The sequence below is a fragment of the Lepus europaeus genome, chromosome 5 (assembly GCF_033115175.1).
Source record: "Lepus europaeus isolate LE1 chromosome 5, mLepTim1.pri, whole genome shotgun sequence".
In the NCBI taxonomy this organism is placed as follows: domain Eukaryota; kingdom Metazoa; phylum Chordata; class Mammalia; order Lagomorpha; family Leporidae; genus Lepus; species Lepus europaeus.
Genome location: NC_084831.1, coordinates 100,727,042 through 101,007,660, shown reverse-complemented (window position 1 = coordinate 101,007,660; position 280,619 = coordinate 100,727,042). Strand labels below are relative to the sequence as shown.

The 280,619-nt window shown below is 39.0% G+C and overlaps 2 protein-coding genes and 1 long non-coding RNA gene across 3 annotated transcripts; 2 read left to right on the top strand and 1 right to left on the bottom strand.

The window, feature by feature from the left end:
* Positions 1-29,696: 29,696 nt before the first annotated feature.
* LOC133760877 (MLV-related proviral Env polyprotein-like) lies at positions 29,697-32,391 on the top strand. The gene has a single exon (XM_062193455.1). The coding sequence runs from the start codon at positions 29,697-29,699 to the stop codon at positions 31,962-31,964; it is 2,268 nt and encodes a 755-aa protein (XP_062049439.1). The 3' UTR covers positions 31,965-32,391.
* Positions 32,392-38,142: 5,751 nt separating this feature from the next.
* PRMT6 (protein arginine methyltransferase 6) lies at positions 38,143-39,873 on the bottom strand. The gene has a single exon (XM_062191853.1). The coding sequence runs from the start codon at positions 39,787-39,789 to the stop codon at positions 38,662-38,664; it is 1,128 nt and encodes a 375-aa protein (XP_062047837.1). The 5' UTR covers positions 39,790-39,873; the 3' UTR covers positions 38,143-38,661.
* Positions 39,874-39,909: 36 nt separating this feature from the next.
* Positions 39,910-200,057, top strand: LOC133760002 (uncharacterized). The gene is made up of 3 exons (XR_009865951.1): positions 39,910-40,076; positions 64,223-64,403; positions 199,994-200,057. It is a non-coding gene; the product is annotated as an uncharacterized LOC133760002 (long non-coding RNA).
* The last annotated feature ends 80,562 nt before the right edge of the window (positions 200,058-280,619 follow it).

Below are 280,619 nucleotides of genomic sequence, written 5' to 3'. Positions count from 1 at the left end.
ATTCAGAGTAAGTATTAGATTAAAAGGACCTTGTTTGCTAATATGTAGGTTAAAGGAGAAGGAAAGGGACAAGATGTTTAAGCTTCTAAGCTTAATAACCACAAACACCAGCCAAGTATTCCTGTAGCAACTCCTTCAATTAATTTGCTCACACATTTCCCTCTGTGATGTGATTTAGTGAATGCTGAGAAGTGGTGCATGTATTGTCCTTGAAAAGAGAAAAAAAAAAAAAAGGCTGGCACTGTGGCATAATGGGTAAAGCCACTGCCTACAGTGCCAGCATCCCACATGGGCACCAGTTCTAGACCCGCTGCTCCTCTTCCAATCCAGCTCTCTGCTGTGGTGAGGGCTTGAAAGAAGCTTGAGGCTCCTGGCTTCGGATGAGCGCAGCTCCAGCCATTGCGGCCATTTGGGGAGTGAACCAGCGGATGGAAGACCTTTCTCTCTGTCTCTCCCTTTCACTATCTGTAATTCTACCTCTCAAATAAATAACAAAAATCTTAAAAAAAAAAAAAGAAAGAAAAGGGAAAAAATGCAGGCCCTAGCATCACATAGTTATATTAAGGTATTTAGTGAGCCATGCCTATTATATAAGATGCACATTAAATATGAAATAATGACATTTCCAGGAAAGACACAGAAATAAGAGTAGGTTTATCATCCAGCCTTCACTAAAATCTTGCAAAATAAACAGAACAGGGAAGAAGCCTGAAACTAGGAAATAGCTTCAAACTTATAGTCCCAACTTTTGGAATACCTTTCAGGAATACTATAAATTGAACCAAATTGAAAGTAAACACTACAATTTGACATTAAATGATCTTTCTAAAGGCAGTGATTTAGCAATTTAAAAAGCAAGTGAAGGTAAGTCTGGAAAATCCCCCATTACATTTCCCATTTGGGAAAGAGGTCTGGAGGTAGGGAGTAAATTAGAGAATGATGAAGAAATCTTTTCATTACAAGTTGAGTGTCATGGGATTTAGTGCTCAATATGTATGCTGTATAAAGAAAAATTCCTCCAAACACCCAGGAAAATAAACAGGTTACTTAAAAAGGGGTGAAAAAATAGTGCGGTTGTTTTCAGACTTTTTCCTAGCAACAGAGGATACCAGAAAAGCAATTTCTATGGACAAGGTAATGACAGTAAACTGTTGAAAATGTGGTCTATCTTACAAAGGAGGTCCAGCCTGGGGATAGAAAAGCCTGCTATTCAGCCCTGCCTGACTGCCAGCATGGTGGGAATTCCAGGCCAGCATAGCCACATTTCTAAGAGGAGTAAAAGGAAATCTTCTGCTGCTTTGCTATTTGAATTTCAAACCATTTAGACTTAAAAAGGAAAATCTTAGAGGGCTGACACATGGTTGAGCCCAATAAAGTACAGAGGTCATAATAGGAATGCTCTTAGTAGAGTGAGAAGTCAAAAACTTCAGTGAACTATCAGATTTGTCAAATCATGTCATAAAGTTACATTTAGGGGCCAGCGCCGTGGCTCACTTGGTTAATCCTCCGCCTGCGGTGCCGGCATCCCATGTAGGTGCCGGGTTCTAGTCCTGGTTGCACCACTTCCAGTCTAGCTCTCTGCTGTGGCCTGGGAAGGCAGTGGAAGATGGACCAAGTGCTTGGGCCCCTGCACCCGCATGGGCGACCAGGAAGAAGCACCTGACTCTTGGCTTCGGAGCGGCGCAGCGCCGGCCGTAACAGCCATTTGAGGGGTGAACCAACGGAAGGAAGACTTTTCTCTCTGTCTCTCTCTCTCACTGTCTATAACTCTACCTGTCAAATAAATTTAAAAAAAAAAAAAAAAAGCCACAGACCTTGTGCTGCAGCTTAAAAAAAAAAAAAAGTTACATTTAATAGCAAGTGATACTTGACAAGGGATAAATAGTCAGTGGATCACCGGAAAAGTTTGAAGACTTATCAAATAAATCCAAATCTGGACAATTTTGATGTAGTAGAGCTGGCATTAAAATGAATGAAATAAATTAAAGTTAATATATGATTTGGCAGTTTAATTTGGAAAATAAAACTATGTTGAAATTCTATCTGACTTATAATGACAGAATAATTTCCACTTGAAAATCCTTATGTTAAAAAATCATAAGTATACTTAAAAATTTAGGTATATGTATAGTAATAAGTACAGTAAGAACTCTGAATATATAGCAAATCATCCTTATTGGTTTAAAGAATGATTTATTGTTTCTTAAGACTTCTTGGATTGACTAGGTGGTTCTTGTATTTTTTCACTGGGTTTACTCAAGTGGCTATAATCAGCTCGTAGATCAAAATGTTCCTAGAGCATAAACATTTAGTCTAGTGCTTAGAGACACCTGCGTCCCACATCAAAGTACCTGGGATTGAGTCCTGGCTCTGTTCCTGACTCCAGCTTCTGGCTGACGCAGGCTGCTGGAGGTATAGTGATGGCTCGAGTACTTGCTTCTGTTTTGCTCACTTTGAGACCTGTACTGAGTTCTTGACCCACCGAATCAACCTGACCCAACCCTCGCTGTTGTGGGTGTTTGGTGGGAGCTTTTCTCTCTCTTCCTCCCCTCCTCTCTCCGTTTCTCTCTCCCTCCCTGCTCTCTTTCTCTTTCCTTTGGTCTGTCTCTTTCTATCTCTCTGCCTCTCAAATAAATAGTAAATTACAAAAGAAAAGGTGGCTGATGGACAAAGGGAGTGGACAAAGGGAGTGGCTGAAATTTCATCTCCTAATGGCTAGATTGGGCTTCCTCAGAGACTGGTGGCCTTAGAGTTTCAGACAAAAGTAGAAACAGCAAGGACTTTGAAGCCTTGCTGAAAAGTTGCATTAAGTCACCTATATTTCATTCTATTAGTCATTGCAAGTCATAAAATCTCCCAAGCTCAAGAGCTGGTAAGTATCTCTACCACTTGATGAGAGAAACTAAAAAGAGTTTAAAAAATGTTTAATCTACTACAGATTTAAACCTCAATGGACAATTTTGATTGTTTCGATGACATCAAATATTACAGTTTTACTGACAAACTCCCATAATAAATAAAGATGAGCAATAAATAAGAAAGTAGTTAGAATATTTCTCAACATATGTGGCAAAGAATTAGTATTTCTAATGCATAAAAAGCTCTTAAAAATCAACAAAACAGTAAAGGTAAAAAATAATGAAATAAGTTAAATGACAATTACACTTGATAAAAGAGAATATATCAACATTAGTATAAAGATAGTCTTTTTCTGGTTGAGTGGTACTATACTACCTTGAGTTAGTCATTATAGCAGAATGCCTGGGATTAAGTCCTGCCTTTCCTTCCAATCCAGCTTCCAGCTAATGTGCACCCTGGAAGGTAGTAAATACTCAAGTAAGCTCAGGCACTTTGGTTCCTGCCTCACATATGGGAGACCCAGATGGAATTCCTGGTTTCTGACTTTGGATTGGCCCTGAACCAGTTGTTGGGGGCATTTAGGGGGTGAACTAGTGATTAGAATATCACTCTCTTTGTAGCTTTCCTTCACTCTGTCTTTCAAAGAAATAAATTTAACAACCAAAACAACAATAATTTCTCACTCTAGCCCATCTCATAACCAAATAAAAATAAAACACCATTACAATTTTTCTATCCATAGGGGTAACAAGATTAATAGTGGGGCCGGCACTGTGATGTAGCAGGTAAAGCTGCTACCTGCAGTGCTAGTATCCCATATGGGCACCACTTTGAGTCCCAGCTGCTCCACTTCTGATTCAGCTCTCTGCTATAGCCTGAGAAAGCAGTGGAAGATGGCCCAAGTGCTTGGGCTCCTGCACGCACGTGGGAGACCCGGAAGAAGCTTCTGGCTCCTGGCTTTAGATCCGCACAGCTCCAGTCACTGCAGCCAGTTGGGGAGTGAACCAGCAGATGGAAGACTCTCTCTCTCTCTCTTCCTCTCCTTCTCTTTGTGTGTAATTCTGACTTTCAAGTAAATAATAAATCTTAAAAAAAAAAAAACAAAACAGTGAGAACTAGAATGCAATGAAGAAATGATTTAAAAAAAATGAGAGCTAGAATGCAATGAAGAAATGACTTCAAAAGGGGGGGGGGGCGCTAATGTGCCCATTGATTGGAAGTATTGGAACGGAAGATTCTCCTACACTGAAAGGTTACAAATTCAAATTTCCTTTCAGAATAGCAACTTGGCATTCCATCCAAAACATTCACACACAACAACCCCACTTTTAAGAATTTTTAAAGAAAATTAGAGAAATAGATAAGAATGTTCCTTTCAAAGTTGTTAACAGTGGTGAAAACACTCTCTTATATTTAACTTTTATTTAGCAAATAAAAATTGCTAAAGTACAGCTTATGGATTACAGTGGCCCCCCCCCCATAACTTCCCTCCCACCCGCAACCCTCCCAATTCTCACTCCCTCTCTCATTCCATTCACATCAAGATTCATTTTCAATTCTCTTTATATACAGAAGATCAATTTAGCATATATTAAGTAAAGATTTCAACAGTTTGCACCCACACAGAACATAAAGTGTAAAATACTGTTTGAGTACTAGTTACAGCATTAATTCACATTGAACAACACATTAAGGACAGCGATCCTACATGAGGAGTAAGTGCACAGTGACTCCTGTTGTTGACTTAGCAAATTGACATTCTTGTTTATGGCGTCAGTAATCTCCCTAGGCTCTTGTCATGAGTTGCCAAGGCTATGGAAAACACTCTCAATTACTTATTTATTCATGCATTCCTTCAATAAACATTAATTGAGAGCCTGATATGTATCAGCAGTCTTGATAAATTAAAACCCTGCTTCATGGTGTTCAAGTTCTCTTCTGGGAACAAACAACAAAATAATCAGGTAAAGGAGTGAGAGGTGAGTTTATTTTATTTTTTTATTTTATTTTTTAAAGATTTTACCTTATTTATTTTGAGAGATAGAGTTACACACAGAGAGATCCTGGGAAAGACAGAGAAATATGTCTTCCATCTGTTGGTTCACCCCCAGATGGCCACAGTGGGCAGAGCTAGGCCAGTCTGAAGCCAGGAGCCAGGAGCCAGGAGCCAGGAGCTTCTTCCGGTTTTCTCATACAAGTGCACAGGCCCAAGCACTTGGGCCATCCTTCATTACTTTCCCAGGCCACAGGCAGAGAGTTGGATAAGAAGAGGAACATCTGGGACACGAAGCAGTACCCATATGGGATATTGGCACCACAGATGGCCTACTATGCCACAGTGCTGGCCCCAGAGGGGTGATTTTAAGAATGTGGTCTGTGGGCCGGCGCTGTGGTGTAGCAGGTAAGGCTGCCACCTGCAGTGCTGGTGTCTCATATGGGCGCCGGTTCTAGTCCTAGCTGCTCCACTTCCAATCCAGCTCTCTGCTATGGCCTGGGAAAGCAGTAGAAGATGGCCCAAGACGTTGGGCCCCTGCACCCACATGGGAGACCAGGAAAAAGCTCCTGGCCCCAGATTGGCTCAGCTCTGGCCATTGCATTGGGGAGTGAACCATCGGATGGAAGACCTCTCTCTCTGTTAACTCTGCCTTTCAAATAAATACAAATTTAAAAAAAAAGAATGTGGTCTGGAAAGAACTCTCTAATAAGTGAAATATGAATGTAGACTGAATGGAAGGCCCAGAGGTATGTCTGAGATCCATTTTCAAAGAACTTGTTGCTCAGCAAGGCAGGAAACCATGTTTTGCTCATAGTTTTAGCTTTTTCCCTAAACACAGTGTTATGCTTGTCACATAGTAAGAACTCAAAACAGTAAAGTATTTCCATTAAAAACTAGTTATATACTATATTATGTGCATAGCCTTAGCCTGCAAAATTTAAATGTTGAAACGTTATTTTCTTCTTGGGCTTCAGTTGCTTCCATGCTCAGCATTAGATGTTTCCTGAGACTCTGCGAATACACCGATTCACTGGAGTGACCGGGAGAGCCCCACAAGGACTGACAACCTTCCCCTCTAATGTCGCTATCTTGCTTCATCTTTCTGGTTACTTGTTTTGGACTGCTGGACAACATTTTTCAGCAGTACAAGTTGCCTTGCAGGCCTATTTTTGACCAAACTCACTATCTTGAATTGCTAGAGGCCTTGAAATTCAACTACCTTCTTCAATTACTACTTCCAACTACTACTTTCTCTGAGTGTCCAGTTTCTTTCTTTAATCATCTTGTTTAGAAAATCACTTTTAATCTTTGTTGAACCTGTAAGTGGCCAAATTACCCACTCTATTGTCCAAACTCTTAGCTGTTATATAATTCTTATGTTATTAAGATGCATTAGAATGAAGTAAATTCTGATTAGTCAATATTTATTGAGTACCTAGGACATCTAAATAACTGTTTTAAGTTATTAGGGACACACCAAAAATAGAATAAGAATAAGCATCAATATTCAAGCAGCCACTCCAGTTGAGTATACCCAAACAGAACTAGCAATATCAATTTGTATGGGAGATAGGTCCCCCACTGGGATGGTAATGACTGCTGATTACCAAATTTAGGGTCAAACATGAAGCATGCAGTTAATTTTTTCTTTTTCAGTTTGCTTGAATTGGATGAGAAATTTGAACAATTTCATTTGTTGCACTGTAAATAAGTGAATTAGAAATTCATCTTTACTGCTAGCAAAATGATAGGAGCAGCAGCAAGAACAACAAAAACTGTTACATCTGACTGCAGAAACTTAGGCAGTGACGTGTCATTTGTAATTTTTAAAAACAGTAACCATGTGAATTGAGCTATTATGTTCTCGGTCTAAGTTTCTTTTTCAAATTATTATTAAATGCTATTTGTGTCATATTATAAAGTTCCATATGTCTTATAATAGTAGAGCTTCAAGTCATGATGGTTGAATTAAAGTGATACCTATACAGGATAAATTCAGGAGACAAAGCAGTGGAAACAGAGCCTCATTTCAACAATCTCCTTAATGCTTCATTTAATCTATATAATCATATTTCCATATACAAAATTTGTTTAAAGATTTTTATTTATTTATTTGAAAAGGCAGACTTACAGAGAAGTGGGAGGAGAGGGAGAGGAAGGGGGAGGGGGAGAGAGAGAATATGAAAGAGCTTATAGGCCTGTAATCCTCCGCCTGGGGCACTGGCATCCCATATGGGCGCCGGTTCTACTCCTAGCTGCTCCTCTTCCAATCTAGCTCTCTCCTATGGCCTGGGAAAGCAGTAGAAGATGGCTCAAGTGTTTGGGCTCCTGGACCCGCATGGGAGACCAGGAAGAGGCTCCTGGCTCCTGGCTTCGGGAGTGAACCAGGGGAAGGAAGACCTTTCTCTCTGTCTCGCCCTCTCACTGTCTGTAACTCTACCTCTCAAATTAAAAAAAAAAAAAAAAGAAAGAAAGAGAACTTCCATCTTCCATCTGCTGATTCACTCCCCAAATGCCTGCAATATCCAGGACTGGGGCAGACAAAGCCAGGAACTTGGAGCTCCATCCAGGTTTTTCTACCCCAAGCATTTGAACCATTTTCTACTGCTTTCCCAGGTGCATCAGCAAGGAGCTGGATCAGAAACAGAGAAGCAGAGATTCAAATTGTTACTCACATGTGAGGCTGGCTTTGCAAGGGGAGGCTTAACCCTCTGCACCACAATGCCAACACCCACATATAAATTTTATAGTATAAGAATTAAATTGCAAGTCAAAGAAACCTGATGGATTTGGGGATAGTATTTGTTTTTAACATTTGTGCTTTATTTGTTTTTTTCTCATAAATATGAGAATAATAAACTTTGTCTTTTCTAATGGAAAGGTATAAGGATAAATTTTAAAGAGTGTGAAGGAGTTTTGTGTTATTCAGAAGGAAAATATTAATGTTCTTTATGGTGTACAGGCACATCACACACACACAAACACACATACACACACACAGAAAGGGTGGGAGGGAGAAAGAAAGAGAGAATAGTTTCTGTCCACTGGTTCACTCCCCATATGCCTGCAACAACTTGCACTAGGCCAGGCCAAAGCCTAGGGCCAGGAAATCAATCCAGGTCTCCCACGTGAGTTGCAGGAACCCAAGTTAGATGCTAATAATCTTCTGCCATAATCTGCTACTCCCAAGTGCATTCTCAAGAAGCTGGATCAGAGGCGTGGAGTAACCATGACTCAGACAAGGCACTCTGATTTGGGATCTTAAGTGTCTTAAGCAGCTGCTTAACACTGGTCCCAAGATGTTGAATATTTACGTCCATACTGCATGGTGAATTTCAAGCAGTCATCATAATTTGTATTATATCAAGACAAAGAAAACACTTTCTTCTAATCAATTAGCTTATTATATCTGACTATAATCCAATCATAATTCCAAAATAACAAGTTCATAAGTTATCAGACTCATGAAATGGACATCCTAAATCCATGTTTTCACAGGAGGAAGCTACCCCACCCCTCAACTCTTCACCCTTCCCCCCTGTTTATCTCAGGGACAAATTAGCCCTTTGGAGGAATAATTTTCAAACTTTCCCACCAATTGACTCTTCAATTTGAACTGCAACTTTCTTTTTATTTTTTTATTTATTTGACAGGTAGAGTTACAGACAGAGAGAGGGAGAGACAGACAGAGAGAAAGGCCTTCCAGCAGCCGGTTCACTCCCCAAATGGCTGTGATGGCCGGAGCTCGGCTGATCTGAAGCCAGGAGCCAGGAGCCAGGAGCTTCTTCCGGGTCTCCCACATGGGGCCCAAGTACTTTGGCCATCCTCTACTGCTTTTCCAGGGCATAGCAGAGAGCTGGTTCCAAAGAGAAGCAGCCAGGACTAGAACCAGTGCCTATATGGGATGCCTGCACTGCAGGCAGAGGCTTAGCCCACTATGTCACAACATCAGCCTCCTTGCAACTTTCATTACTAAAAATTGAGATGATTAAAGGGGACATCACCCCTGATAGCTGCAGAAACTGACCTGCTAGCCTCCACTTGTGCCCTTGTTTGCTGCTTTCTGCCCTTTATTCCCTGGCTAGTTTTCTGCCCCCACCAAAGCTTTTCCTTTGGGTTGTGGATTTTCCCCCCTCATTTCCCCTTTCTTTTGCTTTCTTTATCCATCTTTCTATTTCTATTGGATGATTTCTGTCAACAAAAAGCATATTGTCTTACTTCCTCCCTTGAGAAAAGAAAAAAGACTTCTTACTCAACCAAAATCTTCTGGTAGCCTTTACTTTTTTTTATTGCTCTCCAGGGTGAAGTTTCACAAATGCATTGCTTTTATTCATTAGGTCCTTTTTGTTCTTCAACCCGCTTAAGTTAGGTTGGAACTTCCATAAACATGACTAACTCCATTTAGGACAGTAAATATAATGGGTACTTTCCCTTTTGCTTGAATTTGAAGCCATATTCAACATAGTTCTTTGTAGCACATGAACGGCTGCTCTTTTGGCTTTCCAGGTGTGGCACTTATCTTGTTTTCTGAACCTTTTGCTCACATGTTACCTAGGATTCATAATTTCTCACGTTCAGCTACTATTTGATTGTAAATCATATCTGAATGGTGATGACTCCAAAATTTAGTTTATCAGTTCTCTCTCCTGACCACTACTCTCATATCAAACTATCCCCTTGACATGTCCACTTGACTACCTAATACATGATTCAAATGCATTAGGCCTTGCAGTAGGCTGAGTAATGCCTCTCCAAAGATGTCTATGTCCTAATCCTTAGGACTTGTGTTACATTGCATGGCAAAAGAGATTTGCTGTTGGGTTATGTCAAAGTTCTTGAGATGGTGAGGTTATCCTGAATTAACAGGCCCATCACAGGATCCTTTCTTTCACAAAGAGAGCAAGAAGATGAAAGCCAGAGCAGTGACATGGCCATGGAAGTAGAATAGAGGCTGTGCTGTCATGAGCCAACAGACCACAACCAGAAACTACAGCATGAAGGGAGAGGTTCTCCCCCAGAGCCTCCAAAAGGAAATGTCCCCATTGACGCTTTGTCTTGAACATAGTGAGGCTGCTTCTGGACTTCTGAGCTTCAGAACTGCCAAATTAGAAGTTTCTGTTTATTTGAGCAATTATGTGGTAATTTCTATGAGCACCAGTAGAAAAGCAAAAAGTTTCAATGTCTAAAACTAGATTCTTTTAAAAAATATTTTCATTATATTCAAAAGACAGAGGCAGAGACACACAGTGATTCACTCCCCAAATGCCCACAACAATTGGGAATGGGGCAGGTTGAAACCAGGAGCCCAGAGCTCAATCCAGGTCTCCCCAGTGGGTGGCAACAAATCAAGAACTTGAGGTATTTGATGCCTTCTGGGGTGACCATTAGCAGGAAGCTGGAATCAGAAGCAAAACTGAGGATTCAATCCTGGGCACGCCAATAAATACAGGATTTGGGTATTCCCAGAGACATTTTAACTGCTGTGCCTAATGCCTGCCCCTAAATCTAGATTTTTAATCCATCTTCAAACTTGTTTTTCTGTAGTCTAAGCAGCCCAGTAAATGACACCTTATATTCAGCTGCTCAGATAAAAAAAAAAAAAAAAAAAAAAAAAAACAAGAAATCACCATTGATTCTTTATCCCTTCACTGCCTCCAATTCATTAATTATTCCTATAAATTTGAAAATAACCTGAAATATGTGAATTTCTTTCTCTCTCCATTAAGATCATGTTCATATAAATCAATATTATTTATTTCTAGAGGACTCAAATATCCTTCTGAAAATGATTTAGTAGAGAAAATTTTAGATGACCACAGGATGAGAAAAATAGTATATGATGAACTCTGTAAATTCATATTCTGCTAAAGCAGTTACTAGTATCATGTTTAGCTTCTTTCTTCTCTCTTCAGTTTTATACAGAAGTTTTTTTTTTTTAAGATTTATTTATTTGTTTGAAAGGCATTGTTACAGAGAAGCAGAGGCAGAAAGAGAGAGAGAGAGAGAGAGAGAGAGAGGTCTTCCATCTGGCTGGTTCACTCCCTAAATGGCCCCAATGGCTGGGGCTGAGATGATCCGATGCCAGGAGCCAGGAGATGCTTCCTGGTCTTTCACATGGGAGAAGGGGTCCAAGGCTTTGGACCATCTTCAGCTGCTTTCCCAGGCACATTATCAGGGAGCTGGATTGGAAGTGGAGAAACCAGGACTTGAACTGCCCATATGGGACGCTGGTACTGTAAGCAGCAGCTTTATGCACTATACCACAGCACCGGCTCCCTAAAGTATTTTTTTTAAAAATCCCATATATAATATCATTTTACCCACAAATACTTCCCTATCTAGCTTTGATAAAAGCATTTTTCCAACAATCTCATTGCCATTTTAATGGCAATGAATAACTTCTTAATATTTTGATACAGTCTACATTTGAAATTCCTTTAACATAATTTTATAAATGGTTTGTTAGAATCGCATCCAAGTAGGTCCTCATACTGCATTGCTGTTATGTTTTTTGAGACTCTTATTCTGTAGTAATTCCACCCAATTACCACGATCCTTTATGTGCCATTGATTTGTTGGGAAAATAAAGTCATTATTTCTCTGTAGAATTCTCACATTCTAGATTTGGTTGATTTCTTTCTCATGGTGTTGTTTAACTTATTACTCCATTCCTTGTATTTCCCATCAATCTCAAGGCTTAACTTGATTCAGGTTAAATATTTTAGGCAAGAGTAATTCATAGGTGATGTTATATTTACTTCATATTTCAATCATCATTATTTCAAGCCACTTAGTAACAGGTTTTTCCACTGTTAGTGATTAGCTCAATTGTAGGATTTTGAGTATGTCTATCTGATTACTTCATTATAAAATTCTCCATTAACTGCTCTTCTCTTGGTTTTAGTAACTGGGTGATCATTTCAGAGAAACATTATGGGTTGCAAAATGGTGATTTTATAATTCTTTCATTCCAACTAATTTATTTGCTAGACTTTCATAAAAATTTCCCCCATCAACCAGTGGTTACCTTGAAAGTATGTTGTAAAGGAAAGTCAAAACAAATGCTTTTTTCTAATTCAAAAACTTCAGGAAAATCAGATAGTGCCCAACCAACTTCCAAAGATAATCTCTTTCTATGTGTGTGTTTAAAATTTTAAAACAAATGTCTTTATTTTTACGTATTTGACATTTCAATTCATACAATAACTTTTAAAAACTGAGATGTGTCTGACAGAGAAACAACTTCACATTTGAGGTATACATTTTGATGCATTTGAAAAATGAAATTACAGCCATATATATTGTTCTAAACTTAATCTGATAGAAATGCAATCCAAGTCTCCCATGTTAGTGGCAGGAATCCAATTACTTGAGCTATCACCACAGTCCACATGGGTCTTATTAAGCAGGAAGCTGGAGTCCAAGCACTCCAATGAGGCATGCAGGCATCACAATCCAGGCTAAACGACCACCTCTCCATGAATTTTTTGAACCACATTCATACAATGGCTCCTAACACTATAATGTGCTTAATATATGTTAATTATTGTTATTCATTGTTTTATGCAATTACCCTTTATTGCATCGAGATTTATTGAATGGCTTAACCAAAATGAAAAAATGCACTGTGAAGAAAACAAATCTGGTGGCTATCCTCATGATGCTTAAATTCTTGTAGAGAAAAAAACAAATTACATAATTACACAATATATAAAATGATATAAATTAAATGAACAGGATACTTCCATAACATACAATAATGGTGGGTTGGGCACACTTGAGTGGATAGGGCTATGTCTCTATGGAAATGAGATTTAAAATTCATCTTAAGGAATGAAGATGATTTTTTCCCCAGGAGAGTGTTCTTGGTAAAGAATACACGTGGCAGGGCTGGCCCTGTGGTATAGTAGGCTAAGCCTCTGCCTGCGAAGCCCACATCCCAAATTGAAGCTGGTTCCTTTCTAGGCTGCTCCTCCTCCTCTTTTTTTTTTTTTCTTTTAAAACAACTTTTATTTCAAGAGAGACCCCTCCCCCATCTGCTGGTGCCACCTGCAAAGGCCCAAAATGGGCAGAGGGAGGAAAATGTTTGAATGTTTGATCCCAGGTGGGTGGCATGGGGAGGGGGTGGGGCGGGGCAGCATAAGCAGGAGGCTGGAATGGAGAAGTAACCAGGCACTTATACAAGGCACTCAAGAGGCGATGCCAGTGGCTTCCATCCTCAGCTTGTGGTTTCTGTGCCCACTCTGGCTGCAAATCAACAGCTTTTAAATATTAGCTCATTCCATTGAGGGAGTTCCACCCCGTAGAGTGGCTGGGTTCCATTCCCACTTCCTTCCACCAATCCAGCGTCTGCCCAAGCTACACAGAAGCATCTGTGTGGGCTTGGGGGCTAGGATTGCTGGCAACTGGGGGACTTACTGTCCAAAGCAGTGTCGCTGAGCCACCTCCAGGACCTGGGAAAACACCTTTTGTGTTATTACAACCCCCACAGCACAGCAAGATGACAGGCACCCCTGCCCAACCCAAACCAGATCAGACCTTGCTATTACTCCATAAACTCTGGGAGGCGCCCGCCCAGCACAGGCAGGGCCGGGAAGCTGCTGCCCCAGTACCTGCTGCTCAGCTGAGGAGCCTGTGAGGAGGTGGGATATCCTGGTGAGACTTCCTTGGCAGTGGGCTGCTCCTCTTCTGATCCAGCTCTCTGCTATGGCCTGGGAAAGCAGAAAAGCAGTGGAAGATGGCCGAAGTGTTTGGGCCCCTGCACCCACGTGGCAGACCCAGAAGCAGCTCCTGGCTCCTGGCTTTGGGTTGGTGCTGCCCCTGCCGTTGTGGCCATTTAAGGAGTGAACCAGCCAATGGAAGACCTTTCTCTCTGTCTCTCCTTCTCTCTGTGATTCTGCCTCTCAAATAAATAAACAACAACAACAGTAAAAACCATTTAAAAAAAAAAAAAGAATATATGTAGAAGTCCTATGGAGCTCAAAGAGCTTGGCAAATTCTAGGCAATATTTTGGGGGACAGTAATGGAGATGAGGCAGGAGAAGGTAAGATCTTCTTATTTTAAGATTATTGTATGACGCTTGGATTTTATTTTAGGTTCATTTGGAAAAAAGTAAGTAATCCAAGAAGCTACTGTGATTGACATGACTCCAAGTTATGGTAGCATGAACTAAGGTGATGGCCGTGATGAAGAAGAGGCATAAATCATGACAAAGTATCTTCTGGCAGTAAAACTCTCAGTGTGTACAATGGATCAGGGGGTGGGGAAGAATTAATGTAAGGAGTGAAGGCTGGCATCCAATTTTCTGGCTTGAACAAGGAGGTGGTTGGAAGTGCCATACGTTGAGATAGGAAAGCTTTATGGAAAGACCAGCTATTGGAAAGGAAGAGATAACTGAGACAGATTGGAGAAGGAAGAAGAAAAGAACCTTCATATTTGCTCATTGTATTAGCTTTTGAGAGACAAGGAGTTTTCAAAATAAGAAAGGAGTTTTCTAAAAACTTAGAAACACAGGAAAACATTTCAGCAAATATTCTACCAGTGTTATTTTTGAAATACCACATCTAGCACCCTAGTCATGTTGCTACACTGACTAAGGCAGCACCAGCAAATGTTATTACAACAGCACATTCGTTCTTCTAAAAGTTAAGGGTCTGTCAGTATTTCCATTATAAACTCCAATTTTCAGGAGTTTATAACTTGGCTATTCTAAAAGCACATCAGGCTGAAACTTGCAAGAAGTAAAACCTTTCAAAAAATAGATTTAATGTGTTTTTGTCAATATCTAGTTAAAATATTACATTTTTTCTAAGATAAAGTGGTTTTAGTTAATATATTGTGTGACAAATGTTTAATTAAAAGTTTTTAATTCAAGTTTTCTGGAAATAATTACATTTTATAATAATGCCTTATTTTATATGTATAAATTAGATAGGATGGGCCACAATTTTAACACATTATACCAAGACTTGGCATGTGCATTGCAGTTCTGGATTATTTTTTTTTTCCCCTGGTAAGACTTGCTGTAAATTGGTTACAGTTTTTCTGAGGAATAACATGTTCAATTTTGTTTTATAAATAGATATTTTATTAGTTTGCCAGGCAGAACTTAGTTTCAAAGTTATTATTTGATTAAAGATATACCATCTTCAATTTGGGATACAATATTTTGATTTCCTCTTAGTATTCGAATTTATTATTATATGGATGCTGGGTTCACCTAAGCCCTTTTGTAACAATCAGTCAAGCCAGGAAATCTTCCTCAAAGGCACATGGAAAACCACAGATAATGTTACAGAAGAAAAGCAATCAGGCACTCTCAGTATGCAAAATGAGGGATACACAGATGCATAAGGTAGGTGCCCCGCCTTTAAACGATGGGGAAACTAAACCAAAAGAGCAGAGCAGAGTGGGAGATGATGAGCGGATTCCAATCAATAAAATGATGAGGAAATGTTTAGCATGGAGGAGACATTTAAGTAGAGTCAAAGAGAGTTCATGGGAAGGGAACTGAGTCAGGGGGTTTTCTTGGGCAGCAATAGGAGTGAAGGAAAGGAGCTGGGGAATTATGTAAAGTTTCCTGAGAGTTCCCTATGTTTTCCAGGAATTGAGTCACATTTGTCCAATAGATGTCATTTTCTGAGTCTGTTTTAGTCATTTCTAAAAAATGCATGTGGATACATGTGTACCTATGTGCTTATTTAATGAATAAAGGGAATTTGTTGCAAGTGAAATGGCTATATTGGGTAGGTTCCTGGATGATTATGTTTTTTCCTAGGAAGAAACTTTTTTTTTTTTTTAAGATTTATTTATTTTGAAAGGCAGAGTTACAGAGAGAGACAGAGAAAGATCTTTCATCTGCTGGTTGACTCCCCAAATGGCCACAACAGCTGGGGCTGGGCCAAGCCAAACCCAGAAGCCAGGACCGTCTCCCACGTGGGTACAGGGGCCCAAGCAGTTGAGCCATCATCCACTGCTTTCCAAGTTCCATTACAGGGGCTGGATTGGAAATGGGTAGACTCTTTGTAATAACAAAAATATAACAAACTGATATTATAAAACTGATTTTTTCTATATTTATTTATTTATTTATTTGAGAGACAGACAGAACTTCCACTCACTATTTGCTCCTCAAATGCCCACAATGGCCAGGGCTAGGCCAGGCCAAACCCAGGAGATCAGAAAATTCTAGTATCCCATATGAGTGGCAGGGACTCAACTGCTTGAGGCATTACCACTGCTCCCCAAAGTCTACATTAACAGAAAGCTTAAATAAGGAATAGAGCTGAGAATCTAATCCAGTTGCTATGATTATGGGATGTGTGTATCTCAAGGGGTTTCTGACCCACTGGGTCAAATACCTGCCCAATATATATTTTTAAATGGCATTGGAAATAGAACCTAAATGACTTAGTATATTTACAATACTTGTTTTCTATTTTTAAAAAATGAGGATCTTTTCTTGGTTACAATCTTACTGAAGGAAACATTGGTATATCTAGAAATAAGTTTCATCAGATGCATTTATATAGGGCCCTACATTGTGGTAGAGTGGCTTAGGCTGTTCTAGCATCCCATAAAAAATGCTAGTTGGAGTCCTGGCTTCTCCACTTCTAATCCACACCCTGCTAATGCACCCTGCCACCCATGTGGGAGACCTAGATAGAGTTCCTGGTGCCTGACTTCTGCCTGGCCCAGCCCTGGCTACTGTGGACATGTGGACATTTGGGGAGTGAACCAGCAGATGGGAGATCTCTCTCTCTCTCTCTATTTCTCTCCTTCTCTCTCTGTTACAGTACTTTTCAAATAAATTAATGAATGGAGAAATAAATATTTTTGAAAGGATATGTTCATCTAGACCATGTAAAATATAAGATAATGAATATAATTTTTGAAGATTTACTTATTTATTTTGAAATTCAGAGTTATAGAGAGAGAGGGAGAGATAGAGAGACCTTCCCATCCTTTGGTTCATTCCCCCAGATGGGTGCAATGCCAGTGCTGCGCCAGCACGAAGCAATGAACCAGAGCTTCATCCTGGTCTCTCATGTAGTTGTTAGGAGCCAAACACTTGGGCCATCTTCCATTTCTTTTCCCAGGCCATTAGCAGGGAGCTGAGCTGGAAGTAAAACAGCCAGGACATGAACTGGCACCCATATGGGATGCCAGTGTCACAGGTGGCAGTTATACCTGCTATGCCACAATGTCAGCTCCAAATTAATGAATGGTAGGAGCATTGCTGTTATAGTTAAGATGCTCCATTGGGATGCCTACATTCCATATTGGAGTCTGGTTTCAGTTCTGGCTTCACTTTAACTCCAGCTTCCTGTTAATGTGGACCCTAGGAGGTGGCAGTTGAAGGCTCAAGTACTTGAGTCCCTGCCATCCATGTGGGAGATTTATAGTGGATTCGGCTTTTGGCTTGTGTTGGGCACAGCCCTGGTTGCTTCACACAGTTGTTGAGTGAACCAGCAAATGGAAGATCTCTCTCTCTGTCTCTCTCTCTCTCTCTCCCTTTCATATAAGATAAGAATATATTTTAGGCCTGCACCGCAGCTCAATAGGCTAATCCTCTGCCTGTGGCGCTGGCACCCCAGGTTCTAGTCCCAGTCGGGGCGGCGGATTCTGTCCCAGTTGCTCTTCTTCCAGTCCAGCTCTCTGCTGTGGCCCAGGAGGGCAGGGGAGGATGGCCCAAGTCCTTGGGCCCTGCACCCGCATGGGAGACCAGGAGGTAGCACCTGGCTCCTGGCTTCAGATCGGCGCAGCGCTGGCTGTAGCGGCCATTTTGGGGGTGAACCAACGGAAAGAAGACCTTTCTCTCTGTCTCTCTCTCACTGTCCACTCTGCCTGTCAAAAAAAAAAAAAAATTGAAAACATCAAAGATCAGTGAAGTAACAAATTTAAAATATTATAGCCTATAAGATATCTACTCCTGATAAACATAAGAGCTCCTGTACCCCCACCCCAAGCTCATAAAATCCAATAGAAAGGGGCCGGCGCTGTGGCACAGTGGGTTAAAGCCCTGGCCTGAAGTGCCGGCATCCCATATGGGCGCCGGTTCTGGTCCTGGCTGCTCCTCTTCCAAACCAGCTCTCTGCTGTGGCCTGGGAAAGAAGTGGAAGATGGCCCAAGTCCTTGGGCCTCTGCACCCATGTGGGAGACCCGGAAGAAACTCCTAGTTCCTGGCTTCAGGTCAGCGCAGATCTGGCCATTGCGGCCAATTGAGGAGTGAACCAGTGGTTGGAAGACTTCTCTCTGTCTCTACCTCGCTCTGTAACTCTTTCAAATAAATAAAAATAAATATTAAATCCAATAGAAAGATGAATAAATTAAGCAGTAAAATCACAGAAAAGGAAATATAAAAGGTTAATGCATTCACATTTTAGAAAAGACGCTCAACTCAGTAGGAGTTAGGGTAATGAAAATTAAAACAAGAAGCTATCATTTTTACCCAAAAGATTAACCAAATTAAGATCAATAAAGTTCATATGAGGGAGGGTATTAGCAAACAGTCCCACTGTGCATCATGGGTGGGATAATTGTAGGAGACTTTTAGGACACAATCTGCCAGCAATTACTAAAATTGAAGATAAGCAAATACTTAGGAAAATCTATTGTAGAGATATGGAGTATGCAAGAATACAAGACCATATTTTAGGGGCCAGCGCTGAGTTGTAGCAGGCTAAGCCTCTGCCCATGGTGCCTGCATCCCATATGAGCGCCAGCTCGTGTCCTGGCTGTCCACTTCTGATCCAGCTCCTTGCTAATGTGCCTGGGAAAGCAGCAGAAGAGAATCCAAGTGCTTGGGCCACTGCACCCCTGTTGGAGACCAAGAAGAAACTCCTGGATCTTGACTCCTGCCTAGTGTAGTCCCAGCTATTGCAGCCTTTTGGGGTGTGAACCAGTGGATGGAAGATCTTTCTCTCCTCTAACTCTGTCTTTCAAACACACAAACAATATTTTACATTTTAAATTAATTTATTTCAGGGCCAGTGCTGTAGCGTAGCAGGTTAAGCCACTGCCTGTGATATCAGCATCTCATATGGTCACCAGTTCTCATCCCAGCTGCTCCACTTCCAATCTAGCTCCTTGCTAATGTGCCTGGGAAAGCAGTGGAAGATGGCCCAAGTACTTCATCCCCTGAACCCATGTGGGAGGCTTGCAAGAAACTTCTGGTTCCTGGCTTTGGCCTGGCCCAGCCCCAGTCATTGTGGCTATCTGTGGAGTGAACAAGTTGGATGGAAGATCTTTCTCGGTGTCTTTCCTTCTCTCTCTTACTCTGCCTTTCAAATAAATAAATCTTTAAAATGTTAAAAAAATTAATTTCCTCAGTACATAAAAAAGGACTGTTTTCCATAAACTGTAGATTTTATTTGAATAAATTCAATACAGAAGAAATGAACAAAATAATTTCAGGTGATAATATTTGGAAAATAAAATGTGATGTGATAAGTAAATAACAGTCATAGAAGACATAATGAGGTAATTTTTTGAGATTTATTTATTTATTTAAAAAGATTTATTTATTTAATTTGAAAGGCAGAGTTACATAGAGGCAGAAGCAGAGAGAGAGAAAGAGAGAGGTCTTCCATCCACTGGTTCACTCCCCAGATGGCCGCAATGGCCAGAGTTGCGCTGTTCTGAAGCCAGGAGCCAGGAGATTCTTCTGGGTCTCCTATGTGGGTGCAGTGGCCCAAGGATTTGGGCCATCTTTCACTGCTTTCCCAGGCTATAGCAGAGAGCTTGATCATAAGTAGAGCAGCTGGGACTCGAATGGGTGCCCAAATGGGATGCTGGCACTGCAGGGCAGGGCTTTAACTGTTATGCCACAGAGCTGGCCCTGAGATTTATTTATTTTAAAGTCAGTGTTACTCAGAGAGAAGAAGAGACGGAGAGAGAGAGAGAGAGATAGAGATCTTCCATCTGCTGGTTTACTCCCTACATGGCCACAACAGCCAGTGCTGGGCCAGGCTGCAGCTAGGAGTCAGGAACATCTTCTAGGTCACCCACCTGGCTTGGAAGTGGAGCAGCTAGGTAATGAACCGGTGAAGTATGGGATGCTAGTGTTGCAGGCAGCAGTTTACCAGCTATAACACAACGCCAATCCCTATGAAGTAATTTTTATGAAGTTCAAAACAAATAGGAATATGCTCTTTAGAGACAGATATGTATGGAAAATTATATATATGCAACTTTATACTTTATATACATTTATATTTATATAACATACATTTATATAAATTATATATATTTATTGTGGTTATATTGGATTTGAGGTATCTATTATGTCCAACATGGGACAGCAATTAAGCAATATTATATTTGAACCTGGAATAGAGTGGAACTGAATGGAAAATATAAATGTGGGAGTCAGCAGCGTGTGGATCTTACACTATTTAAAGTAATGGAACTGGATGAACTCCACCTCGGGAAAGAACAGAAAGAGAAGGATAAGTATAATTGGTAGTGACAAGAATTGTAAACGATTGTCTTATCAATAGAACATTGGTTGCATACATGTTTTTGTCTTGCTATAAGCAAGAATAAATTATACGCACATGTAATGAATAACTGAAAAACCTTGTGGAAAACTGGAATTAAAGTATAAGCTTGGGGCAGCATTTGGCCTAGATGTTACGACACCTGAGTCCCATATCCGAGTGCCTGAGTTTGAGTTTTGCCTTCTGTCATGATTTTAGCTTCCTGCCAATGCAAGTCCTAGGAATCAGCAGGTGAGTTGGGTCCTTATCATCCGTAAGGGAGACCTGGATTGAGTTCCCAGCTCCCAACTTTACTTTGACTCAGTGCACAGGTGAGAGTGGGATTAGGCGAGGGTACTGGGAGGGAATGGAGGCCTATTATGAGCATTTGGAGAATGAACCAAGTGAGAAGAGCTCTTTTTCTCTCTGCCTCTTTGCCTTTCAAACATATTTTTTAAAACTATATAATTTTTTAAAACAAAGTATAAGCTTATTTTGGTGGCCCTAATTTTTGTAAAATGTGTACTATGGAAAATCTATGCATGGACTACAAAAATTTTTTGTGCCATAATAACTCATACTGTAATTCCATTTTCCCACAAATTTTATTAAGTACTCATGCATTGACTTGTTGCAATATTTATTTATTTTCAATAATTATTTGATTTGAAAGTCATAGAGACCCTGAAAGAGAAGACAGATCTTCCATCTCTTGATTCAACAAGACAGAATGGGAGGTTGGGGAGGGAGGAGGCAGGGAAAGAGAGAACAGAAATTTCCCATCTACTGATTCACTCCCCAAATATGTGTAACAGCTGGGGTTGGGCTAGGCTTAACCCAGAAGCCAAGAGCCAGGAACTCAATCCATGTCTCCCACATGGATGGCAAAAGACCCAACTACTTAAGCTATCACCTGCCTTCGCAGTGGGCACATTAGCAGAAAGATGGAATTGGGAACAGAGCTAGGACTTGAACCCACACACTCTGTGAACCCAGGAGCTCCTATATGCAATGTGGGTGTCCCAAGAAGCATCTTAATGACTCTTTTAAATACCTGCCTCACATAACAAATATTTCAATGTAAGTGCTTCACATTCTAGCATTGTTTATATTTACTGAAATTATAAGAATAGGAAACATTTAAATGGTTAAAAATGTGCAGCAAAAGATAGAATTTTAAAGAGGATTTGGAAAGTCCACAGATTAAATATATAGTCCCTGATTAATTGAGAATTTTCTCTTGCCAGAATAATTAGAGGAAAACAAGGAGAGAATGATAGCAATTACAACAAGGGGATTTTAGTATGAAACAAAATTAGAAACCACCAGGAAATGTGCTGTTATTAACAAATAGAATTAAATACCAGCTAGTTTTGCTTGAAATCCCAACCAAAGGGATTTTATAGAGTCTAGGCATTTTTATATGCAAAGTACACATATAAATTAATTCCCTAGCACTGGGTCCAAGGAAAGTGTTATGGTAAAGCTTCCGAATGGCAGGTCCTTATACAGATAGGGGATAGAATGATTTTAAAGAATGAAAACTTCTTAAAAGTAAAACTAGACCAATAAAGGATGTGGTTTTTGCACCATCGCCATAAATAGTGCTGTTATTTAAGACATTAAGATGATATATTATTCAGTGCTAAAAGATGTGATATGGCTGTTAATGGGATATAATTTTTCACTTTTTGATCCATTAATAATGACGTATTTATGCCAGATGATAATACACTCATAGGAATATATTATAAAAATAGCATATGCTGAAACTTTATACCAAATGATATTTAATGTAACCATTACTGCTCAGCATGTAGGATGTTTCTATGCAATAATAGTATATTAATCAAACCATATAAAGTTCCATTAAAATCAGTGATGGATTCACTTTGTTTACTTCACATCAGTTATACATAATAAAACAAGGTTCTGTAAAAGTGGCTTTCATCCTAAAGAAGAGTCCAAATCTATTATACATTTTCATTGAGGGGAAATGCCTCCTTCTATCCAGCGTGCCACAGCCTGCACAGGGATGAGCTTTCCTGATTCTTAGATAAAGTATCTTGGTTAAGTTTTAAAACTATGGAATGACCAACATTTGTTAGATATACGGTACCTTATTTCCTCCTTGAAGTAGCTCTGTGAAGTAGTTTTATGATCAATCCTGTTTCACAGATGAGCAAACTAAGGCATGAACAAGTTTGGTGAATTTCTGAAGGGCTTAAGTGACTAAGTGACACAGCCTGGGACCCACCCTACAAGATCTGAGCACTTAAACTTCTACACAAGATAGCCTACCCATGCTGTTGGGTCTCAAGAGTTAGTGAGATCCACAGGCACTTAAAATCCATTGGTCACGGTCCTAAGTCAGGATTCCTACGACCGATAATAAAACACTTAAAAATGTTTATCAAAAAGTATTTCCAGAAAATGAGCAGAATGGGCAGTTAGGAAGTGGGACTAGGAAGGGAAGGAGGCCAGGCTAGAATGTGACATCAAAGTCCCTCAAATGCTCACTCGCACAGAGCTGTTTTGGGGACAAGACATTATATCTCAGAATCTCACTAACTGAGGAACAAGGATAGAGAACATTTCTAGCTTCTCACTCCTCAGTCATAAGTTAATGACTGCCTCAGGATAAATACAAATTTCCAGGCTTTTCTTGGCTCTCTATGTGGGTGCAATATTGCAGGTTCCAAAGCCTAAGGACAGCTCCCCAACAAAGGTTCCCAGTGCAGTGTGGAGAGAGTTCAGAGCTAAAGCAGAGACAAGGAAAAGATGGTGAAGGATACAAAGGAATGTAAGCGATGCACCAACAGGATGTGGCTGCAGACAGAAATATTCTTTCCCAGATTCCATAACATTCTGAAATAGTTGCAGACACCTCTGTTTTGTTTATGCCCATTTCATTAATCTTTTAAGAGCTGCATTAATAAAGTACAGATGTAACAAAATGTTTAGAAGGAAAAATAATCCCTTATGCTGCATAGTTCTGTGTATCTTTCCACTACATAAACTTACAAATATTTATGCAATTTTTACAAATATGTGATACATTCATATTACTCGTAAAATTCTCTCAAGTTAAGAAACATATACTAAATATTCTGGGGCAGGGATTTGGCTTAGTGGTTAAGCTACCTCTTGGGATTTCCACATTTCATATTGGAGTGCATAGGTTGAAGTTCCATGTCTGCTCCTAATTCCAGCTTCCTGCTAATGAGCATCCTCAGAGGCAGCAGGTGATGGCTCAAGCACTTGGGTTCCTGTAACCCACATGGGAGACCTGGATTGAATTCCTAGTTTCTGTCTTTGGCCTGGCTTAGCTGATTGTTGTAGGCATTTGCAGAGCGACCCAGTGGATGGAAGATCTCTGTCTAGTCTTTCTGTCCTTGTCTCTCTGCCTTTCAAATACATAAAGCTTTTAAAAAAAAGTTTTCTATTTTTATGGAAATTTCAGGTAAAAAAATCTGATCTCCATGAACACATAAAATAAAAACTTAATCATCTATGGATCTTAATCCTTTCTCTATCATTATACATAACTTAAAATTCAAAACCCCTATTTCATTCTTATAGTCTAATTTTATAATTATACACTATGATTATATTATTCTGCATAATAAATACCTTTCTAAAAGGCAAAGCTGCATTTTTTAAACAAAGGCCTACTCATGGTACTCTATGCTACCCATTACTCAATTGCACACACAGCTTTAAATAATAGGGATTTGAAGGCCGGCGCTGTGGCTCACTAGGCTAATCCTCCGCCTTGCAGCGCCGGCACACCGGGTTCTAGTCCCGGTCGGGGCACCGATCCTGTCCCGGTTGCCCCTCTTCCAGGCCAGCTCTCTGCTGTGGCTAGGGAGTGCAGTGGAGGATGGCCCAAGTGCTTGGGTCCTGCACCCCATGGGAGACCAGGAGAAGCACCTGGCTCCTGCCATCGGATCAGCGCGGTGCGCCGGCCGCAGCGCGCCAACCGCGGCGGCCATTGGAGGGTGAACCAACGGCAAAAGGAAGACCTTTCTCTCTGTCTCTCTCTCACTGTCCACTCTGCCTGTCAAAAAAAAAAAAAAATAGGGATTTGAAGGTTTTGTTCATAAATCTGAGATTTAACAGATCTTACATAAAAGAGTTCTTGAGTATTTTCAGAAATTAAGCTAAAAGAAGGTCAGATATCAATTTAAGTTTATAATAAGTGAAAATACTCAGAGACTGGTATTGTGGCATAGCTGGTTAGGCTGCCACTTGGGATGTGTGCATTCATATGGTTCCTATGTTGGCTTCTTCACTTCTGATCCACATTCCTGCTAATGCCCCTGGGAAGTCAGAAGATGATGACTCAAGTAACTTCTGTCACTGCCACCCACTTGAAAGACAGATGGAATTCTGGCTCTTGGCTTCATTCTGCTCTCTTCTGCCAGGCCCCAGACAGCCCTGGCTGTTGCAGGTATTTGAGGAGTGAAGCAGTAGCTGGTCTCTCTGTTCCTCCCTCTCTTTCTGTCTTTCAAGTAAATAAAAATAAATCTTTTAAAAAAAGTAAGTTTTGTAAGCCCCTGAGTTAAGAAAAAAACTTACCCTCAGGAAATAGTAGGTAGAATGCATGGGGATCCTAATCTTCATTTAAGTGCCTCTCTCACTAACTCAGGTTTCTATGGCCCCAGGCTGTCTCTATGCTATCTCCTGGCTTGTGCAAAAATAGCTACTGGCCTTACTCTAGCCAACAATCTCCTAAACTCAGGTTGCTGCACTCTGCTACTCTGTCCACTCTACCTGGGTCAGGATTTGCATCCTTCTCTTCCTATTGACTTCCCTGGTGATTAAAATAATAAACTCCTCCATGCGTTTCTCTTCAACAAAATTTACAGGGAAAGAAAAAGATCTATAAATTCTATGGCATTTTCAACTACTTTTATTTTCTGGAAATTGGACAAAGGACACAATGCATATCTCTGTAGAAATGAATGAACTCCAATTCAATTGCTAAGTAGAGGAATGCTGTTGATACACAACATGGAAGTTGGTTGATTCATATGTGATCATGCTCATCATTGATATCTAGTACCACCATGTAACAACCACTGAACACAAAGCTTGCTGAAGCAGTTGATCACAGCAAGCCAAAGCAAAATGTATCGCACCCTGCAATTTTTGGCCACATTCCCTCTCAGAACTGTTTAGTATTCCTTCTTTCCCATATTTGTGAATTTTGTTTGTGTAGGAAAAGAGTTGCAGATTGGTGCCTCCTCACATGGGGCACCAAAATACGAGAAAAAGAGTTTACAGCCAGACTGAATTTATTCAGAGAAAGTAAGTCTGCAGAAGTGGGTGACCAACTGCCTGTGTGTATAAGATGGACTATGTGGCAGAAGGCCCCGACCCCAGGACCCCCAGGCAGAGTTAGACAGTGAGAGTGAAGTAGCACCTTGACAGTAGGGACTCCATTTTGGAGCACTTAAGACTCCATTCTGGGAAAGCACCCCCCCCCCCATCACCATGAGACTCTGGTCTGAAACTATGATCTAAAACAGTAGAACAATAGCAGTCCACTACATCACACTTGGCAGAGCACAGAAACCCCCTAGCATTGTGAAATTGAGGCAGGATAGGGTTAAAATGAAGTTGCTTGAGCTAACTGCGTATTTTGCTTCTGTGCAAAATGCTTTGGCTTGCAAAATGCATTTTGTTTAAGATAACTAGACTTTAGCTGACCTTGTAACATGTGATGAATGTGCTAATGCTTTTATGAGATAATGGAGCATGTGATAATTATTTTAGGAGCTATGTTAAGTTTTTGGTTATGATGACCCCGTGTTTATGCCTACTCAAGGTCTTCTGTCCCCTCACCCTGGAAGTTTGTCATGCATCTTATGAGAATTTGTCATGCTGTGGTTTATCTTGTGATTCTTGGCAATGACGTGGAGATATGCTAATGTTGTGGTTTTTAATCTTAAATACGCTGTGCGGTTGATGATTGCCGCCTCTCTTCTCACACTGCACCAGAGAGTGTTGTTGTGCTTAGAGTTGGCCCATCTGCGCAGATGTAATAAACTTCCTCTTGCTTTTATTGCATCGGTTGGACTGGAATTCGTGCTTCTGGGGGTCTCTCTCTATAGGACACCAATTTTTGGGGTCCTACATTGGGGGCTCGTCCGGGATTGGAGACCCCAGACCCACGCTCCATTTTCCAATCGGAGGTAAGTTTTTGCTGTTTTAAGTGTTTTTTTGTGTTCTGTTGATTTTGTTGATTTTTTTATTTTTTTCCCGGGGCGCTTGACGTACCGGAGGTTCATGTTTTACTGAGATTGTGCCTGCAGGACCTGTATCTGAAAGGAGCCAGTAGTAGGAAGGACAGACGTGTCAAGACCCCTGGCTCAGGCCCTTGGAGGACGCTCCATTGGCGGTATTCTGGGGGGGCCTGGCGGGTGGCAGCCGCTTCGCTCCCATCACTAAGCTTACCTGGGGAGCGTGGCGGGTGGCAGCCGCTTCGCTCTCATCGGAAGCTCTGGTTAGGATTCAGTAGGGTTTCTTCCCCGGGAGAAGAGCTGGTGGCAGCAGCCACTCCCGTTTTGGTTTCAGTTTTGTTGCGCGCAGGTCTCGTCTCATTAGGGCGCGCAGGTCTCGTTCCAGTGTTGTGCGCAGTGTCTTTGTGAAGTCTTGTGATTTGTGAGTCTTGTGGTTGTTTTCTGTGTTTTAATATACTAACCTTAATTGCCTTTCCCCTCCAACATGGGACAGGAATTAACTACACCTTTGAGTCTTACTCTAGGTCATTGGAGAGAGGTCCGGGAACGGGCCCAAAACTTGTCTATAAGAGTGCAGAAGAAGAACTGGACAAGTTTTTGTACGTCCGAGTGGCCAGCCTTAAACATCGGGTGGCCACGGGATGGGACTTTTGACTCTCAAATTATCTTACAGGTGAAGAGCCAGGTCTGCAAGGGAGGTAAAGAAGGGCGCCCGAAACAAGTGCCCTACATCTTTGTGTGGGAGGACCTGGCGAAAAACCCCCCAGACTGGGTAAAACCTTTCCTCCTTTCTAACAGGGCGGTGGCAGAGCTCGATCCTACTACACCCACCACCGCCCTGAGGATGAAGCCCAGTTCTGAATTGTCAGCAGTTGCTCTGGGGGTGGCGTCGAGCCCCAAACCCCCTCCGATCCTACCCGCAACACCCCTAGTATCGGAAATTGCAAATCCATTACAGGAATTGGATACCCTCAAACCTGAAACACCCTCAACTCCTCCAGGCAGGCAGGAAGACCTTTTTGATGTTCCACCACCCTATTCCCCTCGCCTCCTTAGGAGGGCACCTTATATCCCCCGCTTCCCAAAGAGGCCCGCGGTGCCCTTTTTGGAAACCAGAAGAGAAATGGAGGAGGAAGAATCCGATGAAACAGAGGAAGATGAAATAGAGGAGGGAGGACCCCCGGCCCGTTCTAACTGGCCGCCCTTCTCCACCTTATAACTGGGATCACAAGCCCTGACAGGACTTGCAGGGCCTGTTTTACTAACATTAATTTTACTATACTTAAATGAAACCCTGTAGGAGACTCAGACTCTACTGCCAGACTCTCCTGAAGAGATTAGCAAAAGGGGGTTAAAACTATTTAGTTAAAAACAAAAGGGGAAGTTTAAGATGGGCTAAGAAACAGAAACTAATTAGGATCCTGGCCATCACAGTTAAAGGGAAGCAGAGTAAGGGAAAATCAGAATAGGCAGGGACCCCGGGAGACCGATAAAAGCACAGAGAAGTGCCCAAATAAGATCCGACTAACAACGGGAATCCAGAGATGCACGTCTGCCACACGGGACTGAACTGACCGAAAACGGCCTCTGCAAGCCAGCGAGAGGAAAGACGGCAGCAGCGGAGTGGTGAGGCTGGGCGACAGCGGCTCCTCCCTCGCTGGGATACGTGTGGTCCGTCACACGGCTGGGGATAGTGTTGGGAATGCAGGCCCTGTCCAGGTTCCTGTGGATAATACTTCATCACCTCCTGCGGTGTCCGGGACGGGCCCACGTGAGCCGACACCCCCCTAGCTTCCGGAGAACAACGGGGACAACAGTGAGAGGCGGTCGAACGAGGTCAGTGGTCTGGGTTTCTATCTCCAACCCCCCCTTCCCGAGAACTTTGCTCGGCGGGCAGAGCTGATCGCTATGGACCAAGCACACCGTGCAGCCAAGAAAAAGGAGTGGGTGAAAATGCACAAGAACAGCAGGTACGCTTTCGCCACTACCCATGGGGAACTCAGAACAGACAAAGGCTTTTCCGACGAAGCGCCAATGTTTCCCCGATTTGGACAACCAAAGGTACTGGGGTCAGATAATGGACCCAGCTTTGTCTCCCGGGCAAGCCAGAGGTGGCCAGGGTGCAGGGGGGTTAGCTAAAGAAAGCTTTATTCAGCTAGGGGAAGCTTTGACCATAACGGAGAGCTGGCACTAGGGACTGGGTCGAGATGTTGCTGATTGATCTGGTCTGGGCTGGATGCGGGGGTGTGGATGCAGCGACAGGCACAGCACTATAACAAACTGGGCAGTGCTGACTTGCACTGCATTCAAGCTTCTGTAAAGAGACCTTGACTAAATTAATAGTGGAGACTGGCACTAGAGACTGGGTCAGATTGCTGCCGGTAGTTTTGTTTAAGGCTTGCAACTTTTTATTAATTTGGCTAAGGCTTTGCTTAAATGCTCACCTCCCAGGATTTTAAAAAAAACTTTTGGAAGAAGCAGTCCCTGACTCTACTCTTCGATCTCTTTGCCATGGAGCCGGCGCCTGAGACACGGGGCCTTGAGGGACCGGGAAGCTCTGCCTTCCCCTGCTACTTGTCGCCTGACCTTCGGCCCTCAGAGGAAGGCGCTGGGACCTGGCATCTACAGCAGCTGGACACCCCACGCGTCTTTGGGGCCCCCTTGGCCACCACCGTGCCCCCCCGCAGCCCTCTCCTTGAGGAGCCCTCCCCGGCTGGCTCCTCGCATAGGGACAGCCAGGGGTATCAGCTGAGGCGGGAGCGCAACTCCATCGCCGTGCGTAAGAGCAGGGACAGGGCCAAACACATTCGGGAGCTGCAAGAGAAGGTGTTGGAGTACAGGCTGGAGAACGAGCGGCTGCGCGAATGCGTGAAGCAGCTCACAGAGGAGCTGGCCGTCCTGCGCAGCCACTTGGGAGTTACCGTACAGATTTGGGATACTGTCATTGCTAAGAGAGTACCGCTGACCCAGCAGTGCCAAAGTTAAGTGAAAATGGTAAAATGTTTACAGTAAGTCAAAGAGGGTGTGTGAAAGTCGAAGAGGGTGTGTGAAAGTCACAAAAAGTATTTGGGCCAATTCAGCTGGACAGGCACCAGGTATCAACCCAAATTTGTATGACTTTTTCAGGGAAGATTTTGATGCCTTTACACAATTTTTATAGGGAAGCAGCTGGCTGCCGTATACCAGTCCAAGTGCCCTGTGCTCCCACACTCGTTCCAGGCTGGGGACACCGTCTACATTCGCAGGCACCAAACCACGAAGCTGCGCCGGACCACCTCACCAACAGTAAAAGTCAACGGATTCATCACCTGAGTCCACGCGTTTTATGTAAGGCACCGGACCTAAGGATCGGCGTGACGGTGGCCATCGCCTTGGCCGTCTTCGTGCCCTCTGTCTCCATTACCATCTGCTTCACCCGCTCCTGCTGCTGTCTGTACAAGATGTGCCGCCGACCGCGCCCGGTTGTTGTCACCACCACAACGCACTCAAAAACCCCTAGAGATAAGATTATTTTGCCCATTTTGCTCTTAGTGTTCTTTTTTAGCATAGTTATAGGAAGCTCAAGCCCTCATACTCCTTATCAAATTACTTGGCGACTTATTAATTTAAGAAACGGAGTGACTGTTAACAGCTCCTCCAGTTTTAATGTTCTTAGTGATTTCTTTCCAGACTTGTATTTTGATCTCTGCCAACTTTTTGATGCTGAAGATATATGTGTGTGGAAGGGAGGAACCTATGCCTGTCCCGGGGGAAAGAATGGAAAATCTATCCCAGGTTGCGGGGGCCCTGAGGTGGGGTACTGTGGGGCATGGGGATGTGAAACCACTGGAAGTGCATACTGGAAACCCTCCTCTTCATGGGACATGATTACTATCGGAGCGGCTCCAGGCATAACGTTTACCGAATGCGGGGGCAGGGATTGTAGTAATTGCCTGGATGGGACGATGGGTAGGTGCCACCTCCAGGTCCTTCGCTTCACTGATAAGGGCAAACAGGACAAATGGGTGGGGCCTAAATCATGGGGCATCTACTTGTATAGACCGGCTAAAGATCCCTTTGCCCTATTCGCCTTGAGCCGGACGATTACTGTCGCGTCCGTACCGGTTGGACCAAATAAGATATTAACAAAACATAAGAGCCCAACCTCCCGACAGTTTAAAAAGGGAAAACCCCACGGGCAAGTACTTGTCAGGAATCAGCCCAGTCAGATGTCCACTAACAATCAGTCTAGATTGGTTTCCCCGACACCCGCATTTCCAAATAAGCACGTAGTAACCGCGCCCCCTTTTCCCTCTTTACCCAAAACGGAGAATAGGCTCCTCAGCTTAATACATGGGGCCTACCAAGCACTAAATAATTCTGATTCCGATAGGACCCAGGATTGCTGGATGTGCCTTGCCTCACCTCCCCCTTATTATGAGGGAGTGGCTGTCATTGGAAATTGGACCAACCATACTACCGTCCCTCCCCAGTGCTCTAATCTGCCATCTCACCGGCTAACTCTTACCGAAGTATCAGGACGGGGGCTTTGTGTAGGCTCCGTTCCCCCTCAATATCAGGGCCTCTGTAACAAAACCATGACCCTCAAACCGGGTGCCTATTATTTAACAGGGCCAGATGGGGTATATTGGGCATGCAATACTGGCCTAACCCCCTGCCTGGCAGGACAAGCTCATAATCAAACACATGAATGGTGCATCATGGTTGAAGTATGGCCTCGAGTTACGATACATAACTCTGAGGAAGTCTACCGACACTATGAGGGAAATCTCCGGCTCCCTAGGGAACCCGTATCCATAACACTAGCCCTCATATTGGGAGGACTCACAGTCGGAGGCATCGGAGCAGGCATAGGTACCGGAGCCACTGCCCTTTCAAAGGCAAATCATTATCATCAGTTACAGCAAGCCATGCATTTAGACTTACAAGCTCTGGAAGAATCGGTCAGTGCATTAGAAAAATCCTTAACCTCACTCTCGGAGGTAGTATTACAAAACAGACGAGGGCTAGATTTATTATTTCTAAAGGAAGGAGGACTTTGTGCAGCCTTAAAGGAAGAATGTTGTTTCTATGCGGATCACACTGGGGTGGTCAGAGATAGCATGGCAAAACTCAGAGAAAGATTAAAACAACGGCAGAGCCAATTTGAGGCAGGGCAATCATGGTTTCAGAGCTGGTTTAATTCATCCCCTTGGCTTACGACTTTAATCTCCTCTATTGCAGGACCCTTAGTAATATTACTCTTAATTTTAACCATTGGACCCTGCATACTAAATAGGCTTGTTCAGTTTGTTAACGATAGATTGTCTGTCACCCATGCCTTAATTCTAACACAACAACATCAAAGTTTAAAATCACAAGACATAGAAAATAGATTTTAAAATACAGCTATTCCTAAATTTTAAGATTAAAATTTGACCAAAAAAAAAAAGGGGGGAATGTGAAATTGAGGCAGGATAGGGTTAAAATGAAGTTGCTTGAGCTAACTGCGTATTTTGCTTCTGTGCAAAATGCTTTGGCTTGCAAAATGCATTTTGTTTAAGATAACTAGACTTTAGCTGACCTTGTAACATGTGATGAATGTGCTAATGCTTTTATGAGATAATGGAGCATGTGATAATTATTTTAGGAGCTATGTTAAGTTTTTGGTTATGATGACCCCGTGTTTATGCCTACTCAAGGTCTTCTGTCCCCTCACCCTGGAAGTTTGTCATGCATCTTATGAGAATTTGTCATGCTGTGGTTTATCTTGTGATTCTTGGCAATGACGTGGAGATATGCTAATGTTGTGGTTTTTAATCTTAAATACGCTGTGCGGTTGATGATTGCCGCCTCTCTTCTCACACTGCACCAGAGAGTGTTGTTGTGCTTAGAGTTGGCCCATCTGCGCAGATGTAATAAACTTCCTCTTGCTTTTATTGCATCGGTTGGACTGGAATTCGTGCTTCTGGGGGTCTCTCTCTATAGGACACCAATTTTTGGGGTCCTACAGCATAATTGTTCAAGCTTGAAAGTAAAAAGGTTGCACCTGGGTTAATGATAAAAATGTAATTTGTCTATGTCCTACATATAATTAAAACCAATACCTGGATTAATGTCACGATTATAAGATTGTAACTGGTATTGTCAAGATTATAATTGATACTAGTTTCCCATAGGTTTTAGGTCAGCTTGACCCCGGTAACCCTGTTCCTAGCAACCATGAATTCCCCTCCTGATTTTGTGGTTTTTGCCTTTATAAATCCTGCTGCTTTAGGCTTCAGGGTCAAGAGTTCTTTAGGGCATGAGCCCACTCTCCACCGCCGCCGGCAAATAAAGGACCATCAAATTTTATCAATGTGTGGAGCTCCTTTGTTCATACTCGCTCAGGTACAACAAGAGAGGGACAGAGAGACAGGTCTTCCTTCTGAAGCCAGGAGCCAGGTGCTTACTCCAGGGCCTAAGCACTTGGGCCATCCTCCACTGCCTTCCCGGGCAAGAGGGGCAACTGGGACAGAATCCAGCACCCCAACCGGGACTAGAACCTGGAGTGCTGGCGCCGCAGGCAGAGGATTAGCCTAGTGAGCCAAGGCATCGGCCCAGGGTTGGGCCATTTTAAGGAGGGCTAGGGCTGGAGGTGGGGGTAGGGGACAGAAGGTGAAGGGGAATTCCAGGAACTGGGCGAGGCCTTGGGAACCTGGAAAATAATGTAGGGTGGGGTATGAAGGCAATAGGGTGTGAGACCCAATTGAGTTTCAAGGGCAAGGAATATGTTCCAAAGTTTATCTCTTTTGGGCAATGAAAGAGAATGGCTAAGCCTTATGTCTTTGTTCCATCAGTTTGTGTAAGTCTTCCCAATTTCCTCCCATTAAACAATCTTCACTTATATTTACTGCGGTGTTTATAAGTAATTTGTCTTTAACTGCTGCTGTTTTATAAGAATTGGTATTGTTTTGTTAGTACTCTTAGTTACAAAGTTACTTAGAGTTTGATGGTCCACTAAATCTATTTTTCTCTTAAGCATGTTTAGTGAGCAATTTTGCAAAATGTGAAGGTTTTTCTCACAAACGCATATATCACATTATACTTTTAAAGTATTTTTTTAAAAGTTTGGGGAACATTTCCTTCCATGCCACCTTTTTTTTTTTTTCCTTCCTTTTCTTGCTCTTGCAGGGCTCAGTCTGGAAGGAAAGAGGATGACTCCTCCCCCACCCCTACCCCCACCCTCCTGTGTCTAAGTATTTAAAGCTACTCAATCAACTGAAATCTTTACCAGTCCTATAAAAATATACTTTATTGTCAAAAGTTCCAGAGGAGCAAGATTCAAATGTTACTAGTCATAACGCCTTAATTTTTTATCAAAATCCTCCTATTGTTTGAGTCCAAAATGCTTTGCTTCAAACGTCTTTCCCTACAGACATTTGTGATATTTTGAGATGCAGTCCAATTACATCACGTCCCTTATCACTTTGACACATTCCTCGGAAAAGTTTAGAAATTTACTCTTGGCGCAGTACTGTGGCATAGCAGGTTAAGCTGCCATCTGCAGTGCTGGCCTGCCACGTGAGCGCCAGTTTGAGTCCTGGCTGCTCCACTTCCTATCCAACTCCCTGCTAATGCACTGGGAGAGCAGTAGAAGATGGCCCAAGTGCTTGGGCAGCTGCACCCATGTGGGAGATACAGATGAAGCTCCTGGCTCCTGACTTCGGCCTGGCCCAGCCCTGGCCATTTCAGCCATTTGAGAAGGGAGGGAACAGAAGACCTCTCTCTGCCTCTGCCTTCTGTAATTCTACCTTTCAAATAAATAAATCTTAAACAAAAAAACAAAAACAAAAAACTACCAATCTCCTTAATGCTGTGTTCCTAAAGTTGTACTTTTGAAATTTGTATTTCTTAAAAAAAAATTAAAAATAAATAAAAAGAAAAAAGATTTAATCAAGGTCCTTCTATGATTAGAAAGGGCTATGGGACATTCAAGGATTTGTAGAATGTCTCCAGGTCTGAGTTTGCACATATTCAGAAAACCTGATTTTATAAAATGTAAAATGCTGTGAAGTTGGCCAAAAGGATCGGATCAAACCAGCTCTCCATCCAAATGAACATTTTGTAATGAATAGAGAGGACAAGTCTGAGTCTTCTAGCCTGTTCTCTAACCTCCTCACCTTCAGAGCTTCTGCAGATATTACAGAAAGTAGGAAAATATTTTAATGCCAAAAAGAATTAGAACAGAACAAGTATACACATTCCAATAAAATGTTAATATTTATTACACTTGAGAAGATAAATCAAAATAATTGGGGTATGGAAATAGAGTCAGATATAAAACTACAATAAAAGCACAGGGACATATAAATTCAGTTGTGTTCTAGTAGCCAATCTGAGAAGTCATCTATCCAATATACTGTGTCTATTCTCTGAAATAAATCAGACACTTAAAGAATACAGATGTGGTCTTGGTCCTAATATAGAGGGATTTTTCCTGAGGATTTCATAATCTATATGATAAGTTATAATTTTGCACTGGGAGGAAGTTTTAACCATAAGAGGGTTGGCTTCTCGACCTTTTTCAAGAGATTACAATTTAGTTGGGTTGATTTTCCAGGATGAAGGAGGTATGCAAATTATTGATGTGGGCATTTTCATTTCCCCTATTGTATCCTAGTTCTTTTCAGGTAGGACATATTTTATCACAGAATCTACATACTGTTGTTATTAAGCCATGAAATGAACTAATGAATAAAAAGATATACATGTGGAAGGAATCAGTGCTTCTGGATTCATTTGTCCTAAGAACTGGGTAGTATGAATGAGTATGCTAATAGGACCATCCATACGTAGTAGACTGTTAAGCACTTTTGTTTGCTTCAAGTGCCTTTCACATTTGCCTTGCTTAACTCCTGCCCATTTTCAGTGTCCCTCTAGCCTCATGGGCTGCCTCTGCTCTCTGACACCAAGTACCTATGGCCAGGTGGCATGGAATTCATTCATCTTTGCTACTGAATTGAGGATTGTTTTCTGGGGACCTGTGAAGGAGTGCCACATTTGATACACAGTTAAGAAAATGGATAATCAGTTGTTTCTCAACCTTGAGATCCTATATACTGAAGTTGGGTCTTTGAGGCCCATGAGAGATAGATCTCTAACAAAGCTTCCTTATTCTGAGGCTTTTCCCCATTCCTTCATTGATCAAATAATGAAAACTGTCACCCATTCAAGAGGTTTACATTTTTCTGTCTTTAATTAAAGCATTCAGGACTAATATGATGAAAAGGTGAATTTTTGACTGAGGTTAGGAAGTGAAGACTTGTGTTCAAGATTCAGTTGCTAAGAACTGGTCATGTAACCTCAGGAAGATTCAATGCCCTTCAAAATCTGTGTAAGCCTTTTTTGCTAGTATGTAAAGTGAAGATAATTACCTGCAACTTTCCAATACCAAGACCACTCCAGCATTTAGCCCATCATCTTATTTACTTTGTCTTATGAACACACTTACTTGAAGGCAGAAACCATTTTATTGGTTTGTATTCCTAAAATGACTGTTATGTTTATACACAAAAAAACTTCCACTGATGAAATAAATTAATGAAAACGTTTGAAAATTCAGTTAAATAAGTAGAAGGCTGTTTGGGGAGGCAGGTAGAACCTTCCCATGCATGTTCTCTCCTTTAGGTCTGGCAGTTCTTACCTGTGCCCCTAACGGCTCCAAGTAATCTGTACCAGTCCTTATAGACAGATTGGACCCATACTTTCAATCTTCTAGGAGTTTCCTAACTCCCAAGGTCTTGGGTTTCTTTTGGATCATCCAGGATCCAGTGTTATACATTGCTCTTCATGTACTGCCATGCAAATACTGTCAAATACCTGTAAGAGAATCAAAATGTTGAATATTTTCCCTGAAGGACATTTTACATGCATCTAACTGCTTCAGGTTTGTGTGACTTTCCTGTAATTACAATAAATTACTGAGCTCTTACTGTGTACCAAGCACTACGTGGTCACAAGTGTTAACTCACTGTTTCTTACATTTTTGTTCAGCAGGTATTATTGTAACTCTCATCTTGCATGAGAGCTTTGAGGCAAAAATTACATATTTTGCCCAATGTCACAGTTAAGAGGGGTGGAGCCTGGATGAAGGCATACTGTCTAATCTTTTAATAGCTATGTTCTCTTGAGCAATTGCTTCAGTTGCTCTATGCTAATCTATTTTTTTTCGGGGAAGGAGTAACAAGACTTTTGAAGCTGATTTTGCTTGATTATTAAATATCCTCCCTTTACTTTGATAGTTGCCCAAACTGTAAACTGGGATCCCTTTGTGTGCTTAGATAGGTAATGAGAATTCTATAGCACTTTTATTTATAAAATAAACAAAAAACCAGAATTTGGAAGAATGTTTTCACTTGCCATATAATGGGATTGCTGCATCAAGTTAAACAACAAGTAAATCCACCAGAAATGTAGTAAAATCACAAGTTTTAATGGATGTCTGATTTATAATATCTATGATCCAAAAACAGGAGCTACTTTTGCCTCCAGGCTAAAACAAGTCTTTTCCTAAGACCAGCATTTATACACCATGGTAACTATCCAATCATCAAAATGATGACAATTATAACTGCGCTGTTTGCTATTATAAAATTGAAAATTGTCAAAGAAAATCTCATTCAACACAACAAAATTTTAGCAAATTAGTTATATTACTTAAGTATTTTAATATGCAATGAACAAAAGAGCAAAGTTACAATAAAGAAAATGTTGTAGAACTTAAGATCACCAATTTTTCACACTTGTTTTCTATTAGCATATAAAAGCTGTTAGTATGGCAAAACCCAAATATTAAGCATAGTCTAAACTGCCCTGAAGCTGTATGCTGCAGGGGTTGTAACACATTTCTTAAGAACTGACAGCATCAATAAGGCGAAAGCATAACTCAGTACAGAACACTTACTTCATCTATAAAAATAGTGAGAATGTTGTTTTATTTGCCACAAGGATAAGGAGGGAAACATCAGTGAAGTAAATCTGATAACATGACTTACACTTCATTACAAGTGATTTTCCCAAATTCACAACTTTCACATTTGGCTGAGCTAAAAAGAAGAACAAAAACTAGAGAAGGCAATTTCACTAGATGAAAGTAGGCCAAATCACATGCTCCTTCTAAATGAGAAAGTTTCAATGAGAATGAGTGCACTTTTCTAGCAGGAAAAATATTTTCCTTGATTTAGTGAAATAAATAATTTAATATGGTAATAAGTATTGGGTTAGATTCAGAAAGCTCCTCTATCAGCAGGTTTCATAGGAATTACACAAATATTTTGGAACATACATGAAACAGTTTTGGTTGTCTTAATAGTGAAGACAAAAACTTTAAAAATCAATACTATTTGGCTGGTTTCAGATCCTTTTAAACTAAATAGACCCTCTCAATGTCTTATACTTGCTATAAAATTACAAAGTCCATTTTATTTAATGGACTAATGTGTTCATCAACTTCAGCACCCCATGGAAGCAGTAAGAATAATAAGAGGGCCATTTAAACGGCTTCCTCTTTTCTTCATTACCAGTAGTCGTTTATTTAAAAAAAAAAAAAATGAGGATCAAGGATCATAGCCTAGAGGCACCCAGGAAAAGGGGGAATTCAGAGACAGAAAATATGGCTCTAGAGAGATATTAAAGTGACAATGAAAGTTTCACTGAACTTTTTCACCCTTCTGCGAGGTGTCAGGTGTGTGTATGGACCCTTCATAAACTGCCGTTTACATTCCTGTATTTGCTTTTCCTGTGAAATAAAAGAAATGGAAACCCAAATGTTCGCTACCACATGCTTTTGAGGCTTAAACGCCCATTAACAAGCGTGGTGTATCCCTTGGTTGAAGGGTGGGGAGGGGACCACTTTGTCGGGGGGAAAAAAAAAACACCGTTAGAAATCTCCTCAAACGGAGACTGAAGTCAGGTTCCTGCCCCAGCAGCCCTGAGGGAAAAGGGAGCAGACATTGCCCCCTACTTGCACGTGGGATCGCCCTTTCTCCTCCAACCTCCCTACACCTCTCCCACTCAGGTCAGGCCGCCTTGGGAGGTCGCTGGGAGAAAACGCGGCGCTCAGTCCTCCATGGCAAAGTCTTTGGTCTTTTCCTCCTGGTCCCCCACTTTGTAGCGCAGCAGCACGCGCAGGCGGCGGGGGTTGTCCCGGGAGGGCAGCAGGGTGATCTCTCCAGAAATGTCCGTGTCTTGCTCCACTTGCACCGGCTCGTTCAAGTAGAGGAGCGCCTGCTTCCAGTGTGTGGCCGGGTGAAAAGGCGAGGTGGACAGCACCAGGGGTTTCTCCGAGTCCCCTCCAGGGAAGGTCACCTGGAACCAGATGGCAAAGCCGTGCAGGGGCGCCGAACCGTAGCTGCTGCAGCGGAAGCGCCCGCCCACGCCAGCCTCCAGCTCCTGCTCCAGGCCCGCGCGGGCCAGCTCAAGCTGAGCAAAGCGCTGCGGCCGGGCCAGCACATCCTCGCCGGACAGGCCCTGCACCACGATCTCCGAGTGGCCCATGAGGCAGCGCGTGGCGAAGCTCTCCAGGCAGCTCATGTCCACGCCATAGTGCTGCTTCACCTGGCTCCAGAAGCCCAGGCGCCATTCCAGCATCTGGTCGCTGATGGGGGCCACGAAGAGCTCGGCGGAGGCCGGCAGGAGAAGCCCGCCCTCCTTCAGCCACTTGGTCCGCGCGTGCAGCACGGAGCTCAGCATGGACTCGTGCAGGAGTCCGTAGCCCATCCACTCGCTTACGATGGCATCCACTCGCTCTGGCAGCTCCACCGTCTCCACGGGCCCCGGCAGGACGAGCACCCGGTCCTCCAGCCCGTTGAGCCGCACCACCTCGCGGGCCTGTTGCCAGATGGCGCTGGCCTCCACCGCGTACACGCGCCGGGCCCCGGCCTGGGCACAGAAGACGCTGAGAATGCCGGTGCCCGCGCCCACATCCAGCACCGTCTTGCCTCGCAGCGCTGCCCAGTTCCGCAGGATCCCCAGGCGGTAGGCGTCCGTGCGGACGCGATCGGCGATCATCTCCTCGTGGACCGACACGTCCGAGTAGCACTCGTAGTACAGCTGGTCCCGCTCCCGCTTAGTCCTCCGGGGTCGCGGCACGCCCGCCTCCAGCGCTCCACCATCTTCCTCCTCGGCTCCCTCCCCTCCTTCCCCGCCGCCCCCCGACTCATGCTTTCTCTTCTTAGGTTGCGACATCTTGGCCGCTCCGGCCGGCTCCCGGCGGGCGTTGCGCGGTCGGGCGCGGGCTCCAGGAAACTGGGGCTTCTGGGACTTGTAGTGTGCGCTCGCGCTTCCTACTTCCTGCGGGGTCGCCAGGCGCGCGCCCACGGGAGTCTCCTCGCCTCACCTCTTTGCCCGGGCTTCCTCGGTGTCCCGCCAACCCTTTCCGGCTCTCCGCACCCGCGTTCTGTGTTTCCTCCGCGGCTGCGTCTCCGCCCGCCGTACTCTGGCTTTCACTCCCTTCCTGAGGTAGACACGCCCAAGTAAGACTACAGCTCCACTTTGCTCAACTTTTTGTTCCACCCAGGTATCAGGGCGCGCACTGCCTCACCTAGACGGAGGTAATCTAAAAGCCCAGCAGGCCGTGTGGTTTAGGAATTAGCGCTACACTTTGCTGGGTTTGCAGTGTAGTTAGGGCACAATGAAGGTGGAACAGGGCAAAATAAAACCTAACAAGATAAAACCTTAGTTCTGGTCCTAGTGTGACCACTATAATTGAGTGATTTGAGGTAAGTAGCACAACTTTTCTGGCCTTCGGTTACCATTCAGTCCATCGGCAAAAAGGAGTCTTCGTTGCAGTTGGAGAAGTTAAGTTTCTGGTGTCTATTTCAGAGGAATAGCTCCTTACCTCTGTTGTCCTGCTCTTGTTGGTTCTGTGGCTCTCAGAAAATCCTGGGAGGATGCAGATTAAAGAATGCTTTAAGAGCAACAGTGGCGTGATACAGTCAAACCAGTTGCTAGATGTATTCTGGTAAACAATCATAATTCTTTTGTCCCAGAAATAATGGGATCCTCTATTCTTCTTGATGACTTTTCCACTGTGACTCATTGTTTTCTTTTGTGTCTCCCTGTCTGGGCAAGACTGGTGCTCACCTCTTCTATTTTTTTTGTTTTGTTCAACTCTCATCTGTGAATCTGTTCCCTTTAGATTGTTCATAATGTCAATAATTTTTTTTTAGTGTGTGATGCCTATGTTCTTAACAAAGAGAATTACATTTTCCCTCAGCTTAAAATCACACAGAAGAAACTTCTATTTCCTTATGGCCTCAAAACATGTCCATTAAACCCTTGGGCCTACATTACTTTCCTGGGGAGAAAGTTCCTTCACCCCATTCTTTGTTCATCTTTCATGGATGGAACAGGTTTATTGATGCGGTATCCTTAGCAGTACTTCTAACTCATGACTCAATCTCGAATGCTCATTGGAATCCTGTAATGAGTTTTTAAAATGTACCTATGCCTGAGTCCACCTCAGACTAATTAAATCAGAATCACTCAGTGGAACCTGGGCATCTTGTTTTTAAAAGCTCCTCAAGGGGCAAATGTGCAGTCAGAGTGAGAATCACTATTTCTTGCTAAAATAATCTTAGTTAAATTTTGCTTCATTATTTTAATTGGTTAAGTTACATTTTTTTTTTCCCCCCAGTGGTCTGGGCTCAATCACTACTGAAATATTTTAAAGAAGTTCTTTTCTCTTTTTGCACTGGTTTATTACCTCGTTTTAAGAAAATCAAGGCACATTATGAGGTATGGGGTTAGAGCTGTAGATGTGACCACTTCAATATATTATTTCAAGGCTATTACTTAGTGTATACTTCTCCTTTTCTTCCTTGTCCCAAAATGTCACTTTCTCCTTTTAACTGTGTTCACTCCTCCACCTAATTTTCAATTCACTTCCTTGTGGTCTCTTTAAAGAAAATTCTAAATATAAGTTTTGTTGGTTCTAACTCCAAAATACATCATGAATCCATCTGCCTTTATCTGTTTTTACTGTCAGCACCCTAGTCTAGTTCTCCACCCTTTCTTCACTAGAAATGTGAATGTCCTGAGGGACTGCCCAGTTTCTAATCACTCCATATCTAATCCCTTCATGGAGCTGCAAGAATGCGTTTTTTAAAATCCAAATTGGATCAAGTCATTGTCCAGGTAGCCTCCCATACTAGTTAAGGGAACAGTCTGGTAGCTTAAGTAATTTCCCATTTCTTCTCATACCAATCTTTCCAACACCTACTTGGCTCCAGATAAACTGGCCTTCTAATGACATACTTATTTCCTGGGTCAGATCTGTATTTTTGCTCTTCCAGTACCTTAGCATTTCCTTTTAATGGCTTCTTCGCATCCCTCAGTTCTCAAATGTTGCCTTATGAGAAAGGCCTTACCTGGATTCTTTGATATTTTCTAACCCAAAATATTATTTCCTTATGTACTTATTTTTTCTCTTTTCTATGCAATGTAAGCTTGAACTCCACCCCTCCCCCACCCTAGTATTGTAGTGTGTAGCCCTGGAACAGGGCCTGCAAAATGGAAAATATTCCATAAGTAGTCCAGAATAGCAATGTAATTGTGCATCTGCAATAGTTGTTCAATATGACAGTGTGACTCTCATAAACCTTGAAGTACATTCACATATAGTTTGATTTAACATAGTTTCATAAATAAGTACTTTTATTTTCAAACATTCTTAATCCTTTTAAATAGCATAATACTGATGTTTGCTAAAGCCAAAACATCCCCTTAGCATAGGAGAAAACACCTATGGAACTTTCCTTTCTTAGCTTTTGGCTAATGGAAAGAGAGATTTCTCTACTGAGAACCATGGAGTGGTTTTAAGTAGGAAGTGGACCTAAATTTCAGTTTTTCCCTAAGCACTGCAGCTCAGCATAAAACATCTGGATAGAAGAGTTGGGACTGTGGTGGCAGAAAATTTTCATTTTGATGGTCTATTTACCACATCCATTTAATGCTCAAATCTAGTGTTTTTCAAACAATTTCAGTTGAGTATTCTGTATGTATAATTCTTGCTTCAGGTTACAGTTAAAAATTTGAAATACACAGCTTATTTTTCTCCAGAAACACTGTGAACTTTGATATTTCTGTAGCTCATCTTTTTAGTTAGTGCTTAAATGTTATCTATTTGTAGCATTCTCAACTACTGTGTGGCCCTACAATACTAATATATGTATGTAACTCTTCTTTTCACTTAGCCCATTGTATCACAATTATTTATATATTTGGCTTTCTCATGCCAGACTGGATGTTTGAACATCAAGATTTTGTATTTTTCACACTTGTCTTGAGAACCTAGTGCATTCTGTTGGAATCTGTACTTTTTCCAAATTCTAGATTGTTTTTCCTGCATCTACTCAGGTTCATGATATGTTTTGTATGACTGGGAAAACTGTGATTGATTTTCTGTCTCACAAACATTCATTTGTTCAATAAACACTCTGTTTCTATTTGGCACTAAATGTTATTCTATAAGCGGTGAACATATTTGTAAAGAAAAATATAAAAATTCTTAGCCCAGTACAGTTTGCTTTTTTGTGTTAATATTATGTTATCTCTTATTTTTAGGCTTTCTTTGAAAAAAAAAAGTGAATTTGAAAAGGAGAGAGAGATTGAGAGAGCGAGCCCTCCCATCTGCTGGTTCACTCCTCCACTGGCTGCAGCAGCTAGGGCTGGGCCAGACCAAAGCCAGGAGCAAGGAGCTCAATTTGAGTCTCCCACATGGGTGGCAGGCACTCAAACACAGAGGCATTATCTACTGCCTCACAGGATGAACATTAGTAGGAAGCTCAGATCAGAAGCGGGACCAGAACTAGAAACCAGGCAATCAGATATGGAACACGGAAGTCTCATTTATTGTCTTAATCACTGCCTCAAACACCCACCCCTTTTTTATGCTTTCTTGCTAACAGATTATTATACCCCCTTTAAATTGCAGCTCTCTTTCCTTTAGTATTGTATCTTGGATTTATTTTAAAGTCTAGTATAAAGATTAAAGATAGTTCCTTAGGATTTCAAGAATTCATTGTAATTCTCCAAGTATGGGTTGAGCAATGGCATGAAAAATGTTATAAAGATCCCTTTGATATGAGTATTCATTAAATGATGTAGTTCTTGCTATTCTGTAGTTATTAGAAAGCAGACAGCATAGAAAGAGTAGCTTCAGTTAAAACAATCCTTTATAAAAAATAAAGACAATATGGTGATTTTTGTATTTTTTTTTTAAATTAAACTTTTATTTAGTGAATATAAATTTCCAAAGTACAGCTTATGGGTTACAATGGCTTCCCCCTCCCAAAATTTCCCTCCCACCCACAACCCTCCCCTTTCCCGCTCCCTCTCCCCTTCCAATCACATCATGATGCATTTTCAATTCTCTTTATATACAGAAGATCAGTTTAGTATATATTAGGTAACGATTTCAACAGTTTGCCCCATATAGTAACACAAAGTGAAAAAAAAATACTGTTGGAGTACTAGTTATAGCATTAAATAAGAGTGTACAGTACATTAAAGACAGAGATCTTACATAATATATTTTTTTAAAAAAATTAATTAATTTTCTATGCCATTTCCAATTTAACACCAGGTTTTTCCTTTTTTCATTTCCAATTATCTTTATATACAGAAGATCGATTCAGTATATAATTAGTAAAGATCTCATCAGTTTGTACCCACACAGAAACACAAAGTGTAAAAATACTGTTTTAGTACTAGTTATAGCATCACTGCACATTAGACAACACATTAGGGACAGATCCCACATGGGATGTAAGTACACAGTGACTTCTGTTGCTGACTTAACAATTTGACACTCCTGTTCATGGCGTCAGTAATCTCCCTAGGCTCTAGTCATGAGTTGCCAGGGCTATGGAAGCCTTTAGAGTTCGCTGACTTTGATCTTATTCTGATAGGGTCATAGTCAAAGTGGAAGTTCTCTCCTCCCTTCAGAGAAAGGTACCTCCTTCTTTGATGGCCCTATTCTTTCCACTGGGATCTCACTCCCAGAGATCTTTCATTTAGGTCTTCTTCTTTTTTTCTTTTCCATGGTTTCTTGGCTTTCCATGCCTACAATACTCTCATGGGCTCTTCAGCCAGATCCAAATGCCTTAAGGGCTGATTCTGAGGCCAGAGTGTTGTTTAGGACGCCTGCCATTCTATGAGTCTGCTGTGTATCCCACTTCCCATGTTGGATCTTTCTCTCCCTTTTTGATTCTATCAGTTAGTATTAGCAGACACTAGTCTTGTTTGTGTGATCCCTTTGACTCAGACCTATCAGAGCCATCGAATGTGAACTGAAATTGATCACTTGGACTAGTGAGATGCCATTGGTACATGCCACATTGATGGGATTGTATTGGAATCCCCTGGCACATTTCTAACTCCACCATTTGCGGCAAGTCTGATTGTGATTTTTGTATTTAAACAAATTAGAGCAAATTAAAACCCTAGGTATATATTATTCCCTTGATGTGTATAGTACCTTTAGGTTCCATGGTGTATTGGCCCAGTTGTTAAACCCAGTGCTGAAACAGATGAATAACAAATTCATAGCTCCCTGCTGATGTTATCATGAGTGGATATAATTCATTTAAAAAATGTTTGTATTGAATTTTTTAGGTAATGATAATAGGGATATTGGTAACTCAGTCCACAATTATAAATTCACTTTGTATTTATTGAGTTCTCAGGACTTATTTGTGACATTTTAACAATTTCTATTGCAATCAGGTCACCATAATGAAAATAGTACAGAATAACAATATAAATTATAATATGTAAAAACTAATATATTATCAGTGCATCTATGGAAATCATCACTTATTCACCTTCTCTAGGCAAAAGAGTAAGGTCACTTAGTGAAAGCTAAGTATTAAGCCTAATGACTGTTAATCAGATCTTCATCTCTTTTTTTTCTTTTGTGAAAATATGAAATATGAAAGAAAGATTGTCATGTAAGATGCTTATTCTCACAGTATTTTGCTGCTTAGATATTTTAAAGTGCATAAAAGTAATTATAGTAATGGTAGTCTAGTGGTCCTCACAGTGTAGCATCAGTGTAGCAACAGTGTAGCAACAGTATCAGCATCCCTTGGGAAATTGTGAGAATTACAGAATCTTGGACTCTACCCTGGATCTAATGACTTAGGATCTCTTGGATTTTAGGGTCTCTGCACTCTTTGTTTTATCAGGCTTTTCAGGTGACTCTACTGCTGTGTAACAAATTACTACAAATTTAGCAGCTTAAAATAATGCACTTTTATTTTTAGTAACTCCTAAGTCATGGATTGGGGGTCCAAGCTGGCTTAAGCATGTCTTCTGTAAGACTGCAGTCAATATGTTGACCTTGAAGCTTACTTTTCTGGAGATCAGTGGTCTCTGCAAGCTCAAAGGATTATTTGCAGAATTCAGTTCCTCATAGTTGTAGGACTGAGGTTCCCTTTTTCTTCTTAATTGTAGGATGGGAGCTGTTTTCAATTCTAAGTGGCTGCTGGCAGCTCCTTTCCATGTGTCACTCCCCCAGGCTCTCTCAGAACATGCTGTTATTCTAGATGGCTATATGTCTTGGCATAAGAAAAGAATTTCAGACGTGAGAATGGCAGTAGGCATGATAACCAAGTTTAATGAAAAGACTACAACTGACAGACCAAACAGGCATCTCAGTAAAGGATTGAGAGTAAAGAACTGAGAGCCTCAGTTTGGTGCAGCAGATTAAGTTGCTGCCTGTGATGCAAGATCCTATGTCATGGGCCCAGGTCAAGTTCCGGCTGCTTTGCTTCCAATCCAGCTTCCTGCTAGCGAAGGCAGCAAATGATGTCCTAAGTCCTTGTATCCCTGCACACCACGTGGGAAACCTGGATGAGTTCCTAGCTCTTAGTTTTGACTTGGCCCAACCCCAGCCTTGATTGTCGTGGCCATTTGGGGAGTGAATCAGTAGATGGAGATCTCTTTCTGTCTCTTCCTCTCTATGTGTCACTCTATCTTTAAAATCATTCTTTTTTTAAGATTTTATTTGTTTAACTTGAAAGAGTTACAGAGAACAGAGAACAGAGACAGAGAGAGAGAGAGAGAGAGAGAGAGTGTCTTCTATCCGCTGGTTTACTCACCAATTGGCCGCAATGGCTGGAGCTATGCCAATCCGAAGCCAGGAGCCAGAATTTCCTCCGGGTTTCCCATGCAGGTGCAGGGGCCCAAGGACTTGGGCCATCTTCTGCTGCTTTCCCAGGTCATAGCAGAGAGCTTGATTGGAAGTGGAGCAGCCGGGACTCGAACCGGCGCTCATATGGGATGCCAACACTGCAGGCAGCTGCTTTACCCACTACGCCACAGAACCAGCCCCCAAATCACTCTATCTTTCAAATAAGTCATTTTTTTAATTTTTTATTTTAAAGAGCTGATGGTTTAGTTTGTACTCAGGCTGGAGTGTTTTAAGGTTATGGGGATGGCCCACCATTTCTCCTCCCCACTTCCTCTTCTGGAATATTGGTCATGGAGGTCTTTGTGGATGTGGAACTCTTGAAATTCTTCCCAGGGCTTTAACAACATCAGTGTTATTGAATCTGATAGACACTCCTGGAGCAAGGCAGAGAAAAATGCCCCTAAACTGCCCCTGGGGGAAGTCTGGGACCTACCTCAAAAGGTTATCAATCATGGGCAAGACTTTCTCTGTTTAAATGCTGGTCTGCTTCCAAAGTGAGCTTCTATGTTTTTCCCTTATTCAGCTGCATAGAAGTCTCACTTTTGTTCTTTAACCCCTATCTCAAGGATAGGTTAATGTCTAGCTTCCTACCTACTGATGTGGCTTCCTCAAGGTTAGCAGGAGAGCTTTTTGATCTCAGTATAGGCTCTAATCTAAGTCAGCTTCCCCCACCAAGGATAACCTGCCTTCTGATTAACCAAGAAAGAACTGATTTGGGGTCTCAATTATATATGTAAAGTAGTATATTCAGTAGGAGAAATGGCTCAGGGTAAAGAAAGAAAGGGTATGTCCTCACTGAATTTTTGATAAGCTTCAATTATCTGCAGTTTGTCTATGCCTCAGAGAAATAGGAGGTGATTCCTGGCATGTGGAGATGACTGAACCAAATAGATAAAGATCAAAGGTTTGAGCAAGCTACATATAACATCTGAACAGGAGGTTTTAATGCAGCAGCTGCATAATGTGCCTCTTTCTTCCTTGAGTTTCTGAACTCTGCCTTGTGAAAAGCTTGCCTCAAATAATAGCTACTTTTGTAGCATGGGTGCCAGAAGCTAGATTTGCTGGAAGGAAGACAAGAGGCATTGAGCTCCAGTGAACCCAGTTAATTATAGTGAATGGTAGATCTCATGTGATGGATGCATGGGATGAAAACATTCATTTTGTGAGCACTGAGAAATTTATATTGTTAATATAGCGAAAACAAACCTATGGGGCTGGTATTGTAGTTTGATATGGGACCAATCAGGGAGATAGAATTAGGCTTATGAGCAGGAGGCCACATGTCCCCTGCCCCCTGTGTGATCTCACCTGTATCCACCCACCTGTCAATCAGACTACTCTTTTGGAAGTGGTTAAGAGGGTGGAGCTAGCTGAGCTGGCCCCGATTTGCCTCTTTGCTTGCCTGCCCTCTTGCTCCTCTCCTGCCCGTGCACACTCTCGCAGCTTTTGGCCTCCTCCCTGAGGGAGGCTGGTACATTTACTCTTTCTGACCCACTTTCTCTTAATGAGGCCCTCATATTCCTGTGTATTTCTCTCACTTTCCAAATAAATTTTGAACTTTACCAGGTTGTCTGACTTGTTTGGGCTGGTGCTTAGAATTCTTATCTAAGTTAATGGCAAGAACCCAAAATATTAAATTTTTGCTTAAGATAAACCATAACAGTGTAGTGGGTAAAACCACCACCTGCATCACCAGCATCTCATGTGAACACTGGTTCATGTCCTGGCTACTCCACTTCTGATTCAACTTCCTGCTAATGGCCTGGGAAAAGCAGCAGAAGATGGTCTAAGTGTTTGGGCCCCTGCTGCCTGGCTCCTAGCTTCAGTCTTGCACAGCCACTGCTGCTGTGGGACCACCTGGGTAATGAACCAAGCTGCTGGAAGATCTCTCTCTGAAACTCTTTGAAAATAAAAAATAAATAAATCTTAAAAAAAAACCAAATCTGATTAATACAAATATACTTACAGGGTGAATTATCATTCTAGAAATACTATGCAGGTCAACACCAGTCTTCCCTGTATCTCTCTACAATATACTTTTTCTCTTTCCCAAGGGTAAGCATCCTAATAATACCATAAGAGTTTCCACAAAAGAACGGGGCCATCAAAGAAGAAGGCACCTTTCTCTGAAGGGAGGAGAGAACTTCCACTTTGACTATGACCCTGTCCGAATAAGATTGAAGTCGGCGAACTCAAAAGGCTTCCATAGCCTTGGCAACTCATGACTAGAGCCTAGGAAGATTACTGACACCATAAACAAGAGTGTCAAATTGTTAAGTCAACAACAGGAGTCACTGTGTACTTACTTCTCATGTGGGATCTGTCCTTAAAGTGTTGTCCAATGTGAAGTAATGCTATTACTAGTACTGAAACAGTATTTTACACTTTGTGTTTCTGTGTGGGTGCAAACTGATGAAATCTTTACTTAATACATACTAAATCGATCTTCTGTATATAATGATAATTGAAAATGAATCTTGATGTGAATGGAGTGGGAGAGGGAGTGGGAGATGGGAGGGGTGCGAGTAGGAGGGAAATTATGGGGGGAAAAGCCATTGTAATCCATAAACTGTACTTTGGAAATTTATATTTACTAAATAAAAAAAAATCCCACCTTAAAAAAATAAAAAAATAAGTAAAACATAAAAAAAAGATACATTAAAAAAAAGTTTCCACAGTGTTACTTTTGAACTTCAAGTACATGTAATTGAGTGTGTATTGCCCCTAAAAAGCCTGCAGGGCATTCAAGAGAAACACCTAGTGAGATTTCTCTGAGGTGTGGTGCGGTAGAGCTTTTCACCTTGTTTTAGACATTTAGAGCAACCTTGAGCAAACTTTATTCTATTTATTTATTTAATTTATTTGAAAGAGTTACAGAGAGAAGTAGAGCCAGATAGAGAGTAGTCTTCCATCTGCTGGTTCAATCCCCAAATGACTGCAACGGCCAGAGCTGTGCCGATCCGAAGCCAGGAGCCAGGAGCATCTTCTGTGTCTCACACATGGGTGCAGGGGCTAAGGACCTGGGCCATCTTCTACTGCTTTCCCAGGCCATAGCAGAGAGCTAGATCAGAAGTGGAGCAGCTGGAACTTGAACCGGCGCCTATATGGGACGTCGACACTGCAGGCTGCAACTTTAACTTGTACTCCACAGCACTGGCCCCAGCTGTGTTCTTTATACATTCCTTATACATTCCTAGAAATGCCTGTCTTAAAATTAATCAGTAGCCTTATTTTCAATAGCCTCTTTTTATAGGGCCTCCCTGTCTCCAAAGGTAGTTTTTAGCTAATTATGTTAGTGAAAAGCCATGTGTTTGGGCCAAGTCAATGTATCCTCACTGTATGAGATATAAATTTCACCACTTTGGAGCATTTCCCATGATTTGTTGAGAGCTGCTAGGCTTGTGTCTCCTGGACCTAGACCACCTGTATTCTGCCCTGAATAAACCTTGTATTTACTTTTTTGAGGATCCTGTTTGTTTCCATTGACAGAGCACACAGTATGTGTTCCCTTGCAGAAAGCATAATTTCTATTGCTTATGATTATGGTCTTGAGATTCATCTATATGACTTTATGAAATAATAAGCTGTTTTAACTTTCAGTCCTTTTAAAATTATGACCATAGTACAATTTATTTAACCAGATCTTTTTAGATAGAAATAATCATTGCCACCAGGAATTTTATGTTTTGTTCCTATATAGTTCTAACTTTTAATATTTTCTACTATATATAAGTAATTTAATTTTATTGCCATATTATATAAATGCCTAATGATATCTATTTTTTTATATGCTGGGCATTGCCTAAATGTTTCATGTGCTTCACTCATTTATTCATTCAGTATTGAATTCATTCAGTAATGAATACCTGATTCCCTGTAGGCGCCAAACGTATAGAGTTAAATAAAGCAGACAAAAAACTTATGTAACTTATATTTTAGGAAATGATCTTGTATTAGGATTCTCCAGAGAGATGGAATCAATAAGATATACCTGTGGTGCATAACTTAGGATAATTAGACTTAGAATTTTTCAACTTTATGGTAGTGTGAAAATGATGTATATTTGGTAATAACCACTCATGGAATTTTGAATGTTGACATTTTCCCACAATGTTGACATGCCCTGTGGTGCTCTCCCACAATGTGGGTAGTGGCAGCAAACTGTAGTTCCCAGTCGCCATGAGGTCACTGGTGTGACTGGTACTACACAGTGTCATGTGCTGCTAAGCCACGATGTTCATTAGGTTATGTGTATTTTTTTTTAAGATTTATTTATTTGAAAGGCAGAGTAACAGAGAGAGAAGGAGACAAATACACACACAGAGAGAGGGAGGGAGAGAGAGAACTTCTGATCACTGGATCACTCCCCAAGTGGTTGCAATGACCAGGGTGAAGCTAGGAGCCAGGGGTTTCATCTGGGTATCCCATGTGGTTACAGGGTCCTAAATACTTGGGCCTTCTTTCACTGCTTTTCCCAGATACATTAGCAGGGACTTGGATTGGAAATGGAGAACCTGGGACTTGAACCTGTGCCTATATAGAATGCTGGCATTGCAGGTGGTGTCTTACCCCTTGTGCCACAATAGCAGCCCCATGTTATATGCATTAAATGCACTTTCAACTTATGATGGCTTTATTTATTATAAATCCTGTCAATATGGATTTATAGATGGATGGATGGATCCATAGATGAAGGAAAGTTTTTAGATGAGTTGGCTTGCATGATTATGAAGATTAAGAAGTTTCATGACAGGCTGTCTGCAAGCTGGAGAACTTGAGGTGCCAGGAGTGTGGTTCAGTAGAAATCTGAAACCTTCAGAACCAGGGAAGCTGATGGTATAATTCTCAGTCTAAAGTTGAAGCTTTGAGAATCGGGGACCACTATTGTTTCCATTCCAAGATTGCAGAGCCAGGAGTTCTGATGTCCAAGGTTATGAGAAGAAGAGTAAACCAGCTGCAGAAAAGAGAAAGTGAGAATGAGAATGAGAAAATCCTTCTCTGACCTCTTCTATTCTGTCTAACTCCCTAGCCGATTGGATGGTGCTACTGCGTTAGGGAGGGGGGTATCTTTTCCATGTAAAATTAGCAATACCTAAATACTGATATAAAGTCAATATATATTATGTTGCATGATAAAGGCATAGAGAAGAATTAAAACAAAGATATTTGCTTAATATATATTACAAATGTGAAAGTTGTCTTAATCAAAATGAGTCAATGTATCAACACTGATAGAAATAAATAACATTGGAGGGGGGATTGGTCATGAAGGGGAGGTTCTTAATGCATGATTGTCTGATAGTAACTATCATAAAAGACTCTTCCAGAACATCAAGCTTTCACTAAGGCCACCAGACCTTATATACAAAGTATACTACAAGGACATCTGCCTAGCAACTGTCTGTTCAACCTTGGACTAGCATCACCCTGGTCATTAATCATTGTAGCCAAAGATAATTGTTAAACTACCTGATTAAATTGTCCTCATTTTTTGTCTTAAAAAAGTCCTTTCCTCAACTTTTAAAATTTGCCCATAGTTTACTATGACATGCTATTCCCATTGCAATGCTCTACTATTCCCAAATGAATATTATTCTTTAGAGAATCTATATTATATTTGATTGACAATGTATACATACACGGAAATAGATTCTTCACAAAATAGAGAGAAAATATCCAGGACTGTTACATTTTCCATTTATGTAGGTAATCCTGTGGTTTTAACTTGTATTTATAAATTCTCTCCTCTAATATACACTATGTATTTCCTTTGCCTTCACCAAATACCTCAGCTAGTCATGATTCTTTAGATGAATGAATAAAGAATGACATGGTTTTGGCAGAATGACTGAAACCTTCATTCCTGAAGGTCTGTGTCATTTGTGGTTCTACCCAGATTGGCTTATTATGATTTCCCATTGACCCTAATCACTGGGCATGGTAATAATAAGAAATACCCTCTGAGATCTCCTATATTCCACACCTGCTCTTTCCTCCATTATTATTTTTTTAAATTTATTTGACAGGCAGAGTTAGACAGTGAGAGAGAGAGAGAGAGACAGAGAGAAAGGTCTTCCTTCTGTTGGTTCACCCCCACAAATGGCCACTATGGCCAGCGCGCTGTGCCGATCCGAAGCCAGGAGCCAGGTGCTTCCTCTTGGTCTCTCATGCGGGTGCAGGTGCCCAAGCACTTGGGCCATCCTCCACTGCCTTCCCAGGCCACAGCAGAGAGCTAGACTGGAAGGAGAGCAGCCGGGACTAGAACCGGCGCCCATATGGGATGCCGGCGCTGCAGGCAGAGGATCAACCAAGTGAGCCACGGCGCTGGTCGCTCCTCCATTATTAAGTAGTAGTTCAGTTTCCACTTGGAAGTATGAGTAATCAGCTGTGACATGACTCCTTTCTTAACCTGTTGACTTAAAAGCGCAAGAAGCCCAAAGTGACTGGGTGGTGGCCTTAATTTCCAGTTCAATGCAAACATTGTGTTTCCTAGTGCCAGCACACCTCCTCTTCAATGAAAGCCTCCAGGCCAACAGAGCATACAGTCATGGGAATATGTACAAATTTTGCTAATGGGTTACTAGGGATAATCGTGAGTGGTGCCACTCTTGTTTTCTCCCTGTCAATTCTAGTCCCATGGATCCTGGCTATGGCAAAACAGTACTGTGTATCCAAGACTAATCTATAACACATACAACCTTCCCAAGAATCTTGCCTGTTATTCCCTCTAAGACAAAAATCATATGTTTTCCCTAATCTGTGGTAACTGATAGAATAGCAAACATGTGATGTATAGGAGTGAAATTGACATTTTGAGCTTTGATGATTGCTTACAGCCCTTGTCTCTACTGTTGAGGAACAGTGTTTTTTTCTTCATACTATTTGTTGAACTCATTACATAGTGTAGGATTACTTTTATGAGTATAAATAAACTGAAAGTAGGTCATTGTAAAAAATAGGAAAGCATATAGGAGAGGAAGGAGGAGGAAATGTGGAAGCATGGGAGGGAAGGAGGGAGGCTAAGGTTGGAAGTATCACAGTATTCCTAAATCTGTATACATTAAATTTATATACCTTAAATAAAATTTAAAAAAGAATCTTTCCCCAACCTGGCAAAATATTGTCATCTAGATAGCACTGTGACTCTTATCAAAAGGTTGTTTTATGATTCTATCATGTCAACTGTTTCAGGATGATAGAGAATATAGTAAGAGCAGCGAGTTGTATGAGCATGAAACCATTGTTTCATTTCTTTGGTTATGAAAAGAGTTTTTAGAAGCAATGCTGTGTAGAATTCCTAGATGGTGGATAAAGGAGTCTATAAATACATAGATGGAAGTTTCAATAGAAACAGTTAATAGAGAAAACAAATACATATACAGAGTGTCTGTTCAAGTAAGAACAAAATATTGCCCCTTTCCTGATGGAAGTATTTCAGTGTAATCAACCTGCTGGTGACTGGATACCTTGGAGAATGGTGCCATATTTGGGGCTCAGTGTTGGTCTATATTGTTCTGAGATAGAATACGCAGAGGTGGCCATAGCCAAGTCAGTCTTAGTGAATGGAAGTTCATGTTTCTGAACCCATGCATATTCTGTCCTGCTACCAACATGACCACTTTGTTTATGGGCCCATTGGATGATAATGGATGACTGATGGAAGAGTCTGACTGGTATCCACAGAATTGAATCATCCTATTCACCTGATCATTAATGTTCTCTACAAAGTTCTATCCACATATTTCCCCACATTTCTTTGACACCAAGTTTCCACTCAAGTTTCTTCCAAGTCCCTTGCCAACCTGCCAAATCATTGCTTATTACCTTTGAAACAGTAAATAATCATGCTGACTATTTCTCCTTCCAAGCAATGGACACAACTAGATACACTGCTCAATATTCTGTTTATTGATATTTCTTTTTGCCACTGTCCTTCAGAAATTTCCCAGTAAGGATATCTAAGCTATACCTTTATACTTTCAAATGCTGCCTTCATATTGTATAGAACTATTTTTAAATTAGGCTCTAGTCTTTTCTTCCTCTGTTAACTGATCATAGGATAATCTTTGTAAGGCTATAGGTATGGATTGAGAGAGAGAGAGAAATTAACATAACAGGTGTAGGAACCATGGGCATTTGGGATACTTCTTCTTGTAACTTACTTATGCTCTTAGGACCAGCATGTGATCAGGTATATACCACTTCCAATTGATGATGAAGTGCTACAATATATGCCCAAATTTATGTCTCAGTGGCTCTGATAGCATCCTGTTCATAATAGTTCAGATTACATGGTAACCGGCTGGCCCATGGATAAATGTTCACTTTCTACAAAGGTACAATAGCAAGCCAAGAGCTACCTCTCAAAAGGAGATTAGTTTTCTGTGATGATGGTAGAGACTTGCTCCAAAATTCCAGTCCTATCTGAAATATGTAAGTTCTGACTTCTAACCTGTTTTGATGGAATTTGTATTTTAAAAAATAATATCTAGCTTTGCTAGTCTATTTTTCCACTTGAGACTTGAATTTTTGGCATTTGACTGGCACTCTTAACTTCCTAGCAGAATATGGCTACTCAGCATTCAGGAAGACACAACTGGTCTGTAAGGTAATAAACTGTTTGGGGCTCATCCTCACCTCTAGGGAACAGAAACTGGTTCCCAGAGAGACTACAATTCATGTAGTAGATTCATGTTCCTACAACCTTTAGCAACTTCAAATAACTAGTTAAGTATTCCTAGGTATAGGAAAATAGCAAACCTCCTGTATTAGGCTCTCAAGAGCAAGCTAGAGCAAGGCCCTCCTCCTTTGAGAAAAAGCAAAACATAGCGTTCATCTAGTGAACAGCTGCCATGACTAGGGTCCCTATACTAGGGTTGTTAAATCCAGTCCTTCATAACTGGCAGGCCCAAGGGTGCATCCATGTCATTGTCCAAAGCTGTTTTTTTTTTTATTTTTTTGGAGGGCGTGTCAATCAAACTGGACAAGAACAAAACCATGTCCGTCATTTCTTGGGTATGGCTAGATAACTCCAGGACCAGTATGTATACCGCTGGAATATTTGGCCTAACATTTTGTCATAGAAATCCTGATGGGGCTGCCTACTGCTCATATATGTGCCAGTCCCAGTACGAGTGACTCCATTTCCAATCTAGCTCCCTGCTAATGCACTAGGAAAGCAGCATAAGATGACCTAAGTCCTTGGGCCCCTGCATCCATGTGGGAGACCTGGATGAAGTTCCTGGTTTCTGGCTTCTTTCTGGTCCAGCCATGGCTGTTATGGCCATTTGGGGAGTGAAATAGCACATGGAAGATCTCTCTCCCCCCCTTTCCCTCTCTATGTAACTCTGCCTTTCAAATAAATAAAATAAGTCTTAAATAAAGAGAAAGAAATCCTGGCTATTGACCCTCCTTGGTCCTATACCTTCCATATTCTTGTTACTTCTCTTTGGACCATATGTCTTTGATGCTCTGGTCTGTGTTGTCTAACAGAGTAAAAACCATCCAGCTCCAGAGCTTCCAGCTTATTGCTTCAGATAATATGACCAGTCCTCTGGACAGTGAAAAGCAATCATTTTTGAACACTGTAGGACAGATAGCAAGAGAATACCCATCAGCAGCTCTAGACCCATATGTCAACTCTGAAGAAAATATAGCAGATGGGCCTTCATCCATGTTACTCCATAAGATTATGGGTTACATCTCTTCAGGAAGGAATGTTAAGGTAGGTAGGGAGACATGAACCTATGTGGATGTGAGGGAAGAAAAATGGAAATTTCTGTGTGATGGAACAAGGAAGCAAGACTTGGAAGTAAACCATCATTTACATATCAAAAGTTTTGCCATTGTTCAGTAACCTGGGTGGATGTCCCAGCCTTTTCTTTGGGGCAGTTTAGAGAAATTTCATCTGCCCTTTACCAGGGATGCTACTGTGAAGTTCTGGGAAAAATTGCACACCCAGAAAGCCCTCTAGCCCCAATATTCCAGAAAGGATGTAGGGAGAGGAGTAAAAAGGCCAACACCCAATATCCATAAAAATAGTCTGAATGCAGACCTGGCTCTAAGTTCTTTACTGAGATGCCTGCCTGGCCTGTCTGGAGCACTCCATTATTTCTCTTCATTAAACATTGCTAGCATGCTTACCACACACACACACACACACGCACACACAAAATCTAATTTTCAAAGTTTATGAAGTTTGTGTTACTATCCTAATTCACAAATGTAGAAGCCAAGACAAATAGCATCTCAGTCTGCATATTCTTTATCCTTTCTAGTGCACTTTAAACTCCTTGTACGCACTGATCCAATCCTCTACAGTGTTTATTGGAGCACCATTCATATCATCTTAATATTAATAATTTTGATGATGGTTAACACTTATTTCATGCTTTTTATGCTCAAGAGACACCCAGTCTTCAAAAATAAAAAAATAAAAGGCCTATGTGGTGACGTTGTTATTATTAGCCTCATTTTAGAGATCAGAAAATAGGTGAAGAAGATTCACTGACTTATTTATTTATTTATATATTTATTTTTGACAGGCAGAGTGGACAGTGAGAGAGAGAGACAGAGAGAGAGAGAGAAAGGTCTTCCTTTTGCCGTTGGTTCACCCTCCAATGGCCGCTGCGACCGGCGTACCGCGCTGATCCGATGGCAGGAGCCAGGTGCTTCTCCTGGTCTCCCATGGGGTGCAGGGCCCAAGTACTTGGGCCATCCTCGACTGCACTCCCTGGCCACAGCAGAGAGCTGGCCTGGAAGAGGGGTAACCGGGACTAGAACCCGGTGTGCCGGCGCCACTAGGCGGAGGATTAGCCTATTGAGCTGCAGCGCCGGCCCTGACTTATCTTTGATCTAGTTTCTTTTGCTCCATGCTATGTGTGTTGACATTAAACCCGGTTGTTGCATTTCACAGTGGTTTCTTTTCTTTTTTAAGATTTATTTACATTTGCAAGTCAGAGTTACACAGAGAGAGGAGAGGCAGAGAGAAAGAGACAGGCCTTCCATCCACTGCTTCACTCCTCAATTGGCTGCAACGGCCAGAGCTGCACCAATCAGGAGCCAGGAGCTTCTTCCAGGTCTTCCCATGTGGGTGCAGGGATTCAAGGACTTGGACCATCTTCTTCTGCTTTCCCAGGCCATAGCAGAGAGCTGAATCAGAAGTAGAGCAGCTGGGACTTGAACCAGTGCCCATATGGGATGCTGGCACTGCAGGCGGCAGCTTTACCTGCTAAGCCACAGCGCCGGCCCCTCACAGTGGTTTTTTTATTTTACTGCTATATGATAATTCAATTCCTAGTGTCTTATAAAACCACTATGCTGTATGTTATGCTATTCCTATGAATGACTTTGAGTAGACAAGATAGCTGAGTTTCTAATTCTTCCAGCTCTCTTCTGCAGCTACTCTGTTAATTTACACCAAAGGAAAAAGCACTTCACACATTTTGTTTTTATCTAATCTCTACATATGTTTCACTCAAAAGAGTGTGGGAATTCCCATAGTGTGGGAATTGTCAGTTATGCTGGTCGTAGTAGACTGTATTTAAGAATCTTGGCTGTTTTATTCTTTCTAATGTTGCTAAGCTCCTTCTACATACCTAACACTGTGCTAGGCTTTAGGAAAGGGAGGAGGAATCAGTCTCAGTTTCCACCCAAAGGAACTCATAATACAAGGGGCTTCTAATCCACTTGTCAATCCTTTAATCCAGCTTTGTCTATCATTTATAAATGTGTTGAGTGCCTTTGACAAAAACTAGAGAATAATTCTTGTATTATCCAAATAGCTTTCCTACAAGGACCTGCAGATAATTAATTTGCACTGAATTTTGTTACTGATTTGAGGAACTATTTTGTTTCTCTTCTTATACATACTATTATGTTCTCTATGTAGTTTTCTAATCTGTATGCTTTAGGACATTATTTGATAATGTAATGGCTGCACTTAAGAATTCAATTTTCAGTTTCAGGTTTATAAAGTCCTTTGTAAAATGCTATGAAGTAACATTATAATGATTGTTGTTATTGTTAGGTTTATGCTTTATCAACATAGGCAACATAAGGAGATATCTGGATGGCTGAATCTGCTCTTTTCTTTCTTTTTTTAATGTCCATTGAATTGAAGACTTACACCAAGGATGGGAAACAAAATTTAACACATGCTTTCAGGCTTCTTTTTTATATTCTCAGGTATGGGTTACAGCCTTAAGCATTGTGTCCTTACTGACAGAACTGCCTTTTATCTTCTTTTTACAAGATAAGATTGATCTATTTTTAAAGCTAATACACCACTGGTTTTATATTCTTGTTTTAGGCTTTGGGGATAGGTTAAAGCCTCTCTGTGTAGCATTATTTACTGAGCACTACATTAAATAATACAATGAAGACACAGAAATTAATAACTCTAGAAGGGCGTAAACTGATAGTATTCACACTCAATTGCAGAGATGATCCATTAAATTAATATAATAGTGATGCTATTCAATTGCAATATGGTGAATAAAAACAAAATGGCATGATAATGGAATTTTCACTTTTTAGTATAGAAAATAAAAAGAAGATAAATGGTAAGAAGACATGGTTTTTTAATAGCTCAAATGTATATGTGACAAGCCCTTATTTCAGTGTCAGCTCCTAGCAAAGGACATCAGGCAAATGAACTTGAACATCCCTTTGATTAGCCAGCTTCTTAAGAACTGAAATAAGCTTTTTCAGGCTTTGGAAAGAATTTCTGGCAAAAGGGATAAGAGGGTGGGTTTTACTGGAGGTAATCCTCTTAAGAAACTACTCCTTAGCAGTTAGAATTATAGAAAAGCAAGATAAACTTGAAATAAGCCTGATAAATCCTATTTTACTCATTGTCTTCATAAAATAGATACTTTGGATCTGAGTTAAATTGTGTTCAGTGTTCATTTGAGAAGTGCTGTTCTTTTGTATTCTTCTTTCATCCCACCTTTTGCCCAACTAATGATTACTTTCCTATTTATCAGTTATGATTAAAGACCCTGATGGATTTATTGGCTAGTATCAGGGCTCTTGACTTAACATAATGAATCTGTAATGAACCTTCATATGTTCTGTTAGTAGTGGCTATCAGGCTTGCTAGATGTCAGAATTACACATGTGGCTTGTTAGAATATGCATGCCTGGATCTGTGCCCATAGATTTTGGTTCTATAAACCTGGGAAGAGCCTGGGATACTGTCTTTTTTTTTAAGCAAGCTTCACTGGTGATTATAATTCATGGACAAGGTTGAGAACTCTATAATATTGTTGACTCAAAATAGGCTTCATAAATAAGTGTGGATTTTTGAAAAAAATTCTGATTTGAATTGATACTATTTTATGTACAAAATTGATTTTTATTATACAAGTAATACCTGTACATTGCAGAAGCATCAGAAAATAGAGAAAGAAGAAAATATCTTTATTTCTTCATCTTTAAATATTTATTTATTTATTTGAAAGTCAGAGTTACAAGGAGAGGAGAGACAGAAAGAAATCTCTCTGCTTGTCCACTACCCAAATGGCTGCAATGACCCAGGCTGGGAGAGGCCAAAGCCAAGAACCAGAAGCTTCTTTCATATCTCCCACAATGGGGGAAGGGCCCATCTTCTGCTGCCTTCCTAGACACAATAACAGGGAGCTGGGTTGCAAGTGGAGCAACCAGGACTGAAACCAGTGCCCATATGGGATGCCAGCGTTGTAGGTGGTGGCTAAACCTGCTGTGCCACAGCACCATCTTTATATATGATCACCATCTTTATATATGATCAAATGGAAATTTGGAGTTGAACCATAGTATCAGAGTATTTGCCTTTACAATTGAAGCAGAATTCCATAGAGTTTTTTTTTTTCTTGTGAATAATTAATCTTTACTGTTAACATTGACATTCTTTACTGAATGGAGGGTACTAATTTTCCTTTCTTCCTCTACACAAACATTTTTTGACTCTTTCATTTTAGGTAGTAGCATAGCTTAAGCTCAGCATGGCAGTTCAGTAAAGCCCATAATGGACTTTTGGGCTTTTTAGTCTGGTGACATACCAAACTGGTGTGACAGCATTACACCCATCTATTCAGTTTATTCACTCAACAAATATTTATGGAGCATGTCCTAATTTGTCAGACACTATGCTATGTGTTGGTGATACCCAGTCCCTTTCCTGGGGGAAGGATTATACTCTAGAATGAGAGGTAGATAACTATGTATAAACAACTGTGGCATATTGTGTATGTGATAAAAAAGATGTATGCACAGGATATATTAGGTGCACGGATAAAGGACATCAAATTGAGGCAGGGAGTGAGGAAAGATGAATGTAAAGAAAACATGAGATAGCAGGGAGTTAGAATCAAAAGCTACCAACACTTCCATTTGCTGATTTGAGGATACAATCACTCCATTATTGTATCACTGCCTATTGTGGAAACCAGGAAGCTCTTCTTCTCTGATATTCCCTTTTTGAAAACACTATTATGTTCTCTTTCTGGTAGATGCATTATTTTATATTATATTTTCTTTTTTTCCCCAAAGAAACCTCTTACTTAAGGAATACAAACTTCATGCATTTCATGAGTACAACTTTAGTAATATAGTGATTCTTCCCACTGCACTCACCTTCCCACCCACAGTCCCACTGCACCCTCTCCCATTCTCAGTCCTGTTCTCTACTAGGATCTATTTTCAATTAACTTTATACACAGAAGAGCAACTATATACTAAATAAAGAGTTAATTTGAACAAACAACAACAACAGCAACAAAACAACAACAAAACTGTTCCTCAACAGTCTGGAAAGGTCTGTTAAAAGTCATTAGATCTACAAGTTAATTTCACTTTCTTCTTTTTTTCTAGAAACTTAATTAATTTTAAGGAAGCACCCAAGAATGATACATCTTTTGTGAGCACTTAGACGTAGCTATAACTTATGAGACATAAGAATATCATCCACCTAATACGTTAAAATAAAGTAAGTCCTTGAGAATAAGTTTTAACATTAATTAATGAAGCACATAAGAAGACAAGCAAAGGAGCTGGACACTTAAGCATAACCAAAACTTATGATACATAAGAATATCCTCCACTTAATACACTAAAATGGAATAAATCTTTGAGAACAGTTTTACTGTTAACTCTCATAATACAACTCTTTGAGGACAGAGGTCCTGAATGAGAAGCTGGTACAGTGATTCCTGTTAATCTTACAATTAACACTCTTATGTATGATGTCAGGGATCACGTGGGTCTCTTGACATGAGCTGCCTAGGCTGTGGAAGCCTTTTGAATCCATTAATTCCAGCAGTATTTAGACAAGCCATAAGGAAAGTGGAAGTTCTAACCTCCCTTCAGAGAAAGTACATGCTTCTTTGATGACCAGTTCTTTCCACTCAGGTCTCACCCACAGTGGTCCTTCATGTAGGACACTTTTTATCACAGTGTCTTGGCTTTCCATGCTTGAAATGTTCTCATGGGCTTTTCAGCCAGACTATAATGCTTTCAGGGCTAATTCTGAGGTCAGAATGCTAAATAAAAAGGAGTGACTGCTCCAACATGGGAAGCAGTCCCTACAGTGGAGCAGTCACTCCTTTTTAATTCTATCTGTTATTAACAATCACTTAATCCTATTTATATGATCACTTTAACAGTTGATTCTAGCTATATGATCACTTTAACACTTAATCCTATCCATATGATAATTTTAACACTTAAAATGCTATTTTTACAACTTAGCTTAAGGGGATTTGGGGTCCCATGGCAAGTTTTTAAACTGTACCCTTATAAGTAAGTCTGGAGGAATGTATGCAGAACTCTACAGCTTTATAGTCACAAACTTCATACACTTCATAATGACAACTATAGGAATGTGGTGATTCTTCCCATGATGCCTGTTCTCCTACCCACAGTCCCACCTTTCTTCCTCCTCCCTCTCTTATTATCACTCTTAGTTTTTACTAAGATCTATTTTCAGTTAACTTTATACACATATGACTAACTCTGTTAAGTAAAGAGTTCAACAAACAGTATGAAAAACTGTTCCACAAGGGCCATTCAAAGTCATAGCTTCTCAAAGAGTCAATTTCATTTCTACAGATTGACTTTTAGGTGCTCTATTAGTTATCACAAGTCAGGGAGAACATATGGTATTTGTCCTTTTGGGACTGGCTGATTTCACTAAGTATGATGTTTTCCAGATTCATCCATTTTGTTGCAAATGACAAAATTTTATTTTATTTTATTTTTTTTACCACTGTGGAGTATTCCATTGTGTATATATCTCATAATTTCTTTATCCAGTTTTCTGTTGACATGTATTTGGGTTGATTCCATATGTTAGCTATTGTGAATTGAGCTGCAATAAATAAGGGGTACAGATAATTTTCATATGCTGATTTAATTTCCCTTGGGTAAATTCTCAGTAGTAGGAAGGCTGGGTCATATGGTAGCTCTATATTCATATTTTTGAGGTATCTTCATACTGTTTTCCATAGTGGCTTTACCAGTTTACATTCCCACCAACAGTAGACTAGGGTACCTTTTCCCACATCCTTACTAGCATTTGTTATTTGTTGATTTCTGAATGAAAGTCATCCTAACTGGGTGAGGTAAAACTTCATTGTGGTTTTGATTTGCTTTTCCCTAATGACTAGTGATCCTGAGCATTTTTTCATATGTCTGTTGACCATTTGGATTTCTTTTACAAAATAACTGTTTACGCCCTCTGCCCATTTCTTAAATGGGTTGTTTGTTTTGTTGTTATGTTTCTTCATCTCTGTATAGATTCTGGTTATTAATCTTTTATTAGTTGTATAGTTTGTAAATAATTTCTCCCATTCTGTCTGTTGCCTCTTCACTTTGCTGAGTATTTCTTTTGCAGTGCAGAAGCTTCTCAATTTGATGTAATTCCATTTGTCAATTTTGGCTTTGCCTGTGCCTCTGGGGTCTTTTCAAGAACTCTTTGCCTATGCAAATGTCTTGCAGGATTTCCACAATGTTTTCTGATAATTTGATGGCATTGGGTCATAGATTGAGGTCTTAATCCCATTTTGAGTGGATTTTTGTGAAAGGTGTAAGGTAGGGGTCATACTTCATACTTGCAGCAATCTGGGATCATGTCACTCCAGAGCTGGTGCTGAGGTTCTCAGCTGCTGGGGTTCTGAGTTGTGCATGTCTATACCATCCCCAAAGATCCACAGTGTTCCTCTAATTTGTGTGCACTTCCTCTGCCATTTTTTTCCCTAACTCTTCCCTGAGACTGCACTCTCTCCACTTTTCTGAAACTATCTTCTAGACTATGCTCCCTCCCTATTCAGCCATCTTAATCATGACCCCTATGTTATATATTCAAGGGTTTTAATATTTTGAAAATTTCTTCTCCCTGAATATTTCTATTTCCTTTGAGAAGCCTTTTTCTCTTTTGTTTCTCAGGTCCCTATTCTTCCAGGTAGAGGTTAGATTCTTCTGAAAAAACCCTTCCCACCTCTTGCCTGAAGAATGATCATCCTTGCTTTCAACATCTGCCAACTGCATGAGATGAGAGTTTCAACATTCAGGATGAAAAAGCTTACATGGGAGAAACAATCGCCCAAGCTCATTTGGTGAAAGAATGGTGAGAAAACTGATTCTTAAAAAGACTTTTCATCAATCTGCATTTTTTGCTTTGTTTTCAGCTATACTTTCAGAGGAGGGCAGTTATATGCTGCAAATAAGGTTACCACTTGCCTTCCTCATTACTAGCTTTGCATTTTGCCTTTCTGCGACTGCTGCCAGTTACCATTACTCAGTTGTCATTGACTTTCTGGCTTCTAGAATTTGTTGTTTTCCTCTACTTTTCTGTTCTTTTTTGTCCTTGTGTCCTCGTGCCTTGATAAAAATGAAACAAAACAAGTCCAGAACAATGTGGTTTCAGAAAGAAGGGAAATTAATTCATGCACAGTATTCTGCCTGCCCTTTCACTTGCATCTAAGGACCTCCTTTTTGTCGAACACTGTGTTAAGAACGTAATTCATAATAGTAACTCAGTATTATTGTATTACTTTGGTAGATTAGGGAAATGAATTTCAGAGTGGTTAAATGGCTAAGGAGCTAATAAGTGGTAGAACCAAGACTAATTGGTATCTCTGAAATCTGTAGATTGAATCATATAGGCTTTCAGATGTCCTTTTCCAGAACATTATCATCAAAAACAAGTTCATAGGGTAGGCATTAAGCCTAGAGTTTAAGATGTCAATTAAGACACCTGTGTCCCATTTGGTGTACCTGGGTTCAATACTAGCTGTCTGCTAGCTCCGGTTTCCTGTTAATGCAAACCCTGAGAGGTTGTGGTGATAGCTCAAGTAGTTGAGTCTCAGCCGCTCATGTTGACAGAAGTTCACTCAGGTGAGTCCCTCTCTTCGGTTCCAACTAGGAGCTACTGTGGGCCTTGAAGAGAGAACGAATAAATGAGAGCTCTCTGTCTCTCTTTCAAATAACAAATAAACAAACGAAAACAAGTCTTTCTTCTATTTGTCACAGCCAAGGCTGATTCCAAGTATAGCTTTGGGGTTCTAATAGTGAAGTCCAGTAATGGGAAGGTTGGGCATGGAGTGCAGTGTTAGTCCCTGTTCTGTGCATAGCTGATTATTGTCAGTTCTATTACTAGTATGAGTTCTTTCTTGTAGATGCTTAACAAAGTTTCATTCTGATGGTCTATTTTAGTATTTTTCTAATTATGAACTGCAAGCCACCTGCTTTCAAAAGAGACGCTGGAAGGGAGAATAACAGAGATGTAAATAAGGTGACTTTTATGGCAAAAGCAGATTTTTTAGAAGCATGTGTTTTAAAAATTAAATATTTAACAGCTGTTTTGCAAAATAAATGAAATGCTTTTGTATTGTTAAAGAGTGCATACAGTTAATTAAAGTAAAACTTGTAACCTCATTTGACTGTATTTACCATCATTAAAACAATTTTATTCTGATAAGTTCTAAATCTCTGTACAGTAAAAGTACTATTTTGCATGAAAGGTAAATATAAGCTAACAAGATCAATTTCCTTATGTGTTTATTATATATTGTGTTTATATAAATGATGTGCTTGCTTTTTCAACAAGTGATGAATAGAACTAAAAAGCAGGAGGTGTAAATGGGATGGATTTGAGGGTAACATTTATAAAGTAGAAGGTTAAGTTTTAATAGAAAAAGATTAATAGATATATTGAATTTGAAATATAGAGAGGGGGCCACCATTGTGGTATAGTTGGTTAAACCACTGCCTATGATGCTGGCATCCCATATGGGTGCTGGTTTGAGACTCAGCTGCTCCACTTCCAATCTTGCTCTCTGCTAATGTGCCTGGGAAAGCAGCAGAGGATGGCCCAAATGCTCAGATTCCTGCACCTATGTGGGAGAACTGGAAAGTTTCTGGCTTATGGTTTTGGCTTGGTCTTGCCTGGGCTGATGGAGCCACTGGGGAGTGGACCAACCGATGGAAGATGTCTCTCTTTCTGTATTTTCCTCTCTCACTCTCTAACTCTTCCTTTCTTCTTCTTCTTTTTATTTTTTAAAGATTTTTTTATTTAGTTATTTGACAGGTAGAGTTATAGAAAGTGAGAGAGATAAACAGAGAGAAAGGTCTTCCTTCTGCTGGATCGCTCCCCAAAAGGCTGCAATGGCTGGAGCTACGCCGATCTGAAGCCAGGAGCCAGGTGCTTCTTCCTGGTCTCCCATGCGGGTGCAGGGGCCCAAGAACTTGGGCCATCCTCCACTGCCTTCCCAGGCCACAGCAGAGAGCTGGACTGGAAGAGGAGAAGCCGGGACTAGAACCAGTGCCCATATGGGATGCCAGTGCTGCAGGCAGAGGATTAACCTAGTGTGCCATGGCTTCGGCCCCGTAACTCTGCCTTTCAAATAAATAAATGAACAAATCTTTAAAGAAATAAAATACAGAGTGATATAATTGAAAAATTGCCTTTCAACAAGGCTTTTACTAATATGCAAATCTGTTACTTAACAAACATTTAACCTTAGTTCTTTGCTTTTTTTTTAAAAAAAGATTTATTTATTTATTTGAAAGATAGGATTACACACACACACACACACAGAGAGAGCAAGCGAGCGAGCTTCCTCTGCTGATTCACACTCCAGATGCCTGCAACAGCTGGGACTGGGCCAGGCTGAAGCCAGGAACCAAGAACTCCATCCAGGTCTCCTACATGGGTGGCTGGGATCAAGCACTTGGGCCAACCTCTGCTGCTATTTCAGCTTCATTAGCAGGAAGGTAGACCAGAAGTGGCACAGCCAGGACTTGAGCCAGGTACTCCAATATGGGATGCGGGCATCCCAAGCAGTGGCTTTACCTGCTATGCCAGAATGCTCCTCTCTCATAGTCCTTTGTTATGGACTGTTTGTGTACCCCATATCCTTCACATGTTGATGTTCAGGCCCTCAAAGATGATGATATACAAGGTAGTGTCTTTGACAGGCAACTGGAATTACATAAAGTCAAGAAGGCAGGATCCTTATGATGGAATTAAAGACCTTATTAGAAAAGAGAATTTGTGGGAGCAGGGGTTGGGTGAGACAGAGAGAGATTATGTTCTTTCCACCTTAAAAGTTCATAGTAAGACAAATGCAATCTAGGAAAAAAGCTAGGAAGAGAGCCCTCACAAGAACCAGACCACGCTGGTACATTCATCTCTGACTTCCAACATCTAGAACTGTGAGAAAATAAATTTCTGTTCTCTAAGACATCTAGCCTATGGTATTTTATTATGACTTCCAAGTTGAATAATATACCTTGCACCTTGCATTAAGCTTTGTAGGCCACAGGCCCCCTCTCATCCTTTCACCTAGCGTATCTTCTTTCTTCAGTGTAAGATGTATCCCATGGTACCTGAAACACTTCTTCCTCCAAACATTTGCTAATCTTCTGTGTCCTAGTTTTCAAAATGAAGATGAAAACTACACATTTTTATCTGAAATTGTAGTATAGCATTTAAAAAAAATATTTGACAGATAGAGATAGACAGTGAGAAAGGTCTTCCTTCCATTGGTTCATCCCCCAAATGGCTGCCATGGCCGGAGCTGTGCCCATCTGAAGCTAGGAGCCAGGTGCCTCCTCCTGGTTTCCCATGCGGGTGCGGGGACCCAAGCACTTGGGGCATCCTCCACTGCCTTCCCGGACCACAGCAGAGAGCTGGACTGGAAGAGGAACAACCGGAACTAGAACCCGGCACCCATATGAGATGCCGGCTCCGCAGGTGGAGGATTAACTAAGTGAGCCACGGCGCCAGCCCCATAATATAACATTTCAAATACTGATATGTCATTCTGTAATATAACATTTCTTTGCTGGATCTACCCATAAGTGACCAGTTTGCAATCTTTATTTTAATCTGTAAGTCTTATTTTCCAAGCTACTTTGAATGCAAGGTTTATGTTTTGTTTTTAATTGTCATTTATTTATTTGAAAGACAGAGAGATGGAGAGAAACACACACACAGACACACATACAGAGAAAGAGAGAGAGAAATGGAAAGAGACCACCCAACCCATCGGTACACTCTAGATATCTGTAATGGCTGGAGGACTGCAACAAAAAAAGAGCCAGGAACTCAATTCAGGTTTCCCACATGGGTGGTAAAGACTCAACCACATGAGCTATCACCACTGCCTTTCAGGCTCTGCACCAACAGGAAGCTGGAATCAGGAGCCAGAACCAGGTGTCAAACCCAGGTACTCTGATGTGGGACATGGGCAACCTAACCAGTTTCCTAATTGCTAGGCCAAGTGCTTGCCCCTGTGTTTCACTTTTATTCTGTAATTCTCAAGGTAGAATTTGATTGGTAATCAAATAATATTTCATTTTGTTGATTCCAATTCTATGAAGGTACTCTAAAATTTTGTGGAAATATGCAATTAAAAGATAAGTTTAATTAGTATAATAATTTTGAAATCCATGCATACTTTATGCATAAAGTGAATTTTTTCATGAACTTTTTGAAGACTTGTCATTTACATGGATTTAAGCAAATTTTTTTGTGGGGCAGGTATTTGGTTTAAGCAGTTAAGATGCCATTTGGGATGTCCATATCCCACTCAAAGTGCCTGGGCTTGAGTCCTAGCTCCACTTTTCCGGTTCCAGATTCTTGCTAATTTATACCCTGGATGGCAGCAAGTAATGGCTCAAATAGCTGAGTCCCTACCATTCTGTGGGAGACTTGGTTTGATTTGGTTTGACTTGGTCTGGCTCTTGGTTTTTAGACTGGCTTTTGTGGGCATTTGGGAGTAAACCAGCAGATGGGGGAAGCTCAATTTGTCTCTCTTGCTTTCAAAAAAAAATAATAAGAAAAAGAAATTTAAAAAGATTTTAGGGCCAGCGCTGTGGCGCAATGGTTAAAGCCCCAAACTGCTGCGCCAGCATCCCATATAGGTGCCCTTTCGAGTCTAAGCTGCTCCATTTCCAATCTAGCTCCCTGCAAATGCACCTTGGGAAATCAGCAGAGGACCAATGTGGGAAACCCAGAAGAAGCTCCTGGTTCTTAGCTTCGGTTTGGCCTAGCCCTGGCTGTTGGCAGCTATTTGGGGAGTGAACCAGCAAATGCAAGGTCTCTCTCTATGTATCTACCTCTTTCTGTAACTCTGCCTTTCAAATAAATAAAATAAATCTTTAAAAAAACTTCATAAAAATAAACTTTTTAAATGTTTAAATTCTATTTTCCTTGAACATTTTGAAAAATCCTCTTATTTCCCCTCACTGTTTTTCAGTAAAACACTCCAAATTCTATTCATTCTTTTTTTTTTTTACTTTTATTGAAAAATTATTTTTTTTTAATTTTTTATTTCATAAATGTGAATTTACAAAGTGCAACTTTTGTATTGTTGTGGCTTCCCCCCCAACCTCCCTCCCTCCCTTGGCCCTCCCCCTCTCCCTCTCCCATCCCGCCCTTTATCGAGTTTCATTTTCAATTACCTTCATATACTGAAGATCAACTTAGTATACACTAAGCAAGGATTTCAACAGGCTGCATTCACACAACCGCACAAGGTATAGGGTATTGTTCCACTAGTAGTGTTTTTAAGTTTCATAGTAAAACACATTAAGGACAGAGATCCTACGTGGGGAGCATGTACCCAGTGACTCCCGTTGTTGATTTAACAATTGGCACTCTTATTTATGACGTCAGCAATCACCCGAGACTCTTGCTGTGAGCTGTCAAGGCTATGGAAGTTCCTTGAGTTCACTGACTCTGAACTTGTTTAGTCAAGGCCGTGTCACAGTGGAGGTTCCTTCCTCCCTTCAGAGAAAGGCGCCTCTCTCCTTGATGGCCTGTTCCTTCTGCTGGGGTCTTGTTCACCAGGGTCTTTCATTTAGATTGTTTTTTTGCCACCGTGTCATGGCTTTCCATGCCTGTGAGACTCTCATGGGCCTTTTAGCCAGATCCGAATGTCCCAAGGGTTGATTCTGAGGCAGGAATGCTGTTTTGGGCATTTGCCATTCTATGAGTCTGCTGTGTGTCCTGCTTCTCCTGCAGGATCATTCTCTCTCTTTTAATTCTATCCTTCATTATTTGCTTACACTGGTCTTATTTGTGAAATCTCTTCGACACATACCCTATCTTTTTGATCGGTTGTGTATTTATACTTATCACTTTACCAAGTGCGCTGGCATTGGTACCTGCCTCCTTGGTAAGATTGAGTTGAAATCCCCTGGCACATATCTAGTTCCACCATTGGAGGTAAGTCCGAGTGAGCATGTGCCTACCTATATATCTCCTCCCTCTCTTATTCCCACTCCTATGTTTAACATAGATCACTTTTCTGTTAATTTTAAATGCCTAAGAATGATTGTGCATTGATTACAGAGTTCAACCAGTGGTCTTATGTAGAACAAACAGAGAAACAACAACAACAACCACAACAACAAAAATACTAAAAGGAATAAAATAGTAAGTTGTTCCTCAACAGTCTAGACAAGGGCTGATCCTGTCACTGTCTCTCATAGTGTCCATTTCACTTAGCAACAACAATAGCAACAACAACAACAACAAAAGTACTAAAAGGAATAAAATAGTAAGTTGTTCCTCAACAGTCAAGACAAGGGCTGATCATGTCATTGTTTCTCATAGTGTCCATTTTACTTCAACAGGTTTCCTTTTTGGTGCTCATTTAGTTGTCACCGATCAGGGAGAACATATGATATTTGTCCCTTTTGGACTGGCTTATTTTACTCAGCATGATGTGTTCCAGCTTCCTCCATTTTGTTGCAAATGACCGGATTTCATTGTTTTTTACTGCTGTATAGTGTTCCATAGAGTACATATCCCATAGTTTCTTTATCCAGTCATCCGTTGATGGACATTTAGGTTGATTCCGTGTGTTAGCTATTGTGAATTGAGCCAAATTCTATTCATTCTTACTTTCTTCTTCAATTATGTTTTCAGTTAACTTGTTTGTACTCCTTTGATCTCTGAGGTTTTGATGAAGACTTCTGAGCCATAGTGCAAGAAATCTGCTTGGCCCTACTTACCACCTTTTAATACTTGGTTTTGGTTCCCAAAGGTGGGACATTAGGATTCAGGCCTTTTCAAATGTTGGGTTGGAACTGTAGTTAGTAAGAAAGAGATTAATTTCACATGTGTGGAGGGGGCTCCTCACTGTTGCTGTTTTCCTCATCCACTGTCCTGACTTATTTCAACTACGGTGTCATGTTACTGCTCTGTGGTCCAATTTCTCCTTCTTTACATGGGAAGATTTCTTTTTTTGTGTATCTATTTGCTCCTATTATGTGGAAATTATGCTTAAAGTGGCTATACACCTGTTTATTCATTCTGCAAGTGGTTAACTCACTGTCAGTGGTTGCTTCTGATGTTAATAATGCTTCATCCCTTGTTTTATCTGGATTCCTGACATGTGTGCTGGCCTGAAATATTAATAAATGACAACAATGTATTCTTTACCAGGCCCTGTTCATCCATCAACACAATTTTTTTTTTTGACAGGCAGAGTGGACAGTGAGAGAGAGAGAGAGACAGAAAGGTCTTCCTTTTGCCGTCGGTTTACCCTCCAGTGGCTGCCGCGGCTGGCTCGCTGCGGCCGGCTCGCTGCGGCCGGCGCACTGCGCTGATCCAAAGGAAGGAGCCAGGTGCTTTTCCTGGTCTCCCATGGGGTGCAGGGCCCAAGCACTTGGGCCATCCTCCACTGCACTTCCTGGCCACAGCAGAGAGCTGGCCTGGAAGAGGGGCAACTGGGACAGAATCCGGTTCCCCGACCAGGACTAGAACCCGGTGTGCCAGCACTGCAAGGTGGAGGATTAGCCTATTGAGCCACAGCGCCGGCCCCCATCAACACAATTTTTAAAAATCAAATTGGAGAAAGTTTTTCTTCTGGTTTTATATTTAGTATAAATAAATAGTTCAATCAAGATATTCACAAAATGAAGCAGATTCTTTTTCAGTAATGCAATACTGATGTCATTTTCTTTTTAAAAAAATTATTTATTTGAAAGCCAAAGTAGGGTTGGGAAAAGGGATAGATTTCTGCAGTAGCTAGGATTGGGTCAAGCAGAAGCCAGGATCCAGCCAGTAGCTCCAATAGCGTCTCCCACATGGGTGACAGGGACCCAAGTATTTGGCCCACCAAGTGCTGCCTCCTAGGCACATTAGCAGGAATCTGAATCAGAAGCAGGGTACCTGAGTTTCAAGTCAGGGACTTAAATATGGGATGTGAGCATCCCAGGTGTTGGCTTAACCTGTATCTGTTGTGCCACAACAACCCTTCATGAAATGATTTTCTTATAAGCAATTTTTTCTACAATGATTATTTTTTGTCATTTAATTTTGAGGACAGGTAATATCTTTTCTTCCCTTTTCCCTTCCCTCCCTCCCTCCCTCCCTCCCTTGTTTCCTTCTCTCTCTCTCTCATTTTCAATGAAAACCAGAGAGATAGAGAGAGCTCTTCCATCTGCTGCATTATTTTCTGAATGTCCACCCCAGAATTCAACCTGAATTTCCCATGTGAGTGATAGGTACCCATATCTAAAGCTATTGTCTGTTGCCTCCCAGGATGTGCATTAGTAGCGCACTGGGTTGAATCAGAAGAGCTGGGACTTGAACCCAGGCACTCTGATATGGGATATCAGTATTCCAAGTTGCTTCTTAACTACTGTACCAATTACCTGTACCCAGATAATATCTTCTTATAGTTCAAAAACTAAAATGAGGTTCCAAGTTTTAAGATGGCTGGTATCCTTCACCCATCTCTGCCAACAAGAACAAATTGGGCAACAATAGAAGAACTACACTGCAAGGATATTGGCAGGGAGAGAACTCTGGGAATAAGCAAAGGGATGATGGGGATCCTAAAGTACACTGCAATTTCTGACTTTCGTCTCAATTAAGAGATAGTGGGAGAATTCTACATTGCCAGGAAAAGGCAAGCAGGGAAGCACCAATGATTTTTGTCACTGCTGAAGACCATCTACCTCGACTCCAGGAGAATTCCATAGACCTCATGAGCTTTAGATCAAGTTTGAGATTTTCCTGAGTTCTGAGCAACTGTTTAGTTTCAAAGAATGAATCCATACTTTTTCCACCCCATGAACCCAAGCTACCACAGCACAGCTTCTGCTAGACTCCATTGTTAAGGTGGCCCCAACATGTGACCAGTTATTCTGGAGCCAGTGAGCACACTTCATCCATATGGGATGCAGGTGCTCTGTGCTACAGTGCTGACCCCTGTTGTTGACTTTTGACAGTTTGACTAGAATAAATCTTGGAGACAGTCTTTCTTGGTTGAGTCCAGTTGAGGTCTTTTGCATGAGGACATACAAGTGCTGGGGAAAATCATATGGACCTTTTTAAATTTTTCAAGGTTTGATTTAATCATGTATTTCAGCGGCAGAGTTACAGAGAGAGGGAGAAACAGAGAGGTCTTCCATCTGCTGATTCACTGCCCAAATGGCCACAATGGCCAGAGCTGGGTTGATCTGAAGCTAGGAGCTAGGAGCTTCCTCCAGGTCCCCTTCATGGGTGCAAGTGTCCAAGCACTTCTGCTATCCTCCAGTGCCTTTCCAGGTCATTAGTAGAGAGCTGGATCAGAAAAGGAGCAGCTGGGACATGAACTGGTGCTCATATGGGATGCCAGCACTGCATGTGGAAGCTTAATCTACTATGCCAAGTGGGGCGACAGCTAGCCCCATGTGTGATTCTTTTTAGTGGGGTTGGAGAGTTACTGAGATTGAATAAGCTGGAAAGAGGAATGGTCAGAGTGGGGAGCAACAAATTGAGCTTAGGGTGGGGTGCAATTATGACAAAGCCTATGATGTGATCTTGGGAATGAGTGGCTGAGATAGGGAAGATAACATAATATGACATAGGTTTTAAAAGAACACAGCTTTACAGGATACATAACAGACTCATAGCATGGCAGATGCCCTAAACAGCACTCTGGCCTCAGAATCAGCCCTTAAGGCATTTGGATCTGGCTAAAAGCCCATGAGAGTCCCTCAGGCATGGAAAGCCAAGACACTCTGGCACAAAAATGGCCTGAATGAAAGATCTCTGTGACTGAGATCTTTCCTAGTGGAAAGAATGGGCCATCAAAGAAGGAGGTACCTTTCTCTGAAGGGAGGAGGTAACTTCTACTTTGATAATGGCTTTGTCTAAATAAGCTTAGAGTTTGTGAACTCAAGAGGCTTCCATAGCCTTGGCAGCTCATGACAAGAGCCTCGGGTGATTACTGACGTCATAAATAAGAGTGTCAATTGTTAAATCAACAATGAGAGTCACTGTGCACTTGCTCCTCATGTAGGATCTCTGTCCTTAATGTGTTGAACTATGCGAATTAACGGTAAAACTACTACTCACACAGTACTTTGCACTTTGTGTATCTGTGTGGGTGCAAACTGTTGAAATCTTTTCTTAGTATATGCCAAGTTGATCTTCATTATATAAAGAGAATTGAAAATGAATCTTGATGAAGAATGGGATGGGAGAGGGTGTGGGAGATGGGATGGTTGCGGGTAGGAGGGAGGTTATGGGGGGGAAAAGCCACTATAATCCAAAAGTTGTACTTTTTAAATTTATATTTATTAAATAAAAGTTAAAAAGAACACAGCTGCAATGACAGGAAAATCAAAAAGTATGAAGTCAAGGGAACGAAAAGATACAGTGCAAGATGGGTAATCTGCATGTATTGTGGACTGAATTTTGTCTCTCCAATATCCATATGTTGAAGTATCTCAGAATATGGCTATGTATGGATATAGGGCTTTTAAAGGGCTTTAAAAAAGGTAATTATGTTAAAATGAGGATATTGTGGTGAGCCCTGATACAATCTGGCATCTTTAGAAGAGGATTGTAGAACATACAGAGAGAAATACAAGGAATGATACAAGAGACCATGTGAAAGAGGCAGGGAGAGGGTAGCCATCTGCAAACCAAAGAGAGAGGTCTTAGAGGAAATCAACATAGCTGCTACCTTGATCTTGGACTTCCAGCCTTAAGAACTATCAGCAAATAGTTTTCTCTTTGTAAGCCACCTAATGTCTGGTAATTTGTTATTGTTGTACTTGCAAATAATGCAAAAAGGTTTTTAAAGATTTGTTTCTTTATTTGAAAGGCAAAGTTACAGAGAGGCAGAGCCAGAGTGAGAGAGATCTTCCATCCACTAGTTCACTCCCCAAATGGCTACAATGGCTGGAGCTGGGCCAATCCGAAGCCAGGATCTGAAAACTACAGATTTACAGCTAAATGACATCTATGTCCCTTGTGGTCCCAGTGACATTAGTACTATGGGGCAGAATCAGCCATCACTAGAGAGAGCTTCAAGATAAGCAGAATCCACAGGGGAGAGTTGGATTTCAGTTGGGGAAGGTGAAGGAAATACTAATACTAATGTACCCATGAATTTTAGAAGGTAGAGTGGTGAAGAGTTTCAGAAATTGAATGGCTTCAGAAAAGGGATAGAAGAGAGGATGTACGGACTGTTATTGTAGAGTGTAGATGTTTAGACAATGTGGTGATGGCTATAAATAGGGATAAATGGTATTTCCAAGTAAGTCGGGTTGTAGTCAAGGCAGCGAGGTCCATCAGGCCTTAGAGTTTATATTTGCAGGAGTGTGTGTTTGTGTGTATGTGTGTGTATGTGTGTGTGTGTGTGTGTGTTTGAGGAAGGGAGGAGGAGTTCCTGATTAAGAAGATAGAAGTTCTAGCAGGTTAGGTTCTTGACCTTGAATGGAGTGATAGTGATTTTATTCAGCATGTGCTGTATCTTGACTCCATGTTAATGGTCTTTGGGGAATTCTGGGGAAGCAGAGTGTGCTTGAATGTGTTAACTATTTTACTTCTGATTATTCTAAAATTTACACTGTTTTACTCTGTGAAATATTGAACCAACTAATTTTGTTCTAGACAGTTACCCAATTGCCTCAAAATCTTTTTTTTTTTTTTTGGGATAGGATATATTCCCCATGGATTTGAGGTGCTACCTTTCATAAATACTAAATTTTGATATGTATACTATATTTTGTGTATATACTCCTATATATTGTTCTTAAAGCTATTGTGGTTAGTAAAATAAATGTTCTTTAAGAAGTGTTCATTACTCATAGAAACCTTTTATTAGTGTGACTTTCTCAAATGGTAGAACCTAAAATTCGCAGCTATTATTTGCTGGGGTTGGGGGAAGGGAGTATGTAAGTCAATAAACTTTTTGTATTTTATGGAAGTTTTTTTTTTAATAAGATTTTATTTATTTATTTGAGAGGTAGAGTTGCGGACAGAGAGGGAGAGACAGAGAGAAAAGTCTTCCACCCACTGGTTCATTCTTTAGATGGCTGTAGTGGCCTGAGCTGACCTGAGCCGAAGCCAGGTGCTAGGAGCTTCTTCTGGGTCTTCCATGTGGGTGCAGGGCCAAAGCACTTGGACCATATTCCATTGATTTTCCAGGCCACAAGCAGAGAGGGCAACCAGACATAAACCAGTGCCAATATAGGATGCCAGTATTGCAGGCAGAGGCTTAACCTACTACGCCACAGTGCTGGCCCCAGTGGAAGAATTCTTACACCAAAATGTTGTGAGAACAACCTTCTTCATTATTTTCCTTCACTGGGATTGTAATTATGCAGGTGTTGTTCACTGTTTCTTTCTGTGCTAGCCTGGCCTTTGTCATTAAACAATGGCATAGCAATGCAACATAACTCCCAGGAGCAACATTGTCACAAATTGCCATCTGCCATAAGGTAAGTTAATATAACATCAGGTTGAGCAAGGCCCTCTCACAAGTAACCGGTGCATCCTGGCAAGGTCAGGTACTACAATCTCATCTGAAACATAGGCTATTCGGAGCATCATCAACAAATAGGTTAGTAATTATGACCATTAAAACAACAGCTACTACTACTAATAAATATGTGCCAATTTTTGTACAGCTTAGCAGGTACCAAGTATTTTGCCTAGGATTTTGATAGTTAATGTTTAAAACCACTAGGAATTTATTATCATTTTACAGAAGAATATGCTAAGGCTCAGGAAAGTTGAGCAACTTGTGAATGTTACACAGCTGGTAAGTGGCAAAACCAGTTAACAGAACATCTGTGTTCTACTCAAAATACTAGATTTGAAATATATATATATATATATATATTTTTTTTTTTAAGTGGCATTCATACCACTTTACTAAATTATATTACAGAGAAAATACCTTAAAAGACCAACCTCCAGAGGCCAATGTAAGAACATATTAATTCTTTTGGTTTTACATTTTTAGTTATCATTTCTATTTAATTCGTTTCTAAAATCAGTGCATTACATTTTAACTTTTTGAATCTATCTATTATCTACCAATCAATTGATCAATCTGTCTATCATCTGTTCTTTGTGTCTGGGTACAATTTTATATATAATTATAAACATATAAATACTTCCAAAATTTAGAAATTTTAAAAAATAAAAATGTGATTTATTTTAAACTCATAAAATCTAGAATTACAAAAGCATTAGTGGCAAAAATATGTAATTGGGAGCTTTTAACCTGGTTATTATAAAACACATACTTTAAGAGAAAGCACCTTTATTAGCAATGCCTAAGCCAGTTTAGAATTAAAGTTCAGTTCTAACAGGCTCTGAGATGTGTATTCTAATTTTCCACAAATAGTGATGGATTTTTAAATATTTTCTACTTATACATCAAATACAACTTGGATTTTTATTTGACAGAGGAAACACAATCAAATACTTTTTCAAGATAGGAAAAAAAACCCAGGTCATTTTGCTTTTGTTTGATAAATTATGGTAGTGTTTTTTTTTCCTTAACACAAGTGTGGTAACATATTGATTACATTATTGCCTTAAACTCAGCATATTTATGCATTTTATTCCAAGATTTTATGTTTTTGTATTGTGTTGAACAACAAGTATTTTTAAACAGTATGTGAAAATCTGGAAATCTAATAGTCACTGTCACAAGGTACCTAACAAAAGCTTGATTTTTTTATTTTTGTTGCTCAGGACTCCTTTGTCTAATCTGGGTCTTTTGTGATTCCTCATGAATTTTAGGATTGTACTTCCTAATCTCTAAAGAATGTCATTGATATTTTGATAGGGATTGTGTTGAATCTGTAGATTGCTTTAGGTTGTAGACATTTTAATAATATTGATACTTTCAACCCATGAGCAAAGAATATGTTTCCATTTTTCTTTCCTTGATTTCTTTCATCAATGTTTTATAATTTTCCATGTAGAGATTTTTCACTTCTTTGGTTAAATTTATTCCTAAATATTTGATTTGTGGCTATTGTGGATGGGATTTCTTTCTTGGTTTCTCTTTCCTCTAGTTCATTACATATAAAATAATAAAAGGTGTGTTTGCTACTGCATTCCAGGTACTTATATCCCAATTCTGCTTCTTTCATGTGCTAAGCACCCTGCAGCCTCAGGACCATTGCAAAAGTTTCCTTGTCATAGAATGCATCTACACCAGATATTCCTACAACTTTCTGTTTTACTTCAGTCAGGTATTCTTTCAACTCTTATCCTGGGTCTTTTTTTGTTTTTGTTTTTTCTTTTTAATTATTTATTTGAAAGAGTTACAGAGAGAGAGAATGAGAGATGAGAGAGAGAATCTTTCATCTGCTGGTTCACTCCCAAATGGCTGCAATAGTCCTGGGCTGGGCCAGACTAAAGTCGGGAGCCAGGAGCTTCTTCTGGATCTCCCGTGTGGGTGCAGGGGCCCAAGCACTTGGGACATACTGCACTGCTTTCCCAGGCACATTAGCAGAGAACTGGATTGGAAGTGGAGCAGCCAGGACTCACAAGTGCTGTGCTGCAGCTGGTGGGTTAACTGGCTGCACCACAGGGCCAGCCCTTCTTGGGTCTTTTCTAATTAGCCTAACTGGCTGTCTCCTTTACTTTGAAGTCCTATATTCTGCTTTTCTTCTGCTTTTTGTTTTCTAATCATAGGATTATTGCACATTTTATACTTATTTGTTTATTACTGTCTTTTCCACTGGAATATAAATTGTATCCAATCAGAAATTATCTTTTGTTCACTAATGTGTCTACAGGACCTATGACAGTCTCTGTGATCTAATGGACATTCCAAAAACATTTGTTTGTGTGTTGATCTTTCAATGTATGAACATTTATGAGTTCTCTTCCTTTGTATTCCTATTTGCCAAATTATCTCATCTATAGAGAGCAGCTTGTGATTTCATTTTTCTGTCTTTAAACAAAGGAGTCACATACTATATCTTCCTTGCAGCTGTGATTCTTATAAGTATCTTCTATTATCCTGTGATTGTTATCATCTATAACATCATATGGAACAAAATATTTTTGTTAAATTCATTGGCCGAATTTCCTCCAAATTTTATGCTTTACCTAATTTTACAAGAGTTGTAAAAGTTCTGATTGAAAAGAAACACAAAGAGAATACTTATCTCCTCTTAAAAATCTTTAGATCATCTACTGTCCATCATTTACTGGAACCAGATACATTAGTATGACTAATACCTATAAAGTACTTTTCAAATATAAGATATAATTTTTATTCAACTATACAATATTTTGGATTGTAGTGATTTGGAAAATATCTCTAGAACCAGCATTAGACTTTATTTTTATTTTTATTTTTTAGAACACATTTACTTAAATTGTTAAAAAAAAATTTACACCTAATTTTTAAACTTAAAATCATGAAAAAGCATGTTCTTAAGGCACTTACAATTTTGCTTTTAATTTAACTCTTTGTTTATAATGGGCAAAAAAATTATCACTAAATATTTGAACTTAAAATCATGAGGAAAACATTCTGAGATTAGTAGACTTTTTTTTTTCTAAGATTTTTTTATTTATTTATTTGATAGGTAGAGTTATTGAAAGTGAGAGAGAGACAGAGAGAAAGGTCTTCCTTCTGTTAGTTCACTCCCCAAATGGCCGTAACAGCTGGAGCTGTGCCGAACTGAAGCCAGGAGCGAGGAGCCTCCTTCTGGTCTCCCATGCGGGTGCAGGGGCCCAAGCACTTGGGCCATCTTCTACTGCTTTCCCAGGCCATAGCAGAGAGCTGGACTGGAAGAGGAGTAACTGGGACTAGAACCTGCACCCATGCTGGTGCTGCAGGGGGAGGATTAACCTAATGTGCCACTGCACTTAGTAAACTTTTTATTGATATGTAGTCTGGTTCTTTCAGGATACGGTCTCATGGAAAGTCATTTAGAGCATTTAACAAGAGAGCAAACCTATTAAAAATATGCAAGCTCTTGGAAAACAAAATCTAGTGTACTAATTAAAGCTATTAAGACAATTACTGAGAACTATAAATGATGCAAAAGTTATGTTGAGCTCCTCATAGTGCCAGTGACAGAAAGCCAAGGCGTTCCTATTTTTCTAAATAGAGATAAAGAGCATGGGTAATTAATTTCAGCACCATTGAGTTAATTTATAATGAGTTAACAGCAGAAAACATTTCCATGGACCTACAAAAATGGTGTTAGATGGTTGTTTTACTTCTTAGTGGTAATACAGCTATTTGTCAGGGAATGTTTTAGTATTGAGGGAAAAACTGCAGCTACCTGTTCACAAGGAAGAAGAAATAGAAAAACTCTTGTAAAATAGATTGTGGGCTTCAAGTGTAGCCAAATCTCTGAGGATTTCCTAAATAGTATGCCTCTGTAGTAGATTCTTAACTGCTGCCTTAATATCTTTTGATGGGTGATCAAAACATTATGACTGTATTTCAATAGACAACTTCAGGCTTATGAAGTAGCAGTAAGAATTTCAAACCTCTTCCCTGAAAGGCACTGATTAGTATGTGAGGGTGTTGAAAATCACCATCTTGCTTAAGGAATATGGAAATTCCCCATGAGGCTGAGGTCAATAAAACCATAAAGAAAATATTGTACATGCAGACTCATGAGATGCTTTCTTAAGTATTTTAAAAAAACCTTCAAATGTTTATAATCACTCTGTGCAGCAGTTGCAACAGATGAGACTGTCCCTGCTCTTCATATAAATTATTGAAGAAAATCTAAGAAATTTTCTCAAGACCACTCAGCAAAGGCAGAACAGAAGTGTTAGATCAGGACTCAGCTTTCCTAAATCCAAGTTTGGCACAAAGTGCCTAGAATGTGGTGGTCCATATGATACAATGCAAATGTTTCTCAAATCTTAGCTGCCCAATGAAGTTTTAGTTGTTTGTGCTTTATAGAACTTAACTTTATTAACATTTATTCTGTACATAAAAAGCATATTTATTATTCACTAATTTACAAGATGTGTGAAGTCAGCCAGGGCACAATAAGCATGAAGGAGACAAGTAGCAGCATACGTGCAGATGCAATGTTTATTAGAGTCATCCTTAGTGGTTTCGCCATGGAATGGAAGCCATCAACAGAACTGCTTGATCTGCACAATCTCCTACTAGAAGAACAACAGTTATTTTGCTATTACACTGCTGGTTTTCATCCCCATTTAACATCTTCATAAAAAGTGTACACATTTAATTGGCATATGTTCCATGACAAAATAGAGTGGCATACAAAGGTAACAAAAACTAAACTTAGTTGTTGGGCTATTGTAACCTCATGAGATCCAGGGCTTAGCAGTCCTACTTGCAGAGACATAGCTAATTGAGTTGCTTTTACTCAATTGTTACAACATACATTCCTTATAAATTGTATTTGTTTTAAAGATTTACTTACTGGAAAGGCAGCGTAATGGAGGGCAGAGAGAGAAAGAGAGAGAGAGAGAGAGAGAGGAAAATCTTTCATCTGCTGATTCATTTCCCAAGTGGCAAGATGGCAAGTCTGGGCCAGGTTGAATCCAGGAACTAGGAACACTATCTAGGTCTTCCACATGGGTGGCAGGGGCCAAACTACTTGGGCCATTATCTGCTGCCTTCCCAGGGACATTAATAGGAAGTTGGATCAGAAGTGGAGTAGCCAGGACTTGAACTGGCCTTCTAATATGGGATACCAGTGTTGCAAGTAGCAGTTTAACCTCTGTGTCTCAATGCTGGTCCTAGGTTGTATTTTTAATTGATGACTTATTAACACTAACAACTTTATTTTTCTTCTAACAAATCACCAATTAATAATAATGTGAAGTAGATAGCTCATGTATTCATCTGTAAACTGAGCAGTTTGGTTTTTTATCTGTTCTCTGATTACCTGTTCCAAAGAGCTCATAATTTTAACACACTGACCATACAAAACCTTTGTGCTGAATTTTCATTGCAGGTTAAGAATTCATTGAAGACAGAAACTTTTTCTCCATTATTTTTATTTCTCTTGGCTTGATATCACAGTGTAGGTACAGAATAAATGATGCATGAACCAATATTTATATATTGAATCAATACTCAAAATATTGACTGAGAGTTATATACAGCTGAAATTGCTAACTTGGAAGATTGTGTCTTTGCAGAAGTTACATGGCTGGCTTGGTAAAAGTTGTTGAGCATGATTCTAATTTTTTAAAGGAAGAATCAAACTGAAAAAGACATAGAAAGTATATTTAGTGTTTATGAAATCTTGGAATCCCTATTCTCTACATAAACTATACACTATGAAAAAGAAAGGTAAATATGATGACAGATAAAGAAATAGTGGTAAAAATACACAATGGAATACAACTTAAGCATAAAAAGAATGAAATACTGTGTTTCACACAAAATGGATACAATTGGAGACAATTATACTTAGTGAAATAAGCCAGTCCATAAAAAAGAAAAAAAAAGAAATAAGCCAGTCCAAAAAGACATATAACATGTTTTCCCTGATGTGTGATAACTAATATACAGAGTACCAAAAATATAATGTATATGAGTGAAAAAATAACTTAGTTGCTAGATGATACTGGTGTTTTCCTCAATAATGGGTTAAGATTACCAAAATGATGAATTCATGATAGGGAAAACTGAGCTTCAAGGATAGAGGAAATTCATTTAGTAATAAAACTTCGGGATTGGCCAACTAAAAGTAGACCATAGAGGCCACCTCTGTGGCACAGTCCATTAAATCACTGGTTGCAATGCTGGTGTCTCATATCAGAGTCCCGGTTCGAGTCCCAGTTACTCTACTTCTGATCCAGTTTCCTGCTGATGTGCTTTGAAAGGAAGCAGATAACGGTCCAAGTACTTGGGTCCCTGCCACTTATGTGGGGAGTCAGGAAGGAGTTTCTGGGTTCTGGTTTTGGCCTGGCCCAGACCTTACTATTGGTCCATTTGGGTAGTGTATCAAAGGATAGAAGTTGTCTATCTCTTTTTCCTCTCTCATGTTGTTCTGCCTTTCAAATAAACAAATATAAATAATTAAATCAACAAATCTAAAAAAATCAAAATAGAACACCAGCTCCAGAAATGAAAATTTGTTGTTACTCTAAACTGATCTGGAAGTAGGAATAAAAATGAAGAAAATTCCCTGGGGGAAAAAAGGGAGAGAAATACTTAAAATGGCAGAAGATGACACATCTTGATTATATGAATCTGAAGCTACTACTTTGATTCAGGATAATATAATTGACTATAAGAAGTTATCCTATGGGAAGATATAGATAAATGCTGTCTAATAGAACTATAATGTGAACTATGTATGTCATTTAATATTCTCTAATAGCCACTTTGCATAACAAAAAATTTGACCTCAGTGAAAGAAAGTTCTAGCTCTCACCCTTATTTCTATCAGGTAGTGTCATGTATTACACAAATGTCTGTTTGAGATGGGACCAGTCATAAGAGGTTCCAGTGATATCCAGTAGTCATAGAGAGGGGCTAGCCATGCCAGAAAGATCAACTGTGTGATTTAGAACGGAGGTTTTGTGTCACATGGTATCAGTTAACCTGAAGGCTGAGTACAGTCATATGAGAAATCAATCAATCATGCCTCTGTAATGAAGCCTCAAAATAACTCTGGGCATTGAAAGTCATGTGAACTTTCCTAGTTGGCAATAATTGGTGTGTGTTGTCACACATTGATGCCAGTGGGGAACATAACCTGAGGACAGTGGAAGTTTTACATTTGGAACTCTCTTAGGACTTCTACTCTCTTTCTTGGCTGATTTCTATTTATAGCTTTTTCTCTGTGGAAACCATAGCCATCAGTATAATGACTTTCAGTGATTTCTGTGTGAGCCCTTATTAGGTCATCTACTGTTCTCCTTCTCTCAATGCAGTGGATGTGGTAAATTCTTGCCATTTGTTGCAAGAAATACTCTGTTTCAGTCTCTTCTCTTTACTTCCCTGTCCCCACTCCACCCCATTCCCTCTCACCTACCAATCTAATTTTCTTTCTTCTGCTTTTGAAAAACCTTTTTCTCTTGTCCAACAAGCATTTATTGTATGCTTTTTTATGTTTCATGTACATTTTTCTCTTAACAAGTTTGAGCCCTAACCCTAGGGACATTTGGATACATTGTTGGTTGTCACACTTTGGGCAAGGCTATTACTGGGATATATTAAGTAGAGGCCAGGGTTGTTGCTAAACATGCTGTGATGTACTAGACCATTAACCACCATAAAATTATCTAACTCAAAATTTAAATAATGCTAGGGTTAAGAAACTGTTCTAAAAACTTCAACAGATGTAGTAATAGTTTTGATTAAGAAGGAAAATGTGAAAGTAAAAAATATTTAGATAAGTAATTAAGAATAACAGTAATAATAAGATAATGGGTAGCCCTGGAATGTTTACTATTTTATTTTTTAAAAAAGATTTATTTATTTAGTTGAGAGGCGGAGGGAGGGAGGGAGGGAGGGGGAGAGAGAGAGAGTCTTCCATCCGCTGGTTCACTCCCCAAATGACTGTAACAGCTGAAGTTGGGCCAATGCAAATCCAGGAGCCAGGAGTTTCCTCCAGGTCTCCCACGTTGTTGCAGGGGCCCAAGAACTTGGGCCATCTTCTACTGCCTTCCCAGGCCATAGCAGAGAGATGGATCAGAAGTGGAGTAGCTGGGACTTGAACTGTCACTCATATGGAATGCCAGTGCTGCTGGTGGCAGCTTTACCTGCTATGCCACAGTGCCAGCACTTAAAATTTTATTTTAACCATGATAAGCATTAATTCCCTTCATCTTTACAATCTTCTATGGGACGGGACACTGCCAATTCAACGAATCTAGGAAGGGATATTATTGTTATTATTCTAGAGTAATGGTCAAGTGTGGGGCATGAGCGCGGCCATGGTGCGGCCAGGCCAGGCCAGGCCCGGGGGGCTCCGCATGCGCAGCTGCCCCCGGGTGCCCCCGCCCGAGCTGCGCGGAACAGAGCCGCGTGGAGCCAAGTAAGATGGTGCCCAGAGGAAGTAAGATGGGCGGAATCCAAAGTTGTTTACCACTAAAACTAATTGGCTGCACAACATCAGGGGAGGTAACAAAACTAGTAACAAGTGTATAGACATAGGGCTAGTCCTATAGAAATCCCCCCATAAGGTGATTTTTTAAGTGATTGGTTGGTCCTTAGCCCTGCCCCAATGACTCTGCAGTTTTGTGCTATAAAAGGTACTATTATGCAAAAAGTAAGTAAGTCCTTGCTAGACTTGGCTCCCCGCTGTGTCTGATTGTCTCCAGGACCAGGAGGCTGGGGAACGGGCGAGCGGCGCACTTACCTTTCCTCGGACCCAGTCCATCCTTGTATGGGTGGACTAAGACCCTGCAGCCAAGTGGATTAATTGACTGACTCAAGTGGTTACCATACATACTAGGAATATGGCCTTCATAAATGGAAGGAAACATTTTATCATGGAGCTGTTGGCAATTTCTTATGTCTTCCTTTAAAAATGTCTAATTAAGACTGTTGCCCATTTTAAAGTGGGATTTCTTTGCAATTGAAGTTTCTGAATTCCTTATATTCTGGTTATTATTTTATTTTCTGATGTATAGGTGAAAATATTTTCTCCCATTCTGTGAGTTGTGTCTTCACTTTGTTGTTTCTTTTGCTGTGCAGAAGCCTCTTAGTTTGATAAAATATTGTGCTATTGGGGTGTTACCTAAAAAAGGCTTACTCCCTCTAATGTCCTGAAGTATTTTTCCTGTGTTTTCTCCAAGTAGTTTCATAGTCTCAGGTATTATACTTAGATCTTTAATCCGTTTTTCAAGATTTGTATTTATTTATTTGAGAGGTACAGCCACAAACACAGAGAGAGAGAGAGACAGAGAGAAAGGTCTTCCATCCGCTGGTTCATCCCACAAAGGGCTGCAATGGCTGGAGCTGGGCTGATCTGAAGCAAGGAACTAGGAACTTCCCCTGGGTCTCCCACGTGGGTGCAGGGGCCCAAGTACTGGGCCATCTTCTTCTGCTTTCCCAGGCCAAAGCACTAGGATCATCTACTACTATTTTCCCAGGCCATAGCAGAGAGTTGGATTGGCAGAGGAGCAGCTAGGACATGAGCTGGCACCCATCTGCCCATATGGGATGCAGGTGCCACAGGTGGAGGCTTAGCCCACTACACCACAGTGCCTGTCCCCTTTAATCCAATTTGTGTTGAGTTTTGTACATAGTGAGAGTTGGTAGTCTAGTTTCATTATTCTGCATGTAGATATTCAGTTATATCTGCACCAATTCTTGAAAAGCATATACCTTTTCCAATGGATATTCTTAGCCCCTTTGTATAGATCAGTTGGCTTGTAGATACATGGGTTTATTCCCAGAGTCTCTATTGTGCACCATTTGTCTATTTTTATACCAATACAAAGCTCTTTTAATTATTAAACTTTTGTAGTTTATTTAAAATTCAGATTATGTAATGGCTCCTGCTTTGTTTATTTTGCTCAAGCTTGCTTTAGTTACGTGGGTTTTTGTGTGATTCTATGCCCAACATTACTAATCACCAGGAAAATGCAAATCAACACCACAATGAGATATTACCTCACTACAGTTAGATTGGCTAGTCTCAAAAAGAAAATACATAATTATTACTGATGAGGATGTGGAAAAAAGGAAACCCTTGCGCAGTGTTGGTTGGAATGTAAATTAGTACAGTCATTATGGAAAACAGTATGAAAGTCCTTCAAAAATCAAAAATAGAATATTATATAATCTAGCAATCCCATTCCTAGGTATATATCAAAGGGAGATGAAATCAATCTGTTCAAAATACATCTGTGTTTCCATATTTATTGCACTATTCATAATAGCTAAAAAATACTTGTAAAATCCTACAGGTGCTTTCAAAAATACTGTGAAGTAAGCAAGTGCCTCTTGTTGGTTGATGAGTTTATAATTTTAAACATGGTGACTTAAAGTCTTTTGTCATCCACAGTTATATATGATGTGCTGCTCATAAAACTAAAGTGTTGTTGGTTCTGTGTTTAGCTGTCCTCCTATAGGTTCCTATGGACTTTTTCCAGCCACTTTTATTGTATTCAGTACTTTGGGATGGCTCTGTAAACAGATGAAGCCAATAATGTATTAACAGTACCAACTGAGAGAAAGTATGGTTAACTGAGGTTACTAAAAACAAAAAGCAATTCAAATCAATTGGCAATCTACAAAAAGAGTTAAAGATTTTAAAAGCTATTATTAAAATTGCTATATTGGTCTATTATGCTATATTATATGTGTGTACATATTGTATGTCCACATGGGGAAATTTTATTAAGAGTTTTATTTTAAATGGCTTATAGATAAGATTGTCCATAAATTTAAGCTGCTAAAATCAATCAAAGATACATTTTAATTTGTGGGACCTGAATCTGTGTATCATATGTTTTAGACTTGTTGGTAGAAAGAAACTAAAAACATTTTAGATGGTTGTGCTTAAGTTTACTGGCTAAACAAACTACACCATGTTAGATATTTAAGAGGTGTTTTCAAATACATGATTCTTAAAATTTATAGAAGGCATTGGACCTTCTGGTAAATGTTTTCTTAAGTTGTTATCTAATGGTTGAAACGGTTTGCTAAGTATTCATGTGATATTGCTATTGTCAGCAAGCGATCTAGGACTTGCTCCCTCATTTCTCTATTCTAAGCCCAACTTATTCTTTCATTTCTCTATTCTCTTCAAGGTAGGAAACTAATTCTATTATGAAGGAATCTGTAGGATGCACAATTTAATCTTTAGACCTTATAAAAGAGATGGCTAACATTTTTCTGGAATAGCATAGCCAAAATAAGTACTTAAATAATAATCTCATAGCTAGATTCACTTCGCCATCAACGAAGTATACAGTAAGTAGAAAAAGCCTCCCTTTCAGACCAAAGGGAAAGAAAGTTTTTAAGTGAGAATATAATTTTCCTCATGGGCATTGTCTACCTTAGAAAAACTACTACAGAACATGCCTGTGACTATAGACTTGTAGTTCAGGCCACCGAAGATTAGAGATGGGAAACGGGCACTCCCTTGACTTGCATCCTCTGGTCTGCTTTAACACAAACCAGGAGGAAAAGAAAGCTCGGCATCAGAAGCAATGGGTGGCAGGCCTATTAATGGCTGATCTGTACAGTGATCTGCCCTTAAGGAGACCCAACAGGCCAATCCACTGCAGTGGCTTTCAATGTGGTAAGTCTGGGCTTCAGCAGAAGGAAACTTGTGAAGAGCCTTGGCAGCTCTGCCAAGAGTTGGATCACTGGAAATGGACCTGCCCTGGAGTCGAAGGATGCCCAGGTCAGAGCCACAGATCTTATTGGCTCTAAGCTGAAAAGCCCTTCACTCAGCCCAACTTCCAGAGTGACCACTACAGCTGAGGGTATGGTCAAGTAGGGTCAGCAACATTGCAGGCAGAACTGTAAATTTCTTGTTAGAGATGCCACCTGCCTTTACCTGGCCAGCTCTCCTCCCAGGCCAGCCAAGTAATGAAAGTCAACAGAGTGCCTTCCCCTAGGAGGTTCACACCTCCCTTAGGATATACCCCATGTGAAGAGATAGATAGGTCTGGGCCTCTGAATTTACAAGGCCTAAAGCCCACCAGATTATTATCAAGCCCCTTCTATCAGGATCTATTTGCCTCTCAATCAGAAAAATTACTTGTATCTTAGACAGCACCTTTCTTAGCTCCTCTAATAATGACTCTGTCCTTTGTTCTAGGCTCTGTCTAGTGCACTTGGGCCTCATTCCTTTGTAATCATAACTTCTACTCTACCACCAATGGCTCTACTCCCAACCTGTGTGTACTGATGGTCCTCTTCCCCACTTAATGCTGTATAATTGTTCAAACCTGGTAAATGCCACTCTTAGGATCATTGGTTACTATCCTCACTCTGTCTTTTATGACCTTGTCTAAATATGATCAGAGTCGGCAAACTTGGAAGGCTTCCATAGCCTTGGCAACTCATGACGACAGCCTAGGATGGTTACTGGCGCCATAAACTAGAGTGTCAATTTGTTGGGTCAACAACAGGAGCCACTGTGCACTTGCTCCTCATGTGGGATCTCTGTCCTTAATGTGCTGTACATTGTGATTTAATGCTATAACTAGTACTCAAACAGTATGTTTCACTTTGTGTTTCTATGTGGGTGCAAACTGTTGAAATCTTTATACTAAATTGATCTTCTGTATATAAAGAGAATTGAAAATGAATCTTGATGCAAATGGAAGGGGAGAGGGAGCGGGAGAGGGGAGGGTTGCGGGTGGGAGGGAAGTTATGGGAGGGGGAAGCCATTGTAATCCATAAGCTGTACACTGGAAATTTATATTCATTAAATAAAAGTTAAAAAAAAAAGAAATGGACACAACCTAAGTGTCCATCAACCGATGAGTAGATGAAGAAGGTGTGGTGGGGCTGGTACTGTGACTCAGTGGGTTAACTCCCTGGCCTGAAACACCAGCATCCCATATGGGTGCCGGTTCAAGGCCTGGCTGCTCCACTTCCAATCCAGCTCTCTGCTGTGGCCTGGGAAAGCACTGGAAGATGGCCCAAGTCCTTGGGTTCCTGCACCCACGTGGGAGACCTAGAAGAAGCTCCTGGCTCCAGGCTTCATATTGGCACAGCTCCAGCCGTTGCGGCCATCTGGGGAGTGATCCATCGGATGGAAAACCTCTCTCTCTCTCTCTCTCTCTCTGCCTCTCCTCTCTCTGTGTAACTCTGACTTTCAAATAAATAAATCTTTAAAAAAAAAGAAGTTGTGGTATGTATATTCAGTCATAAATTAATTTAATCTTGTCATTTAGCAGGTCATTATGTTAACTGAACTAAGCCAAGCAAAGATAGACAATTAATACATGTTCTCATTCATATATGGAGTGTAAAAATGTTCATATCAGAGATTGAGAACAAGAAAATGGTTATCAAGGTCTGGGGAAAGTAAGGAGAGTGAGATGGGTGAAGGCTGATTAACAGGTATTAAATTATAGTTAGATATGAAAACTAAGTTCTGATTTAAAATATTTTAATTGTAAATAAGTGAAATTGATATACCCTAACCTGGTCATTGAGGAAATAGATATACCCTGATCTGGGCATTACACAATGTATTAATATATTAAAATATCATATGGTATTCCCATAAATATGTACAATTTTTATTTATTATTTAAAAATAAAAAGTAAAAAAGTTAAAAATAAAAAAAAAACAGTTGGCTTCTTTGATCTGAGGCTATATCAGAGAATATGGCTTAATGGGATTTAGAGCTTCTACAAATAATTCTTTTTGTTAACTTTATTTTTTTTAACTTTTATTTAATAAATATAAATTTCCAAAGTACAGTTTATGGATTACAATGGCTTTTCCCCCCATAATTTCCCTCCCACCCACAACCCTCCCATCTCCCGCTCCCTTTCCCATTCCATTCACATCAAGATTTATTTCCAATTATCTTTATATACAGAAGATCAATTTAGTATAGATTAAGTAAAGATTTCATCAGTTTGCACCCACACAGAACATAAAGTGTAAAGTACTGTTTGAGTACAAGTTATAGCATTAATTCACATTGTACAACACATTAAGGACAGAGATCCTACATGAGGAGTAAGTGCACAGTGACTCCTGTTGTTGACCTAACAAATTGACACTCTTGTTTATGGCATCAGTAATCTCCCTAGGCTCTTGTCATGAGTTGCCAAGGCTATGGAAGCCTTTTGAGTTCACCGACTCTGATCATATTTAGACAAGGTCATAGTCAAAGTGGAAGTTCTCTCCTCCCTTCAGAGAAAGGTACCTCCTTCTTTGATGACCTGTTCTTTCCACTGGGATCTCACTCGCAGAGATCTTTCATTTAGGTCCTTTTTTTTTTTTTTAATTTGCCAGAGAGCCTTGGCTTTCCATGCCTGAAATACTCTCATGGGCTCTTCAGCCAGATCCGAATGACTTAAGGGTTAATTCTGAGGCCAGAGTGCTATTTAGGACATCTGCCATTCTGAGTCTGCTGTGTATCCCGCTTCCCATGTTGGATCCTTCTCTCCTTAATTCTATCAGTTAGTATTAGCAGACACTAGTCTTGTTTATGTGATCTCTTTGATTCTTAGACCTATCATTATGATCAATTGTGAACTGAAATTGATCCCTTAGACTCGTTTGATGGTATTGGTACATGCCACCTTGATGGGATTGAATTGGAATCCCCTGGCACATTTCTAACTGCACCATTTGGGGCAAGTCCGATTGAGCATGTCCCAAATTGTACCTCTCCTCCCTTTCTTATTCCCACAGAGATCACTTTTCAGTTAAATTTAAACACCTAAGAATAATTATGTGTTAATTACAGAGTTTAACCAATAGTATTAAATAGGACAAAAATAATAAAAGGGATAAAGTATTAAGTTGTTCATAAACAGTCAGGGCAAGGGCTGATCAAGCCATTGTTTCTCATAGTGTCCATTTTACTTCAAAAGGTTTCCTTTTTGGTGCTTGGATAGTTGTCACTGATCAGGGAGAACATATGATATTTGTCCCTTTGGGACTGGCTTATTTCACTCAGCATGATGTTTTTCAGATTCCTCCATTTTGTTGCAAATGACCGAATTTCATTGTTTTTGACTGCCGTATAGTATTCTATAGAGTGCATGTCCCATAATTTCTTTATCCAGTCTACTGTTGATGGGCATTTGGGTTGGTTCTAGGTCTTAGCTATTGTGAATTGAGCTGCTATAAACATAAGGTGCAGACCGCTTTTGTGTTTGCCAATTTAATTTCCTTTGGGTAAATTCCAAGGAGTGGGATGGCTGGGTTGTATGGTAGGGTTATATTCAGGTTACTGAGGACTCTCCAGACTGACTTCCATAGTGGCTTTACCAGTTTGCATTCCCACCAATAGTGGGTTAGTGTCCCTTTTTCCCACATCCTCGCCAGCATCTGTTGTTGGTAGATTTCTGCATGTAAGCCATTCTAATGGGGTGAGGTGAAACCTCACTGTGGTTTTGATTTGCATTTCCCTGATTGCTAGTGATCCTGAATCTTTTTTCATGTGTCTGTTGGCCATTTGGATTTCCTCTTTTGAAAAATATCTATTGAGGTCCTTGGCCCATCTCTTAAGTGGGTTGTTTGTTTTGTTGCTGTGGAGTTTCTTGATCTCTTTGTAGATTTTTGTTATTAATCCTTTATCTGCAGCATAGTTTGCAAATATTTTTTCCCATTCTGTTGGTTGCCTCTTTACTTTCTTGACTGTTTCTTTTGCCGTACGGATGCTTCTCAATTTGATGCAATCCCAATTGTTAATTTTGGCTTTGACTGCCTGTGCCTCCGAGGTCTTTTCCAGGAAGTCTTTGCCGGTGCCTATATCTTGCAGGGTTTCTCCAATGTTCTCTAATAATTTGATGGTATCGGGTCATAGATTTAGGTCTTTAATCCATGTTGAGTGGATTTTCGTGTAAGGTGTAAGGTAGGCCTCTTGCTTCATGCTTCTGCATGTGGAAATCCAGTTTTCCCAGCACTATTTACTAAATAGACTGTCCTTACTCCAGGAATTGGTTGATATGGATTTGATCTTGTCTTAGTCAAGAATGAATCTTTTCTAAAGGGACTTGTTAATCAATTTACCATGTTGTAGTAGGTTCTTTTTTTTTAAAGATAGATTTATTTATTTGATAGGCAGAGTTATAGAGAGGCAGAGGCAGAGAGAGAGAGAAAGTGAAAGGTCTTCCATCCCCTGGTTTCCTCCCCAGATGGTCACAATGGCCAGAGCTGTGTTGATATGAAGCCAGGAGCTAGGAGCTTCTTCTGGGTCTCCCATGCGGGTGCAGGGGCCCAAGGACTTGTGCTATCTTCTACCTCTTTCCCAGGCCATAGCAGAAGTGGACTGAAAGTTGAATATCTGGGACTGGATCCAGCGCCCACATGGGATGCCACCACTGCAGGCTGAGGACCCAACTGCTCTACCACAGCACTGTCCCCAGCATGTTCTGTCAGTATCTTTTCCATATAGACAGGTATGGTTTCTGGGCTTGTGTACCTGACCCAAGAGCATCCTATTACAAACATCAACAACTCTTTGCCTGAAAGTTTTCTCGGGAAGGTGGGGACTTTTCAGTCTTCAAAGGGCAGCTCAAACAAGTCTGAAAGTTAATTTCTTTATGAGAAGGTGTCAGCTAGAGTTTGAGAAGGGTTTCTGCATAAAAGGCCAGCTTCCTTGTTTCTCTGAGGTGGGCGACTGCAGGCTCGCCCTGCTCTGAGCAGAATCCAGCCTCTGTTGCCCACAGTGGCGTGCTTTTAGTATGCCTTGTGCTGCCTTCCTTCCTTTCCTGTCACTCTTCCTCAGTTTTCTGTGGTTGCTTTAAAGATGAACATTTACTTATAATCTTGCTTAAGGTTTCCTGGTAGAACCAAATCTGATTTCACTGTTCTTAGACAGAGTCACATTATGAAAATACAGGTCAAAAGAAGCCATGGAGGCCAGTTACAGATGAATATGAATAAACCCCAAAATTGTAAGAGGTAGAATAAACTAAGAAATATAAAATTGTCACTTAGTGTGTAGGGATTCAACCACTTGAACAGTAACCTGCTGCCTTCCAGGCACATTAGCAGAAAGCTAGAATTCGAAGTAGAAATGGCACTCAAACCCAGATACTCTGATATGGGATGCTAGCATCTCAAGTGATAGCTTAACTGCTATACCAAATGCCTCCCCTTTGTATTTTTCAATAAATGTAAAGGTACTTTGTTTATTAACTCTAGTTATCATCACATACGATGCAGAATTCTAAAATGAGCTATAATTATGAACATTTGTTGAACATAATTGTAATCATTTGGAGCTTGTTAGGTTCTTGGCTTATTATGGATGTTCCTCACTCACAAGGAGTAAAAAAAAAACCTCCCCATTTACTGTCAGATATTTTGATCAGGTGAATCATGATACTGAATGTTATAGTCTCTAAATAATGAGAAAATTATATACACATATACAAATAATGTAACATATTAGGTCTTACCAAAAATCTGATTTTTACCTCAGCAAAACTTTAGCCTAAGCATTCTTAACTGGATGGACATGGCTAACCTTAAAAAAAAAAGCCTTAAAAATTATGAAATAGTTTTATTTCATCCAATTTCTTTTTTTCCACTGATCACTCAGAGATTTTCAGAGTCTAAAAGACAAAGGAAGTAAATCTAAAATAACAGAGCTACATAAATTATAAAATAAATCACTTGAAATTATTTTCATTTTATCAAATTATTAACATAAAGACACAATTATGAGATGTTTCAGTCTTGTAGTTGCAGTATGATGATGAATACTTTTCAGTACATCATGAATGATTGGAATGTCTAGTGACAGATATCATAAAGTATTTAATTCTCTTGTTAGTTTTGTGCTGTGTTCTTCAATTTATTTAATTTAGACAACTTTGCATTTTGTTATAGCTGCATGGAAGAAATTTTATGTACATATTTATTATTTAGTGTAAGTTATTTATAAAGTTAAGGTTTTAATCTTTTAAAATACACTGTTTTCACACTATGAATTAAATCAGTTAATTCATCTCTAAATGCCTATTTTTGTGTGTGTATTTTATGGCGGTGGTGACAGGAGAGAGTGAAAGCTCATGGGCTATGTAGATCAATTAGGAAGATGTGGGTAATTAAGAAAATTAGGCAGAATAAATTAATGATCTAAGTCACGAAGGGCTTAGCAATCTGCTTCTTGTCAGCCCATACCTAGGAGTAGGATGCTGGCCACGTCACTGCTATCCTTTGTCCCTAGTGGCTGAAAATCAGCTCACGAATGCTTACTAGTGTGTCTGAAAGCTCCATACATCTCTTGAAGATCCCCTGGACACAGAGCACACATAGATATTAGAACGTGATTGTAAGCAATCCATGGATTTAACCATCTCAGTGTTCTGTAGGATCTTCCTCTGATATAAAGTTGTTGAACTATCTGGACGGGCTTACTTTGTCAACACATTTCAGCTAATTACATATTTGTATGCCCAGTAGACATATTAAACACTATGAGGGTCCGTTGTTTTCTGTTTCACTTTCATAACTTTTGTCAAAGCTCATTCTCAAATCAGCCTTGCAGCAACATTCTCACATTCACAGAGGACTGCCAGCTACTCAGTGGTGTGAGAAATGGGGTGTTCTGATTATGCGAAGAATGTGTCCAAATGAAACGAACATAAATGTCAGTTTACAAGCAGCAGAAAGTCATTGAACACAGCCATCTTTTCTCGTCAGTGTTGGAGTTTTAAAATCTTTTTTACCAAAAATTATAGATATGCCAAATTTTAGTAATCAGCTAATTACATCCTTTCAAAAGCAAACAATCAAATAAGTAAGGTTTGATATGAAAAGATAAAATCTTTTTCTCCTTTCCTTTTCTCCTTCTATATAGAAACTACCTTCCCCTCTTTAAAATCTCCTTTCTTTCTCTGCGTATGTGTGTGTTCCTAGTAGTTATCTTGTTTCTAAATATTATATTTGTATTGTAACTTTTAAACTTTTTAGTTTTAAGTATTTTCTACTGAATCCCTTTTATAGAGAGTGATGGTTTATGGTTTAATTCAGTTCTTTTTTTTTTTTTAGCTACACCACACAAACTTCCCCTCCTCAACTCCATTTTTCCAATATAGCCATATTACAGTTTTAGTTGGAGCAGGTTTCACTGTTCAATTTGTTAAAGTTGGGGAATTTTCTCCAGAGATGTGCTGAGGTGTGAACTATAAGTTACTGGAGTTCCGTCATTGAGAAACCCAAGACTGCTTTGATTCCTATTTATTTGTGTAGAAATTCTTTTTTCTCTCTCTCTGAAAGCTTTTAGGATCCTATCTTTGTCCTCCTTGAAACTTCATGGTGAGTTCTGTGGTATGTCTGCATTCTTATAATTTTTGCTGGCACCCAGAGGGGAAAATTTCTTTTATTATTTTATGGATGACCTTCTCCCAGTATGCTCTATTGTGTTTTTTTTTTTTCTATCATTTGGAGAATAGATCATAGAGATTGATCTTTTTATTTTCCTTTCATTTTTGTTTTTTTGCTTCTATTTCCCATGTCTTTTAAAAAATCCAATTTCTGCCAGTGTTCTATATTGAACTATGCGTACCTGCTGTCATTCGTTTTTATTTTCAAGAGTTCCTTTTACTTTAAAAATGCTTTTAAGAAACAATATTGTATTCTTGTTTCGGATTGTAATACCTTTTGTTTATCTGAGGACATAGATCTTAACATTTTTTTTTTGTTTCTTGAGAATTTTCTCCAATCTATAGTTTATATTTTCTTTGTTTATTTTACCATTTAATTATTATTATTTTTAAGATTTATTTTATTTATTTGAAAAACAGAGTTAAAGAGGGAAGTAGAGATAGAGAGCTCTTCCATCTGTTGTTTCACTCCCCAGATGGCTGCAATGGCTGGGGCTGGGCCAGGTTGAAGCCAGGAGATTTTCCAGGTCTCCATGTGGGTACAGAGGCCCAAGCACTTGGGCCCTCCTTCACTATCCTCCCAGACACGTTAGCAGGGAACTGGATCAGAAGTGGAGCAGCCGGGACATGAACTGGGGCTCATATGGTGTGTTGGAGTCACAGGCTGCTGCTTTACCCACTACACCACAATGATGACCCCATTTAATTATTTTGATTTCATTTTCTCATGTTAGATTATTTTCCTCAGATTTCTAGTATTAGTCAATTGTTTCATATTGAAAATTTAGGAAATAGTGATAGTAAATATAGAATAAAACATGTAGAGGGATGAAATGGATATCTTATGATTTGATTTTTGTTTTTAGCCCTTGTTTATACTCTACTGTGGTCTTCTGCTTTTTAGTTGTTGAAAATTATGGTGCATTAAGCCTGTGATTAAAGAGTGAATTAAAAATATGTTTTATTGGGGTCAGAGTTGTGGCATAACAGGTAAAGCCATTGCCTGCAGTGCCAGCTTCCCATGTGAGCACTGGTTCGAGTCGCAGTTGCTCCACTTCCATTCCGGCTTTCCACTATAGCCGGGAAGGCAGGGGAGGATGGTCCATGTCCTTGTGCCCCTGCACCCGCGTGGGGGACCTGGAGGAGGCTCCTGGCTCCTGGCTTCAGATCGGTGCAGCTCCGGCCGTTTTGGCCAATTGGGGAGTGAACCAGCAGATGGAAGACCTCTCTCTCTCTGCCTCTCCTTCTCTCTCTGTGTGGCTCTGACTTTCAAATAAGTAAGTAAATCTTTTTTTTTTTTTAGTATGTTTTTTTGCAAAATGTAAAGAAAAAAGAAATTGGGAGATTGAGGAAGGGAGAGGGGGAGTGAGGAAAGTATGGTTATCTTAGAATTATACCTATGAAATACATGAAATTTGTTCTCTATAATAAAAATAAAAAAAGAAATACCATCAAATAGGGAAATAAAACTGGCTAGAAGCCCTGAGATTGTTAAGGGAGCTATTATTTGTGAGTTTTGCTTTAACATAATCTGATCAGGAAGACTGTGATGCCTGCATCTTTGGGACTTTTCCCCTAGGCTGCTCAGATTCTGCGGAGAGTAGTCCTTCACCTGCATGTAAATGAAGGATGGCTGTTAGCAATCTGGGATTAGGATATTTCCATTCCAGAACTCCTCAGATATTCTGAGATGGAAATGAGATCAGTTTTTCTCCTTGCCCAGTTTCCATTTAGGATTCAGTTATAAATAGCCTCTTTCATCTACTTTCCCATTTTCCAACCTTATTGCTATCCTCCTTTACTTCTCATTATCATGGGATAATGCCTGCAAAAATTCCCTTGCTCTTGTTTCAGTGAGGTTTCTGGAAGGAGAAAAAGTAAATTGTTTCATGCAGTTTGATGTATTTATCTGGAATCTTAGTATTTATGAAGCTATTCTTTGGAGATTGAAGAGAAAAAAATCCCACAATTATCTAAGGCTATCTTCAGGCTTTCTGGGAAAGCAGTTCCTAAATTCATCCACTGAGATGGGCATTTTCAAAACTAAAACCTACTCAATGAGCAAGGTTGGCCTCAGCCTGATGATGGCTGATATTGGATAAAGCATACATGTGAGTTCATCACATGCACTCTAATATTGTATATATTTGAAATATCCCATAATAAAGCACTTTTAAGGGGAATATTCTGTAGTCCTCAGTAAACTTGTTTTTTTTTTTTCTTTTTCTTTTCTTTTCTTTTTTTTTTTTTTGACAGGCAGAGTGGACAGTGAGAGAGAGACAGAGAAAGGTCTTCTTTTGCTGTTGGTTCACCCTCCAATGGCCGCCACGGCTGGCGTGGTACAGCTGGCGCACTGCGCTGGTCCAAAGGCAGGAGCCAGGTGCTTCTCCTGGTCTCCCATGGGGTGCAGGGCCCAAGCACTTGGGCCATCCTCCACTGCCTTCCTGGGCCACAGCAGAGAGCTGGCCTGGAAGAGGGGCAACCGGGACAGGATCCTGCACCCCGACTGGGACTAGAACTCGGTGTGCTGGCGCCGCTGGCGGAGGATTAGCCTACTGAGCTATGGCACCGGCTGTAAACTTGTTTTTAAATATGAGAATGAGATAATTTTTCCTTATTTTTATTTTTATTTTTATTTTTATTTATTTATTTATTTTTTTGACAGGTAGAGTGGACAGTGAGAGAGAGAGAGACAGAGAGAAAGGTCTTCCTTTTGCCGTTGGTTCACACTCCAATGGCCGCCGCGGTAGCGCGCTGCGGCCGGCGCACCGCGCTGTTCCGATGGCAGGAGCCAGGTGCTTCTCCTGGTCTCCCATGGGGTGCAGGGCCCAAGCACCTGGGCCATCCTCCACTGCACTCCCTGGCCACAGCAGAGAGCTGGCCTGGAAGAGGGGCAACCGGGACAGGATCGGTGCCCCGACCGGGACTAGAACCCGGTGTGCCGGCGCCGCAAGGCGGAGGATTAGCCTGTTGAGCCACGGCGCCGGCCAATTTTTCCTTATTTTTAACACCATATTCTGTCACATATATTATATATTCAGAGAAATTTATATTATATACTTCTAGGAGAGCTATCAACTTCATTCAAAATATCTCAACTCTTTTTGAGTTAAAAAACAAATTGACTTCCCAATAATCTAGTGCATTACTATTGTTAACGTAGGCAGCCACTAATTTTCTGATCAGGCCACTTTTTGACTTTGTTGTCCTTTTCTTCTGCATGTAACACTACCTTAAAATGGTCTTCTCTTAATCACAGTCCAATATACCTGTAGTTCCTCATGTTATGTGCCCAAATTTTTGCTTTTCACTGTTTTCCTGCATGTTACTTGACACATGGAAAAGATAAATGTCAATAGAATTTTAATGTAGATTGCAGTAACAAATTCCAGGTCATTAAATATCTCTGTGCATTACAACCCATGAAAAGTATATATCCCCTGCATGGGATCAAAATATGTTTTAATATTACATATATATGAATTTATAAAATATGGAAATTTTAAAGAGAAGGTAGCAGTATTCTACTGAGAGCAATGTAAAACTTTAGTTATAATGTACTATAGCAGTATTTTCAAAATAATTCTTTGGACAATGTTGCACCTGATGAAAATGCAAGAAAATATGTTTTGGAGATTAGGAAATTTTAGCTATTTATAGCATATACTTTAGAACTCAGAAATTGAAAGCAATGAAGCAGAAATTCAAGATAGTAACATTAGAGAGAAATGTCAAATCTATGAAAATCTTCTTTCCAATCACACTAAGTCAACACTATTAATAAACATTCAGTTCCACTGACTGCTCTCAGAGCTTTATGTTATCATCTATTGTTTGTCTCTTGAATTCCCTTTGATTTAATTTATCAAAATTCTGACATTTATTCAACATGAGAAATCTGAGAATCTCAGTGTCTCTATTTTGGAAAAATGTTTTACTGACTGAAGGAATCCGGATTTTTTTTTTTTTTATTAGTAAATGGGAGATCAAAGAATCATATTATGTGGTGAGGAAAAACACATTTGAAGATCATCTTGTCAAGTGGTTCTCACCCTACGTTGGTTATAGTCTATAAAAGTGGGTGTGTGGAAATGTATTAGGGCACTTTTCATTGTTTCATGCCTGAATGGGAAGGCTCCTATTGGCATCTAGTGGGTGGGAGATAATCAACATTCTGTGATGTTCAGGATGCTTTAGGATAATGAGAAATTGTCTTTCCCATTTCCTCATCACTCCAGTTGCCATCCTATGCATGCATATTTTTCCACAGTGTGGTTTTAATGTAGGAATAATGAATAAGAAATTCAGTTTTAGGATTATAACAGTGCAATTCTGCAAAGGTGAGAAGCAGCTGCAACAGTGAAAAGTAATATAAATCAGTTGGAATTGGAAGGTCACATGATAGAATCTGACAGTTTTCCATCTAACAGTTAAGGTTCCTAGAATTATCTAAACAAAACTTTCCAAAGGTTAAGTTTGAATCTATTTAAATTAATTAAAACATGTTAAGGTAATTATTGTTTCCCCAAATGGAATTACCTTTTGTCCTGCTTAAAAATAATATTTTTTTTAAATAATCAGGAATATAGAAAAGCATAAAGAAGGAGAAAATCAATCAGTTTTACTTCCATTGCCCAGCAAAGCGATTATTAATATTCAGATCAGGGTTTCTCAACAATGGCAATATTAAAATTTAAAGTTGGAAAATTCTTTGAGTGAGAGAGACTTTGTGCCTTTCAGAATGCTTATAAGTATTTTTGGCTCCTACTCACCAGATGCCAGGAACATTGGAACTGTTATGACAACTAAAAAATTTCTTTAGAGACCTTCAAATATTCCCTTGGGGGGAAAAAGTCTCTCCTGGTTGAGAACCACTGAAGTGTGTGTGTGTGTGTGTGTATGTGTTTCTGTATTTACTCAGGTGTCATCTTTGATGGGATTAAGAATTCTAATGCTCCGGCGGCAAGATGGCGGAATAGGCAGGGAGCACACTTAGTCCGGGGGGACAGAAAGTTTAATATAAGTGGAGATACTGCAGGGTCAAGGAAGAGTAGGGGATGAAACAGCAGAGGAAACTCTTCCGGAACTAGTGATTCACAGTGGACCTGCGTGGAGAGCGTGGGAGCCCAAGTTCGGGACACCAGCGGCAGACTCAACGCACCAGCGCTGGAACGCGAGGTGAGCCGAACCTCCATAGCCCGAGACACCAGCGGGCAAGCAGAAAGAGGAGGCTAGAGGGAACGAGGCTTGAAACTCCGTGGGGAAAAGTTCACCAGGCTAACTAGAAGAGAGAGAAAAAAAATAAAAAAAGTGACTGATACGGACACAAGTTTCTCTCTCTCCGCTCACCTCTCAAAGGCGAGCAAGACAGAGCAGGCGCCATTTTGGACATACGTCATAAGCAGGGCGACCTCAGGTCTGCACCAGCCCTGAGCCTAGCAGAAAAACCTGACTCTGTGGGGAGGGGTGAAATAACAGGACATTAGCATCTAACTTGGCAACCCAGTGGGAGACTGCAGGAGAATTGGAGCCCACACTGAGGGCAGCAGAGATTCCCTGTGTGGTCCTTGGGAAAGAGCTTCCGATCTCTGGCTCCTGTGGGTATATCATTTGCCTGCTAACTACCTCCAATTACGTTCAGCTGTGCGGAATTACTTCCCTTTTAAATCAAAAAAAGAGAGAGATTTACCACACCTAACCTGGGAGTGTCATCTTTGACACACCCTCAACCCTGAGGAACCAAACACAGCTCTCAGTCCACACTCATCTCAAGCCTCTAAGGCTCCACTGAAAGCAGACAGTCCACTTAATATAGAGCCATAGTGTAACAAGAAAAAACACCACAGTGAAGAAACCAAATATCTCCAACATGCCAAACAACAAACGCAAAAACCAAGCTAACAAGAACAAGGAAGAAACTATGACGCCCCCAAATGAAAAAGACACCCCAATTCAAGATTATGAAGATGATGAGATCAAAGAAATGCAAGAAGCGGATCTCAAAAAATTGATAAGAACATTAAGAAGTTCTCAAAAACAAATTCTTGAACTACAGAAATCCTTCATGGACAAGATAGAAAATCTCTCTCGTGAAAGTGAAATATTAAGGAGGAATCAAAATGAAATGAAACAACTAGTGGAACAAGAAATTCTGATAGTGACTAGAAATCATAATGAAATGAAGAATTCAATAGATCAAATGACAAACACATTAGAGAGCCTTAAAAACAGAATGGGCGAAGCAGAAGAGAGAATATCAGACTTAGAAGACAGAGAACAGGAAAGGAAACAGGCAAACCAAAGAAAAGAAGAGGAAATCAGAAATCTAAAAAATATTGTCGGGAATCTACAGGATACTATTAAAAAACCTAATATTCGGGTTCTAGGAGTTCCTGAAGGCATGGAGAGGAAGAAAGGATTAGAAGGCATTTTCAGTGAGATACTAGCAGAAAATTTCCCAGGTTTGGAGAAGGACAGAGGCATCTTAGTACAGGAAGCTTATAGAACCCCTAATAAACATGACCAAAAGAGATCCTCACCACGACATGTTGTAATCAAACTCACCACAGTGAAACATAAAGAAAAGATCCTAAAAGGTGCAAGAGAGAAACGTCAGATCACTCTTAGAGGATCTCCAATTAGACTCACAGCAGACCTCTCATCAGAAACCCTACAAGCTAGAAGGGAATGGCGAGACATAGCCCAGGTACTAAGAGAGAAAAACTGCCAGCCCAGAATACTATATCCTGCAAAGCTCTCATTTGTGAATGAAGGTGAAATTAAGACTTTTCATAGCAAACAGAAACTGAAAGAATTTGTTGCCACTCATCCTGCCCTGCAAAAGATGCTTAAAGATGTGTTCCACACAGAAACACAGAAACATGGTCACCAATATGAAAGAAGGTAAAGGAAGGAAACCTCACAGCAAAAGATCACAGGAAGCTCAATTTCTCTTTGACATAGAATTAAACTCTGATGCTCTGTTAAAGCAATGTGTTAAAGTAATCTATTATGTTCTCTTGATGTCTGTTAAATTCTAATTGTTCAAAAACAGCTGAATTTTTATTAAGAGCTATGGGTTATTTAAATATGTGATTATTTTCAAAAATTTGAATAATCACCTTGTAACAATGATCAAATTTGGTCTATATTATGTCATGATTTTAAGGAATCTTATTTCAACCAGATATTTTGGATTTTGAGCCTTCTTGGCATTCTTGACAGGCATTCAAAAAATCAAAGTTTCAAACAATCTGGTCTCTAAAATTTCCAGTAAATCCTGGACTTTGGTTTTTCCAGTTTGGCCCCAACTGAAAAAATCGAAGGACCTATGTCTCTCATCTTATAGAGACACCAACTAATCAGGCTATTTGGAGTATATTAGAAGTACTGTCAAGATGTGATGTGGTACCAGACTTTAAGTTTCTATAATGGAAAATGCTATTACTACAAATGTTTGAGAATTAAAAAGTCTAATGATCTTGTGTTACTAGACATGATAGTTATCTTAATGAGAAAGCCCCAGAGGCTTAAAGGGTTAAATACTTGTAAAACCCTACAGGTGCTTTCAAAAATACTGTGAAGTAAGCAAGTGCCTCTTGTTGGTTGATGAGTTTATAATTTTAAACATGGCGACTTAAAGTCTTTTGTCATCCACAGTTATATATGATGTGCTGCTCATAAAACTAAAGCATTGTTGGTTCTGTGTTTAGCTGTCCTCCTATAAGTTCCTATGGACTTTACCAGCCACTTTTTTGTATTCAGTACTTTGGGATGGCTCTGTAAACAGATGAAGCCAATAATGTATTAACAGTACCAACTGAGAGAAAGTATGGTTAACTGAGGTTACTAAAAACAAAAAGCAATTCAAATCAATTGGCAATCTACAAAAAGAGTTAAAGATTTTAAAAGCTATTATTAAAATTGCTATATTGGTGGGACCTGAATCTGTGTATCATATGTTTTAAACGTGTTGGTAGAAAGAAACTAAAAACATTTTAGATGGTTGTGCTTAAGTTTACTGGCTAAACAAACTACACCATGTTAGATATTTAAGAGGTGTTTTCAAATACATGATTCTTAAAATTTATAGAAGGCATTGGACCTTCTGGTAAATGTTTTCTTAAGTTGTTATCTAATGGTTGAAACGGTTTGCTAAGTATTCATGTGATATTGCTATTGTCAGCAAGCGATCTAGGACTTGCTCCCTCATTTCTCTATTCTAAGCCCAACTTGTTCTTTCATTTCTCTATTCTCTTCAAGGTAGGAAACTAATTCTATTATGAAGGAATCTGTAGGATGCACAATTTAATCTTTAGACCTTATAAAAGAGATGGCTAACATTTTTCTGCAAAAGCATAGCCAAAATAACAACTTAAATAATAATCTCATAGCTAGATTCACTTCGCCATCAGCGAAGTATACAGTAAGTAGAAAAAACCTCCCTTTCAGACCAAAGGGAAAGAAAGTTTTAAAGTGAGAATATAATTTTCCTCATGGGCATTGTCTACCTTAGAAAAACTACTACAGAACATGCCTGTGACTATAGACTTGTAGTTCAGGCCACCGAAGATTAGAGATGGGAAACGGGCACTCCCTTGACTTGCATCCTCTGGTCTGCTTTAACACAAACCAGGAGGAAAAGAAAGCTCGGCATCAGAAGCAATGGGTGGCAGGCCTATTAATGGCTGATCTGTACAGTGATCTGCCCTCAAGGAGACCCAACAGGCCAGTCCACTGCAGTGGCTTTCAATGTGGTAAGCCTGGGCTTCAGCAGAAGTCAGCTTGTGAAGAGCCCTGGCAGCTCTGCCAAGAGTTGGATCACTGGAAATGGACCTGCCCTGGAGTCGAAGGATGCCCAGGTCAGAGCCACAGATCTTATTGGCTCTAAGCTGAAAAGCCCTTCAAACTTCCAAAGGGACCACTGCAGCTGAGGGGATGGTCAAGTAGGGTCAGCAGCATTGCAGGCAGAACTGTAAATTTCTTGTTAGAGATGCCACCTGCCTTTACCTGGCCAGCTCTCCTCCCAGGCCAGCCAAGTAATGAAAGTCAACAGAGTGCCTTCCCCTAGGAGGTTCACACCTCCCTTAGGATATACCCCATGTGAAGAGATTGATAGGTCTGGGCCTCTGAATTTACAAGGCCTAAAGCCCACCAGATTATTATCAAGCCCCTTCTATCAGGTTCTATTTGCCTCTCAATCAGAAAAATTACTTGTATCTTAGACAGCACCTTTCTTAGCTCCTCTAATAATGACTCTGTCCTTTGTTCTAGGCCCTGTCTAGTGCACTTGGGCCTCATTCCTTTGTAATCATCACCTCTACTCTACCACCAATGGCTCTACTCCCAACATGTGTGTACTGATGGTCCTCTTCCCCACTTAATGCTGTATAATTGTTCAAACCTGGTAAATGCCACTCTTAGGATCATTGGTTACTATCCTCACTCTGTCTTTTATGACCTTGTCTAAATATGATCAGAGTCGGGGAACTTGCAAGGCTTCCATAGCCTTGGCAACTCATGACGACAGCCTAGGATGGTTACTGGCGCCATAAACTAGAGTGTCAATTTGTTGGGTCAACAACAGGAGCCACTGTGCACTTGCTCCTCATGTGGGATCTCTGTCCTTAATGTGCTGTACATTGTGATTTAATGCTATAACTAGTACTCAAACAGTATGTTTCACTTTGTGTTTCTATGTGGGTGCAAACTGTTGAAATCTTTATACTAAATTGATCTTCTGTATATAAAGAGAATTGAAAATGAATCTTGATGCAAATGGAAGGGGAGAGGGAGCGGGAGAGGGGAGGGTTGCGGGTGGGAGGGAAGTTATGGGGGGGGGGGAAGCCATTGTAATCCATAAGCTGTACACTGGAAATTTATATTCATTAAATAAAAGTTAAAAAAAAAACAAAACAAAAAAACAAAACAAAAAAAAAGAATTCTAATGCTTAACTAAATTAATTAGCTAGATACCAAAATGTATTTTAATGACATTCCTGGAGTTTACTGAACTACATGGGTTCTTACACATAATGTAGCAAAAGAGCCTTTGTATGGATTATTCTTTACCAATTTTAATTTTTTAGATGTGGACCAATATCTCCAAGGATGATGATCTTACATAAGTAAATCACCTGGCCTAATCTGCTTAGAGAGCATCTTGGTCTCACAATGAACTCATTTAGTTGCTGTGTTGCTATTGTTTTTCTTCTTTTTTCTCTGCATTCTCTAAATTCTCAGCTGACCTCTATTTGTAACTCATACTGAGTGTAATTCATGGGTAGTTTTGTGTGTTGCTTGCATGATGGAGAGGCATTTTTAGTTCCAGGTTGTGTGGGTTCCAATGTTTCATCATGAGTTGGGGCCTCTGTGTAGCAGACAAGTTAAGTGCTGACTCTCACTTTAAGGTGACAGTTTTGTTGTTTTATCAGGGATTTTTACCTCAAGGCAACCTCCTTCTCTTTACCCCCCAACATGGGGAGTGTCTCTTCTGGTACTCTTTGTTCTAGCAGTTCATCCCTCACAGAAATTTTTCTGTAGGGTGTAGGGGTATAGGGGTGCTTTATTTCTTTTGGATCTTGGGTGAAAGATTTTTTTTTGTTTTTCCCCAAACACAGTATGACTTCCCACTGATCCACAAGACTGAGTATCAGCTTGTTGCCCTGTGGCCTCTTCTACTTGCACTCAGGATGGTTCCATGGAGCAACCATCTACAGATTTCTCTAAGAAAGATTCATGTTCTGGTTGCTTTGTGATCTTCAAAGTCTGAGCAGCACAAAGCCGGTTTTCCAGTTGCTTCTCTGAGCATTCTCCAAGTCTACTTGACTTGGCTTGAAGAATATGAGCAAAGAGAAAGTGAACAGCACTGCCAAGACAATGTATTCTGATGAAATTTTTAGTTCTAACTTGTCTCTAGGGAAAAATGTAGCCTTCTGTTATATGGTCTGTTAGTAGTGTATGTGGTAACAGAACAGGTTTTTAGGTCATTTGCAAAATTTACGTTAATGATATAACATATTAAATGAATGATCTCTGTGAGTGAGATCCCACTAGAAAGAACGGGCCATCAAAGAAAGAGGTACCTTTCTCTGAAGGGAGGAGTGAACTTCCACTTTGACTATGACCTTGTCTAAATAAGATTGGATTTGGCGAAATCAAAAGGCTTCCATAGTCTTGGCAACTCATGACAAGAGCCTAGGAAGATTACTGATGCCACAAACAAGAGTGTCAGTTTGTTTAGTCAACAACAGGAGTCACTGTGCACTTACTCCTCATGTAGGATCTCTGCCTTTAATGTGTTGTTCATTGTAATTTAATGCTATAACTTGTACTCAAGCAGTATTTTTTTTAACTTTTATTTAATGAATATAAATTTCCAAAGTGCAGCTTATCTATTACAATGGCTTTCTCCCCCATAACTTCCCTCCCACCCCCAACCCTCCCATCTCCCGCTCCCTCTCCCCTTCCATTGACATCAAGATTCATTTTCAATTCTCTTTATATACAGAAGATCAGTTTAGTGTATATTAAGTAAAGATTTCAACAGTTTGCACCCACATAGAAACACAAAGTGAAAAATACTGTTTGAGTACTAGTTATAGCATTAAATCACAATGTATAGCACATTATGGAAAGAGATCCTACATGAGGAGTAAGTGCACAGTGACTCCTGTTGTTGACCTAACAAATTGACACTCTTGTTTATGGCATCAGTAATCTCCCTAGGCTCTTGTCATGAGTTGCCAAGGCTATGGAAGCCTTTTGAGTTCACCGACTCTGATCATATTTAGACTAGGTCATAGTCAAAGTGGAAGTTCTCTCCTCCCTTCAGAGAAAGGTACCTCCTTCTTTGATGACCTGTTCTTTCCACTGGGATCTCACTCGCAGAGATCTTTCATTTAGTCATTTTTTTTTTATTGCCAGAGTGCCTTGGCCTTTCATGCCTGAAATACTCTCATGGGCTTTTCAGTCAGATCCAAATGCCTTAAGGGCTGATTCTGAGGCCAGAGTGCTATTTAGGACATCTGCCATTCTGAGTCTGCTGTGTATCCCGCTTCCCATGTTGGATCGTTCTATCCTTTTTTTATTCTGTCAGTTAGTATTTTCAGGCACTAGTCTTGTTTATGTGATCCCTTTGACTCTTAGTCCTATCATTATTGTCAATTGTGAACATAAATTGATCACTTGGACTCGTGAGATGTCATTGGTACATGCCACCTTGATGGGATTGAATTGGAATCCCGTGGTATGTTTCTAACTCTACCATTTGGGGGAAGTCAGCTTGAGCATGTCCATAATTGTACATCTCTTCCCTCTCTTATTCCCACTCTTATATTTAACAGAGATCACTTTTCCGTTAAGTTTCAACACTTAAGAATAACTGTGTATTAATTACAGAATTCAACCAATAGTATTAACTAGAACAAACAAACAAAAATACTAGGGGGGATAAAGTATTAAGTTGTTCATCAACAATCAGGGCAAGGGCTGATCAAGTCACTGTTTCTCATAATGTCCCTTTCACTTCAACAGGTTTCCTTTTTGGTGCTCGGTTAGTTGTCACCAATCAGGGAGAACATATGATATTTGTCCCTTTGGGACTGGCTTATTTCACTCAGCATGATGTTTTCCAGATTCCTCCATTTTGTTGCAAATGACCAGATTTCATTGTTTTTGACTGCCGTATAGTATTCTATAGAGTACATGTCCCATAATTTCTTTATCCAGTCTACTGTTGATGGGCATTTGGGTTGGTTCCAGGTCTTAGCTATTGTGAATTGAGCAGCAATAAACATTAAGGTGCAGAGCTTTTTCGTTTGCCAATTTAATTTCCTTTGGGTAAATTCCAAGGAGTGGGATGGCTAGGTTGAATGGTAGGGTTGTATTCAGGTTACTGAGGAATCTCCAGACTGACTTCTATAGTGGCTTTACCAGTTTGCATTCCCACCAACAGTGGGTTAGTGTCCCTTTTTCCCACATTCTGGCCAGCATCTGTTGTTGGTAGATTTCTGCATGTAAGCCATTCTCACCGGGGTTTGGTGAAACCTCATTGTGGTTTTGATTTGCATTTCCCTGATTGCTAGTGATCCTGAATCTTTTTTCATGTGTCTGTTGGCCATTTGGATTTCCTCTTTTGAGAGATGTCCATTGAGGTCCTTGGCCCATCTCTTAAGTGGGTTGTTTGTTTTGATGCTGTGGAGTTTCTTGATCTCTTTGTAGATTCTGGTTATCAACCCTTTATCTATAGCACAGTTTGCAAATATTTTTTCCCATTCTATTGGTTGCCTCTTCACTTTCTTGACTGTTTCTTTTGTCATACGGAAACTTCTCAATTTGATGCAATCCCAATTGTTAATTTTGGCTTTGACTGCCTGTGCCACTGGTGTCTTTTCCAGGAAGTCTTTGCCTATGCCAATATCTTGCAGGGTTTCTCCAATGTTCTCTAATAATTTGATGGTATCGGGTCATAGATTTAGGTCTTTAATCCATGTTGAGTGGATTTTTGTGTAAGGTGTAATGTAGGCGTCTTGCTTCATGCTTCTGCACGTGGAAATCCAATTTTCCAGCACCATTTGTTGAATAGACTGTCCTTGCTCCAGGAATTGGTTTTAGATCCTTGATCAAATATAAGTTGGCAATAGATGTTTGGGTTGATTTCTGGTGTTTCTATTCTGTTCCATTGGTCTGTCCATCTCTTCAGTACCATGCTGTTTTGATTACAAGTGCCCTGTAGTATGTCCTGAAATCTGGTGTTGTGATGCCTCCGGATTTGTTTTTTTGTACAAAATTGCTTTAGCTATTCGAGGTCTCCTGCGTCTCCATATGAATTTCAGCACCATATTTTCTAGATCATTGAAGAATGTCTTTGGTATCTTGATTGGTATCGCATTGAATCTATACATTGCTTTTGGGAGAATGGGCATTTTGATGATGTTGATTCTTCCAATCCATGAACATGTAAGATTTTTCCATATTTTGGTATCCTCTTCTATTTCTTTCTTTAAGATTTTGTAATTCTCATCTTAGAGATCTTTAATGTCCTTGGTTAAGTTTATTCCAATGTATTGGATTGTTTTTGTAGCTATCGTGAATGGGATTGATCTTAAAAGTTCTTTCTCAGCCATGGCATTGCCTGTGTATACAAAGGCTGTTGATTTTTGTGCATAGATTTTATATCCTGCCACTTTGTCAAACTCTTCTACGATTTCCAATAGTCTCTTAGTAGAGTTCTTTGGATCCCCTAAATAAAGAATTATATCGTCTGCAAAGAGGGATAGTTTGAGTTCTTGATTCCCAATTTGTATCCCTTTAATTTCTTTTTCTTGCCTGATGGCTCTGGCTAAGACTTCCAGAACTATGTTGAATAGCAGTGGTGAGAGTGGGCATCCCTGTCTGGTACCAGATCTCAGTGGAAATGCTTCCAACTTTTCCCCATACAATAGGATGCTGGCAGTGGTTTTTTCATAAATTGCTTTGATTATATTGAGGAAATTTCCTTCCATACCCAATTTGTTTAGAGTTTTCATCATGAAAGGGTGTTGAATTTTATCAAATGCTTTCTCTGCATCTATTGAGATAATCATATGGTTTTTCTTCTGCAGTTTGTTAACGTGGTGTATCACATTGATTGTTTTGCGAATATTGAACCATCCCTGCATACCAGGGATAAATCCCACTTGGTCTGGGTGGATGATTTTTCTGATGTGTTGTTGTGTTGTATTTGCAAGAATTTTATTGAGGATCCTTGCGTCTATCTTCATCAGGGATATTGGTCTGCAATTTTCTTTCAATGCTGACTTGAGTTACCGAGGTTTTTGTCTCACCTCCCCTTCCAGCGCTGGTGCGCAGGCTCCGCAGCTCGGCTTCTGTGCCGTGAGCATCCTTGCTCTCCCCGTAGGTCCTCCGTGTCACATCCACTAGATCCGGAAGAGTTTCCTCTGCAATTTTTTCCGAAGCCTTTTCCTGAGTCTACAGTAACTCCACTTTTATGAAATTATCTTTTCTGGGACTATCAGTGCGCGCCCTCACTATTACGCCATCTTTACAAACAGTATTTTACACTTTATGTTCTGTGTGGGTTCAAACTGTTGGAATCTTTACTTAATATATACTAAACTGATCTTCTGTATATAAAGAGAATTGAAAATGAATCTTGATGTCAATGGAAGGGGAGAGGGAGCGGGAGATGGGAGGGTTGTGGGTGCGAGGGAAATTATTGGGGGGAAAGCCATTGTAATCCATAAGCTGTACTTTGGAAATTTATATTTACTAAATAAAAGTTAAAAAAATGATCTAACATATCTGTATTTGAATAGGGAATTTACTTTTATCTATTGATTTTTAGCTGAAATATAATGATAGAAACAGTTTTGCTTTAACAATTGGTGGGCATATACCAAACTACTAAAAAAGACTTTGTAAATGCTAAGGTAATAAATAAATGGATTGAACAACTCTCAAATGAGTAGAGAGCGAAAATGTAATAATTATAATGAAATATAGAATTGATGAGAAAGAAGTCAGGAAATTTAAAATGTTAACATATAGAAAAATCAGAGCACATAAAACAAAAGGAGACATATGTGCAAATATATGTTTAGTCACAGCAAATGTGAATGGATTACCTGTCAGTTGCAAGAGAAACTTTCATATTGGAATTCCTTTTTTTTTTTTAATTTGAAAGGCAGAGTTACAGAGAGGCAGAGAGAGGGGAGGGAGAGAGGGAGGGAGAGAGAGAGATTAATCTTCCATCCTCTGGGGCTGAGCCAGGCCAAAACCAGGAGCTGCTTCTGGGTCTCTCATGTGGTTTCAGGGGCCCAAGTACTTGGGCCATCTTCCACTGATTTTCCAGGCACAGTAGCAGGGAGCTGGACTGGAAGTGGAGCAGTCAGGACTTGAACAGGTGTCCATATGGGATTCTGGTGCTGCAGGCCAGGGCTTTAACTCACTGTGCCACAGTGTCAGCCACTAGTTCTTAACTTCCTTAACTGAAATACCTGAGAGAAGCTACTTATAAAGGAAGAAGGTTTATTGTGTATCATGGTTTAGAGGTTCACACTCCAAGATCACACAGGCCCAATAATATGTTGTGTGTTGAGGTTAGAGGCTGGCAATGGTGGAGTGTGTGCAAAGGAATTATCACATTGCAAGCCAGGAAGTAGAGAAAAAATGGCTGGGATGGCAATGACAATGGTTTGTTCTTCATCTAAAGAGTTCTAGTATCAGTCTCCTGACTTTCAGTTTCCCAGCTGTGGCTAAGTTGAAATTCTTCTATTGGATTCATTTGGTGTTATTCTGAGTCATTTTTGGGTATCTAGAGCCCACTCTCTCACTCTTCAGTGTTTTTTGAAATACTTGGGGCTGGTGCTGTGGCATAGCGGATTAAAGCCCTGGTCTGAAGTGCAGGCATCCCATATGGGCACTGGTTCTAGTCCTGGCTGCTCCTCTTCCGATCTAGCTCTCTGCTATGGTCTGGGGAAGCAGTAGAAGATGGCCTAAATCCCTGGGCCCCTGCACCCACATGGGAGACCTGAAAGAAGCTCCTGGCTTTGGATTGGCACAGCTCCGTCCATTAGGGCTATCTGGGGAGTGAACCAGCAGATGGAAGACCTCTCTCTGTCTCTACTTCTCTCTGTAACTCTGTCTTTCAAATAAATAAAATAAATCTTTAATAAAATCCCTATTACTCATTATCAGATCTTTCTATGTTTAAACTGGTGGAGGGTAGTTTCTGTTTCTATAGGTGAACCCTGACTGATACATCTTTGGCCAGGAATTTTGCTTCTACATATTTACTCTCAGTTTATTTTTGTGTATGTGCCCAAGGAGGTACATGCAAGAATGTTTATAATAGATGGTTTGTAGTGGCAAATATACGACTTGATTAAAGTATATTTGCTACTTGTAGTAGCAAATATATGATTTAATTAAAGTATAACCATACAGTCATTTAAATATTATATAATACATTACAAATAATAATCAAACACAAACATATAAGACAAAATATCTGCTTTTGGTAGCATAACAAGATAGTTGCAGTTTTTTCTTTTTTTTTATTTGAAAGGCAGGGTTACAGAGAGGGAGAGAGAGAGACAGAGCGAGAGTGAGAGAGAGAGGGAGAGATCTTCCATCCACTGGTTCATTCCCCAAATGGCCACAACAACTGGGGTTGTGCCAGGCTGAAGCCAGGAGCCAAGTGCCCACAACAGCAGGAGCTGGGTCTATCCAGAGTCAGCGGCCAGGAGCTTCTTCTGGATCTCCCATGTGGATGCAGGGGCCCAAGCACTTGGGCCATCTTCCACTGCTTTTCCAGGCACATTAGCAGGGAGATGGATTGAAAGTGGGGCAACCATATGGGATGCCAGTGCTGCAGGTTGCAGCTTTACCTGCTATACCACAGCATCTATGATTTTAAGTATAATATGTACACTGATCAAAGTTATACAGCTCTGAGCTTCTCACCCATATTTTCAACTCACCACTAGATATTTCTCCACTTAAGTGTGTGCAAGATATCTCAATCTTTGTTATTCATTTAATGAACCTTTGTGAGCAGCGCAGTGTACTTTTTTTTTTTTTTTTTTTGATAGGCAGAGTGGACAGTGAGAAAGAGAGAGACAGAGAGAAAGGTCTTCCTTTTTCCATTGGTTCACCCCCCAATGGCCGTTGCAGCCAGTGCACCACGCTGATCCAAGCCAGGAACCAGGTACTTTTCCTGGTCTCCCATGCGGGTGCAGGGCCCAAGGACTTGGGCCATCCTCCACTGCACTCCCAGGCCACAGCAGAGGAGCGACCAGGACAGAATCCGGCACCCTGGCTGGGACTAGAACCCAGGGTGCCAGCTCCGCAGGTGGAAGATTAGCCTATTGAGCCATGGCGCCGGCCGAGCACAGTGTACTTTCAAGCAGCTCTGATTATTTTAGAGAACAAGGAGGGAATGACTGTGACTTTTATTGTGGATAAAGTGTTGGGTAGGGATGAGGGCCCCTACATTCAGGATAGGGCTTGCCTAGCTTAAGCAGTATGTTTCATGGAACACATGGGTTTGCCTGGATGTAAGACAATAGGAGATGGGGCAAGGGTGAAACTTGAGAAACCTGTCGGTTATTGAACATCAAAAAATGGAGCTGGGCTCTATTGCAGTTCACCTGTGATGTTTGACTGAAATGTGCCCATTTCATTAATTGAATTTGAATTTGTTTTAGCAAGTTATAAGAGTGTTTCTGAGACTTGCAGTATGAAATCAAGTGAGCTGAAAGTTCTATTGAATTTCGAGTCCAATATCATTTCATGTATTCTGACAAATGTAATGCATACTTTCCATTTCATTCTCTATATAGGTCTTGTTTAATGGAGTTCAACCCTTGATAGCCCTGTTTTAATCCAAAGAGGGCCATATTATCTATTTCACTTGGGGTATGCATAGAGTCCCATTTTGTCAAGCTGACCATAGGTGCCAAAGATTTAATTTAAAGATACAATAATCTACATATCTGCCAACATTTTTCTCTGACTCTACTTAATATATTTAAAGGGACCCTTGGTCAGAGTACATAGAAATCCTGTTCATTTCTTTTTCCTATTATTAGTTTTTCATTTATTGATTTATCTTTGTTTACTTAACCACTAAGGGTAATACTTTTAGATCAATGGAGAGGAGTAGTATTCTAGAAGTGACAACATAGAGAAGTGTGACTCTGCAACTACTTTTCTCTACTTGTAAGTGGGTTTAAAATATTTCTCTACATATCTCATATGGTTTTTTCTTTCATCATTTTATTGAGGTGTAAATGACTTACAGTGAATTGCATATAAATTGTACAAATTGCTAAATTTTGACATATGTATACAATCATGAATCCATCCATCAACAAAACCTGTTGGTGAGCAGGTAAGGGTGCCACTTGAGATGCCTATAGTTTGAGTCCCAGCACCTTTGCTTCCTATCCATCTTCCTGCTAATGCACTCTGAGAGGCAATGGATGTGAGTGCCTGGGCCCCTGCCATCCCTGTGGGAACCCAGATGGATTTTTCAGGTCCTGGCCTCTACCTGGCTTACCTCTGGCTATTGCAAGCATTTGGGGGAGTGAACCACCAGGACGAAAACCTCTCCCCTCGCCCCTTTCTGCTGCTGCTATGCATTCCTAGTAGATGGACATAAATAAACAAAAATAAAGATATTAAATGCATTCATCACTCCTCAAAGTCTCTTCCTGCTTCTTTGAAACCCTTCTTATTACTTCTGTCCTTACCATCATTAAACAACTATTAATCAGATTTCAGATGCTGTAAATTTCTTTTCATTTTCTAGAATTTTTAAAAATAGAAGCATGTAGTGCATGCTTATTTTTGTTTGGTTACTTTTACTCCAAAAGTTTAGAGATTATCTATTTATTATTTTTAGATTTATCTATTTTTTTAAAGTATTGATAAATTTTTTACTGCTGAGTAGTAGTATACTGAATGATATACCAGATTCTTTTTTTTTTTTTTTTTTTTTTGACAGGCAGAGTTAGACAGTGAGAGAGAAAGAGACAGACAGAGAGGAAGGTCTTCCTTTTTCCATTGGTTCACCCCCAGAATAGCCGCTTTGGCCGGTGCGCTGCGGCTGGCACAACACGTTGATCTGAAGCCAGGAGCCAGGTGCTTCCTCCTGGTTTCCCATGCGGGTGCAGGGCCCAAGCACTTGGGCCATCCTCCACTGCCTTCCCAGGCCACAGCAGAGAGCTGGACTCGAAGAGGAGCAATCTGGCAACCCAACTGGGACTAGAACCCAGGGTGCAGATGCCGGAGGTGGAGGATTAGCCAAGTGAGCTGCAGAGCTGGCTCTTTTTTTTTTTTTTTTAAAGATCTATTTAAAGTGTGGCACAGAGGGAGAGAGAGAAAAGGGAAAGAGAGAGGGAGAGAGTTCTTCCACTAATTCTATCCACAAATAGCTGCAACAGCCAGGACTGGGCCAGGCTGAAGCCAGCAGCCAGGAACTCCATCCTGGTCTCCCACGTGGATGGCAAAGTCCCAAGCACTTGGGCCATCTTTCTCTGCTTTTCCAGGAACATCAGTACAAAGCTGGATCAGAAGCAGTGCAACCAGGACTGGAATCTGTGCTCTTATATAGGATGCTGTTGTCAGAAGGCAGCTCAAACTGTTGTTCCACAATGCTAGCCTCTGCCACATTCTTTTTATCCATCCTTTTGCCATCAGGTGTTGAGTTATTTCCAAGTTTTGACTATTACTAATGAAGTTGCTATGAATATTTGTGTGTGTGCCTCTTTGTTTGGACGTGTGCTTTCATTTATCTTGGGTATATACTTAGAAGTGAAATGATTGGATCCTATGGAAGGCATGTGATTAACTTGCTGGTAAATTTTCTTTGTTCAAAGTGATTGTGTCTTTTTATATTGCTACCAGTAACATTAGTGGTATAATATTTTGGTTTCTACATCCCTTCAACAATAGTTTGTCCAGTCTTTCAATTTTAATCATTCAAATAATTGTGTTTTCACATCTCATTGAGTTTTATTTTATGGATCCATATCACATTAAACATCTTTTCTTGTGCTTATTTGTCACCTGCTTATCTACTTCATTAATAATTCTCTTCAGTTTTTTCTTTGCTCTTTTAATTACTGTTTTTCATCAGATAATTTATACATCCTAGTACAATCCTTTCTAAAACATATGATTTTAAAATGTTTCCTTTTAATGTTGGCTCTTTTTGGTATTCTTTTAGCAGTGTCACACAAAAGAGAATTTTTAAATTCAGTGAAGTCTAGCTTTTCAATTTTATTTTTAAAAATTATTCTTTTGTTGTGGTATAGAAGACATCTTTGATAAACCAAGTCAGAAAAATTTTATCTTCTGTTGTCTTCTATATGTTGCAGAATTTTAGGTATGACACTTAGCTCTATGAACCAGTTTGAGTTACTTTTTTAAAAAATAAACTTTTTATTTTAGAGTAGTTTTAAATTTATAAAACAAAAACTTGTAAGTACAATGAATTCCCTTACCAGCACCCAGCTTTCCCCATTACTGTGTTTATGATATATTTCTCACAATTAATGAATTGAGAACACGTCCCCTCCCCTTTTTTTCTTTTGCAGTTTTCTCCAGCTTTCTCTCTAGAGGATCCAGGCAGTGGATCCTCTGGGAGCCAGAGAACAGGCCCACTACTCTGCATCTGCAATTCCAGGGCCTCCTCCCAGCCCAATGGGAGAGGGCCTAGACTCAGAGTAGTGAGTCACGCTGGGTTCCTCCTGGCACCCACTCATGCACTTGCAATACTATGGGCCTGGTCCCAGGTCCACTTCCACTTCCTTGTGCTTGTCCCCTCCTTCCTTCTCTTTGGCCATTGGAGAAGTACACTTCCTGTAGTGTGGTCTGTCTCATGGAAAAGTCTTCCACCTCGTGTTCTGGGCCTTGTATAGTCAGCTGTCCAAAAACGTGCCCCACCCAAACTCTCTGTATCCCCCTCTCCTCCTCTCAGCCTCCAGGAAAAAGCTTTCTGTGTTCAGATAGGGCTTTACTTTAGTTTTTCTGTTAAGTCTGACATATCAAGGAGAACCTGCAGTATTTGTATTTACCTCTGGCTTTTTTGCTTAACATTATGTCCTCCACTTCCACCCATTTTGCTGCAAATGACAAGGTTTCATTCTTTTTATGGCTGAAGAGTATTCTATTGCATATGTATACCATGATGCTGGATACCTGTTAATATATTCTTTCATTCCTCTCACTTTTTACTTGCCTACTTTTTGAGAGGAAGTTGTATGTAGAAGAAGAAGTTCTCATCTTATTTTCGGTTATTATTGTTATTATTATTATTTTAATTTTTGATATTCTATAAGTTGAAATTTACATGCCTAGGTACAGTCCTTTTATTTTTTGGCATTACTCTATTTGTTTTCTCTGGGCTTTCTCTATCTGTGATGTGGTGAGTGATATTTGAGAAAATTCTGTCATCATTGTTTCAAATGTGTTTTTCTCTTTTTCTGTTCTCTCTTCTCCTTCTATAAGTCCTAGAATGCATGTCATCCCTTTTGTAATTTTTCTAAAGTCCTTGGAGATCTTTTTTTTATAGTTTTTTCCTTTTTGTTTTTTAGTTTTGGCAGTTTCTGTTGAGATATCAATCTCAGATTCTTTGATCAGCCACAGCCAAAGCATTTTTCATTTTTGTATTAGTTTCTTTGATCTCTAGCATTTCTTCTTTTTTGTTATTCCATTTCTGTGCTTAAACTACCCATCTGTTCTTGCTCTTCCTTCAAGTTTTATCCATTAGAACCCTTAGTATATTAATCATAGTCATTTTATTATTCCTAATCCAATAATTCTGATCTCCTTGCTGTGCATGAATCTGATTCTGATGCTTGTTATGTGTGTTCAAATTGTGTTTTTCACTTTTTAGTATGTCTTTTAGTTTTTTTTTTTTTCCTGATAAACTGCAGATGATGTACTGGGTGAAAGGAACTGTAGTAAGTAGTCATAATGTGGTGGGCAGGTATGAGGGGAGGGGAAGCTTCTACCATCCTTTGAATAGTCACAGTCTTTTAATGGGTTCCTCATAATATCTCTCAGAAATGATTTGTAGTTTTTTTTTTTTATTTGACAGGTAGAGTTACAGACAGTGAGAGAGAAAGACAGAGAGAAATGTCTTCCTTCCATTGGTTCACTCCCCAAATGGCCTCCACGGCTGGCACTGCACCAATCTGAAGCCGGGAGCCAGGTGCTTCTTCCTGGTCTCCCATGCGGGTGCAGGGGCCCAAGCACTTGGGCCATCCTCCACTGCCCTCCTAGGCCACAGCAGAGAGCTGAACTGGAAGAGTAGCATCTGGGACTAGAACCCAGCACCCATATGCGATGCTGGTGCTGCAGGCGCAGCATTAAGCAAGTGAGCCACGGCGCCGGCCCAATTTATATATCCTTTACATATTTTATCAAATTTATCCACAATTTAATATTGTTGATATTTAATGATATTTTTAAGTACTTGAGTTCTCTATTGTCTATTGCTAACATCTACAAACACTTTAGTGTATCGAAAATACATACTGCGACCTTGTTAAACACATTTGTTAGTTCTAGCAGACTGTATGTAATTTGGAGACTTCATATTATTTATTAGGTTGATAATCATATTGGCTATAAATAAAGACAGTTATAATTCATTCCTATATGAATGCCATTTATTTATTTTTTCTCTGGCCTTATTGCTCTGAATAGAATCTCAAAAACAATCTTTTTTTTTTTTTAAGATTTATTTATTTGAAAGTCAGAGTTACACAGAGAGAGGAGAGGCAGAGAGAGAGAGAGAGGTCTTCCATCCGCTGGTTCACTCCCCAGTTGGCTGCAACGGCTGGAGCTGTGCTGATCCGAAGCCAGGAGCCAGGTGCTTCTTCCGGATCTCCCTTGTGGGTGCAGGGGCACAAGGACTTGGGCCATCTTCTACTGCTTTCCCAGGCCATAGCAGAGAGCTGAATTGGAAGTGGAGCAGCCGGGTCTTGAACTGGTGCCCATATGGGATGCCAGCGCTTCAGACCAGGGTGTTAACCTGCTGTGCCATAGTGCCAGCCCTCTAAAACAATCTTGAATAGAAGTGATAAGAGGTGACTTTTTTTTTTGACAGGAAGAGTGGACAGTGAGAGAGACAGAAAGAAAGGTCTTCCTTTACCCTTGGTTCACCCTCCAATGGCTGCTGCGGCCCGTGCGCTGCGGCCGGCACACCACGCTGATCCGAAGGCAGGAGTCAGGTGCCTCTCCTGGTCTGCCATGGGGTGCAGGGTCCATGTACTTGGGCCATCCTCCATTGCACTGGAAGAGGGGCAAACCGGGACAGAATCCAGCACCCCGACCAGGACTAGAACCTGGTGTGCCAGTGCTGCAGGTGGAGGATTAGCCTATTGAGCCGCAGCGCCGGCCAAGAGGTGACTTTTAAAACACATTTTTATTTATTCATATGATAGGCAGAGAGAGAGAGAGAGAGAGAGAGAGAGAGAGAGAGAGACTGGTGAGAGAGCTCCTGTCTGCTAGCTCACTCCCTAAATGTCAGAGATGGCTAGTGCTGGACTGGGAGTTTGGGAACTCAATCCAAGTCTCTCATGTGAGTGACAAGAACCCAATTACTTGAACTGTCACTGATAGCAAGCCAGAGTCTCAAGGTAGCTATTGAATCCAGACACTCTCATATGGGATGTCAGAATCCTAAGTGATATTTTAACTGCTAGATCAAACAGGGAATGGACATTCTTGTCTTTCAATGTTTCATCATTAAGTATGATGCTATCTGTGGATATTTTATAAATGCCTTTTACATGTTGAGGGAATACCCTCTTATTCCAAAATTGATGAGATTTTTCAACTCAAGAATGAATATTTTATACTTCTCAAGTAATTTGCTTTTATATATTGACATGTAATTATATTACCACAAACTTCTCAGCTTAAAGTAACACAAATGTGTTTTCTCATAGTTTTAAGTAAATCAGGAGTATAGGCAATGCTTACTTTTCTCTAGGGTGTCACAGGACTACTAAGTGTTGGTTTTTGATTTACATTTCCTTGAAGGATAATGATGTTGAACATTTAAAATTTTCAGCATTTGTATTTCTTCTTTTGAAAACTATCTACTGAAGTCTTTTGTCCATTTCTTAACTGGATTGGTAATTTTTTTTGTTGTCATTGTAGAGTTTTTAAAGTTGCTGATATATTCTGGATATTAATCCTTTGTCAGATGAGTAGTTTACAAATATTTTTTCCCATAATATTGGATTTCTCTTCATTTGGTTGATCATTCCCTTTGTTTTTGAGTTTTTATATAATCCCATTTGCCTAGCTTTGCTTTTATTGCCTGTGCTTTGTGGGGTCATGTCCAAGAAGTTATCCCCTATGCCAGTGTCTTGGAGTGTTTCCCCTACGTTTTCTTCCAGCAGTTTCAGAGTTTTAAGTCTTAAATGTAGATCTTTGATTCATTTTCAGTTGATTTTTGTATGTGGTGAAAGTTATGAAGGTGATTTCATTCTTCAGCATATATTTACCCAGTTTTACCAGTATCACTTTTTGAAGAAATCATCCTTATTCCACTGTGTGGTCTGAGCACTTTTGTGAAATTTCAGTTGCTGTATGTGTTTCTGGGCTTGCTCTCTATTCTGTTCCATTGATCTATGTATCAGTTTTTATGCCAGTACCATGTTGTTTTAATTACTATAGCATTGTAGAAGCTTTGAAGTCAGATATTGTGATGCCCACAGTTTGATTTTTCTTGCTCAGGATTGCCTTAGCTATTCAAAATCTTTTGTGATTGCATATGAATTTTAAGGCATTTTTAAAAATGTTTTTTTTTCTAATTCTGTAACTAATGCCATTGGTATTTTGATAGGGATTGTATTGAATCTGTAGATTGCTTTAGGTAGTTTAGACATTTTAATTATATTGATTCTTCCAATCCATGAGCAAGGAATATCTTTCCACTTTTGTATCCTTAATGATTTCATTCATAAATGTTGGATAATTTTCATTGTAAACATCTTTCACTTCTTTGGTTAAATTTATTTCTAATTATTTGATTTTATTTGTGCCTATTGTGAATGAGATTTCATCCTTGATTTCTCTTTCCATGAGTTCATCATTAGCATATAAAAAGCCGTTGTTTTTGTATGTATATATTGTAACCTAAAACTTTACTGAATTGGTTTATCAAGTCTTTTTTTTTTTTAAATTCAATTTTTACTTGAGAGAAAGAATCACAGACAGAGGGAGAGAGAGACAGAGAGAGAAGTGTTTCATCTACTGGTTCATTCCCCCGTTGGCTGCAATGCTGGAGCGGGGCCGATTTGAAGCCAAGAGCCAGGAGCTTCTTCCAGGTCTCCTACGTGGGTGCAGAGGCCCAAGAACTTACACCATCTTCTACTGCTTTCCCAGGCCATCAGCATGGAGCTGGATCAGAAGTGGAGAATCGCCCATATGGGATGCTGGCACTGCAGGTGGAGGCTTAATTGTGCCACAGCACCAGCCCTGGTTTATTAATTCTAACAGCTTTTTGGTGGAGTGTTTGGGGTTTTCTATGTACAGCATCATGTCATCTGCAAACATGGATAATTTACCTCTTTTCTAATTTTGATGCCCTTTATTTCTTTCTCCTCTGTAACTACTCTTGCTAAAAATTTCCAGTACTATACTAATTAAGAGTGATGAAAGTGGACATCCCTGTCTTGTTCCAGATCCGGAAATACTTTCCAGCTTTTCTCCATTCAGTATGATGTTGTCTGTTGGTTTGTCATATATACACTTTATAATTTTGAGAAATATTCATATGTTCGTTTTATACCTAATTTGTGGAAAGTTTTTATCATGAAGTGGTGTTAAATCTTATCAAATGTTTTCTCAGGATCTATTGAGATGACCATATGTTTTTTGTTCTTTATTCTATTTGATGTATTCTGTGATGTTTATTGATTTGCACATGTGGAACCACCTTGAATATCTGGATAAATCCTACTTGATTGTGATATATAGTATTTTGATGTGGTTTTAGATTTGATTTGCTAGATTTTATTGATAATTTTTGTATCTATTTTCATTAAAGATATGAGTATAGTTTTCTTCTTTTCTCGTGTCTTTGTTTGGTTTTGTTATCATAGTGATACTGGCTTCATTAAAAGAGTTTGACAGAGTTCCATCCTGTTCAATATTTTGGATAGTTTGAAAAGTATTGGAGTTACTTCCTCTTTGAATGTTTTGTAGAATTCAGTAGTAAAGCCATCAGGTCCTGGATTTTCCTATGATTGGAGACTTTTGATTGCTACTTCAATCTCATTGCTTGTTATGGGTCTGTTTATATTGCATACATATTCCTGATTTGGTTTTACAGGTTATGTGTATCCAGGAATTTATCCATTTCTTCAGAGTTTGTTAGTTCCTTAACTTATAGTTCTTCATATTAGTTTCTTATTATCCTTTGCATTTCAGAAGTATTAGTTGTAATGTTTCCTTTTTCATCTCTAATTTTATTTATTTGAATATTTTCCCTGTTAGTCTGACTAGAAGTTTATCTATTTTGTTTATCTTCTTAAAAATTAGCTTTTCATTTTTTTGATGTTTTATTCTTATTTTATTTGACAGGTAGAGCTAGACAGTGAGAGAGAAAGAGAGAAAGGTCTTTCTTCTGTTGGTTCACTCCCTAAATTAGCTGCTATGGCCGGTGCGCTGTGCCAATCCGAAGCCAGGAGCCAGGTGCTTCCTCCTGGTTTCCCATGCAGGTGCAGGGCCCAAGCACTTGAGCCATCCTCCACTGCCCTCCCGGGCCACAGCAGAGAGCTGGACTGGAAGAGGAGCAGCCGGGACTAGAACCTGGCACCCTTATGGGATTTCAGTGCTGCAGGCAGAAGATTAGCCAAGAGAGCCATGGTGCTGGCCCATTATTTTTATTTTTTTAGTTCCAATTTAATTTATTTCTGCTCTGATCCTTATTATTTCTTGCCTGTTGCTGATTTTCAGTTTGGTTTGTTCTTGTTTTTCTGTCTTTATGATACATCATTAGATCTTTTTTTTTTTTAAATATTTACTTATTTATTTGAAAGTCAGTTACATAGAGAGAGAAGAGGCAGAGAAAGAGAAAGAAAGAGAGAGAATTATTATTATAAGAACATTTAGAAGTTTTCAAAACCAAATTCTTGAACTACAGAAATTCTTAATGGACAAGATAGAAAACCTCTTTCGTGAAAATGAAATCTTAAGGAGGATTCAAAATGCAACGCAGAAACTAGTAGAACGGGAAAGTGTGATAGAGAAGAGAAATCAAAATGAAATGAAGAACTCAATAGATCAAATGAAAAACACATTACAAAGCCTTAAAAACAGGGACAGTGAAGCAGAAGAGAGAATATCAGACTTAGAAGACAGAGCACAGGAAAGTATACAGTTAAACCAAAGAAAAGAAGAGGAAATTAGAAATCTAACAAATATAGTCGGGCATCTACATGATACTATTAAAAAAACCAACATTTGGGTTCTAGGAGTTCCTGAAGGCATGGAGAGAGAGAAAGGATTAGAAGGCCTTTTTAGTGAGAAACTACCAGAGAACTTCCAGGGCTTGGAGAAGGACAGAGACATCCTAATACAGGAAGCTCATAGAACACCTAATAAACATGACCAAAAGAGATCCTCATCATGACACGTTGTAATGAAACTCACCACAGTGAAACATAAAGAAAAGATTCTAAAATGTGCAAGAGAGAAACGTCAGATTACTCTCAGAGGATCTCCAATTAGACTCACAGCAGACTTCTCATCAGAAACCCTACAGGCTAGGAGGGAATGGTACTAATAGAGAAAAACTGCAGCCCAGAATATTATATCCTGCAAAGCTCTCATTTGTGAATGAAGGTGAAAAATAAAGACCTTTCATAGCAAACAGAAATTGAAAGAATTTGTTGCCATACTTCCAGGCCTGCAAAAGATGCTTAAAGATGTGCTACACACAGAAACACAGAAACACGGTCATCAATATGAAAGAAGGTAAAGGAAGGAAGCCTCACAGCAAAAGATCACAGGAAGCGCAAAGCATATATTAGAAAATATCTTTGGAAAATGGCAGGGCAAAGTTACTACTTATCAATAGTCACATTGAACGTTAATGGCCTCAACTCTCCAGTTAAAAGACACAGATTGGCTAATTGATTTAAGGAACAAAACCCATCTATTTGCTGCCTATAAGAAACACATCTTTCCAACAAAGATGCATGCAGACTGAACGTGAAAGGCTGGAAAAAGATATACCAAGCCAACAGAAATGAAAAAAAGCAGGTGTAGCCATCTTAATATCAGACAAAATAAACTTTAACACAAAAGCTGTTAAGAGAGACAAAGAGGGGCACTATATAATGATTAAGGGATCAATTCAACAGGAAGATATAATGATTATCAATGTATATGCACCTAATTACAGGGCACAGGTTTATTTAAAAGATTTGTTAAGGGACTTAAAGGGAGACTTAGACTCCAATACAATCATACTAAGGGACCTCAATACTCCACTCACAGAAATAGACAGATCAAAAGGACAGAAGATCAACAAGGAAACTGTAGATTTAAATGACACTATAGCCCAAAAGGATCTAACAGAAATCTACAGAACTTTTCATCCTACACATAAAGAATTTACATTCTTCTCAGCAGTACATGGAACCTACTCTAGGATTGACCACATACTAGGCCATACAGCAAGTCTCAGCACATTCAAAAGAATTAGAATCATACAATGCAGCTTCTCAGACCATAGGGGAATGAAGTTAGAAATTAGCAACTCAGGAATCCTTAGAGCATATGCAAACACACGGAGATTGAAAAACATGCTCCTGAATGAACACTGGGTCATAGAAGAAATCAAAAGAGAAATCAAAAATTTTCTGGACGTAAATGAGGATTACAACACAATATATCAAAACTTATGAGATACAGCAAAAGCAGTGTTAAGAGGAAAGTTTATAGCAATAGGGGCCTACATCAAGAAATTGGCAAGGCACCAAATAAATGAGCTTTCAAGTCATCTCAAGGATCTAGAGAAACTGCAGCAAACCAGACCCAAATCTAGTAGGAGAAGAGAAATAATTAAAATCAGAGAATAAATCAACAGGATTAAATCCAAAAAAAAATTACAAAAAATCAGCCAAACGAGGAGCTAGTTTTTTGAAAAAATAAACAAAATCAACACCCAATTGGCCCAACTAACTAAAAAAAGAAGAAAAAAGGCCCAAATCAATAAAATCAGAGATGAACAAGGAAACGTAACAACAGACACCACAGAATAAAAAGGATCATCAGAAATTACTACAAGGACGTGTATGCCAGCAAACAGGGACATCTATCAGAAATGGATAGATTCCTGGACACATGCAAACTATCTAAATTGAACCATGAAGACATAGAAAACCTAAACAGACCCATAACTGAGAAAGAAATTGACACAATAATAAAAGCCCTCCCAACAAAGAAAAGCCCAGGACCAGATGGATTCACTGCTGAATTCTACCAGACATTTAAAGAACTAACTCCAATTCTTCTCAAACTATTCAGAACAATCAAAAAAGATGGAATCCTCCCAAATTCTTTCTATGAAGCCAGCATCACCTTAATTCCTAAGTAGGAAAAAGATGCACATTGAAAGTAAATTACAGACCAATATCCCTGATGAACATAGACACAAAGATCCTCAATAAAATTCTCGCCAATAGAATGCAACAATACATCAGAAAGATTATCTACCCAGACCAGGTGGGATTTATCCCTGGCATGCAGAGTGGTTCATATTTGCAAATCAATCAATGTGATACACCACATTAACAAACTACAGAAGAAAAGCCATATCACTATCTCAATAGATGTAGAGAAAGCATTCGATAAAATACAAAACCCTTTATTGATGTAAACTCTAAGCAAATTGAGTATAGAAGGAACATTCCTCAATACAATCAAAGCAATTTATGAAAAAACCACTGCCAGCATCCTATTGAGTGGGGAAAAGTTGGAAGCATTTCCACTGAGATCTGGTACCAGACAGGGATGCCCACTCTCACCACTGTTATTCAATATAGTTCTGGAAGTCTTAGCCAGAGCCATCAGGCTAGAAAAAGAAATTAAAGGGATACAAATTGGGAAGGTAGAAATCAAACTATCCCTCTTTGCAGATGATATGATTCTTTATTTAGGGGACCCAAAGACTCTACTAAGAGACTCTTGAAACTCATAGAAGAGTTTGTCCAAGTAGCAGGATATAAAAGCAATGCACAAAAATCAACAGTGTTTGTATACACAGGCAATGCCACGGCTGAGGAAGAAGTTCTAAGATCAATCCCATTCACAGTATCTACTAAAACAATCTAATACATTGTAATAAACTTAACCAAGGATGTTAAAGATCTCCACGATAAGAATTACAAAACCTTAAAGAAAGAAATAGAAGAGGATACCAAAAAATGGAAAAATTTTCCATGTTCATGGAATGGAGAATCAACATCATCAAAATGTTCATTCTCCCAAAAGCAATGTATAGATTCAATGCGATACCAATCAAGATACCAAAGACATTCTTCAATGATCTAGAAGAGATGATGCTGAAATTCATATGGAGATGCAGGAGACCTCGAGTAGCTAAAGCAATTTTGTACAACAAAAACAAAGCCAGAGGCATCAAAATACCAGATTTCAGGATGTACTACAGGGCAGTTGTAATGAAAACAGCATGGTACTGGTACAGAAACAGATGAATAGACCAATGGAACAGAATAGAAACACCAGAAATCAACCCAAACATCTATTGCCAACTTGTATTTGATCAAGGATCTAAAACCAATTCCTGGAGCAAGGACAGTCTATTCAATAAATGGTGCTGGAAAACTGGATTTCCACATGCAGAAGCATGATGCAAGACACCTACCTTACACCTTACACAAAAATCCACTCAACATGGATTAAAGACCTAAATCTACAACCCAACACCATCAGATTATTAGAGAACACTGGAGAAACCCTGCAAGATATAGGCACAGGCAAAGACTTCTTGGAAAAGACACCAGTGGCACAGGCAGTCAAAGCCAAAATTAACAATTGGGATTGCATCAAATTGAGAAGTTTCTGTTTGGCCAAAGTAACAGTCAGGAAAGTGAAGTGGCAACCGACAGAATGGGAAAAAATATTTGCAAACTATGCTGCAGATAAAGGATTAATAACCAGAATCTACAAAGAGATCAAGAAACTCCACAGCATCAAAACAAACAACCCACTTAAGAGATGGGCCAAGGACCTCAATGGACATCTCTCAAAAGAGGAAATCCAAATGGCCAACAGACACATGAAAAAAGATTCAGGATCACTAGCAATCAGGGAAATGCAAATCAAAACCACAATGAGGTTTCACTTCACCCCAGTTAGAATGGCTCACATTCAGAAATCTACCAACAACAGATGCTGGCCAGAATGTGGGAAAAATGGACACTAACCCACTATTGGTGGGAATGCAAACTGGTTAAGCCTCTATGGAAGTCAGTCTGGAGATTCCTCAGTAACCTGAATATAACCCTACCATACAACCCAGCCATCCCACTCCTTGGAATTTACCCAAAGGAAATTAAATTGGCAAACACAAAAGCGGTCTGCACCTTAATGTTTATTGCAGCTCAATTCACAATAGCTAAGACCTGGAACCAACCCAAATGCCCATCAACAGTAGACTGGATAAAGAAATTATGGGACATGTACTTTATAGAATACTATAGAGCAGTCAAAAACAATGAAACCCGGTCATTTGCAACAAAATGGAGGAATCTGGAAAACATCATGCTGAGTGAATTAAGCCAGTCCCAGAGGGGCAAATATCTTATATTCTCCCTGATCGGTGACAACTATCCAACCACAAAAAAGGAAACCTGTTGAAGTGAAAGGGACACTATGAGAAACAGTGACTTGATCAGCCCTTGTCCTGACTGTTGATGTACAATTTAAACTTTATCCCTTTTAGTATTTTTTTTTTTGTTCTAGTTAATACTATTGGTTGCACTCTGTAATTAACACACATTTATTCTTAGGTGTTTAAATTTAACTGAAAAGTGATCCCTGTTTAATATAAGAATGGGAATAAGAGAGGGAGGAGATGTACAATTTGGGACATGCTGAATTGGACTTGCATTTCTTCCATCTCATCATCTTAATAATCTTGGCTTCGGTGTCTTGTTCATTTGGGGGCGTCATAATGTCTTCCTTGTTCTTGTTTCCTCGGTTTCTGTGTTTGTTGCTTGGCATTGTGGAGATATTCTTTGGATTCTTCTTCCCTTACTGTGGTGTTTTTTTTTTTTTTTCTCTTTATACTATGACTGTATTAAGTGCACTGTCTGCTTTTGATGGGGCCTTAGAGGCTTGAGATGGGTGTGGCCAGAGAGCTCTGTTTGGTTCCTGCGGGTTAAGGGTGTGCCAAAGGTGACATTCCCAGGTTAGGTGTAGCAAATCTCTCTCTCTCTCTCTCTCTCTCTCTCACTCTCACTCTCTCTCTTTCTCTCTTTGATTAAGAAGGGAAGTAATTCCACACAGCTGAGCGGAATTGAAGGTAGTCAGCTTCTGATCGCTGGCTCCTGTGGGTATAACATTTCCTGCTCTTTTCCAAGGACCACACAGGGAATCTGTGCTGCCCTCATTGTGGGCTCAAATTCTCCTCCAGTCTCTCACTGGATTGCCAATGTTACCAAATTGTAGTGTCTCTGGAGAGTACTCATGTGAACTCCGTGAGTTCTCTCACCCACCGTCTCTTTTTTTTCACAGTCTCAGTTCATTATCTCCACACATTCACGAGTTCCTAATCTCCTTTATTTCATCCCCCTAGAGTCAGGTTTTTCTGCTTGGCTGTGGGTGGGCACAGCTCTGAGGTCGCACAGCATTTACGTATGATCAAAATGGTGCCTGCTTTTTGTCTTGCTCGTCTTTGAGAGGTGAGTGGAGAGAGAGAAACTCGTGTTTGTACTGGTCCCTTTTTTTCCCTCTCTCCTCTAGTTAACCTGTTGATCTTTCTCCCATTGGGCTTCAAGCCTCATTCCCTCTAGGCTCCTCCTTCTGCTTTCCTGCCAGTGTCTCGGGCTATTGAGGTTTGGCTCACCTTACGTTCCAGCGCTGGCGCATAGATTCTGCCACTGTTGTCCCAAGCCGAGGGCTCCCACTCCCTCCATGCAGGTCCACTGTGAATCACTAGTTCTGGAAGAGTTTCCTCTGCTGTTTCTTCCCCTACTCTTCCTTGAACCTGCAGTATCTCCACTTTTATTAAACTGTCTCTTCCCAGACTATCAGTGTGCTCCCTTCCTATTCCTCCATCTTAAGGCTCATGATTTTAACAATTGAATGAATTAACATATTAAAATACATTTCAGTGTAATGCTTTATATATGTGCTCATTATTTCTAGATGTAATAATGTACTGTGTAAAGTATAAGACTCCTCATATTATTCAAAAATCATATTATGCTTATTGTAGATTATTTGGAAAAGATAAGCACAAAGAAGAATATTAAAATCACCTATCTTATCACTAAGATATAATCAGTGGTGACATTTTGGATTGTATGCTCTTTTTTTCCCAATATATTGGGATATTTTCCCTCCATCAATATATAATGAACATTTCTTAGTGACATTAACTATTTTTCTTTTTTTTTATTTTTGACAGGCAGAGTGGACAGTGAGAGAGAGAGACAGAGAAAGGTCTTCCTTTGCCGTTGGTTCACACTCCAATGGCCGCCGTGGCTGGCCGGCGCACCACGCACATCCGAAGGCAGGAGCCAGGTGCTTCTCCTGGTCTCCCATGGGGTGAAGGGCCCAAGCACTTGGGCCATCCTCCACTGCACTCCCGGGCCATAGCAGAGAGCTGGCCTGGAAGAGGAGCAATTGGGACAGAATCCAAAGCCCCAACCGGGACTAGAATCCTGTGCCGGCTCTGCAAGGCGGAGGATTAGCCTGTTGAGCCACGGCGCCGGCCAACATTAACTATTTTTCAAGATATGGTTTCCTATTGATGTATAAAAATCTACTAATAGATCCACAACTCTTTATTCAATTGTTATCCTTCTTTGAGAGCCTTTAGATTATTTTAAATCTCTACCATTATTAATTACACATTTTACATAAATCTTTGATCATTTTTCTCATTATTTCTTTAAGATAGATTTTTAAATATGTACTTATGAATTCAGTCATCACTGTTAAAAACAAGGGTAGCATAACTTCTGCTTGTAAAAGATATTCCTTTCCCAGTAGATGGAATACTTTATCATGTAGGGTTAGCAATGATTGATGCTAAAGATCATTTTTCCATATTGCATTGTTACACTACAGGTATAAATAAAATTCATTTAGTCAAGACACCTCTCTATATTCATGTTAGTTAATTGAAAAATCCTTTAACCAGCAGGAAGATTGTGAAAGATTAATGAAGGTTGTCGAAAGAGCAAGCAGTGACCCAGATGCTGAGATATGTTTTCTCTCCCCTTTGTTACTTATATCACAATAGAATAAATTTATTAGTGGATAAAGGTGAATTCAGTTAAAAAATACATGGGATGCCTGATATACCTATAATGCACAGAGTAATGATGTTCATCAGATCATTGGTGTTCAGATTATAGTCTTTCCCTTTATCAGTTGTGTGGATTTATTTAAATATTTTGGTCTTTTTTGTATATGCAAAGAGGAAAATAATTATTGTGAGGATTTAATTAGATATTAAACGTATGCATTTAACATCATACATCATTGGGGGAACGGTTACTATCAAGTACACATTATGAAGAGACTTCAAAATAATTCATGGATAAAATGAAATTAAAAAAAATAAAAAGAATAAATATAGCTTTATTTCCTCAGCATAGGCTCCAGCAAGTTCAAGACACTTTTGTAAGCAATACTAGCATTTAGTCCATCCTGAAAGAACTAAGAGCCTTGGGTATTTTGCCATGTCCATGCAGTCTTTTTCACATTATCAGCTGAAGAAAAATGGACATCCTTTAAAGATTGTTTTAAGATTAGAAAATAAAATGCAGTTAGAAGGAGCCAAATAGGGATTGTGACATGAATGTTTAGTGATTTCCCATCGAAATTATCATAAAATTATCCTTGTCATAAAGGAATGAGCTGTAGCATTATTGTGGTGGAGAACTCTCTGGTGAAGCTTTCCTGGATGTTTTTCAGCTAAAGTTGGACTATTTTCCTCAAAATAGTCTCTCAATAAGCAGATGTTATTGTTTGGTCCTCCAGAAAGTCAATTAGCAAAATGCTTTGAACATCCCAAAAAATTGTTGCCATAACTTTACTCTTAACTGGTCCACTTTTGCTTTGACTGGACCTCTTACCCTTGCTCATAAGTTCTTTGATTATGCTTTGTTTTCAGGATCACATTGTTTAAGCAATGTTTTATTTCCTGTTCCACTTTTTCTAAGGAATGCCTCAGAATCTTGATCTCACTTGTTTAAAGTTTCCACTGAAAGCTCTGCCCTTGTCTGAAGTTGATGTGAACACAACAATTTGACACCCATTGAGTAGAAAATTTGATCTGCATTAATTTTTCAGTTATAATTGTGTAGGTAGAACCAACTGAGATAGCCATGGTGTTGGCTAATTGTTTAAAAGTTTTATTTAATTAATTTATTTTACACACACACATGTACACACACATAATGAGAGGGAGAGAGAGAGAGAGAGAGAGCGAGCCTTCTACCAGCTGTGTTACTCCCCAAGTGGCTGCAACAGCTGAGGCTGATCCAGTGTGATCCAGGCTGATCCAGGAGTCCAGGAACTCCATGTGGGTTTTTCATATGGGTGTCAGGAACCCAAGCACCTAGGCTATCATCTGCTGCCTCCAGGCATACAAATGGGCAACTGAATTGAAAAGTAGAAGTGAGACTGAATCCCAGGCTCTCTAATATAGGATGCGGGTGTCCCAAGTGATGACTTAATGCTCTGTGCCACAACATTTGCCTTTGTTGTTGGTTATTGGTTCTGCAGTTACTCATCAGTCCTCTTCAGTTAGGGAACAGATAATATTCATTTCTTTCTCAGCAATTGATGTGGTTAGACTGCCACTGTGGGCTTCATCTTCAACATTGTCTTTTCTTTCTTAAAATTAATTATCCATGTCAAACTGTTAATTTTGGTGGGTAGGGCATTATCTTTATAAAGTTCAGATGATATATCAATGATTTTACCATTCCTTCATCTGTGCTTCATTCTAAATTTGATGTTTATTTTTTGATTTCAGCAGAATGCATGTTGTCCTGATAGGAGGCTCTTTTGAAACTACTGTCTTTCTGTCCTTAATGTGTTGTCCAATGTGAATTAATGCTATAACTAGTACTGAAACAGTATTTTGCGCTTTATGTTCTGTGTGGGTGGAAACTGATGAAATCTTTACTTAATACATACTAAATTGATCTTCTGTATATAAAGATAATTGAAAATGAATCTTGATGTGAATGGAATGGGAGAGGGAGCAGGAGATGGGAGGGGTGGGGTGGGAGGGAAGTTATAGGGGGGAAAAAGCCATTGTAATCCATAAGCTGTACTTTGGAAATTTATATTTACTAAATAAAGTTTTTTTTTTTTTAAAGTAACTACTGTCTTTCTTCGTGCCTTGAATTGTATCCTGTTCAGACATGTTAAAACAGGTGAGTTTATTTTGGTGCAAAATATTTTGAAATTCATGTGTTCTTTTTATAATATATAGTTTTCTTGAACTTTTTGAAGATCTCTAGTTTTAATGTTAACCCTCTATAATACCTTTGTAAACAATTCAATTTTCCTTAGCAAATAAATATATATTGGATGAAGTAATTATTTTCTGGTGCTAAAGAAAACAACATTTAAGATATAATCTTATAGTTTGGTAGATTTAACTGAGTCTCCTTGCCATGGGCTTTATTGTGAATCAAAGACATCTACAAGGGAAATTTAAATCTGTATAGAATGAGACTCTCTTTTAAAGTCTCTCTGACCTCTGATCTCACCACCTTCCTCTGAGAATCCTGGTTACTGAAGCTGACTTCTTTCCTGAAATGCTGTTTCATTGTGGGACAATTTTATGTAGAAGGACAGCTTTTAAGATGGCCTTAGCAAATGTAGATCTTCCCTCACTCACTTGCAGTTTTCAGGATGACTACTGAATGTACCAAGAATGTGACATCCTGAGATAAGGAGAATGTGTCTAGAACAACTCTGTGTATAACTTCATTCTTCTTCTGATAGTAGGATGCTCTACAATACTGTGCTCAGCAAGTCCAGTGGCACCCACTATAGATAAATCCCAGGTTGAGTGCCTGCAAGTGTTTCTCCGCGGTGATGTGATATGGGACATGCGGATATGAGGCTCGGTCCACTCTGGACAGCTTTTCTGAGCCATGGGAGGTCGCTTGCCATGGATTGTAGGCTTCTGTTTATCCTTGCTGCCTCTCTATGAGAAGTCAATCTGCTTTGGTGAATTTATTGTGTGAGTGTTCTAACCACTGAACAAATGGTAGAGACACTACGACTCTGGAGATCGTGTAACTCATCTTGCTCTTCATAGCTATCACTATGCTGTTGGGACTGCTATGATAGCTGGGTCTGTAGTAAAAAGTATGTGCCCACACCATTATATCTTTCTGATAAACTGTCCTCTTGCTACTGTTACCAGCTTTCTTATACTTAACATATTATTTAAAAATGATTTTGTTTTTATTTTAAAATAGTTTTAGGTTTGCAGAGAGAATTATAACAATAATACAGAGAACTCTTATACACTCCACTTCCACTATTGTTATGATTTATATTGTTATAGATTCTTTCTAATTTGGTCTTGGGGGTCTCTTTTGAGAGTGGCAGTGAACCAAGATAGCCACTCACTAGGAGGGCCCTGACCTGGGGTAGAGTTAGGTTCTGCCACGTCAGTCTGATGAGACAACTGAAGGCAAAATGCCGGAAAAGAAAACATGTGATTCACAGGTCCTCAACATGTTAGCTGTGCTGCAGGAAGCCAGGTGAAAGTCCAGAAGTGGCAGAGAACACTTATTTCAATAAATTAAGCAAACATTTTCCTTGATCCAAGAATTCAAACCTTATTTATAAATGTGTAATTCAGCTACTGTTTGGTTTCAATGGGCTTATTGAATTAGTCTGGAAAATGTTACCAGTTTTGTTGTTTTCTATGGCAAAATATTTCCCAATCTATATATCAAACAGTTCAATTCACTTTTAAATGTTAATCCATTTTAAAAAAATATTTTATTTGAAAGGCAGAGTTACAGAGAGGCAGAAACAGAGAGAGAGGTCTTCCATCCACTGGTTCACTCCACAGTTGGCTACAATGGCTGGAGCTGTGATATTGGAAACCAATGCCTATTCCTGAGTGTTTTTGATATTTCAGAGTGTCAATTATTCTCTGTTTTCTAAGATGACACAATAAAGAAACTTGTATATACTAACCAATATATGTACAAATATTTGTAAATACTTTTGTATGTAATGATCAGTATCTAAGTTAAACACTAGTTCTTACTGATGTCATCAGTTCTTTTTTTTTTTTCTTTTTTTTATTTTTTGACAGGCAGAGTGGACAGTGAGAGAGAGACAGAGAGAAAGGTCTTCCTTTACTGTTGGTTCACCCTCCAATGGCCGCTGCGGCCAGTACGCTGCAGCCGGCGCACCGTGCTGATCTGAAGGCAGGAGCCAGGTGCTTCTCCTGGTCTCCCATGGGTTTCAGGGTCCAAGGACTTGGGCCATCCTCCACTGCACTCCCGGGCCATAGCAGAGAGCTGGCCTGGAAGAGGGGCAATTGGGACAGAATCCGGCACCCCAAATGGGACTAGAACCCGGTGTGCCGGCTCTGCAAGGCAGAGGATTAGCCTGTTGAGCCACAGCGCCGGCCAATCAGTTCTGATATATTACCACATGGATCATTTTTGCCTCTTCTTGCTGATGTGTAAATTTTGTATCCAATAGCAAAAAACTTAGATTACATAATCTTTATTTATTTAATTTTTAGAAATATTTATTTATTAAAAAAGCAGAATGACAGAGAGAAAGGGAGAAACAGAGATCTTCCGTTTGCTCATTCTCTCCCTAGCCACAACAACAAAGTCTGGACTTGGATAGGAACCCCATCTGAGTCTACCACATGGGTGGCAAGGGCCCAACTACTTGGTTATTTTCTACTGCCTTCCCAGGCACATTAGCTGGAAGCAGCTTAGCCAAGATTTGAGCAAGTGCTCCAATATGGGATGCTGTTGTGTGTGGTGGCTTTACCAACTGCAACACAATGCTGGCCCCAATTCCCTAAATGTTTACATTTCAGTATACATTTAAAGTAGGATCAGGTTTGATAATCCATACTCCCTTGGGAGACAACCTTTGTTGATCAACATTACACTCATTCTTTTTGCTTTTAGTTTAAAAGAATTCTTTCATTCCAAAGTTGCTTAGGTTGACACATAAATTTTAGTTTTAACACATTCTGCATTTTACCTGAAGTCTCCCCACCATCTAAATGATTTCCCTTTTCTTAGATTACTATTCATTTTCTATGCTGTAGAGCCTTATAGATTTTTTTTCTGTCCACCCATACCATTTCATATAGAAGAGTATTACTGTCCAAAAAATATTTATCTCTTTTCCTCTTTCCTTCAATCCCTAGAAACTCTTGATCTCTTAATTCTATATTTTGCATTTTCTAGAACATAATGATACATGGATAATACAATGTATAATTGTTCAGAGTTCACTTAGAAATATATAGTTAAGGTTCTCCCTGTCGTTTTGTTTACTGTTGTATTGATTTGCAACTCCCTAATAGGAAATTAGGTCAAGAATCTTTTTTCAAGATTATTTTTCATCTGTATGCCTTGTTTCATAATGTTCCTCTTCACATCTTTTGCTCATTTTAAAATTTGGTTAATGAATTTTAAGACTTCTTTGTTTATTTGGATCCAAGTTCTTTATAAAATATATTGTTTGAAAATATTTTATTCCAGTTTATGGTTTGTCTCTCAATAGTGCCTTTCATAATCAGAAGATTTGAATTTAAAAAGTCCAATTTATAATTTTTTTTTTCTCTTGGTTGGTACTTTTGGTGTTCTCTCTAAAAACATATGGCCAGTGAATACATGGTAACCTAGATTTTTGTCTATTATATTTTATAAAAGATTTATAATCTTGCTTTTACATTTAGATATGTTAGATTTTGTGAAAGATATTAGTAGATTTCCTAGATTTATTTTCGTTTGCATATTAGCAAACAGTTGTTTCAGGATCATTTGGTGAAAAGACTATCAATTTTCCAATGAATTGCCTTTGCTCCTTGAATGGTCAATTGATTGCATTTATGGGGTCAATTTGTGGGCTCTCTCTTCTGTTCCATTGATGCAGATGTCTACTCTGTCAACATAAGTGCATTGCTTTGTTTACTGTAGCTTTATAGTAAATCTAAACTTTGGATAATGTCAATCCTCCAGGCTTCTTCTTTTCCCTCCCCTTCTTCTCCCCCCCCCCCCCTTATCCTTCTCCTTTGCCTTCAATATTATGTTGGTTATTCTGAGATTTTTACTTTCCTTATAAACTTCAGGTTTAGTTTGTCAATATTGCCTAAATTGCGTTTGGGGATTTTGATTCTAATTGTTTTGACTCTATAAATCAAGTTAGGATTATTGTGCCTTTCAGTCTGTGAATAGGGAATACATTTCCACTTATGTAGATCTTCACTAATTTCTTTCTTCATAGTTTCAGATTTTCTGCATAGAGGCCTTGTACATATTTTGTTGGAATTATATCTTTCATTTTTTGATGATAATGTAAAAGTTATTATGTTTTTAATTTCAAATTCTAATTGTTCATTGCTTGTATAATGGGAAGTAATTTACTTTTATACATTAACCTTGTCTCCTGCAATCTTGATATAGTCGTTTGTTATTTCTAGGTTTGTTTTGTTGTTAATGTTTTGAGAATTTTTGCATAGACAGTCATATTATCTGCAAATACAACTTTATTTCTTCTTTTGCAATCCATGTACCTTATAGTTCTTTACATGTCTTAATATACTAAGACTCCTTGTGCAATATTGAAAAGGAGTGGAAAAAGGGAGCATCCTTGCCTTATTCCTAATACTAGAAGGGAAATCTTTTGGTTTCTTACCCTGAAGTATGATATTAGCTGCAGGTTGTTTTATAGATGTTCTTTAACAAGATGAAGATATTCCTTTCCTTTCACTACTTGTTGAGATGTCTTCTTTTTTTTAAATCATGAAAGGGCATTGGATTGTTGTCAAATACTTTCAATGTATTAATTGATTTGATCATATGATTTTTGTTTTTAAGGCTTTTGTGAAGAACTTCATTAGCTGATTTGTGAATTTTTTTAAGATTTATTTTTTTATTTGAAAAGTAGAGTTACAGAGAGAGAGAGGGAGAGACAGAGAGAGAGAGAGAATCTTTCATCCTCTGGTTTACTCCTCCAGTGGCTGAAATGGCTAGGGCTGGACCAGGCCAAAGCCAGGAGCCAGGATCTTCTTCCAGGTCTTCCACAAGAGTGCCGGGGTCCAAGCACTTGGGCCATCCTCTGCTGCCTTCTCAGGTGAATTAGCAAGGAGCTGAATTGGAAGTGAAGCAGCTGGCACTCAAACCAGTTCCCATATGGGATGCTAGTACTGCAGGTGACAGCTTAACCCACTATGCTACAACGCTGGCCCCTGATTTGTGAATGTTGAACCAAACTTGCATACCTGGAATATATCTCACTTGATCGTGGTATACAATTCTTTTTATACCCTGTTGGTTTGATTTGCAAATTAATATTTTGCTGGGGCTGGCATTGTGGTACAGTGAGTGAGTAAAGCCATTACCTGCAATGCCTGCATACAATGTGGGCACCAATTAATTCATGTCCTGGATGTTCCACTTCTGTTCCAGCTCTCTGCTAATGGTCTGGGAAAAGCAGTGGAAAATGACACAAGTTTTTGGGCCCCTGCTACAGATGTGGGAGACCCAGATGAAGCTCCTGGCTCCTGGCATCAGCCTATCCCAGCCCTGGCCATTGCAGCCATCTGGGGAGTGAACCAGATCTCTCTGCCTCTGCCTCTGTCTCTGTAACTCTGTCTTTCAAATAACCAAATGAATCTTAAAAAAATATTTTGCTGGTGATTTTATGTCCATGATTATAAAAGATATTGGTGTGTAATTTCTTTTCTTATATTATCCTCATCCAGTTTTGGTATTAAGGCATGTTGCTTTCATAGGTTGAGTGAGGATATGTTCTTATGTTTTTATTTTTTGAAACATTAATATTATATGCTGCTTTGACATCTAGTAAAATCACCTATCTAGTAAAAACACCTTGAATGTGTTAACTATAATTTTCCTTTCTTTTAAAGGTATCTGGACAAGAACTCTACTGTCATGAAGGAAAGCTTTTTATACTCACAGTTCCCTAGAATCAGGGGGCATAGCATGTCACATAGGTCCACACAAAGAAGTGCCATGGCCAGACAGTGGGGGGTGGTTGGAGAAATGTGGGCCAGACCTTCACTGTGGTTTCCATGATGAGGAATGTGCAGGCAGGGTAAGCTGGTTTAGGAATGGCTGCTTTGAATAATTTCAGTGGTTTCAGAAACTAAGAACTATCTATCCTGTGTTGTCTGGTACCTAACCCGGGAGTGATTAGCGATGGGCAGTGTTGGTGTCTTAAGCCTGAGGCTGACCCCTGACAAACAGGGGACAGTACAAGCAGTCCCTGACAAGGCGAATGGGAGAGGTAAGGTCGACGTGTCAAGCACACCGCAGCAAGCACCCGTGAGTTCTGTCGAAGCAGGAATCGCTTTATTGAGGAAGTGTACAGGCTTATAAAGCTTACGAAAGACATGAATAGCAGGGGAGCCAATCAGTGAAAAGGTCATGCAGGCATGGGTGGACCATGCACAGGGGCATATAGGGATCATGCACTGTCCACATGTCCGGAAATAAAGTGGACCTATCCCTGCAGGTGGTCCGATCTCACGTGGCTTAACCGCAGCAGCCGCAAACATGCCCCCCGAACATCCGCCAGGTGCCGTGTTGTTAGGGACTGTTTTAGGCAATGCCCAATAGGGAAACAGTGGCACAAAGTATTAGAGCCCAATAAAAAAAGTGGTTTACATATGAAAGGCATGCTCATTGGTGAATCTTAGACCATTTCAAGGAATATGGCAGTCTTAGAAACAGCAATCCCTTTAGGGTTAAGATCATAGGTGCCAAAGAATGAACTATGGAAATTTGAAAACATAGCTGTTAGAGCTCCCCAATCTGTTCTTTTGGGTAAATTCCCTTAGCCTAAGAAATCTATTAAATGGATCAAATGTGGTTTCTGCTTATTACTGACCATTGGGTTTCATCTCATTGCAGATTATTCAAACAAGCCAGTCAAATCCTAACATGGGAACTCAGGAGTTCTCCACCCTCTTTATGGAACAAAGTCTACCTCCTACAGTCCTTGGTTGTTCACTGTGCTCCCTGTGAGAGTTCGCATTACATGTGGTGCCTTCCTTTCTTACATTTAGAGCATATTTGACCAATAAACGGTTGTCAATCCTTGTCAAGCCCAGTGTTGGGTGTTCTGTGTTTGAACATCTCCCTAATCCTAGAGTGGAACTTTTTTCTCATCAATGGAATGACAAGGAGGAGATTAAAACACAAAATTTTACTTGGAGGTCACCACAAGTCTTGGTTCTCAGGTGTTTCTCTCATACAGTCCAATCTCATCCTCAAACAAATGGCAAAAATTTGTAAATATGCTTTTCTATCATCCTATGGCTCCACTGGCTTGTACTTCAGATAAACAGACCTGGCTTTTAAAAATTTCCTTGATCTTTCTTCTCTGAATTTTGAGGTGATGGCTTATCCCAAAATTGCAGTTCTCTGATGAGTCTAAGAAAATTTGCTTATTTTCAGCTTGTCTAAATCTTTCTTGCTATAAGGATAAGAATGATGAATCCTCACCTTCTTACATATTGGAGTTGAAACAACTTCTAACTAATTCATTGTTTTCTTCTATTGTAATCTGACTTCTTCATTATTGAAATTTCTCTTAGTAAGGTCATAACTGCCTCAATTCTAAATCTAATGAATGCATTTTTCTACTTACCTTAATCTTCTTGAGACATTAAAAAAAAGGTTGATTAATTCTTCCTTCTTGAAACTCTTGCCTTGCTGAATTTCTAAAATACCATGTTTTTTTTTATTTTTTAAGTTTGTAATTTTATGTTATCTAAATGTTGGTGCTTTTCTAGGTTGTACTCTGCTTCCTTTCCTCTGAGATGCTTGGATGACTTCTTCTGACCCCATGATTTTAATTATTTGTGAAATTGTATCCATTCCTAAAATCACTTTTATCTTATGTCTTTTTCTTGTTCTGATCAATCCATTATCACCTCCATTTGAATGTTCAATATTTCAGATTTGACACATCCCAATATGAAGGAAGTATCTATTTTCAATACTGACCACACCAAACCCAATCTGTTGTTATATTATTATATTTCTGAAAGGCCATTTTAGTCATTAGACATACAGATCATAAACCTCAAAATTTTATTTCACTCATTCTTTCATTTAATCAGTTATCATGTCTTTTGGTTCTGTACCATCTGGGGAAATGTGTTCCCTGTTCTCCATACCCTCTACCACCAATCTTGTCCCCCATAACTTGCCTCTCATATTAGTGGTTCACAAACTTTAGTGTGCAGAGCATCATCTGGAAGGCTTGCTAAAACACAGATTACTGGGATACAGCCTGTGGTTTGCAATTTAGTAAGTCTGGAACAAAGCATAAAAATTTGCATTCCTAACAAGTTGCCAGGAGATTGTGATTCTGTAGATTTGGGGTATACATGGTTTCAGTCATTGTCCTAGATTATTACAATAGCCATCTCATGAGTCCCCCTGCTTCTGTCCGGGGTTTCTTCCAAGCCGCATTTTATATTATTATCTAGATTCTAAAACAATAATCTGTTTAAAATCTATAACTGTTCTTCATAGCTTTTTGGGCCAAGCAGGTGCCTGGCACATGCTGAGTGTTCAAGATTTGTATAACGATAGGTGTTAGAGAGTGAATTTTGATTGCATAAGATGAGTGTAGAGATATTTTATATTCTCATGAGGTTGAGTAGTGGCGGTGGAGGGAAGACACAGGATGCAGCACTTGTCACAATAACAATGGCTAAATAAATACATTATGTATTATATATGTATATAGGCTAGTGAGGGAATTAGCTTGAATAGAACACAAGAATTATAGCAGACTGAGATCTCTGCAAGGACAGAGAGGAACTCAGTATCTTCAACATTTTACTGTGCTTCACAGTGTTAAAAAAATCTGGATTTACTTTTATACGTTCACCCCTTGAACATAGTTTGAATTTTTTTAAGCATTTTTCCATGCAGCTTTTTAGAACTCAATACATTCATATTTATATCATATGTCTACTTATTCAGCTTGTATATAGAAACTTTCCATTAAAATTAGCTCAAGGACTTTTTTTTAGCTTGCCACTACAGTCAAGAATATTATTTGTTATATCCCTAGAGTCTTAATATTATGATTTCTTTATGAAAAGAACTGTCATTTGCTTGAAGCTTCTCCTTCAAAGATCTTTTTATGTGAAGCATAAAAACTTGTTTCCTGAAATATTATTCATCTTATTTAGGAAAATCCATTGTAAACTGTTTGTCTCCTGTCCAAAGAGGTGAATACATTCTAGAAAAAATTTATAAAAAATGTAAAAACACTTTGATCTCCCAAGAATGACAGTTAACCATCCTCTTCTGAGAGGAGTAGATGTTCATTAGCCTCTGTATCAGATTGTTATTTAAAACTATTCGTCGTGACCCCCAGTTCCTTCTACTTTTCTTTGCTGAAACTCACAATAGAGACAAGGGGCAAGGTCTAATTTCAGAACTGCTTCCATGATAATTTGATATACTTTCTAAGAGAGAACTGACAGATTGTTGGGCATCAGATTTTTGTTTTTCACAAGACAGAACATTTTTCATTTTGATTGGGGGTCAGTGTAGTGTTGCTGACCTTTAATTTGATGTGTAAGGGCACTGAAATAAAAATTTAAAAAACAACAAAAACTACTACATATTTTCACAATATCTTTCAAATCAGGCTATCTTAACACAAAATATATAGGTAGAACACACTCTCAGTATAAAGGATAATCCTTTAAATCAAATAAATTACATCACTTTGTCCTCACATTGCAGGGGACCATTGAAAACATTATTGGACCAGTGCTTTTCTTAGCCTCTAGGTGCCATTGCCCTAGATAAGTTAGCAGCCTTCAGGAAAGAAAGTTAAAATCACCTTTGCTTTCTTTACTCTTTATTTTAATTTGTCATTTTAAAGCTTTGATTTCCATGTGTGTCATAGCAGGTTATTTTTGTTCAATTAAGCATTTCCTTTCCTGTTTTTCTCTGTTCTGCTCCAGGGGAACCATCTAACTGCTAAGAATTCATGACATTAGATCAGATGGTCCTTTCTTTCTGTCCTTCATCCAGGGGCAGGTTTAAAACCCTTTGATGATTCAGCTCTATATTATTTAAAGTTCTATTTCAAATCCTTCAAACTTAGGGTTTTAGGAAATAGCTAGCTGTGTGGGAAGGAAAGAGAAGAGTCTATTAAAATCTACAATCCTCTTAGTGACCCATTCACTGAGTCCCTCAACAAATCTGTTCAAGTTCTTCCCTCTCCTGAAAACAAAGGTAAAGCAAATGGGAAACTAAAACCCCACCAAGACAAATCTAAGAGCCCACTAGAAATAAACCTTATTAAGAGACAATACTGTAAAGGCTACTTATTTTGCACATTCTGAGCACCAGAATCTTAAATATTAACAGCTGAGTGGAGTCAAGCCAGTTCAGCAACTCTCCTTTACAGTACCTGATAAGACTCTCACTTAGGATGCCTTGAATATGGGACAATGATTAAGGTCACATTGTGTTTGAGAGCTATATGCTGTTTACAGACATGCAGCAAACTTTGAAGGCTACACAAGGATTTGGGAATCAGTTACTTTTGTTCTTTATACATTAATTAATGAGATCTCTGAATAGGTGTAGCCAAGGGGATTTCCCTAATTTTAGTCCACATCCCTTCTGTGAATAATTTTGTTTTCATTCATCCAGCTAACTCAGAGCTATTTCATTAAATTTTAGCATTATTAAAATTTATACTTACTCAAATACTAGGTATTAGACACTGACTATTTTAACAGTTGGTTTCCTTGGGAGAATTTACTTTATTTCACCATTCTAGCTTATTGGTATCTGGGCCTGTATAATCTTCAGCTGTCTGTGTCTCTAAGGTGAGCATTTTAAATGTTTCTTCTTGGGGAAATCAATGTTTCTACACACCATAGCAGTAGTATGTGAGGAGGGAGAATTAAGTCCCTTTTCACAGGAGGAGCAACTTGAAGGGAAGCTGGAAACAGGTCTATCCATTTCTGCAGGACTGTGATTATAGCAATGTAGCGCTACTCAATATTTCTCCTCCAGTCCATCCCCAATTATCCCAAGTAGTGTTAACATAAATGATAATACATTAGCAAGAAGCAGTTCTATGGAACTTCCATTTTAATGCTTTGTTTTTATTAATTGATTTAGCTGCTAAGTAATCATTTACAGAAGAGGAAACTGCAGCACAGAATGAGTAGGCTCAGGTCACTCAGATAGTGGTAGAACTGATATCATAAACATATGTGGTGTAGTCTACACTGTTTCTTCAGCTGCTACTCTAACTGCAAACATTGTTTTTCAATCACCGTATGTCCAAAAATCATGCTTTTTGCATATTTCTGCAGAAAAATTAACTTGGGACCAAGACATGTGATAATAGGATAGCAAGCAGTTTGAAAGATTTCTAGGGACCCTAGGAAGGGCAGAGTTTAGAGAGCACAGATTTGAAATTAGATATATAAGGATATAAATATTGGATGTCTGTTAATGGGATGACGAACAAGTTTTTTTTTTCTATTTTTTTAACCTCTTTCATCAGTTTTCTCATCCTTGAACAGAATAAAATGCATATCTCAATGTGTTATGAATTAGAGTACAAATAGGGCAGCTGAAAATCTTAATTGATAGTGTTTATTTAACCAATACAAATGTTACATTCACTGTTCTGTGCTATTTCAGGTGCTTTATATATAAATAAGTCTACTGACATTGTTTTTAACAACTCTCTGAAAAATTATCATTTTCATCAAGCCTATTTACAGATTAAGAACCTGAGACATAGCTTGCCCAGGGTCACACAAAGCTGAGACTGGCAGAGTTGGGACTCAAATTCAAGCACACTGGTACCAGTCCATGTTGTACTTTCTATGCCATTCTTCTTAATCCTGATTAAACCATGGAAGGAGAAGACTGGTTGGTATTTTACTATGCATGGCTTTGCATAAACAAGGGGCAAGGACTTCTGTTTCAGTTGTGTAGCAGACGTTTTTGAGCACATATTGAGAAGTAGAGCTGTAACTAGAAGTGGCCTCTTATTTATCCAGGTTTTTTTTTTTTCCTTTTTTCCTTTCATGGTCACAGTGATCCCAAAACTTTCTGATCTAACACCTAAAATTGATCAAGGGAAAATTTGGAGCTTCTTCAGGAAATTCAGGACCTAGGCTCACAATGAATAGACCGTATTGTAAGTGATGTAATGATTCCATTATCCTATCACTGAACCATTATGGATAAGCTGAGCTCATATTGCATCATGCTTTTAGGTAGAAAAACAGGCAGAGGAAAAGGTTGAAATGGGATTGTCTGTTTGCTTTGATAATGAAATATCAAAAATATCTGAAAACGCTTTTCCACAACAGCAAAATGCCCAGTTCCGATAACACAGACAAATTCCAGCTGAGTGATCAAATTCCACTTAATTAAAAATTCTTTCTCTAATTTCTGCTTCTCTTTGTTTATAATATGCTTTACTTTTGCCCTATATTGTTGTTTACCATATTTTCCTACTGCTAAGTTCTTTTTTTTAACTGCTGCTACTAAGTTCTTTACTGCATTTCTCCCTGGAGATAGTTGTATGCTGATAATGGATAAAATAGCTCTATAGGTAAAATACGCATAGAATATATAAATATTTGTACTTTAATTCTGAAGTAAATCTAACTTAAAATGTATAAATATAATATTTTCAGAACTCATCTCAAATGACTTATATAACCATAAATATCCCTTTTGAGTATGAAGATTGGACACAGTTGTAATTATTTATTAATCATACATTTAATATTCCCTATGCTACCATAAAATGTCTGAGGAGACATGCTGCTAAGAATAAACTTGCTCAGCACTGCAGTATAATGCAGATAATTTTCCACAGGGAAAGAAAAAAATAAAGAAATATATTTTTCACCTATTGTGGAATAAATCGCTAACAATTTTGCTCATTTATGCTGAGAAGTAATTAGCAGTATGAGACAGAGGCCAAGCATATCAAGAAGTTGAAAATGTGTTCTACTTATGTACTGATATGCCTGTTTTGCATTTTTCTATAATTTCTATACATTTTGTGAATTTCTTTTTCTTCTAACACAACCTTAATATTAACGACTTGTGTTTCTGAATATAGTCATTTAAAAATAATGGTCACATTTTATGATAATAAGCTAATTGTGTGACTTTAAAAAAATAAAACACCTGGTGTGGGCACGTGGTACAGCAGTTGTAGCTTGTGATCTAGTCCCAGCCACCCTTCTTGGGATCCTGCTTCCAGCTAACGTGTACCCTGGGAGGCAGAAGATCATGGCTCAAGAACTTGAGTCCTTGTCACCCACTTGGAGACTTTGATGGAATTGAAGGCTTCTGGCTTCTGCTTGGCCCCACCTGGGGTATTACACTCATTTGGGCAGTGAACCAGTGGATATCTGTCACTCTGTCTCTCTGCCTATCAAACACAGTGAATATAAATAAATAAATCCTAAGCCAATTAAATGTTTATGTGTTATTATAATTTTTTGGAAGACAGCTTGATTTCATCTGTCCTTCTACAGTAATGAAGCCTAAAGTATACAGAGGTGAATATCAGCTTCAGTGTATCATAATGCTAACAGATAGCGCTAGAGCCTGACAATTTAATGCCTGTCTTCAAAATTTCAGCATAATTGTCAGGCTCTTGCAGCTTAAGACAGTCTGAATTTCTTTCTTTCTTTGATATAGAAGTATTCAAATGATTGAATAATTGAATCTTTTTTTCCCCAAAGAAAACTGTTATTTAATCAATATACATTTCATAAGTACAACTTTAGGAATATAATAATTCTTCCCACCATACTTGCCCTTCCACCCCCAGTCCCACCCCATCTCCTCCTCCCTCTCTCATTTCCAGTCCCAATCTCCATTAACAACAACAACAAAAAAGCTGTTTCTCGACAAGCTCTGTTCAAGTCATTGCTTCTCAAAGTGTCAATTTCACTTCCACAGATTTCCTTTTAAGTGCTCTTTTAGTTATAAAGAGATTAGGGAGAACATATGATATTTGTCCCTTTGGGATGGCCTATTTAAAAAGTATCATGTTTTCCAGATTCATCCATTTTTTAGCAAATGACATATCCCATAATTTCTTTATCCAATATTCAGGTGATGGACATTTAGGTTGATTCCATATCTTAGCTGTTGTGAATTCCCTGTGCAATAAACATGGGGGGTGGTGCAGATAACTCTTTCATTTACCTTCAGTAAATTCTCAGGAGTGGGATGGCTGGGTCAAATGGTAGGTCTATAATCAGATTTCTGAGGTATCTCTCAACAGATTTCCATAGTAGTCTTACCAGTTTACATTCCCACCAACAGTGAATTAGGGTAACTTTTCCCCCCACATCTTCTGCAGCATTTATTGTTTGTTGATTTCTGTGTGAAAGCCATTTTAACTGGGTGAGGTGAAACCTCATTGTGGTTTTGATTTGCATTTCTCTGCTATTCTTTCTGTTCCCCAGTTGGTTATATTTTTCATCATGCAAGGGTGTTGTCTTTTATCAAATTCTTTCTCTGAATCTATTGAGATAATCATATGGTTTTTGTGCTTCAGTTTGTTAATGTGATGTATCACTTTGATTGATTTGTGAATGTTGAACCATCCTTGCATACCAGAGATAAGTCCCTCTTGGTCTGGGTGAATGATCTTTCTGATGTGTTGTTGGATTCGATTGGCCAGAATTTTGTTGAGGATTTTTGTGTCCATGTTCATCAGGGAAGTTGGTCTGAAGTTCTCTTTCTCTATTGTGTCTTTTCTGGGTTTAGGAATTAAGGTGATGCTGGCTTCATAGAAAGAATTTGGAAGGATTCCTTCCCTTTCATTTCTTTTGAATAACTTGAGAAGAATTGAAGTTAGTCCTTCTTTAAATCTCTGGTAGAATTCAGTAGTGAATCCATTTGGTCCTGGGCTTTTCTTTGTTGGGAGTGTGTCTTTATTACTGATTCAATTTCCATCTTGGTAATGGGTGTGTTTAGGTTTTCTATGACTGCATGGCTCAATTTTGGTAGGTTCTATGTGTCCAGGAATCTATCCATTTACCTAGGTTTCCCAGTTTTTTTGCATACAACAAACTGTAATTTGTAGAAATTTCTGATGATTCTTTTTATTTCTGTGGTGTTGCTTGTTACATTTCCTTTTTCATCTCTAATTTTGTTCATTTGGGTCTTCTCTCTCCTTTTTTGGTTAGTTGTCCCAATGTTGTGTCAATTTTGTTTATTTTTTCAAAAAACTAGCTCTTTGTTTTGCTGATCTGTTGTATTTTTTATTTCAATTTTGTTGATTTCTTTTCTAATTTTAATTATTTATCATTCCTTTGGGTTTGGTTTGCTGTTGATTTTCTAGATCCTTGAGATGCATTGATATCTCATTAATTGGTGCCTTTCCAATTACTTGATTTCTTGATGCAGGTATACGTTGCTATAAACTTTTCTCTTAATACTTCCTTTGCTTTATCATATAAGTTTTGTTAGGTTGTATTGTCATCTTCATTTATTTCCAGAAATTTTTTGATTCTCTTTTGATTTTTTCTATGACCCACTGTTCATTTAGGAACATGTTGTTCAGGCTCCATGTGTTTTCATATGTTATTAGAGATTCCTGAGTTGATTTCCATGTTCATTGCATTATGGTCCAAGAAGATGCGTATATAATTTCAGTTTTTTTTTAATTTGCTAGACTTGTTTTATGGCCTAGCAAGTGGTCAATCCTAGAGAAAGTTCCTTGCACTGGTGAGAAGAATGTGTATTCTCCAGCTGTAGAATGGAAAAATTCTGTAGATATCTGTTACATCCATTTTGTCTATAGTGTTGATTTACTCTGCTGATTCCTTGCTGATTTTCTGTCTGGTTGATCTGTCCTTTGCTGAAAGTGGGATATTGGAATCCCCCATTACTATTGTAATTTAATCTATCTCTCCCTTTAGATCCCTTAACATTTCTTTTAAATCGCCAGGTGTCCTGTAATTAGGAGCATATACATTTTTAATAGTTACATCTTCCTGTTGAATTGATCCTTTGATAATTACATAGTGTCCTTCTTTGTCTCTTTTAACAGTTTTTGGGTTAAAGTCTTTTTGTCTGACATTAGGAAGGCTACACCAGCTCTTTTTTGGTTTTGGTTAGCATGGAATATCTTTTTCTATCCTTTCACTTTCAGTCTGTGTGCATCTTTTTTGGTGAGATTTGTTTCTTGTAAGCAGCAAATAGATGGGTTTTGTTTTTAAATTCACTCAGCCAGTCTGTATCCTTTAACTGGAGAGTTGAGGCTGTTTACATTCAAGGTGACTATTGATAAGTAACAACTTTGTCCTGCTGTTTTTCCATAAATATTGCTCTTTTATTAGTTTTTCATTTCTTTTGTACTTTTCCTGGGAGATTTCCTTCCTTTAGCTTCTTCCGTAGTGATGACCATGTTTCAGTGTTTCTGTGTGCAGCACATCCTTAAGCACATTCTGCAGGGCTGGACAGGTGATGACAAAATCTTTTGGTTTCTGTATTCATGGAAGGTTTTTATTTCACCTTTGTTCATAAATGAGAGCTTTGCATGGTATAGTATTCTGGGTTGACATTTTTTTTCTCTTAAGACTTGGACTATTGGCCAGCGCCGTGGCTTAACAGGCTAATCCTCTGCCTTGCGGCGCTGGCACACCAGGTTCTAGTCCTGGTTGGGGCACCGGATTCTATCCTGGTTGCCCCTCTTCCAGGCCAGCTCTCTGCTATGGCCCGGGAAGGCAGTGGAGGATGGCCCAAGTCCTTGGGCCCCGCACCTGCATGGGAGACCAGGAGAAGCACCTGGCTCCTGGCTTCGGATCAGCAAGATGCGCCAGTCGCAGCGGCCATTGGAGGGTGAACCAACGGCAAAAAGGAAGACCTCTCTGTCTCTCTCTCACTATCCACTCTGCCTGTCAAAAAAAAAAAAAAAAGAAAAAGAAAAAAAGACTTGGACTATATCTCACCATTCTCTCCTAGTTTGTAGGGTTTCTGTTGAGAAATCTGCTGTGAGTCTAATTGGAGATCCTCTGAAAGTAATCTGGCATTTCTCTTATGCACATTTTATAATCTTTTCTTTATGTTTTATTGTGGAGAGTTTGATTAAAATGTGTCTTGGTGCTATGAGAAACAGTGATTTGATCAGCCCTTGTCCTGACTGTTGATGTACAACTTAATACTTTATCCCTTTTAGTATTTTTTTTTGTTCTACTTAATACTATTGGTTGAACTCTGTAATTGACACACAATTATTCTTAGGTGTTTAAATTTTAACTGAAAAGTGATCTCTGTTAAATATAAGAGTAGGAATAAGAGGGAGAAGATGTACGATTTGGGACATGCTCAAGCTGACTTCCCCCAAATGGTAGAGTTAGAAACGTGCCAGGGGATTCCAATTCAATCCCATCAAGGTGGCATGTACTAATGACATCTCACTAGTCCAAGGGATCAATTTCAGTTCACAATTGATCACTCTGATAGGTCTAAGAATCAAAGGGATCAGATAAACAAGAGTAATGTCTGCTAATACTAACTGATAGAATTAAAAAGGGAGAGAATGATCCAACATGGGAAGCAGTATACACAGCAGACTCACAGAAGGGCAGATGTCCTAAACAGCACTCTGGCCTCAGAATCAGCCCTTGAGGCATTTGGAAGAGCCCATGAGAGTATTTAAGGCATGGAAAGCCAAGACACTCTGGCAAACCCCCCCCCAAAACAAACAAACAAACAAAAAAAACCCCAAAACAAAACCTGATTGAAAGATCTCTGCGAGTGAGATCCCAGTGGAAAGAACGGGGCCATCAAAGAAGGAGGTACCTTTCTCTGAAGGGAGGAGAGAACTTCCACTTTGACTATGACCTTGTCTAACTAAGATCTGAGTTGATGAACTCAAAAGGCTTCCATAGCCTTTGGCAACTCATGACAAGAGCCTAGGGAGATTACTGACGCCATAAACAAGAGTGTCAAATTGTTAAGTTAACAACAGGAGTCACTGTGCACTTAGTCTTAATGTGTTGTTCAATGTGAATTAATGTTATAACTAGTACTCAAACAGTATTTTACACTTTATGTTTCTATGTGGGTGCAAACTGTTGAAATCTTTACTTAATAAATACTAAATTGATCTTCTGAATATAAAGAGAATTGAAAATGAATTTTGATGTGAATGGAATGGGAGAGAGAATGGGAGATGGGAGGGTTGCGGGTGAGAGGGAAGTTATGTGGGGGGGGGGAAGCCATTGTAAACCATAAACTGTACTCTGTTAATTTATATTTATTAAATAAAAGTTAAAAAAGAAATCCTTCCTTCCCTCCCCCTCCCTCCCCCCCAAAAATAAAATGTGTCTTGGTGAAGATCTTTCTGGTCATGTATATTAGGATTTCCATATGCTTCCTGTACTTTAATGTCCATTTCTTTCTCCAGATTGGGGAAATTTTCTATTATTATTTCACTAAAGAGGCCTTCTATCCCTTTCTCTCTTTCCACACCTTCAGGAATTCCTAGAACTCATCATTTGATAGTATCCATCATTTGATAGATTCTTAACAGTATTTTTTAGTTTCCTAATTTCCTCTTCTTGTGTTTGATATGACTATACTTTCCTGCTATTTTTCTTCTAAGTTGAATATTCTTTCTTCTGCTTCACTGATTCTGTATTTAAGACTTTCTACTGTATTTTTTATTCATTCTATTGAATTCTTCATTTCCAAAATTTCATTTTGATTTCTCTTTAAGATATCAATTTTGTGGGAGAAATTTTCTTTCATGTCATGTATGGGTTTCATTAGTTCGTGCATTTATTTTTGATTACTTGTAAGTATTCCTAGCATTAATTTTTTGAATTCCATTTCTGGAATTTCTTCAATCTCATCATCTTCAGAATCTAGTCTTGAAGTGCTGTGTTCTTTTGGGGGTGTCATGTTGTCTTACTTACTCTTTTTCTTGGATTGGTGTTTTTGTTATTTGGCATATGTGGAGATACTCATTGGTTTCTTTGTTTATTCACTGTGGCAGCTTTTATCTTCGGACCATATCTTAATGAAGTGTCTGCTTTCAGGGAGTGTCTAGAAGCCTGTTGTGGGTGTGGCCAGGGAGGTCTGTTCAGTGCTCCAGGATGAAAGGCATATCTGAGGTAACACACCCAGGTATGGTGTGTTAATTTTTTTTTTAATCAAAGAGGGATTTTCTTTTTGTCTAGTGGCATAGACTCAGCTGAGCTCCTCTCCTTGTAGAAGACTAATTTCTGGGCCCTAGCCCCAGTAGTATATTATTTGTTTGCTCTGCCACAAGGACCACACAAAAGATTTGTGAAAACCTTAGTGTAAGCTCAGATTCCCCAGCAATGTCCTTCACCAGGTCACCAGGGAGCTCTGATCGTGTGGAGCCTCCCACAGTGACTGTCCTTTGTCCCAGCCACACCCTTAGTCCTCCCACACAGCCTCATTGTTCTCAAAGCCCTGCAATCTCAGTGTTTTCACAGTCCTGGCACATAAGCCTCCCACAGTCACAAGCACCCAGCCTTCCTGCTATTCTCCTCCCCAGACTCAGGAGTCTCGGGTTGGCTGGTTGCTGGGCATGGACATGAATAGCTTTTATGTATGTCCAAAATGGCACCTGCTGCCTGTCAGCTTGTTACAGGACACAGTTGCAGGGTGATCAGGGAGAGAGAAAACATGCCTCCCCTTTGTTTTTTCTCCTCTAGTCTGGAGGGCACACTATTCCCCACAGGGCTCCAAGACGTAGTCCCTCTAGGTTCTTCCTGTAGCTTTTTCACCAGTGGCTTGGGCTGCTGCAGTGTGGTCTCACCTCAGTCTCCAATACTGTTGCAGTCTCCCAGCTGCTGGGGTCCTTAGCTGTGAGAGTAATTAAATCTTTCAAGCACATCCTAACATGTATCCTTCCTAATTAAAGTTTTCAGGAATTTAACCACCAATGTATAATTTTGCCCTTTGTTTCAGGCAGGTTGACAAGTTAGCTGATGGTTACTTCTATGTTTATGTGTGATGTGCCAACTGGTATGGAACAGGGAACACTCATAGAATCTGAGAATTTAGAATGTTAGAGATCACATATTTGGGATCCTTGAAAGGTAGTTATTTAGTCTTAAGGAAGTGGGGGCTAAATGTCATTATTGAATATTAGTCAATAACATTCATTGTCATTTTCCAGTGTTTGAAAAGTATTTCAAAAGTACTTTAACAGAGGAAACACACAGAGAAAAGTATGTGGACATTATTGTGGAATATTCTAAAAGAAATTTTAAAATTACTTTAAAATCTGAATTAGCAAAAATAAAATTGATTTCAGCAGTAAAACAAAAATCAGAACAAGGAACAAAATACATTCATCCTTAGGAAAAAAAAAAAAAAGGACATGAGGGGCAGGCAAGCTGCAACTGTGACATCAGCATCCCAGATCAGGGTGCTGGTTCTAGTCCTGGCTGTTCCACTTCCCATCCAGCTTCCTGCTAACATGTCTGGGAAAGCAGCTGAAACTAGGACCCCAGAACTCAGTCCAGTTTTCCACATGGGTGACTAGAATCCAATTACTTGAGCCATCACCACTGCCTTTCAGGGTCCACGATACCAGAAACCTGGATCCAGGTGCCAGAATCAGAGAGTTGAACCAGGTACTCCAGTGAGCGTCGCAGGCAACATAATCCAGATGCCTGCCCCTTGTTTTTACAAGAGAGTCTTCTTGTATAAATGAGTTAAACATAAACATACAGATATGTGTGCACATACACAATCATATGGCAAGAACATAATTAGGTTCTGCATTTTTACTTCTCAAAGTTGGCAATGGGCATGTAACTTGGCAGATATTTTCTAACATTTTCCAGCCAATATGAGTGATGTCATTGACTATACAAAAACCAGAACTTCAATAGCTACTTCAAAAATCAAAGGATCAAATGGCCAACAGACTAACCATCAGGGAAATTCAGTTCAAAACCACAATGAGATTTCACCTCACCCCAGTTAGAATGGCTATCATCTAAAAATAATAAAAAAACAATAAATGCTGGTGAGGATGTGATAAAGGTACCCTAATCCACTGCTGGTGAGAATGTAAACTAGTACAACCCTTATGGAAGATAGTATGGAGATTCCTCAGAAATTTGAACATATACCATCCTACTTCTGGGAATTTATCCAAACAAAATGAAATAAGCACAAATTAGCACATGATTTGTGCTGCAATAAATACAAGTTTATTTGTACCCTTATTTTTTGTACCATTGTGTTATTGCAGCACAGATCTCAATAGCTGAGTTATGGAATCAGCCCAGATGCCCAACAACTGATGACTGGATAAAGAGAATGTTTTGCACACACACACATACACAGGAATACTACTCAGCCATTAAAAGAATGAAATCCTATCTTTTGCAGTAAAATATATGCAACTGGAGATGATTATGCTTTGTGAGATAAGCCAGTCTCAAAAAGACAAATAGAATATGTTTTTTGGATATATGGCTGTAAATATAGAATACACAAAATGTATGGAAATGATATGATTGTCGTTTTTAGCCTTTGTTTATAGTCCTGTGGAACTGTGGTCTTCCTATTTTTTACATGTTGAGTATTATTATTAGTGGTGAATGAAGGCTGTGAATATAGAGTGGATTAAAATTATGTCTTTGAAAAAACTGATGAAAGGCTGAGAGGGGAAGGAGGAGGGACTCAGGAAGAAGGGTGCAGAAGGGAAGTGTGGCTGTCTTCTTGGAACTGACCCTGTGGAATTCATGGAATCTGCTTATATTCATAAATTTTAAAAAGCCCAATCTGGTTGGAAATAGTAAGCTATAAGCCTTAAACTTTAGTATTATTTTTTTAAAAACTCCCTTAAAATGCCTTTTAAAAGTTGATTAGGTTTGGTCTCCAAAATAATTGCACTTGGATCGTAAAATAAAATTTCCTGACATACAGAATTCATTTTGAAAGTCTTTAAAAACATAATAAAAATATAAAGTCCAAAAAATCAATAGTAGTGAATATTATTCTGACTTAAAAATGAAACGACAATCTGATATAGTCTACAATATGGATTAACCTAGATGCATTATTGTAAGTCAAATGAAACACACAAAAAAGGACAAATATTGTATGACTCATAATGATAAAGAGTAGAATAAAAGTTTCCAGGTGTGGGAGAGGGCATAAGGAAATATTGCTTGATAAGTATGAACTCTAGGTTTGGGATGATGAAAAATGTTCTGGAAATGGATAGTAGTTATAGTTACAGAATATTCTGAATATGTATTTTCTATAGTATAAATAAACTATCAAATTAATCTTAGTTCACAAAAGGCATGCCATAGATTATAATTGATCACATACAATTGCAGAGTGTATACTGATGTGTAACTTTGTGAAACATATGACATTTTATTTAGATCAATCCATATACATTAATTTTGTTAATGAGAATAAGATTTTTTGTGTATATGTGAAGAGTAAAGTGGTAACTGCTCACTTGTTGTTTCAATAGTAGAAAAACACCATACACATGTAACATACACATATGTCATTCCATTGTAGGAATTCATATTGATTTCTATCAATGTCATTGAATTTTAAATAGAAAAATTAGGTTCATTCCAATAATGCTTTAATTTCTTTTTGATGATATTTTTGGAATTTAAGTGAAACATTTTTAAAAACTTTTTTAAGATTTATTTATTTTACTTGAAAGGCAGAGTGATAGAGAGAGAGGGAAAGACAGGGGAGAGAAAGGGAGAGAGGGCGGGGGGGGGGGGAGGGGAGGGTGAGAGAGAAAGAGAAAGAGAGAGAGAGATCGTCTATCTGCTGTTTATTCCCCAAATGGCTTCAATGACCAGAGTTGAGCCAGACCAAAGCCAGGAGCCTAGATTCTCATGTGGGCCTCCCATGTGGACATCAGGGGTCCAAGTAGTTGGGCCATTCTCTGCTACCTTTCCAAGCACATTAGCAGGGAGCTGGATCCAAAGTGGAATAGCAGTACATATCACATAATTTCTTTATCCAGTCTACTGTTGATGGGCATTCAGGTTGATTCCAGGTCTTAGCTATTGTGAATTGAGCAGCAATAAACATTAAGGTGCAGACTGCTTTTTTGTTTGCCAATTTAATTTCCTTTGGGTAAATTCCAAGGAGTGGGATGGCTGGGTTGAATGGTAGGGTTATATTCAGGTTACTGTAGGAATCTCCAGACTGACTTCCATCCATATGCACTCTATAGAATACTATACAGCAGTAAAAAACAATGAAATCCGGTCATTTGCAACAACAAAAAACAACAACAAAAAACAGAGTGGAATAGCAGGACTCCAGTCTGAGCTCTGATATGGGATAACAGCATTGCAAGTGGAAGCTTAGCTCACTGTACCACAACACCACAGCACCAGCCCCAAGTAAAACTTTTAAATGTTCATACTGTTGATTGTGAAGCATCTCGAATTATTTTTAACACTTTTGTTAATTTATTTAGAAAAACAAATATTTGAGGATACTTCAAAAAGTTCATGCAAAATGGAGTTAAAAGATAAATTTGGGTGAAAAACAGTTTTGAAATGCACACATAGTTTTTTCATAGTACACAGTACAGAGTTTCCAGGAACTCTTTGAAGACTCCAGGTACTTGTCTTCATGGTGATAATATCACTAAATTTTGTGTAATACAATGTATGACAAAATATGATTTCTTCATAAATTAAAAAAAATTACAAAGAAGAAATTTCAGCAAATACAAATTTGAAAATATTCTATTTATACGAACAGATGCTCAACTAAAACTTGTTTGTGAAAGAGCTGATACTGAACCCATGCATACATAGAATTTTCCCTGAGTGTATATGGGGGATTAATTCCAGGACACCTTGGAATCCACATATGCTCAAATCTCTTATAATAAAATGATGAAGTATTTTTTTTCATAATCTATGTGCATCTTCTAGTATACATTAAATTATCTATAGATTACTTATAATATCTAATATTGTGTAAATACTATGAAAATACTTGTTAGATTGCATTGAAAAAAAGTCTACATATTCAGCAGGGATGCTTTTTTTCACTTTTTATTTGTTGAATCCTAGGATGCTGATGGAATCTGAAGATACAAAGAGCTGATGATATATCATTATTTTAACATGTATTTTCTCTTTTTGTATCCGTTCAACAATTCTGTTTTTTAAAAGTTTGAGCCTATGAAGAATGATTTTATAAATCATCTTATGTGTCCTTATATTCTGTCAGTCTTTTTTTGGTAACCAAATTCTCTACTATTTAGTTTCATGTTGCTAAAAACCATTGCGAGTATTTAATCAGAGGGTAAGAATGAAATCTCAGCTTTTGAAGCTTTGGTGTGAATTACAATTTTGGAAGACAAGGTAGGCAAATAGGCAGCCCTGAAATTGTGCCTACAAAAGAATCAATTGAACAAATGAATGATGAGCATTTAAATGTTGGCATGATTTAATTTTCATGTGTCTGTTGGCCATTTGGATTTCCTCTTTCGAAAAATGTCTATTGAGGTCCTTGGCCGGCATGATTTAATTTTTAAAGGCCATCGTATTTTGGAAGAGCTCATCTGGTGGGAAGAACTTTTGGGTGTGGTTTCTGATTTTCCCTGCATTCATTTGTATTTTTGTGTCATAATAAGCTAAAATTGATGGGATTAATTATTTTGGAAAAAACTGAAAACAATAATATAAAGAATACATTTATTGACAAGTTTAACTTGTAGAACTTTTCATTGAACATTATTAGTTGGAAGGGAGGCAAAAGATAATACTGTGAAAATACTTCAACTAAAATAGTTCTACATTTAAGTATAAAAATCTAAAATGAAGTCTCTTCTATATTTGGCAGAGTTTGTTCTGAATCCACCATATTCCTCACCAATCAGGATATTGTTTCACATATTCTCTCAAATTTTATGTCCAATATAGAACTGAAGATATTAAGAATTCCAAAATTATTGAACACAAAATAAAATTTAGAAAGTTACTCTAGGCATTTTTATGAAAAAGTAAATCTAAACCAATATTGAAAGCACATTATATTTTTTAAGTTTATTAATTTTATTTTTATATATTTGAAATGCAGAATGAAATTTAGAGAATCTTTCATTTGCTGGTTCACTCCCTAAAGGCTTGCAGCAAAGGGCTGGCCAGTCCAAGTTTGGAGCCAGGAATTCAATCAATTTCTCCCTCTTATGTGAATGCAAATGACTCAGGTAGTTGAGCCGTCACTTCTTCTTTCTGGGGTGTGCATTAGCAGGAAGCTGGATTGGAAATGGAGGAGGGATTCCATCTAGGCAATTGATATGGGAAGCAGGTGTGTTCCAGGTGGCAGCTATACTGATGTGGCACAACACCTTCCTTGAAATGCTCATGGTTTAGAAATAATGTGCTATTCAATAAATTAAAAATAGAAGTAACTATATTAAAAGAGCAACTATTGTAGTCATGGTTGTTTAGGTAGCCATTACAAATATTTCATTTTACTCTTAATTACACATCATATTTACATGTTACATATATGAAGGATGTTTTCAAAAAGTTCTTGGAAAAAAAAAAAAAGGAAACCTGTTGAAGTGAAAGGGACACTATGAGCAACAGTGACTTGATCAGCCCTTGTCCTGACTGTTGATGTACAATTTAATACTTTATCCCTTTTAGTATTTTTTCTGTTCTAGTTAATACTATTGGTTGAACTATTTAATTAACACACAATTATTCTTAGGTGTTTAAATTTAACTGAAAAGTGACCCCTGTTAAATATAAGAGTGGGAATAAGAGAGGGAGGAGATGTACAATTTGGGAAAAAGTGTATTTTGAAAAAACTGTATTTCAAAATTTGTTGCACCAAAATAAACTTATCTTTTAATTCTTCTTTTTCCATGAGGTTTTTGAAGTACTCCTATGTATATTATTTTTATGTTTTAGGAGTAACTTTAGTTTTATGAATATGTTTTTCTGGGATAATATTTATGTTCTACCAAAATAGATGAATAACTATTTCAAAATTTATACTATTTGAGCTATTTTAATGTATATTTTCATTCTAAAAGATTATTTCTGAACAAAAATTCATTTGGACAATAATGATTAAATAAATGATAATATAAGGGTACTTCATAAAGTTATAGAACAATAAAAGTAAAAGTTTGTTTTAGTGAAAATCCATGCATAGGGGCTGGCACAGTGGCGTAGTGGGTAAAGTTGTTGCCTACAGAGCCAGTGTCCCACATGGATGTTGGTTTGAGTCCCAGCTGCTCCACCTCTAATCCAGCTCACTGCAATGTCCTGGGAAGGCAGTAGAGGATGGCTGAAGTCCTTGGGGCCCCGCACCTATGTGGGAGACCCAGAGGTAGCTCCTGGTTCCTAGCCTTAGAACCTCCCAGCTCTGGCTGTTATGGCCCTTTGTGGAGTGAGCCAGCAGATTGGAAGAACTCTTTCTCTCTCTCTGCCTCTGCCTTTCTGTAGCTCTGCCTTTCAAGTAAATAATAAATGTCAAAAAAAAAAATACATGCGTAGTCTTTTTTTCATAATGTGCATTTTCTGTATATCAAAAATTTTTTTTCCTCCAGTTCCATCCATTTTGTTCCAAAAGAGAGGATTTCATTCTTGCTAAGTGAAATAAGCCAGACACAGAAAGACAAATACTGCATATTCTTCCTCACGTGTGGTAGCAAAACAATAAAAGCAAAAAGGAAATACTCAGTATGAACTCAGAATGTTTACTGCTGGAGGCTGGGAGGGGTAAGGGAAAGAGAGGAGTTTGGATGAAAAACATAGTGGAAGCTAAGTGTGGTTTGTTAATTGTGACAAGCATGTCACACTAATAAAATATATTAATATATCAAACTACGATAGGATATTAGTAATAGGGGAGGCTAGGTGCAGGGTATCTGTGAACTCTGTATTACACAATGTTTGTTTTATAAATTTAAAACTATTTTGATATAATAAATAGATTTTTAAAATAAGGATTATTTTGCATCACAATATGAGTCAAATACATTCATATTTTTAATTTCATATTTCCATAAACTTTTTGAAGTTTCTTCATACTATAATGGACTCTAGGGAGGTTAAGTTACTTTCTTGGACAGTTAATGTATCCTAGTAATGATTCAAAAAAATTTCAAAATATCATAAAAAGTATTATCTATTTAACATCCCCTATAGACAGGAAAGTTTATTTGATGCATGACTTACATCATTTATTCCTCATGAGACCCATGAAGTAGCTTATGACTATTTTATCCTTATTTTATGGACAAGGAAGTTGAAGCTTATTGAAATACAATAATGTGTCAAGATCAATAGTGCATAAGTGAGAAAATGGACTTTCATGCTTCTGTCTGAATTTAAGTTCATGCCTCACTCCATTCTTGGTGTAGATTTTACAGGATTCTTAGGAAAATATTAGAAACTCAGCAAAAGGACAATAATTGCTGTCATGAAGATAAAACAAGTTGAATTAATCTAAAAGCACAAAGAAGATCAGTATTTCCAGTACGTTAAGGAAATAGGTTATAGGAGCCAGTATTGTGGTGCAGTAGGTTAAACCACGGCCTGCAGCACCAGCATCCCAAATGTACACTGGTTCCAGTCCTGATTGGTTCACTTCTAATCCAGCTCTCTGCTAATGTGCCTGGGAAACCAGTGGAAGATGGCCAAAGTACCTGGGCCCCTACACCCATGTGGGAGTCTCAGAAGAAGCTCCTTGCTCCTGGCTTTGGCCTGGTCCAGCCCTGGCCATTATCGCCATTTGGGGTGCAAACCAGAAGATGGAAGATGTCTCTCTTTCTGTCTCTCCTACTCTCTCTCTGTAACACTGCCTTTCAAAGAAATCTTAAAAAAAAAAAAAGAAAGAAAGAAAATAGGTTACTAGTACACAAACATGAGCCAGAATACCAGATCTATAACTTATAATGGAGTAAACTCGAGATTCATTTTTATGATCCATGAATTTCAGTATCTATTAATATCAGCAAAATGACAAAAAATATTGTCTGTCTTTAAGAATGGGTTGAGTACTTTAAAATGGAATACTTTAAAAATTATGTTAAGTGAAAAAGACAAAGACAGAAAGACAATTATCACATGTGCCTTCTATATGTAAATTAAAAAAAAAGAGCAAGTCCATTTGAACTTAGAATAGTGATTAGTGGAAGCTAGGAAGAGTGAGAGTAGGGGTTAGATAGAGATTTCATACAAGGTGTCAAAACATGTCGGATAGATGTAACAAATCTGTTCTAGTGTTCCACAGTATAATGTGGTGACTATAGTTCACATTAATGTATTATACCCTCTATGAAGAACTGGGACAGAGGAGCTAGTCAATTCTAAACATAAAGAAAAGATAAGGAAATAGACTAATTGTCTAGTTTGAATAGTTTGTATTGTGTAAACATACCAGGATATTGCACTGCATCACATAAAAATGTAGAAGTAGTACATGTTCATCAAAATTAAAAATGTTTTTAAAAAGTTTAGAACAGTGGTTGATTATCAGAAGTACTCAGATATGTTGTGTTTTTTTTATTATTAATAATAAAATAAAGCTGTTATTTGAGAAAGGGCTCCTAAGTCTACATTTGCCAATACCACATAATCTTCCCGCATTACTTTATGAATAGAATTCTGTTAAGTGTTCACAATTCCTCTTTTTCTCCCTCCCTCCCTCCCTCCCTCCCTCCCTCCCTCCCTCCCTCCCTCTTTCTTTCTTTCTTTCTTTCTTTCTTTCTTTCTTTCTTTCTTTCTTTCTTTCTCTCTCTCTCTCTCTCTCTCTCTCCCTCCCTCCCTCCCTCCCTTTCTTTCTCTTTCTCTCCCTCCCTCACTCCCTTTCTTTCTCTCTCTGTCCCTCCCTCCCTCCCTCCCTCCCTCCCTTTCTTTCTCTCTCTGTCCCTCCCTCCCTTCCTTCTTCTCTTTCCTCCTTGCCTCCCTCCCTGTCTCCTTCTATCTCTCTTTCATTCTTTCTTTTTTCCCTTCCTTCTTTCCTTTCATTCCTTTCTTCCTTTCAAGGTGGAAACACACACACACACACACACACAGAGAGAGAGAGAGAGAGAGAGAGAGAGAGAGAGAGAGAGAGAAATATTCCGTCTACGGGATCACTTTTCTATGACTGCCAACAGCAGGGCTGAGCAGGCTGAAGCCGGGGGCCTGAAACTCAATAAGGGTCTTCCATGTAGTGGGTTCCAGGGACCCAGATAATTGAGCCATGACTTTGAGTCTTCCAGGGTGCACATTAGCAGGAAGTTGCATTGGAAGCAGAACCAGGACTTAAACTCAGACACTCTGGTGTGGGATGCTCTCAAGCAGACTTAACTGCTGTGCCAAATGCCCACCACTGACTGAAAGTTTAAACTTGAAAAATAACTATCAAAACACAATGTGAATCATCTGATTAGTCAATAAGTTTGTAAAAGACATTAGGAATTTAGTAGATCAGCTAAGTAAGCTATGATTTTTATCTTTTTCCTCTCTAAGTTAGAATTCCTTTCATTACCAGTGGAAGTGGTGGAAGATCAGTGGTGGAAGATCTCTTTTTGTCTCAGTGTCTCTGTCATTTCAAATACATGAAAATAACTTAAATAATTTTTAAAAAGAATAATTGTAGTTAGAATCTAAACCATCTTACTATAAATGTGAATTTAGCTGATTTCTTATTTGCCTAAGCCTCAGATTCATTATCTGCTAGCAAAAGTGGTATTTGGAAAGTCAAATGCAAGAATAAAATGGAGTCATTTGGTAAGCTGGAGAATTTTCTAGGTGGTTATACCACATTTCAAACCCTATGTAAATTTAGGTGTTATTTGAGAAACAAATACTAAATGTTTTTTTTTATTTCTAATACATATGAACAGCATTATATGTAGAATCAATAAAGCTTTATCTGATTACATAGACAGTAATGAACTTGTATTTGGCTAAGGAACACTAGCTATGGACCAGAGAGTTTGTTATAATAGTAAATAAAGCAGAAAATGCTCAAATAGTAGAGGTTACTGTCTACTAAAATAGTTGGATATAACACACATATGATTATGTAATCAAGCACTGTGATAACTTCTATAATAGAAATTAACTGTATTCTATGAAAGAGGATAACATCTGAGCAGTGGCAGCTAAATTGCATTGGAGTGTTGAAGGATATAATATTTGAACTGAACCCTACTAGATGAGTGGGTTTACCCAAATGAAAACTCTTAATTGTTGGATGAAAAGAAGCAAAGGGACTGTCCAGACAGAAGAAATAATAGAAGAGCTTGATATTCTGTAGGAACTGAAATGGGTTCAATGAAGTTGCAATACAAAAAACATGAGATGAATTTGAAGATATGGAAAAGTTAAATTCATTCAAAGTTTACATGTGTCTTAAAGAGGCTGTATTTTATTCTAAATGACACGGAATTGCATAGTAGAGGGGAAAATAAGTGGCCCATATTGGATAAGTTTGTTTGCAGTGGACTTGAAGTATGTAAACAAGAATCAAGTGATTAGTTGGATATGAGTCCGTGACTCGGGGGCATGATGAGCAACATCAATATGGGAGACCTTAGCACAGACCTTGTTTAAATTCACAGAAATGAATAAGACCAGTAGAAGAAAACAGGGACTATGTCTATAAACAAGACTTCAGTGTTACAGAAGACTAAGAAAGAGTTGCCAAGGAAATTGAGAATGTGGTGTCAGAGAATCAATGAAGCCTGTGTTTTGAGATCATAGTGGCCAACTGGGACAAATCCTTGAGATCTCCAGTGGAGGTCAATGGTGACTTCAGCAAAAGTGGCTTGGATGGAGTGTTGCAGGAAAATGACAGATGTCTGATGTTGGAAGGTAAACAGGAAGCACACAAGTGAAGTTAGAACAAGACAATTCAAATTTTGGATAAGGACAGAGAGTACTTGAGAGCAGTGATGGTTGCGAAATGAGGTGCTTCTATTTTTTATAGATCAGAAATACTAAATCATACTTATTATTTTGTTAATAGGAATAATCTAATTGCAAGGGCAGGTTTAAGATGAAAGAGTATAATCAAAATTGAATTTCCTGAGATGGCAAGAGATCCTGGTTCTTGGAATACTAAAATCTCTTTGCTAGAAGAGGGTAAGAATTATAGATATATAGTGCTACCCATTTTCTCAAAAGTGCAAATCTTCAGAGTTGTTCAGTTACAAGGGTACAACCTAAAGGCACATAACTAGGTTTTACTCCACTTAGAGTTTCAACAGAACAGTACAAGACAGCAAGGGGAGGCCAACAATGGTAGTTTGCAAGGGACTGATGATAATTAGTTAAGCTTAGTTTGGGTAACAGATGAATGTAGAGTTTGCATGTGTAGTGGTAAGCTGTATGGGCCTAATTACCTGCTTTTGAGATGTGTCTTATGATGTGCATGCAATTTGAAGGCTAATATCTGTTTCTTTATTGCTATTTCTGAGATATGTCTTGAAATGAACATTTTATTAGAGGAAATGTGCCAATTTTTCTTGTTAGCATTCTTATATTCAATAAAGTAGGTGATCTAACTTGTAAGGATAAATATTTTTATGGATGTCTATAAAAGTTATTTTCATTCTGGCCGGCACCGTGGCTCAACAGGCTAATCCTCCGCCTTGCGGCGCCGGCACACCGGGTTCTAGTCCCGGTCGGGGCACCGATCCTGTCCCGGTTGCCCCTCTTCCAGGCCAGCTCTCTGCTGTGGCCAGGGAGTGCAGTGGAGGATGGCCCAAGTGCTTGGGCCCTGCACCCTATGGGAGACCAGGAGAAGCACCTGGCTCCTGCCATGGGAACAGCGCAGTGCGCCGGCCGCAGCGCGCTACCGCGGCGGCCATTGGAGGGTGAACCAACGGCAAAAGGAAGACCTTTCTCTCTGTCTCTCTCTCACTGTCCACTCTGCCTGTCAAAAATAAAAAAAAAAATAAAATAAAAAAAAAGTTATTTTCATTCTGAATTCTAAACGGTCTTGTAAACATCTCTTAAAAATGTTTCTCTAAGGGGCAGTCATTGTGGTGTAGTAGGCTAGGCCTTCGCCTGTGGTGCCAGCATTCCATACGGGTGCTGGTTTGTGTCCTGGCTGCCCCTCTTCAAATCCAGCTCTTTGCTAATGGCCTGGGATAGCAGTGGAAGATTGCCAAAGTGCTTGGGCCCTTGCACCCATTGGGAGAACTGGAGGAAGCTCTGGCTACTGCCTTCAGATTGGCCTAACTCCAGCTGTTGCATCCATTTGAGGAGTGAAACTGTGGATGGAAGAACTTTCTGTCTCTCCCTCTCTCTGTCCATAGCTCTACCTCTGAAATAAAAAAAGTATTTTTTTTAAAGAATTATGCTTAAAAAACAGTCTCTTGGAGTTGAATCTTATGCAAATATGTTCACTTACTACTGAAATGGAGGGCATGGTAGCTGTTAAGAACAACCATGAGCTCAGAGGATAAGTGAGCAATAGCTTTATGGTGGCTGCCTCCACTTTTCACTGTTTCTAATGGGGAAGGTAATGTAAGACTGGCTGCTTCCAGAAACTCCCTTGACATTTTATATCATGGGTGTTCCCTTGGCCTGCAGGTGAAAGCATTCCACATTTGCTTTAAGAAGTTTTAAAATGTGAGTCTTAGGATGGATGTTGGGGCACAGTGTGTTAAACCTCCGCTTGCAATGCCCACATCCCATATCCAAGTGACAGTTTCAGTCTTGGTTACTCAGCTCCTCATACTTCTCCCTGCTAATGCATTCAGGGAAGGAACAGTTGTTGACTCAAGTAATTAGATCCTTGCCACCCATGTGGGAGACCTAGATAGAGTTCTGGGCTCCTGGCTTTGGCTTGACTCAGACCTGGCTGTTCCAAACATTTAGGGAGTGAACCAATGCATGGAAGATCTCTCTCAACTCTTTCTTTCTCTCTCTCTCTCTCTAACACTTTCTCTGCATTGTTCTGCCTTCCAAGTAGATGAAAATAAAATAAATAATAAACTTCAAGCCAGCATAAATTGAACTATGAATATGTTAGGCTAGGGCATAATTGTAAAGGGCTAATTATTCAAATTTGGGGACTAGTATTTCCCTGCTGGAGATTTATTTTCCCTTAAGATATACATTCAATAAAATTTTTTAGATTGTCTATCTGATTACTCTCCTACACACACACACACACACACACTCCTACTGCAAGGCTTCGTGTTTTCCATCTATAAAAAATTGCCTAGAAAATACATGTTTTTCATCTCAGTCACTAATACTTTTCTGGACTTCTGAGGCAGCAGTGAGGATGCATCTACAACAGGGCAGCAGGCCTCCTTATGTAACCAGCCTTTCCAAATGTCTACTACTTAGTTGGATGACCTTAGGTTTTCTTCTCCTGCCCCCTAAAATATTCAGAAGAGTGGTAATTGTCTGGTTGCTCTAAGATTAAGATAATTCTTTTCTATGAATGAATACTTTCATAATAATCATATACATAAAGATCAACTTGTTGACAGGAGAAATACTGAAACAATTTAATATTTATCTATAGAGAAAGTTCATTTCTTTCTTTCTTTCTTTTTTTTTTTTTTACTGGCAGAGTGGACAGTGAGAGAGAGAGAGAGACAGAGAGAAAGGTCTTCCTTTTCTGTTGGTTCACCCTCCAATGGCTGCAGTGGCCGGCGCGCTGCGGTCGGCACACCGCGCTGATTCAAAGCCAGGAGCCAGGTGCTTTTCCTGGTCTCCCCTGTGGGTGCAGGGCCCAAAGACTTGGGCCATCCTCCACTGCACTGCCCGGCCACAGCAGATAGCTGGCCTGGAAGAGGGGCAACCAGGACAGAATCTGGCGCCCCGACCGAGACTAGAACCCAGTGTGCTGGCACCGCAGGCGGAGGATTAGCCTATTGAGCCGTGGCACTGGCCAAGAAAGTTCATTTCTATTTTAAATCCATTAATTCTTTCCATCACCTGATGGTGGGTTAGTACTTTGTTTTTTAAAGATTTATTTATTTATTTAAAAGTCAGAGTTACACACAGAGAGGAGGAAAGGCAGAGAGAGAGAGAGAGAGAAGTCTTCCATCTGCTGGTTCACTTCCCAGTTGGCCCCAATCACCAGAGCAGTGCTGATTCAAAGCCAGGAGCCAAGAGCTTCTTTGAGGTCTCCCACGTGGGTGCAGGGACCCAAGAACTTGGGCCATCTTTTACTGCTTTCCTAGGCCATAGCAGAGAGCTGGATTGGAAGTGGAGCAGCTGGGACTCGAACTGGTGCCCATATGGAATGGCGGCACTATAGACGGTGACTTTACACGCTATGCCACAGTGGTGGCCCCTAGTACTTTTTAAAAAAAGATTTATTTTATTACAAAAGCAGAGTTACAGAGAGAGAGAGATCTTCTACCTGCTGCTTCACTCTTCAAATAGCCACAATGGCTAGGGCTCGGTCAGACTGAAGCCAAGAGCCAGGAGCTTCTTCCAGCACTCCTACATGGGTGTAGGGGCTCAAGCACTTGGACTATCTTGTGCTGCTTTCACAAACACGTTAGCAGGGAACTGGATCAGAAGCGGAGTAGCTAGGACTCAAACCAATACCCATTTGGGATACTGCAGGCAGCAGCTTTACCCACTATGCCACAATGCGGGCCAGGTTTCATACATTTTTAGAAAATAGAAGACAACTGTTGAGAAATTCTTGTAGAAATCTTGATTAATATTGGATAACTAATCTTGAGTAGCACTGTATATCATCTCCCACAAATTTTCTCATTTAGTGCTGACAACAATCCTTGAGAGATGGGAGCATTGTTATGATATTTATCCATATAATAAACATGAAAAATTTAGATATGAAGCAAAATTTAGCGATTTATGTAGCCAGCCTAAATGCCAGAGATAGAAAAGAGCAAAAAGAGAATTTAATCCAAGATCTCATTTCCTAATTTCTGTAATGTTTTTATTCTCTGCACTGCCTTTCCACACATGGCACTGCAAGAAGTAGAGCAAGTCATGTACCTGGATATAGGTGGAAGTAGGGCAATGGAAAATACGAGCTAGGAAGCCTGATGCTGCCTCTCCTGGGAAGTACCTTAGAGGAACTGGGCCTTGATCAGAATGCTCGCCCACCATGGAAGCCACATCTTCCATCACTCCTGATAGAGCCCTGCCTTCCCATCACTTATTGTACAGGATTTCATGAGAAGTTAATAACAGAATATCTCTAATAACATAGTATGAAGAAAGCATGGTATGATGAAACAAAAATTAATGTAACAGTTTAGCCCTAAATTAATAACCCTAAACTATAATTGTTGTCCCATTTATAAGATCATTTTTCATCAGAGCAAAAGTATTTCTGTTTGTCATACAAACGTGTGATATACATAGTTCGTAAAACTGATAGTATTAATAAAATCTTGATAGGCTTCATGATTATAATAAAATGATATTTTGATCCAAATCCCTAATTAGATTGGTACATTTACCAACTGTTCTCATGGGAAATGAAGCCAGAATACATCATTTAAAGTAATACCTAATTAATTCTTCTTTGTAACAGATGTCAGCCTTATTTTCAAATCTTTCATAGACAATGACTTGCTGTATGAATCCTTTAATTTTCTATATTCAATTATTTGTTTTTTAACACTATAATATATGCTTAAGTAAAGGAGCTATATATGATCAATTTAACTGTGATTTGTGTCTGTTTAGCTACTGTAGTGGAGATATGAAATGCTGAACACCAAAAACACATTTGTGATTCTATCAGAATCAATTTAAAATCAAGTGTAGTAGTAAATGTGTTAATCATGGTGTAGTGGGAAAACACTCAGCTGAAAGTTAGGAGAACAGAAACCTAGTCATGACTGCCACATATTACTGCATGATCTCAAGATATCATCCTCTCTTCAAACCTTTGATGCACTGTATTTGCATAACAAAGCTTTGGACTGTGTGATTTTTTAGGCTCCTTTCCAGGATGAAGTTTCATTATGTTTTCATAAAAATGTAGCACCTGTAATTCACATTCCATTTTAATTTATTCTTTCTATTCATATATATATATATATATTTATGTATGTATGTATGGGTACACACAGACAACACTCACACAATATAGCTCTATCTCTACCTGTACTGTTTAGAATTCATTCCACAGTGTCTTTTGATGATAGAAAGGAGCAAGATAGTGAAAGATGATAAAGTTATCTACACTTGCAGATATATATCACATATTATAGGTAAGAAAGACAGCCAATATCCAGTGGCAGGTGTCAGAATATAACTGTGGGAACCATAATATTATACTTTGAATTCTTTATTGTTGATGGGTTAGGAAAAGTAACTATGACCAAAATGCAAAATATATAACTTTAATTTGTGATAATTCTTCCTTGCTAAAGTAATGCATATTTTTATTTACCTATTTACCAAATACGACAAAGGTGTAACATGAAAAGTAGAGAAAACATGGGTTAGAACACATCAAAATGGTGTCATTACTGCTTAACAATGAAAGGCAACAGCCTGTAAATAGGAATTAAAATATCACTCTTGCTGAATATTTGAACAATATAATCTACACATGTAATTTACATGACACCTGGAAAATTTAACCTGTGAGAGTCTGTTGTCTTTGGATTATATAGATAAAGTTTAACATAAATGCATGTACAATGTCAAAATGATTAATAACAGCTAAGAATTGGTAATATTTATTAAGAGCTCATTTTCTACAAGTCTACGTTTTATACATATTAGCTGTTTTATCTCATTTCATCCTCAAAACAACATTGTGTAAGTAGGTCCTTTTATTAACTCTACACTAGATCAGAAAATGGAAGGTTGGGGATGTTAAGTTTCTTGGCCAAAACCCTTCAACAAAAATGGAGGAGACAGGTTTCCAGTTCAGGTTTGAAGCCAGAGCCTTATTAATACACAGTGACAATAAAATGGACCAACTAATCAAAAATAATGCAAATCATTTTTAAATATTTATCTTTAGCCCAACCTTCCAGAACTCTACACAGACATATCCACCTGCCTCCTAGACTTATCCATTATGATTCTCAGAATTCCCTTCCATCCACACGGGCAAACTCAACTCATCACCCTTTGCACTAATCCTGCTAGTCCTCAGGTGATTTTCCTCCTTGGTCAATGGCTCTGTTATTCATCTATGGATCAAGAATTAATGCTGTTTTCTCTCTCCTTACTTGCTATATCCAATTATGCATTGCATCAGTTTAATTCTATTACTTAAATACTTTTAAAATCCAATATCTCTTCTCTATTGTTATGGCCTCTATCTTGATCCAAGAGACTATCATTTTTTTAAATTCTTTTTACAGTGATAGAGAGAGACAGAGAGAAAGGTCTTCCTTCCGTTGGTTCAGCCCCCAAATGGCCGCTACGGGCCCAAGACTATCATTTTTTTACGTGTACAACCATAAAATTTCCTAACATTGTTGACTGTTCTCTGACTTTTACTACTCTTTAACCCATTCTCTGTATTTTAGATACAATGACGCTTTAAAATCATGTATCTTACCATATAATAATACAGCTGCATAAAATATATCGTTTCATTACTTTTGGATACTGTCCAATTTCCTTAACATGCTTACCAGTTCTGCTGATTGTCTACATGATCCCAAAGCAAATTAGCTTATGCCATGCTTTTCTTCCTTCCGATGTCACAGAAAATGTTTTCTTTTTAGTGCCTTGCTTTTACCTTCACTCTTTTGAGACTTTTGTACATTCATTTGAAAATTATTTATCAATCACTGCCTAAATGACAGTCACTGTTCTAAGTACTAGCAAACAGTGGCTAATGAAAGTCAGAAAGTCTCAGCCCTCACACACTTTTATTTTTGTGGTTTGGAGGGACAAGGCATAAACAGAGAAAACGATGCAGTTCCTAATGAGACATGAGACTCAGAGTAAGTGGATTCTAGGGTGGAGTGAAAATATGCATCCGTTTCTTGGTGATGGAGCATTCTCACATTTTTCCCTTACCATGCAACCCCAATTTCTAGCACGTGCCTGGCTAAGTCCTAATTACATTTCAGGTTTTTGCTTAAGAGCCACTGGTTGGAAGATTTTTCTTGCCTAGACTAGACTAATGCCTAGACTAGTGCCTCTCCATTCTACATGCACCAGTGTTTCCTGTGCTTGCTTTTGTGTAATACTCATCACACTGTAACTTACATGTTTAAAATCCATCTCCTATCATCTAAATTCTATGATAAATAACCTCTTAGCTCTGGGTATCACTTAGGGTAAAAATGACAGTTAAAAAGGGTTTCACATTCACATTAATATTTGGGAATTAACATAAATATTTGTGATAATATTAGTTAAATTAGTTAGCATTAATATTTCATTAATTATGAGTTTAGCAAAAAAAAGTATAGATTTTTAAAAGACTACAATTGGGAGACCTCCCATCTCTCAGATTTTAGGGATGAGTTTCCTTAGGAAGTAACAAATAGTCAGAGGCTTGGATGGTAAGAGTTAGCCAGGTGTTGATTTGTCCGGGCTAAATCATCTGGCTAAATGACAGATTATCTCAAGAAGGCATGGTAGGGAATTATAGGGATCAAAGTAGAGGTGGTACTTGAAGTGGGAGTCAGAGCAGTTTCCCTGAGAAGGTAAAATTCATGAATATGAAGACAGTAGAATTTCAGAAGGAGGAAGGAATATAAAGCCAGAAGAAAGAGACGAGCTTGATATAGTCCAACGCTATTAACAGAATGAGCAAGGCTGTCGCGAGTGACTAAAGGGGGTAGTAGTTAGGGATGAGATCTGAAAGGTAGGCAGAGACCCGATCACAGAAGGCCTTGCTGGCCACTGCATGGGCTTTGGAATTTATTTTTTATTTTTTGAAGATTTATTTATTTATTTTGAAAACAAAAATGGCAGAGAGAGAAAAGAGAGATGGAGAAAAAGATATATATCCTTTGTTGGTTCACTCCCCAAATTCTGGCAATGGCCTGACCTGGGCCTGGACAAAGCAGCACCCGGGAAATCCATGTGGTCTGCAGTGTGGGTGGCAGGGGGCAACTTGGGCCATCTTCTGCTGCTTTCCAAGGTGCATTAGCAGGGAGCTGGATTTGAAGCAGAACATCCAGGACTTGAATGGGCACTCTGATATGGGATAACAGTAGTGCATAGGGGTAGCTTAACCCACTGTGACATGATGCCAAGCCCCTTGGAATTTAATTTATCTGCATTGAAACAAATGGAGGATTAAGGACAGGAAAGTGGTATGACATGATATATGTTTTAAGAAGATTACTGCAGCTATTGTGTAGACATGGATTGTAGAAGGCAGGAGGGCAAGCCATGAGACCAGTTAACAGTTCATAAGTAATATGTGATCACCCCTGTAATAGAAATGAAGGTAAAGAACCAACTGCTGTGCATTCAATCATAGGGATTATTTTCTTACAGAACAAAGAAGCAAGTTCAGCCTAATACTTAGCAGTCCAGCAGAAATGACTTTAAATGCTAGTGTAGCTCTGGGGCTTTGAGTAAGTTACTTATGAGATGAAGATAAACTATACCTCACAGGGTCATTGAGAAGACCCATGAAGTAATGCTTTTGATCCTATCATAGTTCTAGCTCATAAGAAAGACCAATAAACATGTTGATCTTATTTCTCTTTTTAAAAGACAGATACTGCCTATGAAAAATAATACTTGATAAATGGCAGTGATGAACACTTCATGAGCATTTATTATTTACCAGGCACTGTGCTGGGTAGCAAGGCCCCAGCAGGAAACAGACCAATTTCCCTTTCCCAGGCATCTTGTAGTACAGCAGGAAAGACATAAAACATGTGAATACATCTATAGTTATATCATTAGAATTGTAATGACTTCTACAAAAGACAAAGATCTTTAAAACACATAATAGCATGATCTCACCTACTCTGAAATTTTAGGGAAAGCTCCAACAATGGCATCTAGTTTGTAACCAGCATGGAGAATGTTAGCTAGGCAGTGAGTCACTTGTTCTGGTCTTTTCAAAGGTGAGAACTTAAGAATAAGTTTCAAAAAGGATTAGAAAAATGAACCAAGAGATGCAATCTGGGTTTTTATGAGAAATCCTCTGCCAGGGACTCAGAGCTCTGAGGTGGAAGTAGGTGTTCAATGAGAAGGAAGAGGACGTTTGTAAAGTCTGTGCTAAGCTGAGACAATGGGCCATGTTTAGAGGACTGGGGGAAGTACTTTACACTGAGCCTTTCTAGCTTCCAGGATGTTATGTGCAAAAATGGGGATGTAGATGTCTGGTGTTGTAGTGCATTAGGTTAAGCTGCTGTTTGCAATGCCAGCATCCTATATCCAATTATGAGTTCTAGTCCTGGGTGCTCCACTTTCAATCCAGCTTCTGGCTACTGTGGTAAGGAAAGCAGCAGATGATGGCCCAAGTACTTGGGTCCCTGCCATCATGTAGGAGACCTGTATTGAATTCCAGTCTCCTGGCTTTGACCTCATCCAGCCCTGGCTATTGTGACCATTTGGGGAATGAACCAGTGGATGGAAAATCGATCTCTCTCTCTCTCTTCCTTCCTTCCTTTCCTTCTCTCTCTCTCTCTCTCTCTCTCTCTCTCACACACACACACACACACACACCCCTTCCACTTCCTCTCCCTCTCTCTACAAGTCTGCCTTTCAAATAACTAAATAAAATTAAAAACGGGGAAGAGAGATTATATTCAGGCAAGCTGGGTTTGTAGATGATTTAGGAATCTGGACAACTTTTTCACTCAAGGTGAACTGAGCAGTTTCATATACACATAATTGAATGATAATTTCTCCTTTCTGATATTCATGAAGAATAAATTCGATCAAAGTTAATCTACAACTGCCTACATTATGGAGAGAACATTAAAATATGAATCATGATCCAAAATATGAATTGATTCATGAAAAAAGACCTAAACTGATCTAAAATATTTTATCTTTTTTGCATAATTAGGTAAAAATAATTTACCCCCAAAATATAAGTTCAAGATGACAAGAATATCCAGGATTAAAGTGGCCCTACCTATACTTTAATTCCACTTTTTATCAAAACTTCTAGACTGCAATTGAAGTAGAAAGGCCTTTAATGAAATGTTTTTGTTTTAGAAGGTAGCATTTGAGCTAAAGTGTGGAGTTCATTGTGAGCAGATTATTAAACAAACACACAAACAAAAGTGAGTGCAAACAAGGGAAGGGCCAAGTCCGTCCTTGAGAAAAATATTTTTATATTCAAAATCTTCTCAGTTGGAAGGATTTTTCCACTAGTCTTGAATGTTATGTTCATTTTCTGTCTTTGCACATTGCATTTAGAGATGGCATCGTTGACTGTTCCTTTCTGTGTGTGCTGATGTGGCTGAAAATCCCAGTGGCCAATCAGCAGTTTTTGCACACTCTGGTTTCCATCCCAGTGTCCTTTGAACAAGGATTTTAAGTGCAGCCTGCCAAGCCAGCTCTGTTGGTGGTCTTGGCCTCAAAGTCAGAGCTATGTCAAACTGAATGGTTTCACCTGTGATCATGAAACTCCTATGTGCCCTACAGGCTGCTCTGTCTTCTCTGTGTCCTATAAAGTTATAGTCCTTTAAATTGGATCTTTGGAAACTGTTCTCTTGCCTGGTGCACATAAGCCAAATATCTTTCTCTTTCCTCTAGCTATTCTTCTGATCACCAGGAATAGTCTGTTCTTTTCTTGAGATAGGAAACTTAACCTTTAAAAATGTGCATCAGGCTGAAGCTCTGCCATTTGGAGATATTTTGCTTTAGCAGAGGCAGTCAGAATGTAAGAGCACTTTCCTTCACTGCCCTCACATTTATTGGGAGAGCATAGGACATTGCAAACCTATGGCTTAATTGACTCTGTACAGGGCCTTTCCCATGTGCTTTCCGTGGACAGTCTATGACCTTCTCTGCCTCTAGACAAGGTGCATTCTGGGCTGAGGAACATCCAGCCCACAGACTGTATAAGGCCTGGGAGATCATTTGGTCAGGCCCTGCCAAGGGAACCACATGTAGGATTTGAAACTTTATAAAGCTACAGCAGGCTAATTTTTAAGTTGATAATTTTTTATTGCCTGCAAATGATGTTATAAATATCCACGTGGCACTTGGAAAGCAAAAGTTTCCTAGCCCTGCATGTATAAAAAGCAGGCAAAAGTTTCCTAGCCCTTTCTTGTGTTCACAAGAACACAGGTAAAAGCATTCTTCAGAGTCATTATTGAATTTTACCCTAATCTGGTGCTTTCTCGTTTTTAAATTATTTATTTGGAAGCCAGATTGACACACACATGCACACACACATACTCACACATATAGAGTTCTTCCATGCTCTGGTTTACTTCCAAATGCCAACAACAGCTGAGACTGGGACAGGCTGAAGCCAGGAGTCAGACAACTACAGAGCCTTTACATGTGCTGTGGTAACTCAATACTTCAGCCATCATCTGCTGCTTCTCAGATATATTGACTAGGAGTTGGGATGGAAGCATAGTAGCTAGGACTTGAACCAGCACTCTGAGATAGGATGTGGGCATCCCAAGTGGCAGCTTAACCTGCTGTGCCACAACACTTAACCCTGGTTGCTTCCTTTCATTCATACCCACCCCTCTTCCCAGGAGATTTAGGATATTTTAACCTCAGAGAATGTGTCAACTTCAACTAGAATTTTTTTCACTCTCTTAAGTGCAATATGAAGGTAAATTGCCTACTGAACTGCCTGAATGTTACACAGTTATTGAATGGTTCCTTCACTTCATTTCTTCTAATTAACTCATTTTAAAAAATAATTAAACTACTAATTTCCTACCATAATGATTTTCAAAATATGTCCTTTACCTTTGCATTATTTTAAATCAATAGAATTAACATAGCAATGTAGAAATATCTAGACTTCATCAGAGGACAAATTTCAGACTGGATTTCCCTGTGTCTAATTATTTATGTGGATAAATGAAAAAATGCTTAAAGAATCAGTTCAAACTTTTTGTCATGAAGAATGATATTTGTTTGCTATTTCATAGGAAGGATTCTTAAATCTATAAATGTACTTTCATATGATTTTACGTCTTGAAGTGACAGCTCCTATGAACAAATGCCCAAATGCCATCTAATAATGTTTGACTATAAAAAGATTTTACCTAAATAAATTTAAGAAAGAAGAGCTTTTGTTAACTCTTGTATCATTGCTTTAGAATGTATTCTTCCCTCCCAAATGAGGTTTTTTTTTTTATCATCCACAATGGCCAAATCAACTCTGCTGATCTCTGTCTTTGGGACATCAACAACTTTACCCTCCTTACCACAGATTCTCCTGCAGACATTTTGTAAAAAGAGTAGAATTCTCATTTTTTCCAACTGGTATAGATATTGCCAGCTCCCTAAAAATGTTACAGATTTTTTTGAGAAATTCTTGAGAAATCCAAGAAAAAAATTAGTGTTAGTTTTTCTATAATTTGAAGGAGGAAATAAGGAAAAGAGAAGAAATATCACCAGGAAGCTGCATGGAACAAAAGGAATCAGAGCTAATCCCACTGTGCTTTTCTTCCATCTCAAATGCTCCAAATTCCCAGTGCCTGAATCCATCAGAAACTTCTATTCAAGGGTTCAAAAACATTTTAGAGCTTTAAACATCACAGGTTATTGAAATTGAAGATACTCATAGAAAATTTGGATATATAAACATTTATTTTCATTATGTGAGCATGAAAACTGAAAGAAAGATTTCTATAACCTTAAAAGAGCTGAAATGATTTTCTTCTATAAAAATTGTGTTCTCAAGTTTCATTGCCCTGTGCCAGTTTTCAGCCTAGAGTGAATTTTTATAATTGAGTCATAAACCTCTGAAAATCATACCACTAGTTTATAGTTGGAGGCTGACATTGCTTTAATTACAATGTGGCTATGACTGGGGTGAAAAGTGTGGCATTAACTCTTTCACTCATGCATTGCTTCAGATGCTGGTAAGGCTTGATAATTCTATCCTGACTATATATCTATCTATATATCTATATCTATACTATATCTATATAGCAAAGTCATTGGTTTTATACATGGGTTTTGTTTTATTTGAGCTTCTTTACCCATTCCAAGAAATACTATGTTTAGAGTTATAATGAATAGTTTCATTCTTCAGATTTGGATCAAAGCAGTCTGCTTTCTTTGACTGAACCAGCTTTCCCAGGCTAATGGAGCAAACATACTTCAGACCTGGATTTACAAGCTGTGTTTGATGACTGTTATCACTGGGATCTTTTTTTGGCTAACAGATTAAAATTAGAGGCTTTGGTCGTCTACTGCAAAATTGAGAAAGGCGTTCAGAACTTCTATCCAAGGCTTTTGGCTACAACTGCTTCTCTGGCGACATTGCTCATATTTTGATGAAGAAGGAAATGATCAAGCAACTGTTTAAGAGAATCAATGAACCATAAGTGGCCTAAAATAACTGATTCATGTAAGCAGCACAGCTTTTCACTGGCATCTCAGGGCTCTCAAATGTGGAAACTGTTTTTGCTTTCATTGGTAGATCAATTTTAGAATATAAACTGCTGAAAGCTTACAACCATGTATTATATAGCATTTAGTACATTGTGAACCCTTTAAAATAAATTAATTATAATATCTTGTCAAAAAAATAGAGAAAAAATAAAGACATTTTCTTTGTAGCAAGATACCTAGGAAATTTCATCCTAAAATGGCTGAGGAAACAGCCCTAATGAAATAAGCTAAGCTGGGCCAGATCCATCAAGTCAATAACTACATTAGCAATTACATCCTTTTAGTGAAAAAGCAATCTGGGCCATGTCTCCACAGCTATTGAGGGGATGTCTCCTTAGCTGTACTGGGAGAGTCCGATACGTTTGGCTGCCTCAGCTCTCTAGAGCTTTCAGTTAAAGCAGTTGATGGATTAAGTTGGCAGCTAGCAAGGGCCAGCATCAGAGTGTTCTGGGACTGCATTTGGAAGCTCATAGAACATTCTGAGAGGCTATAGTCAATCAACAGAGAGAGTGTATTTGATGCCTCCTGAGAAGCTTCCTGTTTTTAAAAACAAGCTAGTCACCCTGTTCTCTGTTAAAGAGATACAAGGACAATGTAAAAAACTGTGTGCTACTAGGATTGGAGATTCTGGCAAGTCATTTCCAAAGGTTTCACAGAACCATGACCTAGTAGTCCTGCAAGGGACTTTAGTGAAAGATCTGGACTGGTGACTTGCCTAATATGACAGAATTAGTAGAGAACTAAGCTTAGACTCCAAAGCTGGTGAAAAGCAATTAGTATTGTACTCTTTCTCACTGTATCCTGTTGCTTTATTCTGTTTGGGCAGGTAGCCTCTCACTGAAAAATCTTTTCTTGCCATATTGCTTATTCATTGTGGAAAGTTGATGCCTTCACTCATTCCTTTTTCTTCTTTAATCCTTTTTTTCTCTTCACTGATGACTGTGTGATTTCCAGGAATCTTTTGCACATATGCATTCCAAGAAGTACAACATTATGGAAGATGCACAATAACAATATTTTAGGAGAGAGTCAAGATGGCAGAATAGGGAGGGAGCTTAATGCTCTAGGGTAAGATAGATTAAAAAAAAGTGGAGAGAGTACAATCTCAGGGAAGAGTTAGGGAGAAAACAGCAGAGGAAACGTCACACAAATTAGAGGGACACTTGGGACTATATGGAGGGTGTGGACATGCACAACTTAGTACCTCTGCAGCTGAGAGACTCAGCAAGAGCTTTGAGTGAGGTGAGACTAAACTGCAGCAGCCCAAGCCACTAGCAATAAAGCTGTGGGAAGAGCAGGGTGGGAGTCTGGCTTGGAGCCCTCGGGGTACAGTATACCTGCTAACCTAGAGGGAACAAAAGGCACAAGTCTCCTCTCAAACCACCCAACACCAGCATCCTGTAACTAGCTGAGAGAGGGCAGGTGCCATTTTGGATCTACATAACACCTGTGCCAGCTCATATTCACATGCCCAGCAACCAGCCAAGTGGAGACCCCTGCATCTGGCTGGGAGAATTGACAGGGGGCTGTCTGTGGGAGCCTTCTATGCTGGGACTATGAAAACACTGTGGCTGCATGGGAGGGCATGGGGCTGGCTGGGACTTTGGGTAGTCACTGTGGGTGGTTCCACATGCTCAAGGCTCCTTGGTTCCAAAGTGAGGGTCATTGCTTCAGCATCCATCCTCACACCAATGACTACAAGGATCCTTTGTGTGGTTCCTGTGGCAGCATGGATGAAAAATTGTACCCACTGGAGCTAGTACAAAGGCAGTGGTCTCCTTTGAGAGAGGAGTTGAGCAAGAGACTATACCAACAGAGCTGAACAAACCTCCTCTCTGATTAAAAAAATTTACCACCCCCAACTTGGTTGTCACCTTAGACACATAGCTTACCCTGAAGCACTGAATAGAGCTTCATGACCACACCCAGCAAACACCTCTGGGTATTCACTGAAACAGCAGACACTCCACTAAGCCACAGAGGAATAGTTAAAAAATAAAAGACATCACGGGGTGGGAGGGAACCAACAAGTATCACCACAACTGCCTATTAATACATACAGCAATTCAAGAAACATGAATAAGGAAGATGATGTGCACCCCCAAAAGAACCCAACACTTCAATACCAGAATGTAAAGATGAAAGGATTGATGAAATGTCAGAAATGGAATTTCATCGTAGAGATCTTTAACATCCTTGGTTAAGTTTATTCCAAGGTATTTGATTGTTTTTGTAGCTATTGTGAATGGGATTGATCTTAGAAGTTCTTCCTCAGCCGTGGCATTGCCTGTGTATACAAAGGCTGTTGATTTTTGTGGATTGATTTTATATCCTGCTACTTTGCCAAACTCTTCGATGAGTTCCAATAGTCTCTTAGTAGAGTTTTTAGGGTCCCCTAAATAAAGAATCATATCATCTGCAAAGAGAGATAGTTTGAGTTCTTCCTTCCCTATTTGTATCCCTTTAATTTCTTTTTCTTGCCTAATAGCTCTGGCTAAAACTTCCAGAACTATATTGAATAGCAGTGAGAGTGGGCATCCCTGTCTGGTACCAGATCTCAGCAGAAATGCTTCCAACTTTCCCCCATTCAATAGGATGCTGGCCATGGGTTTTTCATAAATTGCTTTGATTGTATTGAGGAATGTTCCTTCTATACCCAGTTTGCTTAGAGTTTTCATCATGAAAGTGTGTTGTATTTTATCAAATGCTTTCTCTGCATCTATTGAGATAATCATATGGTTTTTCTTCTGCAGTCTTTTAATGTGGTGTATCACATTGATTGTTTTGCGAACATTGAACCACCCCTGCATACCAGGGATAAATCCCACTTGGTCTGGGTGGATGATCTTTCTGATATGTTGTTGCCTTCTATTGGCCAGAATTTTATTGAGGATTTTTGCATCTATGTTCATTAGGGATATTGGTCTGTAATTCTCTTTCAATGTTGCGTCTCTTTCTGGCTTAGGAATTAAGGTGATGCTGGCTTCATAGAAAGAATTTGGGAGGATTCCCTCTTTTTCGATTGCTCTGAATAGTTTGAGAAAAATTGGAGTTAGTTCTTCTCTAAAGGTCTGGTAGAACTCAGCAGTGAATCCATCTGGTCCTGGGCTTTTCTTTGTTGGGAGGGCCTTTATTACTGTTTCAATTTCTGTCTCAGTTATGGGTCTGTTTAGGTTTTCTATGTCTTCCTGGTTCAATTTAGGTAGGTTGCATGCGTCTAGGAATCTATCCATTTCTGATAGATTTCCCTGTTTGCTGGCATACAAGTCCTTGTAGTAATTTCTGATGATTTTTTTTTTTATTTCTGTGGTGTCTGTTGTTACATTTCCTTTTTTATCTCTGATTTTATTTATTTTTATTTATTTATTTATTTTTGACAGGCAGAGTGGATAGTGTGAGAGAGAGAGAGACAGAGAGAAAGGTCTTCATTTTTGCCATTGGTTCACCCTCTAATGGCCGCTGCGGCAGGCGCATCTCGCTGATCCGAAGCCAGGAGCCAGGTACTTCTCCTGGTCTCCCATGCGGGTGCAGGGCCCAAGGACTTGGGCCATCCTCCACTGCCTTCCCGGGCCATAGCAGAGAGCTGGCCTGGAAGAGGGGCATCCGGGATAGAACCCGGTGCCCCAACCGGGACTAGAACCCGGTGTGCCAGCGCCCCAAGGCAGAGGATTAGCCTGTTAAGCCACGGCGCTGGCCCATCTCTGATTTTATTGATTTGGGTCTTTTCTTTTTTTAGTTAGTTGGGCCACTGGGGTGTCAATTTTGTTCATTTTTTCAAAAAACCAGCTCCTCGTTTCGCTGAATTTTTGTAATTTTTTTTGGATTCAGTCTTGTTGATTTCTTCTCTGATTTTAATTATTTCTTTTCTCCTACTAGATTTGGGTCTGGTTTGCTGCAGTTTCTCTAGATCCTTGAGATGCATTGAAAGCTCATTTATTTGGTGCCTTTCCAATTTCTTGATGTAGGCCCCTATTGCTATAAACTTTCCTCTTAACACTGCTTTTGCTGTATCTCATAAGTTTTGATATATTGTGCCGTAATCCTCATTTACGTCCAGAAAATTTTTGATTTCTCTTTTGATTTCTTCTATGACCCAGTGTTCATTCAGGAGCATGTTTTTCAATCACCATGTGTTTGCATATGCTCTAAGGATTCCTGAGTTGCTAATTTCCAACTTCCTTCCTTTATGGTCTCAGAAGCTGGATCGTATGATTCTAATTCTTTTGAATGTGCTGAGACTTGCTTTATGGCCTAGTATGTGGTCAATCCTAGAGAAGGTTCCATGTACTGCTGAGAAGAATGTAAATTCTTTATGTGTAGGATGAAAAGTTCTGTAGATATCTGTTAGATCCATTTGAGCTATAGTGTCGTTTAAATCTATTGCCTCCTTATTGATCTTCTGTATGTTGATCTGTCTATTTCTGAGAGTAGAGTATTGAAGTCCCCCAGTACTATTGTATTGGAGTCTAAGTCTCCCTTTAAGTCCCTTAACAAATCTTTTAAATAAACCGGTGCCCTGTAGTTAGGTGCATATACATTGATAATCGTTATATCTTCCTGTTGAATTGAACCCTTAATCATTATATGGTACCCCTCTTTGTCTCTCTTAACAGTTTTTGTGTTAAAGTTTATTTTGTTTGATATTAAGATGGCTACACCTGCTTTTTTTCATTTCTGTTGGCATGGAATATGTTTTTCCAACCTTTCACTTTCAGTCTGCATGCATCTTTGTTGGAAAGATGTGTTTCTTGTAGGCAGCAAATAGAAGGGTTTTAACCCAATCAGCCAATCTTTGTCTTTTAACTGTACAGTTCAGGCCATTAACGTTCAATGTGACTATTGATAACTTTGCCCTGCCATTTTCCCAAAGATATTTTCTAATATATGCTTTGAACATCCTGTCATCTTTTGCTGTGAGGCTTTCTTCCTTTACCTTCTTCATATTGATGACCGTGTTTCTGTGTTTCTGTGTATAACACATCTTTAAGCATCTTTTGCAGGCCTGGATGAGTGGCAACAAATTCTTTCAATTTCTGTTAGCTATGAAAGTCTTTATTTCACCTTCATTCACAAATGAGAGCTTTTGCAGGATATAATATTCTTGACTGGCAGTTTTTCTCTCTTAGTATCTGGGCTATGTCTCACCATTTCCTTCTAGCTTGTAGGGTTTCTGATGAGAAGTCTGCTGTGAGTCTAATTGGAGATCCTTTGAGAGTAATCTGACATTTCTCTCTTGCACATTTTAGAATCTTTTCTTTATGTTTCACTGTGGTGAGTTTGATTACAATGTGTCATGGTGAGGATCTCTTTTGATCATGTTTACCAGGGGTTCTATGAGCTTCCTGTACTAGGATGTCTCTGTCCTTCTCCAAACCTGGGAAGTTCTCTGTAAGTATCTCACTAAAAAGGCCTTCTAATCCTTTTTCTCTCTCAATGCCTTCAGGAACTCCTAGAACCAAAAGTTGTTTTTTTTTTTAATAGTATCCTGTAGATGCCAAACAATATTTTTTAGATTTCTATTTTCCTCTTCTTTTCTTTGGTTTGACTGTATACTTTCCTGTGCTCTGTCTTCTAAGTCCGATATTCTCTCTTCTGTTTCACTGACTCTGTTTTTAAGTCTCTCTAATGTGTTTGTCATTCAATCTATTGAGTTCTTCATTTCATTTTGATTTCTCTTCCCTATCATACTTTCCTGTTCTACTAGTTTCTGCATTTGATTTTGATTCCTCCTTACGATTTCATTTTCTCGAAGGAGATTTTCTATCCTGTCCAGTAAGGAATTCCGTAGCTGAAGCATTTGGTTTTTAAACTTCTAATTGTTCTTATCATAAATTTTTTGAAATCCATATCTTGCATTTCTTCCATCTCATCATCTTCAGAATCTTGGCTTGGGGTGTCTTGTTCATTTGGGGGTGTCATAATGTCTTCCTTTTTCATGTTTCCTCAGTTTCTGCGTTTGTTGCTTGGCATTGTAGAGATATTCTTTGGATTCTTCTTCCGTTGCTGTGGTGTTTTTTCTTGTTATACTATGACTGTAATAAGTGGACCGTCTGCTTTTGATGGAGCCTTAGAGGCTTGAGATGGGTGTGGCCTGAGAGCTCTGTTTGGTTCCTCAGGGTTGAGGGTGTGCCAAAGGTGACACAGGTTAGGTGTGGTAAATCTCTCTTTCTTTCTTTTTTTGATTCAAAAGGGAAGTAATTCCGCACAGCTGAGCAGTATTGGAGGTAGTTAGCAGGCAAATGATATACCCATAGGAGCCAACGATAGGAAGCTCTTTCCCAAGGGCCACACAGGGAATCTCTGCTGCCCTCAGTGTGGGCTCAAATTCTCCTGCAGTCTCCCACTGGGTTGCCAAGTTATGGAATTGTAGCGTCTCTGGAGAGTACTCACGTGAATTCCGTGAGTTCTCTCCCCCGCAGTCTCTTTTTTCACAGTCCTCAGTTCATTAGCACCACAGACTCACTAGGTCCTAATCTCCTGTTATTTCACCCCCCCCCCCCCAGAGTCAGGTTTTTCTGCTTGGCTGAGGGCGGGTCCAGACCTGAGGTCGTCCTGCTTATGATGTATGTCCAAAATGGCACCTGCTCTTTGTCTTGCTCGCCTTTGAGAGGTGAGCGGAGGGAGAGAAACTTGTGTCCGTATCGGTCACTTTTTTTTTTCCTCTCTCTGCTAGATAGCCTGGTGAACATTTCCCCACGGAGTTTCAAGCCTTGTTCCCTCTAGTCTCCTCTTTCCATTTGCCCGCCAGTGTCTCAGGCAATTGAGTTTCGGCTCACCTTGCATTCCAGCGCTGGTGTGTTGATTCTGCTGCTGGTGTCCTGAACTTGGGCTCCCATGCTCTCCATGCAGGTCCACTGTGAATCACTAGTTCCGAAAGAGTTTCCTCTGCTGTTTCTTCCCCTACTCTTCCTTGAACCTGCAGTATCTCCACTTTTATTAAACTGTCTCTTCCCGGACTATCAGTGTGCTCCCTTCCTATTCTGCCATCTTGCCACTCCTCTTAATTTCCAGAATCGCTGTATTTCTAAAGCTATATATTTATGAAAAGCATGAAGTTTGTATTCCTTTCTGGGAAAAAACACCCTAGGAAACTTTTTTGAGAAATTCTCTTATGGTTTCATTGTATTTATTATATTTTATGTTATTTCTAGATATTTTACTACAAGAAAAATGTCTATCTTCTTTTTCTTCATTTTCAACATGTCATTATAATTGGTTATGTTTATGAAAGATTGACCATGTACTAAGCACTACTTAATACAGCAATGTATGTTTATGGCCACTTGGTGTGGCAGAATGAGAATTGATTTTGGAGTCATACTTACCTTTTATACTGTCTCTGTCCCTTTGTAGGCATATAGTATTGGGCAGGTGACTGAACATAATGAATTCTAACTTTTAAAGATGTTACTAATTTGTACCACAGGGGTGTATTTTGGATAACTTACAAAGTGTTAGGAACTGCAACTAAATACAATTGCCTCTGACCCTAAGCCATTTTCTTTTTAAAAAAATATTTTATTAATATAAACAGAATAGATTCCATGTATTTCACAGCTACAGTTCTAAGAATACAACCGTACTTCCCTCCATTCTCCTCTCCTGCCTCAGCCCTCCTCTTCTTTCTTTTCTTTTTCTTTAATTTTTGCAAAGGCACAATTTCAATCCATTCTATAATCACAGGCTTAAATCACCACTAACTATAATATTCAACAAGTAAAAAACAGAAAATCACAGTTCCACAAAAGTATAAAAAATTGGCTAAAACCAACAAATATAATACAAGATATCTTCTTCATTTCCATATATTTTTCTATTCTGTATTAGCTGCCATATATCAGAGAACATGTTATTTGTCTAAGCCATTTTCTAACTTATCATTCTTGAAGTTTAGTACCTGGCCAACAGTATCACGATAACTTGGGGACTTGTTGGAAATGAAAACTTTGGAGTCCCACCAAAACTATTAGTTGAGAAATTCTTGGTATGGCATCCATCAATCTGTATTTTCACAAACCTCAAAGCGATTCTGATGCCGACTCAAGTTTCAGAAACACTGTTCTATGTTGATTAACATAGGGACTTGTCAGAAAATAGCAGTTTTTCTTGGTGTGTACTTCTTTTCTAACCAACAATGCTGCCATTCTTCAAAATGGACCTAACATGATGAGTGTGTTGGACACTTTCTACTGGTTTTATTTTCCTCTTACTCTTCCATGCTATGCGTGGGTTCTATATTTTGTGTTTTACAGTCCCCAAAATTGGCCCCATTTTGGTCTCAAGATGTTTAATTCATGAATTTATAATTCCAAAACCTGATAAGGTACAATGAGTGCAAAGTCAATATTACCTGCCAGAACTGAAACACCATTGTTTAATTGTTTGAATGACTGGTGTCCTGAAAACTAATCAGTCTTGACAAAAAGTGGTTCCAGCTGATCCCTATCCAGTTAGTCCTGCTTAGGATTGCTATTACTTTATTTAAAAGATTGAATTCTCAACCACTTAAGTGCACAAGTTTTCTTCTGATGACATGCATGCTGCTTGATTTGCCCTTGGCCTAGACTCTGCTGGGTACTTTTCCTTTAATTAACTGTGACAGACTTTTTGGCTCACAGCTTTCTAGACTACCTTATGATCACTTGTGTCCTTTCCATTTTATAAGAATCAACTCCTGAATTCCATGGGATGATATAGGTGGAAGTACTTTGAGAATGTTAAAAGCATCATATGGACAGGAAATACTGGCATTTTCTTATTTGGATAAGTTACCTTGGAGAAGTAGGTTTGAAACAGTAAGGTGGCTCAATTTTTGCTCTTTCTTCCTTACTTCCTCCCTTCCTTCTCTCTTTTCTCCCTTTCTACTTCCTTTGGAGTACTTCAAGAGTTTCTGAAATCTTGATCACTGATCAAGATTACAAGATCACTGAAATCATGAACTTACTTTTCCACCAGCACAATGAATAAACAAGAATCATGGAAATGTTCAGAACTAGAATTTTAGAGAAAATGACAAACTGATGTCTGTGAGTACTTCAAAAAGTTCATGAAGAAGTGGAAATAGAAGGTGTTTATTTTGATGTAATTTTTTCATAATAGGCATTTTTCATGAACTCTGAAGACCCCTTGTATGCAGGGACTTCAAAATTTTTTGCATCAATGTAAATTTACCTTTTAATTCCATTTTCTATGAACTGTTTGAAGTTCTCTCAGATCTGCTTTCAGAAATAGACAAATCTGTTTAATTATATTATAATACTGACACAGATTTGTTATGGGACTATTGAAGATAGGGTCATATGCAGTGGTGAAACATTGGCCAGGATGCTTTCAGACAGCTGATGTCTGAGAACAGCAGCTTGGAGTCATTGAGTTCTCAGGATTCAGGTTGAGTCTACACAGCTGCTTCTTGCTGTTCCTTAAGCCAATTTGCAAGTGTATTTTACTGGAAAACATAGGTATCCTATAAGAAAATAGAACCATCCTGTTGGAAACATAGTACTGAAAACATATGAATTCAATTTATATTTCTGTATTCTGCAGTTTTATCTGCTTTTAATCTACAGTTTCTTTCACAAGCAAATGGCAAGAAATGTGAGTAGCTATTACATGAATATCATATCTCAAAGATTCAACCAGGGGGCCAGTGCTGTGGCATATTAGGTAAAGCCACCTCCTGCAGTGCCGGCATCCCATATGGGTGACAATTCAACTCTTGACTGTTCCACTTCTGATCCAACTCTCTGCTATGGCCTGGGAAAGCAGTAGAGGATGGCCCAAGTCCCTGGGCCCCTGCACTCTTGTGGGAGACCCAGAGGAAGCTCCTTGCTTCTGGCTTCGGATTGGCTCAGCTCTGGCCTTTGGGACTGTTTGGGGAGTGAACCAGTGGATGGTAGATTCTCTCTCTCTCTCTTTCTCTCTATCTCCTCTACCTCTCTGTAACTCTGCTTTTCAAATAAATAAATAAATCTTAAAAAAAACTATATAAAAATATTTAACCAGGTTGTAGATTGCTAGTGAAAAATAAAAGTGATTTTAAAATATATGGCAGAGAAAAGAGTAAGCAAGCTCAAAAACCTCAGTTAACAGAGTTAATACCATGCTGGCTAATGCACAAAGAGCTTCGATTCCCCTTAATTAGTTCAGAGTTAGGTGACAACATATTTAATCAGTGAGCTAACAAGTGCAGCAGTTGATTGCTCTCACCACCCTGTGCGTATGTGTTGACTGAAAATGCAAATAAAATTACCTCCACTGCTATAATAAAGTGACATCCTAATTTTATTAGGATGCTATTTTACAGAAGCAACCTTTCAGAAGTACCATACAGCAGTGAAAATTGATTATTTCCTAAGTACACCCCTGCCCCTTTATCATGTCGGTGTTGTTTAACCCTTCGGAGAAGTGATGGCTAAATCAGAGCCCATCTGCCAAGGATACAGACTACATCGTCCTAGCGTTCTGTTATTTCTTCTGCAAGCTATTGAGATGGCTCTGAGTATGTTGTTTGAATTCACATAAGCAGTTATGAGTGGGAAAACATGGCCCTCAGCAGATAGAGGGATCTAATCAAAATTCAGTGTTGTTCCAATTAGTTAAACACACATAGAAGCCAGCAGTGTGGCTGCTTGTTTTTTTTTTTTTTTCCAAAAAGTGTCTTTGTTAGTGAGATAGGAAATAGGTGACATTTTTCTCACCCTCTTCATGACCTATATGGGGAGATTCATTTATTTGTTTTACATTAATTAGCTTAGAATTTGATAGGATTTTTGTAGGTTGGCAAAGAACTTGCAAAAGCAGTGCTACTCACTCAACTCACTCAGAGGAAGTATTTCTTCCAATATCCTTAGTCTTTGGAATGCTACAGTGTTTAAATACTCAGTTTGTTAAATAATTATTCTAGTAGAGCCAATAAGATGTAATAAAAATCGTTAATGGTAACCCAATTCTATTGCCATCATTACATTCAAAATGTGAAAAACTCAGTTTATATTCATTAGGTTTTCTCTCCTTTAGCCTTCACCAAATATACTGAGGCAAATATCTTACTGGAAAAGCTTGTCTTACCTCTTACAAAGACTCTTCATTGAGCAGATCAGGAGGAATTTTAGTTAAAAAAGAGAAATCCATATAAAATCATACTTTAGTGTAGTTGTCATAACTTCGAGTCTCACAATATTCCTGGAGTTTCGTGTTATGGTGATATTGTATATCATATCAGTTAATTTTTACTACAACTCTGGGAGGCAGTTGCCCCTATTATACCGATTTTTCAGGTGAAGACATAGAAAATGAAATAGCATTTGGATATGAACACAGGCCTGCACTGTGAAACAATGGCCCTGGGGAGGATCTGACCCACATTGCTTTGCTTCCTCCATCCTGTAGACTTTGGGGCTGCTCTAACTTATTTTGGGCATCCTGAGTGTTATGGTTAGAATCAGAGTTTTCCTTTTTACAGGCCAATAGGGTTCATGGTTTTCCCCATAAGATATATCTGTACAAAGCCCTCCGTTTCACTGAGTGATTTCTAGTAAAGGTCAGAGATTGACTAAGAGATGAAATCATTGTTTTTCTTTGCAGAATTCCAAGACAGAATACCCATAGGTTTTGGAGCCAGGCAGGCATGGGTTCAATTATGGTTTGTATCTCTACTTTGGATGTGACCTTTGAACAAGTTACTCACCTTTTGAACTAAAGTTTTTATACGTTAAAATGGATACACATATATACCTACTGCATAGGTTTGTTGTGGAACCTTAAAGAGGTCATGGAGCTGTTTTATGAAATTCAAGATACAATTGAAAAAAAAATCAGGAAATGAACTAGCACCAAAATTGAGAGCCCAAAAGTAAACAGAACCATCAAAATGTTCGTTTGCTATGTGTGTAGTTTATGTACCAATGTTAGGAAGATTGGTAATATAGTTACATGAGGAGAAATGAATGATGTTTTTTCTGTAATAAAGTATATCTAGGTGTATCCTGACTTTTGAAATATCTTTGTCTATTTTGTTGTGTGACTCGGATGATTTACACATCTAGTTTCCTTCAACTCTGGACTTCTGCTGTCATTGAATTCACTTAGTGATTGTGGATTATTGCATCATCACAATATAGTACAGCTGCCTTCCAATGTCTCCCCACAAATGAATGATGTTCTGAATACTTTGTGTCCAAGTGATCAGTGACTTAAGGCTCAAGATCAGCAATCACTTATTGAAGTTTATTGGCAATGGATTATAATGCTGCCCAAATGTTAAAAAAGATGTAAAATTGAAATTTTTATCACATTCTTTAAAACGTCTCTGGGTCATTCTCAATGGCTCACCCCTACGGGGCACCAGTTTTCATACCTTTTTGAGTTTCTCCATCTTCTTTCTCTCTGGAAACCCATTCCACTTTCGTGATCCTCCTGGAAATACCCAGACTTATACTTAAGTGTGCAGAGAAATTTAATGCTTGTTTTCTCCTCTGTATTTTTTATTTTCCCCTAGCCATATGACCCATTACTGTGTTTTGCTAAACTCCAGTGGGATTATGACACTCGCTTTAGGCGGCAGAAGTTGCTGTAGTCTGTTACAGTTTGAAATCACCTCCATTACCACTCCCATCCTAGTATATGTTTATGCATCAAGTTTGTACGAAGCACTCATTGTAATGATAAGCAAAATGATCAAGAACGCCTTTTTCCCTTAATTAGTCATCTTGCCTACATTTTCCATTCTTGTCTGTTAATAACTGTTATGATTTTGGGAAACTCCAATAGAGTTAAGGCTGAGATAAAATATATTCTGTCACCATAATGTGGGATTAAAAAAAATTGTTTCTAAATGAGTCACTGCCTTCACAATTGGAGAGTCAAAGTACAATGTTAAAATTACTACCACCGATAGTAATAATGTAAATATAATTATTGTACATATCACTGCATTGTCTAAGAAAAGCAATATCTAGAGAGAGGGTCCAGCACCATGTGGCCAAAGAAATGAGAAACAACCTGATACAGAATGCAGGCTCTTCTCTTTTTCCTCCTGATCCACAATTCTCCTTCCCTTACACTAAATGTCATAATATCTCTGTTTCATCATTCCCCTGAAATATGTATTTGTAAGACACAAAAAGAAATTAGTCCATGATTACTTATTGCAAGATTTTTTTAAAAGTAGCTAGAAGAGCCAACAGTGTTAATATGCAAGCAGGAAGGGAGTACTAAAAACTTTATCAGGTAGCATATTTATATATTAATCTGTTGCTTTAAGATTATACACTTTGTAATAACCAAAATTTAGCATTCTCATATGGTACTCATGAAATTTCAAAATCCTGCTTTTAATGGCCATGATCATTGAAATGAAGTTATATCAAAGCAGTGAAAATAGGCTGTTAAAATGAAACCTCAATTATGATGCTAAAAGGCTTAATTTAGAAAGCTAACATATGTACCAGGTGCATGCCTACCAAAAATACTCTATAAAATAAACAAGATTCTCAGAACAATGGCCAGAATGGATTTTTAGCATTAGGGCATTAGGATATTTTGTTTGCCTCCTACTAATTCTTGCAAAAGAAAAACATTAAGTGGTTTTAGGTGGACATCAATTTTGTTTTCCAGCCCCTGTGGTCTAGGCTATTTTATCATCTGCAGGAAATCAGAGAAAAAAATAATTTTATTGTAAAAATGATTTTGGCTAGCTACATACTTTTTAATTGCTTTATTTTTCCTTTTGAGACACCTGATATTTAATAGGCAGAAAATAGTACACAGAGAATAAACATTTTTATAAATAAACCATCAACACCAAAGGGTATTATTGACTGCAGTTAAAGCCTCCCACAAAAATAGATAAATAAAAAAAATAAGGCTCACTTCCATAAATTGGCTAAACAGAATGTGCACTCTTAAAGCTCCCTCCAGAACTGAGAAATACTGTCTACATTAGGGTTGATGAAAGCCCAGTATGTTGTAACCACTAGTGACATTTCTGTGCCATGCATGCATTTCACTCCTCCTTGCTGAGAGTCCAGACACACAAAGGAAGTAGCCAAAATGGATAAGGCATGAAAACATTTCTCCAGAGCATCTCCCACTGACATTTTACTGGAGTTTAAGCACAGAATGGGGCTTTCTGTTGCTTGTAAGAAAGCTACACGTTTCATTCTCAGGCTGGCCATGATTGGGTTGTCCCGTTTTTAATGCTTCAGGAGTTAAAGTTTTTCTTCAGGTGGAAGCTGGTTTCTGAGCGACAACATGGAGGAATCCATTATTTAGCACCCAGGGAACAGACTTTTCTCCAAGGGAACACTTTTGGAATATCAAAGCCCTGGAAGTATATTTATAAGACCCAGGAGTTGGCTATTACGAAGATTTTTAATGGATATGGTTATGGTTTGAAATAATCCTAAGATAGAAATTTGGGAGCCCTTTATAAAGAAAGGTAATTGAACAACATCATTTATAATTTGGATTAAATCTGAACTAGGGTGGAAACATCACTATTTCCTTTCCTCTGCTGTGAACCATTGTTCATACACATGGCTATTTGGTCATCCAAAGTTTCTAGTGAGCGAAGGTGCAAAACAGAAAGACCAGTATTGAAAGAACTGGAGGAGAAATCTTATGTTTTCATATCATGTTTAAAACAATGAGCAAGTAAACAATCAAACTCAAGCAGCTTGGGAAAACAGACTGCAATTCATCACAGCTTATGGCTTGATAACCTATGGAAACTAGGAACACACTGTCCCTCTTCAGCCTGGGGTTGTAAGAGTAATTGTCAATGGATTTGACAAATACTGGGTAACATGTTTCCTTGGGTGAGTGTGAGGCAGAAACAACAGATAGCAAAAATTCTGGAGATTCCTAGCAACTCTCTCTCTCTCTCTCTTTTCCCTCTGCATTGCCCTATCCCATGCACTCAATTTAATCAACCTCTGTTTGCAAGCGAGAAGTAGAGTGAATTGCTTAATAACATGGGCCAGGGAAGCCTAAAGGGTTTTGCTTTGAATCTCAGTTTTACTAGCTTGTCATCACAAAGTCGTTCAGTTTCCTAATTTATAAAATGGGGATGATAACTGTAAAACATTGTAGAGTTCTCATAAAGATGAGGTAGTTGAAATGTTTCTCATTGTGCTTGGCATATAGCAAATGTTTAAAAATTTATAGCCATTCCTTAGCATAGAAGTATGGCTACATGGGGGCATAGCTGTTTGAGTAAGGAGAAGTAAATGAAATTTATCAATGAATTAATGTGACAAAGCACTGACACATGTGCTGGGTGTTGTTTTGGTCTTGGGGATATGTTGATAAATAAAGGACGAGTCTGTCCCCTCATGTGGCTTAGAATAATGGGTTCAGGTGTTAAATTGATACTCAAAGAGCATTATGATTGCAGTTGTTAAGTGCCTTGAAGAAAATAAAACTAATTTCATGAGAGAATATAAAAGGGCTGTGAACTAGACCCTGGCATGAGGACTGTTCTCCCTTAGAAGGAAACATTCATGCTAGATCTTGAAGTATCAGTACGAGTGAGACAAGTAAAACGATCTAGGAATTGTGGCACATGCCTAAAGTAGAGAGAATACTACTTACACAAGGACTGAAGTGAGAATGAACTATTTGAGAAAAAGAGGGCAGACCCATGAAAAGAAGAAGAGTGAGAGGGAGGGGAAGATGAGAGAAAAAAAGTTGGAGAGAGAGGTAATGACCATGTTATACAGAAATGTGTAGGTTTTTGGTAATTTTGACATTTTTGTCTAAGAAATATTGAGAAGAAATAGAATTAAGATAGTGACATCATCATACTTTCATTTTTGTAGAGATCATTCTGGCTAATTTTGGAGAATGAATTGGAAGAAAGAAGAATAAAGTTAGACATCTACTGGATTTGCCCCCTGGATAGGCAATGGGGACCAGATCTGGATTGGCAAGGCTGAAAGCCAGGAAGAGTGAATGGAGTAGAGGTGTGTTTGCAAAGTAGAATCAAGAGGAGTGGGATATCCATTTCAGTAACTGGGATGAAAGAGGGGTAATCTTAAGGATGACTCGCTGATACTTTGCCATGAACAAATGGACAGATCTAAGTGTCAGGTCCTGATGAGTCAGTTCAGTTATCAGCACTGCTATTGGTGAGGTTTGTAGATATACATTTAGCATTTGCTCTTTTATTATATAAATAATTAATTTCTTTTGTTGCCAGCATTATAGATTTAAATTTAGGAATGCGTTATCAAAAATTTCAGTTATATTTGGCAATAAGCTGCCGAATAAGTAGATTTCCAATGCAAGCATTTCATGTACCCTTGCTTCGATTCAGGTGTTTTGATGGCTTGCATACACATAAATATTTATAAATTTTTCTTTCTCCATACTTCTTATCTTCCTTCTCTTCTTTTTCTCTCTTGCTGTATGGAGCCCTTCATCATTAGCAATCATTCTCATAATAGCAGCTTTTGATAGAGACAATGCGATGAATAAAACTAGAGCATTAAAAGGCACCAGCTGCTGAAATGTAAGAGAGAGGAGTCTTTCTCAAGGGTTGCTATGCTGGTTTTGTTGCAATCATAAAAGACACTATCACAATTCCAGAGTATGGAGGACACTAAGCCATTAACACTGCTATAATCTTACTCACTCAGGGGGTAGTTGTGAAGGAAAATACTGTTTTTTTTTGTTTGTTTGTTTGTTTGTTTTTTTCCTGTTGCTGCTTTGGCTAAGTTTTCCTGATGGTGACTGAAGGAAGCATTTCCAGGTATTTTGACATCATTACCCAGGGCAAAAGGGGAGTTTGGGATTGCATTATCTGTTGCAGTTTCTTTTTAGTCTCTTAATTTCCCTTTGTCTATTGTATCTCTGTTGTTTCTGAAATACAGTCTCAATCAAAGACTAGATTAGAGTAGCTTCCTAAATGATTTGACTCTGAAAAGTTTAGCACTCTGGGTCTTAAGTTATAAATTAAGGGTTGGAAACAACAATGTCTGCTTTAAAATATTGATAAAAGAGGGAGAGCGGCAAGATGGCGGAATAGGAAGGGAGCACACTGATAGTCCGGGAAGAGACAGTTTAATAAAAGTGGAGATACTGCAGGTTCAAGGAAGAGTAGGGGAAGAAACAGCAGAGGAAACTCTTCCAGAACTAGTGATACACAGTGGACCTGCGTGGAGAGCGTGGGAGCCCAAGTTCAGGACACCAGCGGCAGACTCAACACACCAGCGCTGGAACGCGAGGTGAGCCGAACCTCAGTAGCCCGAGACACCAGCGGGCAAGCGGAAAGAGGAGACTAGAGGGAACGAGGCTTGAAACTACGTGGGGAAAAGTTCACCAGGCTCACTAGAAGATAGAGAGAGAAAAAAAAGTGACTAATACGGACACAAGTTTCTCTCTCTCCGCTCACCTCTCAAAGGCGAGCAAGACAAAGAGCAAGCACCATTTGGGACATACGTCATAAGCAGGGCGACCTCAGGTCTGCACCAGCCCTGAGCCTAGCAGAAAAACCTGACTCTTGGCAGGGGTGAAATAACAGGAGATTAGGGTCTAGCTTGGCAACCCAGTGGGAGACTGCAGGAGAACTGGAGCCCACACCGAGGGCAGAAGAGATTCCCTGTGTGGTCCTTGGGAAAGAGCTTCCTATCGTTGGCTACTATGAGTATATCCTTCGCCTGCTAACTACCTCCAATTACGTTCAGCTATGCAGAATTACTTCCCTTTTGAATAAAAAAAAAAAAAAGAATGAAAGAAGAGAGATTTACCACGCCTAACCTGGGAGTGTCATCTTTGACACACCCTCAACCCTGAGGAACCAAACAGAGCTCTCAGGCCACACCCATCTCAAGCCTCTAAGGCTCCATCGAAAGCAGATAGTCCACTTAATCTAGAGCCATAGTGTAACAAGAAAAAACACCACTGTGAAGAAACCAAATGCCTCCAACATGCCAAACAACAAACGCAAAAACCGAGGTAACAAGAACAAGGAAGACACTACGATGCCCCCAAATGAAAAAGACTGCTGTGAGTCTTGACTGCTGTGATTTAATAATCACCTTGTAACAATGATCAAATTTGGTCTATGTTATGTCATGATTTTAAGGAATCTTATTTCAACCAGATATTTTGGATTTTGAGCCTTCTTGGCATTCTTGACAGGCATTCAAAAAATCAAAGTTTCAAACAATCTGGTCTCTAAAATTTCCAGTAAATCCTGGACTTTGGTTTTTCCAGTTTGGGCCCAACTGAAAAAATCGAAGGACCTATGTCTCTCATCTTATAGAGACACCAAATAATCAGGCTATTTGGATTATATTAGAAGTACTGTCAAGATGTGACGTGGTACTAAATTTTAAGTTTCTGTAATGGAAAATGCTATTAATACAAATGTTTGAGAATTAAAAAGTCTAATGATCTTGTGTTACTAGACATGATAGTTATCTTAATGAGAAAGCCCCAGAGGCCTAAAGGGTTAAATACTTGTAAAATCCTACAGGTGCTTTCAAAAATACTGTGAAGTAAGCAAGTACCTCTTGTTGGTTGATGAGTTTATAATTTTAAACATGGCGACTTAAAGTCTTTTGTCATCCACAGTTATATATGATGTGCTGCTCATAAAACTAAAGCGTTGTTGGTTCTGTGTTTAGCTGTCCTCCTATAGGTTCCTATGGACTTTTTCCAGCCACTTCTATTGTATTCAGTACTTTGGGATGGCTCTGTAAACAGATGAAGCCAATAATGTATTAACAGTACCAACTGAGAGAAAGTATGGTTAACTGAGGTTACTAAAAAGAAAAAGCAATTCAAATCAATTGGCAATCTACAAAAAGAGTTAAAGATTTTAAAAGCTATTATTAAAATAGCTATATTGGTCTACTATGCTATGTTATATGTGTGTACATATTGTATGTCCACATGGGGAAATTTTATTAAGAGTTTTATTTTAATCAGCTTATAGATAAGATTGTCCATAAATCTAAGCTGCTAAAATCAATCAAAGATACATTTTAATTTGTGTGACCTGAATCTGTATATCATATGTTTTAAACGTGTTGGTAGAAAGAAACTAAAAACATTTTAGATGGTTGTGCTTAAGTTTACTGGTTAAACAAACTACACCATGTTAGATATTTAAGAGGTGTTTTCAAATACATGATTCTTAAAATTTATAGACGGCATTGGACCTTCTGGTAAATGTTTTCTTAAGTTGTTATCTAATGGTTGAAACTGTTTGCTAAGTATTCATGTGATATTGCTATTGTCAGCAAGCGATCTAGGACTTGCTCCCTCATTTCTCTATTCTAAGCCCAACTTGTTCTTTCATCTCTCTATTCTCTTCAAGGTAGGAAACTAATTCTATTATAAAGGAATCTGTAGGACGCACAATTTAATCTTTAGACCTTATAAAAGAGATGGCTAACATTTTTCTGTAATAGCATAGCCAAAATAAGAGCTTAAATTATAATGTAATAGCTAGATTTACTTCACCATCAGCGAAGTAAACAGTAAGTAGAAAAAACCTCCCTTTCAGACCAAAGAGAAAGAAAGTTTTTAAGTGAGAATATAATTTCCCTCATGGGCATTGTCTACCTTAGAAAAACTACTAGAGAACATGCCTGTGACTATAGACTTGTAGTTCAGGCCACCGAAGATTAGAGATGGGCCACGGGCACTCCCTTGACTTGCATCCTCTGGTCTGCTTTAACAAATCCAGGAGGAAAAAAAAGCTCAGCATCAGAAGCAAAGGGTGGCAGGTCTATTAATGGCTGATCTGTACAGTGATCTGCCCTCAAGGAGACCCAACAGACCAGTCCACTGCAGTGGCTTTCAATGTGGTAAGCCTGGGCTTCAGCAGAAGCCAACTTGTGAAGAGCCCTGGCAGCTCTGCCAAGAGTTGGATCACTGGAAATGGACCTGCCCTGGAGTCGAAGGATGCCCAGGTCAGAGCCACAGATCTTATTGGCTCTAAGCTGAAAAGCCCTTCACTCAGCCCAACTTCCAAAGTGACCACTGCAGCTGAGGGGACGGCCAAGTAGGGTCAGCAACATTGCAGGCAGAACTGTAAATTTCTTGTTAGAGATGCCCCCTACCTTTACCTGGCCAGCTCTCCTCCCAGGTCAGCTAAGTAATAAAAGTCAACAGAGTGCCTTCCCCTAGGAGGTTCACACCTCCCTTAGGATATACCCCATGTGAAGAGATAGATAGGTCTGGGCCTCTTAACTTACAAGGCCTAAAGCCCAACAGATTATTATCAAGCCCTTCTGTCAGGTTCTATTTGCCTCTTAATCAGAAAACTTAATTGTAGCTTAGACAGCACCTTTCTTAGCTCCTCTAATAATGACTCTGTCCTTTGTTCTAGACTGATGGTCCTCTTCCCCACTTCATGCTGTATAATTGTTCAGACCTGGTTAAGGCCACTCTTAGGATCATTGGTTACTATCCTCACCCTGTCTTTTATGACCTTGTCTAAATATATTCAGAGTTGGCAAACTTGGAAGGCTTCCATAGCCTTGGCAACTCATGACGAGAGCCTAGGGTGGTTACTGGTGCCATAAACTAGAGTGTCAATTTTTTGGTCAACAACAGGAGTCACCGTGCCCTTGCTCCTCATGTGGGATCTCTGTCCTTAACGTGCTGTACATTGTGATTTAATGCTATAACTAGCACTCAAACAGTATGTTTCACTTTGTGTTTCTATGTGGGTGCAAACTGTTGAAATCTTTACTTAATATATACTAAATTGATCTTCTGTATATAAAGAGAATTGAAAATGAATCTTGATGCAAATGGAAGGGGAGAGGGAGCGGGAGAGGGGAGGGTTGTGGGTGTTAGGGAAGTTATGGGAGGGGGAAGCCATTGTAATCCATAAGCTGTACATTGGAAATTTATATTCATTAAATAAAAAGTTAAAAAATAAAAATAATAAAATAAAATATTGATAAAAATATTACTAATAATATTAATTTATAATCAGCCAACTAAGTGACTTTTTGCTGTTGAAAATAAACATATGACACTTTTAAAGTCGTGAAATGCATTGGGTTGGCAATAAGTTACAGTTTTATGAGCAATGCTTACACAACATGGCCCTAACACTTTTTGTGTTTTTGTATCCTGTGTAGACTGGAACTATTCTGATAATATTAGAATAAGACCTTCCACTAGGTCAAGTGTCTTTATTTACTTACTTATTTTAATTTTTAATTAGTTTTTAACAGATTCAATGTGTTTTTCAGATACTGTTCTAAGAATTTAATGATATTCCCTTCCCCTCTCCCTCCCTCATTCTCTTGGTTTCAGCACTTTTTTTTCTATATCTATCTTCCAACTGCCAGGCACTGTCTCTGTGTGTGTGTGTTTGTGTGTGTGTTTGTGTATGAGAGAGAGAGAGAGAGAGAGAGAGAGAGAGAGAGAGAGAGATTCTATAGGTCCTTTTTTTTCTGGATAGTTGAAAGTGGAATTTAGGATTGATTTTTTTGTTGTTGTTTTCATTGGATCCTTTATTAAGCACAAGGTACTGTGCAAGTCTCTCTCCATGTTATTTTTCTTGATCTTTACAGGAACTTCATTTTATATAGGATGAACCTGAGTGAGGCCCAGAGAGCTAAAATAATTTTTCCATAGTTACACAGCAGGTAGAAAGCTGAGCTATGATTTCAAGCTTGGTCCTGAAGTTCCAATTCTAAATTATTTTCTATATTTCCTGTTGCCTCTTTAAGGATTTCTAACATCTTAGCTTGATTTATCAACTATGGGAGTTACAGAAAGCAGGCACTCAGCTCCTTCTTGATGCTCTGGGAACACAGGGCAAGAGAATCTAGATGACACTGTATAATGTACATGTATGGTGTAGATGGTGGGCACACTCATAACTGGAGAGAAACATTCATTTTAGTCAGTGTTAGCAGAGAATTCCCTGAGAGGGGAAATGCATGAGAATGTGTTCATGAACTCATTCTCTCTCTCCCTCTCTCTCCTTAACAGAAGTTCAGTAGTCTTTGCAACATTGAGGCTGACACAGAGGAAAGCAGAGCACAGAGAATGGCAGGAGCCAGAGAAGCATTTCCACGTCTGCAGGTAAGGCAGAGCCACCGAGGGAGGATCTGAGGCCAGATTAAAGAGTCTGGCATCGATCCCCTCGTAGCTCATTGTGGCACACCTCTCGGCTCAGCTCAGCACTTGGAGTGGCATCTGGGAGCTGCTTTTTCAAGTCCCCCACACTATGCTTATAGGGATTGCAAAAGGCAGAAGCAGCTTGGCCAACTATGCAGAGCTTATGTTGGGCTTATAGTGCAAAGAGAACTAAATCCTGAACAGTCATTTTATTTTTCAGTTTTGTTTGGGTGAACCAGAGCTCTGATTTCTGCAAAGCCACTGAAAAATTAAGCATGTTTTCTGTCACAGAAATTGACAAGATTAAGTGTCCCATGGTCACTGCATTTCTGATTATGGAAGGATCATTAACAAGCAAACATCTGGCCATTATTCCTGATGAATCTGTTCCTTGATATCTCTTGACAAGGAGAGTGGGAGGGGTCAGTGGATTCAAGCACAGATGAGCCACGTTGTGATGACCCTGGCTATTGACTCTAGTAGTTATTGTTAATGAAGCATTCTGCATAATTGATTATTTGATACTGAAAGATATATTCATCATATTGTGCTGTACAGCACATGCATTGGCTCAGCAGCAGAAAAAATGCTCAGGAGATGTGTGTTTGGAGTTCTGGTTGGTGACTCGGCACAGTGAGTATAGATGTGTGGGATCTCTGTACAGCAGTGATTAGTAGTCCCAGGTCCCTGACATGAAGCTGTGGATAATGGAGTGGCAAGTAAAAGGTCCTTTTCAGTACTCAGAAAGCCTAGCACTCCATGAGGTGTCCTGGCTGAAGACCATCCTGATGGACCACCCACCATGCAGCCTGAAGCAGCGAGCCCCTCAGTGACTTGCTGAGTGCACTGTCAAGAAGGGCACGCAGCAGGGCAGTCTCCTGCCTAGGCTGTGCTATTTCTAGACCTTGCTGCATAGAGGCAGACTGCTAAATTACCTTTCTGGGGCCTCTGCTGCCACCTCGTCAGGCTGTGTGTTTAACTTCGGAGTTCAGAGAGGATGAAGAACAACCAAGCAGGATTCTCCTTGAGTTTAGACAGGAGAACAACTTCTTCAAACCGGTGCCCACCCCTTCAGCTCCAAAGAGGTGGGCACTGATTGTGTGCCAGGTGGAGGCATCTTTCGACCTGGCAGTCCTTGGCTCCTGTGCTCTGCCTCCCATCTCAGATTTACAACCGCTGTCATAGAGTTGGAAGTAGCCTTAGAGATAATCCAAGCAGTGACTTGTTCTATTGAAGAATCGGACAAGATCATAGAAGTGATGTGTCGGGGGCTAAGAAGTCAGTCACAAACCTGGAATGAAGTTCAGCATTTCTTCCACTTTTTTCTGTCTCTTCTGTATATAAATGGCAACATATTCAGTCTGCAGAGATATATCCATGCATAGAATAAGGGCAGAAGCAATTGCTTTTTAGAACTTCATACACAGAAGTCCATCCTTAGGTGTTTGCTAAAACCTAGTGGGTGCTGTTTGATATCTTCCCTCTCATTTCTCTTCCTTACTTCTCCCTCCAGTGATTTTGGAGCACCGTTCACCGTGACCCTTTTTTTCTGCACCTATACTCTAGTTCAGGCCCGCGGCAAGTACAGCAACCTTTCTTCTGCCTCCAGCCTCTCCCTCCCCCAGTTTCTTTCTTTTTTTTTTTAACAGTGCTAAATAAGATTTTTATATCCCTGACTTTGATAACTCTGCTGCTGTAAGTTTTTCAGTGGCACATCACTTCTTACAGAGGAAAAACAAGAACCTTAGCGCAGTATTCCATTTCATCCATTATCTGTCCCCAACTATTAGGTAATGGAAAGTGAACCAGCCTGGGAGGCCAGAGAGCTGAGGGGCAGCTCGGCTCAGCCATTAGCTCTGCGACACAGGACAGGCACTTAATCTTCCTGTGTGGTTCAGTTTTCTCATGTGCAATGCAGGAGGTTAAGACTGGATGAACCCTCATGTATTTTCAGGCCTTGCCAATTCCAGCCTCAGCCCTCATTACTCTATGCCTTGGTCACCTATGATCTCTGCTTTGGTCAACAATACCTCTGGCATTTTCCTAACACAAGGCATTCTGAGTCCTATTTAATTTTATCATGCCATGGCCATTTCATCCTGTTGAAATCCTATCCATCCTTTGATGCAACCAAAAAAGCTACTTGGAGCCATTTCTGATTGCATTTTGAAAGCAATATAAACTCCCAACTGCGTTCTCGTATACATTTCTTAATGAGAAATGTTCTCATTTCTGTACCTCTTCTGCAGCACTTTTTATTACGCCTGTCTGTATGTCTGTGTACTTACCTTCTTTTCTCCGTTTCCTCCTCTAGGTAGATCCAGATCTTACTCATTTTTGTTGCCCCTGTAAGACCTGCCTCTATGCTTTTTCATAAAATAGCTACCCAATAAATGTTTGTTGAGTTGAAAAATTGTAGGATTTTTTTTTAGGAAAAATGTGTTTTTTCTCACTGGAAACTATTTAGAGCCATAGTTAAGATCAGCAGGAAATTAAATAATGCAATTTTGCTGTATAATTCACCTCGATATTTATATTAATTGGGTCGTTTAAGTGTTGGAGCATTCAAAGCCAAACTGGCCTGTTTATTATCTTCACATGCATTAATTAATCATAATCAGTGTATCCATTACTTTTTACTTTTGTTTTTGTATGAGGATTTTAGCCTGTGTCTAAGCATATTTCATAATGGATCTGCGCACATCTGATCATACCTAGCAGGTGATTAGAACATCCGTGAGTATTCTATCTGTATATGGAAATGAAGAACAGAATTTATCCTAAAAACATAGAGTGTCAGGCAAGACTGCTCAGTAACAAAGATTTAGTGGTCAGTGAGGATATGTCCTTCTGAGAAATGATAACAGGTAACATTTGTTGATTGGTTACTAAGTGTCAGGCATGGTGCTGAGGGCTTGAAAAGAATTATGTTGGGTAGTCTCCATTCTATCCTATTAAGACAGGGACTTTTATCTATCTTTTAGAAGGAACTTAGAGAAATTTGTTATATATTTAGTGAGTGGCAGAGACAGAAACAAAGCCAAATTGTACTACTGGGTGTGTTTATTGGTGCACAGTCAATCAGTATTCATATTCTGTCCAAATGTACAAGAAAGGCAGTGAAACAACCTATAAGAATGTAAAAATAAAACTCGAGTTTAAATTTAATGAAGAAAATTATTTTATTTTTACCATTCACCAAATGTTTTGAGGAGTGGTAACAGTGTTTGTTTAGGTAGCATCCAATAGCCAGATAACAATTGTGAAATTTACATTTGCCGGATGCCTCCATGCTCATTCTAATGCCTTTATATTTCTCTGTAATTCAAGAAGGCACAGAAAATACACAGGCATTTGACACGACTTTACGCATTTCTTTTATAAGAAAACCATTTAATTATTTGAAAGGCAGAGTTAGAGAGAGAGCAGCAGAGACAGAGAGAGAGATCTTCCATGGACTGATTCACTCCCCAAATGGCCTGGCTGGGCCAGGCAGAAGTCAGAAGGCAGGAGTTTATTCTGGGTCTCCCATGTGGGTGCTGGCACCCAAGCACTTGGGCCATCTTCCACTGATTTCCCAGGTGCAGAGAGCTTGATTGGAAGTGGAGCAACTAGGACATGAACCAGCAGCCATATGAAGGTTCCTGTGTCGTAGTAGCAGCTTAGCCTGCTGCACCACAGTGCCAGCACCCAAAATGCAAATATTTTCACCAAATTATGTGTTCCATAACAGAAAGGATTAAAAAGCGATTGAAACCTAAGAAAAGAAAAGAAAACATATCTGATTGGCCAGATTTTACAGTAAGTTTTGGAAAGTGATAGGCTAAATTTAGCTCATGGCCTGTTTTCATAGGGCCCTCCAATAAGAACTTTTTCCCTATTGCTAAAATGTTATAGAAAAACAGAAAAAAAAAAACAAAAATGAGAAATGTATGACAGAGACTATATAAAGATCACAAAGCCCCAAATATTTCCTCTTTGGTCCTCTACAGGAAACTTTTCTAAGTTTTGGATTAGAGCAGCAAACCCCATTGCCCTTAGACCATCAACGCCTTCAGCAACATCCCTGGGCTCAGTTCCCCATGGGATTTGTCTTTTGACACTAGTGAGATAAACTGTTTGGGGCACAACCTGCGAAAGGGATGATGTTGAAAATTTTTTGTCTATGTGATTAAATATAACACAAGGGAAAAACAGAGGCATGGAAGGCACTGGAGCTTTTACATGCCCCAAATTACTGAGGCTTCCGTGCGTTTTGGTGTGCAGAGAGTCCCAGAGACTCGGTTATGCAGGGGGTACCCAGGTTGGCACTGTTTGTGGTGTGAGGTAGACTGTGGTTACCCCTGAAGGAAGAGGAAGCAGGAGAAGAAGAGAGAAACTGTCCTATGGTCACAGAGAGCACAATTTTTCTGAGTAAACTTTACTAAAAACCTAGATTCTGTTGAGGAGGGGATGAATAGTTAGAACACAGATTTTGAAGGCAGTGAAACTGTTTTGTGTGATACTATTAGAGTGCGACTGTGATTTATACCCTTAGAACTCTACAACACAGAGTGAATTTTTTTTTCTTTTTATTTATTTATTTGACAGAGTTAGACAATGAGAGAGACAGAGAGAAGGGTCTTCCTTCCATTGGTTCACCTCCCAAATAGCCGCTACGGCCGGCGCTGCACTGAGCTGAAGCCAGGAGCCAGGTACTTCCTCCTGGTCTCCCATGCAGGTGCAGGCGCCCAAGCACCTGGGCCATCCTCCACTGCCCTCCTGGGCCAAAGCAGAGAGCTGGACTGGAAGAGGAGCAACTGGGACTAGAACCCGGTGCCCATATGGGATGCTGGTGCCGCAAGCGGAGGATTAACCTAGTGAGCCATGGCGCCAGCCCAGAGTGAATCTTAATGCACAGCATGGGCTTTTTATATTTTTAGGATTTATTTATTTATTTGAAAGGCAGAGTTACAGAGAGGCAGAGGCAGAGAGAGAGAAAGAGAGAGAGGTGTCTTCCATCCAATGTTTCACTGCCCAGATGTCCGCAAAAGCCAGAGCTAGGCCGATCCAAGCCAGGAGCAAGGAGCTTCTTCTGGGTCTCCCACATGAGTGCAGGGACTCAAGGACATGGGCCATCTTCCACAGCAGAGGGCTGGATTGTAAGTGGAGCAGCTGGGACTTGAATTGGTGCCCATATGGGATGCCAGCACTGCAGACAGCAGCTTTACCCATGATGCTACATTGCTGGCCTCAGCATTGGCTTTTTTTTTTTTTTTTTGACAGGCAGAGTGGACAGTGAGAGAGAGAGACAGAGAGAAAGGTCTTCCTTTTGCCATTGGTTCACCCTCCAATGGCCGCCGTGGTTGGCGTGCTGCGGCCGGCGCACTGCGCTGATCCGATGGCAGGAGCCAGGGGCTTATCCTGGTCTCCCATGTGGGTGCAGGACCCAAGCACTTGGGCCATCCTCCACTGCACTCCCTGGCCATAGCAGAGAGCTGGCCTGGAAGAGGGGCAACTGGGACAGAATCTGGTGCCCCGACCGGGACTAGAACCCGGTGTGCCGGCGCCGCAAGGTGGAGGATTAGCCTAGTGAGCCGGGGCGCCGGCCAGCATTGGCTTTTTTAAAATCATGATATATTAATATTGATCAATTGTAACAAACATATAATATCAAAGCAAGATGCTAGTAATGGGAGAATCTGTGCAGGGGTAGGGAAAGGGCATCTATGGAAATTGTACTATCTGCCCAATTTTTCTATAAACTACTCTTAAAAATGAAGTTTGGATTCTTTCTGAACCAAATACAATTTTGATTTGTTGGGAGAGATACTGCATACTAATAAGTGAGTATAGTAGTCATGGAATTTATTTCTTTTCTTATGCTCATTAGTTCTGTTCTTTCCAGAAGACCTATGTGGCTTGGGGAAATGTTTATTTCCAATAATTTTTATTTATCTGAAAATTTGACAGTATGCCTGAAAATTACCAAAAGTTTCTCTTATTGAAAAACAAAATTTTGAGTGGTTAATGGAAACAGACATAATCCATCAAAAAAGCTATCGGAAAACTTGAATAAATGTATTAACAAAAATGAATGCTTACTAAATTCATATCAAGTGATCCATTTCATGGGCAAATTAAAAGATGTTTGTGGACAGGCAATGGATAAGGCAGCACTTGCAACAACCACGTGGGAGACCCGGAGAAGCGCCTGGCATCTGGCTTTGGCCTGGCCCAGCCTGAGCCATTGTGGCCATGTGGGGAGTGAATCAGCTGATAGCAGAGCTCTCTGTCTCTCTTTCTCTTTCTCTAACTCTTTCAAAAAAATTAAGTAAAAAAGTGATCTTTTTTATTTGACAGGTAGTAATAGTGAGAGAGAGAGAGAGAGAAAGTAAGTGATTTTTTTAAGGAGGTACATTTTGACACTCTTGCCTCCTCTTGTCTCTGTGTGTCAGCTTTTTCTTCTAGACATAGAAGACAGGTGGACTCCATCTTCTAGCCTTGCATTTGTGATCAAGGGCAGGAGCAGGCAATTCCACTTCAGCCTCAGTTTAAGCCTCGTTAGGCACCATTGGTTATCAGAATAGCTTACACGACAAAGTTTGATAAATTAGAAATTTATTTCTTATTCGGTTGATAACATTTATATATACATATATATGTGTGTGTGTGTGTATATATATGTATATGTATATATACATATGCAAAGGAGGGGTAGTGAACAACACCCTTACTTCTGAGAAATACATGAAGAAAAGATAAATGTTGACAAGAAAAGATGGTTTGGGATCACAGAACACTTACCTTGTCTGTAAATACTTAATTGACACTACAATAATCATTATTCATAATATTTACTGAGTTATGAAATATGGTAATACTAATAATGTAGTCACAAAAAAACCTGGTCTTCAAGACACCTTTTGTTTTTCATTTATTAAACTTTTATTTAATGAATATAAATTTCCAAAGTACAGCTTATGGGTTACAATGGCTTCCCCCCTCCCATAACTTCCCTCCCACCCTCAACCCTCCCCTTTCCCACTCCCTCTCCCCTTCCATTCACTTCAAGATTCATTTTCAATTCTCTTTATATACAGAAGATCAGTTTAGTATATATTAGGTAAAGATTTCAACAGTTTGCCCCCATATAGCAACACAAAGTGAAAAAAATACTGTTGGAGTACTAGTTATAGCATTAAATAACAGTGTACAGCACATTAAACACAGAGATCCTACATAGTATTTTTTTAAAAAAATTAATTAATTTTCTATGCAATTTCCAATTTAACACCAGGTTTTTTTTTTTTTTTCCATGTCCAATTATCTTTATTTACAGAGGATCGATTCAGTATATAATTAGTAAAGATCTCATCAGTTTGTACCCACACAGAAACACAAAGTGTAAAAATACTGTTTGAGTACTAGTTATAGCATCACTGCACATTAGACAACACATTAAGGACAGATCCCACATGAGATGTAAGTACACAGTGACTCCTGTTGCTGACTTAACAATTTGACACTCTTGTTTATGGCGTCAGTAATCTCCCTAGGCTTTAGTCATGAGTTGCCAGGGCTATGGAAGCCTTTAGAGTTCGCTAACTTTGATCTTATTCCAATAGGGTCATAGTCAAAGTGGAAGTTCTCCTCCCTTCAGAGAAAGGTACCTCCTTCTTTGATGGCCCCGTTCTTTCCACTGGGATCTCACCCACAGTGATCCTCCATTTAGGTTTTCTTCTTTTTTTTTCTTTCCAGGGTGTCTTGGCTTTCCATGCCTACAATACTCTCATGGGCTCTTCAGCCATATCCGAATGCCTTAAGGGCTGATTCTGAGGCCAGAGTGTTGTTTAGGACATCTGCCATTCTATGAGTCCGCTGTGTATCCTGCTTCCCATGTTGGATCCTTCTCTCCCTTTTTGATTCTATCAGTTAGTATTAGCAGACACTTAAGACACCTTTTTTAAAACACAAATTTTGCATTTAGATCAAGGTTTTCTATTTATTAGTTGTGTGTGTGCTAACTTCTCTGTGTATCTACACATACACATACACACACAAACATAGTGCACACATACATACATACATTAACAATTTACTTATGTAGTTGAACAGCTGAAGAAGAGAGAGAGAGAGAGAGAGAGAGAGAGAGAGAGAGAGAATCTTCTATCCACTGGTTCACTCCCCAGGTGACTGGAACAGCCAGGGCTGGCCAGACTGAAGCCAGGAGTCAGGAGCATCTTCTGGTGGCCGTTGCCATGGCTCACTTGGTTAATCCTCCACCTGTGGCGCCAGCATCCCATATGGGCACCGGGTTCTAGTCCCAGTTGCTCTTCTTCCAATCCAGCTCTCTGCTGTGGCCTGGGAGGGAAGTGGAGGACAGTCCAAGTGCTTGGGCCCCTGCACCCTCATGGGAGACCAGGAAGAAGCACCTGGCTCCTGGCTTTGGATAGGCGCAGCACTGACAGTAGTAGCCATTTGGGGAGTGAACCAATGGAAGGAAGACCTTTCTCTCTGTCTCTCTCTCTCACTGTCTATAACTCTACCTGTCAAATAAAAAAAAGGAGCATCTTCTGGGTCTCCCACATGGGTGCAGGGGCCCAAGGATGTAGGGCTGTCCTCTGTTGCTTTCCCAGATGCTTTAGCAGAGAGCTGGATGGGAAACAAAGCAGCCAGGACTTGAACCAGTACCCACATGTAATGCTGGCACTGCAGGTCATGGTTTAACCTTCTATGCCACAGTGCTAGCCCCCCTTTTGTATGTATTTTTTGTTAGCAAAATGGGAATAAGACCCTTATTTTGAAAAGGACTATACACTTTGGCAATTATCTAGCTACTGCCTGACACATGAAAGCTATTCAATACATAGTATGCTTTCAGGAATAGGCTCACAGTCCACAGCTCATGAATGTGCTGACTCTGCATGTGTTACAAAGATATTTCCGCTTTGAGTGGAGTAGAGATCTGGAGGGCACCACTCTACAGACATGCACAGGCCATCGATCCATCTGTTCACACAACCACTTATTCAGTAAACACTGGGTATCCACCAGTTTTGTGGGGAGGCAATGATAAAGAAGTCTTGATCACTTTTCTTAAGAAACGTCTAACCCAGTAAAGAAGTTGAATGCTCACAAACAATGATGTAATGTGGAATGCAGTAGGAGTTTCAATTTGAAGAATGAATGTACTATAGACTATCTGAAGACAGGAAGAACAATTTCTTTGTGGCCAACATCTACAGCAGTATTTAAGGTTTGTGGTGAGCCACTGCATCACACAGGAAGATTAAGCATCCTCTCTTAAGCATTCTTGTGATGAGGCCATCCTGGTCCTATTCCTAGAGGTCAGAGTGATGGATTCCATGAAACACACAGGTGTTAGGAAGCAGTGCCCCTTCTTCCTTCCACATGTAAACTACTTCATCCCAATTTTTCTCAGAGCCAGCGTCAGACAAGGAGTTATTCAGAGTCTGAAATTTTTTATCAGTGAAATTCTAAATCTAAATACTTTGTCCTATTACACTTTCCATTCTATTTCATGGGTAAATTTATTATAATGAGGTTTGACTGTGTTAGATAAGTGAGCTATATGCTAGATAAGTGAGCTATATAAATATGAAAGATATTTTAAGTGTGATTTATTTTATAACAAAACCAGAAAATACCTGCAATTTCTTATGTTTTGAAAAATAGCAATTTTAAATGAAGGGTTGAACCTTAGCTTTCATTTCTTAGTGGACACAAAGAATGAAGAATTGGAAAATGAAATTGTTTTTGGACAAAAATAATTATATTCAAAATGCCAGTTCTGGAAGGATTTTCCTTTTATGTTATTGTATGTGATTATTTTGATGCCATCCCTGTAGTATTAATGTTAATACATTTTACACTGAATTATTTTATTTTTAAAGAAAGAAATCTTAAAATAATCTGTTGTGTTTGTACAGATTAATTAATACATTATACTGAGTCTGCTGATAAAATTTTAGTGATAGGGATTACTATCATCATCATCATCATTATTACTGGACAGGTCAAAACATTTTGAACACGCCGGCGCCACGGCTCAATAGGCTATTCCTCCGCCTGTGGCGCCAGCACACCGGGTTCTAGTCCCAGACGGGGTGCCAGATTGCTCCTCTTCCAGTCCAGCTCTCTGCTGTGGCCCAGAGTGCAGTGGAGTATGGCCCAAGTCCTTGGGCCCTGCACCTGCATGGGAGACCTGGAGAAGCATCTGGCTCCTGGCTTTGGAACAGCGTGGTGTGCCGGCCGCAGCGCGCCAGCCATTGCGGCCATCGGAGGGTGAACCAACAGTAAAAGGAAGACCTTTCTCTCTGTTTCTCTCTCTCACTGACCACTCTGCCTGTCAAAAAAAATAAAAAATTAAAAAAAATTAAAAAAAAAACCCATTTTGAACATTTAGGTTTTCCACTGCTGATAGAAATTTGGAGAATTGAGCCACAACGTAGGTCTGGGACAAGTAATTTATGAATTTCACTTTGTTTCCCATTCTGTAAATCAGATTTTGGCCCATCAGAGATGTTTGAGGTGACCCTGAGTCAATTGGCGTCAATTATCAGGATGTAACCTGTTGGTTAAGTGTGTTGTTTATGGAGTCAGACTGGCTGATTTCAGGTTCTGGCCCTGCCTAGCTGCCTGCGCTATCTTTACTATCTTTGACAAGTTGCTTACTTTTTAAAAAAATTTTATTTCACCTATTTGAAAGGCAGTTACAGAGAAAAAGAAGAGAGAGAGAAAGAGGTGAGAGAGAGAGAGGAGAGAGAGAGATCGAGAGAGAGATCTTCGATCCACTGGTTCTCTTCCCAAATGGCTGCAACAGCCAGGGCTAGCCTGACTTGAAGCCAGGAGCTTCATCTGGGTCTCTGACCTGGGTACAGGGACCCAAACACTTGGGCCATCTTCTGCTGCTTTCCCAGATGCTTTAACAGAGAGCTGGATTGGAAATGGAGCAGCTGGGATTTGAACTGGCTCTCACTTGGAATGCTGGCATCACAGGTGGCAGCTTAACCTCCTATGCCATAACACTAGACCCCAATTATTATTATTATTATTATTTTAAGGAATCATTTTTTCACATCTATAAAATTGGATGCAGGGTCATAATTTTTCTTACCTCATGCAGTTTCAGCATGAAAGAATTAAGTATGTCACTCATTGAAAACTGTACTAGACACATAATGTTTGTTTATTACCAGTAATTCTCAAGAACCCCATGTGATGATTAGCATTACCCCTATTCAACACGTGGGAACCTTGAAAGTTACTGAGGTACCATGATTTGTACATGTGCATGTACACACAGGTCTATAAGATAGCAATAGAAAGACATAGAGTCTGTCCCTAATGCTTATTCAGAGAGAAAGGCAGGTGCTGAAGCCATGTGGATCTACGTGGGTGGCAGGAGCCCAAGTACTTGAATCCTCATCCACTGCTTTCTCAGGTGCATTAGCCTGGAGCTGGATGAGAAGCAGGACAATCAGGAGTCTGAGAAGGGACCTTGGTTTCACAGGCATGGCTTAACCCACTGTTCCATAGTACTGGACAATGGTTTTGGAAGAGACAATGTTGGGGAAAAAAGTCAGTGGTAGTATAAACAACAACAATAAATATGTGTATTTTGTTAATTATTTTGACCCTGTTTTCATGTATGTGCACATTTTTAAAGTCCAGCATTGCTCTAAGTCAGCTACTGGAGCTGCCTGATTTCAAAACCTCAAAAAACTTAGGTCATCTTTCATTGCCTTCCGAAGTGCATTCAAAGGGAGCAGATCAGAAGCAGAGAAGCCAGAACTTGAACCAACATGGGATGCTGGCATTGCAAGCTGCAGTTAAACCCTTTGTGCCTCAAAACCAACTCTAGCTAATTGTTCTAAAATATATTTCTTTTTCTTCCTGAGCATACCAGTTAACTACATTTCCTAGTTTCTCTTCCAGGTGGGTGTGATTATATCACTGAATTTTGTCATTTGAAATGTGGGTGAGAGTAAGATATGTCACTTCCAGGCTTGGCTTTTGGAAATCTGTGTGATTCTCCACTCTTTCCTCTTTCTGTACTCCCCCCCCCCCCGCTTTTTTTTTTGGATGAATGAAGAGGATCGTGAAGCCCAAAAGGCGAGGGAAGCCACGGATAGAATGACTCTGGTTTTTTGAATGTTATAGAGACAGAAGAACATGCAACTCCCAACACTAATTGAACTTTATGTGAGAGAAATGAACTTCTCTTGGGTTAAGTCTTAGAGATGTAGGGTTAATCTATTACTTGTGGTAGAAGTGGTAATGAGCTTTCTTCAAGAAAGTGTTTATTTAGGAAAAAAGGACTATTTACAGGGAGCGCTACCAATTGGAGTCCCCCACTTGTCAGCTTCTTTGAGAATGCCTAAGGAGTATTGTCCAAGGTCATCTACCTTCCCAGGAATACTCTCATCCAATGACCAATAAGCATTCTGATATAGAGGCTATGTCCCTCAACTTCAGTAGGATAACTCTAAAGAATCATTCAGTACCTGAGTTCCCTGTGTACTGAACTGAGGATTTTGTTGAAGCTTTATTGTTAAGCCATTGTTTCCTATCCAATCCTGCGTTCCTCCTCTCCCTTCCATAGCTATTGATGCAAATAACATTTCCTTTGTAGGAATGTCCCACATGATAAGCAGTTGACAGCAATAGAAGCATCTCAGATGCACACTCATTTGATAGGGATCAGTGGATTATTCAGAGTCTCTGCATAGCAGGATTTTAATACCAATTTATTTAGACACAAATCTTCCCTTCCGTAAGCTTCAGTTGTAACACAATTGAGAAACTGAAATGAAAGATAAAAAAAATTAATTTAAAATTTCTATTAGTATGCTTATTGATTTCAATTGAGACCTTATTCAAATCCAAAATCTCCTATATGATAGTGTGAGAATTTAGGAGTCCTAATCTCTTTGATCATTATAGCTTCTTCTGTAAAATCATATAATGTTGTATCTACTCCTATAGTTATTGTAAGGATTAATTACATTAGTATATTTAGAACAGTCAGCACAGTACCTTATGTATAACACATACTTAATTGTAGAGGACTATTATCATTCAGTCATAGTTTCTTTAAAATAAGTTGGTTAATTTGCTGCTCAGCCACATAATCCTCTGTTCTCTCATACTGGGACAACTTTTTTCCATATTTTGTTCATTCCTCACAGTCTATCTGAATTGCCACTTCTTCCAAAATTCTTGTTGCCATTATTTGGGCAAAATCTCTCCCTTCTTTAAACTCCCATAATAAACTTCACTTATCATATGTATATGTCATATTTATTACTAGAGTGTGTAAGCAGTTCAAAACAGAGTTCCAAGTCTGATTTCCTCGTACATTAGCTAAAGCACTTATACAGATCTTTGCAAAAGTATAAGATCAATAAATATTCACTGCATAATTTAATGAATGAATTTTCAGCACAATATTCTCACCTGAAATTTGCATGTATGCAAAATGAAATTGCAGCACATAAAGATGAAGAATGCGTTCTATATCAGAGTTTCTATGTTGGATAAAATGCCATGGTTTCTTTATTTATTTTTTTTATTTTTTTAAATTTTTTTTTTAATTTTTTGACAGGCAGAGTGGACAGTGAGAGAGAAAGATAGAGAGAAAGGTCTTCCTTTTTGCCATTGGTTCACCCTCCAATGGCCGCCGTGGTAGGCGCGCTGCTGCCGGCGCAGCGCGCTGATCCGATGGCAGGAGCCAGGTGCTTCTCCTGGTCTCCCATTGGGTGCAGGGCCCAAGCACTTGGGCCATCCTCCACTGCACTCCCGGGCCACAGCAGAGAGCTGGCCTGGAAGAGGGGCAACCGGGACAGGATCGGTGCCTCGACCGGGACTAGAACCCGGTGTGCCGGCGCCGCAAGGTGGAGGATTAGCCTATTGAACCACAGCGCCGGCCAAAATACCATGGTTTCTAACATAAAAAATTGTCATAAAATGATTGCCAATAGATGATTCTTATTAATTTTTGAAGCAATCAAAATACAGCTAAAGTTAGAAGCAAGGAAGGAAATTTGATATGAAATGCCAGTAAAATCACTTATTAAATACTGAGATTAGCTTGCATTTTGCAACAGATTATTTTCTAAGAACTTTATAAATATTAAATCATTTAATCTTAAGAACCCTATGAAGTAGTTACTGTTGTAATTTTCATTATGTAAATTAACAAAAGGTAAGAGAGCTTAAGTAATGCTTAAAGAACACTCAGACCTAAAATGGCAAAAGTAGTTATCAACGTCTGTTTGCTTCACTGTTACACTCTACTGCCTTTTATCACTTCTACCACTTTGGAGATCATCTCAGTGTAGTGTGTTAAGGTCTGCTGCTTTCTCTACTTTTGTCGCATTGGAAGATGAAGTTCTATGTTTGATGAGAAATACATGTTAATCATTGTATGATGAGTTCATGCTTAGCAAAGTATATTCCTTGTATGATTGGTCAGTAAAGCATAAGTATGGGAAATGGACCAAAGGAGCTCCTCGCATTATAATCAGTGCTGGACACAGTAGTCAGGCTTAACAACAAAAATACTTTTTGAATGAACAAATGAAACCTGAAGAGGGCTCTTTTTAGTGAGCCACAGAGTTACCCTAAATCTATTTGGGTTGTTGGCTACAGACTCATATGCTTGAAATTTTATGCCTTATTAAAAAAAGTAAAGATTAAAAAGATATCCTTTTTCAAGTCTCAGTCTAAAAATATACTAATTGTACCACTGTATAACTGTTTAGAAATCTGAGATCTAAAAGGATCCAGGTTCCTCATATAAAAGGTATCTCTCTCCTGTAAATGACAATACAATTAAAACACAATGGATTTAACCATTCTAGGAGAATTTTACAGCTATAGGAAACAAATAGAAATTGTCTGATTGGTTGTAATATAATACTCAGGGAATAAGAAATTTCCAGAATATACACAATGTGATAAACTATTTATATAGCTCAAAATTGTGTATGTATGAAGTTATTTAAAAATAGGAATTACAAGATTAATTTATTGTGCTGCAAAATATTTTTGAAACCTGCGTATGCTTTTCATAATACGCATTTTCATGAATTTCTTGAAGACTCCTTATATTTGATAAAGGGAAAAGAAAGCCAACAAAGAAATGCTAAAACCCAAATTCAGCATAGATGTTAATTGGCACAGTGGAGAAGAGGAGTTGTGGGATAAAATGTAGCACAAATATCTATCTATCTATCTATCTGTCTATCTATATGTAAATCAATAATATTATATTCCTACTTGGTTGTATGCATTTATAGAAGGCCATTCAGTAAGTAAGTAAATAAACAAAAATATTTGAAAAGGCACTGACGACCAATGGTGATAATATTCATGAATCAGGGAATATGATATTCCATAATGATAAAGTTATCTTAAAATACATTTTAGATGATATTTAACAGATTTTCTGACATGTCAGAGACCCTTAAAGCTATAAGAAGTCACTTTCCTACCAATTATTATTATAGGAAATACAAATAAAGGAGAATGTTTGATAAAGGCTAGATAAAGGAACATGGGAGACTTCATTCACTTATGTGCCCCTTTATTTATCCACTAAACAATTTTTATTGAGCATGAACTATTGCTCTGGAAAAATTATGAGTAGAGGGTGAAGTAGAAGATATACAAAGATGAATACCACTAATGCATTCATTTAATTTTTAATTTGCCCAACAAATCTTTGACTATCTGTAATAAATAGGTAGTGATTTAGGCACTGGTGATGCAGTGGTTGGTAAGACAGATTGTACTTGCATTCTGGCTGTGAAGTAAGACATTCTTTGAATATTTACTTTAAATGTGTTAACTGTTATGATTGTAGTACAGGGTGCCAAGAGAGGGCCATGAGAACTGAAAGAAAGTGACTGTTCCCCCTAATGCTTGTGGAAATCACAAGAAAGGTAATATTTGAGTCTTAAAGGCTAAGTTGGAGATTCTAAGGATGTTAGACATGAATTTAGAAACATGAACTCAAAATACATAAGTAGCATCTTACTCTTGGAAAATAGTTTGATATGGCTAGGACATAAAACACGTGGGGAAGGGAAAAGATTAGAGTGTAAGGTACATTTTTGAAAGACATATGCTATACTAAAGGATAATAGACCATGCAAAAGACATGAATTGTATTTTCCAAGCAATAAAGAAACATAGATATTTGTGTTTTAGAATGAGAGAAGGTTGGAGCAGGAAGAAATGGAGATATGGAATTCAGTTAGGAAGCTGAGGAAATTATTCAGATAAAATTGATAAATAATTCATATTGTGTATTTGGTATTTGGAAGGATATATCCACAGAGTGAACAAAATTGTTCCTAATATTGTAATAACTAGGGGACAACATTGTGGCATAGTGCATTAAGCCACTGCCTGCAGCACTAGCATCCAATACTAGTGCTGGTTTGGTTCAAGTCCTGGCTGCCCCACTTCTGATCCAGCTCTGCTAATGAGCCTGGGAAAGCAGCAGAGGACAGCCCAAGTGCTTGTGTCCCTGCACCCACGTGGAAGACCCAGAAGAAGCTCCTGGTGTCTGGCTTCAGACTGACCCAGCTTTGGCCATTGTGGCCATTTGGGGAGTGAACCAGTGGAACAGTTCATAGAAATGTGGTGCAAAGTTTTCTGACCTACGAATTTCTAACTACAAAGAGGTGTTACTCTCATGTTTTATTCAAATGTATAAAGAACAAAATGGTATGTTTTTACAAAGTGAAACTTGCAGGGGCCAGTGCTGTGGCATAGGCTAAGCCTCTGCCTGCAGTGCCAGCATTCCATATGGGCTCCATTTCCAATTCAGCTCTCTGCTAATGGTCTGGGAAAGCAGGGGAAGATGGCCCAAATGCTTGGGCCCCTGCAACCAAGTAGGAGACCTGGAAGAAGCTCTTGGCGCTTGGCTTTGGATTGGCTCAGCCATTTGGAGAGTGGACCAATGTATGAAAGACCTTTCTTTCTGTCTCTCCCTCTCTTTCTCTGTAACTCTGCCTCTCAAATAAATACATCAATCCTTAAAAAAATAAAGAAAGAAACATGTAGTTTTGACAGATAAATGAACTTCACAGCCAGTTCCATAATTACATTTTGTCCTAAGTATATCAACTAATATGAACAGGACAATTTGAATATTAAGTAGTACCAACTATATTTTAAATTCTGGATCTCAAAATAAAATCTCAAATGTCTTGCTTAGCAGAACTCATAATGAGCTAAGTTGTCTCATTTTTTGGAGACCTATTAATCTGGTAGCCTTTGTCTCATCAGCTGTGTCTTTCTATATATGGATATACTTAGACAGTAAATATCTCCTTTTCCCAGCATAAGCTTTGTGTCCTACCAAAGATCAATTATGCTCCTCAAAGGGGGCAACGCATTACTAAATAATGTCAAAAATGTGGTTGCCTTGGAGAATAAAGAGAGAACAATGTTTATGCAGGAAGTGTTCAAGAAATGCAGCTTTTTAAAGTTTTTTCTTTAACTGGTAATTGAAATATGTCTAGATCCTAAAATAGATATTCCTGAGAACAGATGTGATTATAATTCTGTCAAGGACAACTGTTCAGATCTCTGTTACATTACAGGAAATGAAGCTTTCAGGTCAGTGTGAGTGAGAATTCTTTTACTCTTTTATTATAGTACTTCTCAAACTTCCCAGTCATAAAATCTTGATTCAGGAGTTCTGTGTGGAACCCAGGAATCTGTATGCTGAACTCACATCCTAAGCAGTTCATTTTTTTTACATATTAAAATTTATATTTTATTTATTTGAAAGGCAGAGTTACAGAGAGAGAGAAAGACAGAGAGGGAGATCTTGGGTCTGCTGATTTACTCCCCAAATTGCTGCAATGGCCAGGGCTGTGCCAGGCTGAAACCAACAGCCCAGAACTGCTTCTGGTTTTCACATGTCTGCTGTTTTCACAGGTGTATCAGCAGGGACCTGTATGGGAAGTAGAGCAGCCTGATCTCGAACCAGCACCCATATGGGATGCTAGCATTGGAGGCAGCGGCTTATCCCACTACACCACAACACTGGCCCCCCAAGCAGTTCTTACAAAAGTCGTTCATGATCTGTCCAAAGGGACTGGTATTATTATCTGTCAGAAGGACGTGGAAATGATTGGATTGAAGACCTTGGTGAAGTTTATGATGTGAATTTATTAAGTCAAGAGCTTTAGAAAGTAGTCTTTGCTTATAAGTTCAAAAGCATTAGATGCTTCATCCATAAATATAATACAGGGATGCTGGGATAAATTATAAGAGATAGTGTGCATAAAGTACTGACTTGCATTCACCTTTTCACTCAGCAAACATTCATTGAGTTCTTAGCAGGCTCAAAGTCATAGTGTACATGGAGACTTTAAAATGCAATCATTGACTTCAAGGAGTTCATGATGGGGCTGGTGTTGTGCTATAGCAAGTAAAGCCTCCCTCTGCAACGTGAGCATCCCATATGGGCACTGGTTCATGTCCCAGCAGCTCCACTTCCAATCCAGCTCCCTCCTATGGCCAAGGAAAAGCAGCAGAAGATGGCATAAGTGTTTGTACTCCTGCCACCCATGTGGTGACCCAGATGAAACTCCTGGCTTCCGGCTTTGGCCTGGCCCAGTCCTGGCCATTGTGACTATCTGGATGGAAGATTCCTCTCTCTCTGTTTCTACCTCCCTCTCTCTAAATCTGACTTTAAAAATAACTGCATAAGTCTTTTTAAAAAAGAGAATTTCATTATTTATTGGAGAGAAAAATACCTAACAAATAGTTACAATCTTGTTAAAAGGAATACTATAATACCAAATATAGTAGTTTATATTGATAGAAAAAATAGTGTTTAAATGTGCTAAACAGTAACCCATTTTCACTCATTCAGAAAATATTTATCAAATACTTGCAATATTAGGTAAAGATAACCCCTCTCCTTGTGATACTTACAATCTAAATAGAGACAGGCATTTAGGAGTTAACAGGCAATGAGAATGTAGTTCAATCTGCTATGATTGGAAAAATATGGTGTGTTATGAAATCAATTTATGGGGACATCTGGTCTATATTTTGGTGTCTAAGGAGAGATGTCTAAATTAGTAAGTGAAAGTTGAAAAGTGGTCAGGCAAATGAAAAGGGAAATAGAATGGTCCACAAAGAAGGTTCAGCCCTCTAGGCAGTGCGAGAGACTATAGCATGTTCGAATATCTGAAGCCCAACATGAAAGAAGATGCTGGAGAGGAGAGCACAGGTGAAGAGCTATGGGTCCTGTTGAATGATTTCAACTTTATTCTTCAAGCTGCAGCAAACCACTGAAAGATGCTGTGCAAGGGAGGGATATATGATCAGATTCATGTTTTAGAAAACCATTCATGCCCGTGTAGATAATAGATTTGTAGAGGCTTAACTGAAGGGAAGGGCCTGGTAAACCCATACATTAGTCAAGCTGAGAGGAAATGAAACTCTGATTGAGGCTAAAGAGAATTGGGCAAGTCAAAGAGATAAGATTCAGAGAATCCATATTTAGATATTTGTATTCCCAGATTCTCATTCACTGATTAGTAGAAATATGGCTTCAAAAAATATTTGTTGAATGAAATGGTCATAAAAGTCCTTCCCAAAGGAGGTAGTACAGCTGGCTTGTAACAAGTCCTATCTATTCATTGAGTAAATCTTCCTGGATGTTCAGCCATATGTCAAACTCCAGGTTTCCATAATTGAATCTATCTTTCCCCATGGAGTCTACTCCTCTTATTGGCTTTCTTTTTTAGGATCTGGCATTAACTCCCTTACATCTACCCCAGGGTATGAAACAATTGTCTTATCTCTGTTGCCTACTTTTCACAGGTACGTGTAAGTATTCTATAATTTTTGGCTGAATAAGGAACTCTGTGAATTTACTCAAGCTCAAAACCTCATGTCAAATCAATGTCAAAGAGTTGAGCCTATCTTGTAACATCTCCTGATCTACATCTGCATTCCACTTTTGCTAGTTTTTGTGGACACAGGCAGGGTTCTCCTCTTATGCCACTATCTCCAAACTGTGCTCACTTCAGTCCATCCTAATCCAGGCACTGAGTTAAAATACCCAAAGGACAGTGTTTAGCTTTTCCATGGCTCTCTTGTTCAAATTGTGCAGTGACCATCTCTTACCCCTGCAGCTTGACCTTCACAATCCTTCTTGGGGCAGGCATTTGGTGAAATGGTTAAGATGCCATCTGGGATTGCCTCATCTCATATTGAAGTTCCTGGTTTGAGTCACAGATTCTCCACTTCAAATCCATGTTCTGGCTGACACACATCATGGAGGCAGCAGGCATTGGCTCAAGTATCTGGGCCTCTGACACATGTGGGATACACAGATTGAGTTCCAGGGTCGTGGTTTCAACCTGGAGCAGTCCTGGCTGTTGCAGGCATTTGTGGAGTGAACCAGTGCATGGAAGGTCTCCGTCTCTCTGTCTTTCAGATAAATGAAAATACATATATACATACATACATACATAATTGTAAAAATATCCTACATTTTATAGCTTTATATACATTTATATCTTGCTCAAGTTACACTTTTGATTGGAATTCTGTTCCTTTCACACTTGTTCATAATCTACTATGCCTTCAAAATTTAGTCTGAAGTCATATCTTTTCAATGGCACATTTTTGGGTCTCTCTGCTGTTAGCAATGACCCCTTTATCCTGGGGTGCAAGAACATTTTAATTTGAACATGTTTTGTGCTATATGTTATTTTCTGATTTTGAAAAAATATTTATTTATTTGAAAGGCAGAACGATACAGTGAGAGAGCGAGTGTGTGTGTGTGTATGTGTGTGTGTCTGAGAGAGAGAGAGAGTTCGTTATTCTACTCACTTCTTCACTCCCCAAGTGGTCACAATGGCCAGTCTGGTCAGGGACAGAGCCTAGAACTTCATCTGAGTCTCCTAGGTGGGTGGCAGGGGCCAAAGTACCTGGGCCAACATCCATGGCATTCTCAAGTGAATTAACAGGGAGCTTGATGGCTCCCTGGGACAGTTGGGACTTGAACCAGTACTCCAATATGGGATGCTGATATCTCAAACCCATCATATCTTAACCCATCATATCACAATACTCACAGCCACATGTCACTTGGGACTTTCTTTCAAAGTGTTACTTCTGTTTGTGTCATACTGCTCTTTATGCATTGTAAACAGGACATGGATTGTATGCATTTCATCTGTGAGGCCCAGTGACACCTAGTCTGTTGCCTATCAAAAAGAATATGCCAATAAACATTTATCAAATGAATTATGAGCAAACATCTAAAACTCATAATTTTTAAATCTAAGAAACTGTTTTGCCATTCTCCTTATAATTTCATTCTCAAAAGGGAGAATGGCAAAACCCACAAAGAGGATTGAGAAATGGATAGAAATGTTTTGGGAATATGTCTAGGGAAGAGTCATCACTGACATTTAGTGGCTTGTGCCCAGATGCTAAATATCTGGGAGCACATGTTCTTTAAATGATGCCTGGCATACAGAAAGTGCCCAATGATTGTTAACTATTATCATTGCAATTGGTATTGTTGTTATTAGTATTATCTGAAGATGTTCTACAGAGTAAGATTATATTAAATTTATAGTCAACTAAGAACCTGAGGGTTTTTTCAATGAAAAACTAAGGTAGTTTTCTTGTGATCTTATACCTATGAACAAAATAAGCACAATCTTTGCTGAGCTTTGGTTCCTTTTGAAAGTTGATGGGAAATTTCAAGGTGAACCAGACTTAATACCTGTGGCCCTTATCCACAATACTGAGAAAGGAATATCAAGGTAAAGAGAAATAGCAATTTGATTCTGGGTTTTGCATTGAAATGAATCTGGCTCCATATTGCATTTTAGTTGGTGCTAGAGCTGCCTTCTCACTGATATTTGGCTTTCTGGAGAAAGAAATGAAGACAGAAATTTGCTTAGGGGCGAATTTTCATTTTATTTTTTGCACTACTGAATATTCTAATGGGGCTTTATGAGCTACCTACCTTTGAATTTCAAATTAGTTTTTTGCTTGCTCTCACAATAATTGTTACCCTAACTGGTTCATAAAGCATTTTGACTTATATTACCCAATTTGATTTTCACAACAGCCTCATGGGGTATGGTTTTTCTTTTTTTTTTTTTCTTTTTTTTTTTCTGTTTTACTAATGAGGAAATGTAGCACAATTGTGACTTTTACAGGTAGTAAATGACATCTCTAAGATTTACATTTGAAATTTCTGGCTCTACAACCTAAGATTGGTAGATGGAATATTTAATATAATGACAATCAAATTCAAGCAGCCATCAGTTTCAGGGATGTTTAGTTGGAGGGAGGAGAGGGTAAGGAAGAGAGACAGGAAACTTCTATTTTATTCTGTATATCAAACGTGATGCTAGACACTATTAACTGGGCATTTCATTTAATCTATAGAAAGTACAGAAAAGGTAAAACGAAATGTTAAATAATTTAGAGGGTCCCAAATTATGTACAGGTTATGTGCCAAATTTTTATGTTTTTTTAATGCTCAGAATACCTCCATTGGTAAAACTGTTCACAGTCTCACAACTCATGTTATCAAAAACCATTTATGACATTGATTCTGAAGAAGGTGAGTTGAGTTTAAACCAAGGCACATGGAAAAGGAATTTCACTGTCAGTGATTCTAGGGGCAAGATAGGATGGCCCCAACCAGAGCTTATCATACTGAGGAGCACTTTTTTTAAAAAAAATTCTTTTAATTAAAGTATTCAAGTTTCATGTATTTCTTATATACAGATTTAAGAACATAGTGATACCTCCCACCATACCTTCCCTCTCACCCATGCTCCAACCCTTCTTCCTCCTCCCTTTCCTTCCACTCTTAATTTTTATGAAGAATTTATTTTCAATTTACTTTAGACTTGTAAGGTTAACCTTACACTAAGTAAAGAGTTCAGCAAATAGTATAAAGAAAAAACACTGTTCTTCAATAGTAGAGACAAAGGCTGTAGACAGTAATCAAATCTCAAAATGTCCATTGCACTCCAATACATTACAGTTTAGGTACTCTGTTACCCCAGATCAGAGAAAACATATGATATCTATCTTTGGGGGAATGGCTTATTTCACTAAGTATAATGTTTTCTAATTGCATCCATTTGTTGCAAAAGACAGGAATTCATTTCTTTTTAAAGTCGAGTAGTATTCCATAGTGTGTATAAAATGATATGGCACAGAGTGTTAAACTGCTTTTTGCATTGCTAGCATCCCATATGGGCACCAGTTCAAATCTCGGCTGCTCTCCTTCCTACACAGTTCCTTACTAATGCACTTGGAAAAGCAGTGGAAGATGGACCAAATGCTTGGGCCCCTGCACCCATGTGGGAGACTAAGAAGAAGCTCCTGGCACTTGGCCTTGGCCTGCCCCAGCCCTGGGTGTTGCAGCCATTTGGGGAGTGAACCAATGGATGGAAGACCTTTCTCTCTGTCTTTCCCTCTCTCTGTAATTCTGCCACGCAAATAAATAAATAAATCTAACAAATAAATTAGCATCCTCTAATCTAGTGTTAAATTTTTTTCACTTTATTTATGCCCCTGCTTTTATTTATTTAATTTTTTTAACTTTTATTTAATGAATATAAATTTCCAAAGTACAGCTTATGGATTACAATGGCTTCCCCCCCCATAACTTCCCTCCCACCCACAACCCTCCCCTTTCCCGCTCCCTCTCCCCTTCCATTCACATCAGGATTCATTTTCAATTCTCTTTATATACAGAAGATCAGTTTAGTATATATTAGGTAAAGATTTCAACAGTTTGCCCCCACATAGCAACACAAAGTGAAAAAATACTGTTGGAGTACTAGTTATAGCATTAAATAACAGTGTACAGCACATTAAACACAGAGATCCTACATGATATTTTTAAAAAATTAATTAATTTTCTATGCAATTTCCAATTTAACACCAGGTTTTTTTTTTCAATTATCTTTATATATAGGAGATCGATTCTGTATATACTAAGTAAAGATTTCCTCAGTTTGCACCCACACAGAAACACAAAGTGTAAAAATACTGTTTTAGTACTAGTTATAGCATCACTTCACATTAGACAACACATTAAGGACAGATTTCACATGAGATGTAAGTACACAGTGACTCCTGTTGTTGACTTAACAATTTGAAACTCTTGTTTATGGCGTCAGTAATCTCCCTAGGCTCTAGTCATGAGTTGCCAAGGCTATGGAAGCCTTTAGGGTTCGCCGAGTTTGATCTTATTCCAATAGGGTCATAGTCAAAGTGGAAGTTCTCTCCTCCCTTCAGAGAAAGGTACCTCCATCTTTGATGGCCCCGTTCTTTCCACTGGGATCTCACTCGCAGAGATCTTTCATTTAGGTCTTCTTTTTTTTTTTTTTTTTTCTTTTCCAGGGTGTCTTGGCTTTCCATGCCTACAATACTCTCATGGGCTCTTCAGCCAGATTTATTTATTTACTTGAAAGGTAGAGTTACATAGAGAAGGAGAGGCAGAAAGAGAGAGAGAGAGAGAGAGAGTCATCCATCCTCTGGTTTACTCGCCAGATGGCCACAGCAGCTGGAGCTGCGCTGATCCGAAGCCAGGATCCAGGAGACTCTTCCAGGTCTCCCACATGGGTGCAGGGGCCCAAGGACTTGGGCCATCTTCCATTGCTTTCCCAGGCCACAGCAGAGAGCTGGATCAGAAGTGGAGCAGCCAGGACTCAAATTGGCACCCATATGAGATGCTGGCACTGCAGATGGCAGCTTTACCTGCTATGCCACAGCTCCAGCCCCTAAACCTTTTCTATCTTCTTTATTTTATTGAATTTTTGCCTTTTATTAAAATTTAATAGGCATAAAAATTTCATGTGATGCTTCATCACATGCATACATTATATAATAAACAATCAAGGTACATATGTTTATCATTACAAGTATTTAACATTTCCTTATAGTAAAGGCGTTCAGTGTCTTACCTTCTATATTTTTTAAAATAGAGGAATATACAATATATTTACACTATCTGTAATCACCCTGCTATGCAATAGAAGCTCAAAATGTTTTGCTGCTATCTAAGTATCATCTAGTATCCATCAATCAACATTTTCCCATCCCTCTCTATGTACCTGTCCAGCCTCTGGTAATCATCATTTTACATATCTATATCTCTCTGTAATTGATGTATAATTAAAATTTATTTATTTATTTGAAAGGGAGACAGAGCAAGAGTGAGAGGCAGAGAAAGAGAGAGATCCTTCATCCGCTGAATCATGCTCCAAATGGCAACAATTGTCAAGTCTAGGTCTGGCTGAACCCAGGATCCCACAACTCCATATTGGTCTCCCATATGCGTGGCAGGCAACAAAGTACATGGGGCATCTTCTGCTCTGCCTTCCCAAGCACATTAGCTGGAAGGTGGATCAGAAGCAGAGCAACCAAGACTCAACAGGCACTCAAATACAGGATGCCAGAATAGCAAGCTATTGCTTAACCTGCTGTATCACAGCTCTGGTCCTGCACCAATTTTAACTTCTATGAAGTCACTTATTTTTAAGACTCCACATGAGTGATATGTGATATTTGTCTTCCTATGATTGGTTTATTTCATTTAACATAATGACCTCCAATTCTCTCCATGTTATTGCAAGTGACCAGAAATCATGCTTTCTTAACATTCCATATGTATATATATCATATTTTCTTTATCATTAACTGGTGTAGATCATAGTTAGATTGTTTCCATTTCCAGGCTGCTGTGAATAGTGCTGCAATAAACATGGAAGTGCAGATGTCTCTTTGACAGATGGATTTCATTTCTCTTGTGGGATTTCTGAATCATATGGTAGTTCTATTTTTAGTTTTTTTGAACCTTATATACTGTTTTCCAAAAGGCTGTATTAATTTCTATCTTCTTTATTAGGACTTGGAGGAATAAGAATATCTCTTAGGAAATACATTCCCCTCCCCTTCCTCTCACTCTTCAAACAATGTGATCTTCTGGTAAAAGATTCATCACAGGCTAAATTTACTCACCAGCTATTTTCATTCATTCAAAACATGTACAAATTAGATTCTAAATAAATAATTTAGTGTTTATGATTAAAACACAATAAGGAAAGCTTCAAATGAGTTATTTCTGCCCAAGCTAGAATAAATGTTTAACATACTCTCGCTATGAAATGAGCAATTTTCCAACTTTTTATGCACATGTTTATGTTGCTTATGTATTTCTGAGAACCAAAAGGGTATATCCAGTATATATGCCTTTTATCTCACTTCAATATTTTGCATTGTAATAGTTTTGCAAACAGTATTTATTTGGTGTTACCAATCTTTTCTATCATTTCTGTGTTCCTTATATTTTACTCTATTTTTAAGATAGTTATTGAAAAGACTAAGCATATATATTATTTGTAGCTGGATGGCATTAGATGAATGTTTTACAAGCAAGTTGTAGTAATATCTTAGAAACTTGTGCAACAGGTTTATGTTTATTATTCAATGCCTTCATGAAAAAAATAGATTTCTCAACTCCTGAGGTTATCCTGGTGAGCATAATTTAAAATAAAACCTGAGAGAAGTAAAAGAGATTAAATAAATATTCATGAAAATGCCCTCTTCAGGAAATAGGGTCATTTGAACAGTCTATTCCATTAAAAATCGCTTTATTTCACTTAAATTGGTTACCTTGCAGGGAAGGAAGATGTAAGAATACTAAGGGATTGATTCTGAAATCTAGACCAAAGAAATGACTTTGAAAGCTCTACATTGCATCAACCAGATGGACTTTATCACAAATAATCTAGAAGTTATTTTAACCTATATAGTTGGAGGAGTACCAAATATACATTAAACTGCAATGTTAAAATTTTATAAAAAAATCAGTACTTACATTAGCATATAAATACTCATAAACTGCAAATTAATTTAGACTTTTCTAGCATATAGACATTCTATAATGAGAAATCTCCTAACATGCTAATAATCACTTATAATGATCTTTATAATTAATTCACAAACACAATAATATGGAATAGTCTGTGAACTCATTAGCACCATTTGGTTTTTATTTATGAAAATCATTTGATATGATAACAAAGGATCCTTAATCAAAAGATAATCTTGAAACTTTACTTTTTTATTAATATTTATAACCATACTTACTGATCACCTGTTTTGAAAACTCAATCTACCATTTACAGCCTTTTGCTAGTCCCATCTCTTAATTCCTCTTTTTTCCTGCTTGTTTTCAGTCCCTTAGTGGTGGCTCTCAAGATCCAGAGATTATTCTAAACCCTTGGATGCTGCTGAAAAAATCATGAAAAAGATGGGCGGTTAAATGAAATTGTTCTAGAACAGGGTCACCTGAGAATTTTGTAGAAATGCAAATCCGAGACCCTCTCCTGGGGACCTAGACAATCAGAATCCCTGAGTAATTTGCAGACACACACACACACACACAGTGAAGCTTGAGGAGTACAGTCCTAGGAGGTGCCAAGACTACTCTAGAAGCCAGGTTGAATCCGAGTAGCTTTCCATTCCTAACTAAACCTTGTCTTCTTGAGTAAGAGATGCTTTGGTATGAGGTCTTGAGTGTTCCCTTACTGCACAGCAGACTGCCATGCCATTGTCAGAATCAATGCCCATTCAGTCTCATAGCTGTTGATTGGAAGGGCTAAGGCAGGCAACTTTCATCCTTCCATCAAAGCCAAGAGAGCAGGTAAGATTGAATCAGTCAACAACATAGTGTTCTAATTAGTAGTGTTCCTTTGGTTCCTCTTACAACCTTTCTGGTACGTTCCTGTCCTGGCAAAGGTAGAATGTGGGGCCTGTGGCGGGGCACTTGGATGCTGGGACACAAACAGTAGAGGAGTACATGACCTAACAAGACAGAGAACCTAAGTTACTTCAGTTCTGTCATTCTGCATGACCACTGGAAATTATTTTTGTGTGTAAAATTTAAGATATGAAACAGACCTCAGAGTGAAGTGTAGTATTTTTTTAGTACATTGCAAATTGTAATCTACATAGAATCTCTTCTGGAAGAAAGGGAGAAGAATGGAGGATAGGAGGGAAAGAGAGGGGGAGGGAGTGAGGGAGGGAGGAAGAGAATATCATTATGTTATTAGAATTGTATCCAGGCCAGCGCCGCAGCTCAATAGGCTAATCCTCTGCCTGTGGCGCCGGAACCCTGGGTTCCAGTCCCAATTGGGGTGCCGGATTCTGTCCCGGGTGCTTCTCTTCCAGTCCAGCTCTCTGCTGTGGCCCGGGAGTGCAGTGGCACTGCATGGGAGACCAGGAGAAGGTACCTGGCTCCTGGCTTCGGATCAGAGTGGTGTGCCAGCTGCAACAGCCGTTGCGAGGTGAACCAACGGAAAAGGAAGACCTTTATCTCTGTCTCTCTCTCTCACTGTCCACTCTGCCTGTCAAAAAAAAATTGTATCTACAGATCTCATTGAATATGTTAAACATTAATTAAAGTTAGAATTAAAAATAAAATTAAAATGAAATTCTAAAATCATTCATCTTTGTTTTAAAACTTAAAAATGATTCAAGAAAATAAAATGTTTATAAGTGGTAAACTGTGAGCGATGTTTTGGCTTTATTAAATTTACTTAATAGACTACAGCATTAGTACTACAGATTAATAAGTATGTTTCTTTTTTTTTCAAAAAATGTTCTATTAATATATTCATCAGTTACTTGTGTTTCTTGTTCTGTAATACTTTTTGCTTTTAATTTTAATTGTTTTTACTGTCATGATTTTATGTACAAAGTTCAATAAAAGTCTTATCAACTACATTTCTCTCTCTCTCTCTCTCTCTCTCTCTATCTTTAAAGATCTGTTTATCTATTTGAAAGGTAGAGTCACAGAGAAAGAAGGAGAGCCTGAGAGCGAGAGCGAGAGCGAGCGAGAGAGATTCTATCTGCTGGTTCACTTCCCAAATGGCCACAATGGCCAGGGCTGGGTTTGGCTGAAGCTGGGAGCTAGGAGCTTCCTCTGGGTGTCCCACATGGGTGCAGAGACCAAGAACTTGAACCATTCTTTGCTGCCCTCCCAGGCACACTAGTAGGGAGCTGGATCACAAGTGGAGTGACCAGGATTTGAACTGTTCTCCACATGGATTGCTGGCACTACTGACTATGACTTAACCTGTTATGCCACAGTACCAGCCTCCCAACCACATTTCTCTAACAGCTACTATCAGTATTCCTTTCATTTAATGACTATAACTGGTAAAATTCTGTCCTTTAGAGAGACTGTTAATAGTTTTTTTTTCTTTTTTGAAATTTTATATGTTCTTCAAGTTTCATAATTTCATATATACAGATTTAGGAATGTAATGATACTTCCCCCCCACCCTTCCTCCCACCCATGTTCCAATCTTTGTTCCTCTTGCCTCTCACATTCCCACTCTTAATTTTTACAAAAATCTATTTTCAGTTTACTTAATGATCATATAGTTAACAATACACTAAGTAAAAGAGTACAACAAATAGTATGAAGAAAAAAACACTGTTCCTCAGCAGAAGAGAGAAGAGCTATAAATAATCATTGGCTCTCAAGATGTTCATTTCAATTCTAAACAATGTATTTTAGGTACTCTATTAATTACCTCAAATTAGAGAAAACATCTGATATCTGTCTTTTTGGGACTGGCTTATTTCACGTTTCCAGTTGTGTCTATCTTGTTTCAAAAGACAGGATTTCATTTTTTTTTTACAGCTGGGTAGTACTCCATAATGTATATACACCATAATTTCTTTATCCAGTCAATAATTGATGGACACCTGGGTTAATCCCATATATTAGCTATTTTTAAATGTGCTGCAATAAACATGAGGGTACAGATAACTTTCAGATACTGACTTCTTTTGGTTTGGATAAATTCTCAGGAGTGGAATGGCTGGGTCATATTGTGGGTCTATATTCAGATTTCTGAGGTATTTCCATACTGTCTTCCACAGTGGCTGCAGCAGTTTACATTCCCACCAACAGTGGATTAGGGTACCTTTTTCCTAACATCCTCACCAGCATTGGTTGTTGCTGGATTACTGTATGACAACCACTCTAACTGGAGTGAGGTGAAACTTCATTGTATGTTTTTTTTTGTTTGTTTTGTTTTGTTTTTGATAGGCAGAGTGAACAGTGAGAGAGAGAGACAGAGAGAAAGGTCTTCCTTTTGCCATTGGTTCACCCTCCAATGGCCGCTGTGGCCGGCGCGCTGTGGCCAGCGCACCGTGCCGATCCGAAGGCAGGAGCCAGGTGCTTATCCTGGTCTCCCATCGGGTGCAGGGCCCAAGGACTTGGGCCATCCTCCACTGCAATCCCGGGCCAGAGCAGAGAGCTGGACTGGAAGAGGAGCAACTGGGACAGAATCCAGCACCTTGACCGGGACTAGAACCCTGTGTGCCGGTGCCACAGGTGGAAGATTAGCCTATTGAGCCGCGGCGCCGGAATTGTGTGTTTTTTAAAACTTTTATTTAATGAATGCAAATTTCATAGGTACAACTTTAGGAATATAGTGGTTCTTCCCCTTATACCCACCTTCCCACCCACACTCCCATCCCACCTCCTACTCCCACTCCCATCACATTCTTCATTAAGATTCATTTTAATTAACTTTATATACAGAAAACCAACTCTATACTATAAAAATTTCAACAGTTTGCACCCCCACCCCCAACATATAATGTACTGTTTGGGAACAAGTTTTGCAATTAATTCTTTTTTTTTTTTTTTTTTAACAGGCAGAGTGGACAGTGAGAGAGAGAGAGAGACAGAGAGAAAGGGCAATTAATTCTCATAGTACAACTCAATAAGGAAGAGGTCCTACCTGGGGAGTAAGTTCACAGGGACTTCTACTGTTAATTTAACAATTAACACCCTTATTTATGACGTCAGTGATCACCCAAGGCTCTTGACATGAGCTACCAATTCTATGGAAACCTTTTGCAACCAAAAACTCTGTCAGTATTGAGACAAGGTCATAAGCAATGTAGAAGTTCTCTCCTCCCTTCAGAGAAAAGTACATCCTTCTTTGATGGCCCCTTCTTTCCACTGGGGTCTCACTAATAGAGATCCTTCATGTGTACATTTTTTTGCCACATTGTCTTGGCTTTCCATGCCTGAAATGCTCTCATGGGCTTATCAGCCAGATCTGAATGCCTTAAGGGCTTATTCTGAGACCAGAGTGTTACTTAAAGCAATTGTCATTCTATGAGTCTGCTGTGTGGACTGCTTCCCATGTTTGACATTCTTTCCTTTTTAATTCTGTCTATTATTATTACCAGGCACTCGATGCTATTTATATAATCTCTTCAACACTTATTTCTATCTATATGTTCATTTTAACACTTAATATGATTGCTTTAACAAAAGATGGCAGGTTTACCATAAAATTTTAATGTGATTTGCAGTTCCATGACAAGTTTTTAAACTGTACCCTTAGAAGTAAGTCTGTAGGAATGTATGCAGATTCATACAGTGTTACAGTTACAAACTTCATCCTCTCTTATTCCCACTCTTATTTTCTACTGGGATCTATTTTCAATTGAATAACATATATATATATATATGTGTGTGTGTGTGTGTGTGTTATATATATGTTATATATATATATGATTAACTATGTTTTTTAACTTTTATTTAATAAATATAAATTTCCAAAGTACAGCTTTTGGATTATAGATAGTAGCTTTTCCCCCCATAACCTCCCTTCCACCTGCAACCATCCCATCTCCCTCTCTCATCCCATTCTTCATCACAATTCATTTTCAATTATCTTTACATACAGAAGATCAACTTAGTATATACTAATATCTCAATAGTTTGCACCCACACAAATACACAAAGTATATACTGTTTAGGTAGTAGTTTTACCATTAATTCGCACAGTACAACACATTAAGGACAGAGATCCTACATGGGGAGCAAGTGTATAGTGACTTCCATTGTTGATTTAACAATTGACACCCCTATTTATGATGTCAGTAATCCCCTGAGGCTCTTGTCATGAGCTGCCAAGGCTGTGGAAACTCCAAACTTATTTATTTATTTAAAAAAATTTTTTTAAAATTTATTTGACAGGTAGAGTTATAGACAGTGAGAGAGACAGAGAGACAGAGAGAAAGGTCTTCCTTCCATTGGTTCACTCCCTAAATTGCCCCTACGGCTGGCACTGATCCCATCTGAAGCCAGGAGCCAGGTGCTTCTCCCTGGTCTCCCATGTGGGTGCAGGGGCCCAAGCATTTGGGCCATCCTCCACTGCCCTCCTGGGCCACAGCTGAGAGCAGAGAAGAGGAGCAACCAGGACTAGAACCGGCACCCATATGTGATGATGGAGCCGCAGGTGGAGGATTAATCAAGTGAGTCATGGCGCCAGCCCCCCAACCTTATTTAGACAAGGCCATAATCAAAGTGGAAGTTCTCTCCTCCCTTCAGAGAAAAGTACTTCCTTCTTTGATGGCCTGTTCTTTCTGCTGGGATCTCACTCACAGAGATCTTTTATTCATTTTTTTGCCACAGTATCTTGGCTTTCCATGCCTGAGAAACTCTCATGGGCTTTTTAGCTGGATCTGAATGCCTTAAGATCTGATTCTGAGGCCAGAGTGCTGTTAGTGTATTTCTATACTATGAGTCTGCTGTGTATCCTGCTTCACATGTTGGATCGTTCTCTCCTTTTTAATTCTATCAGTTATTATTAGCAGACACTAGTCTTGTTTATGTGATCCCTTTGACAATCTATCATTATGATGAATTATGAACTGAAACTGATCACTTTGACTAGTAAGATGGCATTGATTTGGAATCCCCTGGCACGTTTCTAGCTTTACCACTAGGGGTAAGTCCGAGTGAACATGTGCCAAATTGTTCATCTCCTCCCTCTCTATTCCCACTCTTTTATTTATCAGGGATCACTTTTCAGTTAAATTTAAACCCCTAAGGATAATTGTGTGTTAATTAAAGTGTTCAGCAATGGTATTAAGTAGAACAAAAAATACTAAAAGGAATAAAATAGGAAGGTGTTCCTCAATAGTCAGGACAAGGGCTGATCAAGTCATTGTTTCTCCCTAGTTTCCGTTTGACAACTCTATGTTAAGTAAAGAGTTCAACGAATAGTATGAAGAATAAAAAAGACAAAAAAAAAAAAGAAATTGAAATTGTTCCTTGACAGTCAAGACAAGGGCTGCTCAAGTCATTGCTTCTCAAAGTGTGATATTAACTTCTACAGATTTCACTGTAGGTGATCTATTAGTTCTCACAGATCAGGGAGAACATATGGTATTTGTCCATTTGGGACTGGCTTATTTCACTAAGCATTATGTTTTCCAGATTGATCCATTTTGTTGCAAGTGACTGGATTCCTTCCTTCCTTCCTTCCTTCCTTCCTTCCTTCCTTCCTTCCTTCCTTCCTTCCTTCCTTTCTTTCTTTCTTTCTTTCTTTCTTACCACTGTGTAGTATATCATGGTGTGAATATCACATAATTTCTTTATCCAGTTTTCAGTTGATGGACATTTAGGTTGATTCCATGTCTTAACTATTGTGAATTGAGCTTCAATAAACATGAAGGTGCAGGTAGCTCTTTTATTTACTGATTTCATTTCCATTGCTTAAATTTTGAGGAGTGGGATGGCTGGGTCATATGGTATGTCTATATTCAAATTTTTGAGGTATCTCCATACTGTCCTCCATAGTGGATTAGGGTACCTTTTTTTCTACAGCCTTGCCAGCATTTGTTGTTTGTTGATTTCTGTATGAAAACCATTCTAACTGGATTGAAGTGAAACCTCATAGTGTTTTTGATTTGCATTTCCCTGACAACTAGTGATCCTGAACATTTTTTTTTTCATGTTTGTTTGGCCATTAGCATTTCCTCTGTTGAAAAATGTCTGTTTAAGTACTTTGCTCATCTCTTAACTGGTTGTCTGTTTTGTTGTTATGGAGTTTCTAGATCTCTTTATAGATTCTGGTTATTAATCCTTCATCAGTTGTGTAGTTTGCAAATAATTTCTCCCATTCTGTCCGTTGCCTCTTAACTTTGCTGAGTGTCTATTTTGCAATATAGAAGCTTCTCAATTTCAAGTAATCTCATTTGTTCATTTTGGTTTGACTGCCTGTGCCTCTGGGGTCTTTTCCAAGAACTCTTTGCCTGTGCCAATGTCTTGCAGGGTTTCCCAAATATTCTCTAATAATTTGATGGTGTTAGGTTATAGATTCAGATCTTTAATCCATGTTGAGTGCATTTTTGTATATGGTGTAAGGTCATACTTCTGCATTTGGAGATCCAATTTTCCTAGCACCATTTGTTGAAGAGACTATCCTTGCTCTAGGGATTATTTTTAGCTCCTTGGTCAAATATAAGTTGTTTGTAAATGTTTGGACTGGTTTCTGGTGTTTCTATTCTGTTCCATTGGTCTATTTTTTATTTTTTATTTATTTTATTTTTTATTTCATAAATATGAATTTACAAAGTGCAACTTTTGTATTGTTGTGGCTCCCCCCCCAACCTCCCTCCCTCCCGTAGCCCTCCCCTCTCCCTCTCCTTCTCCCATCCCGCCCTTTATCGAGTTTCATTTTCAATTACCTTCATATACTGAAGATCAACTTAGTATATACTAAGCAAGGGTTTCAACAGGCTGCACTCACACAACCGCACAAGGTATAGGGTATTGTTCGACTAGTAGTGTTTTTAAGTTTCATAGTAAAACACATTAAGGACAGAGATCCTACGTGGGGAGCATGTACCCAGTGACTCCCGTTGTTGATTTAACAATTGGCACTCTTATTTATGACGTCAGCAATCACCCGAGACTCTTGCTATGAGCTGTCTAGGCTATGGAAGCCCCTTGAGTTCACTGACTCTGAACTTGTTTAGTCAAGGCCGTATCACAGTGGAGGTTCCTTCCTCCCTTCAGAGAAAGGTGCCTCTCTCCTTGATGGCCTGTTCCTTCTGCTGGGGTCTTGTTACCAGGATCTTTCATTTAAATTGTTTTTGCCACCGTGTCATGGCTTTCCATGCCCGTGAGACTCTCATGGACCTTTTAGCCAGATCCGAATGTCCCAAGGGTTGATTCTGACGCAGGAGTGCTGTTTTGGGCATTTGCCATTCTATGAGTCTGCTGTGTGTCCTGCTTCCCCCGCAGGATCATTCTCTCCCTTTTAATTCTATCCTTCATTATTTGCTTAAACTGGTCTTATTTGTGAAATCTCTTTGACACATACCCTATCTTTTTGATCAGTTGTGTATTTATACTTATCACTTTACCAAGTGCACTGGCATTGGTACCTGCCTCCTTGGTATGATTGAGTTGAAATCCCCTGGCACATTTCTAGTTCCACCATTGGAGGTAAGTCCGAGTGAGCATGTGCCAACCTATATATCTCCTCCCTCTCTTATTCCCACTCCTATGTTTAACAGAGATCACTTTTCTGTTAATTTTAAACGCCTAAGAATGATTGTGCATTGATTACAGAGTTCAACCAGTGGTCTTATGTAGAACAAACAGAGCAACAACAGCAACACCACCAACAACAAGAATACTAAAAGGAATAAAATAGTAAGTTGTTCCTCAACAGTCTAGACAAGGGCTGATCCTGTCATTGTCTCTCATAGTGTCCATTTCACTTAGCAACAACAACAACAACAAAAGTACTAAAAGGAATAAAATAGTAAGTTGTTCCTCAACAGTCTAGACAAAGGCTCTATCCATCTATTTTTGGGTAGTACCAGGCTGTTTTGTTTATAATTAGCTTTTAGTATATCTTGAAATCTAGTATTGTGACGCCTCTGGCTTTAGCTATTCAAGGTCTCCTGTGCCCCCATATGAATTTTAACATGCTTTCTTCTGGATCTGAGAAGGATGTCTTTGGTATTTTATTTATTTATTTATTTGACAGGTAGAGTTATAAATAGTGAGAGAGAGAGAGAGAGAGAGAGAGAGACAGAGACAGAGACAGAGAGAAAGGTCTTCCTTCCATTGGTTCACTCCCCAAATGGCTGCCACGGCCAGTGCTGCACTGATCCAAAGCCAGGAGCCAGGTGCTTCCTCCTGGTCTCCCATGTGGGTGCAGGGGCCTAAGCACTTGGACCATCCTCCACTGCCCTCCTGGGCCACAGCAGAGAGCTGGGCTGGAAGAGGAGCAACTGGGGCTAGAAACTGGTGCCCATATGTGATGCCGGCACCACAGGTGGAGGATTAACCAAGTGAGCCATGCCTCTGGCCCCCATCTTTGGTATTTTGATTGATATCATATTGAATCTGAAAATTGCTTTTAGAAGAATGGACGTTTTGATAATATTTTTCCAATCCATGAATATGGAAGATTTTTCCATTTTGTTTTATCTTCTTCTATTTCTTTCTTTAATGTTTTATAATTCTCATTGTAGAAATCTTAGGCATCCTAGGTTAAATTTATTCCAAGGTATTATATATCTTTTGTAGCTGTTGTTAATGGGATTGATCTTAGAAATTCTTCCTCAGCCATGGCATTGTCTGTGTATACAAAGGCTGTTGATTTCTGTGAATTGACTTCATATCCTGCTACTTTACAAAACTCTTTTATGAGTTCCAATAGTCTCTTAGTAGAGTTGTGTAACCCATATATATAGAATCATATCATCTGCAAATAGGGATAGTTTTACTTCCTCTTTCCCAGTTTGTATCCCTTTATTTTTCTTATCTAAAGATAAGGTTTTAGGTTCTGCCTAAAACTTCCAGTACTATATTAAAAAGCAGCGGTGAGAGTGGGCAACCCTGTTTGGTAATGGATCCAAGTGGAAATGCTTCCAACTTTTCCCCATTCAATATGATACTGGCCATGTGTTCATCTTAAATTGCCTTGATTGTGTTGAGGAATGTTCCTTCCAAACCCAATTATAGTTTTCATCATAAAAGGGTGTTGTCAAATGTTTTCTCTGCATCTATTGAGATAATCATATGATTTTTGTTCTTCAATTTGTCAATGTGATGTATCATATTGATTTGCGAATGTTGAACCACCCCTACATACCAGGGAAAATTCACAATTGGTGTGGGTGAATGATCTTTCTGATGTGTTGTTGGATTCCATTGGCCAGAATTTTGTTGAAGATTATTGCATCTGTGTCCATCCAGGAAACTGTTCTGTAGTTTTCCTTCTCTGTTGCATGTTTTCTGGGTTTAGGAATTAATTGATGCTGGCTTCATAGAAAGAATTTGGGAGGATTCACTCCTTTTCAGTTGTTTTGAATAAGTTGAGAAGACCTGGAGCTAGTTCTTCTTTAAATGTCTGGTAGAATTCAGCAATGAAACCTTCTGGTCCTGGGCTTTTCTTTGTTGCAAGGGCTTTTATTACTGATTCAATTTCTATCTTGGTTATGGGTCTGTTTAGGTTTTCTATATCTTCATGGCTCAATTTAGGCAGTTGTATGTGTCCAGGAATCTATCCATTTCCTCTAGGTTTCCTGATTTGTTGGCATATAGCTCTTTGTAGTAGTTTCTGATGATTCTTTTTATTTCTCTGGTGTTTGTTACATTCCATTTTTCTTCTCTGATTTTATTAATTTGGGTCTTTTCTCTTCTTTTTTTTTAGTTAGTTGGGCCAATGGTGTCAATTTTGTTTATTTTTTCAAATAAACAGCTCTTCCTTTTGCTGATCTTTTGTATTTTTTTATTTCAATTTTGTTGATTTCTTCTCTAATTTCAATTATTTCTTATCTCCTACTAGTTTTGGGTTTGGTTAGCTGTTTTTTACTTGATCCTTGAGATCCATAGATAGTTCATTGATTTGGTGCCTTTCCAGTTTCTTGAGGTAGGCACCTATTGCTATAAACTTTCTTCTTAATACTGCTTTTGCTGTTTCCCACAAATTTTGTTATAGTTATTATTTTTGTTTGTTTCTAGTAATTTTTTGATTTCTCTTTTGATTTTTTTCTATGATGCACTTTTCATTCAGAAACATGTTATTCATTCTCCATGTGTTTGCGTATGATGTAGAGATTCTTGAGTTGTTGATTTCCAGTTTCATTCTATTGTTTTCAGAGAAGCTGCATGGGGCTGTTTTGATTTTTTTGAATTTGCTGAGACTTGTGTTATGGCCTAGCATGTGGTCAATCCTAGAGAAAGTTCCAGGTACTAGTGAGAAGAATGTATATTCTGCATCTGTAGGATGGAAAGTTCTATAGATATCCATTAGGTCCACTTGGTCTAGTATAGATCAACCCTGTTGTTTTTTTGCTAATATTCTGTCTGGTTGATCTGTCCATCACTGAAAGTATTCAAGTCTCACATTACTGTTGTATTTGAGTCTACATATCTCCCTTTAGATCTCTTAACATTTCTTTTAAATAATCAGGTGCTCTGCAATAAGATTCATATACATTTATAATAGTCATATCTTCCATTTAATCAATCTTTTTTTTTTTTTGACAGGCAGAGTGGACAGTGAGAGAGAGACAGAGAGAAAGGTCTTCCTTTTGCCGTTGGTTCACCCTCCAATGGCCGCCGCGGTAGCGCGCTGCGGCCGGCGCACCGCGCTGTTCCGATGGCAGGAGCCAGGTGCTTCTCCTGGTCTCCCATGGGGTGCAGGGCCCAAGCACCTGGGCCATCCTCCACTGCACTCCCTGGCCACAGCAGAGAGCTGGCCTGGAAGAGGGGCAACCGGGACAGGATCGGTGCCCCGACCGGGACTAGAACCCGGTGTGCCGGCGCCGCAAGGCGGAGGATTAGCCTACTGAGCCGCAGCGCCGGCCATTTAATCAATCTTTTAATCATCAGTGTCCTTCTTTGTCTCTTCTAATAGTTATTGTGTTAAAGTCTATTTTGTCTGATAATAGGATGGCCACACAAGCTCTTTTTTGGTTTCTGTTTGCATGGAATAACTTTTTCCACCCTTTCACTTTCATTCTGCTTGCTTCTTTGTTGGTAAGATGTGTTTTTTGTAGGCAGTAAATGGATTCAGCTAGCCTGTGTCTTTTAACTGGGGAGTTGAGGCCATTTACATCCATTGTAACTATTGTTAGGTACCTTGTTTGCCCTACCATGTTTCTGTAAATAGTCCTGCTTATGTATTTTGGATTTCTTTTGTACTTTTGCTGGGTCATTTTCTGCATTCATCTTTTTAGTGAGGTTCCTGTTTCTGTGTTTCAATGTCTAGCATATCCTTGAGCACTTTTTGTAGGGTTGGGCGAGTAGTTAGAAATTCTTTCAATTTCTGCTTAATCTGGAAGATCTTTATTTCTCCTTTATTCATAAATGAGAATTTTGCAGGATACAGTATTCTGAGTTGACAGTTTTTTTCTCTTAGGAATTGGAATATGTCTTGCCATTGTCTCCTTGCCCATAGGGTTTGTTATGAGAAGTCCAGAATGAGTCTAATTTGGTTTCCTCTGAATGTGATTTGTTTTTTCTCTTGTGCACATTTTAAGATCTGTTTTTTTTTTAAAGATTTATTTATTGATTGGAAAGTTAGTGTTACACAGAGAGAGAAGGAGAAGCAGAGATAGAGAAAGGTCTTAATATCTGCTGCTTCACTCTCCAAATTGCCCTAAATTCCAGAGCTGCACTGATCTGAAGCCAGGAGCCAGGAGCTTCCTCCAGGCCTCCCATGCAGATTCAGGAGCCCAAGGACTTGGATCATCCTCCACTGCTCTCCCAGGCCATAGCAGAGAGATGAAGATCTGTTCTTTATGTTTCACTGAGGAGAGTTTTGCTACAATGCATTGTGATGAAGTTCTTTTCTGGTCACGTCTATTGGGAGTTTTGTGTACTTCTTGTACTTGGATGTCTCTTTCTTCCTCCAGATTGGGGAAATTCTCCGTTATTTCATTAAGAGGACCTTCTAATCCTTTCTCTCTTTCCACACCTTCCAGAATTGCTAGAATCTGTAAGTTGGGTCGTTTGATAGAATCTTGTAAATCTCCAACTGTGATTTTTAATTTTCTAATTTCTTCTTCTTACATTTGATCTGATTGTATTTCTTCCAGAAATTTGTCTTCTAATTCTGATATTCTGTCTTCTTTCTCATGTATTCTATTGTTAAGACTTTGCATTGCATTTTTATTTGATCTACTGAATTCATTTCTAGTATTTCATTCTGGCTTCTCTTTAACATCTCAGTTTCTTGGGAGCACTTTTCATTTAGATTGTGAATTTGTTTCTGGTTGTTTCTAAGTAATCTGAGTCTTAATTAATTTTCTGATCTCCTCTTCTTCAGCTTTCATTTTTGAAGATTATAGTGTTCCTTTGGGTTGTTCATAGAGTCTTCCTATTCTTATTTGGAAGTTTTCCTTTGTTTTTCGACATTTCTGGTTGATTTTGTCTTTAATTTTGACTTTGTGCTTGTGGGGAGATTTCCCTCTGCTGTGAGCTGCTTTGTGTCTGTGCATTACAAGTGGAAGCATGCAGCCCCACCTCCTGGAGCCCTGTTCACTTCTAGATCGTGATGGAGGTGGGCACCAGGATTTTGGTGCCCTAAGCCTTGCCTACTGGGGCTGGGCTTGCTTCTCACTGGTGTGTGGAACAAGCTTGAGTGCTTGATGTTTAGGACTACTCCTTATTGTACAGTTTGAGTGGTGGGAATGAAATTACTCTGAAATGTTGTGATCCTTATTCCCAGGTTGGGGGTGTTGTAAGGGGGCCCCACAATTGGTTGGCGTGTGCATAGGAGGAAAATGCAGCAGCCTCCTGCTTACGTTCAAAAATGTAAACAAGCAATATGGCTTCTCCCTGCTGGCTGTAGGTCCAGTTGGGGGAAGTGGAGAGACTTAAATGGATAGGGGCATGCCCAACCTCTTCATTCCTCTGTATTTCTTTTTCTTCCTGCTTGCAGCTTCAAATGCAGCTTGCCAGGCTCCCCCATCTGCCACTATTTACATCTCCATGATTTCTCACCTGGTTCCCTGAGTGGGGGTGTGGCACTAATCTCATTTGGGGTTTCCACCACGCCTTCATTGTGCCTTCTCTGTGCGAATTTCTTGCGACTCTGTCACCTTTCTGTATCCCCTCTGCTTATTAACTATCTATTTTGCCCTACACATCTCAAAACATTCTGTTGCTATACCGCCATCTTGGCCTCTCTCAAGACTGTTTACAATGGATCTGCTTGGCATATCAAGCAGATGAGGTGCAGCACTACTCCGGGATATCTATGCCAGACAGACTTTTTGTTTAGTGTTGGGGTTTCTATTGTTTTTGTTTTCCTGAACTTGAAAACTAAAGTAATTGAGGCTTTTACCTAGTACAGAACTATGCTTCCTCTGGAAATGACTTCTTTCATAAAACATTTTCATTTCTTTGCTTTTTCCATCTGTCTGAGGAATAACATAGGACTTCAGAAGGTATGACCTCTAGTGATTTCTAGATTTTACCATATATTAATTTGCATCTGGTGCTTAACATGAGGGAGGAAATGAAGAAAATATTTTCTAAGCCATATGCTGTTTTCAGAAGACACTGAACACTCCTGAACCGAATACTTGAAAACCTATCCTAGAGATTTAGGGGCTGTTTGCTTTGAGTTGCCTATTTTCTTTTCTTTTTTCTTTTTGGAGATGGAAATGTTTGAATTCATTGTTATATGATTCTCTGCATTAAGCCAAGCTTGATGAGGAGACAGAATAAATATATTTTGAAAACTTTAGAAGTAAAAACATGGTGCATCATGAAGTCAAGAACAGCTGCCTGTGAAGGCCACGCAGCAAAAATCAGGCAAAGAGCTGGACATTGAAACATATAAGGATTGATTGTGATAAACTGGGGGGAGCATGTGCACTCTATAGAACACAGCTGACACCCAGCTCCAGCTAATTCCAATCAGGCAATTATCTGAGCATAGGGTTGCTGAATCATTTGTAAAAGCATGAAATCTGAATTTTCACATGGCATGTCTCAATGTTTCCAAATATTGTGCAAGCTTGTAAGAATGTGTCTGATGGCCAGATTCAGTCCACAGGCTACCAGACTGTCACCTCTAGAGAAACAAATTTCCATAATACATTCCAATAATTATCTGCTTCTTAAGGAAGTTATTCCTTTTAGAAGCTATAAAACCAATATGCGTTAATTCTTATCCAATTTTTTTCTATTTTGTCCTTAAAGATAAAAACGATGACTGTGATCCATTTTATACATAAAAATAAATGCATTTAGAAACTTTAGCAATCCCATTGAGAAACTATTAATCTCCCAGTGAAATAGTAGGAAGATATTCTTGTAATATTGCTCACATACAATTTTCTCAGGACTTTTGCAAAGGTGATTTAATGGGACCCTGTTTAAGACAGGAAGAAAGGGCTGGATCTTCCTCAGTATGGTGTCTTTGAACACTAAAGGAACCCCTAGTGGAGTTGAAAGCTGTTGTTGATATGCTCAAATTTGTTTAATTAGCCCTAATCCTGAATGCATAGTCAAAACATATTGTCATAGAGTGAACAACCTCAAAAACTGTTCTTAATAATGGCAATTGCTTTGGATAATGAATGTGCTGATACCATAATGCCTTCTGCATTCTGATTGTTTCCTATTTGTGTAAATGGAATTATTCAGAAAATGAATTTTGTTTTTGTAACCTGAAGATGTTATCTGATGTCCTCCTGTGTTAAATATTTTATCTATATGTAAAACTTAACTTTCTGCTTAATTATATTATTTTTATTTAAAAATTATTTATTTGAGAGGGAAGGAAGAAAGGAAGAGGAGTGATGGGGCCAAGCAGGGGGCACTTGTGTTTGCTGGGCGACTCCTCAGATGTCTGCCGTGGTCTAGCAGGAGCCTGTAACTCAATCCAGGTCTACTAGTGGGTGGCAGGAACTGAAGTACTAAAGCCTTCATTGCAGTCTCAGAATCAGCACTATCCTCCTAGGGGACGGCATTAACAGGAAGCCATAGTGTATTCAAGAGTCCAAACTAGGAAGCAATCCAAGGTACTCTGATATCAGGTGAGGGCATTCTAACCATCATCACAATTTCTACCCCAAATGCATCCTCCTTAAATAATACATCAGAATCTTTAGTCCTACTTAATCTTTTTCACTGTAACCACAATTTAAAGGTTTATACTGACATTCAAATAAAAGTGTTTATTATTTTAGGGTATAAAAATGTTTTAATATGCACTGTGCTGAAAAAGAGTACCTTAAACTTGTGTATGAACTCAAGGTCCTCCACTTGCATAACATATTGAATATCCTTAATCCAAAAACCTGAAATGCTCTGAAATCTGAAATTTTTGAGTACTGACATGATGTCACAAATCTAATGGTCCACTTCATAGTTTCATAAACAACATTATTACAATATTAGATAAAAATTTCTTCCCACTATGTGTATAGGTAACTATGAAGCATAAATGAATTTTGTGTTTAGACTTTGCTCCTATCTCCAAGGTATCTCATTATGATATGAAAATACTCCAAAATATGAAAAATTCTCAAATCTGAAGCACATTTGGTCCCAAGAATTTTGGATGAGGGATATTCAGTGTGAATTTTAATTTTGATATTTTAAAAGAAAAAAATGAAATTTTTGGTATTTTTATGTATTTGGGAATGAGCAATGATTCCTGTTGAAAGAAATTGCTGAGTCATCTGGATAATATGACTCTGTATTTGTATTTGCATTTGAGAAGTTAGTACAAAGTCTGTCACTCTGCAGCACCTCAGTGAAGAGCTTAGTGATAATGGAAACCCAGCTGCTCCATGACAAGGTTCAAAGGCCTACAGGACCCCAAGATAGGGGTGGAAAGCCCTTTAGTAGAGGCTGCTTTCCTAAACAGTGAGCATTCCTCATGTTGATTGACCTTTGTAATTCTAGTAAAATTGGAAGAGCAGTGAAATTCAGTGATATTAAGTATGGATAATGTCTACTTTCAAGGATTCCAAATTTTATATTCTTACAGGAGCTCTTTTAAAGAACATTTTCAAACCCACTTCTATTTTTTTTAAAGTTATTTTAATTGCCAGGCAAATATATTTCGAATTGAGAAATCCTACTTATTTCCTAATTATAGTTTCTAGAATGGTAGGGCTTTGTGAACTAACAAGCAAACATGGAAAGCCTTCTTAGTAAATCAGTAAGTGGAACATTTGTGATTAATTATTTAACACAAGGAAACACCATGTAGCTTGTACTGTGTCTACATTCAGTTGCACAGATTCTTTTTATTTTTTTCCTAATCAAAAGCTAATTGTTCTTTTGGAAAGTACCTTAGATACAAATCACTTGATTTTTTAAGTGGTATGTCAAACTAACTTGTGTATTCAGTCCTTGCTTGTGTATATATTGCAAATATGACTGTGGAAATAAATGCAATGGACCATTTTTAGTCTTCTTTATAACACCTCAATGGCATCTATTATGTAGGTGAGCACATTGAATTAACAATTTTGTCATTAAATACAGAAACTTCTTAAAAAGTGGCCTATTTAGAATATACTGCTCATTCAGTATGATATCTGATAGTTTATAACAGAATATTGGTAACTATGACAATGACTTATAAGAAGTTGTCAAAGTCATTGCATTGTAATGTTAATTAAAACATTTTCTTAAAGTTTCAACTTAGAAAAGAAAACATGTAGACACAAGAATTTAGAACATTGTGGATTACAAGGGCTCTGGAAGAAAACTTCTGGGACTTAATTTCAATTCCCATAACCTATTAATTTTTGAGTGAATTTATTCCATTAACTAACTTTTTGGGGCTGCAGTTTTCTCATTTGGAATAGGGGTCTAATAACAGTAACAGAACTCACAGAATATGAGGATCAGATCCAACAAAGCATGTTGTTGCTTAGATGATGGTGAGCACCACTCAGTTATTGTTAGCTTTATTATTTCTAAATGAACTAGAAAGCAGGAGTACTTTCTGCCTTCCTAAAAATGTTTAACTATCATTTGAGCACCTATGGTTCGTATCAACCTTTGTTTAAAAATACTTAAAACAATACTTAAAACTCTGTTGTAATGAAAAGCTAATACATACAAATCTCTTTTTCTGAAGAAATTTTATTATGGCAAAATTTGTGCTTTTGCCCATTAGACCCTTGTTTGCATCTTTGGCCTTGGGTAAAATTCTTTATTGATATAAGACTAATGTTTTAGATAGCTAAGAATTCCGCTCTCTTGCAAACTTTCTTCTCTGGAATATGGTATCTATAAGCACCAACAAATAGATAGCTATCTATGTAGAAAAACAGATGTCACAAAATCCCAAATTTTCCCACTTTACTTAAAAGGTTGCTTTTTAGGTCTTTCCAAAGTTTATTTGGCCTTACTTTATACATCATTCTTTATGAAAAGTCATTATCTGTATTCCTGCAAAGGATATTAGAAAAAAATTAAATAGAAAGGTGGAAAATGACCACATTTATATTATTAAGAATATAGCTAATGGCTTAATGACAACAAAGGAGAGAAAAATTATAAAAGATAGGTAAAAGAACACAGTACTAGGCTATTGGGAGCTGATTTTTGGTTTTACAGACCTTTTGTATCTCAGTAGGTTTCAAAGACTAACATTTTAACAAAACAGAATAGTTGCTGATATTTACAAATATAAATTATTTCTGAATCACCAGGAAATAATTGAATCTGTTATTATTACATTAAAAGTCATGGAGGTACATAATACATCAGAATTGTCAAATTGGTGGCCTACAGAAAAAAATTGGCTTGTGAATATATCTTGTTATAGATTTGTTAATATTTTAAAAATTAGAACTTTTCATTAAAAATTACAATCTCTGGATTTCTTGAAAAAATTGGATATAGCATTTGGGAACCTAGCTTCCTACTCTAACAGTCAGAGTTCTTATAAACTTGCTACCACTGGGGTGAATGTTTGACCTAGCTGTTTAGTTGTCAGTTAAGATGCCTGTAGTTCATATTGGAGTGAAATATGTTCAGTTCTTGGCTCTGCTTTCCAATTCCAGCTTCCTGTCAATGCAGATCCTTGGAGGAAGCAGCAGATGTTTGAAATAGTTGTGTTGCTACCACCCATGTTGAGTTCCCAGATCATGGCTCCAGTCCCTCCTTAATCGGAGCTATAGCAGTTAGTTTGGGGGAGTAAATCAATGATAAAAACTCTGTGTCTTTGCCTTTTAAATAGATAAATTAGACCTGTCGCTGTGGCTCAACAGGCTAATCCTCCGCCTTGCGGCGCCGGCACACCAGATTCTAGTCCCGGTTGGGGCTCTGGATTCTGTCCCGGTTGCCCCTCTTCCAGGCCAGCTCTCTGCTGTGGCCAGGGAGTGCAGTGGAGGATGGCCCAAGTACTTGGGCCCTGTACCCCATGGGAGACCAGGAGAAGCACCTGGCTCCTGCCATCGGATCAGCGCGGTGCACCGGCCGCAGTGCGCTGGCCGCGGCGGCCATTGGAGGGTAAACCAACGGCAAAGGAAGACCTTTCTCTCTGTCTCTCTCTCTCACTGTCTCACTGTCCACTCTGCCTGTCAAAAAAAAAAAAAAAAAAAAAAAAACCAGATAAATTAAAAACAGTGTTACTGTTAATATGAGAAAAAAAAAAAACCTGTTTGGTAGCTATTCATCTAAGATATGGACAGAAAATATATGCATCCACAAAATGATTTACATATAAATGGTTCATCGGAACTTTAATCATAGTAACTTCAAAGAAGAAATAATGCAAATGTCATCAACAAAAGAATGATTTAACAAAATATGGTATGAGCAAGCAATGGTATGCTACTCAATAATAAAAAGAAGCAGAAGCAAATCAGCAATATAACACGGCTAGGTGGTAACAATATTGGAGCAAACAAAAAAAAGTCAGGCACAAAAAGTAAATTATGTAAGATTCTATTATGAATGAAGTTTAAGAATAAGAAAAATTGATTTTTTTTTTTTGACAGGCAGAGTTAGACAGTGAGAGAGAGAGACAGAGAAAGGTCTTCCTTCCATTGGTTCACCCCCCAAATGGCCGCTATGGCCGAAGCACTGCAACTGGTGTGCTGCGCTGATCTGAAGCCAGGAGCCAGATGCTTCCTCCTGGTCTCCCATGCGGGTGCAGGGCCCAAACACTTGTGCCATCCTCCACTGCCTTCCCGGGCCACAGCAGAGAGCTGGACTGGAAGAGGAGCAACCGGGACAGAATCCGGCTCCCAAACGGAACTAGAACCCAGTGTGCCAGTGCCGCGGGCGGAGGATTAGCCGTGTGAGTCTCGGCGCTGGCCAAAAAATGGAATTTGTGATGCTAGAAATAAGAATAATGATTGTCTTGGAGGCCCCAGGAATTGACTTAAGAGGGAAATTTCTGGGTAGATGGAAATATTCTTTAATTTGATCCGAGGGCTAGTTGTATACATATGTTAGCAACAATCAAGCTCTATATTTAAGATTTCTGCATTTTGTTGTATGTATCTTATGCATTGATGAATACTATTTGCACAAAATAAAAGACAAATAATTAGGGCTGAGCAGCTGCCATCTCCTTTGATCTGCATACTTCTTGCAAGTATTACATTTATGACTATTAAAGAAAAAAATTTCTTGACTATAGAATTACATTTTAGTTATTAGGAAAGCTCAACTTTTTGGAGAGAATTTCTTGAAGGTCTTGAAGATTCTAGAAATTTGCATTATTTTATTTCTTTCTTCCTTGTGTGTTTTGCTGAACATCATTTTTGTACTTGCTTTACTTCAGGCATTTCAGTGGATCTCTGTGTCCTTATACAACAAGTGATTTTCTGTGAGCACTCATAACATTTCAAAAACTTCACATAAATAGAGGCACTACTTTACACAGCAGGTAGCAAGCTTTTGATGAAATAATGAAGCTCATTACCCTGAAAGTTTATACACATTCAAAATAATAATAAAAATAGCTGCACACTAGTAAATGCAATTTCATATATCAAATCTTACATTTCGTATCATAGTGCCTGAGTCCATTGCAATTTTCTCAAAGTAACTATGTATGATTTCAAGTTAATGACAAGGAGGTCAACAGTTCTTTTTCATAATACATTCTTTGTAATTTTTATCAGGGACTAAATTCTGAGCTAAATGGCTTAAATCTCTGAGCGAATGTAGAATTTTCATACAAAACAAATTCAGCCTGAACCAGAATAAAAAATTCTTTGATGAAATCATAGCATAAATATTTCTATTTTCAGAAATTTCAGTACACATATACACACCCACACACAAAACCCGTTATCTATCAAATTCATTTACCTTCAGAAGTATGTTGCCACTTGTAACTTCATGAAAGAGAGCCTACTCAAGGTCAATTATTGTACTTCATAAAAAGAATTAAAATATTTTTGAGCAGCACATGTTATTAATTAATACACACAGTTAAGTGGAAAATATAAGAAATATTTGTGCATGTAAATATGTCTCATTCTTTTCTCAATGATTTATGAGACAAAATTTTTTTCTAACAGACATTTGCAGGTGTCTAATCAACCAGAGGATATTACAAATTCATCATGGGGAAGAGATGTTTCAAATTTAATTACTATTTCATTGACCTACAGTAGTTCTTTCAGGTTTGATTTGCACAGTCATCACTGGTAAGTTGAAGCTGACCACTAATTAGAAGAATTATGAATCCAAAGATTTTAAATAGATTGCAATAACAATATTTTAGTTTTCTAAGATTTCTTTTGGCGCACAAATTTCAGAAACATTCCCATGGATTCACATTGCTATCTGATCAATCCATGTCCTCATTTGTGAGCAATGTCTATATAAATCCCTAGCATCCCCTTGTACCAAGGAAACTATAATATATTCCTCCTTAATACTGCTTCCAGACACTCCTTGCTCAACACAGTCCACATGGAGTAGATTCATGAACCTCAAAGACCATTTGCTCAAGTTATCTTGCTGTTTGGATGTTTCTAATGTTGGAAAGCAATGTACCACTTCCAAGGACACAGATGGAGACAGCATGTCAGAATCTGCAATGATACAACTGTGCAACTTCATGTAAATTCTTATAACATTTTGACTTCATTTCCCCCAAAATACCAATGGCTCTTTAGTGCTGCCTGCTGTATCTGCTCATCAATAGATGGTGTTATCAATTTTGCAACATACCTTGACAACTTTGGGAATATTGAAAATTTAGCAATACCTACATGAAGCATCAACAGTATTTAACTCTCTGCATGTGACTTTGATGTATACTCAGAATTGAGGAACAGTTATGTCAGTTGAAGGAAACCATAGAAAAGCCTTCTGAAGTGATATTTTCTCTTAAAAAATGAAGCACTTTTATCAAATCACCTCTAACCTACTGTTTTCTGCATTCTTAATGAGCACATTGCCTCACTATTCAGTTTCTTCTTGACAATTGTTTTTGCATGTGTGTGTATGATTTTTTTAAGAATCTGTCTCTGACTGTATCTGAATCAATGTTTTTAGTGTGAAACCTGTATGTCATTAAAATATGGAAACTGTTTGGCATGCTGAATTTCACACCTTATTACTTTATTTTTTTCTTATGCTACCACTGTTCTTATATATATCTCTTTCTCCTCCTCTTCATTCATACATGCCCATTGCATAGTTATTTGGGGTTCAAAAATCATTTCTTCTTACTACATTGTCCACACTAAGATGTTTCAATCCCCTTAACAAAAACAGGCAATGTAAACATCAAGTAATTGCTATTGTTGCTTTACCATTATCTAGTTGTTTCATGTGTGTAAGTTTTGCCTTTAAAACGGTAAGCATCCTGAAGTTATCACCATGTCTTAGATGTGCTTTATATATATTTTTAGTATTTTAGTATTTTAGCCAATGTAATCCATAAACTGAACTTTGGAAATTTATATTTACTAAATAAAAGTTTAAAAAAAGATTTATTTTTATATATTTGAAAGACAGAGTTACAGAAAGAGGTAGAGACAGAGAGAGCGGTCTTCCATCTGATGGTTCACTCCCCAGATGGCCATAATGGCCGGAGCTGTGCAGATCCAAAGCCAGGAGCCAGCAGCTTCTTCTGGATTTCCCACATGGGTGGAGGGGCCCAAGCACTTGGGTCATCTTCTACTGCTTTCCCAGGCAATAGCAGAGAGCTGGATCAGAAGAGGAGCAGCTGGGACTACAACCAGCGCCCATATGGGATGCCAGCACTTTAGGCCAGGGCTTTAACCCACTGCACCACAGTGCAGGCCCCCAGATTTGCTTTATATTAAAGAGAATGCACAGATGTTAATATAGTCTTCATGAGGAAGACTTTAGCAAATTTTCTTTGTGGCACCTTGTACATATTAGTATACTTCAGCTTATAAACACTGTGAGATTTGTCAGCTTGATTTGTCTATTTTGTGTGCAATTTGAACCGCCACTGATATCACAGAAACACTTAGCCAGAATTGGATTGAAGCCAGTTAGTTTCATAAGAATGAATTTTTCCATTTATATGTTTTTACAGCGTGTTACTTTTTCATGATTGGATTTGAACTGTAGGAGAAATGTCATGTACACACTTTCAACATTTCTTTAATATAAAATAATAGTGACAGGGACACTTGAGAGAGAGGTCTTCCATCTGCGGGTTCACTCCCCAACTGGCCACAAAGACCAGGGCTGCGCCAATCCAAAGCCAGGAGCCGGGAACTTCTTCCGGGTTTCCCATGGGAGTGCAGGAGCCCAAGGACTTGGGCCATTTTCTACTGCTTCCCCAGGCCATAGCAGAGAGCTGGATCACAAGTGGAGTGGCCAGGCCTCAAATCAGTGCCACTAAGGGACGCCGGCACTGCAGGTGGAAGCTTTATCTGCTATGCCACAGCTCCGGCTCCAAGTGACCACTATTCTTTAAAGATCGCCAACTAGTTTAGGCAGTGAATTTCTTTTATTTTATTTACTTTATAGCCAAAGTAAGTCTGTACTAAGAGGCAAACGTTTGGGGAAATTCTTTACAGGAAGAAAAGGATCCTTCTGTAACAGGAGAGTAAACGAAGTGAGGTATTGATTAGCCTCTAAGATTTTTCGTTGTTACAATGCAAAATTTCACAAAGAATTAGCAAAGATCACTCTATTGCTCTCTGTAAGACTCAGAATATGCATAAATTCTGATACCTTGAAAGATTTCTGGAATGATGAGTATTCAGTGACTCGATGGGTGGATCATTTTTTAGGATCTCTAACTCTCTCTCATTAGAGCTGAAGGGTTTTGAAGAAGATGTGATGCTACATGTAGTATCTAATCAAGAAAAACAAATCTGAAGAAGCCACACAGCATGTGCTTTGTGATTCTATGGGTTGGAATGGATAATAAGGGTAGAGATTGGTTTCAGCTTCACCTTGGCAGATATAAATGTCCCAGAACTGTTTGTGTTAATTCAGACGTGAGATAGAGACAAATCAGCTTACATATTTGACAGCTTCACTGCAGCTAGCTGCAGATATGTAACTTATTTTCTTTTTGTTACCCTTGGGATTACAAGAAAACACATTGTAGAGTGGCTTGTAATGCAAGAAAACTACCCTCATTAGTGATTGACAGTTATAGGTTTCTGTCATCTTCAATAAGAAAAGATGTCTGGTAATAAAGGAGCTCTAGCATAAATCTATATATGATGGGGGAAGAAATCCTGTTAGAATTCTGTACAGATGGGAGCACTTCACACATAGCAGGCATAGGTTTTCTTTCTTTATTTCTTAAATGCAGTTCATGTCCCTAAGGGCTTCAGAATTTTGTGTGATATTAAGCAAAATTAATCACCTGCTATAACTACAAAGATAATGCAACTGACACCATTAAAATGCATTTTTCTTCTGCAAAGTTGATGTATCACCATCAAACCATTTACACTTGTTCACTTAATGTTCCTGGTCATCAAAAGTAGGCACTTCTGAAACGGTTGGTTGGGATTATAGTGAACTTCTGGAATGGGAAAGGGGAATGACTAACTCTCCTGCTTGTCACTCAAAACTCTTCATCTTTTTATTTTTTAATGCCAAAGTTACTGAGAGAGTGGGGTCTATCTGTTGCCTCCATTTCCTGCAATATGTTGATTTCTTTCAGCACCATAATGAGATTTATCAGTGCAAAACCTTCAGCCAACCTCTTTGTTTGTCAAGTTCAATGGTCTTTTATAGGCCCTGATTTCTCCTGATGTTTTGGTATATTTAACACATTTGACCACTTTCTCTATGGCAAATTTTCTCCCTTGGAATCTTTGGCAATCCTATATCTCATATCCATTTCCTATTCTGCTTTATTTCTATTCTTCTCTAGAAAATACAAGATGTGTTAATTTTCTCTACATTTTCCTTTATTTCTCAGCATCTCCTTCAAAAATTTTATCTATTCATATCTTTAAACAGTATTGCTAATGAAACAGTTTCCAAAAAAGAGAGAATGAGGTAGAGAAAGGAAGAAATGAAGGAAGGAAGGAAAGAAAAAAAAAGGAAAGGAAGATAATCACAAATCCTCTATGAAATTTATCTGCTGAACTTTTCCCTGGAAGTTCTAAGGAATCCAAAATCAGAATAGAATCTCCTTTGAACCTCAGCATTTTAACATTCAATCAATGGGTAGCTTTTTTTTTTTTTTCCCCTTTCCAATCTTTCTCAAATTGACACCTTTCTTCTTAGACTCACTACATATAGTCAAATACTGAATTTCCTTCCATCATCATCCTTGGGTCATTGCAATAACATTCTGCAGGAAAACTATAGCCCCTATATCCTTTCATTCCTTCTGATTATGTCTAATTAATATTTCCAACAAAAATTGTATCACATTGTATCCTTGTTCAGAATCATATATATATATATATATTTTTGCTCAGCCTAAGTTCCAGAAAAACAGAGACTTCATCTAATTTGTTATGACTGTGTATCTTCCACTTTTAGAACTGTCTGACAAATTGTAAAGTTTTCAATAAGAGCTGTTTAATAAATCATGAAATAAAGGCAGTAAGTGAATCTGCTACTCATTCTCCAAACATATTGTGTATATTCCTTCAATCACTTGCTTCAGAAAATTCTCAAAATAATTCTTTCCTTAGACCTCACCTACTAAATATAGTTTTTATTTAAAATTCTAAAGTGTGACTTCTTTATTTAATACCAGTTGAATACTGCAGCTCATGTTTTTGTTTTTGCATTTATTGAAACCTACATTTTCCCATGGTTTTTCTGTGTGCTCTCCATACATTATCCACTTATATTTCAAAACTTCCCTATGACATAGGTATAAGTTTCCCCTATTTTATAATTGAGGACAACAGAGCTTTGAGAAGTGGAATCATGTAGCAGTTAAATTGCAGAGTTGAGATTTTAGACTTGAGCTTTCCAGCTCCAGAGCCTACACTCCCAGTTCCATTAGCTTCTACAGCCATGCCATTCTCCTTCAAACTTCACATGTGTGGTCTATGTTGTTCATTTGGTGTTATTCATATTTCCTTGCATTATTATTTGATTTGTCCTATATATTAACCTTGCCTCTCAAGAAGGGAATGTATATTACCATTTATCCACATCATATATAGCACAGAACTGAAAAGCGACATGAACAATAATTACTGGAGCATTGTTACCACATCAAAAAATTTCTTGTGGATCAAACCGTATGCTTCTTGGCCTGGTGAACTAATCACTGAATCCGATTCAGTGTTTTATACTAGCATGAGCTCTAAATCCACTTGGTAAGACGTATTTTCAGAGCTGCAGTAGGCACACAATAAGAACAACTCTTATTTATGTAAATAATTAAAAATAAATGTCAGGTATCCCTGGTTCCTAGTCATTTAAGTCATTTTAATGATACATGAAATATAAAATGAGACTTTGCTAAAGGTCTCTAAGGAGAAAAGGGCAACACCACTAAATAAAGAAGGATGATCATGCTGGGGCAGACTTGAAAGGAGATGGCATTTGTACAAAATGCAATTTACTTTGACAGTAATTTTCTGAATTTCCCCGGTTATTATTGAAGATGTATGTGTGTTTGAATAAGAACGTTCCCTCTCTCCTCTCTCGCCAGCTGCTCTGTTTGATCCTGCAGTGAAGTCACCATCCTGTGTTAATGGCTTCACAGTTTGTTCCTGGGGAAAAAAAATTATTATGATGTCACAAATTTGTCACTTTGACTTCACTGCGGGTCAGACTGAGGGAGAAAATGGGTTGTAAGGGATAAAATCTTTCAGGCAGAACTTTTTTTTTCTCCTTATAAGAAGAAATAGAAAGTGTTAGGACAAGCACTTAAAATCAAATAGATGAAAGGGTTCATGACTTTAAATGTTCACAGGTATCAGTTTAGAAATAATCCATTGGAAATTCTCTTACTTTTTAATGAAGCCAGGAGAACTCCAGGCCAATTTTTCCCTTTGTTTCTCTACATGTATCCCGAGGACCTCAACTTCAACAATGAAGTTTTTTTTTGTTTTTTTTTGCGTTGTTTTTTAGAGCATATGCTCTTTGGCTCTTTGTGGAGCCAAATACAACATCTCTTTGCATAATTATCAAGGTGCTATATTTTCCTAGCAGTTTAATGCACATGAACTTCAGGTTTAAGATGGCAGGACTGATGCTATTCTATCCTTCTCCTTTCTTGAATGCATCAAAAATTGTGATAAGAAACTTAACAAAAATCTTCCAGTTAAAATACAACAAAGAAATAGATATACTCTCAAACTACAAACTATTTGCACACACACCAAATACCATGAAATCTAGAATAAAATGAGGTAGGATGCTGATAGCTAGCATGCTTCCTTCAACATTGATAGATACAGATTTTTCAAAAATAAATATTACAGCCCAGAAAGGCATAAGCCATTATTCTTTGATTACAGATGGCGAGATCCAGAGGATGTACTGACTGCAGAAAAGTGCAAGACATTCCTGCAGAATATGAGTTTAATCACATAGAATAGCAGGGAGGTGGCACTGAAGTAGGAACCAAACTGATACTGTTACAATGGACCACAGTCTCCCTTCCTATGCAAGGGTGAGTGCCAGAGGTGAAGCAGGGAAAGGAGACAGCAGCACAGGGAACATTTCACATAAAAGGATTTTCTGTGAGTCAGAATGACTATTTGAACACTAAGGGGAGTCCTGGACTCAGGAAAAGTGGAAAACTGATTCAGTGCAGGCTCTGCAATTCCATATATTATAACTCACTCTTCTCAGTTGACTACACATTATTTGTAGAAGGCTGTTTTCCTTATTCAAATGTGGACCAAAATTAGATGGAAATCAACAAATTAACTGTGCAAAATAAGAGAATATACATGTAAGCAAATGGTAATAGATATAAGCTAAGTAAACAAAGAGAGAGAGAGAGAGAGAAAGAGAATTTTCTTTGGCTTTTGGACCAGTGTCAGATAATTAAATAGCTTTAATAAAAATGTTTTAAGACTACATGAAAATGAGTTCCTTTTGCTAAAATGAAACCAGTTCAAGAAAATTTGGTCCCTTTAAAGTTGACCTCATTAATTTCATGATCTTTGGATCATACATCGAACCCCAACTGTGAGGATTAGTTTGTACCTTTGAAACCCACCAGCATCATATATCTGTGAAGATTAAAAAAATACAACATAGAACTCTGAACTTGTATAATTAAAATGCAGGCATTTGTTCAAGTAGTTCTTGCATGTGAGCTATAAATACTAATTTGAAAGTCTCCTAAAAGTAAAATAGGTATAATATGGAGCAGTAATTAAGCACTTCTTTCTTAGAGATGTCTGTTCCTAAATACTAAGATTGAAGTTGTGTCCTGTAAGGTTACTAGGCATGGGTATATCTACATTCTTCTCATGACCTTGACATGAACAGGAAGTAACCACTATTTCAAAATTCACCATCAGTTATTTTCAGTTACTCTGATTTCATTTCCAGTAAGCAAACAGTAATTTCTGTTGTATTATTTGGCAGAGTAGATGCTTAATGTCACCTACTGAGTTGTTCTGCTTGGATTAATACTATATCTTTTATCCCTCTTTTTGTTTGTTTGCTTGCTTTTAAACTTTTATGGAAGTATACAGATTTCATGTATTTCACATATACAGATTTAGGAACATGGTGATACTTCCCACCATAGCCTCCCTCCCACCCACACTCCCACAGTTCTTCCTCTTTCCTCTCCTATTTCCTGTCAATTTTTATAATGATATACCTTCAGTTGACTTCATAGTCATAGGATTAACCTTACAGCTAGAGTTCAACACATAGTAAGAAGGAAAAAAAATACTGTTCCTCAACAGTAGAGACAATGGTTGTAAACAATCATAGAACTCAAAATGTCAATTTCACTCCTATATATTACATTTTTGGTACTCTATCAGTTAACACAGATCAGAGAAAATGTATGGAATTTGCCTTTGTGGTAGTAGCTTATTTTGCTCAGTAAAATGCTTTCAAATTATATCCATTTTATTGCAAAAGACAGGATTTCACCTATTTTATCACTGAGGAGTAAGCCATAGTGGATATATACCATAATTTCTTTTCCAGTCATCGGTTGAAGGGCATCTGGATTGATTCCATATCTTAGCTATTGTGAATTGTGCTGAAATGAACAAGAGGGTACAGACAATACTTCCATATGCTAATTTCAATTTCCTTCAGTCTATTTTCAGCTTTCTGAATTATCTCCATACTGTTATATACAATGGCTGCACCAGTGTACATCCCCAACAACCGTGGATTAGGATACCCATTTCCCACATCCTCACAGGCATTTAGATTTCTGTATGAGACCCATTCTGACAGGGATGAGGTGAAACCTCATTGTGGTTTTGATTTGCATTTCCCTGATGGCTAGTGATCCTGAGTATTTTTTTCATGTGTCTGTTGGCCATTTGGATTTTCTCTTTTGAAAAATGCTTGTTCAAGTCCTTTGCCCATTTCTTAACTCTATTGTTGCTTTTGTTGTTGTTGAGTTTCTTGATCTCTTTGTAGATTCTGGATATTAATCCTCTATCAGTTTCATAGTTTGCATTTTCTCCCACTTTGTCATTTCCCTCTTCACTTTTTGGAGTGCTTCATTTGTGGTGCAGAAGCTTTTCAGCTTATGTAATCTCATTTGTCTATTTTGGTTTTGATTGCCTGTGCTTCTGGGGTTTTTTCTTAGAAGTCATTGCCTGTGCCAATGTCTTGCAGAGTTTCCTCAGTGTTCTCTTCTAGTAATTTGATGGTATCAGGTGATAGGTTTAGGTTTTGATCCATTTTGTGTTGATTATGTATAAGGTGTAAGACAAGCGTCATACTTCTACACAGAGATCCAATTTCCTCAGCATCATTTGTTGAAAAGACTGTTCTTTCTCCAGGGATTGATTTTATCTCCATGTTAAGGATTAGTTGGTTATAGATGCATTGATTGTTTCTCAAAGTTTCTATTCTGTTCCATTAGTTCATACTTCTATTTTAGTGTCAATACAAGGTTCTTTTGATTATAATTGCCCTGAAGTATGTCTCGAAATCTGGTATTGTGATGCCTCTGGCTTTGCTTTTGTTGTTTAAGATTGCTTTACATATTTGAGGTCTCCTGTGTTTCCATATGAATTTTAACAACATTTTTTTCTAGATCTGAGAATAATTTAATTGGTATTTTAATGGGATTGCATTGAATCTATAAATGGATTTGAGTCGTATAGACATTTTCATAATATTAATTCTTCCAATCCATGAACATAGAAGAGTTTTCCATTTTTTGTGTCTTCTATTTTTTTAATGTTTTGTAATTTCCATCACAGACATCTTTCGCTTCCTTGGTTAAATATATACTAAGGTATTTGATTTTTTCTGTACATCTTGTGAGTGGGGTTTATCATTGAATTTTTTTTATTAGCTATGGTATTGACTGTGTATGTAAAAGGCTGTTGAATCTTGTGTGCTGATTTTATGTCTTGCCACTTTAACAAATTCTTTTATGAGTTCCAATAGTCTCTCTTTTTCTTAAAAAAGATTTTACTTACTTGTTTAAGAGGTAGAGTTACAGACAGTGAGAGGGAAAAACAGAGAGAAAGGTCTTCCTTCCGTTGATTCACTCCCCAAATGGCCACAGTGGCCAGAGCTGTGCTGATCTGAAGCCAGGAGCCAGGAGCTTCTTCCTAGTCTCCCACGTGGGTGTGGGGGCCCAAGCACTTGGGCTATCTTCCACTGATTTTCCAGGCCATATCGGAGAGCTAGATATAGGGACTAGAATTGGTGCCCATACGGGATGCCAGCGCTTTAGACAGAGGATTAACCTACTGCACCACGGTGCTGGCCCCACCAATAGTCTCTTAATGGAGTCTTTTCATTCCCCTAAATATAGAATCATGTCACCTGCAAATTGAGATAATTTGACTTCCTCCTTTTCAATTTGTACCCCTTTGATTTCTTTTTCTTGCCAACTGGCACTGGCTAAAATTTCCAGGACTAAATTGGATATCTGTGCTGAATGTGTGCATTGGTTCCTGATCTTGATGGAAATGCTTCCAACTTTTTCCCATTCTATAGGGTGATGGCCATGGGTTTGTTACAAATTGAATTGATCGTGTTAAGGAATGTTCCATCTATACCCAATTTGCTTGATTTTCAGCATGAAAGGATTTTTTAAAGATTCATTTATTAATTTGAAAGCCGGAACTACAGAAGCAGAGAGAGAAAGAGAGAGAAAGAAGGGTCTTCCACCCACTGGCCCATTCCCCAAATGGCCAGAACTGGGCCAATCCACAGCCAGGAGTCTGGAGCCTCCTCCAGGTCCCCCATGTGGGTACAGGGGCTCAAGGACTTAGGCCATCCTGTACTGCTTTCCCAGGCCAAAACATAGAGCTAGATCAGAAGTGGAGCAGTGGGACCCAAACTGGTACCCACATAGGATGCCAGCACAGCAGGTGGTGGCCTTACCCACTATGCCACAGCACCGCCTCCCAGAAAGGATGCTGTATTTTATGAAATGATTTCTCTGCATCTATTGAGGTAATCATATGGTTTTCATTCTTGTTTGTTAATGTGATGTATCACATTTATTTGCAAATGTTGAACCATCCCTGCATACAAGGGATATATCCTACTTGGTTTGGGTGAATGATCTTTCTGATGTGTTGCTAGATTCAATTATCTAGTATTTGTTGAGGATTTTCTGTGTTCATCAGGGATATTGGTATATAGTTCTCTTTTTCAGTTGTATTTTTCCTGGTTTAAGTATTAAGGTAATGCTGATCTCATAGAAGGAGTTTTTCTGGCCATGTATTAGGAGTTCTGTGTGCTTCTTGTCCTTGAACATACTTTTCTTTCTCCAAATTAAGGAAGTTTTCTGTAACTATTTTTCTGAATAGGCCTTCTAATCCACTTCCTCTTTCCACACCTTCAGGGACTCCTAAGACCCATATGTTGGGTCATTTGATAGTATTCCATGAATCACCAACACTGTTTTTAACTTTTCTAATATATTCTTTTTTGGGTGGGAGGCTGACTGACCTCTATGTTTTTTATTTGACACATTGAATTCTTTATTTAATTTTGATTTCTTTTCAAATTCTCAATCTCATCAAAATATTTATCTTCCATATCATGTATGGATTACTTTAACTCATGAATTTGCTTCTTGCTGCTTTTGAGTAATCCTATGATTACCCTTTTGAATTCTGTTTCAGGCATTTCATCAATCTCTTCGTCTTCACATTCTTTTATTGAAGTGTTGTCATATTCCTTTGGAGAAGTCATATTGTATTCTTTATTCTTATTTCTTGAATTTCTGCATTTATTTTTAAGCATTTGTGGAAATACTTGTTGGGTTTCTCCTCTGATGAATTTTAACTTTGAACTATTCCACTGAAGCTTAGTGGAGTGTCTGCTCTTCAGTGAATACCCAGAGGTGTGTGCTGGGTGTGGCCAGGGAGCTTTGTTAGGTACTCCAGCCTGGGGTAGGTATCCAGGGTGACATCCTAAGTTGAGTATGGTAGATCTGTATTGTCAGCAGAGAAGAGGATATGATCACCTCGATTGGCTTGATCACACCCTCATCACCCCTCTTCCAAAGTGATCAATGCCCTCGGTTAGTTCACAGTGGATGCGACACTCACCCATGCTGTCACGTGAACCTCAAAAAGGATATGTTGTGTCCTCATGTGAACACAAGTCCCTCTCCAATGACCCACTCCAGGCAGTCAGGGAGCTCTGTGCCTTTGGCACCACACGCTGATTTCCCAGAGACGCATCTACCTCATGTATCCTATCGTGCAGTCACAGAGTTCCCATCATCTCAGCATACACGTTATGCAGAGGATCTGCTCTGTCTCGCTAGCAAATCCTGTCCATGGAAAGACAGAGGTTTTCCCAGAGCCAACTGCCTGTGGTTGTTCTGCCTTGGTGGTTTGATCCCCAGAGCTTGTGATATATTGAGAGGCTGGAGCTGTTTCAGTCTCCTATGTGGGTGCCCAGCCCCCTGTCAGTACTCCTATAGCCAAACTCAAAGTCAGTGGAGAACACAGATTTTTTTCCCTCTGGTAAAATCCCTGGATCACTTTCACACACAAGAGCCACTGCAGTCAGTACTGATGTCAAAATGGTGCTTTCTCCCACCTGTTGCTGGGTGCGCACACCCAAGCTGTTGCAGCTGCTACTGGTGTCAACATGGTGCCTTGTCCCTGCTAGTTGCTGGGCATGCACACAAGAGCCACCATAGCTGTTACTGTTGTCAAAATGGCAATCTCTCCCCAAAGGCTGCCAGGTGCATTTTGGGGGATATGGGGGAAGAGAAACATGCCCTTTTTTTGGATTGGTTAGGTGGTTAACCTGTCTTCTCCACTCCAGACTCTAAGACAGTGTATCCACCAGCTTCTCCCTCTGGCTACATCGCCAGTGGCATGGGCTGCTGCAGTCTGCACTCACCTCACTGTCTAAAGCTGGCACTCCCTCTGGCTTTCAGCTGCAGGGGCTTTGAGTTATGTCTGTGCTTATTGCTGCATGTTTGCAACTTTCATGCTGATCCATGCCGGCCTTCTTCCTTCTGTAGAATTTCTACTGCAGGTCTCTCTTGATCTCTCCCCTGAGAATGCAATTCCTCTACTTTTTTGCTACTATTTTCTCCAGGCTTAAAGCAGTAGGATCTTTCCCTATTATGCCACCTTGGAATCCTCCATCCCTTTGTCTTAAAGTGGATTTGTTCTCAATCTATAATAGAAACTTCCTGTCTCTACAGCTATATTAGCTTTCATATTCATTTACCAATAGGCAGTTTAAGTGACCAGAGAGTGGTAACTCAAGTCATAGTTTTAATTGAAATATTTTGCAATTTGTATTATCATATGTACTTCAGAAAGACTGATTCTACAAAAGGCAGATTTACAATCTCTAGCACCAAGCTACCTGTGACACATCAGATTGCATTACAGATTTGCCTTTTATATCTGCAATGGATTTTCATATTTTTGCTCAGCATATGTTGAATGTAAAACTAAAAACCTACAAGAAATATAAACATCACTCATGATTGGAGTTTTGAAAATTTTTGGGGTATTCTGATTTATTTTACAGGAAAAGTAATTCCACTCTACTGAGCACTACATCCCTTAAAGTCGTAAGAAGCACACTTTGCCTTCCTGAACTTATTCCCCTCTGATGGTTTCTGCACTCTTTGAATGATTACAGAAATGAAGAAATAGGTTTGGTATGTATAGAATAATGATGTAAAGGTTCAACCTCTACGCTGTAGCTTTGGATGCTGTGTATATCAAAGTCAGATGATTCTCTGCCAACAGCTATATTGCTACAGTTTTGACTCCCTCTCTCAGGAATTCATCCTATGATGAAAATTTTCTGATTCACTTGGAAGGCTTGATTTTGGAGCCATGTGATTTTTTTTTTGTAAGAGAAACTTCACACTGTGTTTACAGATGTGTATGATGACAATCTAGTACTGTGATCCCATGAAGAATAAATAACCTGTCTTCCAGGAATAGGAACTAATTCATTTATTTTATTTTTTAACTCCTGGGTAAACAGGTGGACTCGAAGCACTTCTCAGTAATCAAAATAAATAAAAGACTCCAGGAAAAGACTTCAAATAATGCTCAGATTCCTTATATGAGTATGTCAGAAAGTATTAGTTTCTCTCAGGCAAACTAAAACAATTGCATTTTCCATGATTCAGCAAAATGTCATGTTTTCGTTTAGAAAGAAAAACTGATAGTGACATTGTGAAATTTGAAAACATTAATTAAATACTGAGTGGGTTTAGATACTTATATTTTAAAATGCTAATTATTTGTGATAATGGCATGGTAGTTCAAATGTTGCAAACATATGGCTATTGGATATTGGCTTGTGGATCCTGTTTGTAGCACCTTTGTGGTCTTAATCTTTGAACTTGCTAGCATTTAAAAAAATTCTTGTTAGAGATGCCACCTGCCTTTACCTGGCCAGCTCTCCTCCCAGGCCAGCCAAGTAATGAAAGTCAACAGAGTGCCTTCCCCTAGGAGGTTCACACCTCCCTTAGGATATACCCCATGTGAAGAGATAGATAGGTCTGGGCCTCTGAATTTACAAGGCCTAAAGCCCACCAGATTATTATCAAGCCCCTTCTATCAGGTTCTATTTGCCTCTCAATCAGAAAACTTAATTGTAGCTTAGACAGCACCTTTCTTAGCTCCTCTAATAATGACTCTGTCCTTTGTTCTAGGCCCTGTCTAGTGCACTTGGGCCTCATTCCTTTGTAATCATAACCTCTACTCTACCACCAATGGCTCTACTCCCAACATGTGTGTACTGATGGTCCTCTTCCCCACTTAATGCTGTATAATTGTTCAAACCTGGTAAATGCCACTCTTAGGATCATTGGTTACTATCCTCACTCTGTCTTTTATGACCTTGTCTAAATATGATCAGAGTCGGGGAACTTGGAAGGCTTCCATAGCCTTGGCAACTCATGACGACAGCCTAGGATGGTTACTGGCGCCATAAACTAGAGTGTCAATTTGTTGGGTCAACAACAGGAGCCACTGTGCACTTGCTCCTCATGTGGGATCTCTGTCCTTAATGTGCTGTACATTGTGATTTAATGCTATAACTAGTACTCAAACAGTATGTTTCACTTTGTGTTTCTATGTGGGTGCAAACTGTTGAAATCTTTATACTAAATTGATCTTCTGTATATAAAGAGAATTGAAAATGAATCTTGATGAAATGGAAGGGGAGAGGGAGCGGGAGGGGGGAGGGTTGCGGGTGGGAGGGAAGTTATTGGGGGGGGGGGGAAGCCATTGTAATCCATAAGCTGTACACTGGAAATTTATATTCATTAAATAAAAGTTAAAAAAAAAATTCCTTTTCAGCCTTTTACATACAATTGTCTTGGTATCTGTGGGAGACTGACTCCAAGATCCCCTTGGATACCAAAATATGAAGATTCTCAAGTCCCACATATATAAGTTTAGTATTGCACATCCTCCAAACATATTTGAATTCATATCTGGTTTACTTACAATACTTGATATAGTATCTATAGTGTGTAAATAGTTTTATACTGTATGATTAACGGATAATGACAAGAATTATGAATATATTTAGTACAGGCATAACTCTTTTTCTTTGAATGTTTTTCACCCATAATTGTTTGAACCATTGAATGTAGAAACTGTGGAAAGACTCTTAGCTAGTCTTGGAAAAAATAAGAATATTTACAATGCTGGGTCAATATTTCTTCCTAGATACATTTAGGAGGCTGAGTTTGGGAGCCCCTGCTAATGTACTTCTCCAGCCCTCTCCAGGCCTCCCTCCTCCAATTCCCCACACCATGCTGCTTTAAGTTGAGGTTTATTCATGAGTTCTTTTATCTGCCAGGTCCCTGAGGATTCCCATATATGTGACCTTCATATAATAGCTTTTTTTAAAAAAAAAAAACAATTTATTGTACATTAGTTTGTTATCTATGTCTATGGTCATTCCACCCTGAACACTCCCAATCTCTTCTGATCTCAGAAGTTTGTTATATCTAAAATTCTTATAAAATTCTCAAAATGATGGCAGGTGATATAGAAATTCTGTGTCATCAGTTCTGAAGGGAGAACAGCCTGCATAAAGCACATTGAATGACAGTTGGAGTCTTTGCAGGGCAGTGGGGAGTTCCACACAGTGAAGTGTGAGGATGTCTCTTCAGATGTAGGGCAAGAGCTGAGCACAGGAAAACTTGCCCTTGGACATCTCTTTGAGGTGTCAGCTTGGAATCTCTTATACCATTTTTCAGTAAGTCCAGTCCAGCCATGTTTTCCCTTTATTGGAAAAGATATTTATTTCTTTGTTGACAGAGGACTAGGAAAAGTATTACACTGAGTTTAGGAACCACCTTACATGCAATGTATAGCATTAAAAACTAGACTACTCTAAGAGAGGCATGTGGAAGTGACCTCGACAGGAAAAGTCAGAGTCCAAATTTCCATCTTGTGATCACTCTGAGTAGATGCTCAGTGAAGAGAAAGTCAAGTGAAATGCTCATGCCATTTTGTTATTTCTCTCTTGTTCCTGTTCTGAGTACATGTACTTGAATTTCAGTTTCAAATTTGAATATGTGCATACAGTGTAAGTACACTTAATCACATTGCAGGATTACCTGGCACACAGTTTCCTCCCTTACTAAGTTGTCAGTACATGGGACAAAGGAAGTAAACAGTGGGACTTTGATTTCTAAAAGAAAATTCATAGAAAATGATTAAACTAATTAAGATATTCGGTGAGACTCTACATATGAGATTCTTTCATAGCTATTTAGGTTGAAGAGTAATGTAACGTGTTCATCTTTATCAATATTTTAAAGTTTTATAACTTTTAAAGTCTACAAGGTTAACAAAAATTAGGAGTCTGACAGAATTGTCAACTCTTATTTTGTCCACTGAGTACATTTAAAAGAGAATATATATTTAAATATAAAAAAACACAGAGGCAATCTCATAAAAAGATGGTGCTTTAAATATGGTCTTTCCAATAAGTAGCTTTATAAAAGTAACTCCTGTTGTGTGTTTTGTCTATGAAACAACTTCATGAAATCACCAACTTAAATGTGAAAACATGGCACTTGAACTTGAAAACCTAATCAACTTGACAAGTGAAGGTTGAAAGCCAATGAATATTGTAGATGAAGCTTCTAGGCAACAGAATGAAAATGAGTGAGTGCTGGAGCTAATGGAAAGTGTATGATCTTCCAATCACCTTAGATGCTCCCTAAACACCCAAATAAACACACGAATGAACTTTGATGGCCTAATCCGGGAAGGCTGAAAAGAAGTTACAAGATTTGGGCTAATCTTGAAGAATTGATTACTTATTGGACTGGTGACAAAGAAGAAATTCTAGTTCAAGGCAAAGGCAATGATAAGATCACAGCTGTAGTAATATTCAAAATACTAAGAAAGGTGACAGCTGAGGTTTATGTTTGCTTCCTCTTCAACTCTTTTTTGCCCCCAATTGGCAGAAATCTGGTGAATAAAATGGAGTCAAAACTTAGCAATAAAACTTAGCAATAATTTGTTACATGTTGAGCATTCTTATAAGCATTGGCATGGACTATTAAGGTAGAATAATCTACAGAGAAACAAACACATGAAGATATTTTAACAACTTTATGCAAAAAGGAATTAAAAATTTATATAGGTGCAAAAAGCTTTTGAAAGCCACATGTACATTTTTCCTAATATGCCTTTTCAATTAACTTTTTGAAAATCTCTCATACATTTACTATTTAAGCTGTTCTACCATTATGAGTTTGTTTCAGATCTATGTTCACATAAAGTTGTATATTTGGAAAAAAGGAAATATTTTAATTGGCATTCTTGTGGTTTTTGTGATACTCTAGCAATGTCACCAGTCAAAGATATGTGTGCTTGTGTGTGTGTATGTGTGTGGCAGGAAGGGTGTTGGAGAAAAAAGTACTTGTATGTTTATATAGCACAGCTTCAAAGCAAATTTCAGTCTTATTGCTTTATAAAATAATTAAGAGACTTTAATATTTCTCTAAAATTAAATAGTTTTCTTAAGAAAACTATTGTTTTAGGCCTCCACATCCATTCTTTAAAAACTTCTTTTAAAAAAATTTCATGAAAAGCTGTTATAAAATTTTTCTATTGTCTATTATAAAATCAAATCCAGCAATAGGTAAAAATGATAATACATCCTGCCAGAGTTGAATTAACTTCAGAAATGCAAATCCAATTTGACACACAATCATCAGTCCACATAAATCACAACATTAACAAAAAAGGAGAAAAACAGCATGATCTTCCCAGCAGATGCACAAAATGCACTTGAAACAATTCAGCAACAATTAATGGAAGAAATTTTCCTAACTTGATAGAGCACATACAAAAAGCTGCAGCTAACATCATAATGGTAAATGACTTTTTAAAATACATATATTTAAAAATTTAGATGTAGTAATTGTGCAGATTTATGGAGTACAGTGTAACATTTCAATACAAGTATTCGATGTGTAATAAACATATCAGGGTAACTGGTATGTCTACCACTTCACACATATATAATTTTTCTATGTTGGGAACATTCAAAATCTTCTATAGGGGCTGGCATTATGGCATGGTGGGGAAAGTTAACACCTGAAATGCCAGATTCCATGTGCCAGTTAGAGTCCTGGAATTGTAGAGACCTCTGTCTTTTAATTAAACTTGTTTCTAACTAACATAATTAAAGTTGTGGTAGAGACCTCCCCAAGGTCCAAAGAAGAAAAAAGGAGGAACCTGTTCTAGGAATGAAATGTAGTTGTTATGTGCTTGTCTGTGAAGTTATTATCTGCTTGGGTTCCTGCTTGTTAGCACCCAGGGATGGTGTTATCCTTTGCTTGACAGCTCAGTAGGTGTGGAGAAAAAAAAATCATTAGTAGCTATGTTTGCATGTGTAGTATTATATCAATTCCTGTGGCTGTCATGTAACATTAGAATGTCCAATCAAATGTACCATGCAGCCATAGAAGGGAGACAAAGAAGCTAAATCATATATAAGTAAATAACCCCTCTTTGTTCTGGGCTCAGGCTTTTGGATAAAAGTCTGCCTGGGCTTTATGTGCGCATAAATAATAATAAAAGACTTCTTCCTGTTAAAGGCTTTGGTGTCTTTTCTCTGTACATGAATTGTGCTATATTGGCTACTCCACTTTTGATCCAGCTCTCTGCTAATGGCCTGGAAAAAGCAGCAGAGGATGGTCCAAGTACTTGGGCCCTGCCAACCTACATGAAAGACCTAGATCAAGCTTCTTGCTCCTGGCTTTAGCCTGGCTCAGCCATGGCCTGTGGCCACTAGGGAACTAAACTAGGGGATGAAAGATCTCTCTCTCAGTCTCTTCCTCTTTGTGTCTCTCGCTTGCTCCCTCTCCCTTTCTCTCTGGAACTCTAACTTCCAATTCAATCCCATCAAGGTGGCATGTACCAATGCCATCTCACTAGTCCAAGTGATCAATTTCTATTCACAATCGATCATAATGATAGGACTAAGAGTCAAAGGGATCGCATAAACAAGACTAGTGTTTGCAAATACTAACTGATAGAATAAAAAAGGGAGAGAACGATCCAACATGGGAAGCAGGATACACAGCAGACTCAAAATGGCAGATGTCCTAAACAGCACTCTGTCCTCAGAATCAGCCCTTAAGGCATTCATATCCAGCTGAAAAGCCCATGAGAGTATTTCAGGCATGGAAAGCCAAGACACTTTGGCAAAATAAATAAATAAATAAATAAATAACTGACCTAAATGAAAGATCTCTGTGAGTGAGATCCCAGTAGAAAGAACAGGTCATCAAAGAAGGAGGTACTTTTCTCTGACGGGAGGAGAGAACTTCCACTTTGACTATGACCTTGTCTAAATAAGATCAGAGTTGGCGAACTCAAAAGCCTTCCATAGCCTTGGCAACTCATGACAAGAGCCTAGGGTGATTACTGACGCCATGAACAAGAGTGTCAATTTGTTAAGTCAACAACAGGAGTCACTGTGCACTTACTCCTCATGTAGGATCTGTCCTTAATATGCTGTACATCGTGATTTAATGCTATAACTAGTACTCAAACAGTATTTTTCACTTTGTGTTTCTGTGTGGGTTTAAATTGTTGAAATCTTTACTTAATATATACTAAATCAATCTTCTGTATATAAAGATAATTGAAAATGAATCTTGATGTGAATGGATGGGGAGAGGCAGCAGGAGAGGGGAGGGTTGTGTATGGGAGGGAAGTTATGGGGGGAAGCCATTGTAATCCATAAGCTGTACTTTGGAAATTTATATTCATTAAATAAAAGTTAAAAAAAACAAAAAATAAATAAATCTTTTAAAAAATACTATTAACTATTTTGAAATATTCTAGTAATTATTGTCAATAACAGTCATTCTACTTAGAGGTTATTCCTCCTAACACATGGCATTCCTCAAATGTATTATCTTTCCTCTCTCCATCTCTCCCCCTCCCACATCTTTTACATGTTTTTCTAATTCCTTACTTTTTTGAGATCAACTTAACTTCCACATATAGGTGAGAAACTGCAACATTTGTCATTCTCTGCCTGACTTATTTCACTAATGTAATGTCTTTCAGTTCCACTCATATTTCTTCCAATGATATAATTTGAATTTATAATGGCTGAAAAATATTCTATTATGTACAACACTACATTTTCTTTATCCATTCATCTGTTGATGGTCATCTAGGTTGATTCTATATCTTGACTATTGTGAGTAATGCTAAAATAACTATGTGAGTGCAAATATGTCTTTAACATTCTGATTTCAATTTCTTTGGTTATGTGCCAAGTAGTTGGAGACAATGGTTATTCTGCTTCTTTTTTTTTTTTTTTTTTTTTTTAGGAAACGCCATACTTTTCCCATAACGGCTGTGTTGATTTATGTTTTCTTTGACAGTGCATATGGGAATTTCTGTTTCCCCACATCCTTGCCATTGTTCATATGCATACAGTGTTTTGTGAAATGTCTATTCAGGTCATTCTCATTTGAAATCTTGCTGTTAAGTTAGTATTCCTTATGTATTTTGGAAAATAGTTTGTCTTCAAATGAATAGTTTGCAAATATTTTCTCCTATTCTGTAGGTTGTCCCTTCACTCTGTTGATTGTTTCATTTATGTTAATTTGACATAATTTCACTTGCTAGTTTTTACTTTTGTCTATTGTGCTTTTAGTCATATTCAGAAAATCTTTGATCAGATCAATGTCCTGAAGTTTTTCTTCAGTATTTTGTTTTAGTAGTTCTTTCACATTTAAGGCCTTACCTTTAAGTCTTTGATCCATTTTAAGTTGATTTTTGTATACGATGAGAGGGATCAGATTTTTTTTCTTTACTTTTTTAAGCACCATTTATTAAAGAGAATATCTTTTTTGCCAATGTTTATACTTACTGTCTTGGTCAAAATCAATTGGCTATAAATACATGAATTAATTTCTAGGTTCCTGTAGATTGATCCCTGTGTTTTTATGCCAGCACCATGCTGTTTTGATCACTGTAGTTTTGTAATATATTTTTAATTCTTGTATTGTTAAGCCTCTTGCTTTGTTCTTCTTGACTAAGATTGCCTAGGATATTTGGGGTCTTTTTGGTTCCATGTAAAATTTGTAGTTGCTTTTACTAGTTTTATGAAAAATATCATTGGTGTTTTGGTAAGAATTACAGTGACTCTGTAATCACCGTGTGTAGTATGGGCTTTTTAACAACATTTTTTTTTTCAATTCATGAACATGGGATATCTTTGCATTGTTTTAGTATCCCCTTTAATTTCTTTGATCTTTTTCTAAAACTTTTCATTGTAGAGAATATTAATTTTCTTGGTTAAATTTATTTATAGGTATTTAACTTTTTGTAGTTATTGTGAATATGATTGCTTTCTTGATTTCTTTCTCAACATGTTTATTATTGGTGTATAAGAAGATACTGGAGAGGTTCCAAGATGGTTTATAGCAACAGGACAATCCAAGTCATGCAGGGCAAAATTGATAGTTAAAAAGGAGAGAAGATACACACTAGAGATAGAGTCATGGAAAACTCACAGTGGGAAGCCCAGGAGAGCAGCAAAGACTGGGAAGATCCATGCTGAACAAGCAAATAAGAAAGGGAAACAGAGGAGGCAACGACTGGGGAGGTTGGTGCCAGCCCCAGTGTACCAGGTGAAACGGGAATTCATGGGTCCATGAAACTGCAAATAGCAGGGGGATGGAGAGCTTGGTGAACTGCTCCTGAAGTTCCATGAGGGAAAAAAAGAGAAAATATATAGGAACAAATAGAGAGGTTGGGCACCACCCTGCCCTCCTCCCCCCAACACACACACCAAGACTTGCAGCCAATTGGGAGAAGCCCTCTTGCAACATTGTTTGTTGACATACATTTTTGGATGAAAGCAGGGGACTGCTGCCCTTGCCTCCCGCACATGCACCCATCAAGAGCCAGGGTCACCTCACCACACACCCAGGAATGAGGACCAAAACATTTCAGAAGAATTTCTTCCCCACCATGCAAGCTGTACAACAAGGAGAAGTCCTGACTATTGGCATTCCTGCCCAGACCAGCACTGAAAACTGAACCAGGCTCAAGTAGGCGGGGCTCTGTGCACCTAAGTGCTGGTACTCACCTCTACCAACATTGAGAAGGGAGCTGGTCCAGTAGGTGGGTCCCCATGCAACCATTTGCAATGCATAGCAGCTCATATCAGAGGGAACCGTCACCACAGGAAAGTCTCCACAGATTAGAGGTACAGTTCATTAAGCAGAACGATCTAGTCTTTAACGCACCAGAGACTAACACCAGGGGTGTCCCACAACTGTGAGGAAAAGGGTGGGTCAATCAATGGAAGTGAAATATCTCCTCCAACCAAATAACCAGAGGAGAAACCCATAGGGGCCTTACCCTGGACACCTTCTCCATTCTGGAATACTGAACAGAACTCCCAGGCCCCATCTAGCATATAACATCTTGGTACTCACTGAAAGTATAAACATCCCACTAAATCACAAATACACAAATCAAATAGAAAAGCAACTAGACCAAAAAAAAAAAAAAACCCACAAATGCTCAAAAACAAAGGAAAAACCCTAAGTAAAAATAAGGAAGACACTATGAGTCCCCCAAAGGAACACTATAACACTTCAGTAATAGAAGGTGAAGATGCAAGTCAAGGGAGTGCCCGTGTCCCATCTCTAATCTTTGGTGGCCTGAACTACAAGTCTATAGTCACAGGCATGTTCTGTAGTAGTTTTTCTAAGGTAGACAATGCCCATGAGGAAAATTATATTCTCACTTTAAAACTTTCTTTCCCTTTGGTCTGAAAGGGAGGTTTTTTTTTTTTTTTTTTTTTTTTTTTTACTTACTGTATACTTCGCTGATGGCGATGTGAATCTAGCTATGAGATTATTAGTTAAGTTCTTATTTTGGCTATGCTATTACAGAAAAATGTTAGCCATCTCTTATAAGATCTAAAGATTAAATTGTGCATCCTACAGATTCCTTCATAATAGAATTAGTTCCCTACCTTGAAGAGAATAGAGAAGTGAAAGAACAAGTTGGGCTTAGAATAGAATTGACTTGCATCCTCTGGTCTGCTTTAACACAAACCAGGAGGAAAAGAAAGCTAGGCATCAGAAGCAATGGGTGGCAGGCCTATTAATGGCTGATCTGTACAGTGATCTGCCCTCAAGGAGACCCAACAGGCCAGTCCACTGCAGTGGCTTTCAAGGTGGTAAGCCTGGGCTTCAGCAGAAGTCAGCTTGTGAAGAGCCCTGGCAGCTCTGCCAAGAGTTGGATCACTGGAAATGGACCTGCCCTGGAGTCGAAGGATGCCCGGGTCAGAGCCACAGATCTCATTGGCTCCAAGCTGAAAAGCCCTTCACTCAGCCCAACTTCCAAAGTGACCACTGCAGTAGAGGGGACAGCCAAGTAGGGTCAGCAACATTGCAGGCAGAACTGTAAATTTCTTGTTAGAGATGCCCCCTGCCTTTACCTGGCCAGCTCTCCTCCCAGGCCAGCCAAGTAATGAAAGTCAACAGAGTGCCTTCCCCTAGGAGGTTCACACCTCCCTTAGGATATACCCCATGTGAAGAGATAGATAGGTCTGGGCCTCTGAATTTACAAGGCCTAAAGCCCACCAGATTATTATCAAGCCCCTTCTATCAGGTTCTGTTTGCCTCTCAATCAGTAAAATTACTTGTAGCTTAGACAGCACCTTTCTTAGCTCCTCTAATAATGACTCTGTCCTTTGTTCTAGACCCTGTCTAGTCCACTTGGACCTCATTCCTTTGTAATCATAACCTCTACTCTACCACCAATGGCTCTACTCCCAACCTGTGTGTACTGATGGTCCTCTTCCCCACTTAATGCTGTATAATTGTTCAGACCTGGTTAAGGCCACTCTTAGGATCATTGGTTACTATCCTCACTCTCTCTTTTATGACCTTGTCTAAATATGATCAGAGTCGGGGAACTTGGAAGGCTTCCATAGCCTTGGCAACTCATGACGACAGCCTAGGGTGGTTACTGGCGCCATAAACTAGAGTGTCAATTTGTTGGGTCAACAACAGGAGCCACTGTGCGCTTGCTCCTGATGTGGGATCTCTGTCCTTAATGTACTGTACATTTTGATTCAGTGCTGTGACTAGTACTCAAACAGTATGTTTCGCTTTGTGTTTCTATGTGGGTGCAAACTGTTGAAGTATTTATACTAAATTGATCTTCTGTATATGAATAGAATTGAAGATGAATCTTGATGTGAGTGGAAGGGGAGAGGGAGCGGGGGAGGGGAGGGTTGCGGGTGGGAGGGAAATTATGGGAAGGGGAAGCCATTGTAATCCATAAGCTGTATACTGGAAATTTATATTCATTAAATAAAAGTTAAAAAAAAAAAAGAAAAAAAAAAAAAAAGAAGGTGAAGATGAAGAGATGCAGGGTATGCCAGAATCAGAATTCAGAAAATCAATCATCAGATTACTTAGAAACATTCAGAAGCAAATTCATGATCAAAATGAAATTTTTCCAAAGAAATTAAGATATTAAATAGATGTCAGAATAAAGTACTAGAAGTGAATAATTAAATAGATCAAATGAAAAATGAAGTGGAAGCCCTAAACAACAGAATAGGTGAGAAAATAGAAAGAATATCAGAACTAGAAGACAAATTTCTGGAAATAGACTGAAAAAAAAAGAAGAAGAAATTAGAAAACTAAAAAAACACTTTTTGAAATTTACAAGATATTATTAAATGACCCAACATACGAGTCCTGGGAGTTATGCAAGGTGTAGAAGAGAGAAAAGATTAAGAGGCCTTTTTAATGAAATGATAACAGAAAACTTTCCCAATCTGGAGAAAGAGACATCCAAGTATAGAAGTACAGAGAACTCCCAATAGACACAACCAGAAAAGATCTTCACCACAATGCATTGTAGTGAAACTTGCTACAGTAAGACATAAAGAAAAGATCTTAAAATTTGCATGAGAGAAACACCAAATCACCCAAACCCAATTAGACTCACTCAGGACTTCTCATCAGAAACTGCAAGGAGAGAATGGCGAGATACATTCCAAGTGCTAAGATAAATAAAAACTGTCAATCCAGAATACTGTACCCTGCAGTGCTCTCATTAATGAATGAAGGAGAAACAAAGAACTTACACAACAAACAGAAATTGAATGAATTGAGGAGCGGCAAGATGGCGGAATAGGAAGGGAGCACATTGATAGTTCAGCAAGACACACAGGTTAATAAAAGTGGAGATACTGCAGGGTCAAGGAAGAGTAGGGGAAGAAACAGCAGCGGAAACTCTTCCGGAACTAGTGATTCACAGTGGACCTGCGTGGAGAGTGTGGGAGCCCAAGTTTGGGACACCAGCGGCAGACTCAACACACCAGCGCTGGAACGCGAGGTGAGCCGAACCTCAATAGCCCGAGACATTGGTGGGCAAGTGGAAAGAGGAGACTAGAGGGAACGAGGCTTGAAACTCCGTGGGGAAAAGTTCACCAGGCTAACTAGAAGAGAGAGAGGAAAAAAAAAAAAAGTGTCCGATACGGACATGAGTTTCTCTCTCTCCACTCACCCCTCAAAGGCGAGCAAGACAAAGAGCAGGCGCCATTTTGGACATACGTCATAAGCAGGGCGACCTCAGGTCTGCACCGGCCCTAAGCCTAGCAGAAAAACCTGACTGTGGGGGGAGGGGTGAAATAACAGGAGATTAGGATCTAACTTGGCAATCCAGTGGGACACTGCAGGAGAATTGGAGCCCACACCGAGGGCAGCAGAGATTCCCTGTGTGGTCCTTGGGAAAGAGCTTCTGATCTCTGGCTCCTGTGGGAATATCATTTGCCTGCTAACTACCTCCAATTACATTCAGCTGTGCGGAATTACTTCCCTTTTGAATCAAAAAAGAAAAAAAAAAGAGATTTACCACACCTAACCTGGGAGTGTCATCTTTGACACACCCTCAGCCCTGAGGAACCAAACACAGCTCTCAGTCCACACCCATCTCAAGCCTCTAAGACTCCACTGAAAGCAGACAGTCAATATAGAGCCATAGTGTAACGAGAAAAAACCCCACAGTGAAGAAACCAAATATCTCCAACATGCCATACAACAAATGCAAAAACCGAGGTAACAAGAACAAGGAAGACACTATGATGCCCCCAAATGAAAAAGACACCCCAATTCAAGATTATGAAGATGATGAGATCGAAGAAATGCAAGAAGCGGATCTCAAAAAATTGATAAGAACATTAAGAAGTTCTCAAAAACAAATTCTTGAACTACAGAAATCCTTAATGGAGAAGAGAGAAAATCACTCTCGTGAAAATGAAATATTAAGGAGGAATCAAAATGAAATGAAACAACTAGTAGAACATGAAACTGTGATAGTGACAAAAAACCACAATGAAATGAAGAATTCAATAGATCAAATGATAAACACATTAGAGAGCCTTAAAAACAGAATGGGCGAAGCAGAAGAGAGAATATCAGACTTAGAAGACAGAGAACAGGAAAGGAAACAGGCAAACCAAAAAGAAGAAGAAGAAATTAGAAATCTAAAAAATATTGTCGGGAATCTACAGGATACTATTAAAAAACCTAATATTCGGGTTCTAGGAGTTCCTGAAGGCATGGAGAGGAAGAAAGGACTAGAAGGCATTTTCAGTGAGATACTAGCAGAAAATTTCCCAGGTTTGGAGAAGGACAGAGGCATTTTAGTACAGGAAGCTTATAGAACCCCTAATAAACATGACCAAAAGAGATCCTCACCATGACACGTTGTAATCAAACTCACCACAGTGAAACATAAAGAAAAGATTCTAAAAGGTGCAAGAGAGAAACGTCAGATTACTCTCAGAGGATCTCCAATTAGACACACAGCAGACTTCTCAGCAGAAACCCTACAAGCTAGAAGGGAATGGCGAGATATAGCCCAGGTACTAAGAGAGAAAAACTGCCAGCCCAGAATATTATATCCTGCAAAGCTCTCATTTGTGAATGAAGGTGAAATTAAGACTTTTCATAGCTAACAGAAACTGAAAGCATTTGTCGCCACTCATCCTGCCCTGCAAAAGATGCTTAAAGATGTGTTACACACAGAAACTTGAAACATGGTCACCAATATGAAAGAAGGTAAAGGAAGGAAACCTCACAGCAAAGGATCACAGGAAGCTCAATTTCTCTTTGACATAGAATTAAACTCTGATGCTCTGTTAAAGCAATGTGTTAAAGTAATCTAAAAACAAAAAGCAATTCAAATCAATTGGCAATCTACAAAAAGAGTTAAAGATTTTAAAAGCTATTATTAAAATTGCTATATTGGTCTATTATGCTATGTTATATGTGTGTACAAATTGTATGTCCACATAGGAAATTTTATTAAGAGTTTTATTTTAAATGGCTTATAGATAAGTTTGTCCATAAATTTAAGCTGCTAAAATCAATCAAAGATACATTTTAATTTGTGTGACCTGAATCTGTGTATCACATGTTTTAAACTTGTTGGTAGAAAGAAACTAAAAACATTTTAGATGGTTGTGCTTAAGTTTACTGGCTAAACAAACTACACCATGTTAGATATTTAAGAGGTGTTTTCAAATACATGATTCTTAAAATTTATAGAAGGCATTGGACCTTCTGGTAAATGTTTTCTTAAGTTGTTATCTAATGGTTGAAAGTGTTTGCTAAATATTCATGTGATATTGCTATTGTCAGCAAGCGATCTAGGACTTGCTCCCTCATTTCTCTATTCTAAGCCCAACTTGTTCTTTCATTTCTCTATTCTCTTCAAGGTAGGAAACTAATTCTATTATGAAGGAATCTGTAGGACGCACAATTTAATCTTTAGACCTTATAAAAGAGATGGCTAACATTTTTCTGTAATAGCATAGCCAAAATAAGAACTTAAATAATAATCTCATAGCTAGATTCACTTCGCCATCAGCGAAGTAAGCAGTAAGTAGAAAAAACCTCCCTTTCAGACCAAAGGGAAAGAAAGTTTTAAAGTGAGAATATAATTTTCCTCATGGGCATTGTCTGCCTTAGAAAAACTACTACAGAACATGCCTGTGACTACAGACTTGTAGTTCAGGCCACCGAAGATTAGAGATGGGACACGGGCACTCCCTTGACTTGCATCCTCTGGTCTGCTTTAACACAAACCAGGAGGAAAAGAAAACTAGGCATCAGAAGCAATGGGTGGCAGGCCTATTAGTGGCTGATCTGTACAGTGATCTGCCCTCAAGGAGACCCAACAGGCCAGTCCACTGCAGTGGCTTTCAATGTGGTAAGCCTGGGCTTCAGCAGAAGTCAGCTTGTGAAGAGCCCTGGCAGCTCTGCCAAGAGTTGGATCACTGGAAATGGACCTGCCCTGGAGTCGAAGGATGCCCAGGTCAGAGCCACAGATCTTATTGGCTCTAAGCTGAAAAGCCCTTCACTCAGCCCAACTTCCAAAGTGACCACTGCAGCTGAGGGGATGGTCAAGTAGGGTCAGCAACATTGCAGGCAGAACTGTAAATTTCTTGTTAGAGATGCCCCCTGCCTTTACCTGGCCAGCTCTCCTCCTAGGCCAGCCAAGTAGTGAAAGTCAACAGAGTGCCTTCCCCTAGGAGGTTCACACCTCCCTTAGGATATACCCCATGTGAAGAGATAGATAGGTCTGGGCCTCTTAACTTACAAGGCCTAAAGCCCAACAGATTATTATCAAGCCCCTTCTGTGAGGTTCTATTTGCCTCTCAGTCAGAAAACTTAATTGTAGCTTAGACAGCACCTTTCTTAGCTCCTCTAATAATGACTCTGTCCTTTGTTCTAGGCCCTGTCTACTGCACTTGGGCCTCATTCCTTTGTAATCATAACTTCTACTCTACCACCAATGGCTCTACTCCCAACCTGTGTGTACTGATGGTCCTCTTCCCCACTTAATGCTGTATAATTGTTCAAACCTGGTAAATGCCACTCTTAGGATCATTGGTTACTATCCTCACTCTGTCTTTTATGACCTTGTCTAAATATGATCAGAGTCGGCAAACTTGGAAGGCTTCCATAGCCTTGGCAACTCATGACGAGAGCCTAGTGTGGTTACTGGTGCCATAAACTAGAGTGTCAATTTGTTGGGTCAACAACAAGAGCCACTGTGCACTTGCTCCTCATGTGGGATCTCTGTCCTTAATGTGCTGTCCATTTTGATTCAGTGCTGTGACTAGTACTCAAAGAGTATGTTTCGCTTTGTGTTTCTATGTGGGTGCAAACTGTTGCAATCTTTATACTAAATTGATCTTCTGTATATAAAGAGAATTGAAAATGAATCTTGATGCAAATGGAAGGGGAGAGGGAGTGGGAGAGGGGAGGGTTGTGGGTGGGAGTGAAGTTATGGGAGGGGGAAGCCATTGTAATCCATAAGCTGTACACTGGAAATTTATATTCATTAAATAAAAGTTAAAAAAAAAGAAAAAAAAAGAAATTGAATGAATTGGTAACTACATGCCCAGCTCTACAAAATATATTCAAGGATGTGCTACACACAGAAACACAGAAATAAGACCATCGCTATGAAAGAAGGTGAATGCAGAAAATGGCCCAGAAAAAGTACAGGGGAACCAAAAGTAAAAACTTAACACTAATAACAGAAATGTGGTAGGGCATATTTGGTACTTAATAGTGTTCACACTGAATGTAAATGGCCACAACTCTCCATTTAAAAGACACAGACTGTCTGAATGGATTAATAAACAAAACCCATCTATTTTCTGCCTACAAGAAACACATCATATCAATAAAAATGCACACAGACTGAAATTAACGGGTGGAAAAAGATAATTTATTCTATCAGAAACCAAAAAAGAGCTGGTGTAGCAATCCTAATATCAGACAAAATAGACTTGGCTATTTAAAAGAAATGTTGGTTCTGTGTGTAGCTGTCCTCCTATAGGTTCCTATGGACTTTTTCCAGCCACTTCTATTGTATTCAGTACTTTGGGATGGCTCTGTAAACAGATGAAGCCAATAATGTATTAACAGTACCAACTGAGAGAAAGTATGGTTAACTGAGGTTACTAAAAAAGCAATTCAAATCAATTGGCAATCTACAAAAAGAGTTAAAGATTTTAAAAGCTATTATTAAAAGTGCTATATTGGTCTATTATGCTATGTTATATGTGTGTACATATTGTATGTCCACATGGGGAAATTTTATTAAGAGTTTTATTTTAAATGGCTTATAGATAAGATTGTCCATAAATTTAAGCTGCTAAAATCAATCAAAGATACATTTTAATTTGTGGGACCTGAATCTGTGTATCATATGTTTTAAACTTGTTGGTAGAAAGAAACTAAAAACATTTTATATGGTTGTGCTTAAGTTTACTGGTTAAACAAACTACACCATCTTAGATATTTAAGAGGTGTTTTAAATACATGATTCTTAAAATTTATAGAAGGCATTGGACCTTCTGGTAAATGTTTTCTTAAGTTGTTATCTAATGGTTGAAACGGTTTGCTAAGTATTCATGTGATATTGCTATTGTCAGCAAGCGATCTAGGACTTGCTCCCTCATTTCTCTATTCTAAGCCCAACTTGTTCTTTCATTTCTCTATTCTCTTCAAGGTAGGAAACTAATTCTATTATGAAGGAATCTGTAGGACGCACAATTTAATCTTTAGACCTTATAAAAGAGATGGCTAACATTTTTCTGTAATAGCATAGCCAAAATAAGAACGTAAATAATAATCTCACAGCTAGATTCACTTCGCCATCAGCGAAGTATACACTAAGTAGAAAAAACCTCCCTTTCAGACCAAAGGGAAAGAAAGTTTTAAAGTGAGAATATAATTTTCCTCATGGGCATTGTCTACCTTAGAAAAACTACTGCAGAACATGCCTGTGACTATAGACTTGTAGTTCAGGCCACCGAAGATTAGAGATGGGAAACGGGCACTCCCTTGACTTGCATCCTCTGGTCTGCTTTAACACAAACCAGGAGGAAAAGAAAGCTAGGCATCAGAAGCAATGGGTGGCAGGCCTATTAATGGCTGATCTGTACAGTGATCTGCCCTCAAGGAGACCTAACAGGCCAGTTCACTGCAGTGGCTTTCAATGTGGTAAGCCTGGGCTTCAGCAGAAGTCAGCTTGTGAAGAGCCCTGGCAGCTCTGCCAAGAGTTGGATCACTGGAAATGGACCTGCCCTGGAGTCGAAGGATGCCCAGGTCAGAGCCACAGATCTTATTGGCTCTAAGCTGAAAAGCCCTTCACTCAGCCCAACTTCCAAAGTGACCACTGCAGCTGAGGGTGTGGTCAAGTAGGGTCAGCAACACTGCAGGCAGAACTGTAAATTTCTTGTTAGAGATGCCCCCTGCCTTTACCTGGCCAGCTCTCCTCCCAGGCCAGCCAAGTCATGAAAGTCAACAGAGTGCCTTCCCCTAGGAGGTTCACACCTCCCTTAGGATATACCCCATGTGAAGAGATAGATAAGTCTGGGCCTCTTAACTTACAAGGCCTAAAGCCCACCAGATTATTATCAAGCCCCTTCTATCAGGTTCTGTTTGCCTCTCAATCAGAAAACTTACTTGTAGCTTAGACAGCACCTTTCTTAGCTCCTCTAATAATGACTCTGTCCTTTGTTCTAGACCCTGTCTAGCGTACTTGGGCCTCATTCCTTCGTAATCATAACCTCTACTCTACCACCAATGGCTCTACTCCCAACCTGTGTGTACTGATGGTCCTCTTCCCCACTTAATGCTGTATAATTGTTCAAACCTGGTTAATGCCACTGTTAGGATCATTGGTTACTATCCTCACTCTGTCTTTTATGACCTTGTCTAAATTTGATCAGAGTCGGCAATCTTGGAAGGCTTCCATAGCCTTGGCAACTCATGACGACAGCCTGGGGTGGTTACTGGCGCCATAAACTAGAGTGTCAATTTGTTGGGTCAACAACAGGAGTCACTGTGCACTTGCTCCTCATGTGGGATCTCTGTCCTTAATGTGCTGTACATTGTGATTTGATGCTATAACTAGTATTCAAACAGTATGTTTCACTTTGTGTGTCTATGTGAGTGCAAACTGTTGAAACCTTTATACTAAA

Coding starts and splice junctions, on each gene's coding strand:
- LOC133760877 (XM_062193455.1), top strand. CDS start 29,697: ATGACTTTTTCAGGGAAGATTTTGATGCCTTTACACAATTTTTATAGG.
- PRMT6 (XM_062191853.1), bottom strand. CDS start 39,789: ATGTCGCAACCTAAGAAGAGAAAGCATGAGTCGGGGGGCGGCGGGGAA.